This window comes from Podarcis pityusensis, assembly GCF_964106645.2.
Source record: "Podarcis pityusensis genome assembly, chromosome: 16".
In the NCBI taxonomy this organism is placed as follows: Eukaryota; Metazoa; Chordata; class Lepidosauria; order Squamata; family Lacertidae; genus Podarcis; species Podarcis pityusensis.
In genome coordinates, this window is record NC_138041.1 from 32,987,745 (window position 1) to 33,276,102 (window position 288,358).

General features: G+C 45.1%; 1 protein-coding gene and 2 long non-coding RNA genes across 5 annotated transcripts; 2 read left to right on the top strand and 1 right to left on the bottom strand.

Annotated features, from left to right (window-relative positions):
* Positions 1–5,183: 5,183 nt before the first annotated feature.
* Positions 5,184–6,055, top strand: LOC308465477. The gene is made up of 2 exons (XR_013980468.1): positions 5,184–5,256; positions 5,574–6,055. It is a non-coding gene; the product is annotated as an uncharacterized lncRNA (long non-coding RNA).
* A 4,691-nt stretch (positions 6,056–10,746) lies between these two features.
* On the bottom strand, positions 10,747–47,593 carry LOC308465438. Of its 2 annotated transcripts, none has more exons than XR_013980438.1 (3): positions 47,497–47,593; positions 17,688–17,843; positions 10,747–10,937 (listed from the first exon to the last, which is right to left on the bottom strand). It is a non-coding gene; the product is annotated as an uncharacterized lncRNA (long non-coding RNA). The 2 variants fall into 2 exon arrangements; XR_013980439.1 differs by having other exon boundaries at positions 17,676–17,843.
* Positions 47,080–228,054, top strand: GALNT9 (polypeptide N-acetylgalactosaminyltransferase 9). Of its 2 annotated transcripts, XM_080985163.1 has the most exons (11): positions 47,080–48,030; positions 92,492–92,672; positions 121,813–121,979; positions 123,677–123,851; positions 133,642–133,839; positions 142,434–142,551; positions 202,522–202,707; positions 207,110–207,247; positions 211,734–211,829; positions 225,693–225,860; positions 227,462–228,054. In XM_080985163.1, the coding sequence occupies exons 1-11, from the start codon at positions 47,790–47,792 to the stop codon at positions 227,606–227,608; spliced, it is 1,815 nt and encodes a 604-aa protein (XP_080841289.1). In that variant the 5' UTR covers positions 47,080–47,789; the 3' UTR covers positions 227,609–228,054. The 2 variants fall into 2 exon arrangements, with proteins under 2 accessions (XP_080841289.1, XP_080841290.1); XM_080985164.1 differs by lacking the exons at positions 47,080–48,030; positions 92,492–92,672; positions 121,813–121,979 and having other exon boundaries at positions 123,704–123,867.
* The last annotated feature ends 60,304 nt before the right edge of the window (positions 228,055–288,358 follow it).

Genomic DNA, 288,358 nt, shown 5'->3' on the forward strand with positions numbered 1-288,358 from the left:
TCTCTGTCCCTGGTGTCCTCTCTCTCTCTCTCTCTCTCTCTCTCTCTCTCTCGTTCATATTGATCTCTCTCCTGCTGTGCAAGAGAAAGAAAATTAAGGAACAGTAGCCCCTTTTTCCCAGCGGGAAGTTCTCTTCTCTACCAAGTAGAGTCTGAAAGAACTTTATGTTCTTTTGTCAGCATTCGTTCGTGCGCGAGCCATTAGAAAATAGTCATGTTCCCATTTTAGGTGCATTTGTACATTCCTTGGCTGTGGTAAGGTAACAAAAGGCCACAACCAATAGCGAGGAAGGAAGGAGCTGCTGCCTTCTGCACAAATACCAGAGGGAGAACATGGGATATTGAGGTCAGCAATCAAATCCTTGTTTCTTACACTCCAGCTGCAGCAGCATCTGGAAAACTGCCAATGCCACTGAGATGGTAGCATTGGGAATGGAAATGTCTCCCATAGGGTAAGTTAAGAAGTTCCTAGTTCTTTCACTCATGGAGAACCTCAGACTCAGGGACTAAATGTGCCCCCCCCCCCGTTCTTCTATCTGGCCCTCTGTCTGCCTGGGCCACTCCCCCCCCCCCCCCCGATGCTGCTCTGTGCTCTTGTTGACTGTTTTTGCCTGGCTGGGATGGATTCTTGAAGTATAATAATTTGCTACCCTGGGCTCATTTGGGAGGAAAAGTGGGCTATCAACATAATAATGAATGAATGAATGAAATTAAATAATGCATCTTGCTTGCCTAGTTGGAGAGATGTGTGGGCATTAGGGATGTCAGAGAAATCCAACCAAATGTAAACAGTGGTAGAAATCATCCATATTTGCATATTTGTACAATGTCCAGAACAGAAATCAATCCAGCAGATAAGATCTGTATTCACTGCTGTTGTTGCTTTCAGTCCTCAGATGATACATAACTGTGTTTCATCCCATCTGCATTGTGGTTCTTTTGCAATGAAGTGGATGGAGTGGGAAAATGTAATGACAACATAATTTGCATAATTAATTACATAATTCACATAAGTTGCTGTAATTCTGCCACAGCAGAGGAACAGGAGTCAGTCCTTTATTGCATTGCTGTTCTGTATATCTGTGTCACCATGTTCTGCAAAAGCTAGGAGGACAACCACAATATTATTTTTCAAGCTACGGACCCATAGGCTACACTATTCTCTCCTTTGGGTTGTTGTGGTGGTTGTGGTTGTTGTTGTAATAGCACCCTATACCTGTGGATCTCAGGGTGGCTCACAACATAAAATTACAATATAATTGTATTTCATTGGAACTTCATCTAAGAATATAAGAAGAGCCTCCTAGATTAGGTCAGTGACCCATTTAATCCACCGTCATGTTCTCACTGTGCCTAACCAGATGCCCAAGTAGGAAGCCTTCAAGCAGGATCTTCAAGCACAAAACCATTCTCACCATCTGCGATTCCCAGCAACTGGTATTCAGAGTCATACTTCCTCTGACAGTGGAGGCATGTGATAGCTATCATGCTAGTAAAACACATGCATTAGCAAAAAATAGTATGCAAAAATTCATTATACTAGGGGGAAATTTCTGATAGCCCAAGTGGGAGTGAATTTGCCATGCACATGCTTTCTTAAGAGAAGTCACAGGTGGTTTTTTCCCAGGGGAGAGATTTTTTGGGGGAGCCATGGGCTTGCAAGCCCCATCAGGAAGGGATAGTGGTCAAAGTTTTTAAGCCCACTGCATCCCAAGCTCATGCTTCTTTTCTACAATGCCCTCATTTGCTTGTTTGTTCCTTTAACTTGCCCAGGGCCACCCAAAGCGACTTACAACCCCGCTTCAGGTAGGTAGCTGTGTTGGTCTGACGCAATAAAAATAATAATAATAATAATAATAATAAATTGTCCAGTAGCACCTTAGAGACCAACTAAGTTTGTTCCCGGTATAAGCTTTCGTGTGCATGCGCACTTCTTCAGATACACTGAAACAGAAGTCACCAGACCATTATATATAGTGGGAGGGTGGGGTGGGGTTTTCCTCAGAAGGGTAGCAGGAGATGGGTGATTGACTCAATGGGTATGGTAAACCTGTTGACGACTGTTAACGACTGCAATTAGTCCTACAGGAAAAAGCAAGGGATAATATGCAGATGCTTAGCATATGTAATGAGACAGGAATCCAATATCTCTATTAAGACCAGGTCTCTCCATAGTTTTCAGTTTAGTGATAAGTTGTCATTCAGCAACTTCTCTTTCAAGTCTGTTTCTGAAATTCTTTTGTAATAAGACTGCTGCTTTGAGATCCTGTAGTGAATGTCCTGGGAGACATTACAACCCCGCTTTGGAGTTTGGGATTTGCTGGTCACCTTTTTGGATGATGAGCAGGGATTTTGTGGGGAGTCAATGATTGGCCTTTGCGATTCTTCTTTTCTGCCTGCTCCACATTGTTGAGTTATTCTTACTGGCTTTCCAGATTGGTGTTGTTGAGTATTTGGTTTAATTGGCATTTAGTCCAGGCAGGTGAAGAAATTTTAAGAACTTCATGGTTAAAAACCTGGAGATGTTATTTGGGTCAAGGGCACTCTTCATTCTCCTTCTGCTGTCTGGCTTGGGGGCGGGCAATTCTTAAGGGTGCCCTTTAGGGTTTGCATGCACAACTTGGTGATTACAATACCAGGATGTGTATGCCAGGTTCATGTATCTAAGGCTCATGTAGGAAAAAAACATATTTTCAGTACTTTGCTGTGTGACAACAGATTGTGACTGGAAGCACACCCAGGAGATTGGAAGGATGTGATCCTTCCTTGTTATGTAACCTGCTTCCCAGACTCCTATGATTTGGTTAATCTGGTTAATTGGTTTTGCATATCCCCTAGTTTGCTGTATTTAATAAATATTTATTTAATTAATGTACGCTTTGCATCTCACGTCTTCTTTATGGGTGTTCTGTCATGTGTGCATTAGGAAAAATGTGCACTATAATGCTGATCAATTTTCAGGAGGCGTTTTTATTTTTATTTTTAGCAAACTGATTTGGAAATGTGGAGAGCTGAATTTAGGATTGGAAAAATGAGAAACAGAGTGAAATTGAAATCGACAGATTCACCCATTCCTATGTATAAATAGCAAGCGCCCATTTTTACTCAGACTCATCTATCAGCAATTGAGGGTTGTTGTTTCCTATTCCATCTCCCATACATCTGCTGTATCATGTGTCCCGATGTCACAAGATCTCAGAAGACCTCCAGGGCTTCCTGTGTACAGTGTTGTGTCTCCTCCACCATAGCAACAAGGCTGTGGGCCTCTCAGCAATTCCGTTTGCAGCTCAGAGAACTGGTGTGATTCTGTTAAGGGGCCACATGCAGTGTCCAGTTGGGCTGTGGGTGCTCATCTTTCCAGACGGCCCATGGCAATGGATGGACAAGGAAGGAAGACTTTTCATGTGGTATGTCATATGTGACATCTGGTGTGAGGCAGGTACAGGCCTGGCTGCCGTCATTTTGAAGTCTATCTGCAAACAGTTTGTACTGAAGCTGATTGAAAATAGACTTCAAAGGCAGGTCCTACCTGATGATATAATAATGTCAGATGATTGACAAGTGAGCTGCTGCACCCCCTGTCAAAGGTGGTCCCACGGTGGGGAGGGGAAAGGAAGGATCCAGTCCACTGACCAGATCAACTTTCCCACCCTGCAAGAAAGGAACAGAATGGGAAGAACTTCAATGGGCCATGTGGTTCCATGATGGCTCCAATTCTATAACACACAGAAGACCTCCAATGATATTTCTGAAAGAGAGCCCAGAGAAAGTTGTTAAGGAAAATTATATGTCACACTAAAATTATACAACTCTGATTATTGCTTGTTTAAAGGGTGTTTTTTTTAAAAAAATTAATAGAGCAATTAAACTAAATTATATTTGAGCCTCATGCTGGCATGGACCCAGGATGGAGAGATCTGATTTGATAATGTCCACCATATTGGTCTGCACTCCCTTTCAAATGATTGAATTGCTGTGAGAGAAGTGTTTTTAATTAGAATATTGCATGTTTTCCCTTCAAATGTTTATTTAGGCTCACAGCTAAAGTGCTGGAGAGGCAGCATTGCCTTACTGTAATATTTCAAGTCCTTTATGTCCTTTAGAGTCAGGGGAGGGAGGAAAACAAATACAGGCGTTCAGAGGCAGTTTCCCTCTGAATACCAGTTGCTTGGGAGATGGGGAGGCTGCTGTTGTGCTCAGTTTCTGCTCGTAGGCTTCCTGTGGGTCTCTGGTTGGCCACTGTGAGATCAGTGTGCCTGGCTAGATGGGTCACTGGCCTCATCCAGCAAGGGCCTTCTCATGTTCATGTTAGGGTGACAATTTCATTTGTCCAGTTGAAACATAACTGATCAGTGTGCAAGCTTCAGAGCTCTTTGGAGCTCTTCGCTGGGCTGGATAATAAATGGTGTTGGGGAGGAAGGTTGGCTGCTGGTGAATCCATGGGGTCTGCATCTGGTCACAGTCTTAATACAGACACTGGCGGAGGAACGGGGGCGGGGCGGGGGGAGCACACCACCCCCGGCACCTTCAGGGAGGGGGATACCATCGTGACCGCCCCCGCCTGGACACATGCTGCACATCCCCCCACCGCGCCAGGCGACACGCCCCCGTGGGCGGCGCACCACGCCCTTGGGACGCACGTCATGCCCCCACGGGGCAGCGTGCCACACCCTTGGGACACACACCACCCCCCAGGATGTGCGCCAGCCACGCCCCTACCTGCTCTCCACCCCCAGTGTCAGAATATGCAGCTTCGCCACATAAAACAGAATGTGAGAGGCAGGAACGGACATTCAAACAAGGCTGCTATGCAGGTCTCCAGTGGCACCAAAGCCTTCTGGGGAATAGAAGCATGACAACAGTGGATCCCCTATTTTGATCACTTTCACATAGAAACATAGAATTTTAGAGTTGGAAAGGACCCCAAGGGTCATCTAATCCAACCCCCTGTGATGCAGGAATCTTAGCTAAAGCATCCATGACATGTGAATACTTAGAACAGTTAGAAAGTTTGTCACACTGGGAGATGTACCGTAACTTTTCAGTGCCCAGTCTGAAATTAAGAGGCAGGATAATATCAGGGATCAGAAGTCCATTTCCTTTTGATTGGATGATGGAGATAAGGACTCCAAACCTGAAGTAGAAAGGCACACAGCGTCCCATGGGGGCTGGACTTGAGTTAAGATGTAGGGTTAGGGTTCCCTTCTTGTCAGGGAACTTTGGGAATTGTAGCTCTAGTTAAGGCTTAAGAGTTAGGGTTCCCTTCTTGTCAGGGAACTTTGGGAATTGTAGCTCTAGTTAAGGCTTAAGAGTTAGCATTAGAGTTAGAGTTAGAGTTAGAGTAAGCGTCAGGGGTAGGGGTAGGGGTAGGGGTAGGGGTAGGGTTCGCTTCTTGTCAGGGAACTCTGGGAATTGTAGCTCTGGTTAGGGGTAGGGTTCCCTTCTTGTCAGGGAACTCTGGGAATTGTAGCTCTGGTTAGGGGTAGGGTTCCCTTCTTGTCAGGGAACTCTGGGAATTGTAGCTCTGGTTAGGGGTAGGGTTCCCTTCTTGTCAGGGAACTCTGGGAATTGTAGCTCTGGTTAGGGGTAGGGTTCCCTTCTTGTTAGGGAACTCTGGGAATTGTAGCTCTGTTTAGGGAGTAGGGTTGGGGTTCCCTTCTTGTCAGGGAACTCTGGGAATTGTAGCTCTAGTTAAAGGTTAAGGGTTAGTGTCAGGGTTAGAGTTAGGGTTAGCGTCAGGAGTAAGGGTAGGGGTAGAGTTCCCTTTTTGCCAGGGAACTCTGGGAACTGTAGCTCTGGGAGGGGAACAGGGAGTCTCCTAACAACTCTCTGCACCCTTTTCAAACTATAGCTCCCAGATTCTTTGGGGGAAGAAGCCATGAGTGTTTAAAGCGGCTTCATAGCACATGAAATGGTGTGGATGTGGCCCTGGCCTCCCTCACCCCACTGCCCCTTATTGTTGAGGAATCGAAAAGATTTTCCCATGCAAATCTCTCGGAAACAATGTATTTCATCTGGAAAATTATTTAATAAAGATTACTTTTTATTAAAACCTTTGAATGTGTTTGAACTGTGTTTGAGTGCGTCGAGAATGATTTCACTTGAAAGCAATGCCATTAGATTACAGAATCATGGAAGAGCTAGACGGGACCACGAGGGTCTTCAAGTCCAGCCCCTGCAGGAATCTTTTGCTCTACGTGGGGCTCAAAGGACGGCCCTGAGATTAAGGGTCTCATGCTCTACTCAATGAGCTATACGGATTGATCTAAATAGCAAACACCAATTATTTATTTTTTACAATTTACAGTGGTGTAAAATAAAGGGTGTAGGAAATGAAATGATTGTTGCCTTTTCATTGTTTAAGGATGTTTTGTTAAGACTTTTGATTCAACACACTTATTTCAATATACAGTTGTACCTTGGTTTTCAAACTTAATCTGTTCTGGAAGTCCGTTCTTAAACCAAAGCATTATTAAACCAAGACGTGCTTTCCCATAGCAGCAAGGGACTCAATTTACAAATGGAACACACTCAACAGGAAGCGAAACATGTTCTGCAAGCAAGGCAAAGTTCACAAACCAAAACACCTACTTCCGGGTTTGCAGCGTTCTTAATCCAAGTTGTCGTTGGACTATGACTCCCATCAGCCCTGGTTCATGTGGTTAAGGATGATAGGAACTGTAGTCAAGAAACATCTGGAGGGCACCATATTGTCAACCATTGCTGTGTATCCTCATATCCTTCTTTAGATGATAGGGAGGCTGATTACAGAGCTATGGTACACTTGGACAGTGTTCACAGAGCATGCAATCAACATTGAGTACATGGCAATTCCCTGCACACATAGTAGGTCCCTGCCCCATAAAAGTTGTATTCTGCATGCATTCTGCCATGATCATTTTGGTTTTGCTCCAGTATTGCTCATTCATTCTGTGCCCCTTCCCCTTACAATTTCCACTTTCCATGTTTCTTAGCCAAAACCCTCTCCACGCAGGAACCCTGGAATATGTCTGCTTCTCCAGTGATAATATCAGTAGCATCTGATTTATGAAAAATGCATAAGTGTGACTTGGGAACAGCTTGTGCTTTCACACTAAATAAAATGGAAAGACAGAAGAGGGAACTCAAAATGTCTATGAATATATTTGTGTAAACAAATGACTGTCATAAATCTTTTTGCATGATTGCTTTGCTTTGTGGCATATCCCGGGGGGAAGTTCTGCAGGGGGAGAAATGAAAGGAAAAGAAAACCCACAACCTATTTCTAGAATGAGGGAAATGAGAAAAAGAACTGTCTTTGCAGATGTAATTATGCAGTTCATGTAGAACACATTTGTCTGAGGGGAGAGAGGGGAGGATGCAGTTCTCAAGTGTTATTGTGATTGCCACTGGAGCTCATGGGTCCTTTGTCAGTGCCTTGCCCTTTAAGTAAGCCTTGATCCATGCTACCAAGCACCAGTCAGGCAATGGCTCTTGTGGAGGCCATGTTTGGACACTGCCTGGAGGCTCCACCTGTGGGAGCAGGAGCAGGGCAGGGCACTCTCATTCTTCTGCTTACTGGAAGGGAAGGAGTCTAACTGCAGAGCCTCGGCTAAAATGAAGAGTGAGGGAAACCTTGAGGTTATAAAATGTCTCAGGAAATGGGAGACACAAAGAACAGGCTGGGATAGCTAGGCCTGAAAATGCAGATCTACCAGACCGTCCAAGTGTCTCTACTTTCCAGGGACAGTCCCGGATTTACAGAAGCCATCCTGGTTTCTTATTTGATCCTGGAATGTCCCACTTTTCCTTAGGATGTCCCTATTTCCATCAGAGAAATGTTGGAGGGTGTGGTAGGATGTCCCTATATTCATCGAAGAAATGTTGGAGTTATGTAACCCCCTGAGCCAAGGAGATAAGTATCTAAACAATCTTTAGAAGACATCTGAAGGCTGCCCTGTAGAGGGAACTTTTAAAAATGTTTAATAATGTTTTTAATATATGTTGAAAGCTGCCCAGAGTAGCTGGGGCAGCCCAGTCGGATGGGCAGAGTATTAAAATTATTGTTGTTGTTGAAATGGACATCACTATTTTCCTTGGAGAAATGTTGGAAGGTATATTATTATTATTATTATTATTATTATTATTATTATTTCTACCCTGCCCATCTGGCTGGGTTTCCCCAGCCACTCTGGGCAGTTTTTAACAGAACATTAAAAACAGAATAAAACTTCAAACATTAAAAACTTCCCTAAACAGGGCTGCTTTCAGATGTCTTCTAAACATCTTTCCAACATCTGAGCGGCTTCCAACAGGAGATTAAAAATACATCAAAACATCAGTCATTAAAAAACTTCCCTAAACAGGGCTGCATTCAGATGTCTTCTGAACATCAGATAGTTGTTTATCTCTTTGACATCTGGTGGGAGGGCATTCCACAGGGCGGGCGCTGCTACCGAGAAGGCCCTCTGCCTGGTTCCCTGTAACCTCACTTCTCGCAGTGAGGAAACCACTAGAAGACCCTCAAAGCTGGACCTCAGTGTCTGAGTTGAATGATGGGGGTGGAGATGCTCCTTCAAGTATACTGAGCCGAGGCCGTTCAGGGCTTTAAAGGTCAGCACCATCACTTTGAACTGTGCTCAGAAATATGCTGGGAGCCAATGTAGGTCTTTCAGGACCGATTATATATGGTCTCGGCGGCCACTCCCAGTCACCAGTCTAGCTGCCGCAGTTTCCGGGTCACCATAATCTAGATACTCTGTTTGGCAGTCATATGGATAATTAATTCTGCTTTCTGCATTACAAATCTGGAAATTAATCCAGAAGAATGGCAAATCAGACTGGAGACGGGGCTCTCCATTGATCAACAGGTATTATTTTGTCTTCCTTCTTTGAGACAAGAATTCTTTCACAGCCCTACCTTGAACCCGAGACCTTCTTCATGCAAAGCACACGTTCTGCCATTGATCCATAGATCCCAGTATCTAAAAGAAGAAGGAGATGTATCACTCAAGTGGTATTCTGCAACCAGCTGCAAGTATGCTCCTTAATAGCTGAGAGGGGGCAGTAAATGAAAACTGTGACAGAGCTATTCATTAAATGCACAGCAGTTGCTTACCTCAAAATTTTTGCCGGCGCATATTTTCTGTTGCTCATCTCTCATGCTGCTTGGGACAGAGAGCTAATTACTGTTGACTCAGTTCCTGAGCTCAGCAAACTGATGAAGTCAGAAACTCTGCCATAAGCAAAGGGTTCTTCCCCCTCGTCCTCTACTTAAATGCTTATGTCATGTGATTTAGATTTTGTTGCAAGCATCAACATACTCGGACCTCCATCCTAACTTGGAGAGAGGGAGGAACCGGCTTCAGTTCACATTTAAAGGTGAATCTGCTTTATCTGCACTTCTGGAAATGATATGTGAATCAAAATTCACACTCCTCTGAGTTTTGTAGCACAATTCTACAGCCAAGTCATCTATGGTGAAGTGTGTATGAAAAGGCATATATTACTGGAAATAGCATACAATGCGGAATGTATTTGACAAAGCTATATAAAAATAGTGTATATTAGGAGAAATTTGGACAACAATGAAGACTTCCCCCAGGCCCATTGAGTCCTGCATTCTGTCCTTGCAGTGGCCAACCAGATGTCTATTTAGCACCCACTAGGGACACTGGTGGCGCTGTGGGTTAAACCACAGAGCCTAGGACTTGCCGATCAGAAGGTTGGCGGTTCAAATCCCCACGACGGTGTGAGCTCCCGTTGCTCGGTCCCTGCTCCTGCCAACCTAGCAGTTCGAAAGCACACCAAAGTGCAAGTAGATAAATAGGTACTGCTCCAGCGGGAAGGTAAACGGCGTTTCTGTGCACTGCTCTGGTTCGCCAGAAGCGGCTTAGTCATGCTGGCCACATGACCCGGAAGCTGTACGCCGGCTCCCTCAGCCAATAAAGCGAGATGAGCGCTGCAACTCCAAAGTCGGCCACGACTAGACCTAATGGTCAGGAGTCCTTTACTTAGCAAGACATGGGTGCAAAAGTTCTCACTCATGTTCCTCAGCGGCTGGCATTCAGAGGTATACTGTCTTTAATACTGGAGACAGCACATGGACATTGTGATTACTAACCACTGAAAGCCTTATCCTCCATGAATGTCTAATATCTAATCCCCTTTTCCGTGATTCCACATATTGTGGAAGCAAATGCAATCATTTAATTGCGCCCAGTGTGAAGAAGTGTTTCCTTTTGTCTCTTTGCACACTTCCACTCTTCGGCTTCAGAGGATAAACCTGGGTTCAGTTGTTATGACGGAGGAAGAAAAACATCAGTCTTACCCTCTTTTCCCACACTTTGTATATATTTGTACATCTATATCATGTTCCTCTCATACTCACTTTTTGTTGCTCCACATAATTTGTTGTACATGAGCCGAGGTGTTGGAGGGGGTGCCAAGCATTGGGCACATATTTACACATGTGGTGGGCATGCCCAGGAGTCCAAGTCTTTTAGAAGACAGTGTAATATTCCAGTTGGTTAATATTATTAAATACTCACACATACTCCACATAACTAGCACTTCTCAACCTCTTTATGGAAGATGAGTCTATTTCATATAATAGAGAATTAATGGGATATGTACTCAATGCTGCTAGACCTACCACTGTGAAATTTTTGAGAGACATGACAGGTGCCACTGTAGACTACTGGCCTGCAGAGATGCGGGATATTGCACTGTTAGAAACATTGGTACACAAACTGAGAGTCACAAGAGGTCAAAGTAAAAATGATAACTTTATTTCAAACCAATATGATTTTGTAACCTATGTGAACACCCAGGAACATGATCATTCTCCACCTGTGGCTTTCAAATAGATTTGGCTGATTTGACATGCTTATCCTTGTCCTTTGTTTTATTGTCTTTGTGCCTCCTAGGTGGTTTTCTATCTTGGTGGGCCCAAGCGTTCTGTAAGATAAGCAAAGAAACAAACTGATTAATCCAACATGTCAAAACATTCGTCATTATACTTACCTGAATAGACCCGGTCTTCCATTTTTCTGTATTCTTTGTAACTTCACTCAAAGCTCTGTTCTATTATCTTATATTGATCGATTGTTTGTTGTATATTTGCTGTACAGCTAAAACTCAATAAAAATTGTTATAAAAACAAGCCTCAAATGTTGTAACTTGGTAAGGTGTTGGATGTGTTTGACAGGTAGTAGATACTAGATACTGGCAGTTTTTCAAGGTTATACTGAGTTTAACTGAGAAAGTTAATTCTGAAAAGATAATGATTCTAGAAGTGAGTTTCTATGATCTCCTTGGAAATGTGCAGATGGTACCTAAAGTTTGAATGCATTCTCCTGGCATGTGAATGAGCAATTAAAAATTAAGATTTATGAACTGGTATCCTGAAACCAGTTTCCAGAACCTCCTTTGTGTTGTTCTCCTGCATTCTCATTGTTTGAGTAAGGCCCAGACCACTCAACCATCACTTACTCTCTTTTGCCTTAGAAAACATCTGAATCTGTGACTAGGGCTAAACCCACAACTTACTTACAGGAAGGCACTGTCTAATGCAGAGAGATGCTGAAGATGTATTGCTGGAAATGCCTCCTTGAGAAACATGTTGTGGGCATGTCCAGTGATGCAGTCATTTTGGTCAGAATTCATTATTCAAATATTTCTCTATTGGGAAACTCCTTAAAATCTGAGGATCATAAGAGTATAAGATTCTAGTCCTTATGACTAGATGAGAGAAGGACAGATGCTGGAAAAGGTGTAGGGAACACTGAATAGGATGTAAATTTTGATATGGAGCTTCAGTATCCTGAAAAATTCCCTGCTCCTCCCCAAGACCAGCAATTCCAGAAAAATTGTGCAAAATGATGGCAAGTGTATAACAGATGCCCAACTGGAGAAAATATGCATTTGTACAATTTGCCTGATATACACAACTGAAGAATCTGTCTTTTGGGGGTGGGGGTGGAATATGGATTACCTGTGTGTATCCACACATCCATTCAAAGATACACAGAGCCTGTGTACACCTATCATTACAAAAATTTAATGAGGCTCAAGTGCCCAGCCTAAGCACTCAACATTCAAACTGCACCTTTCCAGTCCATGTTTATTTCCAGATTTATGAGCCATATTTGTAAATTCTAGTTACATGATACATATTATGTTCATAGAAAAGAATGTATACACTTGCCTGAGAGTAGGACCCAGTAATGCACACTTCTGAGTAGGTTCGCACTGTCAGTGCCAAACGAGAAGCAAGGCTGCTTGTGTGGTCTACAGAATGGTGTCTGAAATGCCTCCTGGAAACAACTGCGAAATATCAGGGCCGGCCCTAGCATTAGGCAGTGAAAGGCCATTGCTTCGGGTGGCAGATGCTAAGGGGAAATAGTGGCAGCCCTCTGAAACCTGAGCCTCATGGTCATGCCCAACTGTTGGAGGATAATAATAATAATAATAATAATAATAATAATAATAATTTTTATTTATACCCCACCCTCCCCAGCCAAGGCCGGGCTCAGAGCGGCTTACAAGCAATAATAAAAACAAGTTGAATGATTACAACTTAAAAACAAAATTAAAATACTGAAACATTAAAATATTAAAATGTAGCCTCATCGCAGGAGGAGAAGGAAAGGAAAAAAGAAAGAGAGGGAGGGAATCAAATTGGCTCCAAGCCAAAGGCCAGGCGGAACAACTCTGTCTTACAGGCCCTGTGGAAAGAAATCAGATCCTGCAGGGCCCTGGTCTCATGAGGCAGAGATGTTGCGTCACATGACCTGTCCCCGCCTCCTGCAGTAACTACTCTGCTACCTTCATGTGCAGTAGAACAGGTAACCTAAACCTTTCAGATCCAGGAGACCCTTTTAATCCAAACATGTGTTGTTGGACCCATTTGTTAATATTTACTATATATTTGCATTGTGGCAATGCTCTTGTTCTGACCCACTTTGGATCAGGCCACAGCCCATTAGTAGGTCCCAACCCACTAGTTGAAGGCCAGTGTGGTAGAGGATATTATCCAAACACCAGTCAACCACCAATCTAGTTGGCTTGTGTATATGAAACAACACTGTATAGTCAGAGACCTCCTAACTAATGAACTAAAAAAGAAAGAAAAAAAGGTAGAGAAATGTTTTTAGCATCCGAGAAGGAGTGTGTCCCTGACTCTATGTAATCACTGGCTCTAATCAAGGGAAGTGTTGATTTAATAAACCTTTTGCCTCCACTTCTTTCTCCAATTATGTCTCTGTGTTTGATGACCAGTAGCCAGCTCTGCGTCAGCTGATATTTAGAAAGAACTTTCAATCAAGCATTCATTCCTGGGCAGTGGCAAATAAATTTACCAAGCGACTGATGCTCCATCTCCTCAACCTTATTATTATGATAAATATTGTCATCAATTATTCCAGCACGGACAGCCCTCAAGGAAATGGTCACAAGCAGAGAACTTGTGGGTGCATGGAATAACAATGATATGTACTGGGGGGAGGGTTTTTGAGTCGTGTATTCATTGGCACCATTTTGCAATTAAGCTAATTCATATGCTTTTTGAATTAGGCAGTAACTTGGGGGGAATTAGCACAGCAATGGCAGTACATAGTGATGCTCTCATAAGCCAGTATTTTACATGACACAGGTCCGGGTTTAACATGTATGGAACATCAGGAGCAGCTGATCATGAACTGAAGCTCAAGTGGAACAGGAAGGTCTCTTACACTCCTTTCTGTCCAGGAGACAATGGCTAGTCTTGGTAGGCAGAGCCAATCTGTGGCCTAAAGGTACTTCACTAATCAGCTGTCTCCTGAAGTTCAGTTCTTCACCACGTGGGATAGTTGCACCCAGAAGTTTCTGACTGTTCAGTGAATGCCTGTACAGTGGTACCTTGGTTTGCAACCATAATCCATTCTGGAGGTCCGATTGTAAACCAAAACAGGTTGTAACCCAAGGTGTGCTTTTGCCAATAGGGCCTCCCCCCCAAAATTGGTTGTAATCCAAAAAAAGGGACACACACTTCTGGGTTTGACGTGGTTGTAATCCAAAATGGTTGTAATCCAAAGCGGTTGCAAACCAAGGTACCCTGTATAGCAATTAGTCATTTATTTGCCCACTTTCATAACACTGGAACATGGAGTCAACAAAAGGGACACTTCTCCATACCAAAATATCTCCCTGGATGTATCAGGATTCTTCCACTGAATTCTGTTCAGCTATGTGTGCTCTTGGTTGCAGCTCTCTGTTCTTTCCATTCTGTCATGTCTTTTCTACACATCTGTTTTAGTGGTACATGTAGCAGTTATAGGAAATCTGTATACCTGAAGGAGCGTCTCCACCCCCATCGTTGAGCCCGGACACTGAGATCCAGTGCTGAGGGCCTTCTGCCGGTTCCCTCATTGCGAGAAGTGAGGTTACAGAGAACCAGACAGAGGGCCTTCTCGGAAATGGCGCCCGCCCTGTGGAACAGCCTCCCTTCAGATGTGAAGGAAATAAGCAGCTATCTTCTCTTTAAAAGACATCTGAAGGCAGCCCTGTTTAGGGAAGTTTTTAATATTTAATGCTGTATTGTTTTTAACACTTGATTGGAAGCCGCCCAGAGTGGCTGGGGAAACTCAGCCAGATTATTATTATTAATCTGTGATGATTCTGTGGGAATGGTGCATCCAAAATACTACGCAAAGGGTTAATGCTGTAGCATAGAATCTTGTGATGTCACATACTGATGCAGGGGTGTGGGTTTTTTGCAGTTAGTTCAGTTATCAATTTTTGTGCGTGTTTTAACTGCGAGAGCAGTAAGTGTGCTGTACTATGTTGCTGCCTGCCTCAGAGCCAGTCTGTAAATATTAGCTAGTCTCAGACATAAATTCATGTAAATATGTTCCAGTAACATAAGTATCACCTACTTCTCTTGTACATTCAATCTACAAGAGCAAGTACAGCAAGTAAAAGCCATATGTTATTTTTAAACTTTAAAGGCAAGTGTTGCATGAGTGATTTTTCTAGGGGGGAAAGAAGACTATTTAAAAGGGTCAAATGATTTGGGGCAACTTCTGCACATCCCTGTAAAGTATAACCAGTGCCGGATTTACGTATAAGCTAAATAAGCTATAGCTTAGGGCCCCACTCTCTGGGGGCCCCCAAAAAAATTTAAAGGAAAAAAACCCCTGGATGTACATTTCCAAAATATAAGATAAAAAACAAATAAAACCTACATACAACAACAGTGGCAAATGGCTCTAGATACCTATTAGGACCATAAATGACCATATAGCATATATTCAACACAAAAAACAGCGACAATTTGTTGTTGACAAAGGATAGCTGGACATATAAAGGGCCTCATTACCTTCAGTAGCTTAGGGCCTCATCAAACCTATATCCAGCCCTGAGTATACCCTGTAACTACCACAGATTCTAGACTCCAACCCCCATTATCCTCAGCCAGCATGGCCAGCAGTCAGAATTGACGGGAGCAGCAGTCCAATAAAATTTGGAGGGTCACAAGTTTCCTGTCCCTGCACTGAAGAAAGAGGACAGGGTCTGCAAGGCTATAGGACTGAGCAATCAAAACCATCCAAGGTTGAACCTTTATCACATCTTCAAAAGCAATATGGAACACTTGGTATGAGGCATCTAATCATAGCCTGCATTTTTATCAAGGCTTATAGTTTGATTAGGGTCTGTATTTTAAAATGAGCTTAAAGATTTTCAAATGTTTTATGCCAGGCAGAAGACCAGCTGCCTAAGTACTTTGGCAAGATGTTTATCCTCCTGGACAAGGGGGCCCCCTGATTTATAGCAGAAAACAATTCTCAAAGTCATAAAAAGAGAATTACAGGCTGAGAGCAAGGTTACACCACCCTACATAATTAAGAGTTGGTAAATAGTAAAATCATTAAACTTGAGCCATATCTTCCTAAGGTTAAAGGCCAAGAGCAAATGGAAAAGAAAGGGGAGTGTAAACAGAAGAAGAGGCTTTTTTCCTATTTTATTTTGAGGCTGTAAACTGATTCCTTCCTGTTACTTTGAGAAGGTTTATTCTTCTAAAAAGCTATCTATGATAATGTATGAAATATACTGGCTTAAATGTAATTATGCAAAGGATCTAGAAAGAAAGAAATGTTAAATTCTTATTTCATAGAGTCATATTGCTGTAGGAGACCAGAGGGGCAAACGAGCCCAGCCCCCTGCCAGACAGGAGACGCCATCGAGCACTCCTGACATATGGTTGTCAGGCCTTTGTTTAAAGACCTTCAAAAAGGAGATCTTTCATTGATGATGCATGAGAATGTGAACCCAAGATCTCTGACATCTGTTTAAGATAAAAATTTAAAACTATTAACCATCTGTTTTGGAGGGCAATAGGGCAAGGAGGGCAAGAGGTGAGCTGGTAATTAAGGTTCCTTGTTGAGACAAATGTAAGATATATGACTGCTTATTTGTCATTTATAGATAGAAGAATATATAGCTTTTTGTATCCCATAAAAGGCAATAGGAAATGGGTGTATCTTTTAGGATTGGTTATAGCAATCAGCCAATAGGAAATTCAACCAGGCTGATTGGACAGAGGCAGCCAAAGGAGGAGCAAGGGGGCTGGGCTGAGGGAATATAAGTGCTGGCCATAATGGCAGGAGACCAGGCCAGAGCTTGGTAACCATATACCACTGTGCCTCTCATTTATTCGTCTGACAAATAAATTATTATTTTAATTTCTCTATTGCTGCGTTGAATATTTCATTCCAGCTAAGCGTTAACCACAAGCAGGGTGCTACAGGTATTCATTCAATGGTTTGGTTTAACATATTTCTGTTAAAGCTAAATTGAGTCAATCAGCGACACAGAGGGCATGTCACAAGTCATGTAGGGATAGTGGCATATATTCGTTCATGTCTCTGAATAATAGCACATCATGAGCACCCTCTCTTCCAAGCTTGGCTTGCCCAGTGGTTTCCTGACCATGGATGAGAGCCTCAGCATGACAGCTCTTGAGCTCTCACCTCCAGCCAATCTGCAGGCGTATGTACCTTGGAGTCTCAGCTACGCCATACTGTCAGCAGGCCAGAGCGCCAATGTAATGGCACAACTGCACTGGAGCTTTGTTTACTAAACCTATGGGATGATCAGTTGAAAGGTTTCAGATCTCAGGAACTCTTGACATAGATGCTGGTGACTGCCCAAACATAAGTTTTCCCAAAATGGAAAACTTTACAGTATTTATGACTTTTGCTTTGGTAAAAAAATATGTGAAGTTTAGCATTAGCTGTGGGGAGGGAACCACTCTCATAAATCATATGTTGCCAAAGGTTTGGAGGACCCTGAAAAAGGATGTTGGTGGGATTTCTCTTATATGCAACAGACATTTTCACAGTACAATGTGTAATTTGGTTTTCCTGATGATCTTAAATACTTCACCAAACTAGTCAACTTTTGTTTCCTTCCTTCCTTTCTTTCTTTCTTTCTTTCTTTCTTTCTTTCTTTCTTTCTTTGCGCACACACACACACACACACACACACACTCAGGGGTGGGAGACTTTAGGCCTAGTGCCAAATGTGGTCCTTGTTTCATTGAAATGCCACTTTATTGCAACCAAACTGCAGATGTTTTGATTAATAACACCTCTATGGACATTGAAAATGAATAAATAAAAGAATGATAGAATTTGAAAGAACCAAAGACCCTCTTACCTGTGGGCTTACCTGTGGGTTACGTGTGATCTACAAATTGCCAAATTCCAATTCTCTTTAGAATACTTCTGGCTGTCGGTTTCAGCAACCTGAAGAAAGCTGCTCTATCTTTCAAAATAGTGGCATTGAAGTGATCACCAGCAAATGTGGATGTAAAGAATGAATGCCCTGTGTGTTATAAACCAGACAGATTACTTCCTTACCCTTTCGGTGTTCTGAAATATACGTTTGGACAGCTACTTGGGGAAAGTAACCAAACACAAAGGCAAAGGCTTTTGAAATATACGAGGCAGAGCCTTCAACATTTTACCTGGATCAAAGCCGTTCTCAAAAGGGAATTGGCGTGGCGAAGAACAAGCATTCCGGTGCGTCAGGCTGATCATCCCTGACAACTTATTAGGAAACACAAAGCAGGGAGGGTGGAAACAGTTCATAAGACTGATATATTTTGTTAGCCTACAAATAAAAAGGCTGTCTAGCAGCTGAAAAGGATGGGATCACAGGCACAGGTGTAGTTTACCAAAGCAGGTGTCATCAGCCCATTGGCTCCATCAGAATCTGGCATAGTATGGCAGCCCCAAACTGACCAGGAGGAAGCAGCAGCAGCAGCAGGTGGGGGTCTGGAAGGCTGGAACCCAAGGCTGGTGGAGATGTCAGAGAAGGAGAAGCTCTCTACTCTGCCCCTCCAGTGGAGCATAGAGCCTCATCGGGGAGTTGGGAGGACTATGACCAGCCAGATGGAGGGGCTGAACAGGAGGCAGCTGCCATGAAGCTGGTGGCAAGGCACCAAACACAGCCTTGCCACCGAGAAACAAGTGCCACCTCCATAGTTGGGATCAGAATACATTCACCTTGACTGAGTGTGCATGTGCACATGCAGCAGGTTGGTAGGGTGAGAGAGCCCCATGACCTTGCTCACCTTGTCTTGTCTCGAAGAGCTTGGTGGGAGGGGTGTGTCAGCTGTTGGGTGACTTCATAAAATCGGTCCAGGTGTGACCCTTTTGCCTTGCTCTTGTACTTTGGAATCTTGACTTCTGGATCTTCTGCTTGCTGCTGCGCCCTGTACAGTGGTACAGTGGTAGCTCTGGTTACATACTTAATTCGTTTCGGAGGTCTGTTCTTAACCTGAAACGGTTCTTAACCTGAAGCATCACTTTAACTAATGGGGCCCCCTGCTGCTGCTGTGCCACCGGAGCACAATTTCTGTTCTCATCCTGAAACAAGGTTCTTAACGCAAGGTACTATTTCTGGGTTAGCAGAGTCTGTAACCTGAAGCGTATGTAACCGGAAGCGTATGTAACCCAAGGTACCACTGTACCTCTGGTTAAGAACTTAATTTGCTCCAGAGGTCCATTCTTAACCTGAGGTACCACTTTAGCTAATGGGGCCTCCCACTGCCGCTGCGCTGCTGCCGCACAATTTCTGTTCTCATTCTGAAGCAAAGTTCTTAACCCGAGGTACTATTTCTGGCTTAGCGGAGTCTGTAACCTGAAGCATCTGTAACCTGAAGCGTCCGTAACCCAAGGCACCACTGTACTGCTGTTAGGCCAAATAAATATCTCCTCCTTACTCTTAAGGAAGATCTACTGTTGTGGTGTTTGGGGACGGGAGTCTGGTAGCAGGGAAAATAATAATGATTTGTTGACTAATCTGAGGGCCCCACTTTATAGGCAGGGATAACAGGGAAGAGCCTTGTGGTGCCTTAAAAGTAACTCATTTGTTAAGTCATAAATTTACATGGGTCAGAGCCCACTTCACCAGATATTTAGAGTTTAATCTTGAGTTCACATGGATGTAAAGCGGGGGAATGCAGAAGTTAGAGTTAGATAGCAATGAAGTTTTAAAAAAGTATAGCCTGTTGACTATTCAGTTAGGGCTTAATAAGCACAGTGTCCCTTCACAACAGCTGTACATTGTAACCACACAGTAATACCAAGTAAATCAGCACCTGCAATGGAACAAGAAACCATTGTCTCTATTTACATCTAAATGAATGGAATTGAACTTATAGACAGGGATGTCATTGGCATTCTGAAGGAGATTTACACTGTCAGTTGCTGGGGATGACATTTTAATATAGTTTAATAATAATAATAATAATAATAATAATAATAATAATAATTATTTCCCCAGCCACTCTGGGTGGCTTCCAACAAAATATTAAAAACACAATGAAACATCAGACATTAAAAACTTCCCTAAACAGGGCTGCCTTCAGATGTCTTCTAAAAGTCAGATAGTGGTTCATTTCCTTGACATCTGATGGGAGGGCGTTCCACAGGGGGGCGCCACTACTGAGAAGGCCCTCTGCCTGGTTCCATGTAACCTCACTTCTCGCAGTGAGGGAACTGCCAGAAGGCCCTCGGAGCTGGATGAGTCCTGGATGTGGTATGCCTACCATACCTTAGAGTTACCCCCACATTTTGCCATAAGCAAAATTTCAAGGTGCTCAGGGACATCGTCACATGTCTTTGAAGGGCAGCCAGAAGTTTTGATAAGATGATCAACATTTTCTGAGGTAGGAACTATGTGCATCCTTCCTTGGGACCCATAGAAAACTTCAGGGCAGGCTGTTAACTGATCAGTGCTGTGAATACTGTCTGCCTCTTGACGGTCCTGGACCGGCTTTTGCAGCTGGTGAGGAAATTCTCCATGCAAAATTGATAAGATCTGGGACTAAAATTGCCAGGGAATTTCTTATTGAATCTCCCTTTATTCTCAGTCTGACTATTGGTCCATCTGCTCAGTATCATCCAGCCCTCCCTTAAATAAATAAAGGTTCTGGCTCTTTTCCCTAAACAATTGTCTTCAAACATGCTTGTTTTTCTGCTCAAGGGAACAGACTTGTAGCTTGTAGCTTTGACATGAAAAGGTTAAAACCAGGGTGTGTTTTTTTCAGCCTGAACTCACTGGAACTCAGTTCCGGCACCTCTCAGGTGGGTGCCATTGCCATTATAAGAGAACAAGGGAGGTGTTCCTGGTGATTTCTGAACCTCTTTCTCTAGAAAAATAGCACTGGTTAAAATGCTGTGAGAATACAATGTTTATAGAAAAGGGATATTATTGTTGTTGTTTTGTATACAGAGCAAAGCTAACTTAGGGAAACAGTTAATTACTATAAGATGTGCTGATGGCTTGTGATTCAGAAGGTTTTAGCTGGGTGGCCTTCAGATAGTCATTCTATATGCCAGAGGCCACCAACTGTCAAGGCCAGTAGGCACATTTGGAATTTTGAGAATGTGCCGTAGCCACAAAATGACTGCTGTGATGTGTGTGGCATAATGCAAAATATCTGGCATGGGGTATGTGACTGAACAAAAACTGGTGGTTGTGGAGTGTGGCAAAATGGGTGCCACAGCATTTAAAAGAGCAGAAAAGGAGAAAGGGACACAAATAGGTTTGGGTGTTCATATTGTTTCAGAAATTTGATTCTGCTTTAAATGCAAACTGAATCATAATTCTCCCCTATCCCTTCTGGCAAACATATAATATTCAGTCTAGGGATGGGTGAGCTGTCCCAGATAGAGATTTCTGATACAAATGAGGAAATAATTCTGCTACTTTCAAAGTCCTGTCAGGGAAAGAATAAAAAGGGTATAAATAAGTTGTTGTTGTTGTTGTTGTTGTTGTTGTTGTTGTTGTTGTTGTTTCAGATTCTGAGTCCACCAGCCGGCCAATCTCCAAATCCCAATTTCCTCTCTCATCCACCAAAGTGCGGGGTGTGAAATACAGAGCAGTCAAATACAACATTCCTAGAGTAGACATAAAGAGGAATGCTTGTCCCAACCAGTAAGCAAACTTCCTGTTTCCTCCTAGACTGGGACAAGACTTCCTCTACATGTGACCAGAGGTGGGCGTGACCTTACCTGTGTAGGTAGCAAAAGCACAGGGCTGGCCGCCATCTCTCTCTCTTTTCCCTTCTCCACCTTGCCTTCAACAAGTGAGCAGCAGTGACTGCTAGCCTGCAGTCACTGAGACTAACTCCCATATGGGGTAGTTCCACACATGTATACAGTGGTGCCCCGCAAGACGAATGCCTCACAAGACGAAAAACTCGCTAGACGAAAGGGTTTCGCGTTTTTTGAGTCGTTCCGCAAGACGAATTTCCCTATGGGCTTGCTTCGCAAGACGAAACGTCTTGCGAGTTCTTGCAAGTTTGTTTCCTTTTTCTTAAAGCCGCTAAGCCGCTAAGCTGTTAATAGCCGCTAAGCCGCTAAGCCGTTAATAGCCGCTAAGCTGCTAATAGCCGCTAAGCCGCTAAGCCGCTAATAGCCGTGCTTCGCAAGACGAAAAAACCGCAAGACGAAGAGACTCACGGAACGGATTAATTTCGTCTTGCGAGACACCACTGTATATTTTGTAACTTAAGTCTGCCTTCTGGGAGCCATTTGTGAACAGAATGTGTGAGTAAACTTCTTTTATACTTTTTATACAAGACTGTGTCATGTCTATTCTTTTTAAGAGGGAATAAAGGGGAATTACCAGGAATCTTATTTTAGAGGCTTAAACAAGCCTGGCAACAAGCTATCTGCCATGCAAGCTTAAAAGGGAAATGTTACTCTGCTAAGTTATAGAACTTGCTAACACAAGTTAGGAAGGATATTATTAAACAATATAGCCACTCCTGCTCCCTGAACATTTTCACACAAAGAACTTCAAAAAGAAATCCACTTCTCTTCCCTTCCACTGTCTTCCCTGGCTGCTGCTATTGCTTCAGCAGCGGCAGTGACACAAGAGTGAGGTCTCACCCCCCAAACCTGAGTTCTAGCATCGTACTATGCAGCAAAAAGGAGCAATGTGAGGCTAGATTATCATGATGCAATTGGGGCAATTACACCAGGGTCTACAGTATGTCTGCAAGGGACTCTCTTGTCTCTGCTCACTTGCTGTGATTTTCCCACTGCATGCCTTGTTTTATACAATAAAATAATAAAGTTGAATTCAATAAGCTTTTTTAAAAATGCCTTTTGTAGGGAAGGGGATCCATTTTCAGAGGAGCTACACTAGGGCCCCAATTTCCTTAATCTGATCTTTGGCAATGCAGCTTTCTCAGTGGTTGTTAACATTGTACTAGCCACTTGAAGACTGTGAGGGATGTCAGTGGGGGCTTCAGAGCAGGCTGGGTAAGTCTGAGAGGGTGGGCTGGGCATGATGGGAGCAGGAGGGAGTGGAATTCTTCTCTAGCTCAGATTTTAATGCAAGTCAGATAATATTTTTTATTTTATTTTTTGTGGCGGAGGACAACATGCTTATATTCTATTTGAAGGACCCCCCAAATTCAAAACTCCAGGAATTGAAATAGGAATTTTGGTGATTGTTTGGTTGCATATTTTGGTGATTGTTTGGTTGTATATTTTAATTACAGAATTTGCATTTGAGCATTTTAATAAGATTAATCTGTTGTGTGTCTTAGTTGTGCATTTTAATTGTGGATTTTTACATCCAAATGTGTGTGTTACTGGTTTTTATACTTACCATCTACGTAAAAGCCTGTTTTGACATTAAGTGGTATATACATTAATCAATAACAATAACTCCAACAACATCCCAAAATTTCTGTTTGGGCATTTCTGCTGCAAGCTGCGCAGAAATGGAACATTTAATGCTAGGCTTTCGATAGTGACAATGTGCTGGCAATAGGAAATTGTAGTTATTAACTGAGCACAGGAACATGGACAGCTTTAAGGCTAAGCCCTTTCACCTTTTTTGTCTTGCTAAGAAGTCATGCTTTCTGGTAACATATGAGCATGCCAGGGGAGGAAACAAGAGTGAATAATACTTTCTATTAAAATATGGCAGTGCAATATGATAAAACACATTGAGCCATTATTCAAGGCAAAACCCTCAGAAAAATAGCTCTCTCCATTTGTTTTCAATGCTAAACAATTGAATCCATCCTGAATCAGGTACTTAAAGTCAGCGCTGCTATAAATCAATGAAGAAGAGAATTAAGTTTCAATTGACTTTCCTGACCTTGAACATCAAACAGGAACTACTTGAAAAATGGAGGCATTTGGCAATCTAAAATTCAAATGTGCTGCAATCAATAGATGTTTTTTTTTCCCAGGCAAAAGGATGTTTGGAGCCCTTTGGTTGCCTAACCGTATTAGTCTTTGAAAGCTGGGTTGTGGTTTTTGTTTTTTTTTATCAAGGGAGTTGGACCAGCTGCTCAGTTGCAACTCTGTGAGTAGCAAGAGACAATATTTGCCTGGGAATGAGCAACACACGTACGCACGCACACATTCAAGTTTCTAAAAGCAAAGCTGTTCTTTTGCTGTTTCTGGTGCTTGCTCATCAATATAAAGGGGAGCAGGGAGAACAAAGCTTGGAACTCGTTGGCTTCGTAAATACAGGTGTGGTAGCAATAGCTGAAGTCAATGGAATAGATGTCACAGGCCAGAGGTGACCAAACTTTTTTGACCAGTGAGTACATTCGTAATTTTAAGAGGTGGCCGGGGGTGCCAGTCACAAAATAGCTGCTAATGGGAGGCAGTTGACATAACACAAAGTGGCTGCCATGGGGAGACAGTAAAGTGTAGTGTCAGGGTAGGACCTGGGAGACCAGGGTTCAAATCCCCACATGGCCATGAAGCTCACTGGGTGGCCTGGGCCAGGCACTGCCTCACAGGGTTTTTTTTTAGAAATTTAAATGGTTAGGAGGAGAACTGAGCATGCCACTTTGAGCTCCTTGAAGGAACACAACAACAACAAAACTACACATAATTAGATAGCCACCCCTTGCAACCTATTGAGAAGTCAGACAAGGTAATTATTATTATTATTATTATTATTATTATTATTATTATTATTTACACCCCGCCCATCTGGCTGAGTTTCCCCATCCATTCTGGGCGGCTTCCAATCAAGTGTTAAAAACAATACAGCATTAAATATTAAAAACTTCCCTAAACAGGGCTGCCTTCAGATGACTTTTAAAGAGAAGATAGCTGCTTATTTCCTTCACATCTGAAGGGAGGGCGTTACACAGGGCGGGCGCCACTACTGAGAAGACCCTCTGTCTGGTTCCCTGTAACCTCACTTCTCACAATGAGGGAACCGCCAGAAGGCCCTCGGCGCTGGATCTCAGTGTCCGGGCTGAACGATGGGGGTGGGGACGCTCCTTCAGGTATACAGGACCGAGGCCATTTAGGGCTTTAAAGGTCAGCACCAACACTTTGAATTGTGCTCGGAAATGTACTGGGAGCCAATGCAGATCTCTCAGAACTGGTGTTATGTAGTCCCGGTGGCCACTTCCAGTCACTAAAAAAGTCTACTCTAAAAAGTAGAATTTAAGGGATTGTACCCGACTGCTTCTCTGGAAGCACTTAAAACATGTCTTGCTATGAAACCTCAGCTGCTAGAACCAAGCAAGTACCTAGCAAAACCTCCACTGATTTGCAAATGATAATCATTTTTTCATAGTTCTGAGTGCTCGACAGCTACAGCATGCCAGCAGAACATGCAAGCCCATAGCTTCTTTGACTGGAGAAGCTTACATTAAACTGTGCCACTAGAACCAAGCAGAATGTCTCAACAGCTTTTCAAATTTTAATAAATTTTGATAGCTTGACCTTCTGGAGAGCTTCCCCTTGCAAGCAGATCACGCAAACCCATAGCTGTTTCAGTAGGAGATGGTTAAACTTTAGCTTTTATTAGTTTATATCACTGACAGTCTGGCCTTCCTCCATGGAGCTCAAGATCCATACAAAGTAAGGGTTGTATCCAACTAAATTCTACTCGGCATGGAAACCTACCCCAAAATTCCTACTCAGCTCCTAATGGGTGGCTGCATATGAACCCAAAATGTTTCATAGAAGGAAGGAAGGCTTAAATGTGCATCTGCCCTCCTCCATGTCAGCATCGCCCTAGAGCCAGTGCACCAACTGGACTCTTGCACCTCAACACCGACTGGGCTAGGCGAGCTGGGTAGCACCGCCAGAGACCTCCTTCTCACAGGAAACGGTCACAGTGCTGTGGACTCACAGCTCAGAGCTGAGAGCACTGGATTCACTGTCTCAATAATACAGTCGTTGCGCAGCAGAGTTTTGCAGAGTCTTGCAGAGTATAAACCACTCGGAGAGCAGCTCTGTAGAATATCTTCCTTTTATTCTATAACTACAACTATGATACAAAACTATATACAGAGCTGAATATTCTAAGCATAAATCAATGCTACACTGAGAGTCTGCAGCTGCTCTAACAGCAATCTTATCTCTAGGATCTCCAACACTCTCACTCTCTCCGATACACTGACTGACTGACTCTCTCTCACACACACACTGATATGTTGCTGGGCAGAATAAGTAGATAGGCAGGACACGCCTCCTGCTCTCTGGAGAGTCAGCAGAGACCATCAGGAGATGATCAGGAGATTCTTGGGTATGGGAGGGGTGAAATCTCCTCACTCCACAGCATCTAGAAGAGAAAACCTGGGGAAAGACTGCGGCTCAGTGGAACAGCGTCTGCCTTGCATGCAAAAGGTCCCAGATTCAATCCCTGGCATCTCTTCAGAAAGACTTCTTTTCTGAAGTGCTGGAAAGCCAGTTCCAGACATTATAGACAACACTGAGCTAGATGAACTAATGGTCTGGTTCAGTATCAGGTGGTTTCTTGTGTTCCTGCGCTTAGGGGCAGGGTTATAGCTCAGTGACAGAGCAGCTTCATGTAGTTACTATTGGCAAAACCTATTTGGTGTTTCGCAACTTTCTGACTAGTTGCAGGACCTTAGCCAGACCTAGCAGAGTAAACGCAGAATCCACAGAATCAATTGGCGACTTGGCTGCAGACAGGATAGACGAAGAAGGAACCAGGAACTTGTAGTTAGGTGTTTATTATATGCAGTGGACTATTTACAGGAACAGAACACGGATCTTTAGCTAGCTCTCTCATACACGACTCACAACTCATACACTGACACACAGAACTCTGAACCTCTGAACTAACACATTCCAGTTAGTAGGCCATTAATTATCACTCCCTTGAGAGAGCTTGACCAATCAGGGAGCTGCCTCCATGCTTCTGTTATCACCAGGCAGACTTACTCCTTCACATGACCTTTTGGTTGTCTGACAAACCTTAATTGCCTCTGTGTGAGTAGCTGCATGTACACAGTTTCCCAACAGTTACAATCTTTGGCATCCCCAGTTAGGGCTGAGTGGGTTCCCTGTCTGACACCTTGGAGAGCCTCTGCTAGTCAGTGCAGACTGCATTGAGCTAGATGGACTATTAGTCCAACTCAGTATCAGGCATCTTCTGGTGTCTCTACAATCCCAATCAATCACTTGAGAATAGCAGCCAAATCAATTTATCAGTTCACCAGTGCAACTCTGATTATTATTCTTTTTCAAAATGTGAGCCTCATGAATGAAATATTGATATATTGACCCATATCTTTTTGGGTCAGGATATGGTGGTGGACCAGGAACTCTGGGGACAGGGAAGAAACCTCATGTAGATATTATATATTTTCTTAATGGCTTGCATTGCAATAAAATAGTGGTAGACCATTGTAGTTGTTGCTCTCTGTAGCTCCTGTCTGTCGGATCTGCTTGACATAATTTTCTACTTCCAAGTTGTTGCCATCTCCCTGCCTGCTACGTATGCATGTGTGTATATATAGAAACAAAAAATTCTTTTTTCTTTGGTTTGGTTTTCCTCCTGCATTCTTCATTTCCACCCAGTCCTGGAAGGTTTGTTCCCTTTTCTAATCAAGTGAGTTGCTACCCTGAAAAACAAGAGTAATGGGGTGCCACAAGGCTTTTGTCTGGAGATTTTTCATACTTGTGAAAAGAGCATCATAAATAACTTACTAGAGCCAATTGGGATGTGGCTGGTTCACCACCCCTGGGTTAAAGGGTTTCTTCCTTGGCTGCATTCCAAGTGTGAGCCAGTGTCGTGCAGTGGTTAGAGTGTCAGAGTAGGACCAGGGAGAGCAAAGTTCAAATCCCCACCTGGCCATGAAGCTCACTGGGTGACCCTGGGCCAATCACTGCATCCCAGCCTAACCTACCTTGCGGGGTGGATGTGGGGATTAAATGAGGAGGAGAACTATGTATACTGCCTTGAGCAGCTTGGAGGAAAAGGTGAAAAATAAATGCTTAACAAATAATAATACCTTTGAGCCATACTGGGATGGGTGGGTTAGACTGGGCAGAGGTGTCACTCTGTCAGCACAGAACTCTCCATTCCACCAGCTCAACATGCAGCCACAAGTGCTACTCGCAGGATCTCTGTGGGTGGCAGCTTGCATAAAACCACCAAACAGTGTCTTCCACAGGCAAGGAGGGGCTTGAAACAGCCTGGGATCTGCTGGATACCCAGCTGGTCTCATTGCCATCTCATGATGGTGCCAGGACCTTTTCAGGCTAACACAGTAATCTGCCTGCCCTTTTGTCCTGGCCAGTGTGATAGGCAGGACTTTGGACGTGGCAGTGACCACAACAACCATTAAGTCCATCCACTCCCTGGTCTGTTTGGGTTTTGGATAAATCCAATGCACAGCTGTAATCATGGCATCTTGCAGGAACAAAATCCATCACATAACTCCGAGGTATTTGAAGAAGTACTTTGTCAAGAAGTAATGGGCTAGCAACTGACCTCAGGGGCCAGGCACCTGGTATGAAGATACATTTTCCAGATGTTGATGTGATGCTGCATCCACCCCTGACAGCTGTGTGGACAAACCTGGGGAAATGCAAGACTATCATCTGCCCATTTTCAGAAGAAGAGCATGTCCATTACGGTTTGCTTACTGAACTCCATATCTATATTGATTATTTGCAAATTGTTTTGAGATCTTCCAATATCTCCCAATGCTGAAATCTGATGTGAGAGTAGGCCCTATAGGGCGGGTGGGGAAAACAGGCCACATTATCCTGCATGGATATTTGATCTCTCTCGTCTATGTTATGGGAGCTGCTTTAGTGCCATCAAACACTCTTACTCAAGAAGCAAACAGAATCAGTGCTGTTTGTTCACTGATCATGTATCAATTTACAGTGCTGTTGCATGCAATTAATGGCAATTAAATGATGTTAAAGAGGATTGAGCTAGTGCTAAATCTATTTCCTTCCAATTATCTTAGCATCATGGTCCATAATACTGGTGTCTCTGTTACCCCCCCCTCCCCTGAATAAGACATTTATTGTAATCAGCTGCATGGCATTAAGCTTTCCCAAGGTAAATATTGTTTTCAGATCCTCATTTCCTTTAGCAGCAAGAAGCAGAGACAGTATGTGTTGTGGCTAGAGTGGCAGATTAGGAGTTGGGATAACTCAGTTGGCAGAGCATGAGACACCAGGGCCATGGGTTCAAGCTCAATGTTGAGTGAAAGATTCCTGCATTGCAAGAGGTTGGACTAGATGCCTCTAGGGGTCCCTTCCAACTCTACAATTCTATGATTCTATGATTCCTCAGTCATGCTTGCAGAACGCAGCTGGGAAGATGAGGACAACAGTAGAGTTCATTGCTATTGGCCCTGGCACCACCTACTGTTGATCTTCCAGCAAACTGCCCTACCAGTCCTAATGGCCACCAGCCACCATTAGGTGAGTCCCCCCATAATTGAACATAATTGCCTTTGCCCCTCTCCCTCCAAGTTGCTAACCAGCTGCAAAGTACAACTTTCTCTCTCTTTTGCTTGCTGAGAAACACCATTTGTATTTAGATTTGCACTGAGCAATTGAGTTAGTGGAGTAGTAAAACTGGGAACAGCACTGGGCATTATAAGAAGTGCCAGTGAATTAATAATAATAATAATAATAATAATAATAATAATTTATTATTTATACCCCACCCATCTGGCTGGGCTTCCCCAGCCACTCTGGGCGGCTTCCAAAAAAATATTAAAATACTGTAATACATCAAACATTAAACGCTTCTCTAAACAGGGCTGCCTTCAGATGTCTTCTAAAAGTCTGGTAGTTGTTCTTCTCTTTGACATCTGGTGGGAGGGCATTCCACAGGGCGGGTGCCACTACCGAGAAGGCCCTCTGCCTGGTTCCCTGTAACTTGGCTTCTCGCAGTGAGGGAACCACCAGAAGGCCCTCAGTGCAGGACCTCAGTGTCCGGGTAAAACGATGGGGGTGGATACGCTCTTTCAGATATACTGGACCGAGGCCGTTTAGGGCTTTAAAGGTCAGCACCAACACTTTGAATTGTGCTCGGAAACGTACTGGGAGCCAATGTAGGTCTTTCAAGACCGGTGTTATATGGTCTCGGCGGCCGCTCCCAGTCACCAGTCTGGCTGCCACGTTCTGGATTAGTTGGAGTTTCCGGGTCACCTTCAAAGGTAGCCCCACATAGAGTGCATTGCAGTAGTCCAAGCGGGAGATAACCAGAGCATGCACCAGTCCGCAGGCAGATAGGGTCTCAGCCTGCGTACCAGATGGAGCTGGTAAACAGCTGCCCTGGACACAGATTTGACTTGTGCCTCCATGGACAGCTGTGGGTCCAAAATGACTCCCAGGCTGTGCACCTGGTCCTTCAGGGGCACAGTTACCCCATTCAGGACCAGGGAATCCTCCACATTCAGGACCAGGGAATCCTCCACACCTACTCATCTTTATTTGAGGATGAGTATTTTTCTATCTCATAGGAGGGACTTCAGCACAATGGTGGAAAGCACATTTTGCATACAGAAAACTCCATGTTCAATCTCCAGCTTAAAAGGACCTCAGGTAGCTGTGCTAGAAAAGAATCCCACCTGAGACCATGGAATTCCACTGTTGGTTACTGCAGGTAGGTAGATCTGATGTGGTTTAAAAGTAGCTCCATATGAGAGATGTTTGAGCTTTTGAAGCTGGTAGTGCAGGGGCACATTGTTGCTTGGGAAAACTGATGCTGCTTTTAAAAATAGCACTGTCTGCCTACTTGCATGATACCTCTTATTCAGCTTGTATGTTTGTGCACTTGGGACAGAGAGGAATTCCCATATAGTGTGAATTATGCATGGAAGATTCCTTGGGTTAGATGTGGATGCTCTTCTGTATACTGTATTGTATCTTTAGTTCTGTGGGTCCCATGCTCACCTCTGCCTCCTCCTCATACGTTTATAATTGCTCTTATGGGTTTGGCATAAAGGTGATGCACTGAATGAAATGCAGAAGTGATGAGAGAGGTTTGCCACACAACTGGTACTACTTAAATGTTACATTTTCTATTCATTTGCTTCTGTTTCTTGTTTTTTGGTGGTTAGGCTCAGGGAAAGGGCCAATGCTCAGTGGTACAGCACCTGCTTTGCATGCAGAAGTTCCCAAGTTCAGTCCCCAGCATCTCCAGGTAGGGCTGGGAGTGAGCCCACATGAAATCGATGAGAGCCATTGCTAGGCAGTATAGACAATAGATGGTCTGAATCAGTAGAAGGCAGCTTCCTATTGTCCATATGGCATAGAGACAGATAGTAGAAATACGCTGCATTATTAATTCTCCTAAGAAAGAAAGTGACCTTGTGGAAGACACTCAGAAACACTTGAAGAAATGAGAAGCACGGTGAAATACTTTCAATTAGCATTTGATGGGGACATGATTTGATTTCTTTCTTTTTTTTTTTTTGAATAATTTTTTATTAAGCGACCAATCACATCAAATCAAACCAAATTACATAAATTCCAAATTACACAGCCGAATTTTAAATTTTTGTTGGGGGTACCCATATTTCAAGTTCTGAAGGGATCCAATCAACTTCTTGCTTCTTACTGCTGTTTTAATGTCCACAAATCTAACCTTATGATGTTCACAGTACTATCCAGTCCTTTCTTATTATTTTTCCACATCTCTTGTTGTTATTTTCATATATTTTTCCTTTCTCTTTGTGACCTCTGATAGTCTCCGCAAGCTGGTTAGAACAGTTTGTAATCCTGCGTGGATATTATTTTTTTTATCCAGTAGCCATATCCAGACGCTTTCCATATAACATCACTTCCATACATCAAAACAGTCTTAGCGTCATTCATCTTCACCAATCTGCCTCCTTTCTCAAAACCTCTGAGGAGATTCACTAGGAATGCAGTCTGAAAACAAATCCGTTCTTCCTCCCGGCTGTAAATCCTTTGGCAAGATGGTGACTCCGAATTAATTGCTGCGCCATTCCCAAAAGCTCTTATTGCTTCTCGGTCTCCATAAAGCATACTTTTGGTTAAAGTTTATCTCCACACAGACCTTAATCATCCTGCTTGGGTCAGTTCAACTGACGGTTCTAATGAGGAGGGGTTCTTGTAGAAGGAAAGTAAAAAAGGTCCCCCCCCCCATTCAGCCCCGTTGTCAACATACCCCGCCTTTGGTGTATCTTCATCGTAAAATATTCCTGTTTCTCCAGCCCGTCGTCTTCTTTCGCAGAGGTCACTTAAATTAGCAGACTTCACTCCCCTTATTCACTTGAAATATGTGCATTTGCTTCTTTTGTAATTAATTATTCCAAATTGCTGCAACTAGTGCGCGATCAGAGACAGCGTCCAGGAGAGCCGATGTCCACAGGGGGCATTCTGCCTAGGGCCCTCACCCCCTTCTTTCGAATTAGGGGGTGATTTATGGGCACAGCAGGCAAGGGCAGTGTTCCCTATTTCCTTGGGGCAACAAGGGAGGCTGCCTACTCCCATAACAGCCTCTTAATTACCCCGTGTGGGTCGGAGAGATGGTATTGTCGGCCATCTTCCAATGCGCCCCCTAGTGGCCCCCCCAACATGATTTGATTTCATGTTGGCTGCCCCATAGCATAATGGAACATCAGCTCTGTGTGCTAAAGCAATAAGATGTTGGTGGTGCGGATTATGATGGTTTAAGTTTATTAGTCACTTGACACATCAAAAGTCTCTAAGCTGTGATCCCGGCATTGCAGGGGTTTGGACTAGATGACTCTTAGGGAACCTCCCAACTCCACAATTCTGTGATTCTATGTGACTTTAAAAAAAATTAAGAGCAGAAAGCATAGCATAAAATGGGAAAACACAATGCACAAAAGCCATACAATAACCTATAAACCAAGCAAAATAAAATAGCAGCAAAACTTCAGCAGCAAAACAACAAACCACCGATAGGCAGGAAATCATCCTCATCCATCAAATGCCTGAGAGCAGAGAGATGAAGTTTTACCCAACATTGAAAGAGTGTTAATGATGGTGTCAGGTGTACCTCACTGGGAAGAACATTCCATAAGCATGAGCTGTAACTAAAAAGACCTTCTCCCTTGTTGCAAGCCTCTGAATCTCCCTCAGAGGTGGAACTTGGAAGTACTCCTCTGCTGAAGATGGAAGGGTCTGAGTAGGTTCATATTCAGAGAGGTGCTGTGAAAGCTGTTGAGATCAAGAAAGTAGAGAAGGCATATTTGCTCTATATAGTTTCAGGAGTTTAAACAATGTGAAAGAGAAGGAACCATACCTCAGTGCAGGGGTCAGCAAACATTTTCTTTTTTTCCCCAAGTGAATTTTTATTGTTTTCCTTACATATTCTTTTCCAACAAATTGTAATAACACCATACATTCCCTTTGACTCTGCCGAGTCGCGACCCCCCTCCCGCCCCACAACTGGTATATTTATCCTCTTTCCATCGCGCACATCATTCTCATATTAGTACTATTATACATTGGAGGTATTATGTCAATCCTGCTAGTGTCTTGACCTCTTTACAATTCTTCTTTAAATATTCAATAAATTTACTCCAGTTATTTTGGTATCTTTGATCTCCCTGGTCCCGGATCCTCCCTGACAGTTTGGCAAGTTCTGCATATTCTGTCAACTTCGCCTGCCACTCCTGAATAGTTGGTATATCTTGTACTTTCCATCTTTGGGCCAGAAGGGTTCTCGCGGCAGCTGTAGCATACATGAACAAATTTTGATCTTCCATTTTAATTTCTGTTCCTATTAAGCCTAATAGACACGCTTCCGGTCTTTTGGGGAAAGTACCGTATTTTTCGTTCTATAGGGCGCACCGGCCCATAGGACGCACCTCGTTTTTTTGGGGGGGAAATGAATAAAAAAATTTATTTCCCCCCCCCCGCCGCGGCTGCCGCCCCAAGCCTCGCGTGCTTCGGGCTGCAGGCTACCGCCCCAAGCCTCGCGCGCTCGGCGGGACCTCCTGCCGGGCGCGCAAGGCTTGCAGACACTCGCCCGAAGCACGGGGAGCCCTCCGGAGGGCTCCCTGTGCTTCGGGCGACAGGCTGCCGCCCGAAGCCTCGCGCGCTCGGCGGGACCTCCTGCCGGGCGCGCAAGGCTTGCAGACACTCGCCCGAAGCACGGGGAGCCCTCCGGAGGGCTCCCCGTGCTTCGGGCGACAGGCTGCCGCCCGAAGCCTCGCGCGCTCGGCGGGACCTCCTGCCGGGCGCGCAAGGCTTGCAGACACTCGCCCGAAGCACGGGGAGCCCTCCGGAGGGCTCCCCGTGCTTCGGGCGACAGGCTGCCGCCCGAAGCCTCGCGCGCTCGGCGGGACCTCCTGCCGGGCGCGCAAGGCTTGCAGACACTCGCCCGAAGCACGGGGAGCCCTCCGGAGGGCTCCCCGTGCTTCGGGCGACAGGCTGCCGCCCGAAGCCTCGCGCGCTCGGCGGGACCTCCTGCCGGGCGCGCAAGGCTTGCAGACACTCGCCCGAAGCACGGGGAGCCCTCCGGAGGGCTCCCCGTGCTTCGGGCGACAGGCTGCCGCCCGAAGCCTCGCGCGCTCGGCGGGACCTCCTGCCGGGCGCGCAAGGCTTGCAGACACTCGCCCGAAGCACGGGGAGCCCTCCGGAGGGCTCCCCGTGCTTCGGGCGACAAGCTGCCGCCCGAAGCCTCGCGCGCTCGGCGGGACCTCCTGCCGGGCGCGCAAGGCTTGCAGACACTCGCCCGAAGCACGGGGAGCCCTCCGGAGGGCTCCCCGTGCTTCGGGCGACAGGCTGCCGCCCGAAGCCTCGCGCGCTCGGCGGGACCTCCTGCCGGGCGCGCAAGGCTTGCAGACACTCGCCCAAAGCACGGGGAGCGCTCCGGAGGGCTCCCCGTGCTTAGGGCGACAGGCTGCTGCCCCAAGCCTCGCGCGCTCGGCGGGACCTCCTGCCGGGCGCGCAAGGCTTGCGGACACTCGCCGGGGCTGCAGGCTGCTGCCTGCAAGCCTTGTGAGCCCGCGGGAACTCCCACCGGGCTTGCAAGGCTTGCGGATAGTTTCCTGAAGCCTGGAGAGCGAGAGGGGTCGGTGCGCACCGATGCCTCTCGCTCTCCAGGCTTCAGCGAAAGCCTGCATTCGCTCCATAGGACGCACACACATTTCCCCTTCATTTTTGGAGGGGAAAAAGTGCGTCCTATGGAGCGAAAAATACGGTATATCTAAATATTTTTTTGAGTTCATTATAAATTGATTCCCAAATTTTTTTTACCTTATCACAGGTCCACCACATATGGAAATAGTCCCCATCTGCCTTTTTACATTTCCAACATTTTCTTTCTTTTTTCCTCTACATTTTAGCTAATTTTACTGGCGTCAAATGCCATGTATACATCATTTTTAGCAAGTTTTCTTTCAGAGCCATGCATCCTGTAAATCTCGAACCCTCCTTCCATAATCTTTTCCACGCACCCAATTCAATGTTATGCCCAATATCAATTGCCCATTTTATCATTGATTCCTTTACTTCTTCGTCTTTTGTATACCATTCTAGCAATAAACTATACATTCTTGATAAAATTTTATCTTTACAGTCTATTAACTCGATTTGGAATTTCGATTTTTTATCTTCAAACCCATTTCTCTTTTTATCTTCCTTTAATAAGTAACTGATCTGGTGGTATTGCAGCCACCCTGTTAACATCTTTTCAGTTTGGTCATATGGTTTGAGCTTTATCCCTTGGTCTGTTTTCCTAGTAATATCCTCATATGTTACTCTTTCCCCTTCCATGTTTACTTTTTTTGTTGTCAGCACCTCAATTGGTGATATCCACCACGGTGGAGGTTTTTATTCCGATCCCATACTTCATATAAAGATTTCCTAATCACATGGTTTAGAAAACCTTTATGTACCTTTACTTTGTTGTACCATAGGTACGAATGCCAACCGTATCTATTGTCGTGGCCCTCTAGATCTAATAGGTCAGTGTTTTCTAAAGTCAGCCAATCTTTTAACCATACCAAGCACGAAGCTTCATAATATAAAGTCAGGTCTGGTAAATCAAAACCTCCTCTCTCTTTCTTATCTACTAGTATCTTCATTTTTATCCTTGGCCTTTTCCCCTGCCAGACAAATTTCGCTAATTTTTTTTTGCCAATCCTTAAATTGTCTTATCCTTTTACCCCTGGTATTGCTTGAAATAGAAATAACAATCAAGGTAGTATATTAATTTTTATCACAGAGATTCTGCCTAATAATGACAATTTTAGTCTGCTCCATATATCCATATCTTTCTTAATTTCTTTCCATACCACCTCATAGTTGTCCTTGTACAGGTTTATATTTTTTGTTGTCATCCAAATTCCTAAATATTTTATTTTTTTAGCTATCGCAATTCCTGAGTCTACTTGTAATTCTTCCATCTCTTCTTTCTTCAGATTTTTTGCTAGCATTTTTGTCTTGTTTTTGTTGAGTTTAAACCCTGATACCTTCCCAAACTCTTCCATTCTTTTTATTGCCTCTTTCACACTTTGTCTTGGTTCTTCCAACGTTAAGACTAGATCATCTGCGAAGGCTCTTAATTTAAATTCTTTTCGTCCCACCTTAATGCCTCTGACTTCTGATGATTCTCTTAGCTTCTTGTTCAAGACCTCTAGGACTGTAATAAATAGCAAGGGAGACAAAGGACATTCCTGCCTAGTACCTTTAGTTATCTCAAAGTTATCTGATATGTTGTTATTAATTATTAACTTTGCTTTTTGGTCCGAATAGATCGTGTCAATACGTCTCAAAAAAATTTCACCAATTCCTAATACTTTTAAGTTTTCTTTCATGAAATGCCAAGAAACATTGTCGAACGCTTTTTCCGCGTCTATAAACATTAGTACTTCCTGTTTCTCATTTCTGACTTCAAGGTATTCAATTATATTTATCAGGTTTCTTAGTTGCCTCCCCGGCAGAAAGCCTGTTTGGTCTTTGTGTATCACCTTATTTAATACCATTTTTAGTCTATTCGCTAGTATATCCGCAAATAGCTTATAGTCGTTATTCAATAACGAAATTGGTCTGAAATTTTTTACATCTAATATATCCACATCTTTCTTCGGGATCAGTGTAATATAGGCTTCTTTCCAGGTGTTTGGCATCCTTCCTTCTCTTAAGACTTTATTCATTACTTCACTTAGAACAGGTGTCAGGTATTGCGATAGTGTTTTATAATACTTTGCTGAGATACCGTTCGGTCCTGGGGCCTTCCCTATTTCATTTTTTTCATTGCCTTCGTGACCTCTTGTTCTGTTATCTCCTGGTTAAGCATTCTTTCTTCTTCTTCTGAGATTTGATGCAATTTATGGTCATGGATATACTTTTCTATTCTCTTATTGTCTTCTTTATCTTTCCTATAAAGATCTCTATAGAATCTCTGAAATACTTTTCTAATTTCTTTCGGGTCCTCAATCATTTTATCCCCATCTTTTATTTTACAAATTGTGTTCTGTTTTTGTCTTGCTTTTATTTGCCACGCCAAGAATCTCCCAACTTTGTTGGCCGACTCAAAAAATTTTTGTCTCATGGCTTTTATTTTCCATTCGATCTCCTGTCCTGTCAGCAAACATTTTCAGCAGGGGGCCGGTCCACTGTCCCTCAGACCTTGTGAGGGGCCAGACTATATTTTGGGGAAAAAATATGAATGAATTCCTATGCCCCACAAATAACCCGGAGATGCATTTTAAATAAAAGGACACATTCTACTCATGTAAAAACTTGCTGATTCCTGGATCGTCCGTGGGCTGAATTGAGAAGGCAGTTGGGCTGGATCCAGCCCCCAGGCCTTAGTTTGCCTACCCATGCCTCAGTGGATAGTAGTTCAGCATGCATAAGATGTATCAAGTTCAACCCCTGACTTGTTTTCGAATAGCAGACATTGGAAAGACCATTGCCTGAAGCCCTGGAGAACTGTTGCCAGAGCAGATGCAGAGTTGACTGTATCAGCATCCAAGTCACTTCCAGCTCTCTGATTCCTTCCAAATATATGATTCTGTAGACCAGGGATAACCTATGTGGTGACCTCCAGATGTTGTTGGAAAACAACACCCCTCATCCTTGCCCACTGGCCATCCTGCCTGAGCCTGATGAGAACTGGAAATCAACATCTGGAAGGTACAACTTCTAGGCTGCCTGTGCTAGAGACATCAAAATGGAGCTACATGAACACATAGTCTGTCAGTCTCCCATGGTCTGCTGATTTGTCTCCCCCCAGTTGTCAGTGGCACTCATCTATACCTGTGCCTGAATCTTAGTCTTTTCAATTTCATTTGGTACTTCCTTAGTTGACCAATGAGGTACTGTAAGGAAGAGACATCAGTGGTGGTCCTTACCAAGGTACTGGGGCCCCAGCATGCCCAAGGATGCCAGGTTCTGGAGAGACATGCCCTTTAGGTTTCCATCTCTTTTCTATTCCATGATGGGCGCTACCTTCAGAATCACTTGCAAAACCTTCACCATTAGCTGGTATGGATTCTCTATTTTCAGGTTGTGTCTAGGCATGACACTGCTAGGTTCTTGAATTAGGAGCATTGCCGGCATATTAGGTTCAGAAGAAATAAAAGATTTAGTCCATCTGCTTGTTTCATCTCTCCCTCGCAATCTCTTCTTTGTTATACTCTCGGTTTCACAGTCCATCAGGTTCCAGTGAGTTAAACCCAGATGCTTGCAGTGTGCCCTCTTGCCCTCTTCCACCTCCAAAAACAGCTTCCCTTTACTTGCAGCCTAAGGAAAAGCTGAGCAATTTGGTGTGAGAGACAATTACCTTGGCTGTTTGAAAAGTTCTCCCTAACCTTTTGTCACAAGTTGAGTAACCTCAGCCTTTCACCCACTGCTGCTTTCTGCGTTTGCTTCTGCCAGGGGACCTCATTAATTGTATTGAACAATGCATGCTAACAGGCAGTAATGCTTTCTCTTTCTTCCAGAAGCTTGTTTGCTAAACAGCAATTGAAATGTCTCTTTTAAGTATATTTAATGCCTATCAAAAGTGCCACATTGATTGTCTTGTGAGAGCTGTTAATTCACATGGGACCTGATTCCATTAGTTCCTAGACTGGCAAAAGCTCTATGAAGTGAAGTGAATGGGTGGGTGGGTGCATGTGATTCTCAAGCAAACGGTTATTAGCCAATGTTACTTCTACCCAGAATAGACTTACTGATATTAATGCACATGATTAACTTAGTTCCATTAATTTTAATGCGTCTACTCTAAAAAGGACTAGCATTGGACACAATCCAAAGTCTCCAACTTGCTCACATGTTATGAAGTGAACAAGGACATGCTTACCCTATTACATATGGCAGGAGTTGATATCAAAGAACCATGTGACATCATATGGACTAGCAAACTTATTGTGACATAACCTTTCATGGTCTGGAGTCCACAGAGGAATCTAGACCATGAAAGCTTGTGGTATAATAAAACTGTTAGAGCAGCATCCAAACAAATAAAATGCTAATTGGTCAGAGGAATAACTTCATGAGCAATATATTACAACCCTTATATTACAACCCTTATTATCACCCATCTGTCAATACCTCACAGGCCAATGGATGCCCTCTTCTGTGGAGGAAGGATGGGGAAAATATTTGTATCTTTACTATATTTCCTATGTATACATGCAGTGTTTGAAATTCCCATTATTCTAGATGCATTCTACAACATGGAATTTCATTAGAGCGAGCACTTTCTGAGCTCTGGGCACAGTGCTGTGCCTAAGATTTCTGAATAAACTGCAGAGTGGAAGGAAAGGGGAACCTTTTACCACCTCCCCACTTCCAGCTATTCTCTGAAGACTGGAGAAGAGACCCTCTTAAGAATATTAGGGGGGTGGGCAGGGGAAGGACTAGACCATGTGAAAAATGAACATAATATTTCAGCTGCAGTTCATTCATTTTCAGCTTTGTATTCTTGTTATTAAATAAAGCTTGCCTAGACATTGTTGCGCCCATTTAGCTCCTAGCTTTCCTATCTAAGTTTCTAACCCTGTATACATGTATCTATCACTGCACCGTTTTCATTGACTATTTCTCAAGATTATCAAGGCAGAGGTGAAGGAAGGACAGGCAGGAATAAAAAGGAGGGGACTCAAGTCTATAGTAAATGTCTTATTATTTATTACATTTATTAGATGCATTCTCTCACTGCAGGGAACTTAAGGCATCTTTACAAAAACTAAAACTAAATAAAACTGATCCAATCATTAAAGCCGGGGTGGAGGTGGGGTTGAAAAGAGACCCCACCACTCCCCAAAATTTAATAAAGGTAAAGGTAAAGGGACCCCTGACCATTAGGTCCAGTCGTGACCGACTCTGGGGTTGCGGCACTCATCTCGCTTTACTGGCCAAGGGAGCCGGTGTACAGCTTCTGGCTCATGTGGCCAGCATGACTAAGCCCTTTCTGGTGAACCAGAGCAGCGAACGGAAACGCCGTTTACCTTCCTGCCAGAGCGGTACCTATTTATCTACTTGCAGTTTGACGTGCTTTCGAACTGCTAGGTTGGCAGGACCAAAATTTAATAATCAACTGTTAAACCCTGTTTTAAGTAGACCTCTGTTGCAGAGCACAATTTCCTCTTGGCTGTTGCATACCGGGGGTGGGTTGCCTGTTCTAAAATTCACCCCCATCACTGCAGTGTTTAATGAATCCAAAGAGACAAATTCCAACTTTAAATTTCACTACAGTCACAGCTGTAAAAACTTAAAGTCCCTTACTTGACACATTTCCATTGATCTCAGAGAAATTCTCAGGAGAAAATTGGTTCTGGATTAAGGTCCTGGAATTAAAATGAGCACTTGGTGGGTACTGAAGAGCTCTCTATGTGACAGACAGCTGGGAAAGTGGTCTACATATGCCAACACCCAAATCTCTCCCCCCCCCCCCAACCATCAATAATTATTTCCAGACTCTCTTCCTATGCAGATAGGTTGAGGAGCTGCAACGGGCATTCATCTGTCTCAAGAGACAACTGAATGTGCCTCCAGGGGTGAAACAATGGAGACCTACAGTACCTGCTGTTGCTGCAAAGACCAGTAACTCATAACTGCTGCCTCCCATGTTGTTTTTGCTGCATTTAGCAGTCCCAAAGTGACCTCCCTGGGGTGCAAGCCAGGGCAAAGTGTATGGAGGTCCTGGGTTGTCCAGAAGACAAGACCCCCTCTCGGTCTCATTGATGTGGTCCAAAGGAAAGCAGAGCAATGCATTTGGCACCAGCTTGGCTGCAGGAGTTGCTGGAAAGATTCTTACAAGGTGCTATTCAACCATCTTATGGAATCCACTCTGGATTTCTATAGGGTTTACTCCTTCTCCCAAAGATGTCCTGCAAGGCAGTGGGTACAGATTTTTTCCTTTAGGTTTACTCCCGAAGCCTTTACATGAATGAGTATAGCTGCAAGGCAGTAGAGGTTTAGGTTCATGATATTCCTTCTTCTAAGTGGGCAACCTTCCCAAGTTGATGAGTCTCATCTACCCATCCCATCCCTCTACCGCCCATCCAGAAACCACCTTCTTGACCATTGGACCCACTATTAGTCTCATCTACTCAGTCTGCCAGGGCCTGTCTTCACATGCAGGGCAAGTCCCTAACTCACCAAGGATTTGAGAACCCATCAGCTACCCTCACCTGGTTTAGGCAGCCAGTCTAAGCCATTTCCCAGGGTGTGGTCACTGTCGCATGCTGACAGCTCCCAGGAATCACAGCTCTCACCTGAAGCTGTAGTAGAGATAATAGAATTCAGTTACTGAAAAGCCATCTACTTCCTCTGCCACTAACCCAGTGCTTTATTATCTACTTAAGGCTTTTCCATGACATGATTGCTTTCTTCACTTATTTCTATTTTACTTTATTGTTATTCATTTTATTTATATCACACCCTTTTATCCAAGGAGCTGAAGGTCACATACACAGCTCTCTCTTCTCTTCTCTTCTCTTCTCTTCTCTTCTCTTCTCTTCTCTTTTTAATCTTCCCAATGGCCTTGTGAAGTAGGCTTTGGTTGAGAGACAGTGGCTGGCCCAAGGTCAACTAATGAGCTTCATGGCAAAGTGGGGATTTGAACACACATCTCCCAGATCTCATTTGGAGGGTGGGCAAGGAAGCAACAACAACCCCAAACCTTTCAGTGCAATAGAAACTTATGGCTGCAATCTTTAACTCACCTACCTGGGAGTAAGCCCCACTGAATTCCATAGGACTTACGTCTAAGAGAAGTGATCAGGGTTAGAACAGTACAGCCAAACCTTCTCACTGAAAGGCTACCTTACGTTTAAAAAAATCAGGCAAGGAAGGTTTATGTGAGGGGCCAGTGGCTTGATTTGAATTAATTTTATAATTTTATAATGAATGATTTTAGAGTGTTGTTTGTGTTGTACTTTTGTACTGTTTTATTGTTGTTAGCCGCCCTGAGCCCGGCTTCGGCTGGGGAGGGCGGAATATAAATAAAATTTATTATTATTATTATTATTATTATTATTATTATTATTATTCAAACATGCAACACCCCCTGTATCTGCCATCTAAAATGCTCTGCTAAAGAAAGACCCTTGACATTGATTGGATAAACAGGTCCTTCTTGTTGCTCCTGGCAAGGAAGAGTACAAGCTATCAGGCTCTTAACTGTACCACCAGCAGCAGATGTTGCTGTAATATTTTGAATGATTGAAAGGCATCAAATAAATAAAAGACCCTGGAGGATTCATTCAAGATATTTTCTGGTATTTAATGAATGTGTTTCCAGCAAAATGCTTTGTAAAAGCATTAGTATTGTGACTGGGGTGGGGAAATGCCCACAGATGTTTATGCATACTAGAAAGATATCCATCCTATATATCAGGAATGGGCAACCTGTGGCCCTGCAGATGTTGCTTGAGGACAAAGCTCATCATCTATGACTACGGGCCATGCTGGCTGGGGTTGAAGGGAGTTTGAGTCCCACAATATCTGGAGGGCTGCAAGTTGTCCACCCTCATTATATACTAATAAACTCATTTTCAGAATATGAGTCCTTATACAAACAAAACGGCACCACATATACAGGAGGGAAGGCTCAGCAAGCCCAGGGTACCAAAAGTTGCAGAAAGGTACAGACCCAACAGCAAAGCTGAAAAAAGTGAATTCCATGCTAATAATAATAATAATTTATTACTTATACCCCACCTATCTGGCTGGGTTTACAACATCTGGGCGGCTTCCAACAGGAGATTAAAAATACATCAAAACATCAGTCATTAAAAAACTTCCCTAAACAGGACTGCCTTCAGATGTCTTCTGAACATCAGATAGTTGTTTATCTCTTTGACATCTGGTGGGAGGGCATTCAACAGGGCGGGCGCCACTACCGAGAAGGCCCTCTGCCTGGTTCCCTGTAACCTCACTTCTCACAGTGAGGGAACCACCAGAAGGCCCTCGGAGTTGGACCTCAGTGTCTGGGCACAATGATGGAGGTGGAGACACTCCTTCAGGTATATTGGACCGAGGCCATTTAGGGCTTTTAGGGCTAGAGATCATTAGAAAAGAAATCCAAAATGAAACTGCCAGTATCTTAATGCTGTTATACAAACTGATGGTGTCACATGCTTGGAGGACTGTGTAGCAACAGTTCTGGTCAGCTTGCATCAAAAAGGATATTGTAGAATTGGAAAAGGTTCAGGAAAGGGTGACAAAAATGATCAAGGCGATGGAATGAATCCTGTTGGAGGAACGATGATAGCGTTTGAGACTTTACAATTTCAAGAAAAGGCAAGTAAGAGGGGCCAGATAAATGTATAAAAAATTGTGCGTGGTGTGGAGAAAGAGGACAGAGAAAAAGTTTTTCTCCCTCTCTTATAACACTTGAACTCAGGAACATCCAATGGAGCTAAATGATGCGAGACTCAAGAAAGACCAAAAATAGGACTACTTCTCCACACTGAGCTTAGTTAAACTACAGAAATTGCTCTCCCAAGAGGTATTGATTGCCACCAACTTGGATGACTTTAAAAGAGCGTTAGACAAAATCATGGTGGATAACGCTATCAATGGCTATTAGCTAGGAGCCAGCAATCAGGGCTGAATAATAAGACAGTAATCCTAACCCCAATTACATGGGAGAAAGCCCCACTGATTTCAATGAGACTTGCTTTTGAGCAGATATGGTTAGGATTGCAGCCTTCGAAAGAATCAACGGACAAGCAAGGTAATGGAGCAAGCCAGACACTAGGCTCAAAGGATTCTGGCATTCTTGAAATTCAAGCAATGCTTAACTGTTAGAAGACGCCTTCTCATAATCCTTCATGTCTAGCTGAGTCAATTAGCTCTGAGACTTAGGGTTCTAAAGCTTCTAGCTTGGACTGCTATAGTTCCTACCACCCTCTTAAAACAGCCTGAAATAAGATAGGGAGAAAAGAGGATTGTGAAAGAAGGCAAAAGATGACCAGTGTTATGACCATTGCAATTCACCCCAAAGCGATTATATATTTTTATCTTCTTTTTCAAATAAAATATCACAAAGTACAGTGTCACCAGGAATTTGCAACTAATTAATATATATCGTACCATTCGGTTCATCTGGGAAGATGCCAGATGCCACCTAGTGCTTTGAATTCAGGCATGTCCTATCAAATTTAATATTCTTTTATCATCAAGTTTCATGTATGAAAGCCTATATAGAATGGATGAAAGCCTACATAGAATGGCTTCAGCTATTATTTATTTATTTATATTTTGCTTGTTGCTTTATCTTGCCCAAAGCAGCCCAAAGTGACTTACAACCACCATAGTAGACCACCATAAGGCAATGGAAATCTTACACTCCTTGTCCCAGGTGACCAATAAGCGTGTAGTGCATGGGTAGGCAAACTAAGGCCTGGGGACCAAATCCAGCCCAATCGCCTTATAAATCCAGCCCATGGACTGTCCGGAAATCAGCATGTTTTTACATGAGTAAAATGTGTCCTTTTATTTAAAATGCATCTCTGGGTTATTTATGGGGCCTGCCTGGTTTTTTTACATGAGTAGAATGTGTGCTTTTATTAAAGATGCATCTCTGGGTTATTTGTGGGGCATAGGAATTCGTTCATCCCCCCCCAAAAAAATATAGTCTGGCCCCCCACAAGGTCTGAGGGACAATGGATCGGCCCCCTGCTGAAAAAGTTTGCTGACTCCTGTGGCAAGAAGAGAGAAGTGGGATGGGCCAGTTGTTGATGGACTGGTGCTAGATCAGGGCATTGTAGCTCTTCACAAAGCATACTTGGCAAGCAGCTGCTTTTGGGGGGCAATATGGAGCAGCATTTGTAGCTGTGCTGCCTGCTTTAGAAGTCTGCTTGATTCTAATACATACTAACTGCACAGTTGTAAACAAACAAAAGCTAAAATAGCATAAGTCTCCAGTGTGCTCTCTCATCCAAATTCCACTGGCACTGCTCCAAGATTTCTCACTGCTCAGGGAAGCAGTGAGAAATCTTGAATAGATGCAGTTGTTTACTCTCATGTCAAACAAGAATTTCACAAGTTGGCATTTGTGTCATAACTGCAGCCCCCTCCCCCAAAGTACCCAATCATTACCTTAGCAGCTTGCCAGAAGTAGCCAACTCCATCGGCATAGAGAACAGTCATGGATGACACCTGGAGGGCACCATGTTGCCTATCGCTGAGCCAGGCAGTGCATACTCCCCCCCTCCCAACTCGCTTCAAGTAACTCTTTTTCTTATATTGTAAGCATTGCTTTTATTCTAGTTCTGTGTCAATAAAAATGCACAGGATGTATTCATTGCTTATTTAAAATATTTGTATACCTTTTTTTTTCAGGTGAACCTCATGAAGCACTTTGCTTAAGAATACTAAAACTGTAAGTAGGAATGTGTGGTGTAGTGGTTAGAGTGTCAGTCCAGGACCTGGAAGGTCAGGGTTTGAATCCCCTCTTGGCCCCCATGTATGCTACAACAGCAGCAAGAATACTCATCGCAAAGTATTGGAAGACACAAGATCTACCCACTCTGGAAGAATGGCAGATGAAGGTGATTGACTACATGGAATTGGCGGAAATGACTGGCAGAATCCGAGACCAGGGAGAAGAGTCGGTGAAAGAAGACTGGAAGAAATTTAAAGACTATTTACAGAAATATTGTAAAATTAAGGAATCTTAGAAGGATGTTGGATAAAAACTAAGAGGTTTTTAGCTGTAATGCTTTAAGAGATATGAAAAAAGGTTTACAATTGGGTAAGGATTTGCTGAACTAACAAACTGAACTGGAATACAAAAAAGGGAGATATGAGGAGGTCCGGGGAAATAAGTGTAGGGAAGATAGGTTTGGAAAATCAATGTCTTTTTAACTATTTTATTTTGTATGTTTCTTTTTTATTCTTTACTTTTTTGTTATATTTTAAAAACTTTACTCTTTTTTCTGTATTCTGTATTTTTTGTATTTTTTGAAACTTTAATAAATATCATTAAAAAAAAAAAATGAATCCCCTCTTGGCCCGCAAAGCTCACTGGGTGACCTTGACTCAATCAATACCTCTCAGCCTAACCTAGTTCACAGGGTTGTTGCGAGGATAAAATGGAGAGGAAAAGAGCCATGTGTGCCACACTGAGCTCTTGGTAGAAAGGTGGGGTATAAATGCTAATGCTAATAATAATATTAATGTGATTATATAGCAAGGACAAATCTGCCCCGCCCCCAGATCAAGTAAAACAATAGAAATACTTAACTAACTGACCAATCATGTCAGTTCTGCCCCCCCAAAAGCCCTGCCCCCCCCAAATCCTGGCTATGCCCATGATAGTGGTCAAACCTAACAAATGCATATTCTTGCTATTTAGCAGGAGAAAGGGCTAACACCGCAGAGCTGTGTTACTCACTGGCAGAGACTTCTCCCTCCCTAACCCCAGCTGCGGAGAGGGAGGAAGACACCTTGTGCATGTTCAGAGGTACTGTGTTCCGACTTCACAACTTTTGAAGTAGTGATATTTAAAAGGGGGGCCTCCTCATCAGTGAATCGAAGAGCTGGCCTCGCTTCACCCTCTTCCCTCAATGGCTTTGCTCCCTTCCAAACCCAGCGCTTTGGAAGAAACTTCCCAACCAACCACCTCCCCGAGAAAGGCATTTTCAAGCAAGACGCTCTAGCTGAAGCCAACAGTGAGCCTGCTCAGCTCAGCCTCCCCTCCTGCGCTGGGATAGGTGTCCCAGACGGGCTTCCTCGGCTGGTGGAAGACGAGCGAGTGAAGCGAACAGGCAGCTCGACTATGTGAATGTAGATGAGTTTTTCATCTCCTCGGTCCTCGCCCTCCCTTTCTCTCTCTCTCTCTCTCTCTCCCCCCACCAACAAAGCACGTGACTTCGCACCGGCGCTCTGCGAGAGGGAGAAACGATGCAATTGCGAAACACACACACACACACAAGGAAGGAGGCTGCGATCAAGTGCGACGCCTTTTCTCTCGCTCCATCGTTCCCTCCTAACATCCTTATTCTCTCTGGATGTATGTCTCGCTTCTTTCTTGCTGCACGAGCCGGGCTGGCCTTGTGAGGAGGGCTGCTTGGAAAGCCTGGATCGCGCGCGCGCCCGCCCGCTTGGTCGTGTCCTTTACTGTCTGTACGACCCCCCCCCTCCATCTCCATCCCTATCCCCTGCCCCCATCGCGAGAGCCTCCATGCAACCTCCCTTCCAGAGCCGCGAAGAAGGGTCCTCTCTTTGCCCGCAAAGCCGCCGCCAGAGAGTAGATAGGAAGGTGACTTGAGTCCTACCAGCTGCTGCTTGCAAGAGGAGGAAACGGAGAGCGCCGTGGTGCTGAAAGGACAGCTCCTTCTTCAGCATCGCCTTGGCTCTAGACATCGGCCGGTCTCTCTCCTCCCTGCCTCTTTCTAATCAAGGATAGGGGAGGAAGAGTGTAGGGCGGGGGACTTGCCCAGACCTCCCTCCCTCCCTCAGCTCTCCCCCCCACCTTCTGCAGGCAGGTACTTCTGCCTTAGATGCTGCTGCAGCTCCGAGGGCACCGGCGACCATGCCTTGATGCCCGCCACCCTCCCCAGCGGTGTCCATGGCGGTGGCAAGGAAAATAAAAACTTTGTTGACTGTGAATATTTTGGTCTTTGTGGGGATCATCCTCTTCTCGGTCTACTGCAGGATCCAGGATCGTTCCCAGGAGTTGGTGCAGATCGTCAGGAGCGCCGACCGGCGGATGAGGAGCCGGAATACCAAGGTGGGAGCCCTCCTGGACAGGGAGTCCATCCTGCAGCGGCTGGACCACCTGGAGGAAGTTGTGTACAACCAGCTCAATGGTAAGCCGGCAGGAGGATGAGCACAAGTGTCTGGGGGTGGTGGGAGGGTTCATAAAGGGCTTTGGGGGTGGATTTAAAAGTACAGCCTGATACTCAGCTAGCTCTCTCTGTGTGTTTGTGTGTTTTTACCGTGCAATGGTTAGACCACGTGGAGTTTTCTAAGGCTTGGACAAATCACATGGTGCCCCTGTTGAACAGGTCAGTGGAATACCCACAAGCCTCACAGGTACAGGCAGTGTGTTTAAGATAGAGGAGTTGCTGGAAAAGGGGACAATATAGGATATTTTGATTCAAGCATCTTCTGAGTACTGCCTCTTGAATGTAAAGCTAGGGTAACTCTGGGGCTCTGCTCAGGCAGCTAGGGTAACTCTGGGGCTCTGCTCAGGCAGCTAGGGTAACTCTGGGGCTATAGAACTTGAGCACGAAGTGGGCATATATCACATACTCATAGTTTAGGGTCCTTTGTTCTTCTTTATACCTAACAGCAGCCAGGCTGCACTTATTGAAAGGTCTAACAGTGTAGATAGATAATGGCCAATAATTTTACAGTCTCTGTAAGTTTCAAGCGGGTCTGCACTTCGTGTAGGCCAATGATGAGACAAGTGGATTTCTTTATTTTCATAAAAACTGCTTGTTTGCTTGATTTTTTTTTAACCACTTCAAACAAACCTCAGAGAATCATAGAATGGTGGAGTTGGAAGGGACCCCAAGGGTCATCTAGTCCAACCTCCTGCAATGCAGGAATCACAACTAAAGAATCCCAGACAGATGATGGCCATCCAACCTCTATTTATGGACTCTCCTTCATTGGAGGTTTTTAACTTTCTGAAACAGCCTGTTTCACTGTGGAGCAGTTCTTGCTTTCAGAAAGTTATTTTTAATGTTTAGTTGGAATCTCCTTTCTCGTAATTTCAAAGCAGTTCAAATCAAAGTGGTTTACAAAAAGTCTGTGTTCAAGACTCACTTGTGCCACATAATCATAGTTTGCTACTGCAGTATATGAACTTCTATTCCCCATCTGAAAAAATGGGATTGCGTGTTCCCACCTGCATGTATATCACTTGAATTCTCATCACATGTTTATGCAACACTTAGGACTGGTTCAGACATGCATCACTTCATCTCACCATGCTCAGGCAGTGAATTATAAACTGACTGTGGGAGTGACAGCCATGGTAGTACCAAAAATTATGGTGGGCAGTGTAAGGCATGATAGGGAACATGGAGAACCTCCAGACGTTGGTAGACTACAACTTCCATAACCCCTGACAATTGAACATGATAATGGGGGCTGATGGCAGTTGGAGTTCTGCAACATCTGGAAGGTCACTTGTTCTCCAACCCTAATGCAAGGAATAATGCCATGGACCCAGCCCACAGCCCATTGGGAAAGAGAGGCTTCACTCTCCCAGTTATGGGGATGTGCTCCCATGGAACTGGAAGGTGCAGTATCACAAAGAGTTGTAGTCTAGTTGTTGCCATAATATGTGGGTGGCTTCACATCACCAGAGAGCTAAGAAGCCCCATATGGTTGGTTGACTCTAAGGGTGTGTGTAAGAGTAGGGATGTGGTTGATTAAGGAGAAATCTTAGGGGGCTCTGTTTGGGGTACAGAAGCAGACCCAAGAGGGAGGCAGAGGAGGATCCCAGTCTGGTTTAAGCCACTTTCCTCAGTCCAAGGCACACTTTGAAGTGCTTGGTGGTTGCTATCCTAACTGCATACTGACTTCAGTGGGCAGTGTGATACAAATGTTCTGTCTGTGGCTATTGACCTGTGCTGACTCATTCACATAATCAAATTATGTATTGGTTCCACAAGATGTGAAGAAATACCAGTCATGAAAGGCTCACAGATGATGGTGTAAACCATCTCTCTTGTAATCAAAGCCAACATGAAAGTTCTGGCTATGCTGTTTGATCTCTGATGTCCAGTGATGGCTCACCTCTTGATAGAAGTCACCTCTTGATACTGGAGTCACTTATTGTGATGAACATCAGCAGGCATGAGGCAGCCATACTGACCTCTCTATTGGCACTGCCAACACAGTACACATTGTAAAACACTTTGCAAGATTAAAAATGTGGTAGAAAATATAGTAGCAGTAAAAGGTTGCATTGTTATGTTGAAGGTGGATGTTTAACATCCTTTGTACTCTTCTTTGAGTACCATTTCTGTATCACTTCTGCTACCATTGTTCCTAGTCCTCATGAAGGGCAGAGACCAATTTTATTTTATGAAAGCATACAACAGCTTTTTATTAATCCTACTTGCTGTCCCCCCAAGTTTGGGTTTGTTTTTGGTTTTTTTTTTTTAAAAAGATCTCATTAGATGTACAGATGAGAACATGTTTATTTGTGGGTTTGAAACAAGATGACTAATAAAACCTGTTTATGTTACACCCCATCTTCCCTGAGCCTGATGCCTCACAAGTGAATTCTGATTTTACAGATATTCATAAGCAGCTAAATATGAACCCCTAAGGGAGTTACAGCATACAGTAATGAAATTTTGCAACAATTTGGGAGGAAGGAATGTGTTAGATGTAATGTTTTGCCTCAACTCATGTTTAGCGACCAATAAAGCTACATAGGGGACACATAGGGGACACATGCTGGCCACATGACCCGGAAGCTGTCTGCGGACAAACGCCGGCTCCCTTGGCCCATAGAGCAAGATGAGCGCCGCAACCCCAGAGTCAGTCACGACTGGACCTAATGTTCAGGGGTCCCTTTACCTTTACCTTTTAAAGCTACATAGATAAGATTAAGGGCACATTTGTCATATGCAGAAAGTTGATTTCCAGTGCAATACTAAATGGAGTTGGGCAGGGTATGTGTTTCAAAGATCACCCATCTCTTCAAGAATCCTGCCTGCTTATGGTGGGTGGCAGACTTACCACATTTCCCCTACATGGGGGTACTCTTCCCCCACCCTTGGTTTCAGTGGGGAGAAACTGAGTTGCAGCAGATACAGGATGGCATAGAGGGGAAGCCTGATCCAGAGACTCCTCAATGAATGAAAGTGCGTCTTTCATTCTTCTGTGGGCCTAATACCAACTACCACTAGTGAAACAACTACCAGTGGTAGCACTATGCCTGTGGAACTTAATAACCTAAATCCCTCCAGCCGGTGGATCTGTGGGATAGGATTTCTCTGGCCAACAGGTGTCATTTCAACTTTCAAAAGCAGTGAAAGTGAAATGGTTAAAATCAATGGTTATATTTCTGATGCTTTTGCGTAACACAGTGCTTTGCTTGCTGGTATATTTCACAGTGAAGTTGCACTGTGACGCCTTTGCATGAGGAGGCTGTGCAACAAAGTTTGTTGAAACTTCGGTGATTTTTTAAAGACATGGATCAGGCCCTCCAGTGCGTGAAGAGGGTACTCATGGAATGATCCATTACTGTGGTGGTTTCTCTTTTTCTAAGACCCAAAATGAGAACTTTGCAAATAATATTTGGAGGAGGAAGGTGTCCACTCTCTAGGTCAAGACGTAGAATATGGATGGGAATTGCTGGACCAATTTGTCCCAGCCTGCTTGGTCAATGATCAGTGTTGAATGTCTGAAGGGCCACAGGTCTGATGTAGAACATCTAAGTGAAATATTTGTCCATGCTTATGTGCTCAGAGCACTAAGGCACATGGATTTCAATATCTGTAACTATAAATGTGTGGATGAAGATGGAAAGACTCCTATCAGGTATTAGATAGGCAACCTATGGGATGCTAACTGGGGATTCAGGTTGTGTGTGCGCCAACACACTGCTTTGGTAAAAGACAGGAACTGCTATATCACCAGACTGCTTACATGAAGCAACCAGAGTAGGTCAAGTGGTACTCCTTAAGCCCATCATTGGGCTAGTATTGCTAATAAGGATACTTGGCTCTTGCTGCCCATGAGTAATCTTTGCTTTCCTTTGCTTGCTTCCCACTCAACAAGAACCAGTTGTAACAAGAGGGCAAATGTGGAAAACCCCTTTAAGAAGAACCGTTGACCATAGCACCTTATCTAGCTCTGCATACCCTAATTTGCAGCAGCTGGAGGAAAATATTCAGATGTATGCAAGGATCTCTGTGCACCTACTCACACACTTAACTTATCTATACCATGCCTTTCATGGAATAATGGCATTAAAAGCTACCTTTTAATCTAATCCAACACCATGCCAATACAGGAAATCCATGGCTGTAGCATCCCAATTAAAATGTTCACAGCTGGTTCCATGAGAGAGAGAGAGAGATTGTAATAATGATGCAGGACAATAACTACACACAGAGACCATTCTCCATCTGTACAGAAGCACACACATACACATACACACCCCTGAGTAAGATGGGAGCCCAAGATGAAGCATCCCAGCTCAAGTGACAAAGAGTCAAGGGAACAAGTGATGAGAGGGAAAGTACCACCTATTTAATTAATTAATTAAAGCATCAATTTAAACTGTGAGGAGACCATAATTAAGGGCATTGTATGCTGGAAGCTAAATCCTGTAAAAACTCAGAGATCAATCCTAGAGGTATTAAGCCTGTAGAAACTTTGTTTCCAGCAGGGAATCTTGATGAGCTACAATAAACCTAGATAAAATCCCAATTTTTATAGAGAGGGTAAAAAAAGAAAAGAAAAAGAAACCGCCTTTCATGCAGTGCAGACACAGCTAATGGGAGATTCAGATTAGAATTAAAAAGGTAGACTTAAGCTTTTGTGCGAAGCTCAGTATAGCCTTCAGTTTCAGCTTTCAGTTTAGTATAAAACCTAGCTTCAGGTTTGTTTTGTTTTTAAAGCCAGAGGGTTAATCTCTACCCATTGTCCACTCCTGTGAAAAACAATTCCTATTCCCAGGAAGGTAAATTGCCCTAAACCCACCTTCCTTTCAAGTTCCTGCTCACTGGGATGTAGCCAGGACTATAATTTTGGAACAACCTAGGGATTCTACCCCATGAGCAAGAGGGGAGTCTCAGATGATGTAGTGTCTCAGCCTGTGATAGAGCATCAAAATAACAAGCAAGTTAAGCAGGCAACTGAGACCAGCTGCAAGACAAGAAGGTCGAGATGGGCAACTCTGCTCTTCTCCTTAGTAACCTAACACATCTCAGTTTATCAGGTAAACTAACTCACCACCCTATAAAAACAAATATGCAGGTAGAAAGTCAGCAGGGTTGTGAGGACTGTTCAATATATTTTACAGAATGTCACATGTATAACTATCTGCTTGCTGGACAAAGGATATGAGTGTGTAATCAATAAAGTCTGATCTGCAGGGAGCAAGTTCATTCCCTTGAGGCCAAGGTAGCTGACCTGGAGAAGCATAGAGAGTCAGAAAGGTTATTTGACAAGAACCTCGGTGATGTGATAGCTGCTTCCCATTCCCAGGATGAGAGTCCCCCAGCTGCCATGGATGCCTCATGGAAGGAAGGAATCTGAGGAAGAGGGAAATGATCTCTTAGAAGGCATTCATTGCCTCTTTCAGGATGAAGAGCTATCCTTTCCTGAGGGTGCTCCTCTGGTGGGTGGAAAGATCTTAGCATGTGGATGATGGAAGCATTAGGGACTTAGATAGCTGGGTGTGTGATGGGCAGGCAGACCACATGGTGATTTGTTTGCCTGATATAAAAGTTGTGAACATCAAATGTCATCTACATAGCCTGGCAGATAATGCCGGGGAGTTCTTTAAAACACGTCAAGTGCTTTCAGATCAGATGGCTTATCAGTTTTTTAATTTATTCAAAAGGACCTAGGTCTTTGTTTATTGCCTGAAACATTGCAAATCAAGGGCCAAATGTCTAAGTTAAGGGGGAAGTCTCTGCCCAGTTCCAAAAACAAAGATGGGGATAGGCATGCTGCATGGTTGGAGATGGGAAGCCATTTCACAAGCAGGGGGCCAGCACCAAAAAGGCCCATTCTCAGACTCCTTTCCCATAATGTTAGTTCAGGCACAGGAATCTGCCCTTTGCATTGCACTGGGAAATGAATCTAGCTTCTGTGCTATCTTCTTTGCCTCCATTAGCACATATTTTGACTTGTCATTCAAAAATCCAACTTCATTCCTAGCTGGTCTCCTGCTACTAATGCATTTAAAAGTTTTGTTTTGTTGTTGGCCTTTTTGTTTTTAGCAAAAAAACACTTTTTTATTTTCCAAGCATTATTGTATGCTTGGATTTCGTTTGCCAAAGTTAGTATTCCTTTTTATTCTCATTTAGACAAAGAAGAAGCTTTATTGCCTAAAATAGCTTCCGTGACTCTGCATGTTAGCCATGCAGGCATCCTTTTCACCCTGGTAGTACCTTTTCTGATTTTAGGAGTACATTCTAGCTGAACTTCTTCTTTTTTAACTACCAGGCATATTGGATAGACTTGACCCTTTTCACTTTGCCTTTCCATTTCCTTTTTGCCAAACTCCTCATTTTGGTGAGTTTCTGCTTTTGAAGTAAAACGTGCCTGTGCTGGATTTTCTGAGCAACTGTCCATTTGCATACGTATATGTTGAATTCGATAGCTCTAAAGTTACTGATTCCAATCAGCTGAACAACACTTTCATCTTGCACCAGGATCTGGGTGCATTATGGTCATCTGAAAGGGGGCAGTATTGTGCAACAGTGCAGCAAAACTGGGATCAGCATCAACACCCCTAGATTATTTTTGGTATGAAAGTTACAGGATCTCAGAAGGAGGCCATGGGATATGCATCAGTTGGAAACAAAGCAATATGCCCATCCTTATCCTTTTACATGTACAATCAGTATTTTTATAATATTTTTTATTGATTTGTCATAGAGATGTGTACAAGCTAACACATAACAATGCAAACAATAATGGAACCATGCATGGAGCATAGTATATAAAGCACAAGTTAAAGAAATGCAGTTACATCTAACAAAGTTTCAAAGGTGCCTATATAACCCAGCCACAATGAGGAGTGAATTATAGATGAAGTGCTTATATGACTCTCCCTATTTATGCAATAAAATAATAGGAACTAGCCTGCATCAAAACTGTGTGATTTGACTTCACCCCAGACTACATGACGATATCTAACCAAACATTCAGCTAAAGCAATGTTCCATACATTAGTAGGCTCTACTTCCTGCAAAGGTACAAAGCGTAGTCAAAGTGGGACTGCGTACAACCATCCCGATTACCCTCATGAGCACAAATAATCACGAATGCACTAAAAAGCACAATAACAAATTGCCATCTGGACCTCTCAATTAATCAGGCCACCAACCTCATACAACACACAAGAAAAGAGGTGGTGTGGTGGAGGGAGACTGTGGAGGAGGGAGATCAGTTTTTCAAGGCCAGAACCAAGTGGTGAACTACAATTTATATCCAGTTCAGTCCAGGCTCATCTTCCCTTGGTGGCATTCTTGCTTGAATAGCAGCTGGCGACTCTTGTTCTGTTGGCCAAGGAATAGGGTCAGAGTGTGTGCCTCCCCGACTTCTGTAGCTGAAGGGCTACTGGTAGGTGGAGCTCATTGTTCTTTCAGGTATGAAAACCGAATTCCATTCATCTGCTGCTTCTTTGGCACATGAATTGGTTCTGGTGGGTCTCCTCCTGGCCAGGATGTTCTTTCTGGAAGGCAGGGAGAGCAGTCTCTCAGAGTGTTGTGTCCTCAGGTCTGTAGCTCATGGATAAAAAAGAGCAGAAGAGAATTCTTAGCTTCCTCTGTCTGAGCTGTTATAATGCCTAAACAATAGTTTCCATTGATTGATTCCTTCATTTCCTATGCTCACAGAGCATTTGTGTTTCTAACAGCTGCTGGAGGGGGAGGTGGGAGGAGTCACATGAATGTGGCTTTGTCTTGTATAAGCGGGTTCATATAAATCCGCTATTCTTTAAGTTTTGGAAATCCAGCCTTTGTCAAACGCAAAACATTTTCTTGCTCCAGTTCATCAACTTGGCATTTCCTTGGATTTGTTAAACAGTGGGGAAGTTGTGGCCCTACAGATGTTGCTGGACTCCAGTTGGGGCTGATGGAGGTCAAGGTCCATGAAATATTTGTAGGACCACAGACTTCCCCATCCCTGCTTTAGTAAAAAGTTGATGCTGTCCTTTTGTTTATATGATTTATAAATGCCATTTGTACAAGTGACAGGGTGGTTTAAAATGAAGCATAGAATCATAGAATTGTAGAGTTGAAAGGGACCCTGAGGGTCATCTAGTCCAACCAGGAATCTAAGCTTACCACTTTACTGAAATCAAGATACAGTATGTCCACAGCATTCCTCCAATCCACCAAACTTGTAACCTCTATCAAATGAAAAAATGAGATTTTTCTGGCATGACTTGTTTTTGAGATACTAGTGCTGGGTCTTAGTAAAGATCCTTTTCTAAGTCCTCACAGACTGTTGAATTATACTGTTCTAGGACCTTTCCTGGTATCAACATCAAGCTTTCCTGTCAGTAGTTACCTGTGACTTCTTTTCCTTCTTTTTGAAGGTGGGAACAACATTTGTCTGCCTCCAGTCCATAGGGACCTCACATGATCTCCAGTTGTTCTCAAAGATTATAGACAGAGGCTCTGAGATTACACCTGCAAGCTCCTTTAGTACCTTTGAGTGCAGCTGCTCTTCAGGCCCTGGAGATTTGGATTCATTTAAAGTAGCTAGCTGTTCCTATCTTTTTGTATCTTGGGCTTCAGCTCCCTCCTTGCATCATTTATTCTGCTATTTGGGCACTGCTAGACAGAAATACAAAGATTGAATAGAATAAAAAAACAAAGCAACAATTGCCAATAGCAGAATCACTCAGGACACTCCTTCCAGACACCTGTCTCTCTAAAATGTGTCTCAACCAACTGTCTAGAATTATAGAGAAGTGAAGCCAGACCCACTGCAATAGGGGTGTGTCAAGGCAGAAGTTGGGTGCAGGTCAGAAGTAACTCACAAGGTGTCAATGAAATGAACAGAAGAGCTCAAGCCTAGTGAGTACAACAACTCTTCCCAGTAGGTCCTACCCCCCCCCACACACACATGAGGCAGTTGTGAGGACTGAAGGCCCCCACTTTCCCACCACTTTCTAAGTCTCCTCCTCCTCAGGGTCCTTCCCAAGTAGGGTTGCCATATGTCCAGGAATTCCCAGACATGTCCTTTTCAGGGAGATGATAGACAGACAGACAGACAGACAGACAGACAGACAGATACTGTATTTTTCTGTGTACAAGACTAGGTTTTTTTCCTTTTAAAAATGTCAAAAATTAGGGGGCATCTTATACACGGATACATCTCCCCCCATTTTCTTAAATCTGAGTCCCCAAAAATAGGGGGAGTCTTATACATGGGGGAGTCTTATAGATGGAAAAATGTGTGTGTGTGTAGTGTGGGTGGGTGGCTGTGGTTCAGGCTCTGGCTCTGGTATACCCTCCAACATTTCTCTGATGAAAATAGGGACGTCCCATTCCATAATGATATTTTTACTATTTACACCCCACACATCTTACTGGGTTGCCCGAGCCACTCTGGGCAGCTTCCAACATATATAAAAACATAATAAATCATTAAACATTAAAAAAAATTCCCTATACAGGATTGCCTTCAGATGGCTCAGGGGTCAGATAACTCCATACCTTCCAACATTTCTCCAATGAAATTAGGGACGTCCTAAGGGAAAGCGGGACATTTTGGGATCAAATCAGAAACTGGGATGGCTTCTCTAATTCAGGGATGTCCCTGGAAAACAGGGGCATTTGGAGGGTCTGCTCTGGCAACCTGGGCTCTGGTGTGGGGCTCAGGCTTGGTGGCGGCGGAGGGGCTATCGGGTGATTGTCCTAAAAAAAACCCTCATCAACTTTTTGTGTCCGGATTTTTACCTCTTGAAATATGGCAACCCTATTCCCAAGTAACCTGAGACTTCTTTGCCTTATCTGTCTTTGCTCTACCCCACCCTCTTCATACCTATGCAAGTTCTGAGAGATAGTGGGGAGAGGAACTGGTCACATCAGGAGGAGGAAACTCCCTGGCTTCTTCAGGAGCCTGCCTCATCTCTGCCTCTTGGCTTTCCCTTCTCTCCAGCCTCTGCTTCTGCCTCAGCACTGCTCTCTTCCACAGCCTCTTCCTGCTCAGTAGACCTTGTTACCTCTTCAGCTTCAGACACCTCTTCCTGCCAGTCTGCTCCCTCTTCTCCCTCTGACCACTCATTGTCATCCCACCACCAATCCCCTGGCTCTGAGCCTTTTTCCCTTGGGGAGTACCCCAGCTGGCTCCTTCCACACTCCTCTGCATCTAGCCAGTCCATGACAGCATGCAACTGAGTTAAATGCACATTTAAATATGAATTTACCCACTCTGCACTTTCTGAAACAACGTACAAATCAGAACTCACCTATCCCTCACAATGTGCACTTCTGTGAATTTTGCAGTGCGTTTCTCCAGCTAAGTAATGTGTACAGAAAAATGCACGTACTAAGGTCAAGTGTTTGTGAAAATGCATATATTGGTGAAACTAACTTCAACATATTTAGGGAAAATGCTTGGCCAAAAAATGCATAGATTAGGCAAAATTGCATACCAGCGTAAGTATATTGGGAGAAATTTGCACTAAAATGCTGATTGATATTTATAACAATATTTTCTCTCTGTGTGTACACACACACACGGACTGTGGAGGCAAAGCACTAACCATTGTGGCTAGTTGCCATCAATTGCCTTCCCCATAAATTTGTCAAATCTTCTTTTAAAGCCATCTAGGTTGGTGGCCATCACTGCCTCCTGTGGGAGAGTTTTGTAGTTGTGAGGAGAAGTACTTCCTTTTATATGTCCCTGGTTTTTTCAACACTCAGCTTCATTGGGCATCCATGACTTTTAGCATTGAGAGAAAAAGAAAAGCTTTTCACCATGCCTTGCCTATTATGCACTTCTAACATGTCCCTCTTAACTCTCTTTTTCTATAAACTGAAAAGCCCCAAATGCTGGAACCTTTCCTCATAGAGGAATGTTTCCATCCCTTGATCATTTTAGTTGCCCTTTTCTGAATCTTTTCTGAACTCAACAAAATATCTTTTTCGAGCTGAGGCAACCAAAACTGTACATACACAGTATTCCAAATGTGGCCATACCCTAGTTTTGTATAATGACATTTTGATACTGGCAGTTTTATTTTAAGTTCTTCCATATGCTCCCTAGCATAGAATTTGTCTTTTCAACTGCTGCCTCACAATTGGTTGACATCTTCATCATGCTATCTACTATGACCTCAAGGTCTCATTCCTGGGCAGCCCACACTCTAGACTTGGCACCCAAAGTATTCCACTCCTTCCGCTTTGCTCTGTGTGCAATGAGTGCAAGATTATGGCCAAAGTAAGCAAACATTCCTATCCTCCCTAACGCTGTACATGTGGGATTAAGCAGACAGGTTTTGGATTATGGTAATGCCTAATTATGCACCTGTGAAATTTGTCACGCTGCTGATGGAAGCATTCACCTCTATTCCATTATTACTTAGCCCTGCCAAGAACAAAGGTTTGCTTTTGACCAGCAAGGACCCCGTGTCATTTAATCAAGGTGTGATTTGCATTCCTTGGAAATAAGACTGCAATCCTAAAGTGGGGTGGGTGGGATTAACCACAAAGGTGGTCAAGGGCCTTATAACCTGCCGCTGACAAGGTGGAAAGTGAATTAACCTTTGGACTGAATCAAACTTCTCCCCCATCACCATCTTGAGTGACAAACATACACCCGACAGGATGACTCTTGATACAATGTCCTATAGCTTCCCCAGAAACAGTTTAGGATGGATGCTTAATAAGAAAGTGTTATGTACTGAGCTGATGAGTATATTTCAGAAAGGCTCCCCACACACAGTGGAAACCTAAAGGATGTTTACTCAGAAGTAAATCCTAGAGAGTTCATCTGTAATTAGGACCTTTAGATTTGTTGGCTTAATTGACTAGATTTTCCTCACCAGGGTTTTGCCTTTATAACTGCATAGATAATACTTCAACAGAGGGTGGGGTTTTTTGGTGGTGGCGGCAGCAGTGGGGGTGGGGAGGTTTAATATCTCCAACTCATGCATAATCCTTTTATGCCAAAAGCAATTGAAAGGGTCAGCCAGCAATTTTACTGTAATTGCTTCTCCCCCACTCCCCCCTTTTCACCTCTTCCAGTAATACACAACAATCAATACGCCATGTAATTAGATTTCATTCAATCTGGAAAAGATGAAGAGAGTTTTCATATTCTTGTTATGCACCCACTCCTCACGCCTTCCTGCCGATGGCTTTCTTATTAGACCTTTTTGGCCTATTAGGGGCAGCAGGAGGAAAAGAATAACTTTTTTTTGAAAAAAATTGCGGCAGATTATCGCTCTTGCACATCATAATAATTTGATTGTGCTCTCTTTGGGAGGATTAAATACAGAGGCATTTTTTGGGGCTTGATGGATAAATCGTAACTGACCGGTCTGCTGCATAGAGGGAAGGAAGCAAATGCTGTATTCCAAACAAGGCCACTGGGGGCGTCCTTCACAGGCCTCATTTGGCTGTAAGAAGAAAAAGAGAGGAACTTTAATAAGAAGAGCAGAAGGTTCTGGGTTAAATTCCTGGCATCTCTTAATAAAATGAGTTCAGCTAGCAGGGCTAGGACCTATGAACAACCCAGTGTGGTGCTCAGTGCAGAATGTAGTGGATTAGGCTCAGGGGTCAAATGTGGCCCTTGAGGCCTCTCTGCCTAGCCCCTGGAATTCTCCCCAGGCCACACCCCGTTTCTCCAGACCACAACCCTCACAGTCTGTTCTGCACCCTCCTTGAGTCTTTTTGCTTGTTTGGTATGTGTCCTGGAACACTGATAAAGCCTTTTGCTTGCCTAGATGAAGGGTGTGTGTGTGTGTGTGTGTGTGTGTGTGTGTGTGTAAACAAGCCTACTGTACAATGGTAAAAATTAATTGCTCTGCTCACAATTGCCGCCACTGGCACATGAACCCCAAAAGACTGGGCCCCCCCCAGGAGGGAATCAGAAAAAGGTCCCCAAACTCTGGATTAGGTGAACTATGGGGCTGGGACTCATGGACCTCCAAAGCTCCTTTCAGATGGCAATTGGAGTAAACTGTACTGAGCTAGATGAACTATTAGTTTGCAAAAATTTGAAGGGTTTGCTCTAAGCAAGACTAGCACTGTATGCTAGTTGACTTCACTGTAACTTGGCTTTAATCATTATCACGTAAAAATATGTACATCAAAGCATCTCATTGGCTACAGAGTATCAAGCTACGTCAGAGTGAGGGCAACGCTTCCTCCTCACTGTCTGGCATTTTATGAGTATAAAGATGGCACTCAATGGAAAGTACCATGGCCATCACAAATAATCTGGTCTGCCCCATAACTTTATATCCTGCTAACACAATGAATGTCTTTCAGATGTCCTCTTCAACTATTTGCAAAAAAAATATTGCAAATTAGACATTACCCATCACTAGCAATTTTAGGATTCAGACAGGCAATGTGCTTAACTTGGCCATTAGCCTCCCTTTCTTCCGGCCAGAACGGCTTAAGATAGGTGTCAGCAAACTTTTTCAGCAGGGGGCCGGTCCACTGTCCCTCAGACCTTGTGGGGGGCTGGACTATATTTTTTTTGGGGGGGGGATGAACAAATTCCTATGCCCCACAAATAACCCAGACATGCATTTTAAATAAAAGCACACATTCTACTCATGTAAAAACACCAGGCAGACCCCACAAATAACCCAGAGATGCATTTTAAATAAAAGCACACATTCTACTCATGTAAAAACACCAGGCAGGCCCCACAAATAACCCAGAAATGCATTTTAAATAAAAGGGCACATTCTACTCATGTAAAAACATGCTGATTCCCGAACCATCTGTGGGCCCGATTTAGAAGGCGATTGGGCTGGAGCATAAAAGCCACTCTGATGCCTCAAGCCACTAGCCCATTTTTTCCACAGTAGCCAACCAGATGCCTATGGGAAGCCCGCAAGCAGAACCCAAGGTCAACAACAATCTCTCCACTTGCATTTCTCAGCAGCTGGTATTCAGAGGCATGCTGCATCTTTAAGGTGCACCTTTTCCTAAGATAGGAACTGAAATCTGAAATTGCCATAATATTCTATATCAGAGACACAAAGAGGGAAACAGGCACCCCCAATATTAATGTCATGTGCATCAGATTCGTTTTTTGAAAAACGAGACAGAGAAGAGCGGCATTAAAAGCAGGAGAGACGTGTTCCTTGATAGGCATTCCTTTGAAATGCAGGAGAGCTAAACCATATGCACAGAAGAGACGGTTCCATCCTGACTGCTGGCTTTGCATTAAGGAGGAACCTGTCACTGCTATGTATTTTGCCTCAATATTGCAATAGCATCCCTGTAGCAAAGGGAGACTCAGAAGTAACACTTCATTTGTTTGCTGGGACCTACTACTGAATTGATGGGATGTGGGTGGCACTGTGGGTTAAACCACAGAGCCTAGGGCTTGCCAATCCGAAGGTCGGCGGTTCGAATCCCTGCAATGGGGTGAGCTCCCGTTGCTCGGTCCCTGCTCCTGCCAACCTAGCAGTTTGAAAGCATGCAGTGCAAGTAGATAAATAGGTACTGCGGGAAGGTAAACGGCATTTCTGTGCGCTGCTCTGGTTTGCCATAAGCGGCTTAGTCATGCTGGCCACATGACCCAGAAGCTGTACGCCAGCTCCCTCGGCCAATAAAGTGAGATGAGCGCCGCAACTCCAGAGTCATCCGCAACTGGACCTAACAGTCAGGGGTCCCTTTAGCTTTACTACTGAACTGAGGCAAGCTTGAAGCTTTGAGGAGCTTTGCAGATAATTTGAAGGAAGGTTCCTGAAACCCCACTGGGAGTCTTTACTCAGTCTTACAAAAGTGTTGTGTAAGTACACTTGTGGAATCAGGGCTTTGCACATGGGAAAGTGAGCCACTCTAGGGAAGTGAAGATGTGTTGTTAGGGGCAACACTGGTCTTGCACTTTCACTCTAGACAGTGGATCCCTTAGTTTGTTCAGGAGACAGAATGCCCTGCCTTTTAATTTCTGCCAGGCTTAGACCTGAAATCTGTTTTTAGTTGCAGAGGTCAGAACTGGCATCCTATTCCTGCTAGCACTGAGTTGTGCAGTTTGGATTCCCAATTATTTTTCATTGTATTTATATCTGGTCTTTCTTCCAAGGACCTCAAGGCAGTTTCTCTGTACATACAGCACAATCTGCTCCTTCCTCTTTTTTTAAATTGCTACTACTACTTGCTTATTTAATTGCATTTATACCCCACCTTTTTTCCCAAGGAACTCAAGCTGGTGTGCAAGGTTCTCCACCTCCTCATTTAATTCCCGCAACAACTCTGTGAAGTATGTTAGGCTGAGAGGTAGTGACTAGCCCAAGGTCACCCAGTGAGCTTCATGGCCAAGTGGGGATTTGAACCCTGATCTCCCAAGTCCTAGTCCAGCACTCTAACCACTACACCAGGCATCAGTGGTTCCATCCAAAACTGGACCCTGTCTAGGCTTGACCCGAAGCAAACATTCATGAGACCTGGTTATTTATTTCTTTATGTCATGTTTATTAGACTTCCCTTTCCACAAAATTTCTAAGGACAGTGAAATACAAATTAAAACGTCAACAGCCATAAAACCACAAAATCACAAGGTCATAAAAATAAACAGGGCAATGCATAGCCACAATACCACAACACATTGCAATTAAATTGTTAATCCATGTATGTTGAATTGAACAGATTGCGGCCCCCAAAGGGAGTGCATTCCATGAGATGAAAAGGGTTCCCAGCCCTGCATTAGGCAACTTCTACTTGGTTGCAATGCCACTACCGAAATTCAGGAGGGGGTGGGGTTGCGGGCTCACGACCCCCGCCCACACTCCCGCGAGGCTTGCCCCTGCCTCGCGGGAGCCGGGGATTCCCTTATTTAGCATACCCACTCTCGCCAGCCAATCGGCTGGCGGCGTGGGCGGTTCTTCTAGGGCCATTTAAGGTCGGGGCAGCCCTCGGCTCGCCCCTTTTCCCTGCTTTTTCAACGCGGTTTCCCACCCTCCCGCCCTTTAGGTTTGCCATGGACTTTGCTATGGGTTTCGGCTGGTCGCCGCAAGGGGCCTGGTAGGAGTTTTTCCATTTGGCTAATTGGCCGGAATTTGAAGCCACTTGGTTTTTTCGCCTACCTCGTAGCAAAACGTCACAACTCTGGGTTTTTGGCGGTAGGCATTGGCAGGGGTATTGTCATGCAGATGAGATCGGGGGGGGGGGAGGAGCGCCATCACCTCCCCCCAAGGCTTGGAGGGTAGTTCGTTAAAGGACTCCGAGGGGCGTCGCCTCGTCCGAAACCTACGGAGGCTAGGGCCTAAAGCGCGCCCCCGAGCGGTAACCCCTCGGGGAGCGCCTAGGGATATGCATCTCGGGTGGCTCCCCCTGTTGGTGCTTAACCCTCACCGGTTAGACCGGTTAGTCTGGTAGGGCCAATGCCTAAAGCCAATACCTCTCTTGCCTGTAATCAATAAAGTTGTGGCCATTTTCGCCCAATTAACTTAAATTCTGGTGTCCTGTGTCTTCATTTATCCGCATGTGGAGGGGGAGGGAATAGCCACGCAAATGCCCCATTTCTGGCAAGGTTATCTGGGAGGCTGTGACTAGTCAGTTTCAAGTGTGTCTGGAAAAAGCCAATTATCAAACGCATTTCAGTCTGTTTTCAGGACTGACGTTGGGACCAAAATTGCCCTGGTCACTCTGACCGATGACCTTCATTGGGAGAAAGACAGATGGAGTGTGGCCTTGTTGATTCCCCTTATTCTCTCAGCAACTTTTAATGTCGTTCTGGACTGGTTCTGTGAATTAGGAGACTGAGGCACTGTGTGGTGGGTGTTCTGTTTCTAAGGGATGACTCAGCATGATGGTTATGTTCTGCCTCTACTGTTGGAGACACTTTGCCTTTGGGTATCAGTTGCTGGGAATCACAAGTGGGTAAAATGCTATTGCACTCAGGTTCTGCTTGTTGGCTTCCCAGAGGCATCTAGTTGGCCACTATGATGAAAGGATGCTGAAATAGATGCGGGTGGCGCTGTGGCCTAAACCACAGAGCCTAGGGTTTGCAGATCAGAAGGTCAGTGGTTCGAATCCCCGTGACAGGGTGAACCCCCGTTGCCCGATCCCTGCTCCTGCCAACCTAGCAGTTCGAAAGCACATCAAAGGGCACGTAGATAAATAGGTACCGCTCCAGCAGGAAGGTAAACGGCATTTCCGTGCCCTGCTCTGGTTTGCCAGAAGCAGCTTAGTCATGCTGACCACATGACCCGGAAGCTGTCTGTGGACAAACACCGGCTCCCTCAGCCAGTAAAGCGAGATGAGCGCCGCAACCCCAGAGTCATCTGCGACTGGACTTAATGGTCAGGGGTCCCTTTAACTTTATGGATGGATCCAGCAGAGCTAGTCTTACATTCTCTTTTTTTAAAAAAAAATAATAATAATTTTTATTAACAGGCCAATCACATCACATTATCCAAATCACATTAGTTCCAAATTATACAGCCGAATTTTAAATTTTGTTGGGGGTACCCATACATCAAGCTCCGGACGAGTCCAAACATCACTTATATTGCTGCATTAATTAAACACTTCTATCCAGTTCAATCCAGATAGTCCTTTATTACTTTCTTCATCTTCTTGTTGTTATCGTATATTCCTTTCTTTGCGATCTCTGATAATTTTCACAAGCAGATTGGAAACAGACATGCTCTGTGTGGGTTTTGTACTCTCCAAAGATCATATCGCTCAGGGACAGCCACTGTTCCTCGCTTCCATTAAAAATATATATATATATTCGGTCTGTCCTTTACTTTTCTCAGACTTGCCCAGTATATCAGGAGGCTCTGTCAGGTCAAAATTACATTCCAGCAATCCTTCTCATTCCAATGGTCCTGATTCTCCTCCCCCTGTCCTTCTTTCTCAGGCAAGCCTGTCTTGGCGAGACGCCATTTTTTGACTGCGTCATAGAATTTTCCTCCGTTCTCATTGTTTAACAATCCTTTCTTTAGCTAAAATCCATCCCACACAGTTCTTAAATTCCAGCTTGTGATTAGTAAAACGCAACGATCTTGTTTCTTTCTGGGGTGGAGGGTTATTAATATCACATAGTTCAAAGAAAAAAGGTTTTTTCCTCCACCCCCCCTTCATTCCAAACATACAGTCTCTTAATGGTGATTCATCAGAAGATTTACTTATCCGTCCGTCACTCCCAGTCACAGAGATCCATTAATCAGCAGTCTTATCTCTCGAGCGTTGCTTGATGTATGTGCTTCAGCTTCATTCCAATCGTATGTTTCCAATTATAATTCCGAGCTGAAGCTAACCAGCACGCGCTGATTGGAATCAGCGTCAGGAAGAGCTGACCGCATCGAGGGCTCATGCCAAGTGACCGGTACCCCCAGACCTCGGATCTGGGGGTGCATTGTGGACTCCGCTGGCAAGGCAGCCCCCCCATCTCCTTGGGGGGGTAGGAAGACTGCATACTTCCCATAGCAGCCTCTTAATTACCTCGTATGGGTCAGAGAGATGTTACTGTCGGCCATCTTCCAATGCGCCACCTGGTGGCCCCCCCCCGAGCTAGTCTTACATTCTCATGATTGAAGGGGAAGCCTTATCTGTGTCTAGTTCCTTGTATAGTCCAGTTATGACACCTGAAACTATGACGTACCAATACAAGCACATCTTTGGGGATGATTGTGTTGTTCTCCCTTTACCACTGAGCAGTCAACATGGCGCTGCACCCTGTCCAAACTGGGATTTGCACCCACCTCAATTTAGAAATCACCCAACCAGGCTCCATTTATCCGGGATTATGGGTAAGGCTTCCTGTCTGGAGTGCTTGAGTTCCAAACAGAGTGTGAGTCGCCTCTGTTTGCTATTGGAAAGGAAGCATTGAGATTGATGGCAATAGTTTGTAGCCATTTGCTTATGGAGGTCGCGTGGAAATAGCTATCATCTCCTGAAAGATGAGGCAAATGAATCAAACCGATGCAGCTGCTATTAAGAATGGCTTTGGCCTTAAATATAATAACATTCTGCCTTTTCTGGTTTGATGGAGGAGTTTTAAAAGGCAGCTGTTGTTTTGCTGTATTTTCAATGGTTCAGAGAGTTGCTAGCTGCTGACCCTCCAAGTGTCCCTATTTTCCAGGGACATCCCTGATTTAGGAAAGCCATCCCAGTTTCTGATTTGATCCCCAAATGTCCTGATTTTCCTTAGGATGTCCTTATTTTCATTGGAAAAATGTTGGAGGGTATGGAGTTATCCAACTCCTGAGCCATTTGAAGGCAATCCTGTACAGTTGTACCTTAGATCTCAAATGCCTTGGCTCCTGTACAAATTGGCTCCTGAACGATGGAAACCTGGAAGTGAGTGTTCTAGTTTTCAAATAAACTTCAGAAGCCGAATGTCTGGTGATGCTTCCGCGGCTTCCGATTGGCTGCAGGAGCTTCCTGCAGCCAATCAGAAGCTGCACTTTGGGAAATTGCACTTTGGGAAGTCAAACGGACTTCCAGAACAGATTCCGTTCGTCTTCCAAGGTACAATTGTATGGAGAAGTTTTTTTTAAAAAAAGCTTAATATTTTATTTTATTTTGATTTTAAATGTGATTCAAATTGTATTTTAAACTAATCATTTGATTTTGTGTTTTTAATGAAAGTGAGATGAGCACCACAACCCCATAGTCATCTTTGACAGGACATAACTGTCCAGGGGTTCTTTACCTAGGCACTCGCATTTTGGAATGAGCTTCACTGAATGCAATGTGGCTTACTTTCATGCAAACATGCACAGGATTGTTCTGTGTGAGAATAATCACTTTGTGCAGAACCAGTCTTTGCCTGAGTTGGGTGGAGACAGCCTCAGATTTGCCCCAGATTGGGCTGGGCCTTCTGGCATGATCCTCAGAGAAAGGTCAATTGACAGCAATAGGTCTTACTACTGACTACACTTGTAGAGCATTGTGCCATCAGTTGTCTGAAGGAAGAGGCAATTCTGTTGCTTTCTGCCTCTCTCAGAAAGCCACTTGGCAGTCCTTGGCCTTATCAAGGAATACTTGCGAACATTTTGTTCTGAACTGAAGTGTATTTATAGCAAAGAGCAATCCTGATTTTTCTTTTCTTTTGGGGGAAAAGTTTCTTCCTATTAATATGCTTACATGCAGGTTTATTTCAGAGCCTTCCGTGACCTCAGTAGGTGGCTCTGCACTGTTAAGAAAGGATTGAATAAATGGAAAAATCCCAAACCCAGAATTGTCTCTCGTTTCTGTAGGCATCTTGGCGTGTTTCTCCATAACAGCCATTTGAAGGGAAAAAGAAAGAAATTAAGGATAAGGAGTCACTAAAGAGCAACCTGAAAAATCAAAGCAGACCTTTTCTGAGTTATGCTTCATTATAATCTACACCAGAAAATCCTAATGAAAGCAGAAGTTAGATATGCCTAGAGTAAGAGGTATCCTAGTTCCTTCTTAGGATACCACAGGATAATTTAGAACAGTGGTTCCAAAATATTTTTAGGCCATCTCCCTCTGGACTCCATAAATGCATGTCCAGTGCCACCTACCCTACCCTGTAAAAAGCATCATTCAGAGTAGCGTTTTGTACAACATACTAAGGATGGTAAAATAGCACAATAAAATTCAAAACAATAACAATTAATTGCACCTTTACTCAACATCCAATTAAAATTATTTAGTTTAATTGATAAAAAAGATGAACCTGATCCAGTGATCCAAAGCCCTATAGTTATTTACACCTCCAGTGCCTCCTGCCCCTGTACCCTTGCCTCTTAGTGCCCCCCCCCCCAGTAATCCAGCCACCGTCCAGGAGATGGGACAACTCACTTTGGGAACTGCTGGTTTATATCAACAGGGAGGAATCTGTGACCTTCCAGATGTTGTTGAACTCCAACTCCCATCAGCCCCAGGCAGCATAGCCAATAGCTAAGGATGAATGCAATTGAAGTCCAGCATTTGGAAGACCACCAGTTCCCCTCCCATGGTTTTGTGAGCTTTCCCAGCCCTGGTGCTGTCCAGATGTTGTTGACTTCAACTCTTATCACCCTCAGCAAGTATATAGGGAGGGGGATGACATGCAGAGAAAGGCTTCAGGTGACAATTTCAGGGTCTGGACAAGTTTATATATGGAAGATGGCCCTGGAGGTATTGGGGCCATGAACCATGTAAGGCTTTAAAGGTGAAAAACTAACTTTTTGATACAAACTGGCAGCTAATGCAGTTGGGCTAGAAGCGTCTTGTTCTAATTAACAGCCTAGGCACCACAGTCTGCATGACTTCACCTCTTTCCCCCTCTGTTCTTCCTCTGTGATAAGTGTTCAGAAACTCATTGCTTATTGCTTCTCCATGGGTCTCTCTCTCTCTCTCTCTCTCTCTCTCTCTGTGTGTGTGTGTGTGTGTAGCTTGGGAATCAAAAATCCCAAACATTAGTTGCACGCCTAAGCCAAAGAAATGATCTCATCCATATCACATTATTCTTACTCCAGCCATCCCCGAATGTGGATGGTTCTCTTCTTCCCTCAAACTAGGCCAAATATGTTGTCTTCTTGCTTAGACTGGGTGGTTTCTTTCTGCAAGGTGCTGGGGTTAATTGGTTGTTTTCATTTGGCTTCCTTCCGCTGTTTTGTGTATTTTATTTGGCAAAAAGGCTTCGCTGCCCTTTTCGAAATTGAGTTTATTTCCTTCCGCCACTCCAATATGCCCGTGGGGTATACGGCTTTGATAAATAAAGATGCATTTTTATTATTATTGTATTAACTCATTTTTCCAGTCAGCTTTGTGTTGTGAATGGAGTGATGTGTCCCTTTCTGAGAGCCTGCTGGAGCAACTACAGTGATAAGGTTGAAAAAAAGCCCAGCTGAGATGGAATTGTGCAACCCAGAGATTTAGTGTACCTTGAGATGATGGAAATGTTGCTGTCACTTCTTGAAACCCAGGCAGCGATTCCTGCCTAATCAGCCAAATGTTCAGCAAATCAAGTGATAACAACACAGTGTTGCATTTAGGAAGGAATTCTCCAGGGTCCATCGCTCCTGTGCATTGAATGGGTCCTGCCAATCGTAAGCATCCTCTGGGCTGATATGCAAGCTGGACTCATTCATATGACTGGTGAAATTAGGATGGGAATTCCTTCGTCATGCACCAAAGCTAGGGATGGAGAAGAAATTCAATTTCCATTTAAAAGCAAATACCGTATTTTTTGCTCTATAAGACTCACTTTTTCCCTCCTAAAAAGTAAGGGGAAATGTGTGTGCGTCTTATGGAGCGAATGCAGGCTGCGCAGCTATCCCAGAAGCCAGAACAGCAAGAGGGATTGCTGCTTTCACTGCACAGCGATCCCTCTTGCTGTTCTGGCTTCTGAGATTCAGAATATTTTTTTTTCTTGTTTTCCTCCTCCAAAAATTAGGTGCGTCTTGTGGTCTGGTGCGTCCTATAGAGCGAAAAATATGGTAATCTGCTTTGCACTTTCTGAAATAAAATGCAAATTGAAACAGAGCCACTCTTCGAAATTCTCACGTCTCTGATTTTTCCCATGCAGTTCTCCAGTGAAGTACCACATACAAAAATGCATATACTAAGGTAAAGTGTCCACAAAAATGCATATATTACTGAAAACAGCACACAAAGGTGCACAATATTGCAAAATTGTGTTTATTATTCATAAGGGCTTTTTTAAAAAAGAGGAAATCTCAGATGTGATGAACTGAACTTAAAACTGGGAAAATAAACAGTGGTGGACAGATTCTCCCATCCATAACTAATGCTCAGCTGCTCAAGAACCACAGCCAGTTGCAGCTGTGGTGGTTGATGTTTCAATTTGCCCCCTTGCCATGTTTAAGTAGAGGGGATAATGGCTTTTGCACCCACAACCCTGGCTGGCGTGATGGATTGCCCTATTTTTATCTGGTAAAAGAGACTGGAGGTGTGAGTTACACAAGGACATAATCAGGTTCCAGAGGCTCATGCTGAATGAATTACACCCAATTCTCAATCACGTTCAAATTCATGACACACAAACCAGCCTCTCTTTAGCTAACAACATCTTGGGACAAGTTGTATAGAACTTACAGGTCCCCATCTCATTTTAATATGAGTGAAAGTTGAATAATGGGAGCAATTGCCCTAGACTTCACACATGGAGTGAGCCACATCATCATTACATAGGAAACTTCTTTATACTGAATCAGACCACTGGTCCATCTAGCTCAGAATTGTCTACACTGACTATTAGATGCTTTCAAAATGTCATGTCCTCCAGATGTTTTCGACTACAAGCCACCACATCTTTGTTCATTAGCCATGCTGAGTGGGATTGGTAGGAGGTGTAATCTAAAATATCTGGAGAGCAGCAGGATTTCATTCCTCTGTCAAAAAGTTGAATGGTGTCAAGGTGGGAGCTGGGAGCCAGTCAGCAATAACTCACAAGACGTCCGTGAAGTTAAGAATTTTATTCAAAGAAATAAAACTGCTCAGATCTAGTGAGCACATCAACTCTTCTCAATAAGTCTTGCCCCCCAATGAGGAAGTTGCAAGAAGGACTGAAGGTCCCCACTTTCCCACAACTCTCTAAGTCTCCTCCTCTCCTGGGTTCTTCCCAAACAGCCTGAGACTTCTCTGCTTGGTCTGTCTTTACTCTGTCCTCTTCATACCTCTGCAGGTTCTGGGCGACATGGTAGGGGAGCTGGTCACAGCAGGAGGGGGAGACTCCCTGGCTCCTTCAGCCTCTTGGCCACCCTCCTCTCCAGCCTCCACTTCTGCCTCTGATTCTGGACTGCTCTCTGCCATAGCTTCTTCCTGCTCACTGAACTCTGTTGTGTCTTCAGCTTTTGACACCTCCTCCTCCCCATCTGCTCTCTCACTGTCATCCCACCATCAATCCCCTGGCTCTGAGCCTTCTTCCCTTGGGGGAGTTCCCTAGCTGGTGCCTCCCGCCACTCCTCTGCATCCAGCCAATCCATGACAGATAAAATGCCATATGCCAGTGGTAGCCAGCATGGTGCCCCCCAGATCTTGTTGGAATCCAACACCCCATTATCGTCAGTCAGTGTAGCCCATGGCCAGGGATGTTTGGTTGTCTCTTCTCAGCTGAATGCATTGAATTTGCTTTCTTATTATGTATAGGTGCTATCTTACATCTACCATGTTCCTTTTTTAAGCTGGCTGGTAGTTAGCTGTAAACATTTGCCCAGCTGATCAATGACTCCTAAGTGGTTGTTAGTCTTTTGCACATGCCCTCCAGTTGGTGAATCTTGGGGTTCTACTAAACAAACAAGCAAACAAATCTGAGGTCTTGGATGGCGGTAGACTCTCCTTCATTTGATGCTTTTCAGCAGAGGTTGGATGGTCATCTGTCAATGAGTCTTTAGGTGTGATTCCTGCATTGCAGAGGGTTGGACTAGATGAATATTTGGGTCCCTTCAAACTCTACAATTCTATTATTCTGTGACTCTTACCCCTGATCTGGAGGCTACTAGTCACAAGAGCTAATGTTGGAAACCACCTCTCCACTTGAACAGGGCTCTGAGATATTAGAACATATTTGCAGCAATAACTCAATATGGATAGCTCTCATTTTCAAAACCATAAAATGGCTGGTATGTACAAGTCCTAGAATCCCTGACAATAAACAACCAAGGTCCAACTTGTCACTTGTCAGCAGAGGAGAATAGGCTTCATCCTGCTCCATGAACTTGTGTCCCTCCCCCCACCTTGTATTAACAGCAGGGAAGATGATAGAGGGAACCAGATTGGCTACCATTGTCTCATACAATCTTCTCATTCCACCTTTCACATCCGTTTTTATGTCCAAATGCTTACACAGCATTGCAGTCTCCACCATAAACCCTTTTGCAGTAAGGAGCATTCAAAGCACACTGACTGCGTACCTAGCTCCCAAATTAATTGATCTGAAAATAATTAAGTAGGCAATTCGTGTGCAGCAGCTACTGCTAATTATTCCAGAGAGGCCCATTTCACTGTTTTTGTGATCCTTTCCTTGTGGGTGGTATGTTCCTTCTGTCTTCCTATCACAAGGCAACAGAGCGAGCTCACGGGGGTCGTAACTATCACTTCTTTGATTCATTTTTATAGTTTAAATCCCTTGCAGGGCTTTGCAGAAAATATCAGCGTCCAAATATTATCTGTAAGAGTAAGTAAGCCAACAGCAGACCACTTTCCTCATGACAGATATGGAGCTTTTGGGATGGGCTGATCCACTAATTCCAGCCCATTGCAGGTTGGCTGGTGCTCAAATCATAGATTGGTTGAGAAGAAAGGCTCATAGCTCAGTGGCAGAGCATCTGCATTGCATGCAGAAGGTTCCAGGTTCATTCCCTGACATCTCCAGTACATCCCCTGTCTGAAACCCTGGTGAGCTGGTGCCAGACAGTGTAGACAATACTTACTCAAGTCTATTGGCCCATCTATATATTCTATTAAGGCAGCTTCCTATGTTCCTTTATCAAGTGCTAATATGGATACATGTGTGGGGAAGGGCTACAGCTCAGTGGGGGACACAGGTGGCGCTGTGGGTTAAACCACAGAGCCTAGGACTTGCCGATCAGAAGGTTGGTGGTTCAAATCCCCAGAACGGGGTGAGCTCCCATTGCTCCGTCCCTGCTCCTGCCAACCTAGCAGTTTGAAAGCACGTCAAAGTGCAAGTAGAGAAATAGGTACTGCTCTGGTGGGAAGGTAAACGGTGTTTCCGTGTGCTGCTCTGGTTCACCAGAAGCGGCTTATTCATGCCGGCCACATGACCCAGAAGCTGTACACTGGCTCCCTCGACCAGTAAAGTGAGATGAGCGCCGCAAGCCCAGAGTCGGTCACGACCGGACCTAATGGTCAGGGGTCCCTTTACAGCTCAGTGGCAGAGCTAGGGTTGCCATATCTTGAAGAGCAAAAAAAGAGGACAGCCTGAGCCACTGCCAGCCTGAACTGGGGAAAGAGGCGTATGGGCATGGGCGCACAGGGCCACCGCGGCTGCGCCCATGCACCTCTTACCCAGCTCAGGTTGGCAGTAGCTGCAGCATGCAGTGAAGCCCAAGCCCAAGCCCCAGACATTTCCTTTAAAATGTAAAAATCCACCCAGATGGGCATGTTGAGCCTCAAAAAGAGGATATGTCCAGGTTTTACCAGACATATGGCAACCCTGGGTCATTTGCACACAGAAAGCCCCACCTTTAACCCCCGCTATTTCTCCATGCGGACAATACTGAGCACATTGGACCACTGGTCTGACTCAGTATCAGGCAGTTTCCTCTGTTCCTTTGTTAGAAGCCTGGCTTTGTTAGACAGCCAGTGTGGTGTAGTGGTTAAGAGCAGTGGACTCATAATCTGGTGAACGGGGTTCGCTTCCCCGCTCCTCCACATGCAGCTGCTGGGTGACCTTGGGCTAGTAACACTTCTCTGAAGTCTCCCAGCCTCGCTCACCTCACAGAGTGTTTGTTGTGGGGGAGGAAGGGAAAGGAGAATGTTAGCCACTTTGAGACTCCTTCAGGTAGTGATAAAGTGGGATATCAAATCCAAACTCCTCCTCCTCCTCCTCTTCTTCTTGGCTGCCCCCCATGCTTAGGGGTGTGTAACAAGAACACCAAAAGGGGGGGGGTGGAGTAGAGTTAGGGTAGTTGCCCCTCACATTTTTCACTTAATTCTTATTGCAGTGCCTGAAGTGGGCTAATGTTTCTGTATAAAGTGACGGCCATTGCATTCCCTCCCCTAAATGTCAAAGCCAATTAATCTTTATACAAACGATAAGCAAGAAAGGAGAAATGAAAATGTTCCAGGCTTTATTGCTCCTTTTAAATAAAACACTATGCCACTTTCTTGCTGACACTTTCCTTTCCTGCTTATTCTCCTTCTGTGCTATTGCAAGACCAAACTATCTTCTTTAGTTCTCCAGTTTTATTGTGACTCCAAAATGTGATCATGCTCAATTTTCTCTTTATTACTCATATTACTCTCAATTATTGTTGTTTATTAGTATTAGACCCAACTGATGCATTCTACCAGAAAAAGGATTTCTGCTTGTGCAATGGGACTTCCTCCATGCTCTGATTCTGCCCCAGAGAGTTGAGAGAGCTCCTAGAACAGATTTAGGGGCTGCATGGGGGGAAGAGGCAGGATCACTGGTGGAAGAAGAGGAGTGCGGGGGGAGCACACCGCCCCCAGCAGCGCAATCCCGGTGGGGTGCCATTGTGGCCTTATAATGGGAGTGAAGAAATTCCAGCTTAGGGCTAAATCTGACTCACCAGACCCTTCTCAAGCCAGGCCTCCTTCTCAAGCCACACCAGTTACTGAACTTGGTCCATCCCCTCCTCGGCTGAATTTGAATGTTTGGAAAGTGTCCTTGAACTGCAACGATGCCTGTCTTTTGCCTGGATGAAACCTGGAGTGGTATCTGTATGTAGGTAGAAACATGTGACCTTTCCATGACTGGAGCATAGCCTCCTGTGCAAAGGTAAGAGTGATGCCCCTTGCTCCACCAACTTTTTTTCCAACTTTTTTCCTCCATCGATGGCATGTGGCCCTTGGAAGGCTGCCTTCTAGGGAATGTGGCCTCTGGACTGACAAAGGTCCCCCATCTCTGCCTTCCTTTGAAGGTGGGATATGGATTTAACCTCAGCAAGAAAGCACTCAATGGACATTTCTCTCCATCCTGCTCCAGTGCCTTGCCTGCTATCGCATCGTCTCTCCTTGCAGTAAATTAAATCATATTCCGATTTAAAAGAGAGAGAGAGGATGAATAGTGGAGAAAGGGATGTCAGCCCAGCCTGCACAGGAACAGATAAGGCCCAGTGAATGTGTGCAGGAGTGAGATAGCGGAATAAAGGTGAGGGAATAAGGGATGGGGAGCATGGGGAGGGAGCAAGAAGTAGGAACGGAAAGATGAAAGTTCTGTCTGAAGATCCCCGGCTTCAAAACAGCAAAACTCTGCAAGGAGACAGAGTGCACAAATGTATTTTCCTTGATCTGCACAAACCTACAAGTGTAAAGTATAGAGACTGTCAGGGAAATGAGGGTGTGGGCATGACTTCGAATGATTGGAGAGCGAGGCAGAGTACATGTGCGATGGGGCTGAGAACAAATCCTGGCGTAGAGAGACGCTCCAGTTTTAGGAAAGCAGTAGAAAAGGCTTGTGTCATATTTAGGGGATGTTACACTCCAGGTGCCAAGGATCAGGATTGTTGAGCATCTGCTGAGGGCCACACTCTGGAAATGTGACAAATGCTTGGGAATCATAGCTGTGTGAATAGTAGCTACAGCTACTTGGACTCTTTAGGGGAAGTCATGTGATTTAATTGTGTTCTGGATGTTCTTTAAATGTATGGATGTGTCCCTAGCTGGTTCTGTCTTTGGCTCTTATTCCATCTACCATTGGGCTCCCTGCCTTCTGCCCTACCAGTCTCAACGAGTGTGGCGATCACACACAGGGCCCCCGGATGTTTGACGGTCTATTGACCCTGTGCCACCACTGTGATTGCTTTATTCACTGCCAACACCCCGCTTCTCACGGGGACACACAGAGTCCAGACAGTTGTTAACATTAACAAATAATCAAGTTTATTTTTAAATGCAGGAACAAGCGTATGGTTTCAGTTTATTTTTCTCTTGTCAGTTTCTTAATCTTAGTTTCTAACAACTCCAAACTGATTATTCCAACTATCTATCTGACTCAACCTAATAATTCCTCTCACTCTCTCACAATACAACTCGACCAACCCACTGCCTATTCCTCCCTCTTACTTCTCCAACTCCCAAACCTCAACTCCCAACTCCCAAACCTCAACTGACTCTCAAACAGCTCCCACTCTAACTTTTACTCCTCCATTGCATTCTCACTGGCCAATCACATCACACCCATTTTAACCCTTTCCTTATGACCCATCCTAGGAGGCAAACGCCACAACGAGCATCAGTTACCACTGGATGAAACCATAGTTCTCATCCAAGTGCCAACCTTTCTGAGCTGGGGGAATACACAGGTGAAAGAACTATGGTGACAAACTCAAGGTTGATTGACATGTTGTATGTACCATCAGGAGGAACATAGTAGCAGATCCTGTGGTCACATCAGCAGCTTGCATTTAATGCATGGGGCTCCCCCAAGGAGTCCTGGGAACTATAGTTCGCACCTCACAGAACTACAGTTCCCAGCACCCTTAAGTTACAATTCTGATAATTCTTTGGGGGAAGCCATGTGCTTTAAATGTGCTTTGAATGTATGGTGTGGATGTAGTGTGTTGCTGCTCCTCCATATATAGGTTGTAGCATCCCTCGTGCCTATTAATTTATTTTATTGCATTTACATCCCACCTTTTCCTCCAAGGAGCTCAAGGTGTTGTATATGGCTCTCCCCCTCATCATTTAATCCCCACCACAAACCTGCGAGGTAGGATAAGCTGAGAGGCAGTGACTGGCCCAAGGTCACCCAGTGAGCTTCATGGCCAAGTGAGGATTTGAACCATGGTTTCCCAGGTCCCTAGTCTGACACGCTAACCACTACATGACAGTGTCTGTCACACTAGCTATGGGCTGATTTGTGGATTTAGCATGCATACACAGCAAGTAAGCCCATTACAATAGTCACTTCATCAAGTCTGTAAGCTGGCTTCACAGTGAGGTGTGTTTAAAGTTGCCACTGAGACTGAACCTTCACACCAAGTTCAAACTGAATTTGGAAGTTCCTCGTTAGCCTAAACGTTTTGAGGGATTTCAGCAGAAGTGGGGAGAGTTTGGGTCAAAAGAGTGACATCTCTTGGAGCTTTTATATGCAATTATGCTGTCACAGGATATTCCCCCCCCCCCCTTCGCTAGAGACAAAATCAATATATATATAATGGTGAAGTTCCTGAAGTTCAAAGAAAGCCCGCAAAAAGTTGAAGGATGCTGGCAAATTTTCCTTAGGAGACTTTCACATATCCCTAAGTGTTTTCTACACATACATCTTCACACAGCACATTCCAGATTCATATAATGTGCTGCCACAGATGTAGTGAGGGCAACAGTTTTGGGTAGATTTAAAAGGGGGAGGGGACAAATACATGAAGGAGAGGTTTATTCATGGTTGATAGGGATGGATGGAGCTGTCAATTTTGGTTTCTCGCAGTTTCTCATTCTTCTAGCCTTAAGCTCAGTTCTCCACATTTCCACATCAGTTTACTTTTTTAAAAAAAGTCCTCATGAAAATGTACCAACATACACACACCATCCTTCATCTGGGCAAGCAAGAGACATGATCACAAATCAAGACGATCCCAGTCCAGGGCGGGGGACCCTCAAGGAGTGTGAGAAGCAAGGCTGGGGAAGGCTGTGGCCTGGGACAAGTCTTTATGGCTTGATGGAGAGGTCAGAGGGCTGCCTTTGGCCCTGGGCACTGAGGTTCCTTAGCCTAGTTAAAGCCAGGGCTTTTTTTCAGCTGGAACTTGCTGGAACTCAGTTCCGGCACCTCTTGGGTGGGCAACATTGCCATTTTAAGAGAATGAGGGAGGTGTTCATTATGAGTTGTAGCACCTCTTTTTCTAGAAAAATAGCACCGATTAAAGCCAACCTACTACTGTGGAAGATCAGCAAGCTCAAATCACAGTGTATTTGGTTGTTTCCTTCTTATTTTAGTTTCTTTACAAGTTTGGAGGCTGCTGTCAGAATGCCTAGCTGCCTGGCTTCATCTAATAATGAGGGGCAATGAAATATTTTGCTTCTGGGTGCAAGCTGTTTACCTGTAGGGTTCAAAGAGATATGTTCTTTCCATCCACCACAAGCCTCTCTGTTTAATTGGCCCAGGCTCTTCATACTGCTTTTGCTTGGCACTGGAGGCCTCGGGTATCAGCCACTGCCAGAGGTCAAATAGGAGACTGATGGCATTCTGAATCTTCGTTTCCTTGCGGGGAGGGGAGGGAACCTGGTTGCCTAGCAGCACAGATGAGTACCACAGCATCACTTGTCTCCTCTCAATGTTGAGGCCATCACCAAATCCAGAATCTTCTGGCTGTTTCCTTGCCCCCTTCCTGGTCTGCAGAAAACTATGAATTATAAACACTCTCCTGATTCATATGAGAGGTGGGTGTATCAAAATGAAGAAAGGGAAGTATTGGCATGAATTATTCAATTTTGTTGAAAACAGATATAGAATTTTCTATAGGTTTTTTTTAAGGAAAAAAATGTGAGCTTATGACAGACTGATGACAATAAAAGAGAAATGCAATATAAAAACCTTTAACAAATGCAGTATTATCTACTAGGGATGTGCTTGCACCCACAATCCAATTCAGAGCCCATTCCAATGCTTTGGAATGGCCCTGATCCGATCCAGAATTATCCAGGGCCAGCCCTACCAGGATCTGTGCCCCAATCTTATTCAGGAGTCTTGTATTGCATTTAATTAGAGTTTAAAATGTCCTCTCCTTCTCCTCAGTGCAAGGCCACCCCCTTTGACAACCCCAGATCAATTCAAGCGGACCCAGTTTGATCCAGGCCTCAACCCATTCCAGCCAAATCCCGGGTTGACCCAAATTGGCCAAATTCAGTTTGGGTTCTGGGCTTGAGCTGGTGTGCACTACTATCTACCCCATAGAAATACAACACAGATGGGGAAAAGAGCTGATAGCCTAGCACTCTCATGATAACGGATACCCTCTAGGTGTGACCACATCAGGATACAATGCACCTGCCTTTCACAGAAGGCAGTCATATATTACAAGGGCTGTCCAGCCCACATCCAGTTTAGAGAACATTATGAGGAGAGATTTGAGACCTGGGAGTTGCCCACCAAGAGTGAGTGACTGCACAGCAGACTAAGCAGGCACACAGGTCACTGGGTCACAGCCTACCCTACTATAGTGAGATCTGCATTGAATTCCTGTTAAAATTTAGACTGGGTGCTTCTAAAATTGCATCTATACAAGAGATGGGGAGCCTGTGGCCCTCTAGATGCTGTTGGACCACAGTTCTCATTAGCTCCACCCACCATGTCCAATAGTCAGGGACAATAGAAGTTGTAGCCTAATGGGATCTAGAGGATCACAGGTCCCCCATAATGATCTACAGTGCAGTGGTACCTCTAGTTATGAACTTAATTCATTCTGGAGGTCCGTTCCTAACCTGAAACTGTTCTTAACTAGAGGCGTGCTTTCGCTAATGGGGCCTCTTGTTGCTGCTGCGCCACCGGCACACGATTTCCATTCTCATCCTGGGGCAAAGTTCTCAACTCGAGGTAATTCTTCCAGGTTAGCGGAGTTTGTAACCTGAAGCGTTTGTAACCTGAGGCGTTTGTAACTTGAGGTACCACTGTATATATAAACATTAACCTAAGCAACTGTGATGTGTTTCCTCTTTTTTAATGATGTGTAATTGGCTCCCCGGTGCCAAGGTCTCACAAATCCTTAGTTGGTTTCTGGTGCCAGCCTTGATATGAAGGTAGTATGACCTATAAGGAGTTGCCAGCTCCTTTGCAAATGGAGACTTTCATCCTACCTCCCCTACCTTTGTGTCTATCTGTTGTTGACCTTCATGATCTTCTGATATTTGTTTATCTTCTTCCAAATTATCTCTTGTAATTAGAATCCTTCTCCTCATCTCTAGGGGCCGCAGGCTTCAAATGAGGATTGCTTAAAAGCAATTACATTTTGATATTGGAGATCTGTACACATAAATGTTGTATCATTTCCAATTAAAAATAGTAATGAATTTTGTCCACAGAGACAGCGGACTGAGCGGAGCGATTGTTTCTGTTGGTTCCACCGGGATATAACAAGAATGTGTGCACAAACATCTGTGTTGTGTGCACACACACACACACACACACACATGCCATTGTGTGGGGGTGCTGTTTCACCTTTGGACACAGTTTGAGTCAGAGTTCCAAACCAGAAACTGCCTTTGAGCTGAGTCATAGGAAAGGTCTCTGAGCATGTGCAGAATAGGGATGGATAAGGATGAGGGGCAAATTCATTTTGGTTCACCTTTTAATGCCAATGCTAACTAAATTGCACTGCCTCAAACAACATGTGAACCAAAGCACAGCTTTCCTTCAAAATTTGCACTGCTACAAATTTTCCAATGAAGTTCTCCAACCCCAAAAGGTGTGTAAAAATACTTACGCTGGTGGAAAGTGAGCATACAATGCATACATTAGTGAAAATAATATACAAAAATTTCTTATAGTAGTGAAGTTTTATGCAAAAATATGTATATTCAGCAAAATGGCATACAAGCATGTATATATTTGGAGAAATGTGCAGTAAAATGGGGGGGGGGGGAGTGCAAGCTGATGTGGAAATGTCAGGAGCTGAACCTCAGACTGGAAAGATCAGGAATGAAAGTGGAGGATGAAATCCACAAATGTGTACAGCTCCAGGGATGGTGGATTAGTCAATTTCCAATCTGTTTCAGTTTCTCATGTGTTCAACTATGTGCCCACTCCATCCTGCTTTATGCAATTATTTTAAAAAGCACCCCCAAAATAGATTTGAATTTTACTCATTTTCTCCTAAGTTCTTCATTTCTGTTTGCTGTTGTTTTAGCCCAGGCGAACTTCCTCTTTCTGATGGCCTTGCTTTGCTAGTCATGGTCCTCTGGTCTTGGTCCTCTGGCTGAGGGTTGAAAGGCTCCTCCATAATTCGGCTCCTCCATGAAAATATGACAGCAACAATCACAGATAACAATGGCTCTCAGTGATCCATTCACAGTGGGAACAGGTGTTAAACAGGTTTGTGTTACTGCCCCAACTCTATTCATTATTTTCATTGTCATGATCCTACACTTTGTCGAAGGGAAACTCCCCACTGGAGTAGGAATCACATATTGAACAGATGGAAAGCTCTTGAATCTGAGCAGGCTGAAAGAAAAGAGTAAAGTTACCGTAACTTCCATCATAGAGCATCAGTATGCTGATGACAACGTAGTGTGTGCATGCTCAGAGGATGACCTCCAAACCATCCTAAGTATCTTCGCAGAAGCTTATGAAAAGCTTGGCCTGTTGCTCAACATCCAAAAAACCAAAGTGCAGCACCAACAAGTACAAAATATCCCCTCTGCAGCGCCACAAATCCAACTCAATGGTGTAACGTTGGAAAATGTTGATCATTTCTCCTACCTAGGCAGTTATCTTTCCACAAGGGTCAACACTGATGCCGAAATCTAGCATCACCTGAGCTCTGCAAGTGCAGCTTTCTCCCAATTGAAGTGCAGAGTGTTTGAGGACCGAGACATTTGCAGGGAAACCAAAATGTTTGTTTACAAAGCTATTGTACTACCAACCTTACTCTATGCTTGTGAAACATGGACCACTTACAAATGCCATCTCCAGCTTCTCGAAAGATTCCATCAATGGTGTCTCAAAAAAATCTTACTCATCACTTGGGAAGACAGGTGAACTAATATCAGTGTGCTGGATGAAGCAAAGATCACCAGTGTTGAAGCCATGATTCTTCAACATCAACTTCGTTGGACTGGTCATGTTGTGCGGATGCCTGATGATCGTCTTCCAAAGCAACTACTCTATTCCGAACTTAAAAATGGAAAGTGTAATGTTGGTGGTTAACAAAAGAGGTTTAAAGACTGTCTCAAGACAAATTTTAAAAAATGTAGTATAAACACCGACAGCTGGGAAACACTGGCCTGCGAGTGCTCCAGTTGGAGAACAGCCTTTACCAAAGGTGTCATGGGCTTTGAAGACACTCAAACTCAGGACGCAAGGGAGAAACATGCTAAGAGGAAGGCACACTTGGCAAATCCACTGTGATCAGCTCCCACCCGGGAACCAATGTCCCCACTGTGGAAGGAGGTGTGGATCCAGAATTGGCCTCCACAGTCACTTACAGACTCATTGTTAAAACCGTGTTTATGGAAGACAATCTTACTCGGCTACAAGTGAGTGCCAAAGAAAGAAGAGAAGAGAGGCCAGTCTTATTCCTTTCAACTTTGCAACCCCACCACAACTGGCATATGGAGCATCAGTTTCCAACTCTGTTTCCACCTCTGTCTGATGGATGCAGCTAGGTTGGTCTCTCCCCATTGCCATGCTGCTTTCTTCCAGGGAGATGTGCAGCCTCCTAGCAACCCCCCATTCCCTGGCCAGTGTCCTTCACTCTCTGCAGTCGCAGGGCAAGTGTAGAACTTTGTTCATTTTCTAAGACTCTGTAATATACTTCTACCATCAAGGCTCATAAATCCTGCAACTCTCTGCTTAATGAAGAAAAAAAAGAGGTCCAGAACTACAGAGACGCTCCGTAAAATTATTGCTTTGGAGGCCATCCAAAAAATTCTCTTGTCCCTCAGACAGAAGAAAGAGGAAAAAAGGTCACAGAATGCATTACTGGCTCAGCATGCCAATACTGAGAGTATGCAAAATGAAAACCTTTGGCAAGCACATATACTGTACTCAACGGCATCCAGGCAAAATGACGTTATTTCAGCTTCAAGATTGCTACCTATTTTACAAGAGGAGGTCATATTGAACGTACAAATGAAGATGGAAATGCTTCCGGCTTATGACTCAGCCTAAATATTAAGCAAAGACGTGATTGTGAGATTTGGAATTGTACATTTGTTCAGTTTGGAACTAGCCCTGAGCCCAAATCCCCTCCACACACAAGAACTGTGCCACCCTATGAATAGGTTTGGTGATCCAGGAACTGCATGGAGAGCAGACAAGTAAGTACCTTTTTTAACAGGAAAGAAAAATCTATACTTGGAAATTTATGTTCAAATATGCCCTTCATCAAAATGATTAGGACAGTAAATATGGAGGATAATACTATTAACTATTTATTAATATTGGCAACAACAGCAACTAACAACAAGAAGAATAAAGCTTGTTAAATTGCTTATTGCTCCAGAAGGTCTCCAAGCGACTCACAACATATTTAAGAACCTGGTGGATCAGGCCAGTGCCACAGCTAGCAAAGGAACGCACTCTAAGCATCTCCAGTCCTCTTGACTGGAGGCCCAGTTGAACTTTACTGAAAGATATGCAAGTTCATTTGATTTTATGCTGGCAGGATTCAATATTGCAATGTTTGTTAGTTTCCTTTGGCTAGCTATTGATTGGTGCTTCCATGCTTCTTCCTGACAACTTCAAACATCCAGCAGCACAGTGGCAGCCTGATGAACCATAGGGAAAGGACCATAGTTCTGTGGTAGAATATCTGCCTTGCATGCAGCAGGTCCCAGGTTCAATCCCTGGTGTATCCAGATATGGCTTGGAAACCCTGTAGAGGTGCTGCCAGTCAGAGTAGATTATACTGAGCTCATGAAGCTGTGGTCTGACTCAGTAATAAGGCAGCTTCCAGTTTGCCTATGAACAATGAAAACAGTTTTGAGTTCAGATTGGATCGGTGGGTGTTATTTTCCTTAAGAAAGATCAGATTAGCAGTGTGAGCAGCTAAAACACCAGATTTTGCAGAAAACCAGATGCAAGCCTTATAATTATGTACGGCTAAGGTGGGCCACCTAGTTTCCTCTCTCCTAGGAAAAATGAAAAAAATCCTTCCAGTAGCACCTTTAAGACCAGCTAAGTTAGTTCTTGGTATGAGCTTTCGTGTGCAAGCACACTTCTTCAGATACACTGCTAGTGTATCTGAAGTGTATCTTCCAGTGTATCTGAAGAAGTGTGCTTGCACACGAAAGCTCATACCAAGAACTAACTTAGTTGGTCTTAAAGGTGCTACTGGAAGGATTTTTTTATTTTGACTATGGCAGACCAACACGGCTACCTATCTGTAACTAGGAAAAATGATAAGCTGCTTTTCACCCTCTGTAGTCTCTGTGTTCATTGTGCTTCAGCTTTGTTCTCTTCTTGGTAGAGTCACTGCTGTTCTGTGAATACAGTGGTACCTCGGGTTACAGACGCTTCAGGTTACAGAAGCTTCAGGTTACAGACTCCGCTAACCCAGAAATATTACCTCAGGTTAAGAACTTTGCTTCAGGATGAGAACAGAAATCGTGTGGCGGCAGCGGGAGGCCCCATTAGCTAAAGTGGTACCTCAGGTTAAGAACAGTTTCAGGTTAAGAACGGACCTCCAGAATGAATTAAGTTCTTAACCTGAGGCACCACTGTAGTTCTTTGCAGTTAAATATACACTTTTGCTCCTGCTTTGTTACAAAGGGGGGAACAATTCCTGTTCTGTCTGTGGTTCAGATTAAATAAGTTGATTTATGGGTGACTGTTTTGTAGACAACAGAACATTCTGGACATTTTGTCCTCTCTCATGTTTGAGAGGTATAGAGAATGGAGACCAAGATGATCAAGGGTATGGAAGTCAAGTCTTATGAGGAACAGTTCAGGGAGTTGGGTATGTTCAGCCTGGAGAAGAGAAGACTGAGAGGTGATATGATAGACACTTTCAGCTCCACAGGGTAGGATGTGAACCAATGAATACAAATCACAAGAAAGGGGATTCTAGTTAAACATTAGGAAGACATTTCTGATGGTAAGAGCTGTTTGGCAGTAGATTACAAAAGATGGTGGAATCTCTTTCATTGGAGGTTTCTAAAGAGAGATTGGATGGCCACCCATCAGGGATTCTTTAGCTGTGTGATGGCCTGGGACTCAGGCTCGGAACCAGAGGAGTCTCAGTCTGCACCAGATCCTTTGCCTCAGGCATAATCTGAACCAAGTCTGGGGCCTGATCCTGAAGAGTCCCAGTCTGCACAGGTTCCCCTGCAAAAAACACCAGCTGGGCCGAGTCAGGGGCCTGAGGCTGCCCTGGCTCCAGATGCGGGGGTTACCTCGTTGCCTTCAGATGGGCCATCACTTACAGCTGCTCCGCTACTGGTTTGGTCAGGGGAGGCTGAGGCAGCCCCTGGGTCTAGTAACCCACCAACGTATCCTGAGCTGCAGAGACTAAGGTCAGAGAGAAGGAGAGAGCTGAGTACTCGCAGGAGGAGTGCTCGCCTTCTGGTGAAACAGGGAGGTGACTCGCTGGGGGATCAGGACCGGCCATTACCCCGACAAAGATAAAAGCCTGTCGGACCCCGCCCCAGGTTGCGAGAGCAACATTGCTGTATGCCAGATCCTGCCTGAGATCCTGTACCTGTCCTTGCCTGGTTTCCTGCCTCGTGTCTTGCCTTGGCCCTGTCGAACTGACTCCTAGTAGAACCTTTGGATTCTGGACCGGTCCTGGACTGAGTTTCATGGGTTACCCCCGGGCCCAGCACAAGCTGTGATTCTGTGCTAGATGACCCTTAGGGTACCTTCTGGCTCTACAATTCTGTCATTCTAGGATTCTATGACCCCCTTCTCTGAAACACTGGAGAACTCTATGATCCTGTGAATCTAATTGAACATGCAAGTCTTGATCAGTGAAGCAGTGCACCTGCAAAGTGTGTGACACCCCCACCCCAAGAACTTTTGCTGCTACTATTAATACTGCTTTTCATTTCTTCTCTTTGATCTCAAAATGCATCCAGCATTTCGCCTGGGGAGGAGACACAGACTACAGCACAAAAATTGTTTTTAAGTGACAACAGCCCGTCTATCAAGCATTTGGGAAGCACTGCAGAAAGCTTCCCAAACACTGGGGAATAAGTGGTTTCTGCAGAAACTGGCTGTGCTTGTGTCTTCCAGCCACTTCTCATACTATGCCCCACCTAGGACATCAGAGGTCAGGCAGGTGGGTATGGTTTTGGGGAAAACAGCCTTGTGGGCCAGATTGGGACCTGTGCTGTGCCAAATCTGGCCTGCAGCCTGAAGATTCCCCACCTCCTGTTCTAAGCTGGATGGACAAATGGTATGACATGGCATAAGAACACACCCTCCAAATGTCCCTGTTTTCCAGGGATGTCCCTGATTTAGAGAAGCCATCCGGGTTTCTGATTTGATACCAGAATGTCCCGCTTTTCCTTAGGACATCCCTATTTTCATTAGAGAAATGTTGGACAGTATGGAGTTATTAGACTCCCAAGCTGTATGAAGGCAATCCTGTATAGGGAAGGTTTTTTTAATGTTTAATGTTTTATTATGTTTTTATATATGTTGGAAGCTACCCGTAGTGCCTGGGGCAACCCAGTAAGATGTGTGGTGTATAAATAGTAAAATTATCATTATGGAATGGGGTGTCCCTATTTTCATGGGAGAAATGTTGGAGGGCATTTAAGAAAGCATTCTGTGCCCCAGTCCATCCACTTCAAGGTTTGGTCCCATCCACTTCTGGGTTCAGGCCCACCAGCAAGTGGCCCCCCACAGATCACCCCGGAGAGAATGTGGTCCTTATCAGAGAAAAGGTTCCCCTTTCTTCTAAGCACTATTGTGCACTGCCTCGCAATGTGTGCTGAAATGAAAGCACCGTGATGCAGAATCACTGCTGGCAACAGCTTCACATTTAGCGGCTTTTCTGAATTGTGTCGTGGCGGCAGCGGCGGCGGGCAAGAGAAAGAGAAAGCATCAAATCTCTTTTTAATTGTTCTTCACCCATCAGCAATGCTCACTTTTGGTGTTGGTTACAGAATACAGAAGCGCCTGGCTGGTGCTTGTGCCCGCTCGACAACCCCAGCTAGTTGATTATGGATGCTGTAAGCAAGCTCCAATGTTTCATAGGGAAAGAGGCCATTTCAGTGCAGTTCAAGTGGATTAGGGCTGGCTAGTGGCAATTTCCTAGAAATGAGGAAAGTAATGCAAGGAAACCAGAATGTGCGTCATGAGTATGGCTGCATTTTTTTTAAATGAGAGAGAGAGAGAGAATGCCTATTTTTTTCCGGCCAGGGGAAGAAAATAGAAATGATAGTATTAAGCTCAGGATAGCAAGGAGGGGAGAAAAAAAGCTCTATGTGTGGCTTGCACTGCAGAGGAAGGCAAGGAAATCTTGAACAAGAACACACAGAGTTCTAAAGTTTCAGGAGATGTTCTCTTCCCACCCTCCTCCTGTCCAGCTTATCAGGCTTGTCCTGGCTCAGAAAAGAACATTTGGTGTTTAATCAATTAATCCAAGGTCAGGGGAACCAGCAAGCCAGATTGATACCTTCTCCCACCACTCCCAAGCCAAGTTTGACAGATGAGTGGAACCACCCACCTGGCAATCACCTGAGGCCACAATCATACCAGGTGACCCTTTTATTTGCCCACAGCAGCCTCCAGACCCTATTTTGGAAGGGGTTTCTGAAGACATCTTCAAGAGCCTGACTCAAAATGCTGTTTTCGAAAACACTACTTTGAAAAGAGCTTTGCAATCATGGGCAAACAGCTGGTCAGCAGCACATGCAAACACCCTTTTGGCACTGAACCAGATTTAATTTTTATCTGCCCCACTGTCATGGGCTGGCAGAGGAAGGATGATGCAAGGAAACCAGAATGTGCGTCATGAGTATGGCTGCATACTCATACCAGCTCCACCTGGTACACAGGCTGAGACCCTACCTGCCCGCAGACTGTCTCATCAGAGTGATGCATGCTCTAGTTATCTCCCGCTTGGACTACTGCAACGCACTCTACGTGGGGCTACCTTTGAAGGTAACCCGGAAACTGCAATTAATCCAGAATGCGGCAGCTAGACTGGTGACTGGGAGTGGCCGCCAGGACCACATAACACCGGTCTTGAAAGACCTACATTGGCTCCCAGTATGTTTCCGAGCACAATTCAAAGTGTTGGTGCTGACCTTTAAAGCCCTAAACGGCCTCAGTCCTGTATACCTGAAGGAGCGTCTCCACCCCCATCATTCAGCCTGGACACTGAGATCCAGCGCCAAGGGCCTTCTGGCGGTTCCCTCATTGTGAGAAGTGAGGTTACAGGGAACCAGACAGAGGGCCTTCTTGGTAGTTGCACCCACCCTGTGGAACACCCTCCCGTCAGATGTGAAGGAAATAAGCAGCTATCCTATCTTTACAAGACATCTGAAGGCAGCCCTGTTCAGGGAAGTTTTTAATATTTAACGCTGTACTGTTTTTAACACTTGATTGGGAGCCGCCCAGAGTAGCTGGGGAAACTCAGCTGGATGGGCAAGGTATAAATAATAAATTATAATAATATTATTATTATGATATAGATGGGTTGTTTTCTAGAGACCTGGGGGAGTACTCCAGTTGGGTGTAGATCTTGAGGAGGGTCTAAGCATGTGGGGCTTCCTTCAATCTGCTTTCTCACCTCAACCATCCCTGCTTTGAGAGCCACAAGCCCTTCCTCCCTCCCCACAGCCACTGGAACCTATATTGGATATTTCCATGGTGCCTATTACACTGCCCACTCCTGCTTCTCCAGATGTAGGTGTTCTACCTGCCATGCCTGCCTTGCAGAGAGCAAAGACACCTCCCCTGTCACCTAAGCCCCAGAGGTGCCAAAAGAGGTGTGAAAAGGTGGAGCAGAATTCACCTTCTATGGGGAGAATTAGATTGCTTGGCTAAGGAGCAGAACCACTTGCTGCACTAAGTTGAGCCCATCCCTGAACCTATTCATTTAAATAGGATACCAAGCGGTGTGCCCATGTTGGATGAACATCTAAGCTAGATCACCGTGCCATGCCTTTGTATTTCTGTGCCTTGGATCAACTCTGTTACCTGCTGTGCCACCAGCCAGCTATTCACATAGGTATTGCGCTGATGTAAGTGTTAATGCCATTGGAAACATCCTCATTTGAGTTATTCATATAATCATATAATCATAGAGTTGGAATAGACCACAAGGGCCATCGAGTCCAACCCCCTGCCAAGCAGGAAACACCATCAGAGCACTCCTGACATATGGTTGTCAAGCCTCTGCTTAAAGACCTCCAAAGAAGGAGACTCCACCACACTCCTTGGCAGCAAATTCCACTGTCGAACAGCTCTTACTGTCAGGAAGTTCTTCCTAATGTTTAGGTGGAATCTTCTTTCTTGTAGTTTGGATCCATTGCTCCGTGTCCGCTTCTCTGGAGCAGCAGAAAACAACCTTTCTCCCTCCTCTATATGACATCCTTTTATATATTTGAACATGGCTATCATATTTTTATTTTTATTTTTTTAAAATGATATTTATTACTTTTTCAACAATTTAAACACAACACTATAAAACATGGCTATCATATCACCCCTTAATCTCCTCTTCTCCAGGCTAAACATGCCCAGCTCCCTTAGCCGTTCCTCATAAGGCATCGTTTCCAGGCCTTTGACCATTTTGGTTGCCCTCCTCTGGACACGTTCCAGTTTGTCAGTGTCCTTCTTGAACTGTGGTGCCCAGAACTGGACACAGTACTCCAGGTGAGGTCTGACCAGAGCAGAATACAGTGGCACTATTACTTCCCTTGATCTAGATGCTATACTCCTATTGATGCAGCCCAGAATTGCATTGGCTTTTTTAGCTGCTGTGTCATACTGTTGGCTCATGTCAAGTTTGTGGTCAAGCAAGACTCCTAAATCCTTTTCACATGTACTGCTCCCAAGCCAGGTGTCACCCATCTTGTATTTGTGCCTCTCATTTTTTTTGCCCAAGTGCAATACTTTCATTTCTCCCTGTTAAAGTTCATCTTGTTTGTTTTGGCCCAGTTCTCTAATCTGTCAAGAGGCACAAATTTGTTCTTGTTCTTGAACAACTGGGAACCAGGACATATGATGTCAGTGGTAGAGCAGGCAGTCCAGGCTTGACTGAAATGGTCTCACAGACCAAATGGGGAGGCCTAGTGGAACTAATATGGCTTCCAAGCCAGAGGTTCCTCACCCTCTCGGAAATTGCCAGAAAATGTACCAACACTATTGTTCAATTTTATTGGATCTGATCTAGAAGATGTGGGCCTACTAGTAAACAATAGCAAATCATCTGCCTACAAAACCTTTTAAAATCCCATTTGTTCACATGCAAAAAATAAAATAAAAATGGATTTCTCTGTTTTGCGTAATGGCACATGCCAATAGCTCCAAATGTAAATCAAAGCAGAAATATGGCAGTCTCGTTTCCCTCCTATTTAATGTTACAATTTATGAGTCATTTTTCCATCAAAGGTACTCAAAGCATCATCAAAAAGCCTATGATAAAAGTGACAAAAGAACAGCAGTAACAATCAAAATCATGAAAAATTGATCTTCAAATGAAGGGGACAGAATCACAACAAATCCCCAAAACATTATTATAGAAAGCCTGACAGATGTTTGCTAAGTAGTTGTGATGCATGCTAGAAATGTGAGGAAAACAGAGCAGATTGTACGCATGTATGGTGGACGTGTAAGAAAACCTGAGGCTTCTAGGGTAGGTGAAATCATTAAACGTATACAGGAAATGATTATTATATGGAGGGGGGGGCATCCAGCCTGAGGGTCAACTTTGGACCAGTATAGATCCCAATATGGTCTGTGTGGCCATTTCCACCACCAAACCACCATATGTGACATTAGGCAGAGCTGCTTTGGCAGCAAAGCTAAGTTCCATGTGGGGAACTAAATCATGCAGCCGATCCCTGCAGACAGTAGTTTTGCCAGTCCTGTGCTTGGCACTGTCTAGCACAGAGCTGGCAGAGTCCTGTGCTGCAGATTCTGAGCAGCTGGCTGCTGGGCACTTGGGAAGCACTGCACAAGAGACCCAGATGGGTGGATGGGACAACAACTGTCAATCATCTCGCATAATATTGAGAGATAGGTTGTCCCACTGTTATGTCTTGAGCGTGGATCACAGAACAATAGGCAGGTAGGATTTTAGAATGTAGTAATTTGCTTGGCCCGTAGGAGCTGTCCAATCCGGCTCCAAGAGGGGAGTTTGAATTAGCCTCTCAGGTGTGACTGATGGTGTCAATAAAGTATATATAGCCTGGGATCTGGGCGGGACATCACTGACTCACTCCTACAGGATGATTGACTGTTTATACTATGAGTTGAAATAAACACAAGATAACCTCTCCACTGAGTTTATTTCACCCACCTACCTGTCCAGATAGACCCATGGGGGCTAGGGAGAGATAAGGATCTGGTCTGTGAGACCCAAAGTTTCCCCCTTCCCTGTTATATAACAATAAGTCATTTCATGAATCCTTTTGGGCCTATCTTAAAGAAAGCATGCCATTAGATTTCATTGGATCATGTTCACTGCAGCCACATTCTTTTGGGTTATCTTCGTTTTAAAAACCGCAATGCATAAAGCACTGTGCATGCACATTTTGCCACATATTTCACTTCATATGTATCTTCTGAAAGGGGGTGAGAAGAAATCTTGATGTACTGTGGTTCCACCAAAGTGCAGGGTCACTCACTCATGTCAGTAAAACACTACACAGAATCCAATCCTGAAGTACTTTTACGGGGTTTTCCGAAACTTTACCCAGATCTGTGAATTACTAATATAATATTTATTTTCTTACCACATCTTTATCCTGTAAATTTTGAGTGTTTTATGGCATAGGCTGACTGAAAAGATGTTCAAAGAGGGGTGGGGAATAACCCTTTCCCCCAGGTATAAAAGTGAGAAAAGAGTTAAATCTTCATTCAGAAGATTAAAACAAAAAATCTGCCAAGATGTTTAGGAACTACTGGGATCCGTGCTAACTAAGATGCATCTAATGATTGCCTATATCTTCTCTGCAGGTCTAGCCAAGCCAATGGGATTAGTTGAAGGCCCTGGAGGCTTGGGCCAAGGGGGGATGGCTGCTACCCTGAGAGATGATAGTCATGAATCTGAAACAAAGTATGAAGAATATGGTTATAATGCCCAGCTAAGTGATCGGATTTCACTGGACAGGTCTATTCCTGACTACAGACCAAAAAAGTAAGTACACTTTTATTAGTGGACATGATTCTGTTTTCTTTACTCACATTGGAAAGCTCCTAAAGGTTTGTCTAAGTGTTAGTGTAAAAGGTAGCCTAGAATAGATGATGCCCTCCTCATATTATTAGACTCCAGCTCCCATCAGCCCCAACCAGCATGGCCAATGATCAGAGATGATGGGAGTTGTAGTCCAACAATATCTGGGTGGCTCTAATTTGACCATCCTTGAAGCTAGCAGATGATGCCCAACTAGCTAAGCAACTAGAAAGGTCAGGTTATAGGACAATGGAAACCTGAACCAGATGTCTACTGGTAACTTACCTGTGTGTGTCACCATTTGGAAATTCAGTCTTCTCAAATGATAACTAATATGAAAGGCAGCATGTCTCCTACTACCAGATGCTAGGAAATAACAGCAGGAAGGGGCTATTGCACCCATGTCCTGCCTATAGGGTTCCTCAAAGGATCTGGTTGGCTGCAGTGGGAAACAGAATGCTGAACTAGATAGGCATTAGCTCTGATCCAGTAGGGCTCTTCTTTTGTTCTTTTGCTCTTCTCTCCTGTCTGCCAAGACCAGGTGAGGGTTGTGGGAAGCTAACCTGAATGTAGGCCTGGAGAGTGTAATTCTCCTGTCCCCTCAGTTAGGGCTGCCATACATCCAGAATTTCCTGGACATATCCAGGATTTGTCCATAGAAAATGGTGTCCAGGAAAACCTGGCTGAATAGCAGCCTTTATCAAAAATGTTGATTTTTTTTTAACTTCTGAAAAACTGCTGGAACAGAAGGAAATGAAGGAATGAGAATCTCTCGGTTCTGCTGTACACATTGGTGGCATATATGCACACATGGCCTTTTGGAAATGAGAAGCTCTTTTATCTTGTCTGATTGGCTGAGGGAAGGGTGATGCTGGGCAGCTGGCTGGCTTGGGATGATGGTCTGCTTCTCCACTGAAACTGACAAGGTAGCAGGAGAGCCTTGTCAGTTTCAATTTGTTCAGATTCCTTTTAAAAAACATTTGTATCTAACCCTGAGACATATGTGGGCTGGAGGTTGGGAGGATCAAATGACTCATCTTTAATTGTACTTCTGAGAAAAGAAATATAACGAAAGAACTATATAGCCAGGATCTTTATTCAAGCCAACTTTGGCTTTTGGCTTTAAAGTAAGGCTACATCCACATTATGCACTGAAAGCACTCCAATACTACTTTTGGAATCATGGCTTCCCACAAAAGAAATCCTGGGAGCTGTATTTTGTTAAGAATGCTGAGCATTGTTAAGAGATCCTTATTCATTCTCCGAGAGCTACAATTCCTAAAGTTCCCTGGGAAGAGGGATTGGTCATTAATCTGCTCTGGGAATTGTAGCTCTCTCTCGGGGAATAGGGTCTCCTAACAAAGCACAGCATCCTCAATCAACTATATTTCCCAGAATTCTTTGGGGGTAAGCCATAACTGTTAAAGTGACTTTTATCTTAATGATTTATTTCAAAAATATATATATTCTGCTTGATTGTTTAAAAAAACACCCCCAAGAGAATAAAACAATAATATTATCAGTAAAGGTAAAGCTAATGAGACCATTAGGTCCAGTCGTGACCGACTCTGGGATTGCAGTGCTCATCTCGCTTTATTGGCCGAGGGAGCCAGCGTACAGCTTCCGGGTCATGCGGCCAGCATGACTAAGCCACTTCTGGCGAACCAGAGCAGCGCACAGAAACACTGTTTACCTTCCCGCCAGAGCGGTTCCTATTTATCTACTTGCACTTTGACGTGCTTTCAAACTTCTAGGTTGGCAGGAGCAGGGACCGAGCAACAGGAGCTCACCCTGTTGCGGTGATTCGAACCACCGACCTTCTGATCGGCAAGTCCTAGGCTCTGTGGTTTAACCCACAGTGCCACCCGCGTCCCTTAATATTATCAGTAGAAACAGTCAAAAACAACTATTTAAAACATAAAAAAATAAAACCAGCAAATTAGAACATACAGTGGTGCCCCGCAAGACGAATGCCTCGCAAGACGGAAAACCCGCTAGACGAAAGGGTTTTCCGTTTTTGAGTTGCTTCGCAGGACGAATTCTCCTATGGGCTTGCTTCGCAAGACGAAAATGTCTTGCGAGTCTAGAGATTTTTTTTCCGCTTCCCCCCCCCCTTTATCTAATCTGCTAAGCCTTTAATAGCCTTTAATAGCCTTTTAGCAGCTAATCCCCTAAGCCTTTAAGCCTTTAATAGCCGCTAAACCGCTAATAGCGCTAATCCGTTAAGCCGCTAATAGGGTTGCTTCGCAAGACGAAAAAACCGCTAGACGAAGACTCTCGCGGAACGGATTAATTTCGTCTTGCGAGGCACCACTGTACTTCAACAGTCTACATGTTTGGGTAGAATTGTCTAAACCGATGGTTCCCAATTGGTGATCCAAGGACCCCAGGGGGTCCACATAACACACCCAGGGAGTCCACGGCACTATTCACATAACAAAAATCACCATAGACATATCATATATATTTTTCAAAAGTAGGGGGTCCACAGCTTGGCTTTTGAAAAACAGGGGTTCTGCAGTACTTAGCTAATTGGGAACCACTGGTCTAAACAAAGAAAAAATTCTAGCAGTTGCTGCCTGATGTTAAAACAGCATACCAGAACATTTATCTGATGAATATAGGGACGTCCTATTCAATAATAATAATAATAATAATAATAATAATATAATACCCCCACACATCTGACTAGGTTTCCCCAGCCACTCTGGGAGCTTACAGCACATATAAAACCCTAGTAAAATGTTGTACAGGGGTACCTGTACAACAGGTTACAGACTTCAGGTTACAGACTCGTACCTTGGGTTAAGAACTTTGCTTCAGGATGAGAACAGAAATCATGTGGCAGCAGGAGGCCCCATTAGCTAAAGTGGTATTCAGGTTAAGAACAGTTTCAGGTTAAGAATGGACCTCCAGAATGAATTAAGTTCTTAACCCGAGGTACCACTGTACATTAAAAACTTCCAGATACAGGGCAGCCTTCATATGTCTTCTAAAAGTTGTGTAGTTCTTTATCTCCTTGACTTCTGATGGGAGGGCGTTCCACAGGGAGGCCGCCACTGCCAAGAAGGCCCTCTTCAGCTGTAAGTGCCAGTTCTGCAGATTGAAGCAGTCCAGTATGCAAATGTGGGGTAGGGACATAAGGGTGCCTTAAATGAATAGCATGGATGTGGCTTAAGGGCTCTTTAACTATACTAATTTTTTATGGGGTTTTCTCCATGATTGCCTTGCACATGCATTGATAAACTAACTTACACCACAGTGTCACATTTTTCATGCATCTCTTCTTTGACCAGTATGGCAAACTGTGTTTAACGCTGACACCATTTAAGGACTTCCTTCATTAAGTGGCTTTCAAAATCCTCCAAAGGAGATCCTTCCACTATCCTCCAAAGGAGATGTCCTTCCTCCCCTGTCATCATAATAACAATCGGTAAACGTCTTAATGCAGCCCAAGGAATGCGACACTGCTAAACTATTCTCCATAGGCAAGACTGAAAAGAATACTTAATTAATTTCTAATAATAATCCCCCCCAGAAAAACACCTTTGGGGATTTCCCAAGCACAGCTGAAAGTTTAAATAAAGTGCCTTATTAAGTGGGGGGAGAAAAAGTTAAATAAAGCACGTTCGACAAGTCTTTCTGGAGAGATCACTCCAGCTGCAGGTAGCCAGGAAGAAAAAGGCAACATGTCAAAATCTGAGCAGATTGTTGTTGTTTAGTCGTTTAGTCGTGTCCGACCCTTCATGAACCCATGGACCAGAGCAAGCCAGGCACTCCTGTCCTCCACTGCCTCCCACAGTTTGGTCAAATTCATGCTGGTAGCTTCGAGAACACTGTCCAACCATCTCGTCCTCTGTCGTCCCCTTCTCCTTGTGCCCTCCATCTTTCCCAACATCAGGGTCTTTTCCAGGAAGTCTTCTCTTCTCATGAGGTGGCCAAAGTATTGGAGCCTCAGCTTCACGATCTGTCCTTCCAGTGAGCACTCAGGGCTGATTTCCTTAAGAATGGATAGGTTTGATCTTCTTGCAGTCCATGGGACTCTCAAGAGTCTCCTCCAGCACCATAATTCAAAAGCATCAATTCTTCGGCGATCAGCCTTCTTTATGGTCCAGCTCTCACTTCCATACATCACTACTGGGAAAACCATAGCTTTAACTATACGGACCTTTGTTGGCAAGGTGATGTCTCTACTTTTTAAGATGCTGTCTGAGCAGATAGCATGCTTAAATTGCAAGGCAGCCCAGCTAGCATGGCTGTTGCAGGCTACAACTTCCATCAGCCTTAGCATCACACCATGATGCTGGCTGGGGCTGATTGGAGTTGTATTAGGGTTGCCATACGTCTGAATTTTCACTTTTTGAAATCTGGCAGCCCTGGTTGTAGTCCACAATATCTGGAGGACTCCAGGTTGGTGAACATTGCTGTCAAGGCTAGTGGAGGATTAAATTCAGGGGCTGACATTGCTGTGCATTTGCCAAGGCCCATGTTTCAGCACAAGGATGCCAAATGGAATAAAATATGGAGGGGGGTTAAGCCCTGCCCCACATAATCACAAGACGCAGCACACATGCACAGCATTTGAATTACAATCCCTATAAACTTTGGATGGGGCTGGCCCCTCAAATATTTTAGGGGGGTGTCAAAGGGACCTCAGCCCATAGAAGAGGCATAGGCAACCTTCGGCCCTCCAGATGTTTTGGCCTACAACTCCCATGATCCCTAGCTAACAGGACCAGTGGTCAGAGATGGTGGGAATTGTAGTCCAAAACATCTGGAGGGCCGAAGGTTGCCTATGCCTGCCACAGAAGTTGGCTCCTATGCACAAGCAGAGGATTCCCTGCTGATCTCTGATCTCTTTGGCCATCCTTCTATTTGCTTTGGCTCAGGGACAGGGAAACCCAGCCAGATGGGCAGGGTATAAATAATATAGTAGTAGTAGTAGCAGTAGTAGTAGTAGCAGTAGTTTTAACCACAGGCCCTGGGACAGAATACAGCCCAATGGGCCTCTAAGTCTGCCTGTTGGAACTCTAGCAAAAGAATATTTCAACCCCCCCACAGGCCACAGCCCTCAGCAGTCCTGCTCCCCATAGTGTTTTTGTCTGGCTGGGAGGTGCCATTGAACTCCAATAACTCCTCTTACTTGTCTGGACTGAGGATAAAGAGGGGTGGTTGGTTTAGAAATTACCCTGCTGCAAGGTGCCTTTGTTGCCCTGCACATTTTTGTCTCTAGTTTCACCCACCACTGGCATGTGGCCCCATCCGGAAAGGAATGTGGCTCTTGCACTAAAGCAGGCATGTCCAAAGTCCGTTTTGGGGGCCTAATCCAGCCCGCTGGTCAGTTTAATCTGGCCCCTGTGGCAGTTTATTCCCTTGGGTAAAATCCTAAAAAAAAACCTTAAGAACCTCAATCCCAAAAGAAGTTCAACAACTGCAACCCTAAAAAAGCTGAACAACTTCAATCCTAAAGAAAGGTCAACAACTTTGGTCGGCCCTTTGGTCGGCCCCCACGACACTTCACCTCATCAAATCTGGCCCTCTTTGAAAAAAATTTGGACACCACTGCACTAAAGCATACCCTGCTTTAGCTCCTGCCTACTCCAAGTTTGCAAGCAGTGACAAGCAGCAATGAGACGAGGAAGCAGCTTCCATTTGCCTGGGCTGATCCAGCCCAGAGAGCACTTAATGGGCAATGGTGAGCGTGGCAAGGATATGTGCCTTAGGAAGAAAGGAAACTACCTTATTCTGAGTGTGGCCATTGGCATGTCTAGGTCAGTACTGTCCACACTAGCAGGCATCAGTTCCCCAAGGTCCTAGGCAGGGGATATTCCCAGACGTACCTGGAGCCGGCGGGGATTTGAACCTGGGACCTCTTGCATGCAGGGCAAATGCTCTACTGCTGAGCTATGGCTCTTCCTCAAATGCAACCTATTTGCAAAGGAGGCCCACTTTACCTAGGAGTCCACAGAAAACTGAAGCTGGCACAGGGCTTACTTGCAGCCACCCCAGGCACTGGCTGTCAGCTTTCATCTGCACTATACATTTGAAGCAAAAGGGAAGCGGGTGGCACTGTGGTCTAAACCACAGAGCCTAGGGCTTGCTGATCAGAAGGTCGGTGGTTCGAATCCCCGCGATGGGGTAAGCTCCCATTGCTCCCTGCTCCTGTCAACCTAGCAGTTTGAAAGCACATCAAAGTGCAAGTAGATAAATAGGTAAACTGCTCCAGCGGGAAGGTAAACAGCGTTTCTGTGCACTGCTCTGGTTTGCCAGAAGCGACTTAGGCATGCTGGCTACATGACCTGAAATCTGTGGAAAAACGCTGGCTCCCTTGGCCTATAGAGTGAGATGAGCGCCACAACCCCAGAGTCGTCCACGACTGCACCTAATGGTCAGGGGTAAGGTAAAGGTAAAGGGACCCCTGACCATTAGTTCCAGTCGTGACCGACTCTGGGGTTGCGGGGCTCATCTCGCTTTATTGGCCGAGGGAGCCGGCGTTCAGCTTCCGGGTCATGTGGCCAGCATGACTAAGCCGCTTCTGGCGAACCAGAGCAGCAAATGGAAATGCCATTTACCTTCCCACCAGAGTGGTACCTATTTATCTACTTGCACTTTGACATGCTTTCGAACTGCTAGGTTGGCAGGAGAATGGTCAGGGGTATCTTTACCTTTATACATTTAAAGCAGTGTCCTAACACTTTGAACAGCCATGGCTTTCCCCAAAGAACCTTGGGAATTGTAGTTGGCTAAGGTTGCTGAGGGACGCGGGTGGCGCTGTGGGTTAAACCACAGAGCCTAGAACTTGCCGATCAGAAGGTTGGCAGTTCGAATCCCCGCAACGGGGTGAGCTCCTGTTGCTTGGTCCCTGCTCCTGCCAACCTAGCAGTTCAAAAGCACATCAAAGTGCAAGTAGATAAATAGGTAAACTGCTCCAGCGGGAAGGTAACAGTGTTTCTGTGTACTGCTCTGGTTTGCCAAAAGCGGCTTAGTCATGCTGGCCACATGACCCAAAAACTGTCTGTGGACAAACGCCGTCTCCCTTGGCCTATAGAGTGAGATGAGCGCCGCAACCCCAGAGTCGTCTGCGACTGGACCGAATGGTCAGGGGTAAGGTAAAGGTAAAGGGACCCCTGACCATTAGGTCCAGTCGTGACCGACTCTGGGGTTGCGACGCTCAACTCGCTTTATTGGCCGAGGGAGCCGGCGTACAGCTTCCGGGTCATTTGGCCAGCATGACTAAGCCACTTCTGGCAAACCAGAGCAGTGCACGGAAACGCTGTTTACCTTCCCTCCAGAGTGATACCTATTTATCTACTTGCACTTTGACGTGCTTTCGAACTGCTAGGTTGGCAGGAGAATGGTCAGGGGTACCTTTACCTTTATACATTTAAAGCAGTGTCCTAACACTTTGAACAGCCATGGCTTTCCCCAAAGAACCTTGGGAACTGTAGCTGGCTAAGCTTGCTGAGAGTGCTTAGGAAATCCCTATTCCCTTCATAGAGCTACATTTCCTAGAGTTCCTAGAGGTTGTTAAACCCCTCTGGGAACTGTGGTTCTGTGAGGGGAATGGTGTGTGTGTGTGTGTGTGTGTGTGTGTGTGTGTCCTAACAAACGCTCAGCACCCTTAATAAACCACCGCTCCCAGGATTCTTAGGGGGAAGCCATGACTGTTTCAAATGTTAGGACACTGCTTTAAGTGTATAGCGCAGATGGCACTGAGGTGTTGCCCTTGTATAATCCATCAGGGAAGAGGATGGAGTGGGGAAAGCTGGAATTAGTTGGCTCTTCCTGTCTGTCATTGGTTCCAGCTCCACCTTCCTGTGGCTTCCCTGCTTTCTCCCCTACCAGTCCTAATGAGCACCAGCCGCCACTGGTTGCGAGGAGGCAACACAATGACACCTGTCTAATTCTTGAGGAGTCCTTCCCTTCTAACTGGTTCTAACCCATTTCCTCAGCTGCATCCATCAGAGGTGGGTCACTGTAACCCAGTAGTTAGCTTACAAGATGCAAAAGCTGGCCTTGACACAGGTGGAGCTTTGCTTCTCAGTGTCCCATGATTAATTCAGAAGTCCTTCTAGATATGTACCATTAGCTCTGAGCTAATTTTGATGCCACCCCAACAGTTTCTCTCTCTCTTGCTCTCTTTCCCCGTTAGATACATTATTGATTCCCCTTTGTTTAGCCCTAGCCTAGTTTTCTAATTAAGCAGCAAGTTTAATTATACCACAAACGTATGTGGCGTAGATCCTGATTATTAACCGCAGCCCTTGGGATAACAGAATGAGCAAACTGAAATTAAATAGAACTGTAAAAATTAGTGACCTTATCTCTATATCTGTAAGCCTCTGCTACATTCAAATGCTCCAGAGCCCTGCACCTTGCTGCCTCGTTGAAACGCTGCCGTCACATCTATGAATTGTTTGAGCAAATGCTGGTGGCTGTCAGCTCTAATGAGTGTAGGTTTAAGGATATGTCAGGTTCAAGCTGCCGGGGAAAGCCAAGGAGCACTGAAATAGTTCATCATGTCGTTCTCTCTAAAAATATGCTACCATTTCTCCTGCCCCTGCTCAAGAAAGCATGGCAGCTGAAATGGGGGTGTCGGGACTTGCTTGCTTGGACTCCCAGTGCAAACCCAGGCAGGGCCAGCCCTACCATCAGGCAGAGTGAGGCGACTGCCTCAGGTTTTAGCTCCTTGACCATACCCTTCTGTTGGAGAAGAGAGCTGTGTCTCATGCACCACCTATTCCACCTTTATAACTAGTCTGCTGGTCTCCCTCAGGGGCAGTATAGTGCCCCAGTGCTAGTACTGAAGTAGTATTCTGCAGCCAGTCCAGTCTATGTGGAATGGGTGAGATTTTGTCCTTTGCCTCAAGCTGCAAAATGTCTTGGGCTGAGCAATAGCCCCAGGTGACCAAATACCAGGGCTCCCCCCCCCAAATAGGGTGACCCACTTCCTCATTGCCAAAAAGGTAAAGGGTAAAGGGACCCCTGACCGTTAGGTCCAGTCTTGGCCAACTCTGGGGTTGCAGCACTCATCTCGCTTTATTGGCCGAGGGAGCCGGTGTACAGCTTCTGGGTCATGTGGCCAGCATGACTAAGCCGCTTCTGGCGAACCAGAGCAGGGCACAGAAACGCCATTTACCTTCCCGCCAGAGCGGTACCTATTTATCTACTTGCACTTTGACATGCTTTCGAACTGCTAGGTTGGCAGGAGCAGGGACCGAGCAATGGGAGCTCACCCCGTTGCAGGGATTCGAACCACCAACCTTCTGATTGGCAAGTCCTAGGCTCTGTGGTTTAACCCACAGTGCCACCCGCGTGCCAAAAAGGAGAAGACGACAAATGTGGATAGAACTTGCATATACTAATACACACAGAGAGACACACACAGAGAGACATATAAAATTAAGAATATAGAAAGTTGCCTCATATCGAGCAAGACTTTTGTTCCAGCTAGCTTGTTCCAGTCCGTGTCGACTCAAAGCAGCTCTCCAGGATTTCAGACAAAGGTCTCTCCCAGTCCTACCTGGAGATGTCATGGGTTGAACCTAGGAACTTCTGCATGCAAAGCAGATGCTTTTCCATTGAAAGGTCTGGATATATGCCACTGTTGCATTTTCACATGGAAATTATCAATATGTTTCACCTGCCCTGTTGAAGCACAGCCAGGATGGTGGATAGTCACTCAGAAATGTAGTTAATAATAATTTTAAAAAGCCTTATCAGGAGACACTGGGGCTGGGAGCAGCAACCTTAACAGGTGAGACCTTTAAAGGCCTTAGTCCCTCCTTCCCTCTTTTAATATTTCAGGAGATGGTGTCTCACAAAAGCATGGTGGGGAAAGATAACTCCTCCTCTCTCCCACCCTCCGAGCCTCTATACCAGGGGTAGACAACCTAAGGCCCATGGGCCACAAGTGGCCCACGGGGGTCGTTTAACTGGCTCACAAGCCGCCCCCAAACTGAGCCACCCTCTCTGCGAGTCCCTGCGCGCTGCGTTGAACTGGCACAGCGCGGTGTGGGGACTTGCTTCCGTGGTGCTAGAAATCGCATCAGCGCATGCTCAGATGCTGAAAATCATGTCTGCGCAGACACCGGAAATCGCAGCTGAGTGCGCTCATGTGCACACGCGATCCGGCCCGCAGAGGGATCTCCGCTGGAGTGAACCGGCCCAGGCGAGGTAAACCTTGCCGACCCCTGCTCTATACCTCCAGGCAAAGTTGCCCTGCATGCAGGGAGTGATTGGAATAAGACTTGCATTATCTGGGGGAATTCTACTTGTGGCACTGTACCCTGCAGAATATCATAGGACAGCGGCTCAGAAAAAGGCATTTTCTGCAGCCTCAGACATCTTGTGAAGACTTCCCTTTCTGTCCAGGCTTTCCTTGACCCATAAGACTGCACCCTGTTTTACATGTTTGAAATTCTGTTTCGTTCGTTCTTATACGCTTTTGTGTCATTTTTATATTGCCATGTTGGTGGTTTCTAGATTTCTAGGATTTTTGTTTTATGACATATTGTTTGTTTTTAGACAGTTGCACCCCATGCTTTTGTTCTGGGGGGGGGGGGCACAGCGATACACATACTTCTAAACATTTTGTCAATCTAAGTTTGGCCTCATTTAGGGGCAGTATTTCAATATGAGTAGGAAAATGAGAGTACCCCTAAACATTTTTTAAGAAAAAAGCACTGGTTGCACAGATTAGAGATTTTTGAAATATTAAGTAGCATATAGGTGCTTTTAAAAAATAAGTAAAATAAAACAAGTGAAATAGAAGGTGCATTTATTTCAGTTTTTCTTTCAAAACAAGCTTTGATTAGTAACGGGCACAAAATTTTCTACACACACAACACACCATAGCCTAGCAGGCTACTAGTTTTGTTTTACTTAACTTGCAAGTGCCATAGGCAGAAAGGTATGGAGAGGTCTTGTCAGCCATAAGCATTCATTCCAACTTGAGATGAGCCAGTTGCATCACATGCATTTGATAACAGAAAGCAAGAGGCTACCTGTGGTCGATTTTCATGCTGCAGAAGCCTTTCAGCCAATAAAATGTTATTTTAAAAAGGAAAGCCAAATCAACAAATGTATAAGGCTATATTAAACTGACAGCTGTCCTAGGAAATTTGCACAGCCAAGAGTTAGCTTGCAAATTCTAGTGTGCAAATTCTTTGAGAGTCTACCACTTCATCAGCGTTAAGTTGATGATGTTAATTGTATATGAAAGCATAAATTTAAAAAGAAAAAAACTAAGTGAAAGACCAGGGGGTAGGAAATGACAGAAGGGTGCAATCCCATAATGATTTGAATGATTGGCTATGAAATCTTGATAAACAATGATAAATTCCTTGAGAATGTAGCAGGGTAGCAATGAGAAGAGAAGAAATAGTCATTCTCTTCTCATGGAGTAATCAGGTGATAAGACTTCCTGGGACTAAACCATTTCATGGAGGATGCCAGGTTGGCAACCATGATTTAGGGCCTCTTTCCCCAACTGGATGTCCTCCAGATGTTTTGGAGTAGAGCAACCATCACATGTGATTTTTGGCCATGCCGATTAGGGATGATGGGACATGGAGCCCAAATCATCTGGAGAGCATCAGGTTGGGGAAGCTTGGTTGGGAGTGTTGGGCTAGGGACTAAGAAGACCCATTTTAAGGGCCAACCCAGCTATGAAGTTTGGGTGAGTCATATTCTCTTAGCCTAGCTAAACTCACAGAGGTGTTATGAGGATAGAAATAGGTATGGTGTCCTCCTGAGCTCCCTGGAGGAAGGATGGAGTAAAAATGGATGATACAATCTTGATTCTGAGCCATTGATCGCTTCCTGGGTACCGCAAAAATGGTGGTATTTTATAGCTCAGCTTATTGTGGTTCTTTCGTGAACATTTCTGACTGTTGTCCCCTATCAGTTCCAGAAAGAGAAAAGACTCTCCTGTAAATTTTGAAACTGTCATGTTATTGTTATGCTCCACTGTGCCACATCAAAGGATGATCAAGGTAATAGGATGTGGCTGGCTATGAATTCCATTTCCATCCCCTCTGTAATTTTTCGATAAGTACATCCCTATTAGGCTAAATTCCTTAGCCCATCCTCACCTTCAAAATGTTTCCTTTAATCGTCACAGGATTTGCTTCAACCTGCCACAAGTCAGCTAGCTGCCTTTCTCTCTTTGGCTGTTATTTTATGTCACCTTCAGTTTTGATATAAGTTGTTGCTGCTGCTTTTACTACTGTTAGTGCTATTGCTACAAAAGGGGCTTCATGGGTAACATAAGAAATGCCCTGCTGGATCAGATCAATCTAGCTATGTAGCCCAGTACCCTGCTTTCCAGTGTGACCAATCGGATGCCTCCAGGAAGCTCACAAGCAGGGCAGAAGACAACAGGCCTCTCTTGCAACCACCACTGAACTGAAGGCTCCATTTAGTCATTATTGTTAATAGCAATAAAAAGACCTATTTTTTCTGTGAATTTGTGATTACCAAACATTAATTGTGCAGGTGACAAATAGAATAGCATAGATGTGTTGAATAGCATAGATGACAGAATGGACCTTTTTTGGGACCCTATAGCTTAAAGCAATAGGACTAAGCAACAGTACCAACTAGTACCACTATCTGTTAAGGACTCTGCAGGTAGGAGAGGAGGGGACAGAACTCACTGGTAGAGCATCTGCTTTGCATGGAGAAGGCCCTAGATTCACTCTCTGGCATCTCTAGGTAGGGTTAGGAGATCTGTGTTAAATCCCAGAGATCCACTGTCAATATAGAAAAACTGGAATATGTGCAGAGGAGGGCAACCAATAAGATAAAGGGTCTGGGAACCAAGTTTTATGAGGCCTGGTTGAGGGACATGGGTATGTTTAGCCTGGAGAAGAGAACATGTATAGAATGCTGACGCTGTCCTGACCCAGGATGTTGTTCTTCATCAGGCTGATAGTAAGGCCAAACTCCATGTAGGCTTGAGTAAAATGGTTGATTAGACTCTGTAGAGCCTTACTTGGTGTGTGCTGACAAGGCTGTGTCATCTGCAAGCAACATCTCATGGATAAGGACCAACCAAACTTTGGTCTTGGTGTGGAGACATGCCAGGTTGAACAGACCTCTGTCACTCCTTGAATGGGTGTACACACCATCTTCAGCTGAGCTGAAGGCATATGAGAGCACAAGAGTGAAACATATACCAAAGAGAGTAGGGACAAGAACATAGCCCTGCTTCATGCTGCTCTTTATAAGGATGGGCACACTTGATGGTGTCATACATGTTTTCATGGAAGGACGTGATCATTTTGTGGAGCTTAGGAGGCCATCCCATCATACTGAGCAGAGTGAAGAGTCCGTTTTGGCTGATGAGGTCAAAGGCTTTTGCCAGGTCAGCGTACAAGGGGCATCTCTGCTCTTGGCATTTCTCCTGCAGCTGATGCAGTGAGAAGATCATGTTCGCTGAGCTCTAAAGCCACATTGTGAGTTGGGATAGACCCTGTCAGCAAGTGACTGTAATCTGTTGAGAACTACATAGGCTTTCCCCACAGTACTCAGCAGGGAGATTCCATGGTAGTTGTCCCAGTCATGACCAGTGGTCGGCAACCCTTTTCAGCCGTGGGCTGGTCCACCATCCCTCAGACCATGTGGTGGGCCGGACTATATTTTTTTTTGGGGGGGGGGGAATGAATTCCTATGCCCCACAAATAACCCAGAGATGCATTGTAAATAAAAGGACACATTCTACTCATGTAAAAACACACTGATTCCCGGACCATCCACAGGCTGGACTGAGAAGGCGATTGGGCCGCATCCAGCCCCTGGGCCTTAGGTTGTCTACCCCTGGTCATAGAATCATAGAATCATAGAATCATAGAGTTGGAAGAGACCACAAGGGCCATCGAGTCCAACCCCCTGCCAAGCAGGAAACACCATCAGAGCACTCCTGACATATGGTTGTCAAGCCTCTGCTTAAAGACCTCCAAAGAAGGAGACTCCACCACACTCCTTGGCAGCAAATTCCACTGTCGAACAGCTCTTACTGTCAGGAAGTTCTTCCTAATGTTTAGGTGGAATCTTCTTTCTTGTAGTTTGGATCCATTGCTCCGTGTCCGCTTCTCTGGAGCAGCAGAAAACAACTTTTCTCCCTCCTCTATGTGACATCCTTTTATATATTTGAACATGGCTATCATATCACCCCTTAACCTCCTCTTCTCCAGGCTAAACATGCCCAGCTCCCTTAGCCGTTCCTCATAAGGCATCGTTTCCAGGCCTTTGACCATTTTGGTTGCCCTCCTCTGGACATGTTCAAGTTTGTCAGTGTCCTTCTTGAACTGTGGTGCCCAGAACTGGACACAGTACTGGACACAGAACTGGTCATGACTGTCACCTTTGTTCTTGTAGACGATCACAATGCTGGTGTTACACATGTCTTGTGGCATGAATCCTTGTTGCCAACACTGCAAGAGGAGGCTGTGGAGGTGTGACATGAGGGAGGAATTGAATCCAGCTTTCAGCACTTCTTTTGGGATTCCATCCTGTCTTGAGTTGATGGCATTCTTCAGCTCGTCAAGGGAGGGAGGGAGATGCAGTTATTAAAAGAGTAGCGAATAAAGATGGGTATGAAATATTTGTCATATTTAACCCTTATTCAGGGGAGTTTTATTTACCTAACTTACGAAGGAAACATTCACAATAAGCTTTTGAACCATTCATACTTTGGCTCCTCCTGCAGAGGCATAGGTAGCCATCAGGTTTAACCACCTAATTGTAGTCTACAGATAGCTGACTCCCCCCAGATGCTACAGGCAGTGTGCTGCAAACTTCTGACTACCACGTAGCTCCCTGTCATCAGAATTCACCTCAGGCCTTGCTGTAATTGACTGATGGGAGACTGTATTTCAGAACATCTTCTATTTTTCGGGAAAGCTGGATGAAGTTCATACATCATCATAATCTATTCTTGGTCTGCCTTGTTATGAAGGGCATTACTGGACAACACTAATGGCCAGAGAATGGCTTTTTAATTTTCTCAGGTAACAGAGATGAAATTTAAAATGCAAATGTTATTTTAAGTGCCTGCTATAATTATCGGCTGGGAAATGGCTCTTTATATTAGTCTTAAAAATGCCTGCATGCATGAAGGCGTTTGCTATTGTACCCTGCAGCTTCAATTAGCTTTAATTTATGCCAAGGTAGCAAGCAAGCATGCCCTTAGAGATCCTGTCCCACAAACTACTGAAAAGAGTCCTTGGCTATATAAAAAAATAACAATGAAGGAGCTACTTAAGAGATCAAGTAGGACTCTTTGTTGCCATTGGGGACATGTAAGACGCCCTCTCCTAACTGGTCAGTTGTTTAGCATGCAGTGGGTGAAATTCTATCAGCTTGATTCAGAGTAAGATGGGTATATTTACAATTAGGGATGGATCAGCATATATATTATTTATCGTTTATTAGTTTATATATAGCTTACACGCCAAATGTCTTCTAAATGGCTTACTGATATAAAATTATAGAATCGCAGCATTGGAAGGAAACCTGGGAGTCATCTAGTCCAACTTCCAACAATGCAGGAATCTTAGTTAAATCATCCAGGCCAGATGACCATCCAGCCTCTGCTTAAAAACCCCCAAGGAAGGAGAGTCCACAACCTTCTGAGGGAGACCATTCCATGGTTGAACAGCTTTTACTGTCAGAAAGTTCTTACCGATGTTCAGTGAGAATCTCCTTTCTTGAATCCATTGGTTTGATGTTTGACGATGGCTATCATATCTCCTCCCAGTCTCCTATTTTCCAGGCTAAACATATCCAACTCCCTCAACTGTTGAATTATAAAATTATAAAATCCATCCATGTTTAAAACAGAAATAAAATGATCCTATCAAAGCACTACAAAGACATACATAATTAAAATATGCAATACAATAAGTATACCAATTAAAACAAGGAACAATTAAAGGAGGAAAGTCAGGGAGTGCTTGCCTGAATTCAGGGAGTGCTGGTGTGTGTCCAGGGCAACTGTCTACCAGCACCGTCTGGTATGCCGGCTGAGACCCTACCTGCCCACACACTGTCTTGCCAGAGTGGTACATGCTCTAGTTATCTCCTACTTGGACTACTGCAATGCGCTCTACGTGGGTCTACATTTGAAGGTGACTTGGAAACTGCAACTAATCCAGAATACAGCAGCTGTGGATGGACCTGGGACCTTCTGCATACAAATCGCATACTGTAGCAGTGGGCAATGACTCTTCTCAGAAGGTTCACAACCATCAAGGACTGGCTGATTGAGAAGGAGGCTCAGACAATAAAATGCTTCCATACCCTGTTAAAGCATCTGGTTTGGACCATCTGGCCCAATAAATGCATTGGAAAGCCTACAAAAATGTATGTTTTTTGGGGGGGTGATACATGTGCAATGCATACAAAATGCATATAAAACATGTATAATTTAAATGCAATTTTGAATGCGATCTCTTTTTAAAAGGAGGTGATGGAGGAGGGAAAAAACCAAGATGCAGTCGACTTAAGACTGATCACATGTGAAATTGACACTGACTGGAAATAGACTGAGCCACCCATCCCTTCTCAGTCTGCAATGCAGAGAAGCATTATGAGTTGGACAAATTTGTAGACTGAACCAGATAATTGCAAACCTAGGCATTGTCGCTAGAGATAAGTGTTCAGAGGAGATTGTTAACAACCAAATGGACTCTGTAGTAGTCAATGCATTTGTGAAATAATCAGGAGCTGTCAGAGTCTATCTGGCTTTATCTCAGCTCTTGGGCTGTGGGGGGGGTGTGTGTAAAAAGACGGCTAAGTCCAGTCAAAGGCGACTATGGGGTTGCGGCACTCATCTGTGTATACTGTGACCATGTCTATAGGAATGGCTCTTAATATTTATTTATCTCTTCTTATTATTTATTAAATTTATATACAGTGGTACCTCAGGTTAAGAACTTAATTCGTTCTGGAGGTTCGTTTTTAACCTGAAACTGTTCTTAACCTGAGGGACCACTTTAGCTAATGGGGCCTCCCGCTGTCGCCACGCGATTTCTGTTCTCATCCTGAAGCAAAGTTCTTAACCTGAGGTACTATTTCTGGGTTAGCGGAGTCTGTAACCTGAAGTGTCTGTAACCTGAAGCATCTGTAACCCGAGGTACCAGTGTACTGCCTTTCTCCTGATGATCACAGGATGGTTTGCACCCCCCTTTTTAGGCCTTAGAGGCTCGCAGCAAGATTGCTTGCTGTAGATTCTCATTATAAAGACTACAGTCAGGTCTAGCATCAAGAACAGACATAACACAATGCAACTGTGAATCTAGCATAGTACCACACATCCATATACATAGTTTAGATGGCAACAATCAGGCCATGGTGGGGAAGTAAGGGTGACCCATTTGATACACTGCTTGGGGTTGTGGGTTTGGTTTGGTTTTCCATCTTGAAAGCAGCACGGTGTCCAAATTGTCTCCTACATTTTCCATTGCTTGGTGAGAAAAGAACTTGCATGAGAAGATAGTCAGACAAAATTTTGGTGACATTCTCATGAGTGGCGTGAAGGCTCATGTTGTTCCCAGCTCTTTTTGGTAAACAAAAGAAATGAGGTGCCAGTACTCATGTCTTGATAAAAGTGTCATGGATGCCAGCACAAAATGACTGCCATGGGAAGCAAAAATATACCACCACCACCCACACACAAGAGCACTGGTTGTGCCTTACTTTCAGGGTAGCTAAGAGGTGTTTTTCAGTCACCTTTATTTCATACTACAAAACATCTCTCTGGTGGTCTGTGTTCTGCAGACTTTATAGATTCTTGCCCTTCCATGAAACCTCACCATATCCTCAGCTGGGTATTCCTTTAAGTACAAGATGGTGGAAATCTGTTCATTGCTGCCTCCGCATGTAACATATTTTTACTTTTTAACAAATCAACAAAGCTAGGAGGAAGAACTTCCCTTAAAAACAAGACGAGTGAGCACACTGATCTCATGCACTGGGAAGCCAGACTCCTTTGTTTCCCAGGCTTCAGTTAGAACTCAGGGGAAGGTAGATAGCTCAAGCCATGGGGCTGCCAGATCAGGAAGTGCAAATAGCCAGGGGGGTATCAAAGTGGTGTTGAAATGATGAATGCAGGGGTTCCTAGCCCTTGGACCTCCATATGCAGTTGGAGTACAACTCCCACCATCTCTGAGCATTGGTTGGGGCTGCTGGAAGTTGGATTCTCAACAACATCTGGAAGGCTACAGTCAGGCCTTCCAAGTGTCCCTTTTTCCAGGGATACTCCTGGATTTACAGAAGCTGTCCTGGTTTCTGATTTGATCCTGGAATGTCCTGCTTTTCCTTAAGACATCCCTATTTTCATCAGATAAATGTTGGAGGGTATGCCACAGGTTAGACACCTTGGCTGAATAGAAATGGAAACGTACACACACCACCCAAAACCACCTCACAACCAGAAAGCAAGCTTTGCTTCACCCACTAAAATTCTGAATACATTCTAAAGGTCCATGAGAGTGTGAAGAAGAATCGAAGCCATTTCTGCAAGGAATACACCTTTTTTGAGAAATTGGAAGATAGGTTTCAGCACTGCGGTACTTGAAACCACCAATTGCTGATACCAAATTTAAAAGCAGACTGTGGCGTGTTTACATTCAGCAAGGCATCTCTCTGCTGGCCAGCTTAAGACAACGCCAATATGCTGCAATTTTAACTACTACAACTGGTTTGAAGGTGCTCTCTTTCGAATCTTAGCTATACTTCAAAGATAGCAGCCCTAACTCACAATTTTAAGAAATACCTTCCAGTTGTGATTTGCCACTCAGATCCTACCCGGGTCACTGATTTCAAGCTTCTTCTATGCATTAGGAAAAGAAAAAAGAAATGCTTCTTTCAAAAGTTATCTGTTGGTTCACACATGGTTTTGAATTTCTGTTTGGGGACCATAATGTGGGAGCAGGCAGGCAGCAGCACGTTGTCTTTAAAAAAGTGTAAATTTAATTGATGTAGTGAAAACAGTTCGGAAACTTCAGCTGCTGTAGAATATGGTGGCCAGGTTGCTCACTAGGTTAGACTGTTTGAGCATATTACACTGATCCTGGTCCGACTGCACTGGCTGCCAATTAGTTTCTGGGCCGAATTCAAAGTGCTGGTTTTGACCTGTAAAGCCTTAAACAACTCAGGACCACAATACCTCAAGGACCACGTCTCGCCATATGAACTGACCCAGACCCTGCAATCCATGTGTCTCCTCCAAGGTAGGTCTGGAGGGTGACACACAATAATTCTTTTCTACAGTCCACTAAGAGCTAGAGGTCAGAGCTACTGGAATATGGAGAAGCACACGTCAGCACCAGTTGTTTCAGCAAACACTAGAGTGAATCCCTTAAGTTGGTCCTGGAAGCCAACTGGAAGCCAATGCAGCTGTTTCAAAACAGGTGTTCATAGAATTGTAGAGTTGGAAGGGAACAAAAGACACATCTAGTCCAAGCAATGCAGGAATCACAGCTTAAAGGGTTCTAAGAGTTCTAAATGTCCAGCTTTTCCTAACCTTTTACCCTACATATGTTTTGGACTACTGTTGGCCATGCTGATACAAATTCTACACCAACAACTTCTGAAAAGCACATCTACAGTACAACTAGGTGGTTTGCTATGCATTGGTTTCCTTTCCTATAAGACTTGGCCTCAGCTTTCCTTGAACTATTCAGCTTAGCAAGAGGGAGCAACCTGAGGAGTAAATTATACATAACTCCTGAACATCAAGGCACCTAAAATATTAATTTCTTCACACTGTAACAGCATCAGCTGAACAAGCAAAGACTAGGGGGTAATTTTGCTCAGTCCACTTTCTTGTTTGTTTAGTTCTGTCGACGACAGGTAAGGCTTTTGTTCTCCCCTGAAAGCTCCAGTAACCCACTTGCAAAAGCTGGAAATTTATCTGGAGCTAGTGGAGGCTGGTCAAGCAGGCCCAATGGGGCACTGCCCTGCAAACCTCAGTCTGCGAGAAATGGTGAGAGGATGCAGTGCCTGCAAAGGAGGAGTGGCAGATGAAACTGATGGCGTATGTAGAATTAGCAAGTTTGATGAGTAAAATGAGAGAACAAGAAGTGACAACATTTAAAGATGATTGGAAATTATTTGTAGATTATTTTTTAAAAAACACCAATTTGTAAGAATGTTAAAACGCTAGCTGGTTTGGAGTAAGCTTAGTAGTTTAAAATTGTAATGAGGAAAATTTGGAGGGAAGAATGATTAGGAAAAGCAGAATACGCAATTTGAGGAAACTATGGAAGGTTGGAAGGGAAGTTGAGCACAAGAAATTATTTGATGAAATGATTGAAATGTACTGTATTATTCTTTGTTGTTTTTCTGTCTTTTTCTTTTTTTTCTCCGATTGTATTTTGGAATGTGTGTGTGGGCGTGTGTGCATGTGTGTGTGTAGATAGATGATAGATAGATGGATGATAGATAGATGATAGATAGATAGATAGATAGATGATAGATAGATAGATAGATGATAGATGATAGATAGATAGATAGATAGATAGATAGATAGATAGATAGATGATAGATGATAGATAGATAGATAGATAGATAGATAGATGATAGATAGATAGATAGATAGATAGATAGATAGATAGATGATAGTGCTTTTTTCTGGGGGACAGAGGGGTACACATACCCCCAAGCATTTTGTAAATCTAAGTTTGGCCTCATTGAGGGGCAGTATTTCAATATGAGTAGGAAAATGAGAGTACCCCTAAACATTTTTTTTTAGAAAAAAGCATTGTGTATGTGCACACATACACACAGTCTGCCCCCAACTAGTTCCCAACTGCCTGCTTTGTTACTTACAACTAGTCAGGGGGTGACTGCCTGTTACTGACTCTGGCTCCACCTACTGTTGGTCCTCCTGCCTTTCCAAATGAGCCCCCAGTGACTGGAACTAGCGGGAGCTGGCTGAGTGGGTTCAAAATGTCTGGAGAGCACCAGTATGGGAAAGGCTGGCCTAGGCAGATGCCCCAATTCTGCAGCGCTAGATTTGATCACAGATTGAAGATAGTCCCCTGTGAAATATGCAAGAGACCATTAAAACGGAAACTGCTTGTCAAGGGCTCTTAAGCTACTTTTACAGAGTAGAAGCCAGTTAGGGGAAGTCAAGAGTGGCAAATAATTGAATTCTCTCCCCGGCTCCTGCTCTCCCTAACACATTGCTGCATGAGCTCCTGACAAGAGAGCCTTAATGAAATCCCTAATGGAATTTTTTTCCAGCACTCAAATCACCCAAAGTGAGGAGAGGTTCCTTGTTTAAGAACATCACCATTCTATATGGCACAATGCATGTTCCTTATAATATTGCTTACTAGACCAACCCTAAGGTATTAGAGCAGATCACAAAGCCAATAAACAAAAGCCAATTATACTGTAATGTAGTAATCGATGCGGCAGAAGGAGAGGGGAGATAGCGAGGCCCACTGTATCGGCTCTGCATCAGAGGTAGAGCTAAGTTAGTCCATTCCATTGGCTTCCCCCCTTCCTACAACTGCCTCCATTGCAACAACATGATATGATCCTCACAGGAGTGTCATATAGGAAACAGGAGGAATTTGAGTCAAAGGAGCCTAGAGCCATATTCATACCATGCATTTAAAGTGCTATGATTCCACTTTATACAATCATGGCTTCCCCCAAAGAATCCTGGGAATTGCAATTTGGTTAAGGGTGCTGAGAGTCACTAGAAAACTCTCATTCCCCTCATGGAGCTACAATTCTCAGAATGGTTTAACAATCAATCCCTCTTCAAAGGAAACTGTGAGAATTGTAGCTCCAGGAGTTGAATAGGAGTCTCCTGAGGACTCTCAGCACTCTTAACAAACTACAGCTCCCATAATTCTTTGAGGGAAACCATGGTTGTTTAAAGTGGTATCATAGTGCTTTAAAGGCTGGGTGTGAATGTAGCCATACAGTGGATTATTGGTGCACTCAATGGAGATCTTTGCAAGGGTGTCATGATAAAGCAAAGCAGAGGAAGGAAGTTGCTTGTGATTTCTGGTCAGACATGCAGCTTTTCTGTGAAAAAAGGAGTTGAGGTTCCATTTACGGAAGACTCCTGCAGCAACACTTGAGTGTATTGGCTTGAGTGTATTGTCAGTGCAGGGATCCAAACACTAAAGGAACAAATGTTGGCACCTCATCACCAGATCTCTGGCAATTCACCATCAGCCAATGTAGAGCCTTGAGAAGGCTTTCATTTCCCTCAGTGGTGAACTGGGGCAGCAACAGGTCTATTCTGAGCCAAAGGCTCATTTTTATTTTATTTTTAAATTTATTACCTAGGAATTGCATCTTCCAGAAGTTCTCAGTTCATAGTCTGACTGAGGATATGGCAGATAAATTTAGTTTGCATTTAAAGGTGAACCGACCTAATTCACACATTCTGTCACATAGAGAAACTGAAATACACCCACCCCTTAAAACATGCACTTCTCTGGATTTTGAAAGGCAATTCTTCAGCCAAGGAATGTGTACAAAAGTACACATTCTGGGATAAAGGGCAGAACTATGCATGTATTCATAGGAACAAGTATACAAATGTTAAGACTTACAAATCACATGCAAACAGATATATATTAAGAGAAATTCACACTAAAATGTTGAAATTTCATGAGGGCTTTTAAAAAAAAAAATCACAAACTGATGTGAAAATGTGAAGTTGATTTAAGACTGGAATAAAACCAAAAGCGACTGAACCCCACATCCCTAATTCTGATTGGGGCAGCTGCTGAAATTTGTTCTATTTGATATGTGGGTTGTTAAGAGAATTGCCTTGGGCCTAATGTTGGGGTTTCTTCTGCCTCACCCCATTTTTAAGCTGAGTTTGGTGTGTGTGTGTGTGTGTGTGTGTGTGTGTGTGTGTGTGTGTCTACTACACATTTCACAATGGGGCTGAATTCTGAGGCTCCTGCACCAACACAGCTGTAGGGCAGGGATGGGGAACCTGTGGTCCTCTAGCTGTTGCTGGGCTACAGCTCCCATCATTCCTGACCATTGGCCATGTTGGCTGGGGCTGATGGGAGTCTATTCCCAGCAACCGGTATCAGGATCATAGTGCCTCCAACAGAAGAAACCCATCCTGGCTAGTAGTTCTCCCTGCTTAGAAGTAAAGAACATGAGGAGAGCCTGCTGAAACAGGCCAATGGCCCATCTTGTCCATTTTACCAGATGCTTGGTCCATTTCCCATGAAAACTTGTTTCTTCTCCCCCCCCTCTCTCTCTCAACTTACTGCATGGATGGAACATTTTCCCCCCAAATCCTTCTTGCTCTAGCACAGCAGGTACACTGAAAGTTCATCCAGGAGCTTGTAGGCAGCCTTTGTGTCCTTACTTTTCCTTAACCATTGCTCGCTTCCAAGGAGATGTGTTCCCTTCCTTCCTCTTCACATCAACCCAGTGCATCTTGCCTCATTAGTGCTTCATCCTGCCAGTTTGTTATTTTGCTTCTTTAGTGTGCGCCCCCCCCCCCAGTAGGATCGGGGAGGAAAAGGGTTCATTACTTGGTAGGGGGAAAGGCCACATAATATAGTCATTAGCATTTTCCCCAGAAGCAAGAACCAAATTCTAATTAGGTTTATTAGGAAACAAATGGAGAACAGAAGGGTTGCCTGCAAGATCCAGCAGCCAAGAACTTAGCGATTCTGCAGTCAGCAAGTGCCTTTTTGTCTGGGGTGCGGGGTAGGGGGTAGGATCAGAGACCAAGGATTTGAATCTTGCCCTCACCAGAGATGGGGGACAAATTTGATTCACTTTGCATTTCAATGAGAACTGCCCCAATGTGCACTTCCGCAAACTGTACACAAACTGAAACACAGCCTCCCTTCGAAATTCACATGTTTCTGAATTCTGCGGTGCAGCTCTCCAGCAAAGTAATGTGTACAAAAATACATTATGGTGGGCTAAAATATGCACAAAAAAGTCATATATTAGTGAAAATAGCTGGCACTTAAAGGCTAAATTTGCTCCCTGGACCAGACATTCCTTATCCCTGTTCTGAAACATCACCCCCTGTAGTAGCCAGGATCACAGATACAGGTGGTGCAATAAGTATGGGGGACTGAGTGGAAAGGCAGCGGAGTTTTTGAAAACTATGCACCAAAATCCTGATCATTCAGGGTTCCCAAGACTCAGGAAGCTTCAACTAAATATGCAGAAGAAACTGCCTTATATAGAGTCAGACCGTTGGTCCACTTAGCTCAGCATTGTCCACACTGACTGACTTCAGCTCTCCAGAATTTCAGACAGAGTTCTCTCCCCATCCTACCTGAAGATGCCAGGGAGTGAACCTGGGACCTTCTGCACACAAAGCAAGATGCTCTACCACTGAGCTATGGCCCTTCTCCAGTAGAATCCCCTGACCCAACCTTCCTGCTGAATGTGGGAAGGCCAAAGATGGTTGCAAGAATATATTGGGGTGAGGTTAGTACACATGAGCCTTCAACAGGTTGAACGTTTCAGTATCTGAACAGTGCTAAAGTTAAACAGTGCAATCCTAGGCATGTTTACTCAGTGTCTGCCATATGTTTAGGATTTCAAAGGCAGAATTGATGTTCGGGGAAAATTTCTGAAAGGCGGCGCTTTTTGCCCTGGATCTTAGGAAATACTGAATATCAGTTGCTGGATATCAATTGCTGGAATCCAGTGAGAGGGGAGAGTGTTCTTGTACTCGAATCCTGCTTGTGGGCTTCCCAAATGCATCTTGTTGGTCACTGTGAGAACAGGATGCTAAACTATATGGGCCATTGGCCTGATCCAGATGGCTCCTCCTCCTCCTCTTCTTCTTTGTTGATATTATGTATTTTTTATTATATAATGGATTACATTCAACCTTCGTTGTACTCGGAATATAATCGTTGAAATTGACAGGGAACTAACTTAGGCCCATTAATTTTAGTGTCTTTACTCTGAATTAACCTTGTTTGAATGCAGCGCTTATACAGGGTGGCCCTAAAGTAGATATACTTTCCATACATACATACAGTGGTACCTCGGGTTAAGAACTTTGCTTCAGGATGAGAACAGAAATCGTGTGGCGGCAGCAGGAGGCCCCATTAGCTAAAGTGGTACCTCAGGTTAAGAACAGTTTCAGGTTAAGAACGGACCTCCAGAACGAATTAAGTTCTTAACCTGAAGTACCACTGTACATAGATACATACATGATTGTTTTTCGTTTCTGATATTTTGAATGATCAGAATTTGAGTCAAGAACAAACAAAGTGGATTCTAAAGCAGCGCACCTACTTGTGGGCTACCGTGTGTGTGTGTGTGTGTGTGTGTGTGTGTGTGTTGCTCATTATTTTAAACTGTAAGTTGCTGAGAGGTATGATTGCAGTAGGTGACTCACAAATCACATCAAATACACAGTGAATAGTGTTTAGGAACCATTCCTAATTCTGCCCTCACTCCCACTCTCATCAAGGTTTATTTTTTATAAAGCACTGGAATGTATTTTAGCAGGCTAATAATGCGCAGTGGACCTTTTTAGTACGTAGCCAGCAGTAGCCCATTGGGACTGGTAGGGTGGAAGCTGGGGACGCCAACAGTAGGTGGCCCCAGAGCCAATGTTAGGTGGAGCCAACAACTTCTAGAGAGCCAGTGTGGTGTAGTGGTTAAGAGCGGTAGTCTCGTAATCTGGTGAACCGGGTTCGCTTCCCCGCTCCTCCTCATGCAGCTGCTGGGTGACCTTGGGCTACTCACACTTCTTTGAAGTCTCTCAGCCTCACTCACCTCACAGAGTGTTTGTTGTGGGGGAGGAAGGGAAAGGAGAATGTTAGCCGCTTTGAGACTCCTTCGGGTAGTGATAAAGTGGGATATCAAATCCAAACTCCTCCTCCTCCTCCTCTTCTTCTTCCCATCCTTCACCCTGTTGAGTTCTACAGAGGAGGAAGCTGACATATGCACACTCCCCGGTCGAGTTGTAAGTAAGAAGGCAGGCAAGAGGGGCTGGCTGAGGGCAGACTGATGTTGATGGGGCATTGCCCCATTTGCCCTAATGTGCTGCCCCACTGAGAGGTAGGTTGCCCACAGGACTTTAAATTGTCACAAGGACATTGGGGTGGGTGATAGCTTCCACCAACCTTTTGATACAATACAGCTTGGACTGGGCCAGAAAATGGATTGCTCCAGCACTTTCCCCCTCTCCATCATGTATCACCAGGGGTTATCTGGTAGCCAGGCACGATCTATCACCCCCACCCCCCAGAGATAAATGGCTAACGGTTAAAAAAAGTATGATCATTACGTTGAAGTGATGAGCCAGGAGGTCATCGAGTTTGACAAGAGCAAGGAAAGTCATTTCCTGTGGTATCATTAGCTGTATTTTAGAGAACAGGCCTCGTAATTGCTATGGTAATTGGACCCTGGATCTGCCTGTGAGAGCATGTTGGTTATTTTTAACATTAATTTCTATGCAAAGGAGAGAGTTGGCATTTCACTTTCATTGCAAGGTGCTCTGCAGAAGACTGAACTGTGGGTTGATACCTGCGGCAGCTGGGGTTAATTCTCAGGTTCCTGCATGGTTTGAATATCCAAAAATGTTTAGACAGTGCCCAGAGTAATACTCAGCCATTATCACAATTGTAGTGGATGGGAAAAAATGCATATCCTGGTTCAAATAGGATGGGGGGCCTAACCTGTTGCTCTCCAGGTAGTTTCATACTATAGCTCCCATCATCCCTGGCTATTGCCCATGCTGGCTGGAGCTTATGGGACTTATTAATTAATCAAATAATTAAATCTATATCCCACTCTACCTCTCAAAGGAGGCAGCCAATTAAATTAAATTAAAACTATTAAAAAATATTTTAAACAATTCAAATACAGATGCAAACTGAGAGAGAACTCCATTTGTTGAACGGGAAAAGTCTCTAAATTAGGCACCAAAAAGACAAGTGAGATGGCACCTGCCTAATATTTAATGGGAGGGAATTCCACCACAGTAATGACACAATTTCTGTATTGTGAGGAACTGACTTCCTTATAAGATGTAGGAGGTCCTTGCCTGCAGAGCACAGTGGTCAATTGGGTGCATAAGGAGTGAGATGATATTTCAGTTGTTCACTGTTGAGTAACATCTTGGAGTAAAGTTAAAGGTAAAGGATGCCTGGACAGTTAAGTCTAGTCAAAGGTGACAATGGGGTTGTGGCGCTCATCTCACTTCAGGCCGAGGGAGCTGGTGTTTGTCCACAGACAGCTTTCCCGGTCATGTGACTAGCATGACTAAACCACTTCTGGCGCAATGGAACACTGTGACGGAAACCAGAGCACACGGAAATGCCTTTTACCTTCCCGCCACAGCGGTACCTATTTATCTACTTGCACTGGCGTGCACGGCTAGGTTGACAGGAGCTGGGACAGAGCAATGGGACCTCACCCCATTGCGGGGATTTGAACCGCCGACCTTCTGATCGGCAAGCCCAAGAGGCTCAGTGGTTTAGACCACAGTGCCACCCATGTCCCTAATACCTAGGAGGCCACAGACTAGCCCCCCATCACCCAGAAAAAGAAGCATCCCTGGGTGATCCTATACACACAAGATGGAGGGGAGATAAGTGACCAGTGCATATGGGTGAACCATTTCCAAAAAATTACAAAGCCCTGAACAACTTATGTCCAGGGTCCCTCAGGGGCTCCTTAAACCCTTAAATTTCAGATTGATCACTAAAATAATCTGCAGGAGCATTGCTAGTTGTTCTCCAACTTGGTGAGGCTCTTATTGACAACAATAAAAAACTGGGTCTATAGTGTCATCAACCCAGTCCTATGCAATACTCTGCCAATAGACATTCAGCAGGTGCCTTCTGTGCCAACTTTTTTAATAAAAATGTTTTTATTGAAATATTTTCATGCGTAACAAAGGTACATATAATGTCTCTGTTTTCAATTCACAGAGTCCTTTCTATAGGTCAGTTACATTCAGTGTGAGACACTGTAGGGAGAGAGAAGGGGGAGATGATGATATTTTATTATTTGGCATAGTGTATGTGCAGAGGTTCTTTCTTTTTTTATTAATTTATTCATTAATGTTGGTGGTGCGAGAGGATGGAGAGCCCAGAGCATGGTTGGTTGCGTTCAGTTGATTGCAGTGAGTTTTGCTTGGGGGTGGTTGTTGGGTCAATTCGTATGTATGTTGGGGGGGTTAGGTCATTGTCTTGTTGGAATGCATATGGAATAAAGGGGAGCCACACCAGGGTGAAGACATCCTCTTCCATTTGTCTCTGTGCTAATTTCAGTTTGCTGGTTAGCTTTTCTAGTAGGGTTGCTCCCCGTACAGTTTAAATGGCTGCTGAATACTTCTCTGTTCTGCCAGGGCCATGCAGACAATTAAGAATGCACCCTTCCACAGTGGTTAATAGATGTTTGCTCTTAACATTCTGTAATTGTATTTATTGTACATTTTTGTATTACATTGGTGTAAACCAGGGGTCAGCAAACTTTTTCAGCAGGGGGCTGGTCCACTGTCCCTCAGACCTTGTGGGGGGCCAGACTATATTTTGAAGAAGAAGAAAAATGATTCAAGAGCACCACGAGCCCCTATCGCTGCTTATCTGTGTCTTGTGAGCAGTAGGGGCTGGTGGCAGTGGCGGAGGGATGATGAGCAGCGTGCAAAAGGGCTCTAGAGAGGGGCTGCTTAAAATGGTGGCCGCTCGAGCGCTGCTGCTTCTGCTGGCACCAGCAAAGCCCAGCCCCCTTCCTCCTCTAGGCAGGGCAGGGAGAAGCCAGGAGGAGGGAGGGAGGAGGCGCCACCACCGCCGTGTGAGGGAGAGGGACGGAGAGGGGAAGAACACGCACACTGGTGATCCACACGGCGATTCCCGGACCGTCCGCGGGCCGGATCCAGAAGGCAATTGGGCCTGATCCGGCCCCCAGGCCTTAGTTTGCCGACCCATGGTGTAAACCACTTTGATACTGTTTTTATGACATAACGGTATGCAAATGTTTTTATAAATAAATAAAATTGGGTCCCTCCATTTAAATGAAGAAAAGCTTAATGAAAGCTAAGGTGTGGTTTTTGCTGTTGTTTTTTAGATACTCAGTACATCTTAGTCCTCATTTTTATTCTCCCCAGGTGCAAACAGATGTCCTATCCTGATGACCTGCCCCAGATCTCGGTGGTCTTTATTTTTGTAAATGAGGCTCTATCTGTCATCTTGCGTTCAGTACACAGTGTTGTGAATCACACCCCATCCCACTTGCTCAAGGAGATTATCTTGGTGGATGACAACAGTGACAATGGTGAATATTCAAAACACCTGTTTGTTTGTTTGTTTGTTTGTTTGTTTGTTTGTTTGTGTTTGTTTTCTGTTTCTTACTAATACGCATGTTTGGATTGTCCATAATGGGGAAAAACTGTTGAGGAAAAATGATTCATATGTACTTATGAGCAGCTTGTTTTCCCATTATGGGGAAATAATGTGCTAATTGTGTGCTGTGCAATGCCACAGCTTAGGTCCCACGTTCAAATTCTGGTATCTTCAGGCAAGACTAAAACTCTTGTCTGAAACCCTTGAGAACTGCTGCCAGACCGTGTAAACAACGCTGGACTAGATGGACCAATGGCAGCTTCCCATGTGCCACAGAGCTGTGACCATTTCCCTGCAAACATATGGGTTCTGCACTGCATTCACACCACAACTGATCCTGTTCTCCCCAACGTTGCCCTAACTTTCAAGTTCCTAATTATATTTGTGCTTTCACATGACATAAAAGAGAAATATAGCAGAAGTTTAGTGCTGATTTCTGTGTTATTTGCTTCCAGGGGGGAAAAAAGAATCCAATTTCAAATAACACGAAAATTAGTGTTAAACTTGTGCTTATTCTGCTTCAATGGAGGCGTCAGGTATGGACACCAAAAAGAATGAAGATATAGAGGTATTGTTTCCGTTGAAGGAGAACTTGTGATCCAATCTTGGGGTGCAATATGTATATTTACTGTGGGGTGCACTTTAAGCTTAGAAACATAGGAAATGGCCTTGTACTGAGTCAGACCACTAGTCTATCTAGCTCAGTAACAACTATACTGACCAGTTTCTAGCAGGGGTCTTTCCCAGCCCTACCTGGAAATGCTGGGAATTGAACATGCGACCTTCTGTATTCTAAGTCAGATGTCCTACCACCGAGTTATGGCTCTTCCCAAGTGAATCTTTCTTAAACTTTGGTCAGTGTGACCAACTTCTTACAATGTAATGCGCAGAAACTCATTATTTCTCATGATCTGGAATAGTAATACCAATAATAATTAATAATAATAATAATAATAATAATAATAATAATAATATTCAAATGCCCCAATCCATTTCATTTTGGGCTACCTAACATAGCAAATGCACAATAAAGTAGAGTAACCCCAATATGTTACACTATCCAACTAAATCCTGTTCAGAATAGACCCACTGAAATTAACGAACTTAAGTGAATCAAGTCCATTAATTTCAATGTGTCTACTCCAGGTAGCACAATCATTGAATACTACCCTCTGTTTTTGAAGTAATTTTCAAATGGTGGGGCAGACACAAGGGGCTAAGCATTGAGTAATTTGGCATGATTGAATTGTCCTCATTCAGGTCTTCAGAAATGTTTGTTGTTGTTGTTGTTTAGTCATTTAGTCGTGTCCGACTCTTCGTGACCCCATGGACCAGAGCACGCCAGGCACTTCTGTCTTCCACTGCCTCCTGCAGTTTGGTCAAATTCATGTTGGTAGCTTCGAGAACACTGTCCAACCATCTCATCCTCTGTCGTCCCCTTCTCCTTGTGCCCTCCATCTTTCCCAACATCAGGGTCTTTTCCAGGGAGTCTGCTCTTCTCATGAGGTGGCCAAAGTATCGGAGCCTTCAGCTTCAGAAATGCTTACTCCGAGTTAAATGAGATTCTGTTGAAATGAAACAGAATGTGCTTCTCAACTCCCAAATCTCCTTGTCTCTTTGTTTTTACAGTTGAGCTGAAGTTTAATTTGGACCAGTATGTCCACAAGAGATACCCAGGGCTGGTGAAAATAGTTCGTAATAACAAACGAGAAGGGCTGATCCGAGCCAGAATCCAAGGTTGGAAGGCAGCAACGTCACCAGTGGTTGGGTTTTTTGATGCTCACGTCGAGTTCAACACCGGCTGGTAAGGTCTATGATAGGTAGGACATGGGCAGGGGAGATGGCATAATGGACAAGTTGGGGCGGGGATGCTAAGCCATGGAAACTGAGAAAAATCTGAAGCCTGTATTCTGTATTCAAAGTGCTGTGGTTTTTTTACTAATGTAGCTGAGTCATAGGAAAGGTTATCAGAGAAAGAGAATTCTCTCTTAACCCACCAGTGGCAACGCATTCGTCCTTCACTCATCTAGGACAAGGATTGTAGGCTAGCTAATTTAAGTATTAAATATTAACAGTTAATATATATCAGGTGTAAGCTTCAAGGTTGTGCTTTGTGATAGAATGGATGCTTGAATCGGGCAATTGGTAAAAAGCTAAAAGGGCGGCTGCTTTAACTGGCAATCGATAAAAGACCTTGAGATGTTGCTGAGACACTTTTATTACCATGCCTGCGAAGGTGGTGGAGTTTGAAATGCTGTCTGCAGACTGCTAAAACTCTGTCTCATGACAACTTCATTCCAGTTACTGAAACTTAGGCTTGAACTGCACATTCCACAGAGTCCCAAGTTTCCTTCCTTCCTCCCTTCCTTCCTGTTGGTTTAACCCAACACAGCCTGGGTCACTCTGCAACTAGCCACAATGGCTATGTTGTGCCACCACAATGCTTCTAAATACCAGTAGCAAGAAATAACAGGAGGAGAGAGGGCTCTTGTGCACATCAGGAGGTGCGGCCAGTTGACATAGTCCTGCTTCTGATAGCTCAGTTGGTTAGATGTGGTGCTAACAATGTCAAGGTTGCAGGTTCGATCCCCATACAGTGGTACCTTGGTTCTCAAACTTATTCCATTCTGGGAGTCCATTCAACTCCTGAAACCATTCAAAAACTAAGGCGTGGCTTCTGATTGGCTGCAGGAGCTTCCTGCACTCAAGCGGAAGCTGCGTTGGATGTTCGGCTTCTGAAAAATGCTTGCAAACTGGAACATTTACTTCTGGGTTTGCAGCGTTCAGGAGACGATTTGTTCAGAAGCCAAGCCGTTCGAGTACCAAGGTTCCACCGTATGTGACAACTGCATATTCCTGCATTGCTGGGGACTAGATGATCCTTAGGGTCCCTTCCAGCTCTGCAATTCTATGAATGCTTCTCCCTGGTATTAAACCTGTGCATAGAGGAATGCATGAAAGGGGCTACTGCCTATTTCCCTGACCTAGTGCCCTCCAGATGTTTTGGCTACTCCTCCCCATCAACCCAAGCCAGCATGGCCAATGATCAGGGATGATGGGAGTTCTAATCCTGGGTTGAGGAAGTCTGGAATCAAATTGAGACATTCACAAAGTTAAACTGGGAGAGATGGGAGAGCAAACCTGGGAATGGCACTGGAATGGTGACAGGGAGGGGGGGAAGCCCACTCATCCTTAAAAGACAGATAGATAAGACAAAATGAGTAGACAAGAGTATTTAGCTTTGGAATCTGAAGGAGGTAAGCTTCAGTGTGCCTCCAACCAACCATGTACTTCAAGTCACATTAATGTCCCTGCAGGGAGCGCCAATGAAGGTGAAAAGAATCTAACTGGTTGAATACCCAGAAATAGTCATTATGAGGCTGGGGAGGCCCTTACCCCCCCCCCATTCACCCACAAAAAAAAATGCTCCCATTTCAAACACTGTTGTCCAGATTCCTCCAGAGAATTAATTTTCAATCAAAAGATTTTGGGCCATTAGGCTAATAATGGAATGTAGGGGAATGAGGCTTAATGGTGTCTCTCTTAGCCTGAGCAATCCCCTACTTAAGTTACTCAATGAAGGAAATGAGATTGAAAATATTCAGAGCAGAAGAGACATTGTGCTGGGTCAGACCAAAGACATGTGTCCCAACAGTCCAGAGATACCTGGGATTTGTCACAAATCAATAATTGTCAAGGAAATGCCTGGCTTTTGGCCCAAAGTTTTGTTTCTATTGTTTAATTAAATGCTACCTGCCACAAGTTTTCTCGTGATCAGCCAGCCCTCACTACCTCTGCATGGCCGTCTGATGTCAAGAACAGCTCAGCCTTTGTGTGGGTGCCCCATGTGGTGAAGCTCTGAATTGCAGGTGGTAGCTTCCCTAGTTGACTGCCTTCAGGTCCTGGACTGATTGTCTCCACCCACACAGGCTGACCATTGGATCCTTCGGCACAGAAAGGAGTATCATAATGCTTCCTGGTCAGATTGGCCCTTGCTTGAGCCTTGCAAAAGGACTTCCCGGGCTCTGTTGTGTTCCTGCACTCTCAGTAATGATTTTGTCCCAAGTTCTAGCTTGCGCCTTGGTCCTGATGTGATAAAGAATTAGATTTGATTTTGCTGTGAGTCTGAGCATGGACCAGGATGAGGAGGAGACAGGACACTTTGACAGGAGTCCTGAGACCATGATATTACTGATTATTACCTGCATTTATATCCAACTTTTCTATGTAGCTCAAGGTGGAATATATGATTATCTCCTGTTTCATTTTCACAATCACCCTGAGAGGTCAGATAGCCTGCAAAATAGTTGCATTTTCCAAGGAAGTTTGGGAATGGAGCACCCTGGAGACAAGGGGGAATGCCTCTCCAGAGTTATGCTCATCAGAAGATGCTTGGAGTTTTGGGGGCTTGCAGGGGCACCCCAGGGCATTTTCTAACAATAATGTGCCCCAACCGAAATATGGACCCCCTACCAATCACCATGAGATTTGGTTCCCACTAATGTGCCAGGAAGAATGAGAAAACCCAGCTAATTGCATTAACATTTTGCCTATGGATGTCATTGGACTATAATTCCTGTCAACCCTAAGGACTGGCCATGCTGGCTCGGACTGATGGGAGTTGGAGTTAAACAGGTAAAAGGTTCTCCATTAATGACATAAACTTTTCTTTGTTTCCTGGAAGCTGCTGATGGATCAGCTCCATTGACCAGCTCCTAGGTCTACCTTCCCCCTTGACTGCTTCAGCACTTGGAGCTTGGACTTCATGTTGCTGAAGCTGTTGGACAGCTCCTCTAATGGTCCAGTGTCCTATGTAATAGTTCTTCATAGGGCTTCATAGGGCTTGATTGGACCACTCCCCTGCTTCACCCAGCAGGATAAGGATAGGGAATTCTGCTTCCTATGCTGTCAAGGAACTTAGCTTCAGGGTAAATTGCTGCTGGAGACCCCTCCTTACTTCTTCTCCACATGGAGAGAACATTGGAACTGGCTTCGAGTCAGAGATTTTTAGTGCTTTGAGCATCAGATGGAAATCAGGTTACATGTGGCCTCTTTAAATTCTCCACTTTATTCGCACGCAGAGAAACCAAATTTCCCAGGGAGTGGGGATAAATTCTCCAATGGTTTCTCTGGAATTCTCTGGAAGACCTCTGATATTTCTTTCTTATAAAAGTATCTTCCATGTATCTTTGTACCCTGTGGGGTCATGGCAGAACAGCTGACTTTGGCCTGGCACAGGTGCTGCTCCTCTCCTCAAAGGCTTTGATTGTGTCATCGTTTCCCGTGTGTTTCCATTTTAGTATTCTTTCCAGATGGAAAATAAAAGTGGTGACATGATCTCATTCTTTCACAAACCCGGGGGAATCTTCACTTGCCATTTCTGTATCTGTGAAATTTCACAGTTCAGGCTTCCGAGAAAGTGGAAATGGAAGTTTTCAAACATAGCTCATCATTGGGAACGGTTTAGCTCTTTAGTTTGAAACCAGAAATACTTGGTGTCCAGTGCGATAATTGAAGTTCTAATGGAGGGGTGGGGAACCTCACACCTGGAGACTGAATGGTGTCTTCCAAGCTTGTCTGGTCCTCAGAACTCCCTCACATCTGCTTTCATTTCCTTGCTTGACAACCTCCTTGGTTGTTGTAGTTTACATATTTATTGTTACATTACTACTTAGAACCAGTGCGGTGTAATGGTTAGAGTGTCAGAGTAGGACCTGGGAGACCAGGGTTTGAACACCCACTAAGCCATGAAGCTTAATGGGTGACCTTTGACCAGTCACTGCTTCTCAGCCTAACTTACCTCACAGGGTTGTTGTGAAGATAAAATGGGGATACACCACCTTCAGCTCCTTGGTGGAAAAGATAGTATATAAATGTAAGAAATGCCTTATATCCCACTGCTCCTCTATGAAGCTCAAGGTGACATTCAGAGTTCTCCCTTCCTTATCCTGAGAGGTAGGTTAGACTGAGGGACAGTGGGTTGCATCTATTGTTAGTCCAATTGAAATTAATAATCACAGCTAGTTTGGTGCTATTGCTTGCAATTCACCTAGTCAAAGTGGGACTTGGAGACTGGCCCAAGTTCACCCATCAAGCTCCATGGCCGAGTGGGGACGTAAACACTGATCTCCCAGGTCCTAGTCCAGCACCCTAACCCTTATGTCATCCTCTCATTGCTGAATTCCATAGCTATCTGGGGACAGTGTTGGGAGGACACTCACACCACATTGCTAAGACTTTATTTGGAAGTGGGCATGATTCCCTGATCATCGCCAGCCGCCCCCACTACCCACTTCAGAAGGACTACTAAAGCACAAACAGCCCTACTGATATCATCATTGTTCTCCCATAAGGAAATCTGATCTCTCTTGTACAGGAAGCTGCATAACTCAAGCAAGATGATTTATGGAGTTGCTATGGAGCTATGGAAAGTATGTGCAGGAGGAGGACAAACTAGCGGCCTTAGAGAGCCGTAGTCAGCTGTAATAAGGAAATGGGGGTGGTTTGGCAGTATCCAACATGACAGCTCCACCAGGCCTCTGCAAGGGATCCTTTGATAAAAGATTTTAGGCATCTCCTTTTTGAAATAGGCATCATGGCGCAACTGCTTTTGAGGAAAGGGTGTTGCATTAATTTCTCATGGTACCCAAGTGAGCTCCACGCTGGGTATTGCTTTATGTTAATCAAATTTTTACAAAAGAGGACACAAATGCCCGACAAGCAAAGAATCCCCAACACTGTGAGAGTAAGCTAGGCTTTTCAGCCATTCATAATTTTACAGTCTGTTCATATATCGGGAGCTCTCATCCTAATACTATTGTTGTTGCTTATTAAATTGATAAAACAGCCTTTGCCCAAAGATCACAGGGCAGTTTACAACAGAAGAAATAGGCAGGAGGAAGTTACTATGAGTGGCATTGGACTGTGTGCACTGTCACAAGAGGTCTCTGCCATGATTTTCTAGACTGCCCTCCTATCACAGAGGTGAGGGACAGGCCAAAGGGAGATGTTCTGGCTGCCTTTGTCTGAGCTGTAGAGCAGCAGCTCATGCAGGAGGTCCCAGGTTCAAATCCTGGCATCTCCAGGTAGCTCTTGAAATGTCCTTTGTCTGAAACCCTGGGTAGTCACTGCCAGCCAGTGTAAACAACACTGAGCTCAATGGACCAATGATCTGGTTTGATATATGGAAGCTTCCTATGTTCCTGCAATATTGACCATCCATGTGTATTCATATCTAGCAGGGAATTTTTTAAAAAAACAACAACAAAGTGCTATTGGGATGTACTGATGAACCCTTTTCCATTCCATATCAGTTTCACATACGGTTAATTGTAGGTCCATTCCATCATTATTTTTTGCTAACTGAAAAAAACCACACGTTATGTACATATTCTCTCCCTAAAATATGCATTCTGTGTCCTTCTCAAATGCATTTCCCCATAAAATATGCATTTTTCTTGTTAAATATGAATTTTTGGGTATGCTTTCCAAAACCAAGACTGCATCACAAAACTCAGAGAGAAGTGCATCAGCCAGCTGGTAGCTGCGTTCTTGTCTGCATTTGAGTTCAGGACCGTCTAAGTAGATCAGTTGGCTTTAAAATGTGAACTGAACCAATTTATCCTCTATCCCACAGTATTACGATCTGTGATGTAGCCATCCCTCCTAAATGGGTTGTCCGCACTAGAGAAGACACTTGTCACAATGACTTATTGCATGCAATGCTATTTACCTTCAAGACTCTCTGTTCTGTATTGCTACAATGACAATACAAAGACCCCCTCTTCTTTCAGTGACAGCCCCCTGAGGGCTGTTCCCTGAGGTGGTTGTCACTTGGCAATGAAATACCCCAAGGTGACCCCCCCCCACTTCACCCTTCAATAACAAGTGAATCACAGCAGCCAAGTCCTTCTCTGCCAGGTAAACAAATTAACAGTGTGTCACTAATGACGCCTACATCTGTTGCTTGGTATTAAGATGCTTGACATAGCAGGCCGAAAGAAAGCAACGTGTTTGTGTATGTGTGTGTGTGTGTGTGTGTGTGTGTGTGTGTTGCAGACAGCAATTGTTATTTAGGTCTGCATGGATTGTTCCCACTTACTTGACTAATGGAGACACAAAAACCTGCTGATGGAACCAGGAGAAATGACAGTTGTGGCATTGCCATGTAAGTGTGCGTGTGTGTGTGTGTGTGTGTGTGTGTGTGTGAGAGAGAGAGAGAGAGAGAGAGAGAGAGAGAGAGAGAGAGGGTTTTTACCTCTCCACATTTCCATAGATGCCTGCAGCACAACAAGCCATTTCTGCTTGAGAAGTAGGGAGAAATTGCGCCTCTTAGCTGAATTGTGTTTTGATTTCTTGGAGAATATCCAGCTCTTCTCCTTGGAATCCCCTGTCATCCTCCAACAACCAGCTTTCTCATAAATTTAATCTTGTCTAAATAGCACAAGCTGGTTGTTGTTGTTGTTTAAAAAGAAGGTCTCCTTCTCTAGGCCATGTGGGTAAGATTAAGATTCCACAAACTGGCACCTTTTGACTAATGCACTACGGAGAGAGAAGTGAAGAGAGAAGAGAAGAGAGAGCATTGAACAGATGTCTCTTATCTATACCATGGTGGGGGTGGAGCAGTTTGGCCCTTGAGTGTTTTGATTTGAACAATATGTTGCATGTGCTCCTGCAGATGTTTGTGCTCTGGCTGCTCCTATTTGTTAGGGACAATTCCTCTTTGTTATTACTGGACTCTGGTAAATTGCTTTCCTATCTTTTTGCTTTTGCCTTTTGGGCATGCCTTGTTCAAACATGGTTAGTACAAGCTGCTAGAATTGTCATCCATTATCTTCCACACTTCCTCCAAGATGTTCATACATGGTCCTCCCCCCCCCCCCATCCTTGTAAAGTAAGTTAGGCTAAGCACTTGTGACCAGCCTCAGATTGTCCAGTGAGTTTTATGGATGAATGGGATTTGAACCTGGATAAGAATGTAAGAAGGACCCTGCTGGTTCACACCAAAAACCTATCTAGTCCAGCATCATGTTTCCCTCAGTGGCCTCTGGGAAGCCCACAAGAAGGATAGGGGGACTACAGTCCATTCCCGCTGCTGTTTCCCAGCTACTGACATTCAGAGATACGTCTGATCTGCTTGGTCCTAGCCCAACACTCTAACCATTATTCCACACTGCCTGTCTTTAAGAGTTGCCATCCAGCAACATTTACTGTATTTTTTGCTGTATAAGACTCGCTTTTTCCTTTCTAAAAAGTAAGGGGAAATGTGTGTGCGTCTTATGGAGCGAATGCAGGCTGCACAGCTACCACAGAAGCCAGAACAGCAAGAGGGATTGCTGCTTTCACTGTGCAGCGATCCCTCTTGCTGTTCTGGCTTCTGAGATTCAGAATTTTTTTTTTCTTGTTTTCCTCCTCCAAAAACTAGGTGTGTCTTGTGGTCTGGTGCGTCTTATAGAGCGAAAAATACGGTAACTGCATCCCCAGTCCTCTGGAAGTTACATCTCTGAGTGGTGGTGGTTGGGTGGGTTCATCTTGCCTTTAGAACACCTGTTGAAGTTGACCCTTGGTGGTGGTGAGGAGAGACATTACCTGATCAATATTCAACAAACTGCATATTGGGTGATACACAAGGGTTCAATCCTGCTTTTTCAGGGTGCGTGAACAGGAGTTGGCTGATGTGCCCAAATCAAGAAGGATTGAATTCCCTGCTCATCTGCTGACGAACTGAGGTTCAATCTTGCTTCCTGCAAGGCTCAGGAATGGGGACTGGTTTGCATGCCTGAACCAAGTAGGACTGAACTTTCTGCATATTAGCTCATGAATGGGGGTTCAGCCCTACTTCCTGCAGAGTTTGAGTGCACCAGCCCGTCCCCACCACCATGCGTTAACTGATGCACGAGGAGGTCAACCCTGCTTTCTGCCACCATGAATATATGTGTCCCACACCTAACATCACATATTACATCAGGTGTGGGACAGCTGAGCATGGTTTTGTTCTTTCAGGCAAAATGGGGAGGCATGGGAGGCCATGTTTGACCCATAGGCTAGACCTGCCCCATCCTTGATGTAAACACTAAATTAGTATGCAGTGCACCACTTGCCATTTCACTCATCGGACATATTGATATATTTACTGTTGTTGGTTATGTCTTCTTAGACAATTTGTTGTAGCAGTTTTCCCTGCTGAATTCTTTAACCAAAAGAATAAACACCATGTTGGCTTTTCAGATCAGGGGAGGGCAGGCCTTTGCAGAGTATGTGAAGATAGCAAGTGACAGGCAAGAGCAGAGCCTTCAGCAATGCATTATGTTCTGAAGGTTCAGATAGTGATCTTCCCTACAAGGGCATGAGTGGTGCAAGGTGAATGTATCCTGTTTTCTTCTGTGAAAAGCTGGAGGATAAGTACAGGTGCATTCCTTAAGCTAAAGACTTGATACACCAGGAACCAGAGACTCTTCTACATATCATATAGGAAGCTGCCTTGCCCACCTGTCTGATCTACCCAATCTAAGCATGGCTTGGAGCATGAAAGGGAAACCTATGGTCCTCCGGATAATGTTGGCCCCAGCCCCAGCCAGCACGATGGTCAGGGATGCTGGAAGTTGTAGTCCAGTCATGTCTAGATGGCTATTGGCTCTTGATATGATGGGATGCATAGCCTACGTCCCCTCCCCATGCACCCTATAGGTGTTTGTTGGCCGTGCAGCACCTCGTTGCAAATGAATGATAGGGTTCAGGGGTGCTGTTTCAAATCTCAGTGGTGGGATGGGTTGAGATTCTTACAAAGTCCTAAAGCAGGGGTGGCGGACCTGTAGTCCTTCCAGCGTGGCTGAGCTCCATCATCTGACCACTGGCCATGAGGCTTGGGACTGATGGGAGTTGGTGGCAGTAGTGCTTCTGAATCCCAGTTGCTGGAAACCACAGGAAGTGAGCCTGCTCTTGCACTCATATTCTGCTTGTGAATTTCCCACAGTCATCGGGTTGGCCACTGTGAGAACAGGATGCTGGACTAGATGGGTCATTGGCCTGATCATAGAAGGTCCTTCCTATGTTCTTATGCATTGGTGTCCAACGTGATCCTCAAGGTCCCTTCCAATTCTACAATTCTATGATTCTATGAACATCTGAATATCCACAGGTTCCCTGCTCATGTCCAACAGCCCTGCTCATGGATATATTCAAGATTGATTTGTTCACTTATTTTTTTAAGAAATAATAGTTGACTTCAAGAGAACATAAGAAGAGGCTGCTGGATAAGGTAAGGATAATCTAGTCCAGCGTCTTGTTCCATAGCAGCCAGCCAGATGCCCAGGGGAAGCCAGCTAGTAGGCTCTGAGCACAACCCCACTTGTGATTCCCAGCAATAGGTGTTTTGAGGCATAGTGTCTTCAAAAGTAGAGGAAGAACAAAGCCGCCGATATCCTTTTTGCTCCATGAATTTGTCTAATCCTCTTGTAAAGCCTTCCAAGTTGGTGGCCATCAATATTCCATATGGGGGTGAATTGGGAGCATTAATTTCAGTTCTATTTATTCTCAACAAAATACTCTTCTTAAAAACAAAAAGAAAAACAGGAACAAATATTGTTTGTTTACAGGGTGGAGCCGGCACTTACCCGCATCAAAGAAGACAGGAAACGGATCATCCTTCCAGCTATTGACAACATAAAATACAACACGTTTGAAGTGCAGCAATACGCCAATGCAGCTCATGGCTACAACTGGGGACTCTGGTGTATGTACATAATCCCACCGCAAGACTGGCTGGACAAGGGGGACGAGTCTGCACCTATCAGGTGACTTTCTGCAATTTCATATCATTGCTGCTTTACTGCTGAAAGTCCCTTAATCCCAAGGGCTGATCTTGGTGACCACTCCCCACAAAAACAACACTGCATGCCATGAGAGGGGGTGTTGTGTGCCTTGAGGAATTTAAGCCACCCCATCAGATGCATCAACCACACACCACTGTTCTGAGTTGGCCAAGTCCTTGTGCAACTTTCAGAGCTGGTGTCAGCGCAGCATTCTGTCTAGGCATTATTGGGATAGCTGGGTCCAGTTACTTGTTGGAACCCTTTCGTATGCAGAGTGAGAGGCATTTTTGCTAGTGAATCTTGGTTAAAGAATCGTAGAATCATAGCATTGTAAAGTTGGAAGGGACACTGAGGATCATCTGATCCAATCCCTAAAGGGATCAAACCTGCAACCTTCGTGTTATCAGCACTACACTCTAACCAACTGAGCGAAAGAGTAGACTTGTTGCAATCCCACACAGATATATGCTTGCAGAGTAAGAAAACAATGAAGTAGTTTATAGTAGGAAATACATACATTGGATAGAAAAGTTTCTAACCTAACTAGCCAATCTGGAGAAGAACAAAGGCAGCCATACTAGCTCCAAGTTGACCTCTCATATTAAGGTCCAAGAGAAGTGTGAGAGAAGCAGGAAGCTGTAAAAGAATGCAACCATATCAGTCTAATATCAGATACAGAGGTCAGCTCAAGAGGTTAAAAGTACAAGGATAGTCTAGGAATCTGGATGCCCCAAATTCTATCTGCCTTCACCCATGCAAAATCCCTCTTGTCCAAGCTGAGTTGCACCCAAACTTCCAGCAGGCATTACTGGGTTCCTATTGAGGTATGCACTCCTTCAGAAGGCCCATCACTGACCCCTAGGGCCCCTTGGTTGTGATCCTCATAGGAAGCTGCCTTAGGCTAAGCCCATCCAGTGTTCCATGTAGTTCAGTATCACCCACACTGACGAAACTGCCTCATATTGAGTCAGGCCAGTGGTCCAGCTAGCTCAGTGTTGGCAGTGGCAGTGGCTCTCCAGGGTATCAGATCATGGACATTCACGGTCCCACCTGGAGGTACCAAGGGTTGAACCTGGGACCTTCTGCATGGAAGACAGATGATCTACCACTGAGCTATGGCCCTTCCCCCTCATATTTGCTATTGCTACCACCTGATCACTTGCCCTCTCCATGCAGTGAGAAGACTCAGGAACTGGAGCTGCTTCCTCCACCTGTCCTGCCTTCTTTTGAGCAGCTGTGTGGCTTAGGGACAGAGGAAAGAAGGAAGGAAGGAAATAAGCACCAATGATGAGTATGTGGGCTCACACAAAAGGGAGCCCCACTGATGGCATCTTCCTCACGTACCCCACAAAAAGCAACCTTTCTTCTGCGACCTTTCTGCTGACATCTTGGCTGGGAAGTCAATAGGACTGGAGACAAAATCCATACAGTTTTTTGCTTTTTAGTGTGCATCTACCTAATTTGTACTCCCTGAAGCAATATGTGGACCAAAGTGCAGCTATGCACGTATATATGTTCATCTCAAGGGGTAAAGCAGCCTGGGGGAGGAGATCCAGAAGGAAAGCAGTGGCTGTGGAAATGGGTGAAGCTCATCCCCTCCTGACAGCTGTTTTTCTCTTCCAAAGGCCCTCCACCCGACTCATAGTTTGCAAATTCAGGAGCTGCAGATATTTCATACCACCCTCCCTCCTTGTGTGTGTGTGTGTGTTCTCACGCGCATGGTTCCCTCCTCCTTTCCCCATTAGAGGCAACCCCACGCCTGAGCAAAGGTTCTTAAATGATGCAAATTGGGCTTTAGCCTTACTTTTCCTCTTATCGCTGCGAAACAGAGGGACGCAACAGCATTCATTTTATTTATCTTCAAGCAGTGCACGTCTGTTATCGGGGACCTCCTGCTCTTTGTGAAGCCTCAATATGCAGGCAGATAATTGCTCAGGAAATCTGAATGTCCCTTGATAAACCTGGCCAGCTTTTCTCCTTCCACTTTCAAAGAGCAGCCACTATTTCATTGTCACTGTGGAGATACATCTATGCACTGGCAATGTTTTGCTATTGATTCCAGTGGCCAGGGAAGCGGTGACTACACCAACTTAATCTTTGGTTTCTCTCTCTCTTGCTCTTTCTCGCTCTCGCTCTTTCACACACACCCCTCTTCTCTTCTGAATAGCTCCTCCTTACTGTTGGGATTGTGTGTTGCCACAGACCACGTATTATTTTCCATTTTACCTGTACCTCCATTATCCACATTCCTCCCTTCATTGCCTTCTCTTTTACATTGCAGGCTTCTTGGGATGGAGGGTTGCATTTGTTCTGTACATCACCATGCACATTGGCAGATGGTGCTGATGATTGATAAAGTTTGCGAAGTTGGGCTGAGATGAAATCCCCATATTCACAAACTGTGAATTGAAGTAGCGACAGGGAGGCATTTCAGTGATACTTTTGTGTGTGTGGATGGTGAAAGTCAGCAACATTTTCAAGGGATATATGCCGTTTAGTGGTGTTTTTCCCCTACCACCTCTTTTGGTTTGGCCACCACCAGCATTAAGACCTTCCCATTCTGTGATTGCATGGCCCTTGGAACATGGTTACATCATGCAGTAGCAACATGCTGAAAAGCACAGGGTGGGCAGGGAGCAGTGACTCCACTGTGCCACTTGTGGAACAGCAAAAACTTCTTTAAAAAGAAGTCAAATGACGTAATAAAAACAATCATTTTTATTATTTTTACCCCACCCATCTGACTGGGTTCTCCCAGCCACTCAAGGCTGCTTCCAGCAAAATATAAAAACATAATAAACCACCAAACATTAAAACTTCCTGATACAGGGCTGCTTTCAGATGTCTTCTAAAAGTTGTGTAGTTCTTTATCTCCTTTACATCTGATGGGAGGGTGCCACTGCCGAGAAGGCGCTGTCACTGCTTATGCCTCCAAGTAGTAACTCCCCCCACAAAAAACCCCATCCCCTTTTCATTCCTCACTGTGAAATGTCAAGCCAGAAGTTCACAAAGCCATAGGATCTGGGAGTGAAGCTAAGCAGGCAGAGCCCCATGATGTGCTGGATTCCTTGTTCACACTCCCTGCCACGCAGAGATGGCAGACTTTGGCACTCAGTGGCATAAGACTTGAAGAACATAAAAAAGCCTGCTGAATCAAGCCAACAGCCCATCTAGGCCAGCCAAATGCCTGTGGCCAACCTGACTGCAACAGCAACTCTCCCCACCTGTGATTCCTAGCAACAGGCATTCAGGGGCATACAGTGGTACCTCAGGTTAAGTACTTAATTTGTTCCGGAGGTCCGTTCTTAACCTGAAACTGTTCTTAACCTGAAGCACCACTTTAGCTAATGGGGCCTCCCGCTGCCGCCGCACCACCGGAGCACGATTTCTGTTCTCATCCTGAAGCAAAGTTCTTAACCTGAAGCACTATTTCTGGGTTAGCGGAGTCTGTAACCTGAAGCGTATGTAACCCAAGGTACCACTGCACTGCCTTCGATAGGAAAGATAGAACATGACCACCATAGTCTGCATAGTCTGCACCATGTTTTGCAAATCTTGATGATTGGTTGATTCAAGGCTATGCACTTGCAAGCCTCAACAATCAGCTGCTAGTTGCGTGGTGAGTTCCCGCCTCCCCCAGTAGAAATAACGACACGTGACACCATTGATTAAGGTTAATGGGCTAAAATTGGCCACAACATTATTGGTTACAGGTAAGAGCGGTATTGGCTTAGGCATTGGTCCTATCTGACTATCCAGCTTCAGCCTGTTTGCTTGAAGACCGGGAAGGGTTAACACCAGCAGGGGGAGCCCTAGGTACTCCCCCAGGGTCACCGCTCGGGGGCGCGCTTTAGGCCCTGGCCTCCATAGGCTTCGGACGAGGCCACCCCCCCCCAGAATCCCCCCAGATGATGGCGCTCCCCCCCCAACACATCTACATAACAATACCCCTACCAATGCCTAACCACCAAGACCAAAGGAGTTGTGACGATTTGCTACAAGGTAGGCGAAAAACCAAATGGCCGGTGCCAATTTGCCAAGTGGAAAAAATTCCTAACAGTAGTCATTGATAGTCTGCACCATGTTTTGCAAATTCTGATGATTGGTTGATTCAAGGCCATGCACTTGCAAGCCGCAACAATCAGCTGCTAGTTGGCAGTTCCCAAGTGCTGGGACTTTGCTGGCTCCACAGTCCACCTTTCACCCTAGCTGCATCTTTAGCTGCCCCACACCTGATATCATACACCATAAATGGTTTACCCAAAGCAGCCTCAGAGGCTAGACAGGGAGGCCTAATTGTCCATTGAGCTGCTTCCCTCCCCACTTACCTGCTCTGCCTATTGATGGACTACTCTGTTGCATTCCATTATCAACACCTCCTGGAGCCATTAGTCACCTGTCTCCAGTCAGGCTCGCCTCTGCCTTGAATTTTTATCTCCTTATCCCAGCAGTAGTGGCCTGTTAAAACAACCCATACGTTTCTCGCCGATTGCTTAATGTACCATAGAACGAGGCAGGTGATGCTCCATCAAGGTGCCACGCGCAAGTATTCCGCCATCTCCACAAAGTGTGTTTTGACATTCTCTAATTTATCGAAATGAGTTTGCAGTGAAACACGCCGTCTTTCTGCCCAGCCTCTCGCAAGCTCTCCCTGCTTCAATGGCCTGAGAAAACTCAGTTGTTGTTTTTTTGGTGCATATTAAGTCTTTGTTGACGTCTCGCCGACTCTCTTGACATCCTTTTGACTTCAGTGGTGCGGGTGTGGATTTGTGTCACTTTGATTCTAATCAGAAGTTACTTCTCTCCCCTCCTCCTCCTCTGTAAAGACATCTGGGAAATAAAATCATACCGGTGTTTGAGCAGCAAAAGAGACAGATGGCAGGCCAATTTTCCCCCTCCTCCCGGATTGTCAGATTAGATTAAGGCATTAAGGGAGACAAGATCTGTCAGAATAGATCACACCTATGATCCATCTATTCCCACGCCCTGTCTGTCAAGAGCAAGGTGTGCTGGTTTCTTCACACTCAAGAACTAATAAAGACCAAGTATATTATCCCATTGAGGACATTATCAGACCCTCCAAGTGTCCCTATTTCCCAGGGACAGTCCTGGATTTATAGAAACTGTCTTGGTTTCTGATTTGATCCCAGAATGTCCCACCTTTCCTTAGGGTGTTTCTATTTTCATTGGAGAAATATTGGAGGGTATCCTGCCACTGTGGGAAGATGCAAAGTCACCAATAGCACAAGGGCAACTCTAGCTCACCACTTTTGTCTTTGCCACCTTGGACAGCAGCATTCCCACTGCTCCAGAGGATCTCAAGCTGTGCTCACTGAAGAACATCTTAAAGTAATTTACACAGATTGACTGCACAATCTCTCCCCCGCCCCAGTACAACAATATCCATTTGCAGTGTAGCACTTGGAAAGCTCCAGCCCTGCCAAAACCAAAAGCCATTTCATTGTTCCAGCGTTAGAAGTCCCCTTGCTGATACACTTCTTGATAATGCTCTGCACCCATTGGCCAGCCCATCAGACTATCCAAAAGCAGTTTGGCCAACATTAATCACCTTTCCCCCTCTCTCTTTCATTCTCTCGCTCCCTGTATCTGTCTTCCTCTCACTACTAGCTGGATGAGAAAGAGTGATTATAAACAAAATAGATTCTGTTTGATTGATTATGGCTGTGCAGGTAGACACTTCTGACTTCCCTCTCACCCTTGACAATGCCCACTCAGACATGTTTTCCTAGACCTCTTGGGATGCGGGAGCAATTTGATCCAGACTGAATATGGGACCTTGTGAATGCAAAGTAGATGCTGCACCACTGAGCTGCGGCCCTTCCTTGTATGCCCAGGCACCACAAATCCACCTCCATCAGGACATATTAGTAAATCCAGTGTTTTGGGGGGTTAAAAATAGGCCACAACAACAATGCCAAGGTGAGTTTGACTTGGCATTGGGTAGCCAAATTAGGGAGTGCTATGACCCTCAGCACTGGCGGAGGAACGGGGGAGCGGGGGGAGCGCACTACCCCCGGCGGCACGATCTTGGTGGGGTGCCATTGCAGCTTCCCCCCACACTGGGTGCCACACCCCCCACAGGCCACCACACCCCCAGGACACAAGCCAGCCATGCCCTCCCCTGCTCTCCGCTCCCAAGCCAGAGCTTGAAGCTCTGCCACTGGCCCTCAGCCCCCGTGTGGATCTATGGAGAGAAGCACTTCCCTGTGGATCCCTTTCATGGGATACCCCACCACCAAGGAGGGGAAAGCAGAAGCTCACAATTCCTGCTTGGCCAAAGACTAGGAACAACAACAACTTCTTCTTTATGTCATTATGTCAATAATGGTCAATAGTCAATAATGAGGCAGACAGACACACCTTGCCAAGAAAGGCATTTTGCATATAGGGATTATCATCCACAACTGCAGCAGCAGCAACAAGTACCCCAGATTGCAGAATGACAGGCCTCAGCCCAGTGAATGCTGTGTTTAAGCCCCACTGAAATCAGATGAACAGGATAACTATGACTCACAAAATGATTTAGCCAAAATGATTTAGGCTTGGCTTGGAGCAGGGGTAATGATGAGAGGCAAAACCCTTGCCAGCATGGCCAGTTGTCAGGGATGAAAAGAGGGATACTCTACCACATCTGGAGGGCCACAGGTTTCTATCCTTGCCTTCCAGCCTTGGGCAGCAATTCTGTAAATACTTACCTGTGGGTAAGTCCCATTGAATTATTGAAGTATTGCTGGTTTTCTTTCGTGCTCCATTTTCAAGCAGGAGCAACACCAGGCGTCAGATATAAACACGCAAGATGAGCCAGATTGCAGCTTCCTTTTGTATCCATTGAAGTTTATTTCAGAACTTTGCTTGATCATTATTATTTTTATTGTCATTACAAGCCACAATAGACGTGGCAGGAGAGTCTCTGATTCAATTTATCAGTCCTCCGTGCATTTTTCATTATTATTAAACACAAGGCAAATTGATTAGAATGTTTGCTGCATGTTGGTAAAATATTACTTCCCTGGTAAGAAAGCTGCTGTTCTTTTCTTTCTCTCTTTCCTTCTTTTTATTTTTTAAGGCGGTAATAAAGTTCCATTAGGGGAAGTTTTACAACTGACATCTAATAAAGGAATGAATTGAATCACTGCTTGAATAAAGTGGTAATGGAGCTCTAATGCTCTCATTGTTTTTGGACCAAGGCTGGGTGTTTACAAGGGCTGTGTTGGCAATTTTGTAGTTCTCTTTTGGAGCCTCTCTCTTCAGAGCAGAGATAGAGAAGAAATTAAATTCCGTTTGAGTTCAAGGACTGATGTACCTATGTAACTTGTGCTTTCCAAAGCAATACACAAACCAAATCACAGTCAGGGTCTCAGGTAGCTATCCTCTCCTGTCACCTGCTATCTGTCTGTTCTTTTTCAAAAAAGCTAAGGATGCTAAAGATTGCACCCAGGACCTTCTATATGCAAAACATGTCCTCTTCTTCTCCTCAGCAGTGCTCTCTCCCCAAATGTATCACAGGGGCTTGTATTTGGATGGAGAGGCAGGACCTTCTAATCTAAACCATGGGTAGGCAAACTAAGGCCCAGGGACCAGATCTGGCCCAATCGCCTTCTAAATCCGGTCCGTGGATGGTCTGGGAATCAGCATGTTTTTACATGAGTAGAATGTGTCCTTTTATTTAAAATGCATCTCTGGGTTATTTGTGGGGCATAGGAATTCGTTCATTTATTTTTTCCCAAAATATAGTCTGGCCCCCCACAAGGTCTGAGGGACGGTGGACTGGCCCCCTGCTGAAAAAGTTTGCTGACCCCTGTCCTAAACTCACTTACATTGTAGCATGTCAATTTAACTTCCTTCTGAATAGACTTGGGAAGGACTGTGCTGTTTTCACATTGCAATGGAATATAGGAAGCTGCTATCTAGTTCAGTGCCATTGTCTAAACTGGCTGGCAGCAGCTCTCTATGCAGGTTGTCTTTCCCAGCCCTGGATTGAATTTGAGACCTCCTGCTTACAAAGCAGATTATCTACTCCTGAGCCGTAGCCCTTTCAGATCTAGAGTTAGGTTTTTGCTGGCTCACATTGACTGGGTGGGTGGGTGGATGGATGAATGGATGATGCATGGATATGAAGTTCATTTTGACATCACATGGTGTGACATGGGTTTGTGTGAATATGCCCCTCGTTTCTTAGAACGGGCCTTTTCTGTGGTGGCTCCCCGATTGTGGAATGCTCTCCCCAGAGAGGCTTGTCTGGCACCATCATTACATGTCTTTAGAAGCCAGGCAAAAACTTTCCTCTTTACCCAGGCCTATGGCTAATAATCAATCGCTTGTGAAAGTGTCGGGGGAAGGTAAAAACATAGTAAGAAGTATATTGTTTTATCACTGATGTTCTGTAATGTGTTTTTAATGTTGTACATCGCTCTGGGATCTTTTGATAAAGGGCCGTATAGAAATTGCATAAATTGTTGTTGTTGCTGCTGCTGCTGCTGCTGCTGTTGCTCTTCCAGAGGTGCATTGTTTGAACCCTTTGTCCTTCATTTGTCCTTGTTTCCCCTCATCAACAGGACACCAGCCATGATTGGTTGTTCGTTTGTGGTGGACAGAGAGTACTTTGGTGAGATCGGCCTTCTTGACCCTGGAATGGAAGTTTATGGGGGAGAAAACATTGAACTTGGTATGAGGGTGAGTGACACATTATTGGCTTTGTGGACTGTAGATCAAGTAGGGCTTGAAGAGATAAGAGCTCTCGGCTTCATGATTTAGCCTTGCTTGGATGAGGCCTTTCGGTGTTAACTCATTATTTGAGCCTGCTTGACCATTGACTGTTTCAATTGCTTTATGGTGGCAATCGCAAGCACAGCATGAAGCTAGGGAGTAAATGGGACTGGAGTCAGGGGGGATCAGTTCCAAATAAATCTGTCTAGAAACAGACTGTGAGACATCAGAGTAGTCGTGGGTTTCAACTGAGAAAGCCAAGATTCCATTTCCTGATCACCTATAAAACTCACTTGGGCAAGTCACTATCTCTACCTTGCAAGGGATGTTGTGAGGTTAGAGCAGAACAGCTCTGTGTGCTTCCTTGAGCTCCTTGGAATGATAATTAGGGACCAAACATAACAAGGAGGTAATTAGGGACCAAACAAAGACAGAGGCTCCATGCACCTAAAATGGGAAATATAGATTGGTTCACATGATACTGCCAGAAATGGGTCAGGGGGCAGACACTGAACAAGAGGTGAGAGCAGGAATCATCAGCTGACCTTACAACCCAGAAATCAAAAGTCAGTAAATCCTGTTGCTGTCCAGGCAATGTCTCAGCTATTAACAAAGAACTATTATAGTTACTTGGGGTCAAGAGGAGTTCAGTGACTAGTCTGTGTCAGCGGAGTCTTTCAGGATCTCAGGAACTGTTGTCCAGGATATGTTCCCTCCTAGCTTTCCATACGATGGCAGCCGCACAACAGCTGGCTGGCTGGAATATCATTGGGCTGGCTGGAATATCATCAACTATGAGACATTTAAACAGGATAAGAAGAATGGATTGCTATCGAACCCTCTAAATTTGAGAAGGAAATAGTGAATAATAATACAAAGATAATATCAAAGATGTACCGACGACTCCTTGACTAGGAAGTCGAGGAGGAGGTTAAGGCAGTTATGATTAGATGTGCTCAAGATATTGGACACCCTATAATGCTGAATGAATGGGAAAACTTCTGGAAAACAACTATGAAGTTTACGGCTTGTTATAACATTAAAGAAAACATGTTAAAGATGCAATATAGGTGGTATCTAACCCCATCAAAGCTCTCAAAGATGTACAAAAACATAGCAAACAACTGTTGGAAGTGTGGGGCAAGTAATGGAGACATGTATCATATGTGGTGGACATGTAGAAAGATTAGAGAATTTTGGTGCCTTGTTTTTGATGAGCTGAAAAAAATCTTTGGATTAACCTTTCTAAAAAAAGCCACTCCAGTTTCTACCCAAGGAACCTCCTGATAGCAGCTGATGGGAAAATGAAGAGGCTACCGCTGCCATCCACATTGCTTCTCCTCTGGCCCAACCCAATGAAGAAGCAGGCTGGCTGGAAGTGATGTGATGACAGTGAAGCGAGAGGATTCCCCAGATGCTCCCAGCATCTCCATAAACATCAGGATGCAGCAGCAGCAGTGAGGAAAGGTCCCAAGGCTCTAGGAACAGAAACTGGGAATGGATTGGTAGAGGCTTTGCAGTATGAGGAAAGAATGAGAAGAAAGGAAAGGAAAATGGTGAAAATAGGTCATAGAAGGATTCCAATGAAGGAGGAAGGTGCAGGGAAGGATATGGAACCATGTCTGGGTTGGTAAGCACAGTGGTGAGCCAGGAAAGGGAAAGACCGAGACAGAGAAAGAAGTGTAAGGTTATAGGGAAGGAACCAATATACTACAGAAAACTGTGTGGTCTTTTGGCAGGTGGTGTTGCACTATGAAAAAGAAAGGTATCTAAACTCAAGTGGTAAATTTCCCACCAGCAGTCTCTGACAGGAAGAGACAACCTGGGGCTCTAAGAATCCTGAGAACCTCACGTAGCACTTTTCTGACAGCTCCTTTCTTAATGTGGGGGGGTGAGGGTGGCCTGCATTCCCTACAGCAGAAATGAACGGGATGCTTTGCGTGCAGATGTGTGTGCAACTCTGCAGTTCTCCCCCCGGTCCTACTTGCACCCAGAGAATTACTTCTAGATGGGCAGCTACCTTGAGGTGTGCATGACTGTAGATGCCTGGCACAGCAGCCAAAGGCTGATACATAATTAGTGAGCAAAAGCCAAGGCCTGGAGCCCTGGAAGATGCAATTGTGCTGAAACGTAGACGTTGAGCAGAGGGCTGTTCCAGAGGGACTGGTTCCTGGGGTCTAGCAGCATCATAGAAACAGTTGGGGCAAATGCCTCTGGAGAATGTGGCTGGATGCATCTGACTCTCAAATTGCTGCCAGAGAGTCGGAGCAGCTAAATTTGGCGCCTGTCAGCTTTCATCCAACTCCCTGGCGTAGACCAGGCTTAGCATATTCAAGATTGCTTGCTGTGACTTTTTTTTTCTCAGAGCTGCTGCTAAATGTCTCCTTGAAGGTAGCAGGATGATGTATCAGTGGTCAGCACTTTTAAAGAAGTAGGCTGTGGCACATTAAACCAGGCATAGGCAAATTCCAGCCCTCCAGATGTTTGGGACTACAATTCCCATCATCCCTAGCTAACAGGACCAGTGGTCAGGGATGATGGGAATTGTAGTCCCAAACATCTGGGGGGCCGGAGTTTGCCTATGCCTGCATTAAACGATAGGTTATGTTTTGGTACTTAGGGCTGGGCAGCAGGTGGGTATGAACCCCCCAGGTTTTTTTGGGAGGGACATGGGCAGGATGCACGCTATGGTGGGGTTCTACTCCCCTTTGACACTGTTGGTGCTGCTCATCAGCTTGATAGCCTTTCTCAGCCCAATCAGTTCTGCTTCCCAGAGTGCTGGTTCTCCTAGGTCTTCCAATAGAAGAGAGAGAGAGAGAGAGAGAGAGAGAGAGAGAGAGAGAGAGAGAGAGAAGGGACTAGAGGGCTTTTGAGATTATCACCAATGTGGTATGGACTTTAGCAGATGCCTGATAGTGATGACCCCTAACAGCAATCAGGAATCAGGAGCCCTAAGTTAGGTATTGGTTGACTATAGCTAGGGAGGAAGACCTATAGCCTTCAGCCTAATTTAAGTTGGCCCACAAAGGTGGATTGGAAGAGGGAGCTTCATAGATGTAGTTTTTGTGGGAATGTTTAGGGATGCAGGAGAGGATCTATTGTTTGATTATATCCTTTCCAACTTGTGTTAACAAGTTCCACAATTTAGCGGAGTAACATTCCCCTTTTAAAACTTGTACAGCGGATGCATTTGCTCAGGCTTGTTAAAGCCTCTATAATGAGTTTCCTTTCGGTAATTCCCATTCAGTCCCTCATAAAAAGATAAGACATGACACAGTCTTCTATAAAAGTTTAAAAAGAGTTTAATCACACATTCTGTTCACAATTGGATCCCAGAAGGCAGACTTAGCTTAGAAAAGTAATATACTGTACCTGGAAACTATCCCATAAGGAGACAGCTCCTTTGTCCTCTCTTGACTGGAAGCCAAGAGAGCATCTTAGGCTAAGCAGATGTTGCTTCTTTGATGAATGTAGTCAGAGAGAAAGAGATGGCGGCCAGTCCTATGCTTTTGTTACCTGCACAGGTGAGGCCACGCCCACCTCTAGTCACATGCAGAGGAAGCCTGTCCCATCTTAGGAGAAACAGGAAGTTCTGACTGGCTGGTCCAGACACCCCCTTTTATGTCCACTCTAGAGATGTTGTACTTGACTGCTCTTGTGTTTCACATCCCACAGTTTTCATAGAAACATAGAGTTGGAAGGGACCACAAGGGCCATCTAGTCCATCCCCCTGTAATGCAGGAAACTTCTTGCCGAATGTGGGGCTTGAACCCGTGACCTTGAGATTAAGAGTATTGTGCTGTATACCAATAGTAGGGAACCTCAGTCCCCCGAGAGTCAAATGCAGCCCACCAAGTTTCTCCACGTGGTCCTCAGGTCTTCATTCAGGTTGCCACCTGAACCTCAAATGTTCGCCACTGGGTGAGCTGTACACCTACCCAGCAGATCCTGGCACAAGGGCAGACACTCCAAAAATCTGATGCTGAGAATTTCAGAAGCATCCCCAATTTCCTTAGTCCCATTGTGGCTGCAAACTGCAATGCTGGTATTAAAGACCAGGATGGTTTCAGTACTGTACTTGGGTGAATCCATTGCCAGTCTTGTGAGGTGAATCTGGTCTGTGATCCATTGGATTCTGAGCCAGACTCACTGGTGTAGCTTGGCAACTTTGGGCATGACCTGTATTCAACTGCTCTGCCACCTGGGTGCTAGTTCAGAGAGAGGACCCAGTTATCCTGCTTCCCCAGCTTCTGTTTCAGCCACTGTGAGCATATGCAGTTGCTCTGCCACCCTGAAGAGCCCTTCAGGTGCGTGTGGGTTGGGATTGCAACTTATTCCTTCCTTTAATCTGAAGGCTGCATTTCTCAGGTTCTCATGCAAGAATAGTTCAGAGCTAAAATATCACGGGGAGTGGGGAAGAGAAAGCAAAGGCTGATAGGAGCTAAAAATTATTAGCAAATGCTTAATAATGCTTGAAAATGCCTTTACTAATTAACATTATTTTCCTGCTGAAGAGAAAACAGAAGGCTTCTGCTTGGTTTTGTTATGTCTGATAAACCTTTGTTGAAATAATTTTAATCAACTGGAATCAGAGAATCCTGTCTAATTAATGAGACTGATCTGATTAGAATATTGCCTGGTGACCCTCCAAATCCTTTTTAAACAGTAACATTTATTTCAGATAAGCTTTTTTTGTTGTTTTCCAGCTGTCAGGACAGTATGTGTCTGCAGGTGCATAAGGAACCATGCTCAGTAGCAGAGCACATGGCGAAGATCCCAAATTCATTCCCTGATAAGGAGCCAGTTTTAAGTTGCTAGCCCTTTGTAAATTTAGTCTCAAGAATTAGAAGAACATTTCTAACCTTTCTGAATACCACCTACATCCCAAAACCTGCATTTCCAGCTGAAATTAAACTGAGGAAGAAGAACCAACCAATTTGACCAATGCATGGAGGCTGAGGCTATCAGTGACCACTAGCTATGAAGGCTATGTTGTGTCATGTATTCTACTCAATATCGACCCAGAGCAAAACTCCAACGTATAGTTAGCAGAGTAAAAACATAAACACGTTGCAGGATTCCCCACAAAATAGACCAGAGGCAATTGCATTTCATCCAGCAGAGCTTTACTGCTACTGAAGGCAGATGAGCATAACGGTCACAAATCCAATACATTCAGGATTGGCACTGTCCATAAGAAATCCAGTTGCACAGAGAAATGCAAACTGATGTGTTGGAGACAGTTGAAGACAGTATGCCTCTGAATGCCAGTTACTGGCTATTCATCATGGGGAGCATTCTGTTGTGCTCACATCCAGCTTGCAGGCTTCCCACAGGCATCTGGTTGGCTACCATGAGAACCACATGCTAGACTAGATGGGCCACTGGTCTGATCCAGCAGGATTCTTCTTATGTTCTTGTGCCACTCAATGCCAAAAGCTGCCGTCTCTGATTGCTGAGTGAGGGCCAGGAGTGGGAACAAGAAACCCCATTGAACATCTCTGAATACCTATTGCTGGACATTCTCAAGTGGGGAGAACACTGTTGCATGTAACTGTTCTGTTCCAGTCCCCCTAAGACAATGGTTCCCAACCTTTTTTTTGGCCATGCCCCACCTAAGCACCTTCAAAATCCTGAGTTCCAACCCCTGTGACATATAATTCTTATTATTCAAAAAGTGAACTCCTATTCACATGGAGGAAGCCTAAAAAGGCCATTAACTGTTAATAACTCATTCTTGAATTGCCCCCTTAAAAATCAAATTGCCCCCCTGTGGGGCATGTGCCCCACGTTGGGAACCACGGCCCTAAAAGGTTCCAAGGGGGCGAAACATCTGTGTACTGCCCAACTCCTTGCCCCTCTCCATTGCAAACTGGACACATTATACAAATAAATTTGCACATTTTCCCACCATTTGCATGATTGCTACAGGATTTGCACACATGGGGCAGTATTCAGGCTTTACTCAGAGCCATGGAAGTGAATGAACATTACTCCATTAGGGCCCATTGATTTTGGTGGGCCTATTGTGAGTAAACGTTCACTAAATACCACCCAAGGGATCTGAAAGTTGCTTTTGGGAACTTGGCAAGATCAGAAGCTGCCTTCTACTGAGCCACACTATTGCACTGTCTGCACTGCTTGGAAATAGATATCCAGGATTTAAGACAGGGAACGTTCCCAGCCTTCGCCAGAGTTGCCAGCAATGGTGGCTGGTGCACTTTTGGACTGGTAGGGCCGGACACAGGGAGGCCCACAGTGAGCAGAATCAGAGCCTATGGCAGGCAGAGCCAACGCATTCTAATCCTCCCTGCTGAGTTCTACAAAACGGAGATGAAGGAGGTGACAGCCAGGGCTGTCTCCTGGACTGGTTGTAGTAAGAAGGCAGTGTCCCATTCACTCTAATGGGTCGGCTTCCAACAGTTGCCGAGATTTGGACCTGGGACACTCTACGTGCAAAACATGTACTCTGCGACTGTACCATGGCCCTTCAGTCTTTCGTGCCTGAGCTTGTCCAAAGGCAAGCAGAACTGGAGAGGGTTAAAGAGACAGAAATCAATAGCTCTAACAAACTGTGGGTTATTTACTCCCCTGACTCATTAAAAATAACCAGAGTGCCTGACAAGCCTGTATAAGTCCCCTTATTAGCGGAAGCTACAGATGCCCTTGATTGTTTAGAAAAGGGAGCGTATAAACATTAAAAGCATACTTTATGATTTGACCTAATAGAAAGAGTTTATGAGCCATCTTTTTACGGTGCGGCTGTTAATCATCCTAGTAAAGTGCTCTTTCCATCAGCTGGAGTGTGCCAGCCATCAGGAGCAATGAGCTGCACTTTCCCCCCCTTTAATCCTCCTGATCTTTGGCTCCTCTCCAAGGAGGAAGGAGAAGACCAGCCCATGAGGGTCAATAAACAGTGGAACTGGCTGCACACCTGGAAGACCAGGGATCAAGGGCCCAGAGACAAAAGTAGAGTTCCAGCGAAATGATGGGGGTGCTTGAGGTCATGGTGGGGAAGCTGTGACCCTCCAAAAGAAAGACACTGTCTCTTTTCTGCACCAGCCATGTCTCTAATGAAAGGTGGGGGGCCTGTGGCCCTCCGGATCTCAATGAATGCCAACTCCCCAGGTATGCCACAATATCTGGAGAGATGCAGGTTCCCCCATTTTTGTAGTAAAGCAAGCACAAGGAACCAGGCTTGATTCTATTCATCTGAAATATACTTATACGTATGTCTGCATGAGGTGCATGTGCAAAGGGGGCTGCAGAATAGGAGGGAGCAGGAGGAGGAGGCGGCCTGGACATGAGGGTGAAGGTGAAAACACAGGTGCAATTCAGGGCTGACGAAGAGAAGAGAGAAGTGGCTTCAGAAATGGGGTTAGGAAGGTGGAAAGTGAGTGTAGTTGTTGCAACAGGGAACCTCTGTGGGGTGAATGTGAGGGTAGTGGCAAGCAGAGTGAGCAGGGGCACAGCCCCTTGTGTGTGTGTTTGTGTAGACTGGCTTGGCTTTGTTTTTGGTTTGGTTTTCCTGCTTTAGAATAAAGAGATTTCATGCTCCTTTGAACAGTCGTTGCTTTATTATTATTATTATTAGTCCCCCTTTCTGCCACCGTCTTTTATAATAGTCTCACGGTTTACCTATGCTGAATTTAAACTCTGAACTCTCCATTTTGTTGTATTAGCTGATAACGTAGTAGTTTCTGAAAGCCTCAGCATGCACTCAGATCAATCCCATCTATTTAAAAGAAAGGTCACTGTCTCCTATTATGTTTTAAAGGCATACAAGTCACTTCTGTGTTTGTAAAAATGTGCAGACACTTGGCCCGCATGACTAATGCACCCATCTGGCTCTTCCACAGGCTGGTGAACTGCAGTGCTGGACGGCAAGCATCTCTGAATGTCACAAATCTGTATCCAAGCCCAATATAGTCTTCCCAACCATGGGACCCAGATTAGGAAGCGCTGTAGCTCAGTGATGGAGCTTCTGCTCTGCACACCAAAGGTCCCAGAATCAACTCTGGGCATCCGTTGGTAGGGCTGTCTCAAGACCCTGGACAGCTCCTGTCTGTCAGTGCAGATAATACTGAGTTCCATGGAACAATGACCTGACTCAGTATAAGTCAGTTTCCTATTTTCCTATATTGTTGGATTACAATTCCCATCATCCCTGACCATTGCCCATACTGGATGGTGCTCATGGGGGTTGTAGTTCAACAACATCTGGTGACCCATGCCTGGGAAAGACTGGCCTAAACCATTAGGAACCTCTTGCAAACTCACCCTGTACCTTCTTGGCTCCATCCGACAATGTCCTTTGTTCTCCTTTAAAGTTGTTGTCAAAGATGGGGAAACTGTGGCCCTCCAGACATTGTTGAATTCCACCTCCCATCAGTCCCAGCCAACATGACTAGTGGGAGGGTGATGGGTACCCTGAAATTTCTGGAAAGCCATGCATGACATTTCAAAATACAATTTCATAAGGGGGTGCAGCTTGTGGGGTGAATTGTAAGCCTTGTGTGACCAATACACTGGCCTCCAGACGTTGTTGGAATCCAGTTTCCATTAGTCCCAGGCAGCATGACCAATGGTGAGGGATGATGGGAGCTGAGGTTCAGAAACATCTGTAGAGCACCACTTTGGCTAACCCTATTATAGGGGCGGACAGGCCACCACAAACCCATTTCTCCAAACATTCTTGACTCCCTCTGACAGTTGCCTAATAAGGACCAGACATGCTCTGGCAGCTAATTACACTTGTGAGCCTAAGGATGGGGGACAAATTTGTCTTTAATTTGACCCTGCCTAATTTGCAGCTTCTTATATTTTTTTTCAAAGTATGGTGTGGCTCCAAAGTATGGAGTCTTTGTTGTTTAAGCACAAATGCTAGGCCCACAGAACTTTCTGGCTTGTCTATGGGAACAGGTGATGTCACATAGTTCTCTGACCTCCCAGGAGTGTGGCTGGGAGAGAAGCTGGCATGTAGAGACCTTTGCCCTGCTGGAAGCAGACACTGTGTTTGTACTTAAAGGCAGAAGAGGCTAGTCCATTAGTGCAAAGAGGGCACTGCCCTACCAACCTCCACCTGCCTCCGCCTGGCTGCCTTCTTACAACTAGGTCAGGGATGGCACCGGCTGTCAATCTCCCATCTCCTCTCCTCTTTTCTCGGTTCAATCCTGTCCCCATTTCACAGACTTGCTTTTGCACTTCCTCACCATCAAAAGCAGTTTTGTGTATTTGCCAACACGTCTGGGAAAGTGTTAAAAGCAGGGAGAGAAAATATCTGAGGGGGTCCCATTTGCCTGGCCTCAGCTTCATTTAGAGGGACAGGTCTATTTAAAGTTTCCCTAGAGTGTCATGTTTTGATATGTGAAAGAGATTAATGAAAGGAGGATGAATGGAGAAGCCACGGAGGCAGATGATGTGTGCCAAGTTCTAAGCAGAGTGAACATCGCAGGCAAAGGCAGCTTAAGGTGGATTTCCCTTAAATTTTAATATAATGCAAATTTTATTATATGGTCACAAACCCCGGTGAAAGCAGAACAATTTCTGACATACACAGAGTTGAAGTATAATGGTCTATATCTAATGTTTGCTGTTTCACAGTACAAGAGCCCTTGCACTAGTAGATGGCAGAGATTACGTGTATCTGAAGAAGTGTGCATGCACACGAAAACTCATACCAATAACAATCTTAGTTGGTCTCTAAGGTGCTACTGGAAGGATTCCTTTATTATTATTATTTTATTTTGCACCAGCCATTCCTTGTTCAGGCAAGCAAGAGGTAATGTCACAGTTCAAGGACACATTCCAGCCAAGCAAAAGCACTCAACTGGTGAGGTATGTACTCTGGTGAGGGATATGGTCTATGGAGAGTCCTGAGGGCCAGAGGGAAAGCCCTGGAGGGATGCATTTGGCCTTGGGCATGTGGTTCCCAAACCCTGATTGCAAAGGTTCAATCTCCACATCTTTACCCGCAAATGATGTTGGGTAGCACAGCCTTCACTCCGTAGACTTGGTGAGCCACTTTGTCCCAGGGTAACTCTAAGCTAGAATGACCCATGATAGATAAAACAGGGATCGTGTATCGTGCACAGATGGCTGTTCAGTATAGTCCTCCTTGCCCGAGACTTCCTCCCATCCCCCCAGTGGACTTGCCTGCTTTTTAAAATGTGACTTCCAAATCCAGCACCCTCTTAACAATTTACTGCACCTGTCAGGGCTAATTTATTAATGGGACCTGTCAGTAATCAGAAAGCTTGTGGTGTGGCAAAGGCTGACATTTGTTCATATTTTTAAAGCCCCATTTGACCTTGAACAGCTGCTAAGTGGAGTGAACACGCTCTGAGAGGGCTCAGGGAACGTGGCTAATCAGAGGGACCCAACAACATACTGACCCTCCAAGCGTCCCTGTTTTCCAAGGACAGTCTCAGATTTACAGAAGCCATCCCAGTTTCTGATTTGATCCCGGAATGTCCTACTTTCCCTTAGGATGTCCCTATTTTCATAGGAGAAATGTTGGAAGGTATGGAGTTATGCGACCCCCAAGCCAAGGAGATAAGTGACTATACAACCTTTAGAAGATATCTGAAGGCAGCTTTGTATGGGGAATTTCTTTTACATATTTAATGTTTTATTATGTTTTTCTATATGTTGGAAGCTGCCCAGAGTGGCTGGGTCCACTCAGTCAGATGGGTGGGGTACTAATAATGGGGTACTAATAATAATAGTAATAATAATGGGACATCCCTATTTTCAGGATGTGGGTGGCGCTGTGGGTTAAACCACAGAGCCTAGGACTTGCCGATCAGAAGGTCGGCGGTTCGAATCCCCGCGACGGGGTGAGCTCCTGTTGCTCGGTCCCAGCTCCTCCCAACCTAGCAGTTCAAAAGCATGTCCAAGTGCAAGTAGATCAATAGGTACCACTCCAGCGGGAAGGTAAACGGTGTTTCTGTGTGCTGCTGTGGTTCGCCAGAAGCGGCTTAGTCATGCTGGCCACATGACCCAGAAGCTGTATGCCGGCTCCCTCGGCCAGTAAAGCGAGATGAGCGCCGCAACCCCAGAGTCGGTCACGACTGGACCTAATGGTCAGGGGTCCCTTTACCTTTACCTATTTTCATTGGAGAAACGTTGGAGGGTATGCATGGCACAGTGTCAGTGACACAAGCAGGGCAGAGAAAAGGAGGTATTTTTTCACCCAGCACATAGTTAAATTCACTCCCACATGAGGTAGTGGTGGCCACCAACTTGGATGGGGTTAAAAACGGGATTTGATATATTCATGGAGGATTAGGATATCCAGGCATGCCAGGAAACAGGGAATTATGTTCACATGTGGTGGGGGTGTAAATATGTACATTTATTATTATTATTTGCGAAGAGTGTTTAAGGAGATAACAGAAACCACAGGGTTAAAGCTGACCAAAACTCCAGAGGTAACATTATTATCAATTTACGATGGGGTGGAAGGTTCACAGGCTATGAAGGACTTGCTTACAAATTTATTGACAGCTACACAAATTGTTATAGCTAGAAAGTGGAAGGCACAAACAGAATATAAAATGGAAGAATGGTATAAAGAGGTGTGGGATATAGCTACAGTATTAATGATAAATTACATGTGCCATTGAGGAAAGACAGTGAATATGCAGGAGAAATGATTTTGAGGGTGTTTGTAGAATTTGTACTGTTAAAATGGGAAGGGGGTCAAACCATCGCAAGAGGTGTTGAAATTTTGGGAGGTTGGATGGTTATAATGGAATGGTCTAGGGGGTGGGGTGCACATTTTTATTCTTATTTATTTATGATTATTACTTTGTAAAAAAAATAAAAAATATATGTCAGGGAACTGACATCGGAGCCAGAGGCGGAGGCAAGGCTTCCAAGCGATGCTGGAGAAGGGCCCAGCAGGGAGAGAGGCAGCTCATCAGCTGGGGAAGGAAATCAGCGTAACACCAGGGATAAAGGGGGGCAGATGGGGGAATCGGCGAGGGGGCTCCAGGACTCCTTGCCGGAGACCAGCGGGGAGAGCACGGGTCCTCCGCTACCCACACCCTCCCTGCGCAGAAGACTTCCGCGCAGGGAGAGTAGGAGGAGACTTGGCGCCAAACAGCTTTTATGCTGGAAAAGGTTTAAGAAACGCCCACTGACGGATTCTGCTAGCGACTGAAACAGCCACGAAGTGAAGGGCTGTCCAGACAGAAAAGGTTTAACCAGGCAACCTAGCCAGGAGTGGCGGCAACTTACTCACGAGCAACCCCTATTATTATTACAATATATATAAAATGTAAATAAAGGTATAAAATCTAAATAAAAGAATGAATAATAATTATAAAGGATATCCACAATGGCTATGTTCTGCCTCCACTGTCAGAGGCAACAAGCTTCCGGGAAATCCAAGGTAAAGGTAAAGGGACCCTGACCATTATGTCCAGTTGTGACCGACTCTGGGGTTGCGGCGCTCATCTCGCTTTATTGGCCAAGGGAGCCGGCGTACAGCTTCCGGGTAATGTGGCCAGCATGACTAAGCCACTTCTGGCGAACCAGAGCAGCACACGGAAACGTTGTTTACCTTCCCGCCTGATCTATTTATCTACTTGCACTGGCATGCTAGGTTGGCAGGAGCAGGGACCGAGCAACGGGAGCTCACCCCGTCGCGGGGATTTGAACCGCCGACCAAGGTAGGTGGGTGCTATTGCACTCTGGTCCTGTTTGCAGGCTTCCCGGGGGCATCCGGCTGCCCTTTGTGAGATGAGGATGCTGATGGGCCTTTGGATTGATCCACCAGGCTCTTCCCGTTTTCTTAAGCAGGTTAGAAAAATTCATGGAGTATAAAGATGTAAATGGCCAATACCACCGGGTCTTCATTTTTGGGGGCAGTGTGCCTTTGAATGTGAGTTGCTGGGAATCACAAACGGAGGGAGTGTTCTTGTGTGCCAGCCCTGCTTGCGAATTCCCACAGGCATCTGTTTCGGCACTGTGAAAACAGGATGCTGACTTAGATTGACTACATTGGCTCCCAGTATGTTTCCGAGTACAATTCAAAGTGTTGGTGCTGACCTTTAAAGCCCTAAACGGCCTCGGTCCTGTATACCTGAAGGAGCGTCCCCACCCCCATCGTTCAGCCCGGACACTGAAGTCCAGCACCGATGGCCTTCTGGCAGTTCCCTCACTGCGAGAAGTGAGGGCCTTCTCGGTAGTGGCGCCCTTGCTGTGGAACGCCCTCCTATCAGATGTCAAGGAAATAAGTAACTATCTGGCTTTTAGAAGACATCTGAAGGCAGCCCTGTTTAGGGAAGTTTTTAATGTGTGATGTTTTATCGTTTTTTTAATATTCTGTTGGGAGCCGCCCAGAGTGTCTGGGGAAACCCAGCCAGATGGGCAGGGTATAAATAATAATTTGTTGTTGTTGTTACCCATTAGCGGCTCATCCAGACTGATTCCTGGCTAGGCTACATGTGAGCAAGGTGGGCCTTTGGCCTGATCCAGCAGGGGTCGTTTAGGTCCTTACATTCAATAATTAATTGATACAGGACTCTGTAACACGGGAAACACAGACATATTTTCTGTGCCGAACCTGCGAAGGAGTTGGTTCCCCAGGCGCAGACACATTGCGACAAGATGTTTACAGGGCAATTGGAGACTATTTCAGAGCTGATGTTTGTGAGAGCCTCGAGAAACCGCGCTGCTAAGCTTGCTAAAGTTGTTAAAGTAACCAGATAAGAGCAAGGAATTAGGCTTCTCGAGAACAGCAAGCTTTTTGCCTGCCAGCCAAATGGGATCTTGGGGGATTTACGCCTACGGGTCAGAGAGCCTACACAGACTTCACCCAAAGTGGCAGCAAAGATTACTGAGGGATTTTTCTGCGCACAGCATACTTGGGGAAAGTGTTCCTTATTTCTTTTATGCACAGCTCCGCTCTTGGTCTCAGAGGCTGAAAAGCAATACATTCCAGAACATGTTCCTAAAGGCTGGTGTGGTGCAGTGCAGTGGTTAAAGGAAGAAGCTATGAGTCTGACTCAAATATACAGCTGTAAATAAAACATTAAAATGTGTTGTAAAGTGCAATATACAAATGTGACACTAGATGGCGAGAGTGAGCTACGCCAAATTCAATGTATTTTTCAAAACATTTTTTTAAAAAGCATTTTCACAGCATTTTTTTATATGTGTGTAGATTCCACCTTGATATCCTCTGTTCAAATTGTAGCTCACCTATGAGCTTCCTGGGTGGCCTCTGACAAGGAACTTAGGCTGTGTTCATACAATGCATTTAAAGCACATAAGTTTTCCCAAAGAATCCTGGGAACTGTAGTTTAAGGATGCTGGGGATTTCAGCTCTGTGAAGGATATACTACTGTGAAAGATGCTATAAATGTGCTTTAAATGTGTGGCACCTATCAGCCTTAAATTGTTATCCAGGCTTGCTTGGCACCCGTGTGTGGCATCTTCAGGCACAAGCTGGGGCCCCAAAGTGTGGCAGCGCCTACCCCAATGCAATTCAGCCAACAGCCCCCTTACCCCACACGCAGTGCATCAGATGTGCATTTCTGGAAAGCAAAATGGAGGCTGCACTCTAAGGAGCTTTGCTGATGCTTAGCATAAAGAAGAAGAAGATTGTGCAATGTTGCAAGGTCAGCCCATCTTAAGAGGGGTCATCCACATGGAAGCAGACAACCTCTTTAGCAAATATTCAAGTTCTAAAGTGGGGGGGGGCAGCTTCTAAATGTTGTCTGACTACAATTCCCATCACCCTCGAACAGGGAGGGGGGGACAGATTTGCTTCAGTTCAAATTTAAAGGTAGACTTATCCAGTCTGCACTTCCCAAAATGCAATGTGATCTGAAATGCAGCCTTCCCTGAAATTCATACTTCTCTGAATTTTGCAGTGCAGTTCTCCAGCCAAATAACATGCCCATAAAAAAGATAGAGTAGGACCATGTGTATATAAATTTGTATCTTGGAAAAAATAACAAAAATGCATTATATTAAAGGTAATTGAAAAAATGAGAAGAAAAAGTGCACATTTCTATACAGTGGTACCTCGGGTTAAGTACTTAATTCGTTCCGGAGGTCCGTACTTAACCTGAAACTGTTCTTAACCTGAAGCACCACTTTAACTAATGGGGCCTGCTGCTGCTGCCGCACCGCCAGAGCACAGAACAGAGAACTTCTGTTCTCATCCTGAAGCAAAGTTCTTAACCTGAAGCACTATTTCTGGGTTAGCAAAGTCTGTAACCTGAAGCGTATGTAACCTGAAGCGTATGTAACCCGAGGTACCACTGTGTTTTAGTCGAAATTCACACTAAAATGCTGAGGAATTTTCATGAGAAGTTTTTTTAAAAAACAAAACAAAACAATAACCACAAAGTGATCTGGAAATTCAAAGAAGTGAAAAATGAAAAACTGAGATTGATCGATAGATTTGTACATCCCTACCCTTAACCATCAGCTGGCTGGGGCTGAAGATAGTTTGAGTCCAACAACACGCTGAGGGCCACAGGTTCTCTATCCTTGAATTCAAAATTAATATTCCACAAATTAATCTTTCTTCTGAAAGCTGTGCTGTGCAAGGCCTTAACAAGCTCCTTGCAAGAGTCCCTGCTTCTTTAGGCCATGGCAATAAGGCTACATGCCAGTTCTGCAAAAGTGACTCCAGGGAGCAACATAAATGAAAGCCAGACTTTTAAGAGGAAATGTAGGCAGCCTGCTACATATAATTAACATGCCCCAAGGGGATTGCGCTAAGCCTTATTCAGCACTTGTGTATCACCAAGGCTGTCACGTCCACCCAAAAGAAATATTAATTCAGGTGTGATCAACAAGATCAAATGAATACAACTGCCCTCAGCAACCACCTCTAAACAACTCTTACCAAGAAATATTGTATTTTTATTTGGGGGGGGGAATTATTGGTTTTTTCACAAAAAATTAAACACACAAACAGATAAACAAACACATAAACAACTAAACAAACATAAATCATAGCCTTTTTAAGCCTTAATCTAATTAACATTGTTAAGTGACTTCCTCGTATCCCCCTGGTTGGATTTCAATGGATATCATTATAACGGTTTTCCAATTCAGTATTCTTATAAAATTTACTTAATCACTTAACATCTTCCTTTCTAACCAATTCAGTATTAAACATATTGATTCATCACTTATTACATATTTAAATCCTAAGCCTATTCAGTATTTGCAAGTTTTTTACAATTAATTTATCTTAACATATTTAACTAAATAATCATTGAATTTCATCCATTCTTCCTGATACTCCTCCTCCTTCTGGTCATGGACACTTCCAGTCAGGTCGGCTAGCTCCAAAAAATCCATCATCTTCATCTGCCATTCTTCCACTGTTGGTACTTCCTGTGTTTTCCAATTCTTAGCTAGTAAAATTCGAGCAGCAGTTGTGGCATACAAAAATAATTTAACATCTTTTGGGGGCAATTCCATACCTGTTACTTACCAAGAAATATTGTAAGTCAGATAACTTTATTTTAAAGTGCCTCTTGGTGCTAGGGATGTCAGAGAAGTCCAATGGAAACAGAGAGAGGGAAGGTGGAAATTGCTGGCGTTCTTATTTGTCCCATACCTCAAGCAGACAGGAATCCCGCACATATGGACTGTATTCATTATTGCTGTTGCCTTCAGTCTGCAACTGATATGTAATTAAGTTTCTTCCACTCATTTGCACTGTGTTTCCTTTGCATTGAAATGATTGGTGTGGAATAACTTAATAATGGCAGAATAACTTTTGAATTATGGTGCTGGAGGAGACTCTTGAGAGTCCCATGGACTGCAAGAAGATCAAACCTATCCATTCTTAAGGAAATCAGCTCTGAGTGCTCACTGGAAGGACAGATCGTGAAGCTGAGGCTCCAATACTTTGGCCACCTCATGAGAAGAGAAGACTCCCTGGGAAAGACCCTAATGTTGGGAAAGATGGAGGGCACAAGGAGAAGGGGACGACAGAGGACGAGATGGTTGGACAGTGTTCTCGAAGCTACCAGCATGAATTTGACCAAACTGCGGGAGGCAGTGGAAGACAGAAGTGCCTGGCGTGCTCTGGTCCATGGGGTCATGAAGAGTCGGACATGACTGAACGACTAAACAACAACAACAACAATTTAATATCAATGCAGCTTAGGCAATTTCGCCGTGAGAGACAGTGAGACAAATAACATCTTTTTTGTCAGAAGACAAACAGCAGAAGAATGGAAACAGTGGTGCGTGTGATGAGAACAGGGTGGAATAGAAAACAATCCCTTCTTACATCTCTACTTGACACCAAGGAAGCAAGAAGCCCAGTTTAGCTGCTTGGTCCCTAGAATCTACTTTTTGCTAACTGTTGAAATTGGTCCAAATGCTTTTTCAGATTACTATAATCACAATGCATACATTTAAATAGCATACATTTATGTATGAAAATGTGTTTAATATGTGCATTTAAATAGTTTATAAATGTGAATTTTCATACAGATAAAACGAAAAGCCTGCAGATCAATGTAGGATCAGGAGAGAAGAGGCATGAGTGAATTGTATGCAAAACTGATGCAAATCAGAAAGATTCTGACTGAATCCCACTGGGCCATATCCAATATACTCTGTCCACTAGAGTCCTGGCTCCAGTGCTTGGCAGGTTGCAGATCAAAGGAGTTAGGTGAAACTGTTGCAGTGGTGGAAGCTTGTTGCACAACAGCTAGTTCTTGTGCAATCCGTAGCACAACACTATTCAGTAATGTATTTGTGTTTTCATGTGCACAATATTTCACCAGTGCAACAAGTATACTGCTGTGACCTAACTTTAAGGCCAAACCATAGCTGTCAACCATCCCTTATTTGGCGGGAAAGTCCCTTATCCCAGCGCCGTGTCCCGCTGTTGTCCCTTATTGATGATGTCCCTTAAATTTCCCGGGTTTCAAAGGAAGCAGATCCTCTCCCTCCCTGCCGGCCAGGGAGGAGGGAGGCTCCAACTGTGTTGCTTGGCTGCGTTGCTCACCCAATAAGGAGTCTAAGAACGACTGGGGGGGTGGAGCTTGCATGCCTTGTGCCAATCAAATTGGCTGCGTTGCCTGGGGACTCACCTTTGCTCAGCGCTTCCCAGCGGAGAGGGGATGGTGGTTTCCCTTGCTGCATCCCCTTTGCCAGGTTGCTGCGCTGTGGGAACCACCGCTTGAGGCTTCGTTTGGTTGCTGGCTGGGCTTTCTGCCTTTGGCTCAGAGGGGCTCAGAAGCTGAACGTACCTGTGCTCTGAAAATCCCTTATTTTGGTTGCTGAGCCCTTATTTTCGAGGCTACTGGTCCTTTATTTTCAAATCTGTAAGTTGACAGCTATGGGCCAAACTGGGTGCAAGGGCTGTGTTACGCGCTGTGATTTTGCCCTTGTAACATTGCTTTTCTAAAATGCTATTGCTAATAATATTAATAGTGGTAGTAGTAGTAATAGCAACATTTTCTTAACTCAGTTTAAGTTCAGTGGTGTGTGGAGCTATATCTTCAAGGGGCTGCAGCAAGAGTTGGCCAACTTTGACACATTTACCAAAGCCTCAATCCACTATAAAACAGAGAGAGAAAACACGGAAGAAGGTTCATTCAGAATATAGGATTGTATTAAATCTTAGTCATACTCAGATTAGACCTGTTGAAATAATTTAACTTAGGCCCATTCATTTCAGCAGGTCTACTCTGAGTAGAACTTATTTGACTACAACCCATAATCTTAATGTTCAGCAGAAACAACAACAACAACAACAATTCCTATACTGCCCTTTATCCAAATATCACAGGACAGGGGTACCTCTGGTTAAGAACTTAATTCGTTCTGGAGGTCCGTTCTTAACCTGAAACTGTTCTTAACCTGAAGCACCACTTTAGCTAATGGGGCCTCCTGCTGCCGCCCCACCGCCGGAGCATGATTTCTGTTCTCATCCTGAAGCAAAGTTCTTAACCTGAAGCACTATTTCTGGGTTAGTGGAGTCTGTAACCTGAAGCATCTGTAACCTGAAGCGTCTGTAACCCGAGGTACCACTGTATGTTTACAATATAAAAACACAAAAATACATACCATGATAAAAAGCAAAAACAATAACCCCCACCACACACACATTTATTAAAAACAAACAAACAAACCTGCTGATTGAGAATTTGTTGGTGTTAATTTGAAAACTGGGAAGAAGATGAGCCCCTCAACTTGGACCAGGATCAGGAGGGGCAGCGAGTGCTCATCTGTATTTTGCTGCTTCTGCCCTTTTCTTGCCTCCAACCTTGGAGTGCTGAGCCAACTCTCCAAAGGGAATCAAGATAAGCAAGTGCAGCAGAAAATGATTTCTGTCTGTGCTAACTCACAGGACCCAGCTGGTAAACAAATTATTTGGTTGTGGCTTCCGCCGGTCTCATCTCTCTTCTTCACCTTCTGCCTTGTACCTGCAGATTGTGATGGTAATTGATGGCTTGGGGCAAAGAAGGGTAATTGGGCAGAAGCATATAAGGTCAAAAAGGTGGTGTGTTGTGTTCTTTCCCAATAAGGATTTACGCGGTGTCCTTCATGCTGCAGGTTTAGAATCTGCCAACTAGGTGTTTTTAAAAAGTTTTTAGAGCTACTTTGTGGAGAGGGGAGGAGGGCAAACAGGATCAGGTGTGGATATGGTGGCTGAGTAGCAACAGCTCTTCAGAATCTTTCTCTGAGAAATGTTGGCTCAGTCTGATTAGAGCCTTGGAGCGCACTTGCCAGAGAGTTCAGTTCTTTCTTTGTTTTGTATTTCCCCTCCTTCCTCCATTAACCAGTGAACATGCATAAAACACTGCAAACAATTGCTGCTATTATTACTATTATTGAGTTGTTAATTTTTGAATTACCAAACGGAATCCAGGAAATTGGGGTGGTCCCTTGTAACGAGGCAGCTGAAGCAAGAGGGGAGAATCTGTGGCCCTCCAAATGTTACTGGACTCTGAATCTCATGATTCCGACTGGGTGCCAATAGTGGCTAGTGCCCATTAGGACTGGTAGGGTGGAAGGCAGGGAGGCCAGCAGTAGGTGGTGCTAGAGGAAATGACAGGTGGAGCCAACTAATTCTAGTTTTGCCACTTCCTACAAGTGAAACGCTGGTATAAAATCATAGTTTTATTGATTCATAGAAATGTAGTGTTAGAAGGGACCCTGAGATTCATCGAGTCCAGTCATAGGCAAACTCGGCCCTCCAGATGTTTTGAGACTACAATTCCCATCATCCCTGACCACTGGTCCTGTTAGCTAGGGATGATGGGAGTTGTAGTCCCAAAACATCTGGAGGGCAAAGTTTGCCTATGCCTGATCTAGTCCAACCCCCTACATCGCAGGAATCCCAACTAAAGCATTCAAGGCTGGTGGCCATCCAACCTCTGCTGAAAAACATCCATGGAATGAGAGTCCACCACTTCCTGAGGGAGACCATTCTACTGTTGAACAGCTCTTACTGTGAGAAAGTCCTTCCTAATGTTTAGTCGGGATCTCTTTTCTTATAACTTGAATCCATTGTTTGGGTCTTGGTCTCCAGAGCATGAGAAACAAGCTTGCTACATCCTCCATGTGAGAGCCCTTTAGATATTTGAAGATGGCTATCCTATTTCCTCTCAGTCGCCTCTTCTCCGGGCTAAACACAACCAACTCCCTCAACTGTTCCTCATTGTGATGGCCTGGAACTTGGGCTCGGACTTGGAACCAGAGGAGTCTCAGTCTGCACCGGATCCTTTGCCTCAGGCATCATCTGAACCAAGTCTGGGGCTTGATCCTGAAGAGTCCCAGTCTGCACAGGTTCCCCTGTAACAAACACCAGCTGGCCCGAGTCAGGGGCCTGAGCCTGCCCTGGCTCCAGATGTGGGGAATACCTCATTGCCTTCAGCTGGGCCATCACTTACGGCTGCTCCACTACCGGTTTGGTCAGGGGAGACTGAGACGGCCCCTGGGTCTAGTAACCCACCGACGTCTCCCAAGCTGCAGAGACTAAGGTCAGAGAGAAGGAGAGAGCTGAGTACTCACAGGAGGAGTGCTTGCCTTTGGGAGAAACAGGGAGGTGAGTCACTGGGGGATCAGGACCGGCCATTACCCCGACAAAGATAAAAGGCTGTCAGACCCCACCCCAGGTTGCAGGAGCAACATTGCTGTATGCCAGACCCCGCATCTGTCCTTGCCTGGTTTCCTGCCTCGTGTCCTGCCTTGACCCTATCAGACTAACTCCTAGCAGAACCTACAGATTCTGGACCGGACCTGGACCGTGCTTTTCGGGTTACCCCTGGGCCCAGCACACTCATAAAGCTTGGTTTCCAGACCAGTGATCCTCTTGGCTGCCTACATTTCAGCTTGTTGATATCCTTCTTAAATTTTGGTGTCCAGAACTGGACATAGTATTCCAGGTGTGATCTGAGGCAGAATGGAGCAGTATTGTTACTTCCCTTGATCCGGACACTATACATCTGTTGATTATTTCAGTTCATGCACTGTTTCAGAAAGTGCATCTTTGATAGGGTCACTTTTAAATACAAACTGAATCAAAAGTCTCCCCCATCCCTAATGAGGGAGAAACGTATAACATGTCAAAAGCAACAGCAAGCTGCATATTCTTTAGCACAAAGTCACATGGTTTATCTTTTCTTTGCTTGGCTCTGAAGATGGTTTTTTTTTTAAAAAAAGTCACCTGCTTTATTTCTTTCTGGCCTTTATCAAGCCTAATAGGCTCTCCTGATTCATTTTCACTTAATTGGCTCTTAGACGTTACCTCATTATTACTAGTGCTGCTGGCATTCATGCAATCCTGGAAAGGTAAATTGGCTCAAAAGGAAGGGGGGGGGGGAGCCAGCGAATTACTCTTTTAATTAGCGTGAATTGATCAGAAAGGTTACACCAGGGGCTCACATTTAAGTACAAATCACATACAATCTACTCTTTTGGAACTTGTCTGGAGTAAGAGGGCCAGGGAAAGGAGGGGAAATAGATCCAGGTAAAGCAAAGAAATTGCCGATAGGGTTCAATTCGCATATAAAGGTGAACCTGCCAGATTCGTAATTTATGGAACAACACCAGAACCGATACATGACCACCCTTTGAAATTTACCCTTTGTCTAAATTTTGCAATGCAATTCTGCAACCAAGTACAGTGGTGCCCCGCAAGACGAATGCCTCGCAAGACGAAAAACTCGCTAAACGAAAGAGTTTTCCGTTTTTTGAGTCGTTCCGCAAGACGAATTTCCCTATGGGCTTGCTTCGCAAGACGAAACGTCTTGCGAGTTCTTGCGAGTTTGTTTCCTTTTTCTTAAAGCCGCTAAGCCATTAATAGCCGCTAAGCCGCTAAGCCGCTAATAGCCGTGCTTCGCAAGACGAAAAAACCGCAAGACGAAGAGACTCGCGGAACGGATTAATTTCGTCTTGCGAGGCACCACTGTATAATGTCTACAGAATTGCATATCGCTCAGGGAAAGTGTGCACAAAATGCATGAATAAGTGTACATAGAAATGCATTACATTAGGGTAAATTGCTTTGCAAAAATGTGTATATTAGCCAAAATTGCATACAACAATGTGTCAATTTGGAGAAATTTGTGCTAAAATGTTGGTGGAATTTTCAGGCGGATTTTTTTAAAATTCACATCAGTGGATGAAGCTATGCAAGTGTAGGAAGACCTAGTCATCCCAGAATCTTCCACTCTGGGGTGCTAACTTCTCTTCAGTGGAGACTGCCAAACTGTAAACTTGCAGAACAGTGAATGGGGAAAGCAAAAATTCAAATAATGACAGAACAAACTGAATGATTTCTTAATGCATGGGTTCCATATAATTTAGAATTCAATAATACAAGAAGAAACTCAGGGGTCCTTCAGCTGACACACCCATTGAGCATTTAGCCTTCTTTTCTCACACAAAGCTCACATAGAGGTTAGATTGTGCCCAGCCTTTACTGAGCATTCGTTGTGACTGTTGTGCTGGCACAAGGTATGCATCTCAACCTATATGCATGTTCAGTACTCATTCCTATGCACACTGCCAAGAAGTTTATGATCTGTCAAGCTTTGTGCTACTCAACCACTGAAAAACTGTATACTAAGGGAGAAGGAAGGGGGTCTTTTTATCCCTTTGTATCATTGTCTATTTTCTACAAGTTCCTGTCTGTTTGCTATTTTGTTCACTTTGCCCAGTTTGTAGTTGAAAGGGCATGGCTCTAGTGACAAATGACTAACTAGTTTCCTGAATCATGACTTTCCTTTTGGAGGAAGATTCTACTGTCTGTAGAAAATGCCGTTCTTTCCTACCGGAGATGGTAATTAAGCTTTGCTGAATTAGTGTGCTGATCATTACATTAGGTATTAAGAGGTCAGGGCATTTATTCATGCCTCCCAGGACACATTTAAGATAAGGGCAAGTGCCAGGGATAAAATAGGTCATAATGGGGGGTGTTTTTATACCAAGCTGTGCCAACTTCACTAATGCCATTATCTACAGAAATAAGCCATGGAAAAAGTTCAAATTGACATACACCATTACAATACAATCAGATCTATTGTGGAGAAGGCTTTCAATAACTACTAACCACAATGACTATGTTCTGCCTGCACAATCAGAGGCCATAATGATTCTGTATACCAGTTACAGGAAACTGTAAGAGGTGGGTAACTATTGTGCTTGGATCCTGCTTGCAAGTTTCCCACAGGGTTCTGGGTAGTCACTGTGAGGACAGGATGATGGATTAAGTGGGCCACCGACCTAATCCAGCAAAGCATCTCCTTCTTCCGGAGGGGAGGGATTGTGAGCGGGAACCAATTCCCGTGCTACGCAGGGGGCGTTCCGGCCCCTGCCCTGCCCTCGTTGCTGGCTCGCCATGCCTCCCAGATGGGCACCCAATCGGGTGGCAGCTCACGGGCGTGGTTTAGCCGCTCAAATGCGGCCGCGCCAGCTCTCCCCTCCATTGCGCTGCCGATACTTTCATCTCACATTTTCCAGTGCATTTCCCCATCACTTTCTTGACTGCAAAAAGTCTGATCATTTTTTAAAAAAACAAAAACTTAAGTGCAGTAGGGGGACAGAGGGCTTTAATCCACTTTAACCATACGAACCTAAATTTCTGTGTTTGAATCCCTTCTGCAAAATACAGGCTGGAGCCAACTCCAGATGAGAGGTAGTTGTCAAAATATGTTTTGCTTGTGCTCCTTTGTCGCTTTCAAGCAACACTGAAAAGCAGCCCTCAGTCAGAATGAAAAGAGACGTGCCTGCGAAATTTCATCAAGCGGTCTTGCGTCTGTGCAAAGCCATGTGTGCCCTTGTATAGCACAGAGGCGATAATCTATATTATGCCTGCTCACACACCGGTATTTATCTTTGTTGTTCAGCGCACCTACATTAGCTGGAGAATTCATTAGTGGAATGACACAGTCATGCAGCAGGATTTATGAATTAGTGTTTTGCCTGAAGGGATGCCATTGATTCCGGGCAGTGCTCTGGGATACTCATACTTGCCACTGGCTTCAGCTGCCATGCTATAGCCTGCATCAAAGAGCAGCTCAAAACCAATTCTGAGTTTGCAGCCCTTGGGCGGTCTTATCAGATGTGTAGGAAACCCACATGTCGAAAGGGAAGAGGATGAGAGAGGGAGTCAGCTCCGGGGATATGGTGAAGGTAGGGGCAGGATTTGTGTCCTCTTATCCTCAGCAACCTCATTATGAGCACAACATAGTCTAAATCATGGGTAGGCAAACTAAGGCCCAGGGGCTGGATCTGGCCCAATCACCTTCTCAATCCGGCCGGTGGACAGTCCAGGAATCAGCGTGTTTTTACATGAGTATAATGTGTGCTTTTATTTAAATGCATCTCTGGGTTATTTGTGGGGCCTGCCTGGTGTTTTTACATGAGTAGAATGTGTGCTTTTATTTAAAATGCATCTCTGGGTTATTTGTGGGTTCAATATTTTTTTTTCAAAATATAGTCCAGCCTGCCAAAAGGTCTGAGGGACAGAAAAAGTTTGCTGACCCCTGCTAAACCTTGTGAAAGCACACAGGCAGATCTTTTTAGAGGTCGATGTAGCCCCAACCTTCCTTTGTCTGCCTGTATTATCACAAAACCACAGGATGGGTGGGGATAGAGTAATCAGATGCCAGACCCCTCTCTCGTTCAGCGATCCGCACAATCCTTAGAGAGTAGAGATGGGGCAGATATTCAACTTGGCTCACCTTTAAAGACAAACTTGCCAGATCCACAGTTTCCAGCATAATGTATAAACTGAAACACGACCAGTGTCAGAGCAGACAGTCCTGGGTGGAGAAATAGTCTGTCTTGAGACAAAAAACTACAACAACACTCACTGCCTTTAGGTTAGGGGTGGGTCAAGATAATTGAGAATAGCTAGCCTTACATAGTTGTAAAACTGTGGCGGGCAACATTTTAAACAAATAATGCAGACCTAAATTGGGAATCTGGGCCGTGGACGTTGTTAGACTACAACTCCCATCATCCCTGCCCATTGGCTAGTGGGGGCCAACTGCCCTGCCAACATCAACCAGCCCCCAGCTACCAGCCTTCTTACTGACAAGCAGTGTCTGGAGGGCTTTCACTGGTGTCAGTGAAGATGCCAGAGATGAAAGGGCTTCGTTCACTCCTGCCAATGTGCACTCGCCTTTTTGCAATCCAAACAATTAGCACTACTCTACTAGTGGTTGATCCCAGCAGACTGAGTTACCTCTCCATTTATTGTGTTGTTAGGAAAGAATGTGTGCTGAACATCGATAAATAGCCACTAACTTAAAAAAAATAACATGCTGGTTTCCAGCTAGAAATGATTAGATTAGCATATTTTAATTAGGCCTTTCTATTTGGCAAGTTTTAATTCAGGAGAAAGTATATTTACACTTTAATTTAATATATTTACATGTGTTTAGGAATGACATAGGAACAACAGCACTTGCATGAGAATTCCAAACATCAATTTGTGTGTGTGTGTGTGTGTGTGTGTGTGTGTGTGTAAAGAAATATAACTTTCCTCACCTGGGAATCAACTGCAATTTGGTGGCAGATTTATAGTCTAGTGCAGAGATGGGGAACATGATCCCCTCCCCCCCACACACCCAGGTTTGATAGGTTCTAGTTCCCATCAGCCCCAGCCAGCATAGCCAAAGATCAGGGATTATGAGGTTTGGGATCCAAAAGTACTGGTCTAGATCTATTTGGGATTACATTCTAGATCCCACAGAGACCAGTCACCTCCCCCTCCTAAGAACAGAAGAATATCCCTACTGGATCAAGGCCAAAAATCCATCTAGTCTAGCATCCTATTATCACAGTGGCCCATGAGACAGACATGGGAAGCCACATGAAAGGCAACATGATACCATATTTATTATTATTATTATTATTATTATTATTATTATAAGTAATAACTCCAGCACTAGAGCTTGTGGGCATCCAATGAAGCTACATATTTAAAGATTCAGGAAAATATTTATTCATACAGCACCTAGTTAAACTATGGAACATGCTCCTACAGGGGGCAATAATGGCTTCCAATTTGGATGGCTTTACAAGAGGATTAGATAAATTCATGGAGGATAAGGCAATCAGCAGCTACTAGACATCGCAGCTATGCTTTTCTTGCATGGCCATTGTGCTCCCAATGACCCAGTCTTGCTGCCCACCCTGAGTTGAGGCTGGGCATTTGCACTGAGGAGTCATGTCTCCTCACAGAGGTTCCCCAAACAATTCAGAAGCCTGAATGACCAGGGATCCAAATCACATGGTGGAGCAGGTTCACCGTGGCAGATAGTTGCCCTCCAGGGCCGACCCATCCATGAGGCGAGGTGAGGTGGTTGCTTCAGGCAGCTGATGTGGCCTCCAAGGAGCACCAGTGCCCAGTGCTGCCCACTCCTCTCCAATCTCCTTTTACTCCCCTGCTGCCTTCAACATGGGTGAGGGCTACAGAAGAGGAGGAGGAGAAGGCAAAGAGAAGGAGTCAATAGGTGGGTTGTATTCTTCGTTTTGCCTCAAGCAGTGAAATGTCCCAGCCTGGCCCCTGTTACCCTCCAAGGCATGAAGTAAGAAAGTCATTGTGGTGTAAGGATAAGCATGTCGTACTAGGAACCGGGAGACCAGAGTTCAAATTATGACTGCCATGAACATCATTGGATAACCATGGACCAGTCAATGGGTCTTCCAGACGGGCATTTTGCTTTGTGATGCTTCTGAATACCAGTTGCTGGAAACTGGGGGAGTGGAGAGTGCTTTTGTGTTCTGGTCCTGCTTGCAGGTTTCCCACAGGCATCTAGTGGCCACTGGAAGAACAGGATGCTGGACCAAATGGGCTGGTCCTCAGGAGACTCTTCTTAAAATGAATAAGTTTAGCAAGGCTAGCTGATGGGAGTGTGATGAAGTGGTAAGAGCCAGTGCTTGTCCTCTCATTCTTCTCCCACATGCAAAAGGAAACCTCAACTGCCCTCTACCAGCACCCATTCCATCAAGTGTGTTTATCAGAAGAGCTGATGAAGACAAAAGACAAAACGTCTGGCTGCATACATTAAAAATACTCTTGCTTTGTTATTCACAGTGGCATATATATTATTTTGGTGATTAACCTGATCCCAAAACGGATTCAGAACATGAGCTTGCATGAAGTGCCATTTGATGCTTTTATAACTATCTATATTGAGATGAGCAGACTTTCTCTTCCCCAATTAGCGCATGCTGCTTTGGCATATATAAATAGAATGAGACACTTGCGCAGGTGGCTTCCTTGTTCATCTGCAGGCATTGATTTTTAGCAACCAGATTTTGTTCGTAATGTTAATGTATTGGCATATTCAGTGGGAAGCAATACCCCCATCCTCTTCTTAAAAGCATTTAAACTTGTCCTTATTAACTTACCAATAGGATAAGTCATGAGAGGGATGCGGGTGGCACTGTGAGTTAAACCACAGAGCCTAGGACTTGCCGATCAGAAGGTCAGCGGTTAGAATCCCCGCAACAGGGTGAGCTCCTGTTGCTCAGTCCCTGCTCCTGCCAACCTAGCAGTTCGAAAGCACGTCAAAGTGCAAGTAGATAAATAGGAACCACTCCAGTGGGAAGGTAAACGGTGTTTCCGTGCACTGCTCTGGTTCGCCAGAAGCGGCTTAGTCATGCTAGCCACATGACCCGGAAGCTGTGCACCAGCTCCCTCGGCCAATAAAGCGAGATGAGTGCCACAACCCCAGAGTCGGCCACGACTGGACCTAATGGTCAGGGGTCCCTTTACCTTTACCTAGGATAGGTCATGCATCCATGTACCTCTCTTGATGGTATCTGGGCCAGGCCCACCTATGAGACTGGGTGAGACAGCTGCCTCAGGCAGGCTGGGGACACCTGGGAGAGGCAGCAGATCTGCCCACCCCCCAAGGAGCACATAGCCTGCCACCACTTGCACTTGTCACATACTGTCTCCATCATCTTCTCCAGCACAGCATAACCCCTGCTGCCTGCTCCTCTCCACCTCCTTTTTTTCTCCACCTCCAGCACACCAGGGCTTTCCAGGCCACCTCCAGTCATCTCAGGAGCAGCAGGCGAGGGGGAGGTAGCAATCAGTGACAGAGCTTGGCGCAGAGGAGGAGAAGGCAGAGGCAGCCTGGGCTGGCCCTATTCAGCCCTACCAAGACCTGGGACATAGGGTCCCCTCTGAGGTGGAGCACAGGGAGTAGAACATCCCCACAAAACCTTGCACTGCTGCTGAAAAGCTCTTAGATCTGGATATTGTCATCTCATACCCAGGAGCAGATGAGATGGAGAACCTGGGAGGAGCTTCAGGGCTTCCAGCAAAGTACTTAGCTAGCCACACATGAGACAACTCAGCTGGACTGGGAAAGAAGAAGCACTTTGCCAAATCAGGCAAAGCTGGAATTCAAGCTTCCCAGCAGTGACATCACTGCCACTTACCAGGAGGGAGGGAGTAAGGAAGGGGAAAGGTTCTGGGGGTGTCAGCTTAGGGCAGACACACCAGTGAAGCCGATCTATTGTTCCCAGCAACACACCTGCACTTCAGTGACCTCCATGCCACCTTCTGGTAGGCAGTAGCAACACTACTCCTGGAAAGGCGACGTTGCATCTTGGCCCCACAAGGTGAGCTGCTTCTGGAGGAAGCACATGTAAGCACCTGCGCATATCAGAGCCCAGCTTTCTGGTCACCTCACCTCAAAAAGTATCTTGTGGAGTTAAAAAGGGTTCAAGCAAGGGCAGCCAAAATCATCAAGGGGGTGGAGCAGCTCTTCTGTGGTTGAAAGATGACAGCGCTTGGGGCCTTATAGTTCAGGGGGAAGGTGAGTCAGAGGTGGCAGGATGGAAGTTTATACAATTGGAGAGATAAGTTTATAAAAGTGGATAGAGAATCAGTTTTTCTCCCTCTCTCCTAAAACTAGAATTTGCGGGCATCCAAAACGTTGGGATGTTGGAAGATACAGGACAGATAAAAGAAAGGAATTTGCCACATAATTAAACAATGGAACTCAGGGCCCCCCAGCAGGCAGTGATAGGCACCACCTTTTTTGTTGTTGTTTAGTCATTTAGTCATGTCCAGCTCTTCGTGACCCCATGGACCAGAGCATGCCAGGCACTTCTGTCTTCCACTGCCTCCCGCAGTTTGGTCAAACTCATGCTGGTAACTTTGAAAACACTATCCAACCAACTCGTCCTCTGTCGCCCCCTTCTCCTTGTGCCCTCCATCTTTCCCAACATCAGGGTCTTATCCAGGGAGTCTTCTCTTCTCATGAGGTGGCCAAAGTATTGGAGCCTCAGCTTCAGGATCTGTCCTTCCAGTAAGCCCTCAGGGCTGATTTCCTTCAGAATGCATAGGTTTGATCTTCTTGCAGTCCATGGGACTCTCAAGAGTCTCCTCCAGCACCAGAATTCAAAAGCATCAATTCTTCAGCTATCAGCCTTCTTTATGGTCCAGCTCTCACTTCCATACATCACTACTGGGAAAACCATCACTACCCCTTCATGGAGCACTGCTGAACTATGAACTATGCCGAGCAAGGCACCCAAGATGGACAGGTCATGGTGGAGAGTTTTGACCAAACGTGATCCACTTGGAGCAGGAACCGGCAAGCCACTCCAGTATCCCTGCCAAGAAAACTCCATGGATAAAGACAACAGGCACCACCTTGGATGGCTTTAAAAGAGGATTAGACAGATAAATGGAGGAGAGGGCTGCTGATGTCTATTGGCCATGATGACTATGCTCTGTTTCCACAGTTGGAAGCAGCAGTGGTCCTGGATACCAGTTGCTGGAAACTGCAGGAGGAGACAGGGCTCTTGTGTATGAATCCTGTTTGCATGTTTCCTGCAGGCACCTGGCTGGCCACTGTGTGGACAGGCTAGATCAGATGTGCCATTGGCTCTTCTTGCATTCTTAACTCCTGAGGATGCTCTCAGTCTGAACTGCTTCGCTGCTGAAGCAACAACACATTGGGAGCTTCAGGGCTTCTGGAACCAAGGAAGTAAACAGACGTCACTTTCTTCATTTAGTGCTGGCTGTGTTGTGTGCCTGGACTCAGAGTCCACAGATTTCCCAGGCCTAGAGATTCTCTGGTTTTGATCTGTGATGGTGACTCATTCAGATATGCATACTTGATACGGCAGCCATTCTGTGATGAATATGAGCAGGTGGATTCTGATGGGCAGCTACATGGCCAGGGCTGCGGTATAATCACAGGGCTAGAGCAGCTGTTAGCTGAATGGAAGCACTAAAAAATATAGCCATGGGATTCTCAGAATCTCTTTGATCCATTGGAATGCTTTGAATCCCTTTGAATTCTGGCTAATATGCCTCCGATGAGGTGAATCCTGGCAGCCACATGATGCTGTAAAATTCTAATTCTATACTAAGCCTTCAGGGCTTCCCCCTCCACTCCCCATCATACTTTCCCTGTTTTGCCATCGTACAAATTCTGGCTCCAATTCTATTTTTTTTCCTTCACCTCCAGCTTAAATTATACATTACTCTTTATAAAATCTCCGTACTGCCTTGAATAAGTAAAAATAGTGGAAGGGTTTGGAATCGTTAAAAGCAATGATTTTCTCACATTACCATTAAAAAGTAATTTTAGGATCTCCATTATCAGTGGAGTGCTGGCTTTCCAAATGTTTTAAAAAAGAAAAAAAACCTCATTGAAACTGCCTTTCGTATGAAGGAAGCTGAGAGAGAGAGAGAGAGAGAGAGAGAGAGAGAGAGAGAGAGAGAGGGAGAGGTTTTCCTGCAGCCTGCAATTCTTTCCTGTGGAATGGAAGGGCTTTGACTAGTGGAGCTCCCTGGTTACTGGAGGCAGGATGAGTTTTAGAACAGTGGTGGAGCATATGCCCGCACTGCCCATGGTGGGCACACTCCCGAGGGGGGAAGGGGCGCAGAGGGTGCCCTCCCAGGCACGGGATAGCTGCTTGGGTGCACAGAGCGGCACACACACACTGCAGCTGGGGGCAGAGCAAGCCACCAATGGCGGATATTCAGCCCGCCGCCCGCCCACAACTCCCAAGTCTCCCCCAGCTGTCAAAACGAAGGAGGAGGGGGGGAATACTGCCAGCAAAGCGGCGCAGCTCCCCCCTTCCCCTGACGGCTCGGGGTAGGCTGGGGAGTCGCGGATGGGCGGCACGCCAAATGTCACCCCCCTCAGTGAGGGCACCCAGGGTGATCTGCCCCCACCGCTCTGTCCCTGCTTTCAGACCCTCCAAGTGTCTCTACTTTCCTGGGACAGTCCTGGATTTAGAGAAGCCATCCCTGTTTCTGATTTGATCCTGGAATGTCCCGCTTTTCCTTAGGACATCTGTATTTTCACCGGAGAAATGTTGGAGAGCAGGGAGTTATGCGACCCGCAAGCCAAGGAGATAAGCAATGATACAACCTTTAGAAGACATCTGAAGATCAATGGGGAAGATCAATGTTTTATTATGTTTTTATAGATGTTGGAAGCCAGCCAGTGTGGCTGGGGCAACCCAGTCATATGGGCAGGGTATAAATATTATTATTATTATTATTATTATTACTATTATTATTATTATGGAATAGGATGTTCCTATTTTCAATGGAGGAATGTTGGAGGGTATGTTCTCTTACTTGTGCTACTTACTCCTTCTCCTGACTCACCTGCCCTTCTCTTTCAGGGTCTAAACTGATGGTTCTGGGAAGGGGGGAAAGATGTTCATGACCCAAAGACAGGAAGAAACCTTGGTATGCCATCCAAATGATCCAAGACTGGGACATCAAGGTGGCTCCCTTGTCATTTGCCTGAAAACCAAATGGGGTACTTAGAGTTGTACCCATTGTGGGTGGCTAAAATTTGGCCCTTCATGGGAAGCTGCCTCATGTTAAGTCAGACCTTTGGTCCAGCTAGCTTAGTAGTGTCTACACTGACAGGCAGCACATCTCCAGGGTTTTAGGGAGGGTTCTCTCCCAGTCCTACCTGGAGATTCTGGGGGTTGAACTTTGAACCTTCTGCATGCTGAACAAATGCTGTACCACTGGCCCACAGTGCTTCCTCTGGTAAGAACCTGCCTCGTACTGAGTCAGGCCTTTGGTCCAGCTAGTTCAGCATTGTCAACACAGGCTAGCAGCAGCTCAACTGTGTTTCAAAGAAAATACAGTTCCTCGCCGCCAATGTGTAAATGGTGCTATGCCACTTCTGAGGGGGAAACAGAAACAGATAGATTCAGATATACGTTGACAATTCCTATGTGTAACTTACAAAGGAACTTCCACTGAGTCGATGGGACTTCTCCTCAGGGGCCTACAGATTTCTGGCTCCCCCCACCCTTTGCTTCCACAAATGTGCTTCAAGAACAAGAGCTTTTTGTTCTCAAACCTTAGGAAATCGAAACTGCGGAGGGAGGGGGGAATGGTAATGAGGAGGACACTGACAAACCAATTAGTCCTAATGGGAATCGTTCTCTGAAGAATTTCCCTGTGCAGCAGCTGGACATCTCTCACAGCATTGCCTTTTTACAAAAGGCAGGCCACGAGGGCTGCATTTCATTTCGTCTTCTTCTATCAGCCCTGTCACATATATTTCTCTGGCTTTGTCTTTCTGAGCAGCAGTCGCTAGATTTGCGCGCACACACAAACATACATATAGGGAAGACTGACAGGTAATATGCTAGCCGTATTCAAATATCTGAAGGGCTGTCTCATGGAAGATGGAGCAAGCTTGTTTTCTGCTGCTCCAGAGGGCAGGACCCAAACCTACAGTTTCAAATTACAAGAAATGAGATTCTGGCTAAGCATTAGAAGAACGTTTGGGTGACAAGAGCTGTTCAACAGTAGAACGGACTACCTCAGTGGTGGACTCTCTATTGGATTTTTTTTAAAGAGAGGTTGGGTGGACATCTGTCAAGGGGTTCTTTAGCTGTGATCCCTGTATTAAAGGTAAAGGTAAAGGGACCCCTGACCATTAGGTCCAGTCGTGACCGACTCTGGGGTTGCGGTGCTTATCTCACTCTATAGGCCGAGGGAGCCAGCGTACAGCTTCCGGGTCATGTGGCCAGCATGACTAAGCCGCTTCTGGTGAACCAGAGCAGCGCACAGAAACACTGTTTACCTTCCCGCCGGAGCGGTACCTATTTATCTACTTGCACTTGACGTGCTTTTGAACGGCTAGGTTGACAGGAGCTGGGACCAAGCAACAGGAGCTCACCCCGTCGCGGGGATTCGAACCGCCAACCTTCTGATTGGCAAGCCCTAGGCTCTGTGGTTTAACCCACAGCGCCACCGGCGTCCCGATCCCTGTATTGCAGGGGGTAAAATCAGATGACCCTTATGGTCCCTTCCAACTCTATATTCTTAGATTCTATATGTTAGGGCTGTGCACCGGACTTAGCCTGAGCCAAATTGGGCATATTCCAAGGGACTTCAGCATCAGATCAGGTAGGTACAAACAACCTAGGATCACTATGGTTCAGACTGGATGGCCCAGAGCAGTCCATGACTGTCAGGGGAAAACCCGCTCTTTAGTGCTGATTTGAAACAAATAGCAATTTGGGTTTCCTCTGAATTGACATTTGTCCAGATTTAGCATGAAAGTATGTGTTTTCCCTGGGAAAGGAGCAGGGCCAAGGGAAACCACATAGACCCATGCCTGGAAAGCAGGAGTCAAACAGAAAACTACTTGGACCCATGCTTTCTAGGCGCGAGACGGGCAGAACTGTGGACGAGCCCTCAGTGTATGTGGTATAAACAGTCAAATGCTGGAGCTAAGAAGGTTCTCCTACCCCTGTGATATAGCAACAATGGGAAAAGGAGGGGTTAATCTCTTCTTTGTAAGGAGGACAGTTGTGGGCCTTCCTGAGTTCTGGAGTCTCTCCAGCTATCCAAGGATGCTGAGTCTTCATGCTGGCCTTGGCTATAACAAAGGGGAAGAAAGGAGGGGAGTGTGTCATCTTGGCAAAGGTGGCTGGTGGGTGGGATGGCTTCTTTTCCTGTCCTTAGGTTTTGTTGTGTTTGGCACAGGAACATGCAATGCATTGGCCAGTGCAGCCCACCTCAAAGCTGTCACTTCTACTTGCCAGGTTTCCAGAACACCCACCTGTCAGTGCTGAACATGGTGTGATTTGGGGTGGGTAGGAGACATGCAATCCTCACAGTGAGGTTTAGCTCCTTCCATGAGCCCAGTTTCAAAAAGATGCTCATCGAATACAATGCAAGTGTTCTGTCTTCTTTGAGCCTCTCTCCAGAGTTCCAGATAGAGCACAAAAGATGGCTTGCATGCTGTCAACAAAAGCAAGGCCACACTCTCCACAGCGCTCTCCCTACTTGTGCACCCCAGCAACTGACATTCAGAGGCCTGTTATGTCTAACATTTCTCCCAGAGCAGGATTCCAGTTGCCTCTGTGCTAGATCAAAACTAGGACTGGACACAAGGTAAGCAGGCAGATTTCAATGTAGCCCCAAACAAAATGTGCAGTTGCATTCTACCATAAGGGGCAGAAACTTGCAGATCCTGGTTTAGCTTAAACTAATGAGCATTGTACAGTCATACCTCATGTTACGTTTGCATCAGGATGTGCATTTTCAGGTTGCATCCCGCGGTGACCCGGAAGTAATGGAACGGGTTACTTCCGGGTTTCACCACTCACACATGTGCAGACGTGCAAAATGATGTCATGCACATGTGCAGAAGCTGTGAATAGCGGCACACACAGATGCACAGATGCGGGTAGTGTTCTGTTCAGGTTGCGAATGGGCCTCCGGAACAGATCCCGTTCGCAATCAGAGGTACCACTGTATATAACTATAGAAGTAAGCTAACCTAATTCAATAGCTTTAAACAAAACAGAAGACAGAACAATACCACTACAAAAACAGAACAATAGAATGCAGAACATCGCCATGTTTCAGATGATGCTCCTTTCTCCAAAAGTGTGGACCTGAGACTTGATCTTCAAACATCACAAGGACCCCACCCTATCTCTCACTTGGAGTAGTGCACACACTCCCACCCTGGCTTTCATTCAGAGGGAACTTATACCCAATATTATTCTGGGCTCCCACCCCACAAAAGTGAGATGTAGATGTTTCTGGACTCTAATTCCCATTAGCCCCAGCTAGGGGTGATGAAAGTTATAGTCCAGCCACATCTGAAGCACACCATGTTGTTGGTCCTGAGATAAGGCAAGCAACACAGATAATGGAGCATGCCTGTATCTGCCAAAGGAAAATTCCTAGAACCGAAATCTCAGTTGCAGGAGTGGAAGAGTCTGCTGACCTTCAGAAGGTTGTAGGTCACCATCAATGCATAAGTACATAAGAAGAACTCTTCTGGATCAGGCCAAAGTCCTTCCTGTTCTCACAGTGGCCAGTCAGATGCCCATGACAAGACCACAAGCACCCATCTCACTAGTGATTTCCACATGCTTGAAGTGGAGTAGACAATGTTGTCTATCTGGGTTCCACCATAACCAGCAGCCTCTCCATTGATGCTGAGCTGAACAAGCATATTGGCAAGGTAGCCTACAGCAATGGCTCCCCTCTCCAAAAAGGTACGGGAGAATGTGATGTTGACATCCAATGACAAGATGAAGGTCTACCAGGTTTGCGTGTTGACCATGCTGCTTTATGGAATTTACAACAGCCAAGAGTGATGCCTCAACACCTTCCACATGCACTGCATCTGGAAGATTTTGGGCATCACGAAGCAGGACAGAGTCTCAAACAAAGATGTGCTTTCCCAAGCTCACATTCCCAACATGTTCACATGTTCACATTCCCAACATGTTCACATGTGGTTAAATCCACAGAATGGGAGATAGCAGGATCCCCAAGGACATGCTCTATGGGGAGCTGGCTTCAGGCACCAGGCCAGTTGGCAGACCAACTCTGCATTAAAAGGTTTCTGCACGTGTGACATGAAGGTTGGCAACACCAAGCTCACCATGTGGGAATTCCCTGCAGATGACTGCAGTGCCTGGAGACAGGCAGTCCGGCCATGCATCCATAGCAGTGACCAGAGGAGGAATGACCACTGGGAGGAACGCAGAGAGAAGGAATGCCATGGTACGTACATCTGCAGCAACACAACTGGATGCCTTCTTCTGCCCCAGCTGCAACAAAACATGTCTCTCCTACTTCGTTTCTCTAGCCACAGCAGGCACTGTAACCTTCCAACAGCTTGACTTCACCCTCAATGTCACACTCCTCCAATGTCTCCTAAGACAGATGAGTACCAACCAGGTAGTTAGAAGCATATTGGCTGTAACAGTGAAGGGGAATGAAGCTCTCATTTCCTTCCCACATCCTTCACAAGCTCCATCAGCAAGAAAAGGCTGTGGGTAAATATGCTTGCTTAAATTCTGTTGTTCCTTTAAGCACCAACAACTCAAACTTGGAGCAGCTAAGTTACGATGGAACAGTTCAGACTTCCTTTGGGAACAGCTATCTTTTTACAGTGTGTACACGCAGATAAATTTAAGACTAAGAATAGAGACTGGCTCCATAAGTCTCCAAGGGAAGATAGATGCAGCTTGCAGTGGTGGAAATCTTCCCTTTCTATGAATCATAGTGGCTCACCTGCCATCTGCCATGAAATAGATGCTTCCTTTCCTACCTAGTAATTTTTCTTGATTTGAGCTAATTGGGTTTTAGGGTTAAGGAGATTGTGTAGAGTTAAGCTAAATGGAAAAGGGGGGATGCACTGGATGACTATAATGTGCATACAGATGGGGAATGGAAGAGAAATTTGATTTTGTTTGCATTTTAATGAGAAATGACTGAATTCAAACTATGCGAAACAGTATACAAACTGAAACACAACTATCCTTTGAAATCTGTACTTCTCTGAATTTTGCAATGCAGTTCTCCAGTGAAACTATACATTCAGAAATGCATCTCTTGGGGGAAGTGTGTGTGTGTGAGTGAGAGAGAGAGAGAGAGAGAGAAAGAATTACATACAAAATTGATAATATTGGGGACACTTACTTGCAAAAATGTGTATATTAGTCAAAACCGCATAAAAATTATGTATGTTAGGGGGAATTTGCAGTAAATGTTGATGAACTGTCATAAAAATTGTTTGTTTTTTTTTAAAAAAAAGGCTTGCTGAAGAAATGTGGAGAATTAAATTTAAGATATGAGAAAGAAATTGAGAGCCCCCAAATTGACAGATTTGCCTATCTCTAACACAGACACACTATTAAGTGTCTTACTTACCAGTTATGATGGCTATTATTACCTCCAGGATCAGAAGTGGTGCACCTCTGAATACCAGTTGAGATGAAGATCATGAGCAGGAGAGGGCTGTGGTGTTCATTTCTCATCTGTGGGATTCCCAGTGGCACATGATTGGTCACCATGGAAAATCAAAGGCTGGACCAGATGGACCTTTGGTCTGACCCAACAGGGTTCTTTATGTATTTGTATTGTTTAGAAACATTAAATTCTCTGCCTTTTCTATGTAAGGGAGGTTTCTCCTGGACCAGGGAAGGGGGAATACTTTCATCTCCAGAGGTGTATTCCCTTCTGGGCAGCTCCCAGGGGTCACATGCTAGGGATGTGTGGGGCCAGAGGCAAAATTAGCTAAAACAATGACCTCATTCGCCAGTGAGAAAGGGGGCAGGTGGGAGAAAAGGGGTGCGGCAAAAGGGAGAGAGAAGGGGGTGGCAGAAATAGGAAGGGGAAAGGAGTAGCTTCACCCACCACTGTTATGTGGCCCATGACAGATCACTCCTTGTCAGGCTTCAGGGAATTGGCTTCCCTCCCCCCCCCCGCCTCCCATGGCAGTAAATAAGCTGAGCAAAGGAAAAGTAGTCTTCTTACCGCTTAGAAACAAAGAACACATCACCTAGGAATGGTGGCGCTCCCAATTAAGTTCACTCCCCCTTCCATCCCTATTAATCTACATCACTTCTACGTCTTGTAATATGAGTTTGGAGCAGCTGTGTTTTCTGTTCTGCCCCTTTCTGAGCTCTCCGGGACTTTGGGGGAGGTGGGTGGATACTACCCAGAGACTGTGAGTCTGTTAACTCTTTCTCTTCTAGTGTTTCTTCTGCTAGCTGTTCCCCATCCAGTATTTCCCAGCTTCTGCCTTTTGAACTAGGCCCCTCTGCAAGCCACTGTTCCAAATCTATACTGTCCTCCTGTTCCTGGGAAGATTCAGGATCAGGAGGAGGGGGTGGCTCCCACCATTCTTCCTCAGTTCAGCCCTCCTCAGCACGGTCCCTGACACTCCCAAGGAAATATGGTTCTCAATAGATGAACAGGATTCAACAGACTACTATCAAGGTGATGCACACTAAAGATAAGCAAAAACAGTTAGAAACAAAAACCAGCAAATACATTTTAAACAAAACTGGAAACATACGAAACAGATACTTGTGGTAAAGATGCATTTATCCAGCTGGGAATATTGTCTACCACCGTACCAGAAAGATATGGCCATGAGAAACGATGGACATAAGCAATGAGGGTGCTGCGAACTGCTTTTTACGACGCACACATACCATTTTGTGGGATGCCTTCCCTTTAATTGGCCAATTCACCCCGGGGGCCTGATGCGATGGGAGAAACAGGGTGCAAAAAGCAGGCATAAACTTTAAAAAGTGAAGAGTTAGGGGGAAAGGGTTGTATTGTTTTAGGTCCATAGGGTGTAAAATTGTCAACAGACACCATAACTTCATCCCCTTCAGCGCATCTCTCTCTTAGGACCCTGGAAACTGAGACTTGGAGAGGGGAAGGAAGTATTTAATGGCAACCGTTACTCTTTGACAAATAAAACAGATAATACTACTCTGTTCTTTCCTCCCCTACTCCTTTTCTAGCCTTCTATTGGGCTATGGTTGAGCTGTATTGGTGGAACTAAAATGAGAGCAGCAGTCCAGGGACATGCAATGCCACCATGCCTTAAGTGAACGTTCTCTCCAGTTTATCCGAGCTAGTCATAGCTGAGCCACTTCAGAGTTAGCAACGGAAGCTTCTAAACCCAGCTGGAATGGGAGCCACAGAAGGCTTAAGAACATAAGAAAATAAAGAACTGCCTTTCCAGATCAAAAGCGCAATCCATTTCCATGGAAATGAAGGTGAACGGTAATCCCTTCTTGTGAATCACTACCATTCTGGTACACAGAGATACACTGATGCTGCCCACAGAGGCTCCGTTTAGCTCTCATGCCTCAAATTAACCCAGGGTTTAATTCTGAAGTCTGCATTTAGGCCAGGCCAGAGCTCAAATCCCCACATAGTCATGAAGTTTGCCTGGGTAATCATGAGCCAGTTGCAGTCTTTCAGCCTGGCCTACCTTGAGGGTCATTATGAGGATAATATGGAGAGGGGGAGAACCATGCACTGCATGTTAAGCTCTGTGCTGGAAAGGTGAGATATACTGTAAATATGATAGATAGATAACATTAGTCCCTGTTAGAATTCCTGCTCCGTGATTGCAGTCATGGGATTGTTGTCTTTCACATGACGGTATATGCTTTGAGTCCACAGAGTGAGAAGTGACAAAGACAGGATGTTTGTGTTACTGTGTTCCGTGAAGTGGGACTATTGTCCTTTGTTCTCTTTCTCTTTGCTGTCTGATGCTAGAGAGAGAGGGAGCCATGTCGCAGTGCTCTCTGTGTGTTTATATGTAAATAAAGTAGATTAGCCAAAATGCTGAGTTGCTGAGGTCTGTTGCGCATGATGCGCAAACTCTGCGGATCCCTAAGTGTGCCGGTGTTGGTTGGCATCGGTCGCTGTGATGTTCGGGCTGAAGAAAGCTTTTGAAGCTCCCGAACGATTGACCAGGAGGGAGAGAACATGCCAGTTGGGCATGTGTCTCTACCAGGGTCCTACTCGAGTGTAGGCTGAGCTCCTGACAGTCCCCAGGGTTTAAAACAATTTATAATCAGAAGAATAGGGTGCACACACAGCTGTGCAATGAAGGATCCAGAGGCTCCTCTTTGTGGAGAGAATTCTACAGCTTAGGGGCTGCCACAGAGAACGCTCTGCCCTGGGCATTTCATGAATTTAAAGATGTAGTCCATGATTTTCAGGGTCTTCCATTCACACATTCAGCTGCGAGGTGACAATGCATCAAGCTGTAAAAATATGGGCACTTGTGAACCAGGCTAGAACTGAGCAAAACTTCTATCCCATGTTCCTTTTTAACACATTTAGGAGCAGCTAAATTGAAAAATACTTTCATTAATACCATCTTTGGGCTAGAAACAAATTCAGGCTGGGACCTTAGATATCCCCAGCAGTCTCAAATATTAGCAATTGATGCCAGTTGTGTAGCATTTCTTTGCTAATAGGAAGCCATTACTTTAATGCCCTTTGTTTTGGAGGTATTAGCATAAGTAGATCAGCATGGTAGAATTTGCATTTCAAAAGACCATCATGGAACAAAGCAGGATCTCATACACCTCATGCAAATCCCTCAGCCCCAAATGTCTATATCTGTATCTAGCTAGAGATGGATGGTTGGTTAAACAGACAGACCATTGTTTCTTCTGAATGAATCCCTTACTGCACAAAGGCTTTTCTGACTCTCCCTCTTAAAGATCTTTTTTTTTTAACGCGACCCAGGAATTTGTGTACATGATGCCCAGAGAAGGTGGATGGAAAGAATAACAGATGCATTACAGTCATTTGAGAAGGACCCACATGATCATCTTAATAACCAATGTTTCACTTGAGGGGGGAATTTAAGTCACTTTTACTCAGAGTGAAATTAACAAAGGTAACTGAGTTAAGTCCATTAAGTAAACCTTAGCTGAATACCACCCAGTTTTTTATAGATATGGTTCCCTGGTGGTGCTCACTCGTGGCCGAGTAAGATTGCCTTCCATGAACATGGTCTTAACAGTGAGTCCGTAAGTGACTTTGGAGGCCAATTCTGGATCCACACGTCCTTTCACAGTGGGGACATAGGTTTCTGGACGGAAGTTGATCATGGTGAGGGTTTCCCAAGCGTGCCTTCCTCTTAGCATGTTTCTCCCTTTCATCCTGTGTTCAAGTGTCTTCAAAGCCCATGACACCTTTGGTAAAGGCTGTTCTCCAATTGGAGCACTCGCAGGGCAGTGTTTCCCAGTCGTGGGTGTTTATAATAGTCTCAACAAACCACTCCTGGTGTTTCTTGGTTTGGTATCCAATAGTTTGTTCACAGGCTGCAAAAATGGATGTTTTTGGCTTGGTCCAGTGTTCCTTGATGTTATCAGGGCTCCCCGAAAGCAGATGGTCCTTAAGAGTTGTTTGGAAACAATCCCGTTTAATAGGATCTTCAAGGGCTTGCGTGTTCATTTTGCACCTTGGTTTCCTTCCTTGAAGCCTGTAATGAGGTATAATCTTGATAGCCATCATGGAGTGTATTAATCGGTGATCTGTCCAGCAGTTGTTGGCATTCGTCATAGTTCTGGTAAGGAGCACATCATGGCGATCTTCAGCTTGGACAATTACATACTCTAAGAGGTGCCAGTGGTTCGACCAAGGGTGCCTCCATGATGTTTTAAATTTATTTTTGTGTGGAAAGATTGTGTTGGCAATGACAAGGTTGTGAGCTGCGCATATAGTCAAAACTAAGGTTCTGTTCTGGTTGCTGTTGCCAATTCCTTCTTTCCCATCTGTCCATCTGCCTCAGTATTGTCTACGCTGACCAGCAGAAGTTCTCCATGGTTTCAGACATGGAGTCCAAACCCTACCAAGGAAATGCCAGGGATTGAACTTGGTGCATTATGCATGCGGTGCAGATGCTCTGCCACTGAACTCCTGTCATGCCCTGAGGACCTCTCATTTAGCCCCCACCTCTCTCTCTCTCTCTGACACACACTTTAAGCTTTCTTTTTCTTTTTATATATATTTTTATTAGTTTTAACATATCATTTTCAACAATTATAAAACATACTTTTATATCTTATACAATTTTTTTGACTTCCATCAATCACATCTGAAAATTTTCCAATCTTTTCCACTTAATTTACATTTCTTAGTTTCACTATTACATTTAAGTATCATAACTAATGTCTCTCTTCTTTATCTTCTTTGCAATATTTCATATATTCCTCCTTACAAAACTTCTTGTAGTCCTACTAGTGTAATTTGTTGATTACAGTTGCTCTTCAACTAGTTCGTATATTTCTTCCAATCTTCTGTGAATCTCTGGTCCCGCGGGTTTCGAATCCTTCCTGTCATCTTATCCAATTCTGCATAGTCTTAAGCTTCCTTTTTCATCCTGGAAGTTAATCTTCTTTCAAGTGGAATCTCTGTAAACATACAAAAGTTGCTGCGTATTGGGTCACACCATTACTCACCCCATCTAGATTGCTATTCTCTATGGCAGTAGTGAAGAACTTCAGATCTGCAGCCTGTAGTGACCCTTCAGGCTTTTTATGTGGCCCTTGAGACTCTCCCCATCTCTCCAGGCTAGAGTCCTCAATGTGTCCTCGAACTCTCTGCTTGCCTGGGTGGAGGATAGAGAGGGGTGGGTGAGAATGTGTATAGAAACTAGTCTACTGTGCAAAGGTCAAATATACATTCATTGATCCTCCCACTTTAGCCTCTGGCACCACCCAGTTTTGAAGGTTGCCAGATGTTGGCCTTCAAGGAATTGAGGGCAACTGGCATGTGGTTCTCAAAGCATTCCCAGCAGGGAACATGGCCTCCAACTGGAGAAATGTTCCCCACTCCAGCCTTAGTCCTGAAGCAGAAATACAGACTTTTTTCTTTTTAAGCCACTGTATAGATACTCTGGGACGTGGGTGGCGCTGTGGGTTAAACCACAGAGCCTGGGACTTGCCGATCAGAAGGTCAGCGGTTCGAATCCCCGCGACGGGGTGAGCTCCCGTTGCTCGGTCCCTGCTCCTGCCAACCTAGCAGTTCGAAAGCACGTCAAAGTGCAAGTAGATAAATAGGTACCACTCCGGCGGGAAGGTAAACAGTGTTTCCGTGCGCTGCTCTGGTTCACCAGAAGCTGCTTAGTCATGCTGGCCACATGACCCAGAAGCTGTACACCGGCTCCCTCGGCCCAGCCAATAAAGCGAGATGAGCGCCGCAACCCTAGAGTCGGCCATGACTGGACCTAATGGTCAGGGGTCCCTTTATCTTTTTATAGATACTCTCCCTTTAAACTTAGAAATAAACTCTAGCACCAAATTTCACTTGGCTGTTGCTCCCTATTGCCACTTGAAAGCTTGCTCTGGTTTGTTTGTTTTTGGTTTGTTTGGGGCTCCCCCCTCCTTTTTGCTTTTTTTAGGATCAAATCTATAGCTTGCAGAATGGCTGGCCAGAACTGCAGCAACATGAAGCAGTGGAAAAGCAGCCTTTATATCCGCCAGCAGTACAGAAGTAGATTTTCTGGTTTAAGTGAGATGTGTGTTTCTTTATCCCTTACTGAGATGGCTAGATGTAACTGGCAGGCAGAATTTATTTTTCCTCGTTCTTGTCCTTTGGTTGGAGCGGCAGGTGGGCAAGAAAATAAAAGAAGCTACAGAAACCATCACATCAGGAAGCTGTAACCCTGGAGCTGCTGGACATCTATCCAATGCACAAAGCCTTTGAGACTTTTCTATGGCAGCTGTTGACTTTCGACCATCACAGTGCTGTCAGGACCTTAGGGTGGAACTAGATGTGATACCCCTTACTTGGGTGGATGGAAGAGAAAGACAGGGTTGCAGAAACAACTTGGCATTTGTACCTCCGCCCACTTCTGGCCTCTGGCCCTGCCCACTTCTTCCCCCAGAATGTTGTTCAGATTGGAGTGCAGCTCTCTGTCCAAAACGGGTTCCTCACTCCTGGTCTAAACTGGCTGGTAGCAGCTCCTCAGGGTTTCCCCTGGAGATGATGGGGATTGGAAATATAGGAGAGGATGAGCGCCAGTTGTGGTGTAGTGGTTAGAGTGCTGGACTAGGACCAAGTAGACCAGGGTTCAACTCCCCATTCATCCATGAAGCTCACCAAGTGTCCTTGAACTTTCAGCCCAACCTACCTCACATGGTTATTGTGAGGATAAAATGGGGCTGGAGAACAATGTATGTCACCTTGAGGTCCATGAATGAAAAGTGGGATATAAATGTAATAAATAAACAGGTAAACAAACAAACAAGGATCTGCATCCAAATCATCTGCTCTTCCATTGAGTTCCAGCCCTTGCTCCAACAAGGGAGACACTGGGCACATCAGCCCAGTCTGGGGGCCACAGATCAGGGTCATGGGGCAGATTGAGTGGGGGCTCTGCTCTGCTCAGAAATTTCCACCCTGATTTAATCTGCTGGCTGCCGTTCTCTTTGCTGACAAAGAAGCTACATTTTGCACAACATTAAAGCCCCTTCTCCTCCCAGTTGCTCCCTGCAATAGCTGATGGGTAGGAAGGGATCTAGAGGGCAGGATGAAGCCCAGCTGTGCAGCATATCTCATCCATAGGCTGCAGGAGGTAGCTTCACTTAACACCTCTGTAGAGAACTGCAGCCTCAGTTGTCTTCTCAGAAGAGGATCTCATCCTGCTCATAAAAAAGCACATTAATTTCATCTCTGGACATCCTCTGGTCAGAGAGGCCATGTTCTTAGTAAAAATTCTACAAAATGGGAGTTTATGGAGATCGGATTAACAGTTAAGGTATATGGGTCATTTTTTTTAATATCACTTTAAACCTTATCTCCTTCTCCCTCCCATTGTGCCAGACTATTAATTTACCTGATTTATCTCTCCACTCATAAAACCTCGTTCTGCAGAGAGATGAAGATTGCTGAGCACAGGTTTCTCCGGGAAATATTTCAATTTTGGCATGATTAAGTGTTCTTTTGTAAGAAGGTTAACAAAAGTCCTTGCCCTTTCTCAATGACATGACTTCTAATTTTTTTCCCCATGGCAGATCTTTTTTCTTTAAAAAATCCTCCCAGTTTCAAAAGAATCCCTGTAAATAATAATAATAATGAAGATCCAAGCAGGAACCAGGAACTTCTGCCAAGTGATTATACCATTCAGTTTAAGCTCTTGTCCTATGCATCCTTAGGGTCTTAGTAGCTTAACATGAGTCAATGAGGCTAATGCAATTCTAGGCTGCATCAACAGAGAAATAGTGTCCAGATCAAGGGAAATAATAGTACCCTTCTCTATTCTGCCTTGATCAGACCCTACCTGGAGTGCTGTGTTCAATTCAGAGCATAAGAAGGATATTGACAAGCTGGAACGTGTGCAGAAGTGACCAAGATGAGTTGAGTATGTCTAGCCTGGAAAACAGAAGGCTGAGAGGTGAAATGATAACCATCTTCAAATATCTGAAGGGCTCTCACATGGAAGATGGAGCAAGCTTGTCTTCTCCTGCTCCAGAGGGGAGGAGCCAAACTAATGGATTCAAATTACAAGAAAGGATATTCCAACTTAACATTAAAAGGTAAAGATAAAGGACAGTCACAGATGACTCTGGGGTTGCAGCACTCATCTCGCTTTACAGGCCGAGGGAGCTGGCGTTTGTCGGCAGAAAGTTTTTCCGGGTCATGTGGCCAGCATGACTAAGCCACTTCTTGCAAAACCAAAGCAGAGCACAGAAATGCCTTCCCGCCGGAGCAGTTCCTATTTATCTACTTGCACTTTGATGTGCTTTCGAACTGCTAGGTTGGCAGGAGCTAGAACAACGGGAGCTCACCCCGTCCCAGGGATTCGAACCACTGAACTTCTGATCGGTTTAGACCACAGCGCCACCCACGCCCCTAACTTTAGGATGCATATTTTGGTGGTAAGAGCTGTCTAATGGGTTGAACACACCATCTCAGTAGGTTGGGAACTCTCATTCATTGGAGGTTTTTAAAGAGAGGTTGGATGGCCCATCTGTCAGAGAGTCTTTAGCTGTGATTGGACTGGATGATCCCTGAGTTGCTTCTAACTCTACAGTTAGGATTCCATGATTCCTTCCATGCTGCTGCCCATGTCTGGAAAGTTGAGGTGGAACATAGCCTTAACCTCCATGAATCCATCTAATCCTCTTTTGGATGTCCTTAAGAAAGGATTAGGGATGCGGGTGGCACTGTGGTCTAAACCACTAAGCATCTTGGGCTTGCTGATCAGAAGGTCGGTGGTTTGAATCCCCACAACACGGTGAGCTCTCATTCCTCTGTCCCAGCTCCTGCCAACGTAGCAGTTCGAAAGCCACCAGTGTGAGTAGATAAATAGGTACCGCTGTGGCAGGAAGGTAAACAATGTTTCCATGCGCTCTGGTTTCCGTCATGGTGTTCCGTTGTGCCAGAAGCATTTAGTCATGCTGGTCACACAACCCAGAAAGCTGTCTGTGGGCAAACACCGGCTCCCTCGACCTGAAAGCAAGATGAGCACTGCAACCCCATAGTTGCCTTTGACTGGACATAAGTGTCCAGGGGTCCTTTACCTTTTACCTTAAGAAAGGGTTAGGCAGATTCATGAAGGAAAGGCCATCAATGGTGACTAGCCACAATGCCTATCTTCTACCCCCACTGCCAGTATAAGGATTTGACGTAAAGGTAAAGGGACCCCTGACCATTAGGTCCAGTCGTGGCCGACTCTGGGGTTGTGGCGCTCATCTCGCTTTATTGGCCGAGGGAGCCGGCATACAGCTTCCGGGTCATGTGGCCAATATGACTAAGCCGCTTCTGGCGAACCAGAGCAGTGCATGGAAACACTGTTTACCTTCCCGCTGGAGCGGTTCCTATTTATCTACTTGCACTTTGACATGCTTTCGAACTGCTAGGTTGGCAGGAGCAGGGACCGAGCAACGGGAGCTCACCCCGTCGCGGGGATTCTAACCGCCGACCTTCTGATCGGCAAGTCCTAGGTTCTGTGGTTTAACCCACAGCGCCATAAGGAAGCCCAAATAATTATTGCTTGGTATACTTAACAGGTGTGATGAATACTGCTTCGTTTTATTGGCACATTATCAGCACCAGCCTATCAGAGGCCAGCTGCAGCAGTCACTCAGAACAATTCCCTGTGTGAGTGCCCCATGGTGAATCATCTCTGGATCTGCTGCTGCAGTTAGGTAATAGTTTAGTCCAAGGAGATGTGGAGTTTTTTCTATCTAGCATTGCTTCAGTACCCGTCTGTTTTTAGAATAATTTTTATAGCTCATGAAACAATATTGTGCAATCAGATGGTTCCCATAAACAAAACTGTGAGTAACTCTGTAAGAACTATAAATAATTCAACAAACTCCGCATTAGTTTGGGCGTTAAGTAAATTTTTGCTTGGATATCTCAAGAAGTGGCTAGTTAAAAAGCATGAAAGAGATGGCTGCCAAACAGGGCTGGCCCAAGGTGTTTTAGCACTTGAAGTAAACCACAAAATGGCACCCCTCTGCCCACCAGAGAGCAAGGGGTGAGTGACAATCTACATCGGCAACAAGGAGATGAATCAAATCAGCCTTACCCAACAGCTGAAGTGAGAATCATAGGCCATTGTGGAAGGGAACTGGGCTTGCTCTGAATCGCGCTGGGTGAGAGCAGAGCCCAGGAGACCCCAGGGGCAGCTCCTACCACCTCCTCCCTAGGGGTGGAAGGAGGCAGCAGTGCCTCCCATTCACCAAGAGGCCACTGTAGATGTGGCTGTTGCTGCAGTGGCAGAGCCAGGCTTCAAGGAGTATGCCACAGCCATCGCTGCCACAGTGGCAGCAGCAGTAGGTGACACATTCCTTGGAGGCCAGATCTGCCACCCCTGTGGATCCAGCTGCCCAAGGCAATTACCTCACCTTGCCTTGCTGACAAAAGCCCAAGGCCCAAAACTCCTGTGACAATGAATTGACGGGTAAATTTGCCCACCAAGTAAATTTGCACTTGTGGTTCACCATACCATGAACGTTGGGAACCCCTGATTTATGCCAGTCCCAACAATTCCTAGTTTCCCCCCACATCCACTTACCTGGGAGTAAGTGTCATTGAATCCATTGGGGCTTACTTCTGAGTAGACATGTTTGGGTTTGGGTTGTTAGTCACATGCATGAATTTGCCTTCCAGGATGGAAGTGGCTTCTGCAGTGGGTAGCTTGGTTTTGCATCTTGAGTCCCAAAATAAAATACCATTGGTTTTCCTTCAGTGGTCATGCTTAATTAAGGTTAGCAGACGTCCCCGTTTCCCTGGGACAGTCCCTGGATTTACACATAAGTCCCCTGACAAAATCCTATCATTCCTACTGAAGTTGAAAAGTGTCCCTGGATTCATTGAAAAAAATCTGGTAACCTTATGCTAAATGTCTGTTGCTCTGTGAATTGCTATTATGGGATTAATACAGTGGTGCCTCGCAAGACGAAATTAATCCGTTCCGCGAGTCTCTTCGTCTTGCGGTTTTTTTCGTCTTGCGAAGCACGGCTATTAGCGGCTTAGCGGCTACAGGTATAAACTCGTTCCTGCAACTGCAAGCCTCGACCCCTAGGGAGCATCTGGCCATTGCATAAGCCTCGTCCGGCCTCTTAAGCAGTCCCTCCTGACGCGCTTACATAACACAAGCCCCGACCGCCGCCATCCCAGCGACCCCGGAAGATAAGATCTGCAGCAAGCACCACGCACCTCCGATCCCGGGGCGCGCTCAGCCAAAGCGTCCCCGGACACCTGTCCCGCCGCGCCTTTGTGCAGCGCTCTGCAGAGCGGAGCGATGAGCCCGGCCGATCGCAGGCAGGGCAAGCAGCGGCGAAAGCGGAGAGAGCGAGGCCCAGAGGGAGGAGTCTCTGGCAATGCCATCGACGGCCCCGCCGCAGCTCCATGTTCTGGAGCCCTCCAGCTGCCGGCTGCCTTTATTTTGCTGCAGGAGCCTCCTCTGCACCGGGATCCTCGTGCGCTCCCTCCGTCTCTCCATGCCTTTTAGGTGAGTGGCGTGCTCGGGCTGACTTTGGACAACCCACAGCGGGGCTTCCCTCGGCCGCGCGACTGGAGCTCGCCTTTGCGGTCACTTTGACAGGTGATGGCGCCAGCCTCGATTCGGGGGCACCGGCTGCTGGCAAATGGGTGCCCCCTTCTTCCCTTGACAGGGATCATCTCCCCCCACTTCCTCGGAGATGGGCAGGCAAAACTTTTCATGCCCCCCCCCGCCCAGTCTGCCGTCCTCGGGATCTAGCGGTCGCCGCGCGCGCTAAGAGCGCAGACGGGGAAATCCCACCCCAAGCCGGGTGTCGCCGCCAGGTCCCCTCCCAGTTCTAAGGCTGAAGCCTAGGAACTTTTCGAAGCGGCGCGGGGCAGCATCACCACCGGCTGTGTTTCCGGATGCTAATAATGTATCGATTGCTATTACTATTAGATTCCCCGCTGCCGCATAGATAGATTGGCGGTGAAAGCGGTTTGCGCGCGGCGGGGATCAAGCCCTTCGTCTTGCGAAGCAAGCCCATAGGGAAAATCGTCTTACGAAGCGACGCAAAAACGGAAAACCCTTTCGTCTAGCGGGTTTTTCGTTTTGCGAGGCATTCATCTTGCGGGGCACCACTGTAATGTGCTTTATTAGTGCTACTAAGTATAGCAGTTCGAAAGCACATCAAAAGTGCAAGTAGATAAATAGGTACCTCTCCGGCGGAAAGGTAAACAGCGTTTCCGTGTACTGCTCTGGTTCGCCAGAAGTGGCTTAGTCATGCTGGCCACATGACCTGGAAGCTGTCTGCTGACAAAACGCCAGCTGTCTCAGCCAATAAAGTGAGATGAGTGCCACAACCACAGAGTCATCTGGACCTAATGGTCAGGGGTCCCTTTACCTTTACCTAAGTATAAATCAGAATTGAATATGTGAAAATGGGTGCCATGATAGAGTCTGGGAGCTGAAGACCACTTCTCTAAGCAACATCTACACCATGTGTTACATACAGCAGTTCTAGAGCTATGTTTGTTGTTCTTCTGTAGCAGTCTCTTGGTCACCTGCAGATAAAGATGGAAGGATCTGTCCTTTCAGTTCCCTCACTTTCTCATTTTCCCAATCTTTCGTCCTCCACATTTGCAGCTATACCTGTACCTGAACCTATACCTATACCTATGTTGGGGGCAAGAATCTTCGTGAAAATTCACCAGCACTCTTAAGTGTGAATTTCTCCTAAACAAACATGTTTTGATTGTAAAACCTCAAAGCAGTTTATGAAAGATAAAACAATAAAATCAAGAAAAATCACAACAATGCTTTAAAGCAAACAAAAGTTAAAACACTAAAACAGGTTTAAATTACCTCAACTTTCTAAACATCTAGGTAGGCTGGTCTTAACAAGAATGCTTTTAGGAGGTGCTGAAAAGAGTTCAGTAATGGTGCTTGCCTAATATCAATAGGCAGGCAGTACCAAACGATCGAATTCTTTACAAATGCAGAATGGAATTTTTATATGCTGTTTTGACCAATGTACACATTTTTGCAAGGGATTTTACCTTTTATAATGCATCTTATTTACCCTACCATCTTCAATTGTATGTACGCAAGTGATAGATTCAGCTTTATATGCTTACTGCATCCAATTTCTCCTCCATCCCTGCCTGCAGATTTCTCAAATATTAGTGGAACTACTGCAGATGGTCTGACATATGTGTTAAAATATTACATGAATATGGCAAGTTTGGAGCAACAACATTGTCATATTTATTTATTTTAGATGATTTATATACCACAGCAAAGCAAACAGAGAAGAATACCAACAAAATGCAATAAAACCACAATCCTTTAAAGACACAAAGCAGCAATCACGAGTGCTATTTTTCTAGAAAAAAGAGGTGCCAGACCTCACTGTGAACTCACCCTTGTTCTCTTATAATGCCAAGGGTGCCCACCTGAGAGGTGCCGGAACTGAGTTCCAGTGAGTTTCCACTGGAAAAAAGCACTGGCAATCACTAAACAGGAGTTGCTAATGATGGCAGCACGAATCAGGTCTCTTCACCTCCAAAATCCATCTTTAAAAATGCAGGTATCATAAGGACCATAGACTGCAGACGTGAGATTTCAGCTTTTTGTGGTTTGGACACTGCTTTTCCCCAATGTCTGCTTTTCTGTATTTTGGGGTTGTAGACCTGTCAGCACAAAATTCAGAGTAGTGCAATTTTTCTGCATTTCAATTTGGGTATTCTTTCAGGAAGTCTGAATTAGGTGGCAGCTGTTCAGCAGTGGAATGGACTCCCTCAGAAGGTGCTGGACATGAGGCATTTTAGCAGAGGTTGGATGGCCATCTGTCAGGGATGTTTTAGCTGCATTGCAGGGTGCTGGACTAGTTGACCCTATGCTTCTAAGTTTGCATTTAATTTTATGCAATTTCTCCCATGTCACATCTTTATGATCATAAACTGAAAGATGCTTGACAAATTTTCATGAGAACATAATATATAAAAAAAGAAATCACGTGGCAAATGTCTGTGTGCTGAATGTTCACACTTTTGCTCCTTCCAAGATGAACAAAATCCACAAGGGTACGAATGCTTTTTGCAGGCTGCTTCCCCATTCCAGCTTAAATGCATGCAATTCTTTGGGTCAGTATCGCATCTCGTCAGACACCAGCCAGGACCATTTCCCATTATCTCGAAAGCAAGCATACGGAGGCACTTCTGGAGGCTGGAGAGTTTTTAAAAAAATGGTTATTTCCTCCTTCTATTTCTCGTTTTGATTCATGCGAGCTATATTCAGCTTTGCAACCCAGCCTGTTTGATGCCCTCTCTCAACAGAGGATATTCCAGGAATTCACAAGAAGCAATTATAATTGCTTGGTGGGTTCTTTTGTTTCAAACAAGAATAGAATAAAAGGGAGGGAGGAGCCTCCATGAAGGGTGGTGTAAGAGATAAGTTGTGCAAGCAGCATAAATCTAAATGAGTTTGCATATCCATCCACATAACCTATTTTATTATCAAAGCCTCTTGGGTGCAGAGAGTTCCATTTGTGAGTGGATGAAAGACGTGGGATCCCTAATCAGGTAGATTTAAACATGAACCTTGGGCTTGGGATGAAGGTCTTTTGAACTCTGCCCATTCATAAGAACATAGGAAACCCACATGCCAAGTCAAACCATTGGGCCCATCTCTCTCAATATTGTCTACCCTGACTGTCAGCAGTTCTCCAGGATTTCAGACTAGGGTGTCTCGTAGTCCTACCTGGAGATGCCGGCGATCAAACCTGGGACCTTCCATATGCAAGGCACGTGATCTACCACAGAACAATGGCCCTCCCCCTAACAAGAAGCTGCCTTGGTCCATCAAGACCAGCCTTTCTCAAACTTGGATTTCCAGATGTTGTTGGACAATGTTACCAGAACAAGGGAGGCCTAGCTTATGTCTATGCCCCCTCCGAGGTACCCAACTAAATGGTTACTAGGTTCCTCTGTCAGAGCAAAGAAAAAAAGGGTAAGGCAGACAGGCAAAGAAAAAGCAAAGTGAGTTGTTAAGCCTTTGATTGTCTCTTTATTGGTCGCAACTAAGGTTCAATCTCCCTGCAAGTGAGGAAAAAGGAATGCTGGGGAAAGGTATGCACAGTCTTTTAAAGATGCGCATTTATGTGTGCAGAAGAGGAACATCCCCTTCCTTGCAAACATCAGTGTCATGATGGAGAAATGTCAGAAATACATCAGATTCCAAGTAGGGATACAATGGGTCAGACAGGTCAAGGTGTGTCACATTCCATGAGTATTAGAGAATTTGCGTAGTTCCAGACAGAGGTTTATATAAAGCATTGGAACTGATAACTGATTTCAGGATTTACACTGATATTGATATTGAACTCCCAACACCCCTGACTGCTGCCCCTGCTGACTATGGATGATGGGAGTTGTAGTCCAGCAACATCTGGGAACCCAAGGTTGAGAAAGGCTGACCTAGGCTATTGGTTCATCTAGCCCAGTATTGTTGACTGTAGACTCCGGCGGGCTGTGGTTCTGTGTGTTTTCCCAGCCCTACCTTGAGACACCAGGGGGAAAGAAGTCCTCACCACCAGCAGCTCTCCAAAAACAAATAAGTAGGTTTCTGCCAAACCAGAAATAGGATGCTTAGTTTTGACAAGCTGTTGAGTGACACCTGAAGGAGATAAATGGGGAAAGGGAAGGGAGAAGAGTGGGATGTTCTGTTTCAGGGGCCAATAAATAGCGGACTGAAACCCTGAAGAGGAATTGTCCATCCCTTCTGAATGCAATATGCTTCGTGCTCTGTGTCCACAATTTGCATATTCGGTTTGAAGAAAACCCAAAGCAGAAGTCTCCTTAGGCTATTGGAAATGTGCTACCAGGGAAGATTAAACCCAGTACCATGTAGTGGAAATATAAGACATCCTATCTCAAGCTCGCAGGTATGGTCCAAAGCTAACCTTTCAGAGCCACAATGCTATGAATTGCAAACAGTATTGCTCAAAGCTATAATCCTGCACTGGGGTGACTGTGTGCAGCAGGGGGTTGCTTGATCTTCCTGCAACTCTGTTAAGAGTCAAGCTTTGCCAAGTTGATTGGGCTAATTAGCAGCTGCATGGTTCAGGTAATGCAACAACACTCATGTTTCTACCACCACCACTCATGTTTATTGACATCAAAAGGACAATATTTATATTGGGAGTTAACAGCAGAAATTGCTCTCCCCACTGGCACAGTGTTTGGTCCTCAGCTAGCCCAACATCTGATACATTATCAAACAGTCCTGATAAATCAGTGCCCAGAGTTGCTAGCCAATTGATTCAGCGGAATCTGAAGTGAATTTTCAGACCCCTTCCCAAGGCAAAATGCGCCATTTTCCAGGAAGTTAATGGTGGCACCCATCACCCAATGGCTGCTCCACGTGTAGCTTCCACCTCTTCTGAGTGAAGAACAACATTAAGGCAACTGCACTTGTTTTATTTATTATTTGTTTTATTATGCAGTTTCCATGCTGCCTTTCACTCTGGAGAGTACCAGAGTGATTTAAAGCGAAACAATACATCACAGATCTAGAAAACAGATCTGTAAAGATAAGGCAGAGAAATATCAGTTTTCAATTACAGCAACCAGGGTACTAAAAACCAGTAGTAGTGTCCAGATTATGGGAAGTAATAGTACCACATACATCAGTCTTGCCTATTATTATTATTATTATTATTATTATTATTACTATTATTATTATTTCATTTCTATACCACTTGCATTGCAAAATGGCTTCTAAAACATTTGCAAGTATAAAATCGATTATAAGGTATCTACATATAATTAAAATGCACAATACAACAAAAACATCCTTAATGAAAATATGCAGTAAAACAGGTCTATTAAAGGTATGACTATTAAAACAATTAACAGAGCAATTGAAACAATTAGATCAGAAAGTTCAGAGGAATGTTTGCCTATTCAGATGCCTCTTCAAGAATCAGCTCCAACCACAACGTTCATCTGTATGCATAAAGGCTTCCAGGACGCTATTGAACCCCACATGATCTGGTTGGAAGCCAGTGAATGAACAGCTGTACATGCATAGGCATCCTTTTTCAGACATTTTGTCAGAATTCACAATGCTGAACTAGGTGGACCAATTGTCTGAATTCAGTATAAGGCAGTTTCCTATGATCCCAAACAAAAAGCAGAAACAAAGGCTCTTAAGTTTTGAGTATGCCAGGACGTCCGCAGTAGTATTTTCTTTAAATCTCTCCTGCTGGTTTGTTTGTTTGTTTAGCTTTAAAAATGAAAAAATACAGTACTGCCACTGTTTCATGGCCTTTATTGTTCTCTGCTCTGAGACTTCTGAACTGGGGAGTGCACTGTCCATATTTAAAACAAATCAAATACCCTGCACGACAGAAGACATTTTGCCCCAGGAAAGAAAAACCAACTGGGGACCAGATCAATGGTTCAGATCTCTCTGCCCACTGTTTTATATAGTAAAAGCTTCCTTTCCAGGCCTTATTGATCATAACTCATGGTGGATTCTTGTAACCCATCATCAACCAATCTATATATTTGCCCTGAATGGAGGACAGCAGATGGGGCAAAGCAGGGGAGAAACATCAATGGCTACAGACATCGCATCACTGAGCACATCTGTGCCCACTGCTAAGCAACACTCACTTTGTCCGACAAGAAAAACATTCTCCACCCTATGGCAGTCATATTTTCTTTCTCTCTCCACCAAAGCCAGGTGTCTGCTGAGAATTTATCTTCAGTAAACAACAATTTTGTCTCTTGCATTTATAGACGAGTCGGACCATTTCCTTTTACACAGTGCTTTAGTGCTTTTTCAGTTTCAACATATTGCATAACCATCCATCTTGGGAGGGAAATAAATCTGCCTTATATAACATTTGAAGTAGTATGTGAACATGAACTGCAGCAAACAGAATTAAAATAGGCAGGATATTTATAAAATCAGCTATGGTCCTTAATTTGTAAATAAGAATTAAACCGCATGCTATTGTCTTAATGAAGAAAGGGTAATGAAGGCTCAATGTGCCTGTACTGACTTCTCCATTTCAACAGCTGCTACAGGCAGCTGTGCTTGAAGAGGCTCCTTGTAGTTACTACCTCACTTTCTTCTTCTAGTAAGGACACATATATGCACACACACTTTAAAAAGGGGGGGAACCTCCCCCCTTGTAGCAGTTCCTAGCTTTTCCTTGCTACAATAAAGAAAGACATTACTGCACCTAGCTACATATTGTTATGAGTTGGGGGGTAGGAGGTATGGCCAAGACCCTCCTAATACCTGGGCCCCTTTCTCAGTATTGGAACAGCCAGGACAGCTTCCTGGTGAGGTAATTGATCATTAAGGGAACAAAGGAATGGGCTCTGTGCAAGATGACAAATGGGTACAGCTGCCTCCCCCAACTCACGGGTAGTTGCAAAGACAAAACCAGAGTTGAAAGCAGAGAGTTGGAGTGATGTGAGCTAGAAACAGAGCAGCAAGCTGGGAACTGAGAGAGACAGAGCAATGTTTGATTTCTGTTTGAATCCAAGGCTGTAGCTATGGGGGAAAGCAAAGCCCTCTTGTGGTGTTAATGCTGTGAACCCCTCCATCATAGGCTCAGGTATATATGTGTGTGTTTTCTTTATTTGATTGTTTTATCTTTTTGTAAGCCATGTGGAGTTGTTGTTGTTGTTTGTTTTGTTTTGTTTTGTTTTGTTACAATCAGGCAGTATATAAATTTTATGAAATAATAAATAAGATGACTGAGCCCTTTTGTAGCAGCAGCACCGGGTACAGCCTGATTATTAACATTACCTGTGCTTCAAGTTGACTTAAAGGGGGCCAGTCTTCTCCAGTAATCTGCTTCTGTAATTGTGGGTAGGGCCATGGACTGGGTGGCAGCTGCCCCCCCCAAAAAAAATCAAGTAAATAAATAAAAATACTTAACTAAAAGTAGAAATTGTGGAAAGATTTTGACAGATTTTTCCTGAGCACTTGGAGTCAAAAGAAAGTAATTTTAAACAACTGTTGTTGAGACATTTCATTCCAAAATCTGCTAGACAGAGCCAAACAGAGGATGATGACGGTTGGGTGTCCTAACCCCCTCCCCAACATAAATCCTGGCTACACCCATGGGGTAGGGCACTGGTCCTGGAGGTTCATCTGATAAGAGTGCTTCTGGGGCTGTTCCTATGTTCCCTGCCCTTTCACGTTCCAAATTCTTACCCCCATCAGGCAGTGATCTGACTTCTGGTCCCTGACACTAGCAAGCTCTCTATTTAAACTTGGATCAGCTCCTCTGAAGTTTGTAACGGAACCCGGAGCATGGCCAATGCACGGACATTTATTTATTTTTTGACATTTTTCTTTCAGCTTATTAAAACGAACCCATTTCTTTCTGCACCCCGATGCTCATTCCTTTTGTGCAGAAATTCTGGACCTACATCTGTCCAGATTTATGTCCCCACCACCACCTCCAATATGTCTTTCGTTAATCAAATGCAAATTTGCGGAGCTGGTGATTTAGAATGCAACTGCTAGGGGATGGCAATGGGGAAATAAATATCGTTTAGCAAAATAAATTTGAAAAAGCAGTGTAGCATTTTGTTCGGCCATTTGTGAAATAGTTTTTCTTTGTCACCAAAGATGTGAAGGATGCAGGGGGAGATGGGGGTGGCTGGTCACAGTGCAGAACTTGCTGGTAAATGAGATGTGTGTTTCTGGCAGGGGGAGAGTTTGGGACCTGGTGAAATGCTGCGTTGGCTGCAGTGAGTAGGTGTGTTGTGCAAACACTCCCTGCGCTCCTAGGCTGGAAGGGGGCTAGTTTAACCTCCGGTTTGCTGCTAAAACTGAATGATGCATGTCGAAAAAGTGTGTCACCAACATGAAAAGTTTGGAAAGCTGTGGGTTAAGGCTGATGTCTGCTGCTTCCATGAACTCATTACTGTTGTGAGATTTGGTAGGTGAACTAAGAGTTTGTATGGACCCTGAGTAAGAGACCAGAGGCTGAGAGGGAGTGTGTGTCAGAAGGAAAATGAATTGACATTGATTTATAAATATTAGTACCTTTGTGTTAGTGTAACATGTTTATATGTAACTGTGTGTCTTTATAATATTTTGTTTAAGTTGCCTGCTGTTGCTTCAGTTTTTTGTACACCGCTTAAAGACATTTTAAAGATATTAAGAGGTATAGAAATTAAACAAGTTGTTGTTATTTCTAACTCGGGTGGGCCTGACAGATCCCGGTGGATCAGAAATGGACTGTATCCACAGTTAGTCAGGAAATACTACAAGTTATTGTTATGCACAGACTCTCTTTGGATGCTTTGAAATGTCGTCTTTCTGTATGAAATTATTATTTAAAATGATTTTTTTCTGCTGGTCATACTTCTGCTTGCCTGTCAAAATGTGCCCATTGATGTGCCAAATTACCCATTCAGACTCCTCACCCTTACTATGTAATCAGCATTACAAATGTTAAATAAAAAAAAAGTTAAATAGAAAAAAAAGCTTTTGCAGCTCTGCCACTCCACATTGTGCTCTGCTTTAGCTGAAGTATGCTAGTGCCATGTTCAGGGCCCTCTTACCCATACGTGCTAGGGGTGCGGGGCACCCAGGCGTCGGGCTCTCAAGGGCACCAGGCCGAGAGTTCAGGGCCCGAGAGTTGAGCCCAGGGATGAGCCCGTCCATCGGTCAGAGCACCACAAAGGGCTCTTCTGCTGCAGGCAGTTCTGCATCATGAGTTCGGGGGCAACCGAGCCAGCGAGACGCTGAGGCAGCTGGCCGGCTCCGCCCTCCTGCACGCCTGGGACTGGGCAACCTGGGGGGGGGTGGACCTTTGCACCCCGGCGCCTCATATGCTTAAGACAGCCATGGCCATGTTCTGTATGAAGAGCAAGTCTGTCCATGAAGGGGGAAATGTGCCTGAGGATTTACTCCACTAATAACTTGTTTGCCCAGTTTATGAGGACTTAAGAGCAGCCTTGTTCAAAGATTTAAATCACTCAGCTGACGGATCGATTGAACACTTGATTAACTTCTTATTAGGAGACAGTTTCCCCTTACATTTCTGAAATGGTGACCTGTTTTGCCTTTAGAGCAGACATTTTAAGGATACAATTTCAGCATACACTCTGCCGCTGTTCTGAGTGCCAGTTTGAAAGGTCTGTGGGGCTGTATTTGGTCCTCCTGACTTGGCTTCCCACAGTTGGCAAGAGCATGAAAGGATGCATCCCGAGGATGCTGCAGTTATGTGCCCACAACCTGTTCCGCAGAACACAACCAGGAAACGTTATGTGGAGTGTGGAATTGAACCCAGCTTGCAAAAGACTATCCCTCTTAACTACTTTTGTCACACTGCCTCTCATTTCATATACGGTGAGACAGGGCAAGGGAACACTTTTCAGCTCCTGGGAGCCACTTGCCACCACTAGCCAAGGGTGAAAGTTGGTAAAGCAACGAGTTTTTCCTTTGTAGATCAGGTTAGTTCCTACACACATTCAGAAACCCCTCTCTATCCTCCATCCAGACAAGCAAGATTTACAGGCAATCTCCGTTTTAGGCACAACTGATATGTGGGCAATCGCGCGCACAGGATCGAACCCGGAAGTGACCCGGAAATGTCATAAAAGACATCACTCAAAGGGGTGGGGACAGAACTTTCAATTATATGCGATTTCATGCAAGCGCACTATGACCCAGAACACAACCCCCCATGCAGGGCCTTCTCGGTGGTGACACCCGCCCTGTGGAATGCCCTCCCACCAGATGTCAAAGAAATAAACAACTATCTGACTTTTAGAAGACACCTGAAGGTAGCCCTGTTTAGGGAAGTTTTTAATGTCTGATGTTTTATCATGTTTTTAATATTCTGTTGGGAGCCACCCAGAGTGGCTGGGGAAACCCAGCCCCAGATAGGCAGGGTATAAATATAGTATTACTATTATTATTACTATTATTATTACTATTATTATCATCATCATCAGGCTTGCCTGTATTATCAGAGTTCAAGGGCACAATCCAGCCAGGCAAAATCACTCGAGGTGCAAAGGAGAACTAATGAGGCATGTAGTCTGGTGAGAAGGGATATTGCTGGCAATCAGATATGAACTGGGGTGGTTGCCAAGGGTGGTTACCACGCCGCTTCGCCAGCTCCCGTCTTGCCACCTTAGTTCATTCCTCCCTCCCTTTGTTCTTTGCATCATCACAGGTCTGGCAGTGTGGTGGAAGCATGGAGGTGTTGCCTTGCTCCCGAGTCGCCCACATCGAGCGCACCAAGAAACCATACAACAACGACATTGACTACTATGCAAAGCGCAACGCACTGCGTGCTGCTGAAGTCTGGATGGACGACTTCAAGTCGCATGTTTACATGGCGTGGAACATACCAATGACGGTAAGGGCAGGCTGAGAAGGCTCTCAAAGAGACATCGTAGAGTTGTTGACGGTTGTTGGTACACACACACACACACACACACACACACACACACATATCCTGGAAGTTGTAGTTTGATGAGGGACCTGAGAATATTCAGTCTTCTCTGCACAACAACCTTGCATCTGTTGCCCTTTAATTGCCATAGCCGCTGCCCCCTTGCTGAGGATCACTTGGGCCATGTGGAACTAGAACTAGCTCCCTTTTAAAAATGAATTTTCCAAGCTCTGGTTCCCATGTTGCTGGACTGCAGCCTCCCTGATCATTGGCCTTGCTGGCTGGGGCAGATTGACATACAGTCCAAGGAAACCTGCGGCAGTGTGGAGCATTTGGTGTATCTGGAGTGTCAGGTAAAATGTGAAGTGGCTCTTATGAAGAAAAGGAACTCTGCACATGCTCAGAATGCCATCCCCCCATAAAGGGAGTGATGATTTACCACACCCTCCTTCCCCAGGAGAAGGGGAGAGATGGTTTAGCCAGGGAAGGAATGTGGTTGAGCATGTGGGCAGTGTTGCCCAATAGGCAGAGACTGAAGCTAGCTCTGCCCCACACTCTTCTCTCTTCTTCTGTTGGCACCCACCACCATTCCCTTTGCAGTGTGGGCATTGCTAGTGGCCCTTTCTTTGGGGACTGAGTAGGAGTCTTTGAGGGAGTCATTGGTTGGCTCTGGGTCTCCTCTTTTTTGTCTTCTCCACACTGTTGGGCGTCACCTGTGTGACCGGAGGGCCATTGTGTGGTGAGTCCCCCCCCCCAGTGGAAATAATGACACATGACACAATGCAGGTTAATGGGCTAAATAAGGCCACGACTTTATCGGTTACAGGTGATGAGCAGTATTGGCTTAGGCATTGGTTCTAACAGACTATATCCAACTTCAGCCCATCCGCTTGAAGTCCAGGAAGGGTTAACCACCAGTAGGGGAGTCCTGCTGATGCCCATCAACTAGGAACTCCCTCGGGGTCACTGATAGGGGGCGTGCCTTAGGCCCTCACCTCCCTAGGCTTCGGACAGGGCCACGCCCCCTGGAATCCTTTATCGGACTACCCTTCAATATGCAGGGCAGGTGATGGCGCTTCCTCCCCTCTTCCATCCACAGAACAATACCAATGCCTAACCACCAATACCAAGAAAGTTATGACGATTTGCTATGAGGTAGGCAAAAACCAAGTGGCTGGTGCCAATTTGCCAACTGGAAAAATTCCTACCAGGCCCCTCAACGGCAACCAACCAAGGTCATAGCAAGGTCAAGGAAAAGAAAACCTTATAGGGCGGTAGGGTGGGAAAAGCAGGAACAGCTGGCAGGTGGGGAAAGAGGGAGATCCCCTGCTGCGTCCTGCCTTAAATAGGGCAGGCCATGCCCCCAGATCCAGCCAATTGGCTGGCCTGGGGATGGCGCAGCCGGGAATCCCCCCAATCGCGTGGGGCTGGCCTCCAGCTGCCGTGCACATGGTAGGGCCGTGAAGCCCCCAACTCCACCTCCTCCAAAGGGTGGAAGTGGCTTTCCTTAATCTGGCTCTATTGACATTTTGTCCGGGCAGGTGAACAGGTTTAAGTAAGGCCTGTGTTAATATATGAGGCAATTTGGGTTGGGTTGGTCATGCACATTGGGGTGAAGGTTGGCCAATGGAGCCACGCTGTGCATGTCTGAGTCATACCAATGGCAGGAATCTAAACAAATCTTGCTATTTACAGTGTGTGTCTGTAAACTTGCCCAGTAGATGGGACAGATTGAATCCCCATTCCCTTTATTGCTATTCACCTGCCCAGGTGTGTATTACTTGGTTAATTTGCCAATCCCCTAGTCTGTTATCTTTTAAGAAATATAATCTGTTTGCCCATAACATTTTTTTTATCGTGAGTCTTCTTTCTCTTGTGATGGCAAAATCATTTTCCCTCCGTTGTCCTGTCTGATTCAGGATACAGGTGCCAAGGCAAGGTTTGCACCAAAGCTAGGCTTGAGATGTTTACAAATGGCCCTTGCGGCAAGCACTTAAGTGTGATGAAAACCTTCGGTCTTTGCTTCTCTTCCATTACTTTCATATGATCATTTTCTCCAATGAGCTATAAAGCAGGCCTCTAGGGAAAGAAAAATAAAGGCACATTGCTTTATCAGACATAAACCAGCCTTCCAGAAGAGAAAATGGTTTTTAAACATCACAAAAATAACCACCATTTCCTTTCCTTTGGAAAACAACTGCTTTGCAACGGTGGATTCACAGTGGCTTTTAAATTGTCTATTGATCCGTCTATCACTCCCTCTAATATTGAATTCAGGTGCTGAGCGGTGACAAAAAATAGCCAAAATGGGGGCAGTGAAAAACAAGAGGCAGGTTCTGTATCAGCGTACTTGGGGGACCCTAAAGTACAAAAAAATACCCCAAGTCTTTATTACTATGCTTGCACACACACACACACACACACACACACACACATATTAACTTTTTAGCATATAAATTCCAACAATCATTTAACAAAACTTCTTATCTTATACAATATTTTTAGACTTCTGTCAACAACCTCTGAAGATTTTCCGTTTTTTATCACTTGTTCTGCATTTCTTAATTTCTCTATTACTTTTAATTGTCCTTAACTAATAATTTTTTTCAAAGTCTTTCTTGCAATATTTCACAAAGTCCTTCTTACAGAACTTCTTGCAGTCCTACTAGCGTAGTTACTTTATTACTATGTTCAGTAGCCAAATGTGTTGAGGATCAGCTGGAAAAGAAAACTGAAAAATATGAGAGAATGGGAGACTGATTGATTGATTGATTGTGTAGTCCTTCATCCGAAGGGCAGTTCACAGCATAAAACTACAAAATTAAAGCACATTATTATTAGTGGAAATTATTCAAAGTGACATAAGGCACAATAGAGATACTGAAACAAATTATGACAAACACCATCAATAACAACCTAAAGAAACCCCTACACAAGTGAAAAACAAGTCTCAAATACTTTAAAATTGTTCAACTATCCATTGGTCCTCAAGCAGGGGGTGAATTGAGGCATGGAGGTTATGAGTGATTTGGAAAAAGAGTGAGCAATACTTTGGCCTCAGATATGTGAAAGACCAGAGGGTGGTCTTTCCTTCCACACTACCTCTTGGTAGTTTCACCTCCCTCAGAAGTTTGTGAGGGGTGGCCCAGAAAAGACATTCTCTGTGGCAGCTCCTAGGTTGTGGGACTCCCCTGCCTGTCACACCTGAGACAGATGTATTTTTTCAGGCTCCACTCTATTGCTTTGACTGTAATTTGTTTTACACTATTTTTAATACTGAACTTTTTAAATTGCTGTAACCTGCCCAAACACCTTATGATAGAGGACATAATTTTATGTATTTTCTGTTTTTTATATTGTGATTTTATGTTGTGAAGCAACCTGAGATCTATAGGTATACGGTATAGGGCAGTATACAAATTTAATTAATTAATTATTAATGGCACAACAACAACAAACACAACAACAACAAATAAATGATGGGGCAAATGGAGATATTGGACTAGGAAGGGCTGAAACCCTCCCTCCCAAGTATCTCCTTTCCCCTTTGTGATGCTTCATGATTCTTTCAATGTGCAGAACCTCCAAGACACACCTGGGGCGAATCTACACTGGTCGGTTATGACGTTAAAAATGCATTATAAAAACGTGACACCAGAGGGTGCTGCAGAGCAACCCGTCGACAATGGGAAATTGCATTGAGAGCTATACAGTATAACTTTTTTAATAGCCTTTAATAGCGTTTTTACAAAGCAATGTAGATCCAGCCCTGGGGCCCCTCATCCAGGATTTTTCCCATTCATTGCAATGGAGGGGTTATCACGATGCATACAGGTCAAAAAGAGTGGCTCTCTCCCCTGAAATGAATCGAGGGCGCATGATCTCACATGGGAACACCATATGCTCACTGGAGCATACATATGCAGGTATATACAGGCGTATTTTGAACTCAGTACAAATCTGTTTACAAGGCATTCTTTTAACAAGCTGGCATCTTTCCTTCACTTAATTCTGTACAGCTTTGCCTGCTTGTTTCTTGACTGCAGACAGTAAATTGAATGCTGTGGTAGCCAAACTTTGACATTCTCCTTCTCCACCCCCACTTCAGATCATCTTCTTTTCTGTTACCAAAGGTTCATTAATATGTATTCCCTGTTCTCAAGGACAGTTGTAGACTGAGTAGCTACTTACACGGCAAGAGAGGGTTGGGGGGGTAGTTTGAGAGAGAGAGAGACAGGGAGAAATCCGCTTGTAAACAAAATGAACAATGAGCATTTTTCAAATAATGAAATTGACTGGAAAATGGCCTAATAGGATTTCTGTGTTTATACGCTGCTGTTGGCCTGTGGGTTTTTTTGTTTTGCAGAACCCCGGAGTTGACTTCGGGGATGTTTCCGAAAGGATTGCGCTGCGGCAACGTCTTCAGTGCCGAAGTTTTAAGTGGTACTTGGAGAATGTCTACCCTGAGATGAGAATTTACAACAATACCATCACTTACGGGGAGGTAATGTATGGTGCTAAATGTCTGTCACAACTCTGCATTACTGTTCCATTTCCCCAGTTCAGGAGGGCTTTTGTACTGGAATGTGAACCAAAGACAGATGTTGTTTCAGCAGTGAAGCTCATCTAAGATCTGGAGGTTTCGCCCTTTCCGGGCTCTCAGCCAGGCCTTGATTTGGGCAGGTGCCTGTATGTGTGTCCCCTTCCTCCTGACTAGTCTCATGCATAATAATAATAATAATAATAATAATAATAATAATTTTTTTATTTATACCCCACCCTCCCTGGCCAGAGCCAGGCTCAGGTTGGCTAACACCAGTAAAATTACAATAAAAAATAAAATAAAAACCAATTTAAAATACAGGTTAAAATATAATTTAAAATGCAGCCTCATTTTAATAGTAGCCCATAGATCTAAACCATAAGGGGAGGAAAACATAAGGGTCAGACTGAGTCCAAACCAAAGGCCAGGCGGAACAGCTCTGTCTTGCAGGCCCTGTGGAAAGATGTCAAGTCCCGCAGGGCCCTAGTCTCTTGTGACAGAGCGTTCCACCAAGTCGCCAATGGCTACTAAAGTTAATGGGTTGCATAACATGGTTTGCTAAGTTAGCCCCCATCTGCACTAAACATTTAAATCTGCATTGCATCACTTTAAATAGCCATGGGTTTCCTCGTAAGAATCCTGTTCCTCTCATAATTTTCAGAGTGGTTTAGAAATCAATCCTTCTTTTCGGAGTATGAAAAATGCTGCCCGCTCTTTCTCTAAGTGAGGCTCTCAGGTATCTTCCTCCAAGCCTCTTCATAGGCAAAAGAGGTCCTTAAGGGGCCCAGTGGTGGAGCAAGCTGATTGGGCACCTGTGGCGGTGTTCGTGCCTTGTGCCCAGGGGCGGGGCCAGCCACCCACAGGGCAGGGCAAGCCTGGGCAGGACGTTCTGCAGGGCCTTCGAAGAGCCTGCCTGCCTCTTCCCACACAGCTGCCCTACAGCTGAGGGGGAAGCGGAGGGCAGACCTTTTGGGGCAGCGTGGAGACTGTGGGCCATAGCTGTCAACTTACAGATCTGAAAATAAGGGATCAGCAGCCAAAATAAAGGATTTTCAGAGCACAGGTATGTTCAGCTTCTGAGCCCCTCCGAGCCAAAGGGAAAAAGCCCAGCCAGCAGCCAAACGAAGCCTCAAGCGGTGGTTCCCACAGCACAGCAACCCGGCAAAGGGGATGTCGCAAGGGAAACCACCGTCACCTCTCCGCTGGGAAGCGCTGAGCAAAGGTGAGTCCCCAGGCAACGCAGCCGATTTGATCGGCACAAGGCATGCAGGCTCCACCCCCCAGTCGTTCTTAGACTCCTTATTGGGTGAGCAATGCAGCCAAGCAACACAGTTGGAGCCTCCCTCCTCCCTGGCTGGCAGGGAGGGAGGTAGAGGAGCTGCTTCCTTTGAAACCCGGGAAATTTAAGGGACATCGTCAATAAGGGACAGCAGTGGGACACGGCGCTGGGATAAGGGACTTTCCCGCCAAATAAGGGACGGTTGACAGCTATGCTGTGGGCACCCAAGCCACCACATCACTCCAAGGAGAGATGTGTTGCTCAGGCACGCTGCCGTGGTGAGCGCCACCCACTATTTTGTCACCCTCCTCAGTGGTGACACCCGGAGTGGCCTGCCCCCACCGTCCCCCCCTTCCTCTGCCCCTGAAGGGGCCTACCTGAGAACCTTGCAGTATCTGATAAGAAAGAACCAGGGATCACCTCTCCCAGGAGGGGAGGAAAGAGTGTTTAAAAAGCTGAGCAGGGATGCAAGTAGGACAATATTTCAAATCCCATATTGCAGGTGGAACAGGGTGGCAAGGCAGAGATTGAAATTGTTTCCTTAAAGCAGGCTCATGAGCTTGTGTCAGATTTGGATCAGAGATGTTCAGTCAGTAGAGCATGAGACTCTTCATCTCAGGATTGTGGGTTCAAGCGCCATGTTGGCTAAAAGATTCCTGCATCACAGGGGGTTAGATTAGATGACCCTTGTGGCCCCCTTCCAACTCTATGAAATTCTATGTAATCTATGTACTGGTTTGGACTATATCACAGGTAGTAAGATTTCAGAAGAAATTACGAATGAATTTCTCATTGCTGGCCCACAGCTTTGTGGCTTATTTGACAATCTCCAGTCTCCAGACTGAGACTCCAGAGGCTGAAGGAACTAAATATGTTGAGGTGGATATAAAACATATTGAAAGGGTTGTAAAAATATATTTCCTACCAACTGAAGTCACTTTTTTTTTTAAGGATGAGTTGTAAAATGCCTGTCGTCGCCTTATACCTGGGTAGCACGCTTGTCGTAAACTGACTCTGCTACCGCTTAACAGTTGGCATTCTTTAATTGGCAGCAGCTTGGGAAGGCAGGTTGGGTGGCCTTGTGGCATGCTGTGCTGTCAGACAATATTTATATTGTGGCTCAGAGCAGAAGGGGATGGAAAGCTTCAAGGATGCTCACAGCCATGGCTTTCCCCAGAAAAAGTTTTTTAAAGGTGAGGAAACTGGTTAGGAGACCCTGGTTTCTCCCACAGAACTACGATTTCCAGTTTCCTGGAAGAGGCACTAATAATAATAATAATAATAATAATAATAATAATAATTTATTTATACCCCGTTCATCTGGTTGGGTTTCCCCAGCCACTCTGGGAGGCTTCCAACAAAGTATTAAAATACAGTGGTCTGGTAAACATTAAAAGCTTCCCTAAACAGGGCTGTCTTCAGATGTCTTCTAAAAGTCTGGTAATTGTTCTTCTCTTTGACATCTGGTGGGAGGACGTTCCACAGGGCGGGTGCCACTTATTGCTTGATGCCAGGGTACCTCTTCATAGCTGAACATAGACCCCATCTGCACTGTACATTTGAAGAAGTATTATACCACTTTAAATAGCCGTGGCTTCTTCACAAAGCCTTCTGGGAAGCGTAGTTTATTAAGGTTGTTGAGAGAACCTCTAGCCAACTCCCAGAGCAACAATTCCCAAAGTTCCCTGAGAAGAGGGATTGACTGTAAAACCACTCTGGGAATTGTAGCCATGTGAGGGGGAACAGGGGTCTCTCAGCACTGTGGTGATAAGTAGACAGTTAAATATGAATGTGTCTAGTTCTCTTTTAAAGCCATCCAAGTTGGTGGCCACCCCTGCCCTTTGTGGGAGCAAGTTCCAAGTTCGTGCCCATCGCTACATCAAAGGCAAGTGTCCTTTAAGCTTTGCTTGTGGGCTTCCTAGAAGCATGTGGTTGTCCATGATGGCAAGCAAGATGCTGGACCAGATGAATCATTGGTCTGACCCAACAAGTCTCTTCTGACATTCCTCTGTAGCAGGACCTGTGTGCTTATCTTTAGATGGCAATCAGGGAGTGTGATGGATTTCATCCAATAGATGGGATCCAGATTTCTCATCAGGGTTATTCAGAGAGGGATTGGGACTGGGCTGTTTACGATGTGTATTCCTAATTCATCATCTTTCATGTCGTACTCCACAAATAAATGTCTAGTCCAAGTCATCAGAATGTGTGTGTTCTGCCTGTAAGGACAATTCATGTCTGCTTTCGCAGAAGAACAAGTTGGCTATGCAGCCCCTAACTGATACGCAAAAGAAGGATTAATGGGGTGTCAGGAGAAGTGAATGAGTTTGTTTTTCTTCCTTCAGAGAGACTACCTGGTGGTTAGCATCCTATTTACTTTGCTTAAAAACAAGTTTAAGCTGCTCCAGAACAGGGAAGGGCTGTGGCTCAGTGGTAGAACATCTGTCTTGCCCTCAGAAGGTTCTAGGTTCAACCCCTGACATCCCCAGCCAGGGATAGGAATGTCCCTTGCCTGAAACTCTGCTTCTCAATGTATTGCAAGCTTTTTGTGGAGATTTGTGAGAATATATAAGACAGCTGGGAGATGTAGGTGCTCGAACCAGGACCTGCCCCCTGTCCTCCACTAAGGCTTTGGGTTAGAGAATTCCCCTACACCGAGGCCAACCTATGTGGCCAACACCGCCAGATAAGTGTTGGTTGGTAACCACTGAGACTGGTAAGGTAGAAGGCCAGGAGCTCAACAGTAGGTGGAGCCAGAACCCATGAGATGTGGAGCCAACTAATGGTAGTTCTAGCCCCATGCTCCTCCTTGTTCTGTTCTAGAATAGAAGGAGAGTGTTGAGACCAAAGAAGAAGAAGCTGACAGGCATTCCCAGCCCCTGGATTGATTTTAAGTGAGAAGGCAGGTGGGAGAGCTGGCTGAAGGCACACATTGGTTGGTGGACCAGTACCCCATTTGCTCAAATGAAGCAGCATTCACTGTTCCAGATTTTGTTGCACTTCAACTCCCATCACCCTATTCTGGCCAGGGTTGGTGAGTGTTGGAATCCATCATCACCTGGAAGTTCCCCATCCCAGAGCTAGGATCATATAAGACATCCATCAGAACATCACAATATTGGTTAAATTTCTCTTTTTCCCTCCCTCCTACCCTGATGTTGATTTCAGGTTCGCAACAGCAAAGCCAGTGGCTTCTGCTTGGACCAGGGTGCAGAAGACGATGACAAAGCCATTCTCTACCCGTGTCACGGCATGTCCTCCCAGGTAGATGAGATCATATGTTATTACATTTCTTCCGTGGCAAATTTGATTTTGTTTGCATTTTAAGGAGAAACTGCCCGATTCATACTTCTTGAACTGATACGTGAACCGAAGCACAGCTGTCCTTTGCAATTTGCATGCCTCCAAACTTTGCATGGAGGCAGAGCTCAGCTATTGTGGCTAGTAGCTGTTGATAGCTTTATCCTCCATGAGTTTGTCCAATCCTCTTTCTACAGTTTAATTATTTTTCTTTTCTCTGTCCTGAATCCTCCAACATTCAGCTTCATTGAATGCCCACGAGTTCTCATGTTATGAGGGGGGGGGGGACACCCTTACTGTTATATTAAAGAAGTGGCCTGCCAAACCCCAATCTCTGCTGAGTGGTAGCAAGACATAAAAATGCAAGTTATTAGGGGTGATTAGGGGGATATGTTTATATCATCATCCTCAAACCTTTTATTGGCATCACATACAAACATCCAAAACAAATCAATGCAAAATTACCACTTCCCCAGTGGCCCAAAACATTTGCTAGAAGAAAGGAGGCAGAACAGTCTATCGTCACATCTCTAGGTCTCCAGGAAGATCAGACGTCTGCAGTGTATTTCGACGACAAAAAACCAAATAGAGATATTTAGCCACTAACTTGGTGAGCTCCTGATCATTCCCCAGTAATAGAAAATGTATGACCTCCGACTCTGGTTTCCACTTGGGGATACAGAGTTGATCTAGAAATTGCTGATGGAGATCAGCATATAGTTTACAATTAAGAACCATATGTGTAAGGGTTTCCACCAGGTGGTCTTCACGCGGGCAAGTTCTTTCTCCTTCCACCCTGCCTGAGAACCTTCCCCAAAGGAGGTTGGATGGATTTGAATTAAACCTGGCCAGCAAAAATGCCCTTCTTTCTTGAGGGTTAAGCAGAAATTCAAGGTAATTGTGGTTAGTTTCATGTGCCCAAGAAAGTTGAAAATAAAGAGGGGAACATGTGTACATGTCAGGGACTGAACTGAGGGGGACAAGACTGAGGAGGAACCTCCTCCTGAGCTTTCCAGAGAAGAGGAAGGCAGTACTGAATTACAGCAGTGGTTTGAGGAAGATCACAGCTCAGAGACGGGTGAACAGAAGAGCTGGGAGGTGTTGGGAGAAGAGAAGGGGGAGACAGAGACAGAGCAGCCAGCTGATACATTATCACTGGAGAGCATTTCTGACCCTCCGTCTCCCAGAACCCGGCGTGCATTGAAAGTAGAGAGCAAAGGACTCAGAGACTATTAGCCCCTGGTGGCTGCCATAAGGGGAAGTGCTGTTGCTAGGAAGGGAGTGGGGAGGAGCTCAGTTAGAGCACTACCATTTTAGGGAAGGCTGCATTCCTTCATCGTTCTCTGTGAATTATTCAATAAATTGCTTGGTAAGAACTCTTATAATTTCTCTGATTCTGGGCTGCCCCGTGGGAGGGAGCTGATTCCACAAAGCCTGACAGTATACTAGGACAAATTCTCACTAAAATGCTGGTGAGTTTTCATGAGGGCTTTTTAAAAAGACATTACAAACTTGTGTCGAAATGTGGAGAAGTAAATGTAAGACTTGAGAAATATTAAACTGAGAGTGAACATAACTGACATATTTGCCCATCCATAAGTACAACTAGATTACAAATGATGAGATACATTTCAGGGAAGGGACGGGAAGGGTGGAAGACCATCTGTTTTGCATGCAGAAAGTCCCAGATTCGTTCCCTGGCGTCTCCAGACAGGGCTGAAAAAGACTCCTTGTCGGAAACTCTAGAATCATAGAATTAAAGTTAGAAGGGACCCCAGGGGTCATCTAGTCCAGCCCCCTGCAATGCAGGAATCTCAACTAAAACACCCCTGGCAGATGAACATTCAATCTCTGCTTAAAAACCTCCAAGGAAGAAGAGTCCACAACCTCCCAAGGGAAACTGTTCCACTGTCAAACAACTCTTACTGTCCGAAAGTTTTTCCAGATGTTTAGTTGGAATCTCCTTTCTTGTAACTTGAAGCCATTGGTTTGAGTCCTACCATCCAGAGCAGGATAAAACAAGCTTGTTCCCTCTTCCATGTGAGAGCCCTTGAGATATTTGAAGATGGCTATCATAACTCATCTCAGTCTCCTCTTTTCCAGGCTAAACATACCCAGCTCCTTCAAGAGCTCCTCATAAGGCTTAGTTTCCAGATCCTTGATCATCTTGGTTGCCCTCCGTTGCACAAGTTGCACAGATGGAGAATCAATGCCAGTCAGAGTAGGCAATACAGTGGTACCTCGGGTTACATACGCTTCAGGTTACATACACTTCAGGTTACATACGCTTCAGGTTACAGACTCCGCTAACCCATAAATAGTACCTTGGGTTAAGAACTTTGCTTCAGGATGAGAACAGAAATCATGCTCTGGCGGCGCGACGGCAGCGGGAAGACCCATTAGTTAAAGTGGTCCTTCAGGTTAAGAACAATTTCAGGTTAAGAACGGACCTCCGGAACGAATTAAGTACTTAACCCAAGGTACCACTGTATTGAGCTAGACGGACCCAGTGTTCTGATTCAGTATGAGGCCACTTCCTACATCCCTTCCTGTGTTTCTAGGCACCAAGGGTCCGGGGGCAGGATGGAGAGGTGTGGTCAGTATTGCTTCCAAGTTTGGGAGGGCCCTTTGACAAGACACCCTCTGTGACCCCACCCTCAGTGAATCTTCCCCCTCATTGCAGCAGATCTAAAGAGCTCTTGTCAGTGGTCCACACTGAGGAGCGGGTCCTCAGCAGATACACAGGCATGCCAACCCTTGATGCCAGCCCTGGGCATTGGGCATTCTTTCTTCAAGCCTATTGAGATGCTATGCATAAGCTTGAGCCTCATAGTTCTGCAGAGATTTGAACCCAGGTGTCTTGAGTATATATCCTACAGCTTAATATTTCCATATACTATTTTTGTACTGTGTATTTTGGGTCGATGGACCACAATAAAATCATGTGTGTGCCTGTGTTATTAATTCCACCACACTGGCTTTCAGTTCGTCTCTTGCAAAAAAAAAGAAGCAAGCAAAAAAAACCCAACAACCATTTGATATTTTAAATGGATTTTTATGTTACAGGAACTGTATGACACATTTTCTGTGCAAAGAAAATGCTAATGGGATGCATAGTTGTGCTGTTTCCATGTGCAGTCAAAACATTTCAGCTATTCCTCTGCCAACAACTTACACACATACACTTTGTACTTCCAGCTCACAATTAACATGCATTCATGGATTTTATACACATTTTCTTTTTAAGGCATGTGGGGCTCTGGCTGAGGGATAGACTGAGTTTGCTAACGCAGCACTCCATCTCCCTGAATGGACCAGCCTCCACTGCCTAGAGGGGTGGTGGAATCTATGTCTTATAGTAGACGTTGGACAGCCACCTGTTAGCGGTGCTAACTCTGGTTTTCCTGCATTGAGCAGGAAGTTGTGCTGGGTGACCTACCAGGACCTTCCCAACACTATGATACTATGCATTCACCTCCTCCCACCACCAACCCCAAGGCTGTCAATCCATCTCTCTTCTGCAGGGGCAAACAAAGGCGTCGTGACACCCGGGGCGGGGCGTCCCTACATAGGGCGCATGTGCGGCGTCGCTACGTAAGATGCATGCACCCTACATAGCGATGCCACACATGCGCTGTACAGAGCGGTTTGCCGGTGGCGCCGCTCCAGCACCATACGGACAGTACTGGGATCCTCTGCTTGCGGCTGCAGCCATGAACAGAGAATCCTCCGTTCGCAGTTGTAGTGGCAACAGAGGGATCCCACTGCTGTCCGTACGGCGCTCGAGTGGCGCCAGCGGCAAACTGCTATGTACAGCGCATGTGCGCCATCATTATGTACAGCACATGCGTGCGCCGCTGCACATGAACTATACATAGCGGTTTGCTGGCGGTGCCTGGATCCTCTGCTCGCGGCTACAGCAGCGAACGGAGGATCCTCCACATGCGGCTGCGCAATGGCTGCTCGTGCAACCACGAGCCCCATGGGGTGCCTTATTGTCACCCCCCCCCCAGACATGGTGCCTGGGGGCGACCACCACCCCTGCCCCCCCCACCGTTGTGACACCACCGCTCTTCTGCACCCTGTGCAATTCAGGTCTTTAGTCATGGCCACATCCAATCCTTTAAACTTTCACTCAGTATTAAATACACAGTTTTAATCTTCTCAGGACCCATAGGGATTTCAGCCCATATATTCATATTTCTAGGCTTGAATTTTGAATCATTTCTTTAATTATTATTATTTTTTCATTCTAAACCATTCCTCTGCATTTTGCCCTAACCATTCAAAGACGATGATTATTATTTTATTCCGTGTGCCTTGAGGTTTTAAAAGAAAATCTCTTCTGATCATGCTTCTATTGCTATTCCTTACTTTTTAATGAAAATCAGATAACATTTAAATCCCAGATGGTCCCCCTCCCCACATAACCCTCCTCCTACAATGCCATTTTAGCCCTTTCTGATGTGTCTTCCAAATTGGAACGGCATTAATGAATTGTCACTCATGCGTTCATGCATAAATAATTCTGACCTTATCACCCACCAAACAATTACCTGAAGTTTAGCCGTACATGTTATTGGTTTGGACTGCGGGTGTCAGCTTGAACATTAATATTACAGGCAAAATTATGTGTGTGTGTGTTCCCTTTTTAATTGTTGCAGCTGAACCAGCTGGGTGCTCTGTTGTCACTATCACAACATCCATCTTGGATGGGCTTGTGGCACTTTCCACAGCAAATTTGGCCTTTGGTAAATTGGGGGTGAGGAGGGGAAGGAAGACAGAAACAGAAAAGAGCCACTTAATTAGACTGAAGTAAGGTTTTCGTGGAGAGCCCTATTTAGCAAGATGCTGACACAAGTTCACCCGGCTTTTAATTATGTTGGCCATTTTCCTTTGACCAAACAAAGGGGGCCGTCCACATCCTCCAAGAACCTGCCTTGTACAAAAGGAACACGATGAGGGGAAATGGTTCTGGCTGCCCTATATTTTTCTGACAATCGCTTGGCCCAATGGTATTGTTGTGTGCCACCCCAATCTCCAAGTGGAATTCCCAGAGTTCTAGGCACTTACCCAGGGTTTGTGTTTCCTTTGGAGAATGAGGCACAGAGGAGACTGTGGTGTCTTTGTGATGTGTGGTTTATTCACACATATATACAGCCTGAGCCTATGATGGAATGGTTCGCAGCATTAACACTCCAATAGGGTCTTCTCCCTTAGATTCAAGCAGAAATCAGCCATCTTTTTTTCATTGCCTTTCCAACCTGCTTTCTCCCCCTTTCTCCCCCATCACACACAACTCTGCCCTAAGATCACATCAGGAGGAAACTAGCCTGTCTTATATTTTAACACTTGTTAGTATTATAGGGATTAGAATTCTGGCACCCACCAAGTCATAACACTATTTATTGATGTGTTAGTTTTATTGAATTATGTATAATCTGCAATGCACACACACACACACACACACACACACATACACACAGAATCATCCAACAACAATAGCAACATCAATAAAGACAGTTTGGTTAAAAGGGGGGAGTGTCACATTCCAAGGTCCTGTCTGAACTGTTCAGGGTTTTTTTAAAAAAGGGGTATCAAGTTCTATTGGCAGGGAGTTCCACAGGGCAGAGAGTGCCTCATTAAAAACTCAGTCCATGGTAAAGGATGATTGAACCCCAAGGATGTGGGCAACCACCAAGTTTCCCATCAGAAGTTCTCAGCAACTGAGGTGGAGCATAAGGAATCAGGTGGTACTTTGGGCCACATCCAATATTAGCCCTGCTCAGAGTAGACCCTTGAAATTAGTGGGCATGAGAAACTTTGGTCTATTTGTTGTAATGGATCTACTCCAAGCACATCTTAGTTAACCACAACCCTTTGTGAATTAACAAAATGACATTGAACCCGGCCTGGAGGCAAATTGGCGATAACTATAACAGCAACAGTCACCCTCAAAGCATCTCGTCTTAGAATCATAGAATTATAGAGTTGGAAGGAAACTCCAAGGATTATCTTAGTCCAACACTCTTCCTTACACTTTATCTTCCAGAGAATGTCCCTCTGGGCTTTGATTTTCTATCTCCCCCACCCCCACCCCGCCCTCCATACCAGAAAAGCTGGATGAAATATCGTACGCATGTGAGCCAAGACACCTTGTCATGGTCCGGTCCATGGGCGATCAAAGTCCTGGCTGAGGATGTTGGGACCGGGGGCAAGATGGCAGGGTGGGAGCAGGAATGAGAGTCCAGAAGCCAGGAGTCCAGAAGCCAAGAGTCTGAGGGTCAGAGAGCTGGGAGTCAAGAAGCCAAGGGTCCAAGGGTCAGGAAGCAGGGAGTCACGAAAACAAGGGTCCAAGGATCATGAAGCAAGGAGTCATGAAGTCAAGGGTCCGAGGATCAGGAAACAAGAAGCCAAAGGCAGGAAGCGTGTTGCTGTGGCAACGAGCCAAAGGGAAATGCTGACCTTGTATCCCTTCCCGGCTCTTGCCACCAGGTGCTGTGGGTTACCAATTGGCCTCACCTGTGTGGCCACGCCTTGCCTCTTCAGAACAAACTTAGGAAGGCCCCAGTCCTGCAAAACCCTGGTGGTCACAAGGCCTGGCTCCTGCACGCACTCCTGACACACCTGGTTAATTAGGATAGTCTGGAAATGCGACTGTCAGCTGAATCCAAGGGTGCTAAATTTGCTTCACGATAGCAGCCGACGCCTGAGATCTGTGGGCACTGTCCCCTGTGGTGAGCCACTGAATTGCACATGGCAGCTTAACAGTGAAGTACCTTCAGGCCTTGGACTGCCTCTACCCATCCAGGTTGGCTTCTGGATCATCCTGGTCCTGACTCTTGGTTTTGTCCCCTGGCTGCTGGCTTCCAGCTCCTGGAGTTCCTGAGGCTGCTGCGCATGTACAGAGCATGGCAAACCACCTATTGATTGAATGCAGGCAGGCGGAGGTTTGCTTAGCACTTTCAAACCAGCTTCAGGTTGGCGTGAGAAATGTTTCAGTGCCAGGTGGGACCGCGTCTGTGCTTGAAGGATGAGGGATGGGTTTTTAATGTTTGGTGCTTTATTACGTTTGATATATCCTGTAAGTGGCTGGGGAAACCCAGCCAGATGGGCGGGGTATAAATAATAAAATTATTATTACGATGGTGATGATTATTTGCGTGTCTGCTTAACATCGTCGGCTGCTAGCTGTCAGACCTCTTCACACTCTCTGCCTGAGCATCCTTGAGAGAGGCTGGTGCAGCTGCAGACCTCACACCAAATTAATTTTGCAAATTGTGGTGAAATGAGAGAAGCTTTTTCGGCTTTGTGAACGTTAATTAACTTGGCTACATAAGAATGATCCCAGCCCTTTGCTATCTGCAAAATGTTCTGCGGAGATAAAATAATAATAAAAAGCGCCACATCTTCATGGTGGGGGTTCACCATTTCTTGCTAAATATGATTTGCAAATTATTATTATTTTTAAACCCTAATGGTGAAGAACACCTCCGCTGCATGGTCAAGATAGTTATCAGAGGGAAAACCTTTGTCTGCTAGGATGGGGGACCTGCGGTCCTACATGTTTTGTGGGACTACAGATCCCATCATCTCTGACCATTCACAGTGTTGGTTGGGGCTGATGGGAGTTAGAGCCCTTCATCATCTAGAGGGCCAGCAGATCCCCAGCCGGCCATGTTTCCTGATTTGAAAAAGTCCCATTCCAGCATTAACCTCAAGATATCTTTCCCTTTGATTTAACTGAAGTGTGAGAAAATGGGGTGGTGGGCTTCCAAGTGCCTGTGATTGGTAGGATCAGCCTGACTAATTTTGTTTTTAAAGGAAGTCCTTCCTTAGAAAAATAAAAAAATAAAAACCCTTTCTGCACTGATTTTGTGAAAATTAAGTCTTTGCTCTAAATAATAACAACAATAAAAAATGACCAATTCTTAGGAGCACATTGGACAGCCTTCCTGACTTCTCATACTTATGGGGCAGCCCAGCCAAGGATGTAATGGGTTTTTCATGTTAAACGAAAAACAAAAGCAGAAAATCCTGCGTCCCAGACACAAGAATTTCACTGAACTGTCTACCCTTTCAGTAATTTTCAAATCCAATTTCTTTTCTCATGACTAGAAGAGAGAGAGAGAAGAAAAAACCAAAATAAATTTTCAGCACAGCACTAGTGGCAAGTGTGAACTCTCTGTACAACAGAGGAGGGAACAGCTCAGTGATAGAGTATGTACCAGGTCTTGGGCTCAATCACTGGAATCTCCAAAAAGAGCTGGAAAATAATCCTGTCCTCAAAACCTGGAGAACTATTGTCAGTCTGTGTAGATAATAGTGTTAAGAAGGGTTTGGGGAGGCAGGGGGAGTCAGTCTGGACAGTGTCCTTGGATCCATTCCAGGCCTGTGATTCTGTATCCAGTGAGGGTTAGAATCCAGTAGAGGAGGTTGCTGAACTGGTCAGACAAGTTTCTTTATAAGACAATGAGCTTAGCTGGCCACTGACGTGCTCTCATCCTCATCTCAAAGAATGCGCTAGGTTGCAATAGCTGCAGCTAAGTGATGGAGAACAATAGGCCAAATAGTGGCTGGATTGAAAAGGTGTGTGTGTGTGTGTGTGTGTGTGAGAGAGAGAGAGAGAGAGAGAGAGAGAGAGAGAGAGAGAGAGATGGAAAAAGGCTGGAAGCTGGAGATGCAGAGAGTTGCTTATACAGTGGTACCTTGGTTCTCAAATGGCTTAGTTGTCGAACAAATCAGCTCTCGAATGCTGCAAACCCAAAAGTAAGTGTTCCAGTTTGTGAACGTTTTTTGGAACCCGAATGTCTGGTGCAGCTTTCGTTTGAGTTCAGGAATCTCCTGCAGCCAATCGGAAGCTGTGCCTTGGTTTTCGAATGGTTTCAGGATTCAAACCGACTCCTGGAACAGATTAAGTTCGAGAACCAAGGTTTCACTGTACTGCACTGGACTTTGGGGCTCCTCTGGTAACCTAACAGAGAATCCAGCTCTGCAGGCATGCTAATGCTGTGAGCTCCTCCATCCCATGCTCCGATTGTATAATTGATCATCACAATTATAACAAATAAAGGCTTGACGTATCTCGCTTTGCATGTCATGAGTCTATCTCATACATTAGTTTCACCTTTTAAGTTGAATTACTGAAATAAATGAACTTTTCCACTATATTCTAATTTTTCGAGTTTCACCTGTACATGTGTAAATAAAGCCACATATGCTAAAGACACCACAGTCTCCGCTGACCTCCGTTTCCAAGGAAACCAAACCCTGAGTAAGTTCCTGGGACCCCTGGAATCTCTCACTGCCCGGAGGTTGGGGTGGCGTGTAAACAATATTTGGCGGAATGGACCCCTGGTTTGACTCTGTAGAAAGCAGCTACCTATCTTCCTAAAAAGAATAAGAAAGAACAGCATTGGTAGCGTATTGCATCAGTTCCCCTTTGGAAACAGAACTAGAAAACCCAGAGCTCCAGGCTTGGTGGGGTTTATAAACACTCTTAGGGGAAGTTCCAGCGGTTTTGAAAAATGCTGCCTTCATGATATACCACCAGCTCCCCTCTTACTTGCTTTCACAACCCTGCCCCCCCCCCCAGTAAGACCCCACTACAATCACAGATGGGTAGCCGTGTTGGTCTGCCATAGTCGAAATAAAAAGACTAGGTGCTACAGGAAGGAATTTTTTTATTCCCACTACAATCAGTACATTAAGAGGGAAAATCCTTGCATCCCCCCAGCACATTCAATTTCCTTCCCTCCTGGTGCCTTGCATTTGCTCCGCAGATGGCTTCTTTATTAAGAACAGCTTCCGACATGCAATCTAGTCATTTAAAAAAGGAGAACAAAGAGTGAATTCCAAAGGGCATTCTACTCCTACAGGAAAGATTAGCATATTATGTGCTGGTTGTGTTAAGCCATTACTGCTTGCAAGCAGCGGTACGCATGAACTTTCTTTCCCTACCCCCCCTCCTCCCTTTTCTTCCGTTCTTTTCTTTTCAAAGAGCCCTAAAGTAACAGATGCCATTTATGGGACCTCTGCATATTTATAGGCAGGTCTGTTTTCGCTCCATGTTAAAATGAATGCAGAATCCCCCACTGTAGAATTTCAGAAAGCCATCGTGGAAAGATGGGGAGGACAGGGCCGTCTTAAGCATATCCGCCGTGGTGCAAAGCTCCCTCCAGTGCCCCCCTCCCCCATTTCCCAGAGTTTTTTTAGGGAGGATGGCACTGCCAGTGGGCCTGGCGGAGGCGGGCAGCGGCTGGAGGGCGGCTCCTCCGGTGGGGAAGAGGTGGAGGCTAGACGTGGCACCTCCCGGCTCAGCTGGCTGCTTCGTGCCACAGTGGCCATGGCAGATGGAGGCTCCGGGCACGGCGCTGCTTCGGCGCGGCATGGCAGAGGCGGGCGAGGGTGGCAAGCTGATGCCTGGAGAATCATAGAATCATAGAGTTGGAAGAGACCACAAGGGCCATCGAGTCCAACCCCCTGCCAAGCAGGAAACACCATCAGAGCACTCCTGACATATGGTTGTCAAGCCTCTGCTTAAAGACCTCCAAAGAAGGAGACTCCACCACACTCCTTGGCAGCAAATTCCACTGTCGAACAGCTCTTACTGTCAGGAAGTTCTTCCTAATGTTTAGGTGGAATCTTCTTTCTTGTAGTTTGGATCCATTGCTCCGTGTCCGCTTCTCTGGAGCAGCAGAAAGCAACCTTTCTCCCTCCTCCATGTGACATCCTTTTATATATTTGAACATGGCTATCATTTCACCCCTTAACCTCCTCTTCTCCAGGCTAAACATGCCCAGCTCCCTTAGCCGTTCCTCATAAGGCATCGTTTCCAGGCCTTTGACCATTTTGGTTGCCCTCCTCTGGACACGTTCCAGTTTGTCAGTGTCCTTCTTGAACTGTGGTGCCCAGAACTGGACACAGTACTCCAGGTGAGGTCTGACCAGAGCAGAATACAGTGGTACTATTACTTCCCTTGATCTAGATGCTATACTCCTATTGATGAAGCCCAGAATTGCATTGGCTTTTTTAGCTGCTGCGTCACACTGTTGGCTCATGTCAAGTTTGTGGTCAACCAAGACTCCTAGATCCTTTTCACATGTACTGCTCTCAAGCCAGGTGTCACCCATCTTGTATTTGTGCCTCTCATTTTTTTTGCCCAAGTGCAGTACTTTACATTTAAAATTCATCTTGTTTGTTTTTGAGGCATCACGTTCAGCCCTCACCACTTCCCTGGCGCCCTCCAAAACATGGTGCCCTGGCGCCCCACGCCACTAGCCTCTATGGGTAAGACGCCCCTGGGTGGGGAAGCAGTCGAGCATCTGCTCTGCATGCAGAAGGGTCAGAGAGATTTGAAACATGATAGTCACCACCAGTCAGGGTAGTCTTCAACCTTTTCAGACCCAGGATTCACTTTTAACTCAAACATGCGTTTGGGGGACCCATCTCTTCTCTTTTCTTTTCTTTTCTTTTCTTTTCTTTTCTTTTCTTTTCTGTTTTCCTTTTCATGATATTTATTAAATTTTCCACTTTAACGATCCAATAAAAACCACATTTAATCATTCCTAATTATAATACATTTTGAATTATGAAGCTGGAGGAGACTCTTGAGAGTCCCATGGACTGCAAGAAGATCAAACCTCTCCATTCTGAAGGAGATCAACCCTGAGTGCTCACTGGAAGGACAGATCCTGAAGCTGAGACTCCAATACTTTGGCCACCTCATGAGAAGAGAAGACTCCCTGGAAAAGACCCTGGTGTTGGGAAAGATGGAGGGCACAAGGAGAAGGGGATGACAGAGGACGAGATGGTTGGACAGTGTTCTCGAAGCTACTAATATGAATTTGACCAAACTGCAGGAGACAGCGGAAGACAGGAGTGCCTGGCATGCTCTGGTCCATGGGGTCACGAAGAGTCGGACATGACTAAACAAATAAACAACAACAATTATAATACAACAAAACAGCCGAATAATCATGCCAAATTATATATCTTTGGGTGACTATTCTGATGTCTCCGTAAAAAACACCGTAGCTCCCATTGTAAATTCTTTTTATCATTCCATTAAAGGTCTTTGCCGGAATCATAGTCGAAATTTCACACAGTCAATTTTGTAGTTGAACCATAATGTCAGGGAACTGCCATTAGAACAGGGGCGGGAAACAGAGGAGCAGTTCTGTTACAGGGAGCCTCCGAAAATCTTGCGAAGCAGTTCTTCTTCCGGTGATGAGGAAAACCACACCTCCAGTGGGGAAGAGGTGAAAGGACCAGAGGATGCTGGTAGGAGCCTCAGCACAACTCCTGGCAAAGCTGGCCAGGAGGGAAGCACATCCATTCCGTTGCCCACCCTGCGCAGAAGTCTAAAGCGCAAAGAGGGAAGGAAAAGGCTGGGCGTAATGAGACTTTTATGCTGGAGGAGGTCCAGGAAACAAGCACTCCCGGATTCTGCTAGCGATTGAGGCAGACATGAACTTTAGGGTTCTGCACTGTAAATAGTTTTGCAACTAAATAAAACCTGTAAAAGACAGGTCAGAGTCCTGCCTGGTTACTCGTGAGCAACCACCTAAGCCATCTGACACATAACGATAACGATAACAAGATTGGGGGACCCATTTCTTAATCTTTTACCATATATGTGCAAGTTGGTTCAGACCATCATCTGCTGGTGGATACAAAGGAGAGTCCTGCAGTCAACAGGATTAAACTCTCTGCCATCCAGTTGGTGAGTGGGACAGGGGTGCTATCTCACCCTCAGGATTGTGGGTGCCTGCCTCTGCATCTGAGGCACACACACACACACACACACCCCGGAAAAGGCTGCCTTGCTGGCTGGCTGAATAGGGCAGAGCTGAACTTCTCTCTCGCAGGGAGCGCCACTGACACCTGCCAGCTTTCCTAATGGGCTTTGTGGGTCCCAGCCCCCACAATTATATTATTGTGGGTGCCCAGGCACCCACGGCCCCTTGCGGTTGGCTCCTATTGAGTGGAGGGTTTAATCCTGTTTCCCCAGTGCATTCCCTGCCTCCAAAAGTCAAGGGAGAGCATAGCCAACACGGCTCGTACCTAGCCATTGAGAGTCTTATCATCCATGAATTTACCTAATCCTTTTGTGGGTTGTTGTTGTTGTTGTTTAGTCGTGTCCGACTCTTCATGACCCTCTGGACCAGAGCACGCCAGGCACTCCTGTCTTCCACTGCCTCCCGCAGTTTGATCAAACTCATGCTTCTAGAACACTGTCCAACCATCTCGTCCTCTGTCGTCCCCTTCTCCTTGTGCCCTCCATCTTTCCCAACATCAGGGTCTTTTCCAGGGAGTCTTCTCTTCTCATGAGGTGGCCAAAGTATTGGCGCCTCAGCTTCATAATCTGTCCTTCCAGTGAGCACTCAGGGCTGATTTCCTTAAGAATGGATTGGTTTGATCTTCTTGCAGTCCATGGGACTCTCAAGAGTCTCCTCCAGCACCATAATTCAAAAGCATCAATTCTTCGGTGATCAGCCTTCTTTATGGTCCAGTTCTCACTTCCATCTTTTGTGGGTACCAATTCCATAGTTTAACCACACACTTTATGAAGAAGTCCTTTCTTTTCCCTTTCCTGACTCTTCCAACAGTCAGTTTTGCAGGATGTCCTCAACAGCGAGCATCAAGAGAGAGGGAGAAAAACAACTCTCTCTGTCTACTCACAAGTCTGGGGGTTAAGGGAAAGCTTTATACTAATGCAAAGAGTCGCAATTGCAAGGCAAGCTTGACCTTTAGCACGTCTTGCTTTTTCAGAAATGCCTCATGGCTTACTTGACTGCAGCCTTCTCTGTTTTAATTTGGTTCCAGCTTGTTCGTTACAGCTCTGAAGGACTTCTGCAGCTGGGCCCTCTGGGATCTACTGCATTTCTGCCTGACTCCAAATGTCTCGTCGACGATGGGAAAGGAAGGACCCCCACTCTGAAGAAATGTGAAGACACCTTGAGGCCGGCACAGAGGCTGTGGGATTTTACACAGGTATTGTAGCCAGCTGTGCATGCAAGCAGGGCCTGTCACAAAATATTACAGTGTTTTGTGTTTGTGTTCGGGATTCTCAGTTTTCTGTTCCATCTCCCTTTCCCCAGGTTTGTGACTTGCCCTCATCAGGGACAGACTTCAGCAATCTTTTATAATATGGCATCCTATGTGAGGCCAAGAGTTGGCGCTGCCAAATGGACATTCTCAGTCATGGATCTTCTCAATTTTGCGCCCCCTCAGCTCAGTGGCCTGTGCAGCAGAACTGCCTGCATCTCCCTAAATCTGGCACTGCACCCATGTTCTGAAAAAGTTTTTGTTTTGTGTTGTTGCCAAAGGCAGCCTTTCTTTTGAATTCAAAGTCCAAAATATTCACTTGTGAGTGAAGACTTTGGGCTTTCATGTTTGCACAACTGCTGGGAATTACAAACTGGGAGTGTTGCTGTCGCACTTACGTCTTGTTTTCAGGCATCCAATAATAATAATAATAATAATAATAATAATAATATAATAATTGTTGTTGTTTAGTCGTTTAGTTGTGTCCGACTCTTCGTGACCCCATGGACCAGAGCACGCCAGGCACTTCTGTCCTCCACTGCCTCCTGCAGTTTGATCAATAATAATAATAATAATAATAATAATAATAATAATAATATATTATTTATACCCCGCTCATCTGGCAACTGAGTTGGCTACTGTGTAAACATGTGGCTGAACTAGATGGACTTTAGCCTGATAGATTATCAGGGCTCTTTGATTCCTAGCTGATATTGACAGGCTTGAAAGCAAATTAACTAGATATTTAATAGCAGACTTTTAAACATATTCCAGCAAGTTGTTCAATGGATTTAAGGGTAGACTGTATCCTCCAATGCCTTTAATTTTTCTCCTTTGCCATTTCTCTCTTTTTTTCCTATAATTTTTATAAAATCTTCTGTTTTACATTTTAGAATGTCCATTGAAACAACCTTGAAATATCAATGACTTCCCTTCTTCTCTTTCCATGGTTCATTTTGCATAACATAAATCCCTGCATATTTTATATAAACTAAACCATTCAGTATTCCATTATGTTTACATATGTTCTTCTTGTTCTCTTATTCTATATATTAAGCTTGCAACCTGCACATATTCTATCAGCTTAAGTTGCCATTCTTTAGTTTACAATAACAAATAAAGCAAAGAATAAAAGCAAAGATGAAGAAAGAAAGAAAGAAAGAAAGAAGAAAAAAATAATGAAAGTGAAGAGAGAAAGTAGAAAAGAAATAGAAAATAAAAGAATGGTTAAAGAAAAAATATTTTAGAAAAACCATTAACACCTTTTTTACATAAATAATAGGTGATAAATAATTGACTTCCACCAATCTCACAGCCCTTCCTTTCGTACTTAATATGCCTATCTTTATTTCATTTTTATTCTTATCTTAATATGTATATATATGTATTTACATTTTCCTTTCCATTCACGGGATCATTATAAACACAGCCAGATTTTTACCCTTGAACCTTGTCTTTCAAAATATTCATTCAGAGAGTCCCATTCCTTCTTGATTATATTTTCTGGTTTATGTCTTATTGTGTATTTGTTTCTTTCACCCCTACAGAACGGCCCAATCATCAGCCGAGACACTGGCCGGTGTCTAGAAGTAGAGATGTCCAAGGATGCCAACTTTGGGCTCCGATTAGTCGTACAAAGATGCTCGGGGCAGAAATGGATGATCAGAAACTGGATCAAGCATGGCCGGCATTGATTCAGAGCTGGGAAGATGCTTGCTCTTCTGGAGTCCTTTGACCAGTACGTGGGCGCCCCTCCAAGAGAGTCAGGTTAAACAGGACTATTGTGATGAGAAGAAGACAGCTCATTGAAGGAGAAGGGTTACTGCTGGGCACATGTTCTTTATTTTTTTTAAAGAAAGGAAAGATGGAGACTGGCATTCCACCTAAGGCCACGGAAGTGATACACCTGTACCTAGACCGTATCATTTCAGACTAGGGCTTATAGGCGCACATGATACAATCACCTCTCCATTAAGGAAAAGAAATCCCTGCATATAGAAAACCATCATGTGAGTCTGAAGTTTCATAGTCCGAGCAAAGGTTTGCCACCTTGGTGAGAGCTGAGCCTATCCTCATAACAATGGATGCCCCAGAAAGACTTGTGCAAGCTTTCTGCTTTTTTGGAACTCAGTTGGAGAGGAACCATAGAAGCCAGACTTTGCGTCCACTTTCTGGGAGGAAACAGGAGGGCAGCCATATTTGGGTCAGGTTTGCAGGACAGATCAGTCTCGTGCCTCACTGAAGAAGGTCCCTGGGGCAGAAGGATCTGTTAGCTTTAAGTTGCTGACTGATGCACAACTCTTATGGTGAACAGAACCGTGTGCCTTTTATACTGTACTTCCTATCCAAGCGGACTGGGGAAATCCCACCTCTTCAGCATGTCTGAGTAACTATTCTGAACAATAACATCGACGACGACGGCAAAATACTCTGTAAATAAATTACACTGCAAAAGAAAGAAAAGAAAAGAAAATCTAATGTTTCCAGAGTGTTTGCCTTGGAGTCTCAGTTTAATTCTTCTTAATTATTCGGGGGGGGGGAGTGGGAACAGATGGGGCATTTTTAGAACAGTGTGGCTGGTCCATTCATCCGGAAGCAAATTCGGGAGGGGGGGAATCCACCAATCTCAAGAGCATATTTGTGTATTTGTGCTTTTTAAACACCTGCATTTTTTGTATTGAATAGGGCAAAGGGCAGGCCCACTGCATACTGCAATAGCTGCCAGTACTCTGTGAGGCCCCACCCCAAATGTCTGCCCTGGGCACCATTTTTATTTTACTGCCCCCCAACCCAGTGAGCAGCTTCTGGCTGCCATCCCCCTTTCGTTCCCACAGTCCTTAATATGAAGGTCACACGCACACCATATATTTAAAACACTATTATACCACTTTGTTTAATAATTAAGAATGCCTTTTTCCATAATAGTTGGCTGATTTCTATTTTTAACTCCTTTATATTTTCAACTGTATGGTTTTATATATAATTGCTGGAAACCACAAATCCCGATATTATATAAGGAACAAACAATACTCACAGACAATCCTTGGATTGTTAAGGGTGCTGGGAACTGTAGCTCTGTGAGAACAGCGCTCTTAATAAACTACAGCTCCCAGGATCCTCCGTAATGGTTAAAATGGAATTTATAGTGTGAATGCAACCCAAGTCATTGTAGAGTATGGTACAAGAGACTGGTGCCATGTTTGGTAGTAGAAACCATCTTTCTGCTTCCTCCTCTCACAATGCTTCAGAATAAATCAACTTCCAGGGCTTGGGGGTAGGAATCCAAAAAGGTATTGTGGGGTGTTAGAAGACACTTTAAAACGAAGGGCAGGGCAGGCATCAGAAGTGGGAGAGGACCCACCAATAGGTTGCATTTTTGCCACAGGTCCTCTCATCCCCAGAGCCAGGAAAAGATGGGTGTTCGAAGTGGGAAACTTTATAAGGCTATGTGCAGCATGGGTAGGCAAACTAAGGCCCGGCGGCCAGATCTGGCCCAGTCACCTTCTAAATCTAGCCCGCGGACGGTCCGAGAATCAGCATGTTTTTACATGAGTAGAATGTGTGCTTTTATTTAAGATGCATTTCTGAGTTATTTGTGGGGCATGGTTATTCGTTCATTATTTTTTTCAAAATATAGTCTGCCCCCCCCCCACAACGTCTGAGGGACAGTGGACCCTGCTGAAAAAGTATGCTGACCCCTGATGTGTAGCCTTATAAAAATAAGCTTAAATTGGACAATCTTACCATGTTGGGAAGGTGAGCCAGCATTCAGTTTGCAGACTAATACTGTTCTCGTTCAAACCACAGCTCTGAAACCAATTTAGGTTCACATCACAGCTAGGGAACCTGCTCTGAATCTTTCCTCCCCCCCCCCCCTTCATTTTTAAAAATAGAATGTCTTTGTCTTTATGTAGTGCCAACAGGGCAGCAGAGAAAACAAAGGTGACCTGTTAGTCAACAGACTCTCTGTTTTATCGTCACAACTACACCATAAGGTAATTCAGGCTGAAAAAGAGCAGCGAGCCCCAAGCCATGCGATGATCTTTCCAGCTGAGTTATTTGACCTCAAGTCTCCCAAGTCCAACTCTAGCCACAACACCACACTTAGCGCACACACTTACTGTCTTAACAGTCCAATATCTAAACCAGGGACGGAGGGACTGTGACCCCTTCAGATGTTGTTGGACTCCAATTCCCATCATCCCCAGCCAGACTGTCCAGTTGTCATAGATGATGGGAGCTGGAGTCCAACGAGGTCTTGAGGACCATGAGCTCTGCATTCATGGTTTAATGATTGTTGATTGATTCTTTCCAGATACACACCTTTGTATGATCTAGTAGTTGTTCATAGAAGCCCATTCCTACCCCAAGGTAATGTTGGAGTGCATCAGTAATATGCCAAAATTAAGGAACACGAGAAGTTTTCTTCTACCAAGGCTCTCAAAATTGGTCCACACAGCTCAATATTGTCTACAGTGACTGGCAGTAGCACCCCAGGGTTTTACACTGGAGATATTTACCATCCTACCTGGAGATGCTGAGGACTAAAACTGGGACCTTCCTGCAGGTGCATAGCATGGTGGGAGTCGGCTGATGGGCACATTGCCCTGGGTGCATTTTGGGGGAGGGGTAAGCAGTGATCGGGAACAGTGGGCTCCATTTGTCCTTCACCCTCACCCCACCCCAGGGGCAGGTGGGCACACACACAAACCCACCCCGGGCACTATCAAAACACGCTCTGTTGCTGCCTTCTGGGTGCAAGTGCTCTACCACTACGATTCAGCCCTTACTCTGTGTGGATTTAGAATCTTCTACAATAGAGTCCCTGAAAGTCCTGTGGGGAAGAGGGCTCTCCAGTGAGGTGGGATTATCAAAGAATTATGCACAAAGGGCAATAAGTGATATATGGAGTTTGTTGTGTGGAACAGTTGGACGAGGCAGAAGGGCCTAGCTCAGCGGTACAGCACACACCTTGCATGCAGAAATCTCAAATGCCAGCATCTCCAAGTAAAGTTGGGAGTGTCCCCTGCCTGAAACCCTGGAGAGAGCTGTTGCCGGTCTGTGAAAACAATACTGACCTAGATGGATCTGACTCAGTATAAGGCAGTTTCCTAGGGCCCAGAATAATCTGGAGGGCAGAGGCACTGTTATTTTACCTTTGATAGCAGAATCACCCAAATATCACAGGGGGAGTCCAGAGAGAAAAGAAACTGATAATATATGACCAGTAATCTGAACAAAAACTATATATGGTGCAGGGAGAGATAAACAGAGAGGCTTAGCAAGAGCAGGGAGACATATAATGACTTAAGGGGGGGGGCAAGAGGCAAAAGTGGGTGGAGCAATGAATGAGAATTGCAGCTCTGTATTACACTCACTTACCTTTCTCCATCCTCCAGCAGGGCAAACAACCACATCATTACATAGGAAGCTGCATACCATAACTTCCTGAGTCATTATGAAAGCATTTTAACCAGGTGTGGCAGAAGCCGGGCTTTGGCACTCCTCCTAGCAGTTTTACAGTATTAAAAACAAAGGAAGATGCATAATAGCTCTCTCTATAACCCATAAAGGGACACAGGTGGTGCTGTGGTCTAAAGCACTGAGCCTCTTGGGCTTGCCGATCAGAAGGTCTGCAGTTCGAATCCCCATGATGGGGTGAGCTCCCATTGCTCGGTCCCAGCTCCTGCCAACCTAGCAGTTCGAAAGCACGCCAAAAAGTGCAAGTAAATAAATAGGTACCGCTCCGACGGGAAGGTAAATGGCGTTTCCGTGCACTGCTCTGGTTCGCCAGAAGCAGCTTAGTCATGCTGGCCACATGACCCGCAAAAACTGTCTGTGGACAAACACCAGCTCCCTTGGCCTGTAAAGCAAGCAGTGGCAAAGCTGTATGCTTCGCTACCGGGGGCAGAGAGCAGGCGGGGGAGTGGCACACTGCCCACAGGGATGTGACTTGCGTTCTGGGGGCATGGCATCTCGCCTGTGGGGACATGGCACCCGGTGCGTGGGGGGGGTAGTGCATGTCCAGGGGGGCACCGTGATGGCACCCTACTGGAATAGTGCTGCCGGGGGTGGTTCACTCCCTCCGTACCCCTGTTCCTCTGCCAGTGAAAGCGAGATGAGCACTGCAACCCCAGAGTCATCTGCGACTGGACTTAACTGTCAGGGGCCCTTATATCCCATAAGTACTCTAGAATTATTCTATGGCTGGGGTGGGTGGGAGTGTTGCGGGGGGACTGCCTTGTGTTGGTTTTCTGAGGATATCCCCAGCATCAGCAGAGGCTGGTCCACTGGAGCACTGCTCCACAAACCTCATCTGGACCTCACCTGCCTGCCTTCCTAAACTGTCAGGGGCCCTTATATCCCATAAGTACTCTAGAATTACTTCCTCCTCTCCGTGTTGCCCTTGTAGAACTCAGCAGTGGGGCGGAGGATGAGGAGAAAAGTATTCATTGCCTCTGCCTCTCATTGGTTCTGACTTCATTGTTGGCTTCTCCTTGCCTTCTGTCTCACCAGACCTAACTGTTGCTGCCCAGAATTATCCTTCAGAAAGCACCAAGATAATAAAGGGTCTGGAAATCAAGCCTTATGAGGCATGGTTGAGGGAGTCGGCTATGTTTAGCCTGGAGAAGAGGTGATGTGATAGCCATCTTCAAAGATCTGAAGCATCTTTCCTACTGCTCCACAGGGTAGGAAATGAACCGATGGATTCAAATGACAATATCATAGGTTCCAATTAAACTTCAGGAAAAGCTTTCTGGTGGCAAGAGCTGTTTGACAAGATAGCCTCAGAAGGTGGTGAACTCTTCATCATCAGAGCTTTTTAGACAGAACTTGGATGGCCATCTGTAGGGGGTTCTTTAGCTGTGATTCCTCCATTTCAGGGGGTTGGATTAGATGACCCTAGAAGTCCCTTCCAATTCCACGATTCTATGAATGGGGCATAACGTACTTTAAGACAGCTGCAGATTGAAACAGCATGGGATAGGACAGGATAATAACACAATCACCCCCCTGCTGTGGGGCTTCTGATTTCAAATTTGATACTGATTTGATATTGCTTTGCACCAGTCCTTTTCCCCCTGACAAGAGATGGGAGGTTCCAGGCACAGGAGATTTAAGTTATCTGCATAATATTCCTTTATTTCTTAATGTGAGAGCAGAGCACAGTAGAAGCAAAGGTCTATTTATTGAGCGTATAGCCAACCTTTATTCCACTTGACAGCATGCGGAGTTTTTCCACTCACTTCAATGTTATCCGCATGTGAGATTGGCTAGACTGAGAGATAGGGGCTCATCAAGTGAGCTTTGCCAACGAAGCCCTCTTTTCACATCCCATCCAACATCAATACCCAGGCTCCTAGGTCTCCAAAGTAGCAGGGTAGGAACATCACAACTCTCTAGGATGCTTTCGCACTTCAGTCTCCTGTTCTTAAGTCTCCATCAGATGCTATCCAAATTCAAACTTCCTCAGAACTTATGCTCTCCCTTTCCCACTCTTTCCAAAGGCTGAGGAGAGATTCCATCATATAAAGGGAACCATTCCAAGTCATTCAATGTCAGGGACTGGTTGGACCAGTGCCGGATTTACATATAAGCTAAACAAGCTATAGCTTAGGGCCCCAATCTCTTGGGGACCCCCCAAAAAAAAAATTAAAGGAGAAAAAACAACCAGATGTACATTTCCAAAATATAAGATAAAAAACAAATAAAATAAAATGTACATTTAGAGCTTAATAATTATTTCAATAGTAATATACTTCTTTTTAATTGTATTTCACTATTAATATACTTCTTAATTGTATTTCAGTTCAACAATTACTTTGATAAAATACGTATTTTGTTATGTGTCAATGGCTTTAGATACCTATTAGGTCCATAAATTACCATATAGCATATATTCAACACAAAAAACAGCGACAATTTGTTGTTGAAAAAGGACAGCTGGACATATAAAGGGCTCCATTAACTTGAGTAGCTTAGGGCCTCATCACACCTAAATCCGGCCCTGGGTTGGATGAAGAGAAATGGTTGGAGGAACCTTCAAGGGAAGAAGGCTCAGAGCTTGGGGAGTGGTAGTGCGTCAGAATGAGAAAAATGGAAAGGGGAGGTGTCAAAAGCTTAGTGAGATCTGGCAGAAAGAAGTCTGGAATCAGAGGCAGAAGATGAAGCTGGTGAGCAGGAGGTGGAAGGTTGAGAGGCAGAGATGAGTCAGGTCGGTGAAGAGTCATGGGTGTTTCCTCCTCCTGCTGCAACAAAATCTCCTCCCAACCCCATCTTCCAGAACCAGGAGAGGGCTGGTACGGTCAGAGCAGTGGCAGATTCATAATCAATGTGGTCACGCTCATTAGTCCACAATTTCTTTCAGACAATCTGTTTATGGAGGAATGGTGGAGACCACCTCCCCATCCTCAGGGGTGAACGAAGGCTAACCAACATCCAGGACGGGGCAAACTGCCGGCTGCAAACATGCTGTGAGGCTACGTATGATGCATGCGTGGCATCGCTACATAGGGCGCATGTGCAGCGTCACTATGTACAATGCATGTGTGCAACACTGCACATGAGTTGTACATAATGGTTTGCTGCCGGCACCCCTCGAACACCGTACGGACGGTGGCAAGATCCTCTGCTCATGGCTGCAGCCGCAAACGGAGGATCTACCACATGCTGTAGCGGTGCGATGGCTGCTTGCGCTGCCACGTCCGGGGGGGCGAGCACCCCAAAGGATGCCTTCTTGTCACTCCCCTCCAGACATGGCACCCGGGGCGCACCACCCCCTGCCCCCCCTTGAGACGCCAGTGCCCATCCTGACCCTTCCAGGGAGGAGGAAGAGGAAGGCAGAATAGATTTACAACAGGGGTTTGAGGGAGGTTGCAGCTGAGAGGCAGATGTGGGGGAAAGTTGGGAAATCATGGGAGAGCCAGAGCAACACCTGGCTGACGTGTTGTCATTAGAAAGCATCCCAGACCCTCCATCTCCCAGAACCCGGCGAGCCTTAAAAGTAGGAGAGCAAAGAGCTTGAAGACAGAGGGCACATAGCAGCACCCCTAGAGGAGATGATGAAAATGATGAATGAGGGACTGGGAGAGATTGGGGGGTGGAGATTCATTCGGCACAACGCCATTATCCAAGAGGCTGGGTTCTATAGCCTCTCTCTGTAAAGACTGAAATAAAAAAGGACTGTGAGAAACTTTTTCTTGTCGTTATACTTTCCTGGGCAACCAGCCAGGAACCACTGACAGCACCATGACACCCATCACTTTCCTTATCACAAAAAGTCTGATTTGGGCAGGAGGGCAGCTTTGTTGTTCAAGGACTCCAAGTCAAGTTTAATTGCACAACCGAGCTTGCCATACTGCGACTGAATTCCACTTAAAAATAGCAAGTCAAGAAGCAGTCTGTGTTCCCAATTTCTTCCAAAGTGAGGAATTGTGGCTAACAAGTTTGGAACAAACCAGGATATTGAACTTGTTCCTAAAGTGGTAGCCATAGCTTCTCTGTCTGGATGAAATGAAAAACTATGCCATCAGAATATGCAAAAAGATGTCCCGGGGGGGGGGGGATGTCATGGTTTTATTTTGTTTTCAATTTTCAAAAATGTAAGTTCACAGAAATCTTTGTGATGGTGACTATAAAATCTGATATGCAAAAGTGTTGATAGGTTTGACAGATTGTAAACAAAGAAAATCGGTGACCTTTCTTTGCAAAATGGCAGCCCAATTTATAAGAAATAAATTGGCAACCTTTATTTTTGGGATTCAGCACAGTTTTCTTTCATCAGAAACACCCAGCTGCTCTAAATACCATCACCTCCCTCAATTTTGGCAAAGTGGTTAACTCCAGCAATCCTAACATAAATGGGTTGTAGCCAGCGAGGTTTTACTCTGAGCCCACCTGCTGGAATGAAAGAGCCCCAGTTAGTCATGCTCATTAATTTTGATGACTCTGAGCACTGGAGGCAACCCTATGTATCGAACAGAAGTTGCATAAACTGCCCTTCAACAAAACTGAGTCTGAGGCTAGTCTTTCCTCTCCCCCTCCCCTTATCTGATCCATTCTCTGCAAGACATCAAGGGAGAACTGTTTCCTCCCCACCCCAGGAGTAGATTCTCTTGAGAAATGAGTGAGAAGCCAGCAGATGTTTCTTGATGCTAAAATGAAGGATGGGTGGGTTTTATGATTCCCTTTCTGGCATCACATCTCCAAATCAGTCCTGCTTTCCAGCTGCCTGTCACAGCACTTAGATTTCATTTGCTCTCTCTTACTATAATTCATCTCACTCTCTTTATATCCATTTGTGCAATCAAAATTATACACGGTGTTTTTGTTTTTGTTTTTTTGCAAACCTACCACAGGAGGGAAATGGGAGATTAGCAATAGCTTTTTCATTAAGAACAAAAAGTCAAAAAGAGATAGCGGTTGCCGTTATTTTCTAGATTTTGGTGGCAAATCTCATATCTGCGTTGTCAATTGTTACTGAGTTGGCAACACAGACAATGTGGAATGAATGAATGAATCTTTATTTGCGTCAGCCATCGGCCATAGCAATAAAACAACAATACGCTATACAAAGAATAGAAATAAAAAGTCAATTATATAAAACACATTTTAGGGTTTTGAATCAATAGTCAAATAGTGGATCTTATTCTGATTTTACAGCTAAAAACCTTGCAACCTTTGCTGTCTCCTGCTCATCTGCCAAGAGAAAGGACACTGTGGCAGTGGCTGGGTGACCCAGAATGAACAATACAGTCATACGTTGGGTTGAAGTAGCTTCAGGTTAAGCATTTTCGGGTTGCGCTCCGCGGCGACCTGGAAGTAATGGAGTGCGTTACTTTCACCGCTCGCGCATACGCAGACACTCAAAATAACATCACACGCATGCACGGAAGTGGCGAAACGTGGCACGCACAGACGCGCAGTCACATGTTACGTTCTACTCAGGATGAGAACCGGGCTCCAGAACGGATCCCATTCGCATCCAGAGGTACCACTGAAAAAGAGGGGTGATAGCTTCATTCCTCAAGTCTTTATAAAGAGTGCAAGCCAGCAGGGCATGCACCACCGATTCGGTACTGCCATCTGCACAGGAACATAAGCGGTTTTTGTGTGGAATCTGTTGGAATCATCCCTCAAGTACAGCCAAGGGCAAAAGACAATGTGGAAAAGGATGATAGACCCAGAATGTATTGCTGCTGAGCATCCTGGGAAATGGCGCTTCCAAGGCCTCTCAAGGCAATTCATTGAGCCAGGAGCCTCAGGAAATTTGATTTCTCAGGTTCCCAAGTAGCAATTTTGAGCAGCACCTGCTCCTTAAGAGTGTAAGGAAAACCCTTCTGGATCACAGTGGCCAACTAGATGCCTGTGGGACGCTCACAAACAGAACCTGATGCAACAGCACTCTCCCCAGTTTCTGCTAATGAGTGGGAAACCTTTTCCTTGACCTCCATGGCAACCCAAGTAAGGATATTCCCATTTATCTCAAAATGCATATTCCATGTCCACCCAGGGGTTGATCTCCTGCTGAGCTTCAAACATTTGTTCGCAGAGAACAGCTTCATTTGCTAACACTTGAACAATTTTTGCAGTGAGCCAGCAAACTATTCCACCTCCCCCCTTTCTGCTGCACTTGCCAAACCATCTGATTTTTCTGAGAACTCATTTTGCTGAGGCTCAGCAATCAGAGGCACAGGAGCCAATATTCAGTCTGGTGCCGAGCAAAAGTGTCGTGAGGATTTAATTACCTGAGCACACACGCTTATTCTGCATATGGTGGATTTTAAAGAGAAGCATGGGCTCTTCCTCTGGGGATGAAAAACTCCAGCAGTTTCACTCCACCTTATTAAAGTTCCATCTAATGTTGATGGCAAAATAGTTTCAAATTAGATTTCCAGCTGAGAGTAGAGATCTGAGGCATCCATTTTTTAGACTATTTGGGGATAGTAGAATAATAATAATAATAATAATAATAACCCACAGAGATGAGGATTGCTTTGACCTTCTCTAAGGGCACAGACTCGAGAATGTGTACCTCGGTTCCATAATTCCCTTAACATGTGGAAGGCTTTTTTGTATAGTAGACAAAGAACAAGTTTGCTTGCGCTGCATTTCAAAGCAAACCAACCTAATTTGCAGTTTCCCAATTTATAAGTAGATTGGAAGACAGTGAACTGGATTGCAAATTTACACACCCACCCCCCAAAAAAGTGTCAATCTGGTGTGGGAAATGATGCGGCGCGGCAGCAGGGGGAGGCCCCATTAGCTAAAGTGGTGCTTCAGGTTAAGAACAGTTTCAGGTTAAGAACGGACCTCCGGAATGAATTAAGTACTTAACCCAAGGAACCACTGTATATTTTTCTGGTCTTTTGGCAGTTCTTCTCCAATTACACCTAAAAGAAAAGCTTCTGGTCTCTTAACAAAGGTTATTTTCAACATTTTTTTCAATTCATTATACAGTGGTACCTCTGGTTAAGAACTTAATTCGTTCTGGATGTCCGTTCTTAACCTGAGGTACCACTTTGCTAATGGGGCCTCCCCCTGCTGCCGCACCGTGGCCACGCAATTTCTGTTCTTATCCTGAAGCAAAGTTCTTAAACCGAGGTACTATTTCTGGCTTAGCAGAGTCTGTAACCCGAAGCGTCTGTAACCTGAAGCATCTGTAACCCGAGTTACCACTGTAAATCATTTCCCAGAATGCTTTTGCAATCTCATTGATGAGATTTTTTCACTGGGACACTTGGAAAGTCTGGTATATGTATGTATGTATATCTGGTCCTCATGACTCTCCATAGAGAGAGTCTCCAATCCACACCTATCACCAGCTCTGCTTTACACCCTCCTTGATTTTTTTGGACCAGCTGGAATGTGTCCTTGAACTATCATTCCTCTTGCTTGCTTGCCTGGATGGAAGAAGAAGAAGAAGAAGAAGAAGAAGAAGAAGAAGAAGAAGAAGAAGAAGAGTAGTAGTAGTTTGGATTTGATGCCCGGCTTTATCACTACCCGAAGGAGTCTCAAAGCAGCTAACTTTCTCCTTTCCCTTCCTCCCCCACAACAAACACCCTGTAAGGTGAGTGAGGCTGAGAGACTTCAGAGAAGTGTGACTGGCCCAAGGTCACCCAGCAGCTGCCTGGGGAGGAGCAAGGAAGCGAACCCGGTTCACCAGATTTACGAGTCTACCGCTTTTAACCACTCTCATGGAGGACAGAGAGGGGTGGGTGGGTTGTAAAAACTAGCTACTGCACTTCCAACCTTTGCTTCTGGCCCCAACCAAAAAGGAATGTGGCCCTCTGAATCAAAGTTCTTCCCTTCTGTCCTTGTTTCTGTTCATTTCCACTGTATTAGCAAGATACTCCTTTTTGCCTCAGCAACTGTGGCTGGAACTCATTAAGAGATGCTTTCTGTCTATGGATGTCAAGAGGCTGGCACTCAACTGGACATACATATGTGTGCATTCAGTTAAAATTTATTCCAGCTCTGCTTGTCTCTGGCCCTTCAGGAAGTCAGTGGTTTTTTTGGGGGGAGGGGGTTGTTTTGTGAGCAGAACCATCAAAGATCACCTCTTTGGTCTTTATAATGTTAATTTTGAGTCCAGAAAGGTGAGTGACTGAGGAAGAAGTTCACTGAACAGAATAATATAATCTCAACATGCATATCCAACCTCTGAGCTGGGACGCTGCTTATGTTTTAATAATGCCTTCCTGTTGTAGATAACATTCTAAATGCCATGTAGCTTCTGAATATTGATTTGTTTGCTTTAGAAATTGCTTTCCTCCTCCTTGGAGAACATTGTTAGAAAGACTCAGCCATGACTGGAATGGCCAAAGACAGATTCTGATTAAATTAACTGATGCTAAATTAATTCTTTTTCCCTGTGTTAGAATTTACTTTTTCAGGGAAACTTGCTTCCTCCACAGGGAGTTATGAGGTCTGAAATATAGCCCATGGTTAGTAGGGCTCTTAATTGGCCTGATTCAGACCTTCTCAGATAAACATTTTGACCACATTTTTAGGAGTGGCAGGAAAGAAAAATGACAGGGAGGACCTGGCATTGAGTGGTACTTCCAGGGTGGCGGACCTAACTTATTTTATTTATCGGTATTTAATACCAGCAAAAAACAATGTAAGAGGCTTCTCTTCTCCTCTTTCCCTCTTGCTTCAAACTATTTTGGCTCTGGCTTTCCCTTTGCAGAAACTATCTCCCTCCATCTGTGAATTCATCACCACCACTTATTCAATTTATTAGTTGTTGGACGCATCACTTACAAAAAAATTAAAAATATGAAGCATGACATAAAATCAGAAGAAAAAGTACAATGTGATACAAAAAATAACAATGTGATAACCTCTGAAACCCAATAAAAGTGCAGCAAAAATGTACCATTCACCATCTCACCATGCAACTGAGGATGGAAGAAGGGAATCTTTGAGTTAAACTTTACCTACACCAGGAGAAAAGCCACAGAAGGATGCTGGCAAAACAGGGCAAGAGCCTGTGGTGAGCTGGAGGTGGTCCATATCATGTTCAAGTCACTGCAGGAAAGGTTTAGGGCTGCAGGTGGCCAGGACTAAAGACCCTGGATTATGGTCTTAAGGCACATGAGGACACCGCCACCATGTTACTGAAGCTTAATACCAAGCTCAATTTTGAGAGCAAATCCATGTGCATGGAAAAGGTGTTCACTTCAGAATCTGTGGAGTGGAATGGGGGGACTTTAGTCAAGAAACTGCGGTCTGTCTCATGACTAAAGTAGAAGAAGAGTTTGGATTTGATATCCTGCTTTATCACCACCCGAAGGAGTCTCAAAGCGGCTAACATTCTCCTTTCCCTTCCTCCCCCACAACAAACACTCTGTGAGGTGAGTGAGGCTGAGAAACTTCAGAGAAGTGTGACTAGCCCAAGGTCACCCAGCAGCTGCATGTGGAGGAGCAGGGAAATGAACCCGGTTCACCACATTACGAGACTACCGCTCTTAACCACTACACCACACTGGCTCTCGAATGTCTGTCTTGAGAGCAGAAGCATTCTTCTGTCCAGAGTGTGATCAAGCTAAGACAATACAGTCCTACCTTGGATCTCAAACGCCTTGGCTCCTGAACAATTGAAACCCGGAAGTTAGTGTTCCGGCTTTCAAACGATTTTGAGAAGCTGAATGTCCAACATGGCTTACGTGGCTTCTGATTGGCTGCAGGATGCTCCTGCAGCCAATTGGAAGCTGCACCTTGGTTTTCGAACGGTTCCGGGAATCGGTTCTGGGAATCCCAGAACGCATTCTGTTCAAGAACCAAGGTTTGACTGAATTCCAAATACATACGGTTCAGCAGTCTTCTGAAATAGGCATTTTGTATCAATTTTCTTGGAAAATGTGCCTTTTTGTACACCTTTCTTTAAACCCTGGAGCTGCATTGCAAAATTTGGGAGAAGTGTACCTTCCAATGGTTCGCTGTATTCCATTATCTCTGCATTGTATCCAACGTTGCTCCTCTTTTAAGAGTAGACCCACTGAAATTAATGAACCTGACAAACTTAGGTCCATTAATTCCAATGGATCTGCTCCAAGCAGGACTTAGCTTGGGTACAACTCTCTACAACTCCTGGAATTGCAAATTAAGTCGTTTGCTCTAAAACTGTTACAGAAAATCACCAAAGTACAATAGAACTTCCTTTGCACGTCTGGCCCCTTGGCAAGTTTGGTGATGGGATTAGGCTTTCCTTGGCCAACAATCAGCTCAGCAATTGTCACCTCTGGGAACTTCCTGGAGTCCCTTTCAAGGGGAAAATGGCTTTGGAATGGAGGAAACTGGCAAAGGAGTTGATTTTATATTATTTTTAAAGCTAGGTAACTTCCCTGAGCTGTCAAGTTGAAAGGATACATTCAGGCATAATATTTGTAACATTTAACTTTAAAGATGTCCCCCCCCCCCCGTAATTTCCGTAACAAAAACACAGATTCCCCCCCCCTCCGTTCCTAGTTGGCATATACAGTGGTACCTCGGGTTAAGTACTTAATTCGTTCTGGAGGTCCGTTCTTAACCTGAAGCACCACTTTAGCTAATGGGGCCTCCTGCTGCCACCGCGCTGCTGGAGCACGATTTCTGTTCTTATCCTGAAGCAAAGTTCTTAACCTGAAGCACTATTTCTGTGTTAGTGGAGTCTGTAACCTGAAGTGTATGTAACCCCGAGGTACCACTGTACATGAGTTTGAAGTTTGCCTCCATTTTTAATTCAGAAGGAAAAATGTGCCTGAAGCAAAGGCAGATCTAGGGGAGCGCAACCAGTTTGGTCGCACTAGGTGCGGAGCTTCTGGGCACCACAGCAGGTGCTGCAACAAGAATGTCCAACAGAAGGCGAAAGGCAGGGTGTGTGTGTCAGATTTTGACGTTGCACAGGGGGCCACTGAAATTTGAGAAGCCAAGATCCACCGCTGCCTGAGGGATCAGCAATTCAAAAAACACTGTTGCAGATGTTTGCTGGTAGAGCACACTTTTTAACAGCCAAACCAAACAGCACTTAATGAACAACAGAGAGAGAAGGAGAGGCAGACGTTCATTGTGGAGTGGAAGGGAAATGGAATAATTTCATTTTGAGATTTAGGAGTTCCTTTGCTTCAGTCCCTCATTCATAACAATAGCAAAACTAGGTTGAAGAAATCTTCTGATCATATATATTCTCTTCCCCCACCCTTGGGAAGAATTATAAAGCCGAAACGTCTATTCTTTCCCATCTCCATATTTTATTTTCAATGCTAGAGTAGCTTCTCATACTCGGCTATGCAAAACACAATGGCTTTATGATTCCATGATGGCACTTTCTTCTGATTACCACCCTGAAGAAGAAGCTGACAATCTTCCTTCGCTCAGAAGCCAAAGTACAATCTCAGGTCTCCTTTCTGAATAAAAGAGACATCGTCGCTCTTCTTCACTGCAGTCAAATCAAAGGGAGATTGGAGCCTGAGAATGTAAGAAGTTAACAATGGTGTGTTTCAGAAGCTTCTCAGCAACAGCATGGACCTTGTTTCATGTGTCATTCTTTGAACACTCTGCTTCCCCCATGCCCCCAACCCTTTCCCCCCCTTTTTTTTCTTTTTGCAGATCCCACACATGGTCACCTAAAAGCAGCATCCATTCAGCACCGGTGACCAGAGTGTCTGAACGGAAAACCTTATGAGAAAAAGACAGTTTTGAATGGCAGGCAAGCTTATGAAAGAAAAAGGACAGTGGCCCTGCTAGCTGGGGAAAGAGCCTCATTTACAGTATATGTTGTTAATAGGCAGCCTCAAGATGTGCAGTTTTGTTGTTGTCGTTTAGTCGTTTAGTCATGTCCGACTCTTCGTGGCCCATAGACCAGAGCACGCCAGGCACTCCTGTCTTCCACTGCCTCCTGATGCAGTTAAAGGTAAAGGGACCCCTGACCATTAGGTCCAGTCATGACTGACTGTGGGGTTGCGGTGCTCATCTTGCTTTATTGGCTGAGGGAGCCAACGTACAGCTTCCGGGTCATGTGGCCAGCATGACTAAGCTGCTTCTGACGAACCAGTGCAGTGCACGGAAATGCCGTTTACCTTCCCGCCAGAGCGGTACCTATTTATCTACTTGCACTTTGACGTGCTTTCAAACTCCTAGGTTGGCAGGAGCAGGGACCGAGCAACGGGAGCTCACTCCATCGCGGGGATTCGAACTGCCAACCTTCTGATCGGCAAGTTCTAGGCTCTGTGGTTTAACCCACAGAGCCACCCACGTCCCGGTGCAGTTAGGGGCTTATAAATAGATCACCCATCTATTGAGCATTCATCCTAAGTTGCTTGCAGCAAGCATATGTGAGGGTTAGATTAAATCCAGTCATTATTGAGCATTTGTTCTGAATTGTTTACAGGGTGGTTTTACAACAATGAGCATTCTGATTTGATTGTGCTGTGTTTGCAAGTCCTCCTGTTAGTCATTTGTTCCTCCCACACTTTTCAATGCACTTCCTGGTCACGTTCCAAAGCCTCTGTCAGCATACAGCAATCTCTCTCTCTCTCTCTCTCTCTCTCTCTCTCACACACACACACACACACACACACACACACACACATCATAGCTGGGGAACTCCAATCCAAAAGTTATTCCTTGAAGGGTAGGCCTTATCTTCACAAGAGGAGCGGGTTAGCAGAAGATAAATCTCAGTCTACTAATAGAGATCTCTGGGCAATTTGCTTCAGGTCAGGTCAAACTTTTAGCACTTATGGTCAAAGGCTTCGTAAAAATTCAGACAGGCTCAAAGGTAACATGACAAATTACACTTGCAACCCAACTACTAAAAATACTAGGTCTATAAAACACAATAGCTATAAACCAGAAAGAGGGATTTTGGTGGGGAGGAGCAATAAAAGAAATGATTTCTTTTTTAAAAAAGCAATAAAACACAGAATAAAGTTATTCACAATAAAAAGCAATAAAACAAAAAAATTAAAAAGCAATAAAGTGAAAAATAAAATTATCGTCATCATGACAATGAATTTATCTTTGGAAGCACTTTTGCATAGATTCTTGCAGAAGCCAAAGCAAAAGGAGATAACTTACAAAAACGCCAGCAGCTGACACTAGATTTATATTTTCTGCAATGTTGTGTGTGTGTGTGTGTGTGTGTGTGTAATCTCAATAAAACAGTATCTGGAAACTTGAAGACAAGGTTCCAAATCCAAAGGACAAAATGAAATTTAATGTGTGGAATTTGCAGTAGATCAGCAAATGACTTCTGTTGTCTAGCAATAAGCAACAATGATAAGTTTGCTGGAAAAGAATGTTTGGGGGGGGGCAAAGTCTGGAGCAGGTTTTTGTGTTTAAGGACTTATTGGCTTGGTTCTGGTGCTGATCACAAATTCCCAAGCTGAACAAGTGCTCAGAGCAGAGGCGCCAGGTTGCCCTGAAGATTGAGGGGGCCTATTTGTGAGGTCATGTGCATGATGCGTGCATGATGTCACGTTGTCTGGAGAAGGCAGAGCTTTCTGGAGGAGCCAACTGTTGAAGCTGCGACACACATGACATCACGTGTGCATGACCCGTGCCAGGCCCCCTCAACAGTGAGGGGGCCCAGCCCCTTTCCAACATATATTGAGAGGGCGGAAGATACCTGGTGCACCTGGCTCAGAGGCACACTGTTCCTTACTGTACATCTACCTGAATGGGACACTATTTTGCACCTGGAAATGGTTGGTGGACTAGGTTGGCTTGAATCCAAAGCAAAGTAGATCCCACAAACCCAAGATCTGATAACCTCTGCTGTACATGGAGTAGTAGTAGTAGTAGTAGTAGTAGACTGGGTATTGTGTGTATGGGGTGTTGGGGCAGGGGTAGCACCTCTGGTGGGGGACACATCAGGCTCCTTCTGAGGGAGTTTTTCCACCTTTGGTCCCCACCCCGCACTCAGTTCTTACCTGTGGCTCCTAGAAGCTGTCAGCATGTGACAGCAGCCACACCCTAGGAAACAGCTTTGAGTGGGTGGCTAAACCAGGTGAGGGTAGCTAATGGGTCTCAAACATTCAGTGAGTTAGGAGTTTCCTCGGCATGCAATGACAGGCTCTGGTGGATTGAGCAAACGAGAGACCCATAGTGCCCAACATTCAAGAAGGCAGTTCCTGTGCATGCGGTAGAGGGAAGTGAGGGACAGATGGCACTCGTCAACCTGGGAAGGTAGCCCATCTAAGACAAGGAAAGCTCTGATCCTTTTAAAAAAATAATAATAATAATATTTATTAAAATTTCAAAAAAAAGAAAAATCACATTAATGAGAAAATTAACAATAAAAAGGAAAAATACAAAATACAAAAAAGAAAAAACAGTTAAAAACAATTCCATCTTTTCATCACTTCTTTTACATTTACTTGTTTCCCGGACCTCCTCATACCTCCCTCTTTTGTATTCCAATTCAATTTGTTAATCCAGCAATTCCTTTCCCTCCTTTTTAATCCTAATCTTTAATCTTGATATATTATAACATTAAATTTTTACATATTAAAAACCAATTTTTCCATATTCTTTTATACCAGTACAGCTAGAAACCACTTAACTTCAATCCAACATCATTCTAACATTCATTAATTTTGCAATATCTCTGTAAATAGTCTTTAAATTTCTTCCAATCTTCTTCCACCGACTCTTCTCCCTGGTCTCGGATTCTGCCAGTCATTTCTGCCAACTCCATGTAGTCCATCAATTTCATCTGCCATTCCTCCAGTGTGGGTAAGTCTTGTGTCTTCCAATGCTTTGCAATAAGTATTCTTGCTGCTGTTGTAGCATACATAAAGAAAGTTCTATCATTTTTTAACAGCGGTTGGCCGACTATGCCCAGGAGGAAGGCCTCTGGTTTCTTCAAGAAGGTATATTTAAATACCTTTTTTAGTTCATTATAAATCATCTCCCAGAAGGAAAGCTCTGATCCTAAACCTCTACTGCCTTTTGGGATATCTTCAGGAGAAGAAAGGGCCAAGGAGTTAACCCAACACAAATCCAGAGTAGAGTCCCTAAGAAGGTTGGATGGCGCTTTGTACACCTCCTTCCAGCAACTCCTGCAGCCAAGCTGGGGCCAAATGTATTGCTCTGCTTTCCTCTGGACCACATCAGTGAGGGTGAGAGAGATGCTGTATTGTCATCTGGGCAACCCAATACCTCCATACACACTACCCGGGCTTGAGCCCCAGTTCTGGGAGCTAACACCCAGTGCCACTTCCTAGATGAGTGGAATGTTGAAAGGCAGACAGGTGGGGATTGGCTCAAGGCAACAACAACAACAACAACAACAACAACAATTTATATGTGGTCCATCTAACTGGGTCACCTGAGGTTGGTCGGGCATTAGCCCTGCACACACATCAACTTTCGTGCTATTTGATGGCAACCTGAGATCTCTCCTGGCACTCCTTGTAGTCAGTCCAGTGAGATCCTTTCAAAATGTGCAGCTGCATCAAATACCAACACAATTACAAAAGACCAACAAAATGCCAGCGGCAAATCATCTTTCCAGGATGGTTTATATAGCTGTGACAACTTGATATATTGGCTGCGCAGGCAGGGGGTTTTCCATATCCCACCAGCAGAGAGAATTATGCCTTGCAATCTGCCCCAGCACTGGCCTCTCCAGGGCTCCCAGCTCCAAGGCACTTACATGTTTCTGTTCGACTCATTTACAAGCAAAACTCAGAAATCCCCTCCTATAGACAAGCTTCTTATAGAGCTTTCCGAGAGCATATTGACAGAGCAAAGACAGGATCCAAATCCCTAATCCTGCTAGCAAGCCAACTTTTATATTTTCTCTGCAAGATGAAACCTTATGATCCCTGCCAACAAAATCAATAGCATTATAGATTTCTTTGTTGGGGCAGCGGGAGTGGACCAGAATGTAGAGTTACTCCTAATTCTTAAATAAAAAACCCCTGGCTGTTAGGATCTAGCTATTTTCCGCACTGGTTGTACAAGCCAATCTGGATTTTATGAGAGCCTTCACATGATACAATAAAACTCTACCAATTTGTTCCACCACCTCAATACTCTTCACTGCAGAGAGTAAACAGAGCATTGATGGATTGTGTTTCAAGCTACACTACTCACAGACATATTGTAGTTCCTGTCCACAAAAGTCCGTAAAATATCTAACCTGCTTTCCAAATAGGTGGAGTATTTGAGAGGGATGCTGCCCATTTCCTGACCCATGTCCCTGTGAAAAAACCGTGCTAATTGGCACCTTTTCTGAAACGGCTGGTTAAAAGTATAAGTTAGACTCATAGAGGGGACCTTGAGAGACATCTGGTTTTAGGAACCTGAGGCCTCTCTGTATAGCCCTCTATATAGTCCTAGGCTAAGCATGTCCCCTCCTCAGCCTCCCTTCCCAGGCCACACCCAACCCTTCTTCATACCTTCTGTGGGTGTTTTCACCTAGCTAGAACATGTCCTTGAACTCTGTTCATTCCTCTTGGCTGCCTGGATGGAAGCTAGAGAAGGGTGTGTAGAAACCAGCCTACTGAGCAAAGGTCAACTTTACATATACTGTGCCACTCACTTCTGCCTGTGGCCACACACACCACTGGAAGGTGGCTGTGTGGAAGGTGGCCTTCAGGCTGAAAAAAAGTTCTCCACCCTGATCTAATTCTACCCAATAACTCAGTGTAGGACAGGGAGCTGTCCAGCTGCTAGTTGAAGACCTTCAGCTGCACTTGAACCCATGGAGCTTACATGATGCCACATAGAGCAATTGTGAGCTGCTACTTTCCAGTGCAATTTCCTTTCACTTTCTGTTTGGGGGCTTTAGGAGGGTGGGAGAGCGTGTGTGTGTGTGTGTGTGTGTGTGTGTGTGATTGTTTGCACAATAGCCCAGATCCACTGTAATTGTGCAACTTGAATTTGCTGGTACGCAACTGAATGCCACCCACACAATCTCAAGGTTCTTGTATAATCCAGACAGTGGACAAAAATGTGACGCTATTCACCTCTAGAGTCCTTCAAGATCACTGGAAAGATTTGGAGCTATCTCTTAATAGTACAGTCCTGTGCATGTCTACTCACAAATAAGTCCCATTGCATTCTATACCCCACATAAGTTGGTGGCATTATTATTATTATTACAGTTTATTACCCTCTCTTCACTCCATGGTCCCAGGGCAGGTTACAACAATTAATAATAATAATAATAATAATAATAATAATAATAAATTTTATTTATATCCCGCCCTCCCCAGCCAAGACCAGGCTCAGGGCGGCTAACAACCAATAATAAAAACAAGTTGATTAAAATACAACTTAAAAAACAAGATTAAAATACAACATTAAAACATTAAAACATTAAAATGCCGCCTCTTCACAGGAGGAGAAAGGAAAAAAGAGAGAGAGGGAGGGAATCAAATTGGCTCCAAGCCAAAGGCCAGGCGGAACAACTCTGTCTTACAGGCCCTGTGGAAAAAAATCAGATCCCGCAGGCCCTGGTCTCATGAGACAGAGCGTTCTACCAGGCCGGAGCCAGTGTCGAAAAGGTCCTGGCTCTGGTTGAGGCTAATCTAACTTCCTTAGGGCCCGGGACCTCTAGGGTGTTGCTATTTATGGACCTTAAGGTCCTCCATGGGGCATACCAGGAGAGGCGGACCCGTAGGTACGAGGGTCCTAGGCCGTTAATTAAAACACAAATGTTAAAAACAGTTATAAAAAGCTTGTAATTATAGAAAAAGAGTGGGTCGTAAAATATACATCTCAAGTGCCTAAAGCTAGGATTAAGAGAGGTCTCTTGGGTTTTAGCCGAAGATCTGCCTTGAGAAGTGAGGGGGAGATATGGATCTTATACCAGTTTCTTCCATCCGGGGCCGTAAAGAATACATTGCAAGATGATTGAGATGTCAGCTTGTTACAAAATGTGTCAACATGATTTTAAACCTGAGTTTAAATGCTGTCACATTTATTGACAGTGAGAAAAATAGCTTCGGTGTGCAGTTTTCAAGAGCAAGACCCCCCCCCCACACACACACATCTGATGTACAGATTTAAGTACTTCAGCACCAGAGGCTGTCTGACAAAAGGAATAAGGAGAGAGTACAAAGTTCAATGGTCCAATGTTTTGACTTTAGCAGCCAGATTCTTATAATCATCTGTCAGTGTCAGTGTAATAAGCCAAGAAATGAATGAGCTTTGCACCACTGAACACGTTCCCTTCTCTCACAACTGAAGTCTCCAATTAAGCTTAGTTTCCTACTTCACTGGGACTGGGCAGGGGTGCCATCTAGGGAGGAGCCAGGGGGCTGAGCCCCTCCCAAAAAAATTCAAGGAGAGGGCCAGGAGGTCCCAATTGGGCCTGTCAGGAGCTCATCCTGCACTCGTGTAGGACTCTGGCAGAGACACGTGCCTGACTGGCATGTTCTCTCCCTCCTGGTCGATCGTTTGGGAGCTTCAAAAGCTTTCTTCAGCCCGAACACCACAGCGACCGATGCCAACAGATATCAGCACACTTAGGGATCTGCAGCTTGGGTAACAGACCTTAGCAAATCAGCATTTTGGCTAATCTACTTTATTTACATATAAACACACAGAGAGCACGGCAACATGGCTCCCTCTCTCTCTAGCATCAGACAGCAAAGAGAAAAAGAACAAAGGGCAATAGTCCCACTTCACAGAACACAGCAACACAAACATCCTGTCTCCGTCACTTCCCGCTTTGTGGAGTCAAAACACACACCGTCATGTGATAGACAAAAATCCCATGACTGCAATCATGGAGCAGGAATTCTAACAGGGCCTACCCGCAGCCATGGTGGGCCCTACCAGAAGTTCCTGTGGCTACAGTGGGCCCTGCTGGTAGGCCCTGTCAGGCCTTTCCATGGCCATGATGGGCCCCGCCAGAACTCCTTCTGCCATGTGATATCATGCGTGGTGGGCCCCACTCCCAGTTGAGTGGTACTTGACAAATGTGGGACTGGGAAATTATGGCTACCAGCTTTTGAACAACCCAGGATCTTTCAGCATGTTGGAGGCTTTTAAATTCTAGTTTTGGAAACCACAAGATAGGAGCTCCTGTTCTGCTCCTTAACTTCCCACAGTTATCAGTTTGCCCACTGTGAGAGCAGGCACTTCTTGTGTTCTTCTTCAGATAGTGGCATCTCATATTCTGTTGCCACTTTTGCAAGGATTACAGAGAAGGCTCTTAAACAAAAGAAAGCCATTTCCTTATCCCCCCACTATGACAACAGTTCACAAATTCTTACAAAGTTTCTGACAGCACTGTCTCTCATTTTGTCCAAATTGGGTAATGATGGCTACCAGCTTTTGAAAAAGTCAGGATCGTAAAACAAGTTCAAACTGTGGTTTAAGATACTGACTTGTTTCAAAATGATTAGCCATAGTTTAGTTGTTTCGAAGAAATGGGAAATGTGGTCCGTTGGAGACTTCCACCTTGTATACAGGTGTGCTGTGAAGAGAGGGAAACCAAAATGATCAAGAAGATGGAGTGACAGCCCCCCCAACTGCTTCATGAGGAAAGGTTGCAGCATTTGGGACTTTTTACTGTGGAGAAAATGTGAATAAGGTTAGGCACTGTTTAGGCTTGCCATACGCCAGGAAAATTCCTGACATGTCCTGGTTTTCGGGTGTAAAAATGGCATGGGGGCAATTGGCAAAATGTCACGGGAAACCTGGATGTATGACTCAGAAAGCTTAAAATCTATTTTGGGGTTAGATTTTCCCCAAAAAGCTCCAAAATTTTGGTGGGTTTCTAAAATAAAAAATAAATTTTTGTGGTTTCCTAAAAAAGAGCCCAACAATTTTGATATGGCAACCCCAGCACTGTTGTCCCTTTGGGAGGAGACTGGCAAAGTAGATGCTAAGCAGTTCCACCATCTCTCTGTCACCTAACAGCGTTTCTCCAACTTCTCCATGCAGAGGACCTACGACTTCCTTGTTCTTCCTCTTGCTTTGAACCCCTTTTTCATTATTTTTAGAGAGGTGCTTTAATTATCTTTATTAAGTCCAGAATCTAAATTTACCTAGCTGCACCAGTGGTAGAACAGTACAGTAGCCCTGCCAGCCATCCCAGCAGGTGAAGCTGTCCCCATTGTTGCATCACATGGCAGAAAGTCTTCCCCAGCTGGATTTCCGCCTGTCATACACCTTGGGTGCTCTGACAGCAGCCTTCCAGCAACCTGCTTTGCTTGGCTGGAAGTCTCCTTCTCTTTCGCAGTCGGGAGACTTGCCCAAACTAAGGCTCCGATTTGGTCTCTGCTCTCTCCTTCTCCCTCACATGTTACCGGTCCCTGTGGATATAACTCCAATTAATAAAAAGGCATCTTTATCTAAGCAGTATCATAATACAAAGACTCAAGGGGGACACAATTCCTTCATGCTTTTTGCTGATTTAAAACTCACAATTCTCCTCAGAGCTGGCGGGGGGCGGGGGGGGGGCTTTGCTGGGAATGAAAGGGAAAGGGATAAAGGGCATTGTAACATTTCATCGGAACGAGGCCTCACACTTGGCAAAAGCACAATGGAGCTTGTTAAATTTGGAGCGTTTATAAGAGCCTTATTGCTGTTAGATCCCATGATGGAGCTATCATTTTTTAAAACACACACACACACACACACACACACACACAGACACACACACACAGACACACACACACAGACACACACACACACACAGGGTTCACTTGGACAGAAGCTCTGTGCTCCATAGTTCATTGCTTCTCCGGGAGAATCTGTAGGAAATTAAAAAAGGCAAGCTACAGAAAATGACCAGAGAGGTGTTTTATTTTTCTCTCCCCCATTGAGGCTGGCTGAGATAGCTCTATGCTGCCTGTTGTAAACAAAATCTGCCCTTTTTCCCTTATGGGGTATCCAAGAGCCTGTATAGAGTCCTTACGTGGGTTCCCTACTGGTAGGAGAAAATAACAGAGGCCAACCAGAGCATACTGAGAAGCAAAGCAGCTAGTAAGCCTGATCTTTATTAACTGTTGCAACAGGGTGCTCCCCTCACATGCAGGAAAGGAGGAGGACCCAGAAGCAAGGTGTGCCTTTCCTTATATAGACATTTTAAATTCCCTGCCATGGAGCTCAAGACCACCCCTCCATACATCATACATACATCACAAAAGGGGTGTAACCCAAGACCACCACCCTACAAACTTCATACCTACATCACAGAAAAGGTGGTCTACAACAGAAATTTGAATGTTGTTGTTTTTCCTGTCTGCCCGGTTATCTGATAATGCCTTATCTGATTCCCTTTCCTGGTAGTCTGTCACCATTTGAGATGGTGATTTCCCAATTCCTGAGACAATGGGAAGGTTCCCTCACCCCCCTCCCTCCTTGCAGAAAAAACATTTAGTCAGTTTGGGAGTCAAAATGGTTTCAGGTCGGTCTTCTTGTGCTGATCTATGTACGTGCTTGATTGGTACATTTATGAACATTTATTATATATATATATAGGTAAAGGGACCCCTGACCATTAGGTCCAGTTGTGACCGACTTTGGGGTTGTGGCGCTCATCTCGCTTTATTGGCCGAGGGAGCCGGCATACAGCTTCCGGGTCATGTGGCCAGCATGACTAAGCCGCTTCTGGCGAACCAGAGCAGCGCATGGAAACGCCATTTACCTTCCCGCCAGAGTGGTACCTATTTATCTACTTGCACTGGCGTGCTTTCGAACTGCTAGGTTGGCAGGAGCAGGGACCGAGCAACGGGAGCTCACCCCGTCACGGGGATTCGAACTGCCGACCTTCTGATCAGCAAGTCCTAGGCTCTGAGTCCTAAGTCCCACAGCGCCACCCGCGTCCCTTTTATATTATAGATATCTAAGACCTTAAATTTTATAATTACACTGCCGGCCACTGCAGCCGCAGAAATAAGACAATGGCTGAGTGCTGCTCTTTCCTTTTGCTAGGTTTTAAGAACAGCAGCATATAAGGAGCTTCTAAGCCAGGGGTTGGGGAATGTTTCTAAGGTAAAGGGCCACAATTCCTCGCAAGTTGCTTTGGAGGGGGGGGCACATGCCAGCCAGAAGGGCAGGGCCAGAAGCAAAAAATGAATGGAGCAGCATACGCAAAAGAAACAGCACATTGTTCTTATTGGGTGTTGGAACCAGGTGTGCGCTGGTGCAGAGCCCTGTTCTCTCCTTCACCCGAGACACCTTACAAGGCTCACTGTGTACACAAGATGCTCCTCTGAACATATGCAGAGTGTCTTTCCCTCACGCACTGTGTGGGTTCTCACCATCCCATGACTGATCTCCTTTGTGCACTACAAGTCCCAGCAAAGGAAGAATGGATACAAAAACTTATGGAATATGCAGAAATGGCAAAACTTACCGGAAGGATAAGAAATCAAGATAACAATTTTTAAATGAAAGAATGGAAATGGTTTATTGAATATTTACAGATAAATGACAATTAGCAGGATTATTGTAATACAGTGGTACCTCGGGTTACATATGCTTCAGGTTACATACGCTTCAGGTTGCAGACTCCGCTAACCCAGAAATATTACCCTGGGTTAAGAACTTTGCTTCAGGATGAGAACAGAAATCGTGCAGCAGCAGCGCAGCGGCAGCAGGAGGCCCCGACACTAAAATGGTGCTTCAGGTTAAGAACAGTTTCAGGTTAAGAACAGATCTCCAGAACGAATTAAGTTCTTAACCCGAGGTACCACTGTAACCTGCAGCTTCGTAAGAGTACAGTGGATGCTCGGGTTGCGAACATGATCCATGCGGGAGGCACGTTTGCAACCTGCATTGCCATGTCTGCGCAGGCGCAGGTTGTGATTTGGCACTTCTGTGCATGCGCACAGCGCAATTTAGAGGTTCTGCGCATGCGCGAGCCCTGAAACCCAGAAGTCACCCATTCGGGTACCTCCGTGTTCGGCCCGGTGCGCAACCCAAAAATGCGCAACCTGGAGCATCTGTAACCCGAGGTATGACTGTACATATTTAAAGAAGGTGAATAAATGAGCAAATTAAATTAATTTGGATATGCAGAAGATATTAAAAATAAATTTAAGGAACCGCAGAAAGAGGGGGGAGGAAGTCAAGTTTTGAAATGTCAAAATGATTGTAAAATTAGTGAACTGTATAAACTTGAAAATTATTTTAAAAAATTTAAAAAATACCCCCCCAAAGAACCATTTGTTAACAGCCTTGCAAATTGCAGCATGATAACAAGCTAGTGAAAAATATAGTAAAGAGAGACACAGTATCTATTGGGTAGCATCCAGCTAACCAGTTTCACTAGTGCAAGGATTTTTCACTGTGCAATGGGTCTTCCTCACCTTCTCCTTTCCCAGGGCACTTCCTGCACAGCCTTGTAAATCACTGGGGGAAGGAAGGTTGGTGAACACCCAGAAGAGAAGTTGAACAGAGGGTGTGTGGGGAGAGGAGAGGGCAAGGAAGTTCCATTGCACAGCTAAGTGTCATTGCACTAACACAGGCATAGGCAAACTTGGCCCTCCAGATGTTTTGGGACTACAACTCCCCTCATCCCTAGCTAATAGGACCAGTGGTCAGGGATGATGGAAATGGTAGTCCCAAAACATCTGGAGGGCGAGTTTGCCTATCCCTGCACTAACAGAAGTGTTCATCTGAACATTGCCCATTCACTCAGTGAAGGGGAGGGAGGGAAATAAGGAAAGCAAAGGAATAAAAAAGAAATTTCTGCAGCCATCTCAGCTAAAGAGCAGGTATCAATATTTGGTGACCTAGAGAATCAATAAGGTGGTACCTTGGTTTAAGAACAGCCCTGTTTACGAACGATTTGGTTTACGAACTCCGCAAAACTGGAAGTAGTGTCCCGGTTTGTGAACTTTACCTCAGTGTAAGAACAGAATCCGAATGGTGGAAGGGCACCGGCAGTGGGAGGCCTCATTAGGGAAAGCACACCTCGGTTTAAGAACAGTTTTGGTTTAGGAACGGACTCCCGGAACGGATTAAGTTCGTAAACCAAGGTACCACTGTATTTGGATTTTCTAAGGAGCTTGGTATACTCAGGGTTAAGCAGCTAACTAGACTGGCTCCATGATATTATACTCCTTAACAGGTCTGGAATGCAATCTGAGGCTGGCCCATCCAAGGAGCTCTGAATCCTGGGAATTTGCAGATGGAACAGGTGAAAATGTAACTAGTGATAATTGATGATTCATTATCTGCAATTAACATTTGGTAAACAGGTGTTCAGAGCCATATAAAATGAGGGATGGGAGCAGAGGGATGTTTAGATTCTGGGGTAGTTGGGAATGGAAGTTCATGGAGCATTAAGTCTGTTCAGCTTTTAGGAAAATAATAGAGTTGTCTCCATACACCTGAATGAAAGCGCAAGATGGGTAATGTGGTTAAATGGTCACAACTTTATTAAAGGAACTCACCAACTATCTGCAAGCAAATGCATCCGTAACCTGCCTCTGCACCATATGGGCATATCTAATCTGAGGTGAGATATGGAGCAAGCTCCCTTACTCTGAGAGCCAGTGTGGTGTAGTGGTTAAGAGCGGTGGACTCATAATCTGGTGAACCAGGTTCGATTCCCCGCTCCTCCACATGCAGCTGCTGGGTGACCTTGGGTTAGTCACACTTCTCTGAAGTCTCTCAGCCTCACTTACCTCACAGAGTGTTTGTTGTTGGGGAGGAAGGGAAAGGAGATGGTTAGCCACTTTGAGACTCCTTAAAGGTAAAGGTAAAGGGACCCCTGACCATTAGGTACAGTCATGGCCAACTCTGGGTGTTATGTAGTGTAGTTTCACCCTGGGCCAACAGGGGGATACTGTATATAGTTTTCACTCAGGTCTGTAGATAGTTTTCACTCAGGTCCGCGGCAGTTATTTTAGGCGGGAACTCTGGGCTGTTGTGGTTACAATGTTGACAGCCGGCTGCCTATAAATACAGGCCGGCTGAGCTGTTCGCAGTTAGTTCTATTCCAGCTTACCATAATAAAGAGCTACTTGAAGAAATCGCTGTGCCGGCTGCTATGTCAACCCACCACCTAACACTGGCGACGAAGGTGGGATTGATGGACATCAGAGCACAGCCAGATGCGGCCAGCCTCTGAACTGAGCTGAATCACTGAGCTGAATCACAGAGCGAAATCACTGAGCGAAATCACTGGGCAGAACCAATTCAGAGCTGACTGTTCTGGCTAGAGCACTGTGTTCCATCCATCGCCCTTCACGCCGGCATCGGAATCATGGCTTCACTTGTGCCTCTACCGCCGTTTGCGCCAGCCTCTGAATCATGGGACTCCTACCTCGCTCGGTTCGACTGCTACCTCCAAGCCAACGAGCTGACAGAAGTATCACAGGAGCGGAAGCGGGGCCTATTCCTCAGCCTCTGTGGGCCTGAGGTGTTTGAGACGGCCCGAGCGTTGGTTGCGCCTGAAGCAGTCCAGGCAACACCATGGGACACGATCCAAGAGAAGCTCCGCAACCACTACGCACCAAAGCCGTCCAAGATTGCTGCCCGCCATGCGTTCTACCACCGGAACCAGGCAGAGGGGGAGTCAATCAACAACTACACCACCGCCCTGCGACAGGCTGCAATGCACTGTGAGTTCCGAGACTTAGACGATGCCCTGATGGATCGAATCGTCTGCGGGGTCCGGGACATCCATCTGCAACGGCGCCTCCTAGCCAAGCCAGACCTCACGCTACAGAAAGCCATTGAGGAGGCTGTGGCCTCAGAAGCTGCTGAACGCTCCGCCCAGGAGATCCGCAAGTCCAGCAGCCCGCGTCTTGCTAGGGAGCGAGTTCCGGTGCATCATGAAAAGGCCAGCAGTGAGGAGGCATCCTCCAGTGAAGACGATGACGTGCACCAGACAAAGCGGGAGCGCAGGAAGTTCCAACAGAAGTCCAAGGGCCAACCGGAATGTGCTGGCTGCGGAGGCAACCATTCCCGTGCCAAGTGTCGATTCAGAGACGCCATCTGTAGGAAGTGTTCCAGAAGGGGCCACATCGCTAAGGTCTGCCGATCGGCTCCGTCTGACACCCCCCCTTCATCGATTCGCAAGTCCAAGTCTTCACTCCAGTCTGCCAAGGAAAGTTGTTTCGCTCTCACCAACTGCCGCTGCCCGTCTGGAACCACGATTGGCCAAACCGACTCGCCTACGCGACGCAAGCTGAACGTCACGGTGCTCATTGAAGGAGCTCCATGTGACATGGAGATCGACACCGGGTCTGCCCTGTCCATCGTGTCATGGAGCACCATCAAAAGACTGGTACCCAGAGTGTCCAAAAGGCAACTCGACTCTCACCGCGTACACCTGAGAGACTACCAGGGAAACGACATTCCCGTGGTAGGCGTTGGCCGGTTCCGGATCGCCTTCAAGGATTTTTCGGGCCTGCTCCGGTTGGTGGTGGTCGAAGGTCAGCGGCCAAGCCTCCTAGGGCTAGACTGGTTTGATGCCCTCGGCCTGGAAGTCACCGGCATCAACTGCATCTCTAACGCAGAGACTGAGGGTCTGGTCAAAGACTTTGCCGAGGTTTTTGACGGCACCTTGGGCCAATATACAGGTACGCCCATCTCCTTTAGCCTTGATCCACAAGTCGCCCCCATCAAGCTAAAGCCACGCCGGGTTCCCTTTGCTCTCAAGGCTAAGGTGGATGAACAACTGGACAAACTGATCGCCCAAGGAGTTTTGGAGCCGGTTGACCACGCAAAGTGGGAAACCCCCATTGTCACGCCTGTCAAGCCAGATGGGTTGGTGAGAATCTGTGCTGACTACAAGTGCACGATCAACAAGGCACTTCAGCAGCACGCTTATCCGGTTCCTGTTGTCCAACACCTGCTGCATTCCCTGGGTGAGGGTAAGGTCTTCGCTAAGCTGGACCTTGCCCAAGCCTATCAACAACTGCCAGTCGATGATGCCACTGCTGAAGCCCAGACGATCGTCACCCACCGGGGGGCTTTCCGTTGCCGCCGGTTGCAGTTCGGGGTGAGTGTGGCTCCTGGCATCTTCCAAAGCCTTATGGAGCGTCTCCTGCAAGGGCTTCCGGGCGTGGTACCATATTTTGATGACGTCTTGGTGTCTGCAGACTCACACCAGCAGCTGTTCGAGCGCCTCCGTGCCGTGCTGACCAGGTTCCAGGAGGCCGGGCTCAAGGTAAAGAGGGAGAAGTGCCAGATCGCCGTTCCACAGGTAGAGTTCCTGGGCTATCTTATCGATGCCTCCGGTCTTCATCCAACCACATCCAAGATCCGCGCTATCCAGCAGGCCCCCACCCCAAAGAACAAAACGGAGTTGCAGGCATTCCTGGGGCTGCTGAACTTTTATAACATGTTCCTGCCCCACAAAGCCACAGTGGCTGAGCCTCTTCACCGACTCCTTAGCACTAAGACGCCTTGGGCCTGGGGTCATCGGGAGACGGCGGCCTTCAACGCGGTCAAGGCTCTCCTTTCTTCAGACAGTGTGCTGGTACAGTACAGTGAATCCAGGCCGCTGGTCCTTGCCTGCGACGCCTCACCTTTTGGCATCGGTGCTGTCCTTAGTCACCGTTTTCCAGATGGAAGAGAAGCACCGCTCGCCTACTTTTCCAGGACACTATCTCCGACGGAACGGAATTACAGCCAGCTCGACAAGGAGGCATTGGCACTTGTGGCTGGAGTGAAGAGGTTCCATGAATACCTCTATGGCAGGACTTTTGACCTCATCACTGACCACAAGCCGCTCCTGGGCCTCCTCGCCGGTGATCGTCCAACTCCACCGGTCCTCTCACCACGCATGCTGCGATGGACTGTTTTCCTGGCTGCCTACCACTACCGGCTCATCCATCGCCCGGGGAAATCGATGGGCCATGCCGACGCCCTCAGCCGTTGCCCTCTTCCAGCATTTGTGGAAGACCCGGCTCCAGCTTCATCGCTCCTTCTGATTGAGGATCTTCCGGCAGCGCCTGTATCGGCTGCCACTGTGGCCTCCGCATCTGCCCAGGATCGCACCATCAGCCGGGTGCTCAACTGGGTGTGGAGGGGGTAGCCACAAGGGCCTTTTGCATCGGAGTTCCAGCCCTTCGCAACCAGACAACATGAACTCTCAGCTCATCGTGGCTGCCTGCTGTGGGGAGACCGCGTCGTGATTCCCCAGGGACTCCGTCAGCGCGTCCTGGAGGCTCTGCACGTTGGCCATCCGGGAATTGTCAAAATGAAGGCGTTGGCTCGGTGTTACGTCTGGTGGCCTAATATGGACGATGCCATCACTGCCTGGGTGTCCGCCTGTCAAGCGTGCCAGGAGTCGAGGCCTGCACCACCGGCAGCTAAGGGACACACCTGGGAGACGCCAAAGACACCCTGGTCGAGGGTGCACATCGATCTGGCTGGCCCCTTTCACGGCCGGACCTTTATGGTAGTGGTGGACGCCTATTCCAAATGGCTGGAGGTCGCCCTGATGCCCTCCACCACTACCGAAGCTGTCATCCGGGTGCTGCGAGGCCTGTTTGCAACGCATGGGTGTCCTGATGTCCTTGTCTCTGACAACGGACCGCAGTTCACGTCAGGCACGTTTGAGCGGTATCTTTTGGGACTGGGCATCCGCCATGCCCTAACGGCACCTTTTCATCCATCCAGCAACGGGCAAGCGGAAAGAATGGTGCGCTCGACAAAAGAGGCACTGGCGCGCCTGGACCGGGGAGACTGGCATGAGCGGGTCGCCGAATACTTGTTCGTGCAACACATCACCCCTCATGCGGCCACAGGGAGGAGTCCTGCTGAACTGCTTATGGGCTGCCGCCTCAGGTCACCGCTCGACCGGCTACACCCAGACTTTGCCGTGGCTGAACCCCCAGGCTGTGCCAACGCACCACGGTCATTTGTCCCAGGAAACCAGGTCTTTGCCCGGAACTATGTGGGGGACATCCCTTGGGTGCCAGCCACAGTAGTGGGAGTCACTGGACCTCGCTCGTACCAGGTGGCACTCGAAGACGGACGCTTGTGGCGACGGCACATAGACCAGCTTAGGCGCAGGGTTGGGGACTTGGACACTACCGAGGTGCCCCCAACTGCGTTTGCGGCTCCAGAAGAGACACGTACAGATGGCGAGGCCCCACCTACACCTCCCTCACAAACTGCCAGCGTGGAGCCGAACCAAGCCGTTTCAGAACAGACTCAGACCACTCCACTTGCGGAGGCTCCACCCACAGCAGCGGATCCAGGGGAGTTGGTTCCAACGCCACCTAGGGTCGCACCACAGCCTCAGCGAGAACTGTGTGGCCCTCCGGACTTGGCTACCAGTCCCCGGCGGTCTGGCAGAGTTTCCAAGCGCCCAACTTATTTAAAGGACTATGTTGTTGGACAGGTATCACTGTTGGTCTAAGTATGGGAAATGTAACCGATATGCTTTTGTGCTTAATTGAACCATTACGCGTAGTGCTGTATATAAGGAAACCATTACGATTGTAACTAACGCCTTATCTCGGTGGGGAGGGGTGTTATGTAGTGTAGTTTCACCCTGGGCCAACAGGGGGATACTGTATATAGTTTTCACTCAGGTCTGTAGATAGTTTTCACTCAGGTCCGCGGCAGTTATTTTAGGCGGGAACTCTGGGCTGTTGTGGTTACAATGTTGACAGCCGGCTGCCTATAAATACAGGCCGGCTGAGCTGTTCGCAGTTAGTTCTATTCCAGCTTACCATAATAAAGAGCTACTTGAAGAAATCGCTGTGCCGGCTGCTATGTCAACCCACCACCTAACACTGGGGTTGCGGCGCTCATCTCGCTTTATTGGCCGAGGGAGCCGGTGTACAGCTTCCAGGTCATGTGGCCAGCATAACAAAGCCACTTCTGGTGAACCAGAGCAGCGCACGGAAATGCCGTTTACCTTCCCGCCGTAGTGGTACCTATTTATCTACTTGCACTTTGGCATGCTTTCGAACTGCTAGGTTGGCAGGAACAGGGACCAAGCAACGGGAGCTAACCCCGTCACAGGGATTCGAACCACTGACCTTCTGATCAGCAAGCCCTAGGCTCTGTGGTTTAACCCACAGCGCCACCCGCGTCCTTGGGGACTTTAAACTCCTTAGGGTAGTGATAAAGCGGGATATCAAATCCAAACTCTTCTTCTTCCTCCTCCTCATTTCACAGGGGTGACACAGTTCTGGCTTGAGGTCTGGCACTCATCATTTGATGGCTGCAAGCGTTTCATCACCAACTCACCATAAGGATGCCATGCTGACAATCCCAGTCTAGACCATTGCTCTCCCATTGGCGTGCTGCCCAACTGTCCCATTTTAAGAGGGGCATCTCAGATTGATCCCAATCCTGGGTGTCTCATTTTGGCTCCCGTGCAGGACCAAAAAAACAGGTGGTTGTTGGTTCTATGCCTTGGCGGATGTCAGTTGGCTCACGCCAGAGCTCAGGACTCCAAAATGGAAGCAAAGGCTAATTACCTCGTCCTTGAATGTCACAACTCTTCTTCCTCTTTCCATCACAGCACTTCCGCAAGCCAGCATCTGGAAATATATTAGAAGTGTCACTGCTGCCGGCAGGCAAAGCTGGGAGGGGGAGGGAGGGCAAGCGACATGAGCAAAGGAGTCCAAAGGTGGGGGGGGAGCGCTGAGATTGGGTGGGAAGTTGGACAAAGGAGCGTGGAGATGTGTGGAAATGTTCAGGGATGCAGGACAGGATATATTGTTTGATTATCTCCTTTCCAACTTGTGTTAACAAGCTCTACAATTTAGCAGAGTAACATTCCCCTTCTTAAACTTGCACAGCAGATGCGTTTGCTCAGGCTCGCTAAAGCCTCTAAAATAAGTTACCTGGTAATTTCCCCTTTAGTCCCTCATAAAAGAAGTAGACATGACACAGTCTTCTATAAAAGTATAAAAAGAGTTTACTCACTCGCTCATTCTGTTCACAGATGGACCCCAGAAGGCAGACTTAAGTCACAAAAGTAATATACCTGGAAACTATCCCATAAGGCTAAGCAGATGTTGCTTCTTGGACGAATGTAGTCAGAGAGAGAGAGATGGCGGCCAGTCCTATGCTTTTGTTACCTGCACAGGTGAGTCCATGCCCACATCTGGTCACATGTAGAGGAAGTCTGTCCCAGTCTAGGAGGAAACAGGAAGTTCCAACTGGCTGGTCCAGACATCCCCTTTTTATGTCCACTCTAGGGATGTTGTACTTGACTGCTCTGTGTTTCACATCTCACAATATGGAGTAGACAGAATGGGGGAGCAGCCCACTTTTCCCTCCTGGAATATTGGAGCAAATGCACTGGTGGGTCGGCAACATGCAACTAGGTCATATCCCAGTCTCAAGTGTCTGCACAGCACTGGGATGCTCTCATTGGAGAGGCCTCCAACTCACACTTGAATTTCCATTAGAAACTAGGGAAGACTAGTTTGGCAATTGTACGTTTTGTTATTTTATGTTATTATGACAAAAATAATTATTATTTAAAAAAAAAATTTTGAAGACTTTCTCCTAGATTTGAACACATTTGCTAATTTTAGGTAATTTGAAGACTGTGATTTATTTATCTGTGCTATCTGTAGCCTCCAGACCATCTTCAAGAGCAGCCCCACATACGGTACAATTCAGTTGTCAAAATGGGACAACTACTTTTTTTCCTTCTTCTTTTTTCCCCATTATCTGGTATATGTTGGTTAGGTCCTTCCTACAGCCACTCACACCTTTAATCCATGCTTGGTCAAACTCTGACCCCAATTTTTCTCAGTATTTCAAAGCCATTCAATGGTGGTGGGTTTGTTTGTATGTATGAGTTGTTGTGGACTCTGTTGTAAATAAATTATTGATAAAAAAAAAAAAAATTTAAAATCTAAAAAGGAAAGGAAAAAGGAAAGGAAATAAAACGGAAGTGGGGGTTTTCATGTTGGGGGGGAAGGGGCGGAACTCAGTCCCGGCAACTGCTGCCTTGAAGGACGACACTGAGTAGCCGAGCTCCATCGTGATTTGTTTGTACGTATAGCAATAAATCTGAAATAATTGACTGCTGGAGTTGTCTCGCATCTGTGGGAGAGACCAAGCCATTACAACGCCACAGGGAGTACCAACATGACGCACACATGCCATGGTGATGTTGGTCTGCCCCGGGCACCCACTGTCACGGGGGCAAGGTGGCACTCCTGCCCACAACAACCCCCCTGGAATGATAAGGCTAAGAGAGAGAGGCTGGCCCAAGGCCACTCAGTGAGCTTGGCTTCTAAGTTGGGGAACTGAGGGCCTAACTATCATGAGGGGCTAAGGCTATATCTTTATTAGCCTGATGATTAATGTGGACCTGATTTCCACTTTTCACACTACATTCCTCTTAAGTCTGGCACATCAAGCATATGATTGAATAATATCCACTGTATCTGAGGACGGGAACAGAACTGACATCGAACAAAACACAGTAATCCAAATGGAACAATAAATAAAAGGGGGGAAATCAAACTTGAATTAATAGCTGATACTAATGAATGAATAAGCTTCCAGCCTGAAGTCATGAAAAGGCCATTAAGTTTTGCAAAGCATCTATCCATCAAAAGAAAAATATATGCATACAGCAGCATCATAAAGATAATAAATTGTCAGATGATATTCTATCAAGCATCATTGTAAATACATTTTCATCTTTGGGGAGCCTTTTGCTTGTCAGGAGACTCAGCATGTGTGTGTGTAAGCAGGAGAAGGAACATAATTTCTAAAACAAGTCACATAGCGCCCAGATCAAGGAAAGTAATAGTAGCACTCTATTGTGCCTTAGTCAGGAATACTGTGTCCAATTCTGGGCACCACAATTTAAGAAGGATGCTGACAAGCTGAAACATGTGCAGAGGAGGCCAACCAAGATGATCAAGGGTCTGGAAACCAAGCCTTATGAGGAGCGCTTGAAGGAGCTGGATATGTTCAGCCTGGAAAAGAGGAGACTGACTGAGAGGAGATATGAGAGCAATCATCAAATATCTTAAAGGATGTCACATATAGGAGGGAGCATGCTTGTTTTCTCCTGCTCTGGAGGGTAGGACTCAAACCAATGGCTTCAAGTTCCAAGAAAGGAGATTCAGACTAAACATTCGGAAAAACTTTCTGACAGTAAGAGCTGTCCAGCAGTGGAACAGTCTCCCATAAGAGGTGGTGAACTCTCCTTCATTGGAGGTTTTCAAGCAGAGATTGGATGGCCATCTGTCATGGATGCTTTAGCTCAGATTCCTGCATTGCAGGGGGTTAGACTAGATGACCCCTGGGGTCCCTTCCAACGCTAAGATTCCATGATTTTATGATTCTTTGGTATCTGGCTTCTCATCTCCTATTTCCCATTTTCCCTTTTCAGCACTTGAGCTGTTCAAGTTAAGATAGTCATGCTGACTATATTTCTTGAAACGGAGACTGTGTCTTCTGTCTACTGACATTTGCGCTTTGTATTTTAACTTGACTGGCTTCTGGCCCTATTAAAGGCATTGACCGCCTGACCATTTACGACAATCCACTGTAGAGCAGCAACAGGGAAGCAATGTCCCTCCTTACGTTGTTGGGCTTTGTGGCTGTAGGGTCCCACATGGGTCCGGTCTGTCTCCAGTGCTGTTTAACATCTCCATGGACAGACAGCATAAAGCATGGGTACGAAAACTATTTTTTTTTTTTTAAAAGCAATTTATTAAATTTTACAATAAAAATAGACATAATAAACAATGTAACATCGATCTTAACATATTTTCACATTTTCTTTGGACTTCCTCACACCTCCCGCTCCCATTTTCATCGTTAAAACATTTTGTCAGCAATTTATCATCTTGTTTAAATTCTTATATCCCTTCTATATTTCATAATCATATAATTCTCAAAAGAAGCTAAATTTTCACAGTCTTACTTATTTTCTTAAAGAAAAACTTCTAAATTTAGTGGTGCTCAGTTGTTTTAGTCTAGCATCTTATTTAGCATTCACTCAAATTACAATACTTTTGTAAATAGTTCTTAAATTTCTTCCAGTCCTCCTCAATCCTCTCTTCTCCCAGGTCACGGATTCTGCCGGTCATTTCAGCCAGTTCCATGTAGTCTATCAGTTGTATCTGCCATTCTTCCAGTGTGGGTAGATCTTGGGTTTTCCAATGTTTTGCGAGAAGTATCCTTGCTGCTGTTGTTGCATACATAAAAAATGTCTGGTCCTTCTTTGCCACCCCTTGGCCGACAATACCCAAAAGGAAAGCCTCTGGTTTCTTAGTGAAGGTATATTTAAATACCTTTTTCAGTTCATTATAAATCATTTCCCAGAACGCCTTCACTTTAGGGCAAGTCCACCAGAGGTGGAAGAACGTTCCCTCGCACTCTTTACATTTCCAACACTTATTATCAGACAGGTGGTAAATTTTAGCAAGTTTGACTGGGGTCATATACCATCTATAAATCATTTTCATTACATTTTCTTTCAGGGCGTTACATGCAGTAAATTTCAGTCCATTATTCCACAACCTCTCCCAGTCCTCAAACATGATATTATGCCCAATGTCCTGTGCCCACCTTATCATAGCCGATTTAACCGTTTCGTCTTGTGTATTCCATTTCAACAGCAAGTTATACATCCTTGAAAGTACCTTAATCTTTGGTTCTAACAATTCTGTTTCTAGTTTCGATTTCTCCACCTGGAACCCTAATTTCTTATCATTTTTAAAAACTTCTTTAATCTGAGCGTAATGTAACCAATCTCGCACTTTGTCTTTCATTTTCTCTAGACTCTGCAATTTCCATTTGTCTCCATCCTTTTCTAGTATTTCCCAATATTTTGGCCATTTAGCCTCCATATTGGGTCTTTTTCGGGCCTTGGCTTCCAAAGGTGAAAGCCACCTTGGTGTTTTATTTTCCAGCAAGTCTTTATATTTTGACCAGACATTAAACAATGATTTTCTGACAATATGGTTCTTAAAGGCCTTATTTGCTTTAACCTTGTCATACCATAAATATGCATGCCATCCAAAGGTATTGTTAAACCCTTCCAAATCCAACACATCAGTGTCTTCAAGAAGTAGCCAGTCTTTTAGCCAGCAGAACGCTGCGGCTTCGTAATACAACTTTAAGTCTGGCAGGGCAAAGCCCCCTCTTTGTTTTGCATCGGTTAATATCTTAAACTTAATTCTGGGCTTTTTGCCCTGCCAGACAAACTTGGAAATGTCTCTCTGCCACTTCTGAAAGCACTCCGTTTTGTCCAAAACCTGAAGTGTTTGAAATAAGAACAACATCCTTGGCAATACATTCATCTTGATAGCAGCAATTCGGCCTAACAAAGAAAGTTTCAATTTTGTCCAACTATCTAGGTCTCTCTTAATTTCTGTCCAACATTTTTCATAATTGTCCTTAAATAGACCTAGATTTTTTGCTGTTATGTTTACCCCTAGGTATTTCACTTTTTTCACCACATTAAGTTCCATCTCATTCTGAAACCGTTCTGACTCTGTATTAGTCAAGTTTTTCCCCAAAACCTTAGTTTTCTGTTTATTTAATTTAAATCCAGCCACCCGACCAAAGTCATTAATCAGTTGTAATACTCTTTTCGTACTGGGCTCTGGCTTCTGCAAGGTCAAAACCAGATCATCTGCAAAAGCTTTTAATTTATATTGTTTCTGACCGACCTGAATTCCTTCCACCAACTGATCCCTTCTAATCATGTTCAATAGCACTTCCAGAACCGAAATAAATAACAAAGGGGAAATAGGGCAACCTTGTCGTGTCCCTTTTTCAATTTTAAACTCTTCCGTAACCACATTATTAACTATCAGTTTAGCTTTCTGTTCTGAATATATCGCCTCAATCCCATTTTCAAAACCCCGTCCCACTCCCATCTCTTTTAAATTTCCCATCATAAATTTCCAGGAGATATTGTCAAAGGCCTTCTCCGCATCTATAAAAATTAAAACTGCTTTTGTATTTATATCTGTTTGCAGAAGTTCCAAAATGTCAATAATGTTCCTTGTATTAGCAAACAGATGTCTTCCTGGGAGAAAGCCGGCCTGGTCCTTATGAATTACTTCATTTAAAACTTTTTTAAATCTATTTGCCAAAATGTCTGCAAATATTTTGTAATCCACATTTAAGAGAGAGATGGGACGGTAGTTCTTAAGTTGTGTCTTTTCAGCTTCCGACTTTGGTATTAATGTGATAAACGCTTCCTTCCACGACTCCGGTGCCCTCCTCCCCTCCATAATTTCATTGCTGACCTCCATCAAAGGTTGTATCAAATAGTCTTTCAATGTCTTATAGTACTTGGAGGTCAGCCCATCTGGTCCTGGAGATTTGCCAAGTTGCATGTTCTGGATAGCTTGTTCGATCTCCTGTCGTGTTATTTTAGAATTCAGGATTGTCCTATTTTCTTGTGACAATTTAGATAATCCGTTTTTTGCCAAAAATTGTTTAATCTCAACATCATCTTGCGGCCCTTGGGTGTATAATTTTTTGAAGTATCTCTGGAAACACTTTCTAATGTCCACTGGATTCTGGATGTTTTTTCCATCAACCTCTAAGTTTGTAACAGTATTTAATCTTTGTCTTCTCTTCAACTGCCAAGCTAGCAGTTTTCCACATTTATTCGCCGACTCAAACGTTTTTTGTTTCATTAATTTAACCTTCCATTCAATTTCCTGATTTATCAACTTAGAGTATTGTGTTTGATAAAGTTTAATTTCTCTCAGAGTTGGCTGTGACTTCGGATTCACTCTTAATTTCTTCTCTAATTCTTTTATTTTATCCAAGATCTTATCTTTTTTCTCATTTTGTGTTCTTTTCTTCACTGCATTCTGTTGTATCAAGAATCCCCTCATTACAGCTTTGCTTGCGTCCCAGATTATTCTTTTTTCCACCATATTATTCATGTTTATCTCAAAATAGTCCTTCAAAACTTTTTGGGCCTTCTTGGTAATTTCCTGATCTCTAAACAAATTGTCATTCATCTTCCATCTAAAGGATCCAGTTGGTAATAGTGTCATATCCATCTTTACTGCATTGTGGTCGGAGCAGGTCTTTGGGCAGATTTCCACTTTTCTAACCTTAGGTGCCAGGCCTCTAGAAATCCATATTTGGTCGATTCTTGTCCAGGTCAGTTGGGCTTCAGAAAAGAATGTTCCCTCTCTTCCTAGTGGGTTCTATGTCCTCCAAATGTCAATCAAGTCCATATTGTCAGTCATTTCAAAAAAGGTTTTAGGTAGTCTGCCGTCTTTTGTAACATTTTGACTTTGTGACTTGTCCATGTTAGTTGATACGACCCCATTCATATCTCCCATCATTATGATGTTGTTGTAGTCTAGATAATCCAGCATTGTCTCCTGCAACTTCTTGTAAAATTCCGATTTCCCTTCATTAGGTGCGTAAATTCCTAATATCAGCAGTTTCTCTCCTTGATATTGTATCTCAATAGCCAAAATTCTTCCATGTTCATCTTTAAATAGGAATTTAGGTGACAGGCTCTCTTTTGCATATATCACTACGCCTCTCTTCTTAACTTTGTCTGAAGATACAAATTCCTGGCCCAGTCTTTTATTTATTAACACTTTTCTGTGGAGCCTCGTCACATGTGTTTCTTGTAAACAAATAATGTCCAATTGTTCTTTTTTTAATATATGAAATATTTTCTTCCTTTTTTCCGGAATGTTACAACCATTAATATTCCAGCTCAACAGTTGCAGAGACATCCTGAATTATCTGGTTATTTTTCAAGGGGTGGTATCTTCTCAGGGTCTTCAGGTTCCACAGATGCTGATGTTGGTATTGGCGTTGCCTCAGGCCCAGAAGGTAGTTCAATTCTTTTTTGAAGGTCCTCTCCGTGTGTAGACAGGAATTTGTCTCTCTCTTCCAGTGTTCTCACTTTGACCTTTCTCCCTCTAAAGGTAAAAGATAATCCTTGAGGAAATTCCCACCTAAATGGAATTGCGTTGCTCCTTAGTAGTTTAACAAGTTCAGAATAGGCGGTTCTAAGGTCGAGCAGTAGTCTTGGGATATCTTTATAAATTTCAATTCTTCTATCCAACACCTCCAGTGATTTTACAAAGTGTAGTCCCAAAATCTTATCCCTTTCCTCCTTTGATCTCAATGTTATCAAACAATCTCTGGGCCTCTCCTTCTTTATGAATCTTCCAAGTCTGAAAGCTGACACAATTTTAAAGTCCTTTTCTTCCAAGTTCCAGAACTTGGAGAATTCTTTGGTCAAAAACTCAGTTAGATTTCCTTCTTCTGCCTCTTGTAGTGATCTAATCCTTAAGTTGTTCTCCCGGTTTCGCAGTTCTATCATCGAGAGATAAATCTGGTGTTCCCCAACTTGTTTAGTGAGTGGTCTTACCTCTTGCTCTAAATTTTCAAATCTTTGTCTGGTATCCTCAGTCAATTTCCGATTTTCTGCTGAGGCCTCCGTTAGCTGTCCAATTGCTTGTGCATTCTGTGCCACTTGTGTGGTTAATTTATTTAGACATTCTGTATTTTTATCAATCTTTGCTGATTGGGCATCTGCTTTCTTGTCCAAAGCTTCCAATTTTTCAAAGATTTTATCTAGTATAGAAGCAGATGCTCCTGAGGCCATATCTTCCAGTTGTAACTGCTCTGCTTCGCCCTCACCCTCCACTTCTGAGGGCAAAGTAGGCACAGATGATCTGCGTGTCTGTGAGGCTGAGGTTAGAGTTGTTAGAGTTGTTTGTTTAGCTCTCCCTCTTTTTCTTGTGCCACTCATTCCAACGTTATCTGTCAGTCAAGGTCACACTGAGTTGTTCCCATGGGAATGGAAAGGTCCAGAGCAAGCAAACAGCAAGGGAATCGAAAGTAAAAAGTGTATGTAAAATCACTGTTATAATCCAATCCTCTAGAGGGAGCTTAATCTATCTTTCAGAGTCTAAATTAATGTCCAAGAACCTTCAGATACAAATGCTTAGCAGAGTTTATAAATGATTACCTTGTTGCAGACAGTGCTTATTTATCTCCAAAAAGAATGTTTCAAATTTAAAAGGTATCAATACCCTCAGATTGTTTCCAGTTCCAATATACAGTATCCAAATCTGCAGTACTGACAGCTCCCTTAGTACTCAGGCAGCTCCTGACTCTGGGTTTCACCTTTTAATTTGTAATCCAATAAGAGGAGGAAAGTCAAGTACAAATAGAAATCCCAAATCTTTAACTTGAAGTCTTTACTTTAAAATACAAGTTCAAATAGATGCTTAGATCTGTAAGACTTAGAGTCTCTTTCTTTCAGCCTCCACTCCTCCAGCTGATTGCTTTTTTTCAAGTTCAATGGCTGCGGAAGACGGACTTCCTGCTTCCACGTCTCTCCGCTCACAGCCAAGTTCAAGCCAATTTAAGTTTCCCTTTTAAAGTCTCAAATTTCAAGTGATTCAGTCTTTTACTCACAAATTAGTTGCTTTTTCGTCCGGATCCGTAATTTGGCAGGAAAAGGGATCAGCGCTCACCGACAGCAGCAGCGCGGCTTCGCTCCTCAGGCTGCGAAACAGCTCACAGCGCCGCAACCCCCCTCCGTGCTCCGGAGCCCCTTACGGGGTTCCTTCTGCACTTGGAGGGTCGCTCTAGGCGCCCACCGAGCCTCAAGACCCCAGGCTCTTGCCGCCTGGGGTTTTCCGATGTGGGTCTCCGCTTCGCCGTAGCGGACGACCCGTTGCCTGCGGAGCCTCCTCTCCCATTCAGAAGAGGACCGCCATTGCCGTTCGCGCCGCCCCCGGAAGTCCATGGGTACGAAAACTAAGGCCCGGAGGCTGGATCTGGCCCAATTGCCTTCTAAATCCGGACTGCGGATGGTCCAGGAATCAGCATGTTTTTACATGAGTATAATGTGTCCTTTTATTTAAAATGCATCTCTGGGTTATTTGTGGGGCACAGGAATTCATTCATTTTTTCCCTAAAATACAGTCCAGCCCCCCACAAGGTCTGAGGGACAGTGGACCGGCCCCTTGCTGAAAAAGTTTGCTTACCCCTCACATAAAGCATCCCAACCAAGTCCCATGTTTCAGGCTGGTGTTCAAAGTTGGGTCCTCCTAGATCTAAAAAGGTTGATGGTTACTATACAGCACCACACTGTCTCACTAAAGATACACCTCGATGCATGCAAGTAAGTAACAGCTGAAAGATTTGGATTTTCTGGTAATTAATTTCAGTCCCCTTTTTGGCCCATATGGATGCTGCTGCTTTATACAGTGCTGTGGAAATTAAGAGGGTCCGACACATGCTCTATAAATTGTGATATTCTGGATTAAGAGTTGCCAGATGTCGTTCCCCTTAACAGTATTGCTCTGCTTCAGTTTTTTTAATAGATGCTAGAATTATTCACTGTGAGTTATTTCCATTCCAAGCTTGCACCTTCTGTCTTCTGGTGGAAATTTTGGCTAATGAGTTTCTGATCGGGAACATAATTAACTGTTAACTATTCAGCACACCATGCAGATAAATCTTTGTTTTAGCATTCAGTATATTTGCAAACTACTGTGCGCTCAGTATAAGGTCTTTGTTTTGAGACGGCATGCGGGGGAAGAGGAGCTTTCAGACCAAGGGCTGCATTTCCTTCTGGCAACTTCTGGAGGGTCACAGGCCAGTGGCAGGTGGGGCCAGAGCCAAAAGTGGGCAAAACAGCAAATGTGTCTACACAAACTCTAACCCCCATCTCCAGTGCTTTTTTTCCTTAAAAAATGTTTAGGGGTACTCTCATTTGACTCAAGAAAACCACCATTATATAGTTCAAATCAGAAAAAATAAATACAGTAAATGGACAAAAGTACAAAGAACATGCATTACCTCATCATGATGAAAAATAGTAATTTTCCTACTCATATTGAAACATTGCCCCTCAATAAGGCCAAACTTTCTTTCCACAGGGCCTGTAAGACAGGGTTGTTCCGCCTGGCCTTCGGCTTGGAATCAACTTGATCCCCTCCCCCTCTTTCCTTTTCCCTTTCTCCTCCTGTGATGGAACTCCTTTTTGGGGACTTCCCTGGCTTTTTTTCTGGCCCATGTAGGACCAGTCTGGAAAGTTAGCCTTGGTGAAGACTTGACATTTTCATCCCCCCAAAAAAGTTTTTGATTTGAGTTTCCATTGAAATGAGGCTGTATTTTAATGTTTTAATGTTGTATTTTAATCTTGTTTTTAAGTTGTATTTCAATCAATTTGTTTTTATATCAGGTGTTAGCCGCCCTGAGCCCGGTCTTGGCTGGGGAGGGTGGGGTATAAATAAAAAATTTTATTATTATTTTTATTAGTAGTAGTAGTAGTAGTAAAACACCACACATCCACATTCCACACTGCTTCACACATTAAACCAGGAATCGGCAAGGTTTACCTCGCCTGGGCCGGTTCACTCCAGCAGAGATCCCTCTGTGGGCTGTATTGCGAATGCATGCATGAGCATGCGCGCCCGTGATTTCTGGCATCTGCATCTGCACAGATGCGATTTCCGGCACCACAGAAGCGAGTCCCTGCGCTGCACTGCGCTGCACCGGTTTAGCGCAGCGCGCAGGAACTTGCCGAGTGGGCGGCTTGGTTCAGGGGCAGCTCATGGGCCGGTTAAACGACCCCCATGGGTCACTTGTGGCCCATGGGCCTTAGGTTGCCGACCCCTGCATTAAACACTCGCTTCTGTCTGAGACTCAGGAAACACCATGACAGGAAATGAGGGACCGCCATCAGGGGAAGCAAAGGAATTGACGATTCACCATGCTATTTAGTGGAACTGATGGTTCACCATGCTAGAGAATAAACTATTTTTTAAAAAAAAAACATAGTTTCTTCTCCCATTAGACTCACAAAAAGTTTAGGGGTATGCATCCCCCCAGAAAAGAAGCACTGCCCATCTCTATCTTCCACCCAGGAAAGCAAGTGGAATTATCAGAGTTCCAGGGACATATTTAAGCCAGGTTAAAATACTTGAGGAAAGTGCAAAATCAGTCTGGTAAAGGGAACAGCCTATGGAGAGTCTCAAGGCCCAGATTGGGAGGCCTAGAGGGCCAAATTTGACCCCTAGTTTGAGTTCCCCCACCCCTGGTATACAGTGTGACCTTTGTATAAGACGAGCCCTGCAGGATCCGCCCAGATCCAAATGTTGGCAAGCAAACTCTGGACTTCAATGTTTTTCATCCACTGCATATTTAAGTTCAGTGAGAATTTTGCTTATTTGGGAAGGATTACTGCCTGTTGGTGCTCCACCTCAGGGAAAACCTCAAATGCCACTCTGAGCTCCCTGGAAAGAAGAGTGGGGTAACGACAGCATGCAATAAATGTCACTTCCATGGCAACATACTTTATCCATGGTGCTATAGCACAGAACGAGGTTTTTATTTATGAGGTCTTGTTTATTACATTTTTACCCCATCCTTCTTCTAAGTCAGGGGTGGGCCACATGTGACCTACAGCAAGGGCCGGATTTAGGTTTGATGAGGCCCTAAGCTACTGAAGGTAATGGGGCCCTTTATATGTCCAGCTGTCCTTTGTCAACAACAAATTGTCACTGTTTTTGTCTTGAATATATGCTATATGGACTTCCGGGGTGGCGCCACCGGCAATGGCGGACTCCCTCTGAACTGGAGGGACTAGCTCCGCGGAAAACGGGTCTTCTCCGCTACGGCGAAGCGGGGACCCACTTAAAAATCACAGGCGGATGAAGCCTGAGACCATGGGACTCGGCGGGCACCTTTAGTGCCCCCCCAACCCGCTAAGGAACCCACTAATGGGCTCCGAAGTGAAGAGGGGGAAGTGGAACGGTGCTGTGAGTCAACTGCTATTTCCGTGGAGCGAAGCCGCATAGCTGTTGCCGGAGAGCGCTGCCTTTTTCCTGGGACAATTTGGACTTTAAAATAAGCACCCGTGAGTACTTAGACTTTGAACAATTGGACATCAAATAAGGACTTGCGAGTAGAAAAGAATCGGACTTTAAAAATTTACTTGAATTTGGTACGGAACGGGAAGGTCTAAACAGGAAGTCATCCTTCCGTTCTTTTGTAAACAGAATAAAGCAAAGGCAATTTAAACTAGAGCTCAGAAAATCACTTTTAAAAGATTGGATTTCACCATTTAAAATTGTGGAACCCCCCTTCGACACCAGGAGAAGGGGGGGATCTTTTTGGACTGTTTAAAGTGACTTTAAAGTGAAGTAACTTTCCTCCGTCCTGATTCTGGAGCGGGCTGTCAGGACTGACGTGTGAAGTTCATTAACCAAAGACAAGTGTTTTTGACAGATGGCTAAAAGAAGAGAAACCTAGTGATTCCACTGTTCCCTTTCGCACTTTAAAGGATTATATATGGACAAAGTATCTTAAAAAAGGAAACTTTGTTGCAAGAATAAATAGAAGTCTTCCCCCTAGGGCGAGTCTGTGAAATTGTAACTGTGAAACTGTAACTAACTCCAGGGAGTCGACAGCTGTTACAGATTACAACTGTGGGAACAAGTATCTGACCTTGTGGGACAATGTATTCAGAAGCCTTGTTGTATGCTCTCTATAAAACAAACGATCTACTGGAACAATTACACGAGAAGGTGAATTGGATGGCGACTTCGACTAGAAATTTTGAACAGGCAGTGGGAAACTTTGAACAGACAGTGGGAAAATATGTGGAGCCCACTCAGGATTTAAATCAGGAGTGTGTCTTGACAGAACAGGAGTTTTTGACATTAAAGCAGGAGTGTGTTTTGACAGAACAGGCCCAACAGGAATATGATTTTTTGGATTTGACAAATGAACTTGGAAAAAGCCATATCTGGAAAGGAAAAGTTTGGCTTGGTTTGGAAATGGGGGGCTGGATTGACCCCCCCTATGCTGGGATGTTTGGACTTTTCAAATATGGCAACGGGCCGTGAGATGTTTGGGACTGTGGGGGCTCTCAATTTTGGAGGGCCTTTGAAACATGCTTTTAAATACTACATGGAATTCATTGTTGAACATGGAAAAGGGGCTGATCTGTTGAGAAGGATTAAAAACATTGTCAAGCTGGAGTTACTACGAGCAAGAGACAAGGGAAAATACAGTTACAAATATGAAGAAGAGCTGCGGAAGGGTCATGGAAGAGACTTGAGGGCCTCGGACATAAGGTTGCCAGGTTAATGGGCTAGATTGACGGGAATAAGGACTGACAAAACCCGGAACCAGGAGGAAGAGACGCTGGATGAAGATTGGATCTGTTTATACCTCTTTTTTCTACTATTAGAACTGTTCTATAAAATTGATGAATGATAGGAAAATGTGGAATGAAAATACTTGGCTTTAGCAAAGATGTTTAAAGAATTATGAAAGAATATTATGATTATGAGAAGTTGGTAAGGGTAAGATTTAAGTTTTAAGTGTTAAGGTTTATTTTATTATAGAAAGATAAGGTCAAGGATTTGCTGGGATAATTAATAACTAGGATACAAAGAAAGGGAGGAGGAGGAGGTCTAAGAAAGAAGGTAATGACAGTTAAGGATTTGAAAATAATGAATTTGTTTTTAAATGTTTTTAAAGTTTTGTGATTTTTGTATTCTTCTTTTTTTCTTTTTTCCTGTCATTTTTTTTCTCATTTGGAATATTTTCTTATAACTATTTTTATTCTTTGTATTCTCTTCTGCTTCTATTTTTTTTTTTTTTTTGTAACATTCTGAAAATCTCAATAAATATCTTTAAAAAAAAAAAAGAATATATGCTATATGGTAATTTATGGACCTAATACGTATCTAAAGCCATTTGCATATGTTGCCATGCAACCAATCCATGCAGAATGTAGGCACCCTATATATAGAAAGGAGTAAACCAGTGATATTTTAGGGAGCAGGCTAGCAGGCGAGGCCCATTATTTACATCATAGGAGCCTACACAAAACAAAACACTGTTGCTATAAATAGGTTTTATTTTATTTGTATTTTATCTTATATTTTGGAAATGTACATCCAGGTTTTTTTTCCTTTAATGTTCTGGGGGGCCCTCAAGAGAGTGGGGCTCTAAGCTATACCTTGTTTAGCTTATATGTAAATCCAGCACTGCCTACAGCCTAATTTTGTGTGGGTAGCAAGGAGGGTGGAAATGCAGGGCATGGGAAAGGATGGCTTCATCCACTTTTGGTTCTACCCAGTGGTTTTTTTGTGGTGGTGCATGTCGGTATGGGACGCAGGTGGTGCTGTGGGTTAAACCACAGAGCTTAGGACTTGCTGATCAGAAGGTCGGCGGTTCGAATCCCCTCGACGGGGTGAGCTCCCATTGCTCGGTCCCTGCTCCTGCCAACCTAGCAGTTTGAAAGCACGTCAAAGTGCAAGTAGATAAATAGGTACCACTCTGGCAGGAAGGTAAACGACGTTTCCGTGTGCTGCTCTGGTTCGTCAGAAGTGGTTTAGTCATTCTGGCCACATGACCCGGAAGCTGTACGCCGGCTCCCTCGGCCAGTAAAGCGAGATGAGCGCTGCAACCCCAGAGTCGGCCACGACTGGACCTAATGGTCAGGGGTCCCTTTACTCTTTACCTTACATGCCGGTATGCAGTCCCGCCACCTCTTTCCCCCCGTCATCATCTTGCCTCCGCCACTTGCATGCCCGCTCACCTGCTCACCCCACACCTTTGCCACTTCCTCTGCGGCCACCACTGCCACTTCCCAAGGCTTCAGAGGCGCTTTGGCACAACCCTGACGATAGCAGATTGTAAAAAGGTCACACCAGAGAGCTTCTGGAAGGCCATGCCTGCAGCCTCAGGAAGTGGAGGAGGAGGAAGCAGCAAAGATACATGGGAGAAAGAGGAAACGGGTGGGCAGGCAAGCAGGGGGGCGCATGGTGCATACCAGCTGTTATGTATTCAGTGGTCTGTGTTTGCCTGAGCTTGAGTCTGGACTAAGGATTCTGAGCTCCTGTGTTCTGATTCGATACATGGTATCCAATCACAGAACATTTCAGGATTTGGGCCTCTGCCATTGGCCCTTAAACTCTGAGTCATGATTCGGAGTTTGGAAGTTTAGACAGCCAATCACGTTGGGAGTGGGAGTAGCCCAGACCTTCAGAAATGTATATAAGCAGTTGCTTTGTCCTTGTTGTCTAGTTGGGTTAGTTCAAGAAAGGTTCTTGCTGTTATCATTGTATCTTGCCTCGTGGGCACTTATACTTCTCTGGTGGGGGGGACGACACTGGTTCTACCTCTTTTTATCACTCACTTCTATCAAGTTTGTTTCTGTGTCTTAGAACACAGATTGCCAGCCTTTTTGGACCCGTGGGAACATTTCAAATTTTGAGAGAGCGGTGGGGGCACCTGGCACAAAATGGCTGCCATGGTGGGGGGTGTCGTAATCAGTGCTGGATTTACGTATAAGCTAAACAAGCTATAGATTAGGGCCCCACTCTCTTGGGGGGCCCAAAAAAATTAAAGGGGAAAAAACTGGATGTACATTTCCAAATTATAAGATAAAAACAAATAAAAACCTACATGTAGCAACAGTGGCAAATGGCTCTAGATACCTATTAGGTCCATAAATTACCATATACAGTGGTACCTCGGGTTAAGAATTTAATTCGTTCTGGAGGTCTGTTCTTAACCTGAAACTGTTCTTAACCTGAAGCACCACTTTAGCTAATGGGGCCTACCGCTGCTGTTGCACTGCCAGAGCACGATTTCTGTTCTCATCCTGAAGCAGAGTTCTTAACCCGAGGTAATATTTCTGGGTTAGCAGAGTCTGTAACCTGAAGCATCTGTAACCTGAGGTACCACTGTAGCATATATTCAACACAAAAAAACAGCAACAATTTGTTGTTGACAAAGGACAGATGGACATATATAGGACCCCATTACCTTCAGTAGCCTAGGGCCTCATCAAATCTAAATCCAGCCCTGGTCGTAATACAAAATTAAAGAGACAACAACCCCTGAAAATCTTATGCTTACCCTGGGAAGTGAGATACGTCTTTCTGGTCCTGATTCACACACACAGAGAGAGAGAGAGAGAGAGAGTATTGCTGGTTGCTGTCTCTCAGGCAGCATTCTCCTAACGGATATTCTTAACGCAGAATGGATCAGTTTGAGACCAGAGCATGGCAGGCAACAACAGGAAAAGATTTATTTAAGGAAACTAAAAATATAACATCAAACCACTGGGCACACATATAAAAAACAAAACAAAAAATCACGTGCTGATTTTAATTAAAGCTCTGCCTCCACTTGGGGTGGAAAACACTCCAGAGTCGGAGCAAAATTACAAGGATTTCAAAGAATGCTAAGCTTGAAAGGTTGCCCTCTGCTTTGTGACACAGTTTCTGGCATTTCTTAGAGCAGCAAATAAAATTCTGATCATTGGTGGAGCTTTGGGGTGTGAAGTGGTCTTTCCGCAGCAGCTTTTTCTAGTCAAGGTTACACATTAAAGGTGATCACCAAGGACAGCTATTTGGGTTGTGAAGCTCGTAGCCTATTCAAGAAACATCAGATGTGCAAATCAGAACATTGCTACCCTTGCCACGTATATCCAATTAAAGCTTTTACCTGAGAGTGCTGAACAACTCTATGCCTAGAGCAGAGATTTTTTATTTTTTATTTGGTTTTGGTTTTTTTGCAGGATCCTGGAGAGAAACAAATGGTGGCTGAATCGTGACTTGTGTAAGAAATGGGACTAAGAGCCATCACTGCAACCCACCTTGAATTTACGGTTCCAAATTGGATCCCGCAATTCTGTTACAAAGTGTGCTGTTTGCACGCTAGTCAGTGGTTCTCACATGCAAATTTCACACTATCTCTCTCCTCCCCCTCCCCCTCTTTTTCTCTTTGGGGATCTTTTGACAGTGAGAACTGAATGCACTGCAGGATTTGGCACCCCAAGAGTTAACAAGGACAAGATAAACACAGAGCCGATTGTATTGTAGCAAAAGGGAATTAGCATGCCTATTACAAAATATGGGAACAGATGTTAATTGGCATAGACTTAAACCTAGCCAGGAGAAAGGGTTTGGACAGGGGGATGCTGTCTGCCCACAGCCATGAAGAGAAATTATCCTAAACCATCAGCCTTAACAAAACAAAATCTGCTGTCATTTTAAAAGTACCGACAGAGTAAGGAATGCAGAGGGGAGTTTAGGAGATTCTGCCTGGAGTCAGGCTAGTACACTAAAGCATAACAAAGGAAGGAAAATGGAAAAGAATGAGTGATGGCCACCCACTTTGATGGCCATCATAGGAAACAAAATTCTGGATAATGTATGGCCTAATTCTGCAGGACTCATCTTCTGTTTTTGTGTTCTTAGATGTTGTTGGACTCCCAGTCCAACTCCTATCCACCCCAGCTAGGGTTGCCACCAGGATCCTCTCCAAATGCATGCATTTGAAAGGGTATGTGAAAGGTCATGGATTTAAGCTCTGGGTAGCCATACACAGAGAGATTTACAATTCATGTGTATGCATAGATATCATATAATTGTAACGTTGGAAGGGACCCTCAGGATCATCAAGTCCAACCCCCTGCAATGCAGGAATATACAGCTGACGGGGGATCGAACCTGCAACCTTGGCGTTATCAGCATCATACCCTCCAACATTTCACCAATGAAAATAGGGATGTCCTATTCAACAACAACAACAAGAACAACATTTATACCCTGCCCTTCTTTTTTAAATCATTTTTATTGATTTTCCAATAAAAAACATCCAATTAATATATCCAATCATAATACTCCAATTAAAATAAAAAACTAAAATAAAAAAGACCAAATTATAGTCCAAATTATAATTACTAATTTTGGGGAGCTCTCCATGGTCTGGCTCTCTGCCTTTCCGACTGCGTTGCTCCAGCCACTCTGGGAGCAGTAGCGGAGAAAGGGGGTGCAGTGGGGGCCATCCGCCCTAGGTATCATCCTGAGGGGGGGTGACATTCAGTGCCCCCCCCCCGCAACTCTCAATCCTCACCTGACTCCTGATGCTCAAAATGAAGGGGGAAGGCTGGCGGCAAAGCGGCGCAGCTCCCCCCTTCCCCCAATGGCTCAGGGTAGAGTCCCAATCCATCAGGGGAAGGGGGGAGCTGTACCGCTTTGCCGCCAGCCTTCCACCTTCATTTTGAGAGTCGGCAGTTGGGGGAGTGTCGCGGGCAGGCGGTGTGCCATTGCCCTGCACTCCCAGCTGGAGGAGGCAGGCAGGAGCTGCGCCGCTTTGCCAGCAGCCTTCCCCCCTCAATTTGCGAGTCGAGAGTCGGGGGGAGAGTCGCAGGCGGGTGGTGCGCCGTTGCCCTCCGCTCCCGACTGGAGGAGGCAGGCAGGCAGGGGAGAGGATGTGAAGGAGGCACCCCATCCCATCCTTCCCTATGGGTTTGCCCCTCCCCATGGGTGTTCGCCCCACCCTGGGCGCTCCGCCCCAGGTGCCCAAGAGGCTTCCTCTGCTGTTGTCTGGGGGGCTTCCAACATACATAAGAACATGATAAAACTATACAGAGCTGCCGTCAGATGTCTTCTAAAGGTTGTATAGTTACTTATCTACTTGGCTTAGGAGTCAAAGAAGAAGAAGAGGAGGGGGAGGAGGAGGAGGAGTTTGGATTTGATATACCGCATTATCACTACCCGAAGGAGTCTCAAAGCGGCTAACATTCTCCTTTCCCTTCCTCCCCCACAACAAACACTCTGTGAGGTGAGTGAGGCTGAGAAACTTCAGAGAAGTGTGACTAGCCCAAGGTCACCCAGCAGCTGCATGTGGAGGAGCGGAGATGCGAACCCGGTTCACCAGATTATGAGTCTACCGCTCTTAACCACTACACCACACTGGCTCTCTTAACTCCGTACCCTCCCCTCCCACACTTCTCCGATGAAAATAGGGACATCCTAAGGAAAAGTGGAACATTCCGGGATCAAATCAGAAACTGGGGTGGTTTCTGTAAATCCAGGACTGTCCCTGGAAAGTAGGGACACTTGGAGGGTCTGGTGTGTGTGTGTGTGTGTGTGTGTGTGTGTGTGTGTGTGTGTCCAATTCCAGATGGGCCATCCTGTTAGGCTGCAATAGATTGTAATGGATTGCTCTGAAGTCACCAGATAAAAAAATAACTGCCTCCCAAATGCATTGCACCACCCTGACCTGCATTTTGCCAGAACAAAGGAGGCAACCCTAATCCCAGCCGCCATAGTCAATAGGTTGGGAGAATGGGCATTTTAGTCCTACCCTAGCAGGTAGGTCAAAGGTTACCTGACACAAGGAATCCAAACCCTGACCTGAATCCAGTACCTGCTAGATTAGACAGGCCTTTGGTCTGACCCAGCATGTTCTTAAGTATTATCATTATTACATGCAAAAGGCACGGGTGCCCAACTGCATAAAGGTAAAGGACCCCTGACAGTTAAGTCCAGTTGCGAACGACCAGTGGCGTAGCGTGGGTTGTCAGCACCCGGGGCAAGGCAAGTAATTTGTGCCCCCTAACCCGTGGAGCCAGGTAGGGGCAGAGAGCTGCGATTGCGAGCGCGCCCCCCCCCAGATGTTGCGCCCGGTGCAGCCGGGCCCCCCCTGCACCCCCCACGCTACGCCACTGTGAACAACTCTGGGGTTGGGGCGCTCATCTCGCTTTACTGGCTGAGGGAGCCGATGTTTGTCCATAGACAGTTTTTCTGGGTCATGTGGCCAGCATGACTAAGCCGCTTCTGGCGAAACCAGAGCAGCACACAGAAATGTCGTTTACCTTCCCGCTGGAGCGGTACCTATTTATCTACCTGCACTTTGACGTGCTTTCAAACTGCTAGGTTGGCAGGACCTGGAACCGAGCAACGGGAGCTCACCCCATCACGGGGATTTGAACTGTCGACCTTCCGATCGGCAAGCCCCAGGCTCAGTGGTTTAGACCACAGTGCCACCCGCGTCCCACCCAACTGCATAGCAAGAGCTAAAATAGAATGAGACCCCTTAGCTTGAGTCCCTCCTGAGATTTTCCACTGATCCTCCCTTTCTCAGAGGAAGATACTTATACAGTGTGGGAAGCCGCAATCAATAGCTCCATCCAATAAGGCCGACAAGTTATTTACTCATCAGCTCATTAGAGGAGAGGAACAGATTACACTCCTCATAATTTTACATGTTGACAGGGACTGTTTTTGAGGTGCTATGGGGTCATCGGTCCCAGGCTTGGTGGTTTTGTTGTTGTTGTTGTTTTTTTGGTATTTTGATAGATGACTTACAATAATTGCGCCTGAAGTTAAGGAACGTAAACTGTTCGTGTTTACAGAAATGCTCTGTTGCAGAAAATTAAATCTCGCATTTGCATCAGCATGCTAAAGACCTCCAAGTGCTTTGAACATGAATAGGACCATTTGATTTGCAACTGGATATTTGCTGTTGGCATCCATCGGTCTCGAGAGACAGAGACTTCACCTCCCAGGAGTGAAGTCAAACTGCTGTGCTAGCAGCACCCAGTGACCTCCTAGGGGTGCAAGCCTGGGCAGTGTGTATGGAGGTTCTCAGCTGATGTAGTCCAAAGGAAAGTGGAGCAATATGTTTGACACCAGCTTGGCTTCAGGAACTGCTGAAACCTCTGGATTGGACAGAGCTGCTATAAAAGTTAAGAGAACCCACATATCTGCTTTTGTTTGGTCCATAGAGTAGTTACTTGCTTCTAGGTCTTCAACAAAGTCCATTGACAGTAAGGCCCCAGAGCTGGAAAACAGACTCACAGGTATGATTTTTCCAATCTTTTGTTCAGTTCTTCACAGCAGTTCATATACTTTTTTTAAAAGAAAAAATCCTCCTTTCACCAGCATTTTAGTGCCAACTTCTCCTAAACTGTATGCAATTTTCCTTAATGCAAATCATTGTTACAATGCCATTTTCCCATATAAAATCCATTTTTTTGGTATGTCAGTAAATGCATTTTGATGGACTCTTTACGCCAGCCTACGCATCTCGTACACAATGCCTGGCCGAAGAACTGCATCGCAAAATTCAGGGAAGCACGGATTTCAAAGGGTTGCCGTTGCTCACAGCGCAACAGGAGTCCAATGCACCCATAATTTTCATTAACAAAATACAGCCAAGGTGATTCAACGTCACTGCCTGTGGAAAATATTAAAGCAAGGCAAGAGTTATTTTTAACTAGGATGGGGTGAGGTCGATTTATATTCTGGGCTTCATTGCTGGGGGTGGGGGGTGGCAATAAGCAGAGGGGGCACAAAACCTCTTCTCCAGTGACTCGTAAATGACATGCTACTAGGAGAGGTGCAAATGTGTGAAATTAAGATAAATAATGAGAGGGAGAGCAATCAAGGCAAAACCAAGGTCGGGTATGCAAATGAAGCTAACAGGAATCATTGGTGAATATTTGAATATTTAAATATTTCCTCAGTTGTGTCTAGATTAGGAAAGGGTGGGGGGAGGACTTGCTTGAGACAATGCTTTGGAAGTTGGTGTCAGTTGTTAGCTGCAATAGCACTCAAAAATGGACTCTGTAGGTCCATCCCATTCCTATGTCTTCACCTCCCTATTGACATCACCGCTGCAGCAATAGCCAGTTTGGGGTTCTGCAGAGATGAATTCAGAAACACCATCAACAATGTCATTGGAATATTGGAAGCTTTTTTCCTACCAAGGTGGGCAACCAATCCATCTAGTGTTGAACTCTCCACAATAACTAGCTATGGACCTCTAGGGTTTCAGGGGTGCCAGGACTGACCTTTGAACCTCATGCATTTAAAGCAAGCATGGGAAATGGTTTACAGTCATACCTCGTGTTGCATTTGCTTCAGGTTGAGCATTTTTAGGCTGTGTCCTACAGCGACCCAGAAGTACCAGAAAGGGTTACTTCTGGGTTTCGCCACTTGCACATGCGCAGATGCTCAAAATGACATCACGCGCATGCACAGAAGCAGTGAATCGTGACCCACACATGCATAGATGCGCAGGCGTGGGTTGCGTTCTGCTCATGTTATGAACAGGGCTCCAGAACGAATCCCGTTCGCAACCAGAGGTACCACTGTGCAGTCCAAGTGCTGAATTTTTTACACTCCTACAAAGAGAGGGTGGGGTGTGTGAGTGTGCATGCAGAGTAGCTTACTGTACATTCTTTGCTCTGCCCACCTTTCCATTTGGTCCCACTCAGCAGACAGCATGTGGCCTCAGAAGGTTATGCGGCCCTAGTGCTGGAACAAGTTCCCCAGCACTGCGATATGCGAACCAAAAATCACATTCTTCCCAACGTTGCAAGGCAGATCTCCATTTATTATTGTTGTTATTTAATCCCATATTAGGGGAAGGTGCTCACAAAAAAAGTGCGTGCTAGTAAAAATAAGACACAAATGTGTTACTGGAAAATGCTTCCCCCCAAAAATATTACATTAGACAAACACATCAAAATGCATGCATTGGGAGAAAAATGCATGAAAATGTTTTTGTAGCTTTTTCAAAACAAAAGAAACTGTAGCCTTTTCATGTTGTAAACTGCCTAGCACGTGGTTTGAATGGTGGAAAGAGAGCATACACTCAAAATTATGTATGCATGCATGCATGAAAAAGAGCCCTTTCTTCAATATCAACTGTCTTGCACACCTATGATTGGCAGGTGAGGCCTTGTTGGTGCCGCTGCATTTGGTTCTGCCTGGTTGGCATTGACTTATGACAGGGCCTTTTCAGTGGTGGTTCTCCTTTTGTGGAATGCCCTCCCTGGCAAGGTGCACCTGCCTCCCTCATTATTAGCTTTCAGGAGGAATTTGAAGGCATTAATGTTTACCCAGGCATTAAATAGTTGAAAGGTACTGTTGCTGGGAACCCTGATCAGTGGCAGAGGAATGTTTTTTACTGTTTTTGTATTTTTGTTATTGATGTGTTTGCTGCTCTGGACTCCAGCGGGAAGGGTAGGATGTAAATTTAATAATGCAACAAGAAGAAGGAGGAGAAAATGAATGAGAGGCAGCATGGCATAGTGGTTAGAGTGTTGGACTAGAACCTGGGAGACCAGGGTTTGAATCTCCGCTCACCAATGAAGTTCACTGGGAGACCTTGAGCCAGTCACTCCCTTTCATAACATGCCTCACAGGTTTGTTCTGGGGATTAAATTGGGGGGGGGGTCATGTCTGCCACCTTGAGCTCCTTAGAGAAAAAGGTGGGATATAATCAGGGGCGAACGAAGGCGTCGTGACACCTGGGGCGGGGCATTGCTACTTAGGGTGCATGTGTGGCGTCGCTATGTACGGCGCATGTGCTGTACCTAGCAATGCCGCACATGTGCTGTACATAGCGGTTTGCCAGTGGCACCACTCCAGGGCCGTACGGATGGTGCCGGGATCCTCTGCTCACATCTGCAGCCATGAAGAAGAAGAAGAAGAGTTTGGATTTGAGATCCCACTTTATCACTACCCGAAGGAGTCTCAAAGCAGCTAACATTTCCTTTCCCTTCCTCCCCCACAACAAACACTCTGTGAGGTGAGTGGGGCTGAGAGACTTCAGAGAAGTGTGACTGGCCCAAGGTCACCCAGCAGCTGCATATGGAGGAGCGAGGAAGCAAACCCGGTTCACCAGATTACGAGTCTACCGCTCTTAACCACTACACCACACGGCTGTAGCAGCGACGGAGGGATCCCACCGCCGTCCTTACGGCACTCGAGCGGCGCTGGCGGCAAACCGTTATGTACAGTGCATGTGCAGCATCATTACGTACAGCGCATGCATGCGACGCCGCACATGCGCTGTACATAGCGGTTTGACGCCAGCACCAGAATCCTCTGCTCGCGACTGCAGCAGCGAACAGAGGATCCTCCACATGCGGCTGCGGTGGTGCAATGGCTGCTCACGCCACCGCGAGCCACCGCGGGGTGCCTTCTTGTCACGCCCCCAGACATGGCACCCAGGGCAAACCGCCCTCACATACCCCCCCCATTGCGACGCTACTGGATATAATGCAATAAACAAACCAAAAAAAATCTGAAGTCTGGGCAGGCGGGGGAAAGAGAAACTTTAAAAATTGCCTATTGCTAAGTGCCCTGCTTGGAGTAATGATGGATTGGGCCCTGCATTTTGCCAATCCCAAAGCAGACAAAACATGTCTTTCGCTTTGTCTTCACAATTGTTCTTGAAAAGAGAGCTCAACAGTGAATTGACAGGCCACCGAAGACAAATATGACGCCTTCTTTTTGGCATTTATTCTGTGGGTACCTTTCCTCTGAGAATGCTCCAGCTTCTTTCCAGCAACTGGATTTAATCAGGAAATGAAAGGAAAGGAATATTGGCACATAAAGACACCAGAGTTTGCTAATGACAAATCAAGAATGTGCACCCAACATTAATACAGGAGAAGGACTGAGCCTATGAGGCAGAAGTTATCTGTGAGGAGATGAATAGCTGAACACACAGAGCTATGAAAGAGAATTTATAAAAGAGGAGTTAATGCATTTTCTGCCGGGTCGTGTTTTATCCCTCCCTTCAAAATGATTATTTGAAACTGGAAAATAAAGAACGATAATTAAAAGAAGAAGAAATTATATTTCACAGAATGCGATGAACTGAATTTTTTTCAAAACCGGAGTGAAGGAAATTAAAAGAAGACTAGAACACTGTGCACACAATTCTTTTATTTTTTAATAAAAATATGACAAAAGGCAAAGAGTTATAAATATTGAAGAAAAGGGCAAGTAGGATGGGGAAATGTTAAGAGCGAACAATGTTATCTTTCCGCCTGAATAGGGAATGGTTGTTTGTTTGCAATACTGTGAAGCAATACTGTGAAGTTTCATGAGAATGAATCCATGAATGCCTTTTTAATTTGGGTCGTCGTCCCCCCCACACACACATGCTTTTACACTTGTTTCATGTGGATTTTTATTATTATTTTTTTGGTAAGAATATTGCTTGCTTTTTTATTGTGCATGCTTACAGAGGTTTTCAAAATATTGAGCAGTTTATAAATACTTATGAATAAGTAAGGTAAAGATAAAGGGACCACTGACCATTAGGTCCAGTTGTGGCCGACTCTTGGGTTGCGGCGCTCATCTTGCTTTATTGGCCGAGGGAGTTGGCGTACAGCTTCTGGGTCATGTGGCCAGCATGACTAAGCCGCTTCTGGAGAACCAGAGCAGCGCACGGAAACGCCATTTACCTTCCCGCCGGAGCGGTACCTATTTATCTACTTGCACTTTGACGTGCTTTCGAACTGCTAGGTGGGCAGGAGCAGGGACCGAGCAACAGGAGCTCATCCCATCGCAAGGATTCGAACCTCCGACCTTCTGATCAGCAAGTCCTAGGCTCTGTGGTTTAACCCACAGCACCACCCGCGTCCCATTATGAATAAGTAAGTAGCAGTAAATAAGTAAATGAATAAGCAATAATTATTCTCTCAAGCCCCACCTTCAACATACCTGTCAGTCATCTGAGTCTCACTCAGAGGAGCCACAGTCCTCACACCGCCCCAAGTACCATCGGGGAGTGGGTACCATTGCGACCGCCCGCCCAGACACACGCCATGCACCCCCCACCATGCTGGGCACCACCCCCCTGGGACGCGCGCCAGCCACGCCCACGCCTGCTATCTACCCCTGGTGCTGGACCATGCAGCTTCGCCTCTGTTCAGGAGGAGCTTGTTACTTCTGGGGATACCTTGGTCCTGAACCTTTAGGAGCCAGCCTTCACTAGACTTGAAGGTGGGTTGGACTTCATCTCCATTTCTAAGTTCAGGCATAGGAGATGGTGCACGTCGAGGGATGGGCCTGATTCTGCTTCAGTGACCCCCACACCACCTGTTCCTCCATGCGCAGCTATTTGGGCAATGCCAGGCCATCCTCTGAAGAGGAGTTCTCTAGAAGAGCACAACAGATGCATAACAACACCAGATATCACCAGAAGTGACCTGCTGGGTGAGGCAGAGCTACTGTGCCAGCTTCCTAGCAGATGGGTCACAGCTACTTAACAAGACGGAGAGAGGAAGGAGTGAAATGGCAGGGATGTCGTTGTGATGCAAACCTCACTGCAGCCCTGGTGTGAACATATGCCAGAAAGCAGTTCTTCTCCAACCACTAAGCCACTACTGCATGTAATACGGATCTGATTTCTTTCCGTAGGATCTGATTTCTTTCCACAGGGCCTATAAGTCAGAGTTGTTCCGCCTGGCCTTTGGCTTGGAATCAACTTGATCCCCTCCC

Coding starts and splice junctions, on each gene's coding strand:
- GALNT9 (XM_080985163.1), top strand. CDS start 47,790: ATGGCGGTGGCAAGGAAAATAAAAACTTTGTTGACTGTGAATATTTTG. Junction 92,673..121,812: donor CCTGACTACAGACCAAAAAA/GTAAGTACACTT, acceptor TATTCTCCCCAG/GTGCAAACAGATGTCCTATC. Junction 207,248..211,733: donor ATACCATCACTTACGGGGAG/GTAATGTATGGT, acceptor TGTTGATTTCAG/GTTCGCAACAGCAAAGCCAG.